Source organism: Trachypithecus francoisi, unplaced genomic scaffold (assembly GCF_009764315.1).
Source record: "Trachypithecus francoisi isolate TF-2019V2 unplaced genomic scaffold, Tfra_2.0 Lachesis_group0, whole genome shotgun sequence".
In the NCBI taxonomy this organism is placed as follows: domain Eukaryota; kingdom Metazoa; phylum Chordata; class Mammalia; order Primates; family Cercopithecidae; genus Trachypithecus; species Trachypithecus francoisi.
In genome coordinates this window covers 37353508-37597300 of record NW_022681453.1, presented here as the reverse complement: position 1 = coordinate 37597300, position 243793 = coordinate 37353508, and the positions used below count along the sequence as shown (strand labels likewise).

Sequence of the window (243793 nt, the reverse complement as noted above, 5' to 3'; positions counted from 1 at the left end):
AGAACTTTGGGAGGCTGAGGCAGATGGATTGCGTGAACTCAGAAATTCAAGACCAGCCTGAGCAACATGGCAAAACCCCGTCTCTACAAAAAACACAAAAATTAGCTGGGTGTAGTGGTGCCTACCTGTGGTCCCAGCTACTCAGGAGGCTTGAGCCTGGGAGGCAGAGGTTGCAGTGAGCAGCACTGCACTCCAGCCTGGGTGACAAAGCTAGACCGTGTCTTAAATATATATATAATAAAACTTGTGTATTACATATTCTTGTATCCTTTGTCACACAAATAATAGCATGCGAAACACACTCTTTTGTACTTTGCTATATTGTGTAAACTTGCACACATGCCATTTTACCCATGTAGTGTATCTGAGGATACATTTCTCAAAGTGGAATTGCTGGGTCAAAGGAAATGGACATTTGTAATTTGGACAAATGTGGCATATTGCCCCTTCAGGGTTTGAAAAAAAATCTTCTCATAGTTTCTTTTAGTATATTAGTGGTCTGGATTTTTTTTTTAACATTTCACTTTAGATCCATTTTCATTGATATTGGCTTAATGGATACTTAATAAGAAAAGCAAATAATTTAAAATATTAAACTCACTTTTAGTGGAAATGCAAGTGCTGGTTGTCCCCATCTGTTAGATCACAGGATCTAGATGCAAATAGGACATCTTGCAAAGGTTCGGCTTACACAGAGGATGAATGACATAGCAAGACCTTTGCTCCACCGTACACTACTTTACTTGCTTCCACAGTCAACTTGTAGTGAAGAGGCAGACCCTAAGAGTTTGATTTCTACCTTCAAGTGAATTCTTCACATCAAAAAGAACTCAGGTTACTGGTTGGATTTCCCTTCTGAAATATTGTAAGTTGCTTTAATATTTAAATAAAAACAAGTGGAATCCCCTGGAGTATTGGGGTATATAGGTATGAGCTGCATGAATTTGTGTATGGCAACATGATAGCATATAGGAAGATAATTAATTTTATTCCTGCAGAGATTCTGTGGTCTCTGCTAGTCTCTGGCAAACATAGCAGCTGTACTGAAATGTCAGATGGATTTGCACAGCTGACTCAAGTTACCGAAAAGAGAGCAGCATAGTAGTTCCATAAATTGACCCCATCCAGCCAAGCCCTGCTTAATATAGATCCGGCAAGAGCTTAGCTGTGATCACTCCTAGCTGCTCAGCAAACCACTGAGGTTCCTGGGGAAAAAAAATATCTCAAGGGTGTGTTAACTTGCGACACTTGTTAATGTGGGGACCTTCTTGAGGCTTTTTTCTTTCTTTTTAAAAATCATCTTTGATTATTCTTTTCTAGTAAAATAATATTTAGAAAAAACAATGTCAGAGCATAGCAGAAATTCAGATCAAGAAGAACTTCTCGATGAGGAGATTAATGAAGATGAAATCTTGGCCAACTTGTCCGCTGAAGAACTGAAAGAACTGCAGTCGGAAATGGAAGTCATGGCCCCTGACCCCAGCCTTCCCGTGGGAATGATTCAGAAAGATCAAACTGACAAGCCACCGACAGGAAACTTCAATCATAAATCTCTTGTTGATTATATGTATTGGGAAAAGGCATCCAGGCGCATGTTGGAAGACGAACGAGTTCCTGTCACCTTTGTGAAATCTGAGGTAACCAGAGATTTGTGTACAACAGAGAAATGGCTGCCTGGGATGGGCTGTTAAGTGTCCCTTTTGTAACTGTGATTTCTCAAGACTCCAGGGTTTGGTTCTGCTTTGTTTTTGCCATATCTAGATTAAACCATAATATTTAATCCTACTCCAGACTGGAACTTTCTGAAATACTTACATTTATATTTACAAGGGGAAAATTGGGTGATTTCTTGCAAATGTCTCTTTTTAAAAATTGCTGTCGGGTTTGCTGTGTCAGAAAGCCTGTGTTCTATTGCCACGATACTTAGTGACTTAACTCATAATTCAGGCAGTTGTCCTTAACTCTCTCTTTCTTTTTTATTGCAGGCCCCTTTGAGAAACTAATGACAGCTCTGTAGCCTCTCTCTCTGGCACATCCAAACATATGCAGTGTTTTGTACATAGTGTCAAACATTTCAGTCCTCCTGAAGTCTGGCCACACACCCTGCAATTAAACCAAGTCGAATAACCAGAAAATGTCTTATATTATTATTATGTATTGGCTGTCAGTGACGACATTTAGAAATAGATGGCTATTAAGTGGTTTTTGAAGCTAGTTCTTCACTTTCTAAAATCTGAAACCTAGAATTGTTGACTCTGCAAACTTACTGTGCATGAGTATAATTTTTTTTTAATGTTCCACTTGAAAATGACTTAACAAAAAGAGTACAGAGATGCCTCCTAGGTAAAGTCTCTTTAGGTTATGCCTGTTGACAAAAACGCATCTTGTTAAATTACTACGCTGGCTGTAATTAAGGAAAGTTGTCGATTGGTTTTACAGTCAGGAGAGTTTAAACATGTACTAAGATTAAGAAAAGAAACAGCTGGATTGATCAGGTTAGAGTTCATGATACAATTTGCAGATTTTTTACAATTGGAGGTCAATGGATTAAAAGCCAATTCTATGTGAATGCCGGTTTCGGGGGTAAAAATGAGTACTTGCAACATTTTTTTCTTCCTCTGGTATAACTTAAACAGCTTGATGGTTGGCTCCCCCTTCTGGTAAAGATGAGAAATGCAGTGGTGAAGACTTCAGGTGGTTAAGGTGACTTCTTAACTAGCTCTTCCGACCTAGTTATGAGCATGAAATTTTTGCTCAGATGAACCTGTGTCTCAACTTGCTATACTGGCTTTCAAAATGATACCTATGAGGCACACATATTGCATAGAAAAGCATTATAATTGATGTGCAAGAATCTAATACACATTATTGATAAAAGGCCCATTTTATTTCCCAGACTAAGGAATTATTTCTCACTGTCTGCATAATCCTGTTTCATCTTACAGCTGGCTCTGGTTCCTAGACACTTTCTTTCAAAAGAAACCAGGATAGTAAACTTGTCCCAGACAGAGTAGCCATGGCAGTTTTCAAAGAACTGAAAAAATACAATCAAAATTGAGGTTTTAAATATACATATATATATATTCAAAATCAAAATTGAGGTTTTAAATATATATATATTCCAAAATATCAAACTGATCTAATTTTCCATACATTATGTTATGTTCTCAGAGGAAGTTCATGTACATTCTACACTAGATTAGTAGACATTGTAGGAATGTTAATTTTAGGGCAATAATTTCATTATTCCAATATATTATAAATGTATTAGAATAATAAGGAAATTATTGCCCTAACTCAGGACTGTTGAGTACTAGATGCCTATTTGGCATATACAAAATCAAGCCTTCAATGTATCGATGAACAATTCTATCAGGTTTTCAGAACAATTTTTAACTGCTTCTGAAATTAAACACCATTAAAAAACAGAATATTAAAACAAAATAAGGTTTCATTTTAATATTGTAATTTATAGGATGGGGTAACCACCCATTTTTAGCAATCAGCTATTTAAATAAGCATTATTTAAAATAGCAACCAGCTCTTTTAAACAAGTATTTTTCTTATCTCCACTAGCTGATGCTCTACTTCATATTTCTTCTCTGCTATGTATTCTAACCCTCATAAACCTCTCTTGTAGGAAAAGACTCAAGAAGCGCATGAAGAAATAGACAAACGTAATAAAAATATGGCCCAGTATTTAAAAGAAAAGCTCAATAATGAAATAGTTGCAAATAAAAGAGAATCAAAGGGCAGCACTAATGTCCAAGAAACTGATGAAGAAGAAGAAGAAGATGGTGATGAAGGAGAGGATGATGGTGAAGAGAGTGAAAAAACGAGCAGAGAAGAGGAAGGCAAAGCAAAGGAACAAATTAGAAATTGTGAGAACAACTGCCAGCAGGTAACTGACAAAGCATTCAAAGAACAGAGAGACAGACCAGAGGCCCAAGAACAAAGTGAGAAAAAAATATCAAAATTAGATCCTAAGAAGTTAGCTCTAGATACCAGCTTTTTGAAGGTAAGTGCCAGGCCTTCAGGAAACCAGACAGACCTGGACGGGAGCTTGAGGAGAGTTAGAAAAAATGATCCTGACATGAAGGAACTCAACCTGAACAACATTGAAAACATCCCCAAAGAAATGTTACTGGACTTTGTCAATGCAATGAAGAAAAACAAGCACATCAGAACATTCAGTTTAGCCAATGTGGGTGCAGATGAGAATGTAGCATTTGCCTTGGCTAACATGTTGCGTGAAAATAGAAGCATCACCACTCTCAACATCGAGTCCAATTTCATCACAGGTAAAGGGATTGTGGCCATCATGAGGTGTCTCCAGTTTAATGAGACGCTAACTGAGCTTCGGTTTCACAATCAGAGGCACATGTTGGGTCACCATGCTGAAATGGAAATAGCCAGGCTTTTGAAGGCAAACAGCACTCTCCTGAAGATGGGCTACCATTTTGAGCTTCCGGGTCCCAGAATGGTGGTCACTAATCTGCTCACCAGGAATCAGGATAAACAAAGGCAGAAACGACAGGAAGAGCAAAAACAGCAGCAACTCAAGGAACAGAAGAAGCTGATAGCCATGTTAGAGAATGGGTTGGGGCTGCCCCCTGGGATGTGGGAGATGTTGGGAGGACCCATGCCAGATTCCAGAATGCAGGAGTTCTTCCAGCCGCCGCCACCTCGGCCTCCCAACCCCCAAAATGTGCCCTTCAGTCAACACAGTGAAATGATGAAAAAGCCATCACAGGCCCCGAAGTACAGGACAGACCCTGACTCCTTCCGGGTGGTGAAGCTGAAGAGAATCCAGCGCAAATCTCGGATGCCGGAAGCCAAAGAACCACCCGAGAAAACCAACCTCAAAGATGTCATCAAAACGCTCAAGCCAGTGCCGAGAAACAGGCCACCCCCACTGGTGGAAATCACTCCCAGAGATCAGCTGCTAAACGACATTCGTCACAGCAATGTCGCCTATCTTAAACCTGTAAGTAGACGGAGGGAGAAATGGTGACTGAGCACCCTCCATAGAAAATGCATCCCAACTTTATTCCCTATTTGTTTTAACATAAGGGGATACTCACTAATTGAGACCAACTGGGGGAAGCCAATGAGTATTACCAATAGAACTAAATTACTGTTGTCCTTAAGGATGTATACCTGTAGCACCCCATATCTAGATACCCCTATATGACTTCTGTAACAATAATATTAGCAGCTAATATTTAGGGAGCATTTACTACAGGCTGGAGTCGTTATATGAATTAACTCATGTAATCATCTTACCAACCCTATAAGGTCTAGGTACTGTTATTCTCCCCATTTAATAAAAAGGATACTGAGGCTTAGAGAATTTAATAACATGTGGAGGTGGAGGAGATACAGCTAGGAAGTGGTAGAACTGACATTGAACCCCGTTTCTGAGTCCAGAATCAAGCTTTAATTCACCTCATTCTTCTGACCTCTTCGAGTGCATATTCAAAAGAACACCATTCCAGCCACAATGGAGCTGACACTCAGAGATCCCCAGGAACCTATAGTGAGGAATAAATAAGAATGAGGCCAGGCTGGGTGCATTGGCTCACGCCTGTAATTCCAGCACTTTGGGAGGCCTAAGCAGGTGGATCACGAGGTCAAGAGATTGAGATCATCCTGGCCAACGTGGTGAAGTCCCATCTCTACTAAAAATACAAAAATTATCTGGGCTTGGTGGTGGGCACCTGTAGTCCCAGCTACTCGGGAGGCTGAGGCAGGAGAATTGCTTGAACCTGGGAGGTGGAGGTTGCAGTGAACTGAAATTGTGCCACTGCACTCCAGCCTGGTGACAGAGCAAGACTCCGTCTCAAAAAAGAAAAAAAAAAGGCCAAATTGGGCCAATTGTAGATAATTGAATGCTTCTAAAATGCATAGAAACAGTTCTTTTTAGTAGATGAAGAGAGACTGTCTGAAATTACATTTGTACTGCTTGCTTTTTAGGCAGATAAATGATGAACTTCAGGTTGGTGTCACCATGAATTCATGGAGTTTTAAAATCGCTGTTTCAGTTTAATATTTACCATGATTCACAATTACTTCTGAATGGAAAGGTTATTTTCCTTGCAACTTAAGTTGCAGAAATAAAAATGTTTTGGTCATTATTATATTGGCATTTATTGAGGTTGAAAGATGTGTTCAGTGATTGATAATTAACTATATTATTTTAAAATCTTGTGTAATATAGCCATGAGATTATGTTGACAGAATAGTCAGTATATTATTTTATTACACAGATTCATGTTTTTTAAAGACATGTTGAATTTTTATGCATGCTTGCTCTTTTTCTGCTTTAAAGAGCTTGATATTCTGAAATAATTGCTAGTCTTTCACATATATACATATGTATGGTCCTTATTCCCATCTCCTAGAATGGAGAATTATCAATAGCCCATTATTCTGAATCAAAGCTGACTTTCATCTATGGTTTAGAGAGGCTCTGATTCTTCCTGGAGCAGTGGCCAGGTTGAGAATGCTGGAGGTCACATGAGGTCGGACAATGGTTCTTTGCCTGCCCTTGGGCACAACATCAAGACTTTCTGCACCTGCTCTTCTCTAGACAGCCAGAACTCCCCTGGGAGTGAATTGGGGTGTTGTTTGACAGAAACTAGTTCTACCACTTTTCCAGTAACTAGTCATTGGCAAAGAATATTCAAGCCACCTTGGTGGCTGTACATTCAGAAAAGAACAGTCTGAAAAGAATGATGAGACGTCTTTTAAAAAAATCTGTGTTAAAGGTGGCATGTAAATTCAGAGTAGAAGAGGGAATGGAGTTCAAAAGAGCATCTGAACCAACTCCTTGACTTCTGAGTGCTCTGCTGAGCAAATCCATTTTCCCTGGGTCAATTCCATTCTATCCATTCACTTATTTGTTAATCTAACAAATATATATGTCAGGCAGGTGAGAAGGACCGGGGATATAGTGATAAGTCAGGTTCAGTCTCGACCTCACACACAGCTTACAGTGTAGGTTTAATTTTTCAGCTCCTCTGCCTTTTACTGAACTGAGAACACTACAGTTTTGGGTCTAGGATCTAGAACAAAAGACATTAAAATAAATTCATGATGATAATTGCAAGAATAAAACACCCCGCCAAGCACTGCATTTTTCATATTTTCATTCAAAACTGCTACCAATTTTAAGTGTATTTGGTGGTGGTGGTTTAAAAAATTTAATCTAAGAAAAACATGCTGCAAAGTGAACTCTGACATGTTTTTTGAATGACAAACTTGCATATCTCCCTAGGCTTTGAAATGGCTTCATTTATTCTGAAGGACGGGCAATTTCTCTTGCCTTCAGTTGCCTGGCTTGGCCTGTGACAGGCATCTGTTTGCATGTGTCTCAGTTACAAAATGTCACACAACTTCATCTATTTGGTGCTGGAAAATGTGCAGCAAGAAAAATATGAAAGTGCCTCGTTGCACTAATGAAAATTTGCTTCACTAATACCAATTTGCTTCCCCGTATTCTGTTTCTGTGCCTTTCTGCATGTACTATAAATTTCTGCATGTAGTATAAATTTCTGCTTTAAAGCCAAAACATAGTATAATCTTTTAAAAGATATTTTGTTTTCTTTTTATTTTGAGGTCATTTTAGACTTACAGAAGGTCAAAAGTAGTACAAAGAATTCCTGCATACCATCTCACTTTACCACATTTGCTTACTTATCTTTCTTTAAAAGCTATTTTAAGAGGCAATACATCTGTGTGTGTCAGGGCACATGACATCAACAGGGCACATGACTCAGTGGAGGTAATAATAGCATGGATAGCTATGATGTGTTCACACTTGGGTCTCCAGCCAGCTATTGTAAAACACCATCAAATTTAAGATGCATTCTGATTTCAGAGCTGTTGAAATGTCCCAAAATATACATCTTAGACTCAAAATACAGTAAACACTATAAATGGTAATGTCACAAAATCCCAGCAGAAAGGGATGGTTTTAGCCAATCAAATGAGACAAGACAATGTTCACTTGATAGAGGTGAAATGAAGGGTTTTGGGGGTTTGGGACAGATGCCCTCCAAATCCCTGGGTTTTCAAGACTGAGGTTAAAATTAAAACACAGTTTTGAAATCTTGTGGAGTTGTGTGTGTGTGTGTGTGTGTGTGTGTGTGTGTGATGTTCCTAAAGAGAACATTGTTCAGAAACAAACTTTTTTCTTAGAAAAGTTTTGTGTGTGTGTGTGTTTTTGTTTTTGAGACAGAGTCTCCCTCTATCACCCAGGCTGGAGTGCAGTAGCTCAATTACAGCTCACTGTAGCCTCAACTGCCAGGGCTCAAGTGATCATCCCACCTCAGACTCCTGAGTAGCTGGGACCACAAATGCATGCCACCATACCCGGCTAATTTTTTTTTTTTTTTTTAATTAGTAGAGATGAGATCTCACTATGTTGCCCAGGCTGGTCTCAAACTCTTAAGCTCAAGTGATCCTTCCACTTCGGCCTCCCCAAGTGCTGGGATTACAGGCATCAGCCACCATGCCTGACAGAAAAAAAATTTTAAATTGTAGTTACTGGCTGGGAACGGTGGTTCATACCTGTAATCTCAACACTTTGGGAGGCTAAGGCAGGAGGATTGCTTGAGCCCAGGAATTCAAGACCAACATGAGCAACAAAACAAAGTGAGATCCTGTTTCTACAAAAAATTTTTAAAAGTTAGCCTGGTGTAATGGCATGCACCTGTGGTACCAGCTACACAGGAGGCTGAGGCAGGAGAATCACTTGAGCCCAGGAGGTCAAGGCTGCAGTGAGCCATGTTTGTGCCACTGCACTACAGTCTGGGCAACAGAGTGAGACCCTGGGTCAAAAATAAAAGTAGTTATTTTCCTTATAGATTTGGAAATATTATTTTTGTACTTGATAGAGCACATGTATTTTAAAATTGTTTTTTATGCTGGATGTGGTGGCTCATGCCTGTAATCCGAGTACTTTAGGAGGTCGATCACTTGAGGCCAGGAGTTTGAGACCAAACTGGCCAATGTGGTGAAACCCTGTCTCTGCTAAAAATACAAAAATATTTGAGTGTGGTGGTGCTCGCCTGTAATTCCAGCTACTCAGGAATCTGAGGTGTAAGAATCACTAGAACCCAGGGGGTGGAGGTTGCAGTGAGACAAGATGGTGCCACTGCACTCCAGCCTAGGCAACAGAGCGAGATTCTATCTCAAAAAAATAAAATAAAAAAGTCTTCAAAAAAAAAATTAATGCTTCTTCTCTCCCTACCCTACGCCTCTGGCCTGGGATACCTAAAATGAAGTTGCTGGCAAAAAATAAAGGACAATCCATATACTTGCTTTGCTCAAATGCTTCCTCCTCTAAGAAATTACCCATTCAATTCGGTTTAAAAGAAATTTACTCCATGGGCCAGGTATGGAAAACTGGTAAAGCATGAGGTCAGATCTGCAGGCCCACTTTATTTGACTTGGGTATCATTGTGTAAGTTTTTGAATGCCACATGCAAAAAAATCCAGATATCTAGCATGACTTGGAACATCAGATCTGGCCACACCGCACTGGCATGGAAAAAATCAGCTGTTTCTGTGCATTGGTTTCACCCTTGAGAATGCTCATGGACCCTTTAGTTTTTCTCTTTTGCCCTTTCTGCTTTGCACCTGGCATGATTCCCTCATTTACATGATTTATTTGGCTTCTGTAGAATTTTTTTAGTTTGCTCTTGTTGTTTTTAGCTATGTTTTTAAAAATCTTTGTCTTATCTAACAAACTGAATTTATTAGATAATGACTAAATCATTTCCCTCTGAGTTAATGAAGCTGAGTCAGTATGATAGCACAAAGACATTAGGCTGGCTCCCTGACAAATGTACGATATTCTTTCATCTTCAAAAATGTTGTGGTCTGCTCACTCCTATCATCTCAAATGAGTGTTTGTACTTTTCACTGAGATAAAATCCCATTTGCAGCAACTGTCTAATTCACTGAGACCAGCTGCATTTTGTATCATATCCAAGCTTCTGTGCCAATCACGCAAGATTACTATTTTAACATTCACTCAATTTCACTTCAGGCTTACTCACATATATCTGGACTGCTCCCATCCAGTTGGCTAAAGCTATTGCTAAACTTTCCTCCAGAAAGTCTTCAGTATAATAATGTCATGAGCAGCCTTAGTTAATCAACAGACTCCATGACACATTAGGAGTTATGATTACAGATTTGAAGTTTATAAACCCTTGAGCATTCATCTTCATCGCTGGCCATTTCTTCTTTGCCACATTTATAAAATCTTCTTTCTCTTTAACCAGGTTCTCTATATTCTCTATATTCTTTCTCTTTAACCAGGTTCTCTATATTTTGTAATTTTCTCCTCTTTCCCATCATGTAATGGGAAATTTTCTTCTCTTTCTCTTGTCACATAATCTAGAACAATCCCCAAGTCTCCCTTTCCCTTTAGATCACTCAGGGTTTTCTTAGCACATTCAATCTGTCTCCAGACTAAACTGCTCATTTATAGGCCTTGTGGTGGTTTCTAGTTCCCAGTTGTCTATCTTATCTGCATTCTGTCACGCATTCAGGTCTAAAACTCCAGGGTTATCTTCAACTCCCTTTTTCCCTTCGACCCCTTCTCCCCCATTTTTGGGGCCTCCAATAAAGAAACCAGGTTGATCTATAAGAGCCAAGGCCAAACATAGATCATAGCTTTGGAAATGTTACAATTCTTATAAAGGGAGCCTCCATAGGAAAAAAGTAATGTAACATTTCAAGCTCATCAAGAGCATGTATAATCCAGGAATGACGTAAACCAGAATTGCTTGCCTTTAAAGCGTAGTGGGTAAAAAGGTCTTTTATATACTTTTCTAAAGTCCGTATAGTGATTCTCAAATGTTATTGTGGATCAAAATCACCCAAAGGGCCAAATACAGATTACTGAGTCCACTGAGAGAGTCTCTGATTTAGTAGGTCTTGGATGGGGCCTAAGAATTTGCATTTCTGACAAATTCTCTGGTAATGCTGCTGCTGCTGCTGCTGCTTATTCCGGGACCACATTTGACAACCATGACTCTGATATCTATGGTAAACCATGTCTGCTGCTATCTTCCCTGAAGGGCCTTGCTTTCCTGCCTCTATACCACCCTTTGCCTCTAATTACCTTTTCTTCTGTCTCTATCTGTTAGAATCTATCCAATTTCCAAGGCTTGACTCAAATGCTGCTTTTTACAACAAAACATCAGGAGTATTCTGCCTGTGTATTTCCATTACCCTTTGTCCACACCTCTTTTATGGCACCTCCTACATTGTGCTTCAGGTTGACAGCCCTTCTGGCCACAGTGTACTCTCCTACAGTATTCTGACTTCTTCAAAGCAGGTCTTGCTCATCTCTATCCTGGACACCCACTGAGGTGTTGGTCCAGAGCAGGAACTTAATACAGGCAGACCAAATTAAATAGCCTGTGCTGAAACCAACCTTCCCACCCACCCTGCCTCCCAGCCTCTGAGTGTATGCATATGTGCGCCCTGTGTAATGCTACACACACACAAGCACACTAGACATACTTTCTTTAAAAACTAACAAGCGAAGGGGGAAAAGGCTCTCTAACAATAACACAAGTTGATCCTCTTCTGTTTGTAAGTTTTACATTTTTATAACGTATCTAGCTATTTTTATGATTTCTATCTTTTGTATTCTGCTTAGAAATGGCTTCTTCGAAAATCATTAAAATGTGTGCCTGCCTTTTCATGCAACTTTTATAGTTTACGGTTTTTAAAAAATATTTCATATTATGGATCAATTAAAGGGTTAATTTTTAAAGTCAGTAGAAAGCAAAAAGGCTGTTTTATTATTTCTTTTCCAAATAGTTAACCAGTGATCATTTACTGACTCATTCCTCTTTTCCCCAGTGATCTGAACTACCAGCTTGGTCATATTTTAAATAAGTAAATATGTGTCTGGGTTTCCTATGCTGGGTCAGTGCTACATTTTCTTTTTCAAATATTGTTCTGGGCTGGGCATGGTAGTTCACGCCTGTAATACCAGTACTTTGGGAGGAAAAGGCAAGAGGATCACTTGAGGCCAGGAGGGTCTGACTGCATTGAGTTATTGCACCATTGCTCTCCAGCCTGGACAATAGTGAGATCTCCATCTCCCTAAATAATTTAAATTTTTTTAAATATAAATTTATTTTGGAACTCTTCCATGCATATATAAACAAATACAGGGAATAACTTTCATAAAATCCTTCTTTTTCCATTCCATATTACAAAGAACACACTGTTTTAACTATTTATTGCAGCTTTACAGTTATTTTAAATGCCTGACTCATGGTTTCTCTTAACTACTGGTGTTCTCCGTGGGAGAGCCCTGCTGGGTGCAGTCACACCCCTCTCTTCTCAAAGCTTGGCACAAGGGAGGTACAGGGTCAGAAGCCATGGATGTCTTCTTGGCTTGAAGGCTGGTAGGCAGCCGCACATCAAAGGTCCTCTCTGGTGGGCACGATGCTGAGAAAACATTCCTAGCCAAAGATTGTGGGCCAAGAACTGGCTGCAAGAGGAGCCATAGCAGATGACCAAAATGGTTCATCACACTGGCAGGTGGACATTAGCAATACAGGGAGAAACATTCCTAGTCATTGTTAAACAAATGCCCAGGGGACACTGGGCATCTTCAGTGTTCTCTGGAAGATACGTATATGATGGATGAGTTACTTTCTTAAGATACAATGACAATTGAAACCGTTTAAAAACTTGCCTTGTCCTTAAGGTTTTCCTATGAGGCAGAAGTATGAAGTGGGTTTGAAGTGTTGGACTTCTGTTGTTGTTTCATAATTTTTTTTTTTTTGCCCTGGGGGATGCTTTACATATATATATGTACAATTTATTTTTTTTTTGAGATGGTGTCTCTGTCGCCCAGGCTGGAGTGCAGTGGCGGGATCCCAGCTCAAGGCAACCTCTGCCTCCCAGGTTCAAGCAATTCTCCTGCCTCAGCCTCCTGAGTAGCTGGAATTACAGGCATGTGCCACCATGCCCAGCTAAATTTTATATTTGTAGTAAAGACAGGGTTTCACCATGTTGGCCAGGCTTGTCTTGAACTCCTGACCTCAGGCGAACTGCCCACCTCGGCCTCCAAAGTGCTGGAATTACAGGCATCAGTCACCGCACCCAGCCTTTTAATAAAACTCTTTTAAGAAAATCAGGTGGCTGGGTACTGTGGCTCACACCTGTAATCCCAGCACTTTGGGAGGCCAAGGTAGGCGGATCACCTGAGGTCAGGAGTTCACGACAAGCTTGGCTAACATGGTAAAACCCCGTCTCTACTAAAAATACAAAAATTAGCTGGGTATGGTGGCATGCACCTGTAGTCCCAGCTACTTGGGAGGCTGAGGCAGGAGAATCACTTGAACCTAGGAGGCAGAGGTTGCCTTATGGGTCTCACTTTGTTGTTCAAGCTGGTCTTGAACTTCTGGTCTCAAGTGATTCTCCCATCTCAATCTCCTGAGTAGCCAGGATTACAGGTGCATGCCACCTTGCCAGGCTTATATTTCATGTTTAAATATTTCTGACCATCAGATTAGGAGTGTGCTTCAAAGAGGAAAGACTTGTTTTAAAAATAACATATATTTTATATTCTTATAGTGATATTTTTACAGACAGTATATAACAATAAGCACTGAAATCAGGCAGACCTGGCTCTAATCTTGCTCTGCCACTTCCTAGCTGTGTGATCTTAGGCAAGTTACTGTCTTCTCTGAGCCATTTCCCTCCTTACAAGGCTTTTGTAGGATGTAATGAGATAGTGTTTTAAAACTTAGTGTTGTTGAAACCCCGTCTCTACTAAAAGTACAAAAATTAGCTGGGTGTGGTGGCGCTCACCTGTAGTCCCAGCTACTCAGGAGGCTGAAGCAGGAGAATTGCTTGAACCCAGGAGGCGGAGGTTGCAGTGAGCCGAGATCGTGCCACTGCACTCCAGCCTGGTGACAGACCAAGACTCTGTCTTAAAGAGAGAGAGAAAAAAAAGTGTTAGGCTGGGCACTCATGCCTGTAATCTCAGTACTTTGGGAGTCTGAGGCAGGTGAATCGCTTGAGGCCAGGAGTTTGAGACCATCCTGGCCAACATGGGGAAACCCTGTCTCTACTAAAAATACAAAAATTAGCTGGGCATGGTGGTACATGCCTGTAATCCCAGCTACTTGGGAGGCTGAGGCAGGAGAATCGCTTGAACCTGGGAGGTGGAGGTTGCAGTGAGCCAAGATGTGCCACTGCACTGCAGCCTGGGAGATAGACTGAGACTCCATCTCAAAAAAAAAAAAAAAAAAAGGCATTAACATGGATTACTCACTTGTATAATAGCCTTGTGAATTAGATACTGTTATTATCATTTTACAGCTGAGAAAACTCATGCCCAACACCACATAACTAGTACTTGCTAGTGCCAGTCTTTGAACTCAGGCCAACTTGGGCACCTGTCTTCTTATTTCCATGATGTACTTTGCTGTGTGCTCAAAGCCCTTGGAACAGTCCTTGGCATTAGTAAATGTCCAATAAATGGTGGCTGTGGTTATGACTGTTGTTTTATCTTGACTTTGTGGGTGCTTTGGCTGGAATTTCAAATCTATTCTGTATCTTTTAAGGCATGTAAATTTTGTAATTTTTGCTGTAAAGCTCTTAAATTTCCAGGATTAATTTCCCACATTTCTTCAAATGCTTAAATCGCAGGTGCAACTGCCAAAAGAACTGGCGTAAGAGGTAACAGAGTCATCTAGAAGAACAAGAAATGGGAATAGTGGCTCTTGGATTACCGCATGGAGACTATGTCAGCAGCAATACTTTAGGATCCACGTGCCAGAACTGGGAACAATGCTACCATCTGATAAGGGTATTCGTAAAAGGCAGAATGTTTGGGCCATGAAGTAGGGGCTGAAGAAGAAGGTGGAAGGAGATAAAATATAATATTCAGAGGCAACATTTTCTACTTGCAATCAATTTGAGTGACTTAGGTGAAATTTAGAGTCATGTTTCCAGAAGCAGAAGTTTAAAAAAAATTAAAACATTTGCTTTATTATTGTTTTCTTCTGGTAAATAATAAATATAACAGAAGTGTTAACTATTGTATTCCCATTCTTTTCTCCTTCCATCTCTTCTGCTGTAATTCATCACATAGTATCTTAAAGGGAACAAATTATTTCATTCTGTGGAAAAGGATGAATTGAGCTCCTGGCCCTTCTGATGCTTTGAAATGAAAGGATTGTTCCTTAGTGCTTCTCTGGAGAATCAGTGGAGATTTTCAGTTTTCCACCCTGCCTGGCTTTCTCGCTTGGCAACTCCCTTGGTATTTTTGGAGTATTCTTTCTATAGGGGTACCTGTGAGGGGCAGAACACATAAGCCACAAAACCTAGTGAAAACTAGGTGTCACTAGGAAAAGCAACAGGAAAAGTAAACCCTGCATATATGAAAACTTCTTGGCAGCAAGTTTTCATATATAGAGAGACAACGGGAGACAGCATGCTGTTTTTATAGAAAAAACGTTTCACATAATAGAGTTATTGACAAGCTTTTGGTTTTGGGAAAATACACACACACACATATATGTTTACTCTGTAAGTCTGATTTTAATGCTCTCAAACATATTTTAAAGGAAACTTGCTTACAGGATTAAACTTCAACTACTTATTGTATTCTTTAAGGCACTCCATTGCCTGGCCCCAGTTTACTAACCCTGTCTCATCTCCCACAAATCCTTTATACTCCTCTTGATGAAACATCCTTGCGCACACCCTTGTGCCTTTGCTCGCATTAACCCTTCCAAGAGACTTCCCTCCTGTTCCCCATTAATGAACGTCCTACCCAGTCTTCAACTCCCAGGTCAGGCCCTGTGTCCTCCATAAAAAACTTTCCAGACAACTCCAATCTGTCCTCCTTCCAAATTCCTAGAGGCCTTAATTATTCATTCTAGTCACTAGGTGCATAGAATTCGAGATTTTTGTAATGATAGAAGTAGTGTGAACTCTAGAAATTAGAAAATTAAGCTTTGGGCCAGGCGCGGTGGCTCACACCTGTAATCCCAGCACTATGGGAGACCTCCGAGGAGGGCGGATCACCAGAGGTCAGGAGTTTGAGACCAGAGTGGTCAACGTGGTGAAACCCCGTCTCTACTGAAAATACAAAAATTAACTGGGCATGATGGCAGGCACCTGTAATCCCAGCTACTCGGGAGGCTGAGGCAAGAGAATTGCTTGAACTGGGGAGGCAGAGGTTGCATTGAGCCGAGATCGCATCACTGTACTCCAGCCTGGGCAATAGAGTGATACTCCATCTCAAAAAAAAAAAAATAATAATAAAAAGCTTTGGTGCCTTTTCTCTCTCCTTTACCTGAGTGAATAATTGGCACCTGCTTTCTTTCTCCTTTTATGGTATCATAAGTGGCATGTATCAAACAAAACAGGGTAGGGGAGAACAGGTCTAATAGGGACAAACTTAAAAACAACACATTATTTGGAAAGACAAGCCATGGGAAAGAAATATGCTGTTTCTACTTTTTTTAAAGATAATTTAGTATGTACAAAAGTATCCAAATTTAAGTATAGTTTTCAATGGCTGATAGTTTTGTTTTCTCATCCTTTAATTAGGAAACATCCTTGCATACAAAGCCGGATAGCTAAGAAAGCGCTGTAACAAAACTTTTTTTTTTTTTTTGAGATGGAGTCTCACTCTGTCGCCCAGGCTGGAGTGCAGTGGTCGGATCTCAGCTCACTGCAAGCTCTGCCTCCCGGGTTTACGCCATTCTCCTGCCTCAGCCTCCCGAATAGCTGGGACTACAGGCGCCGCCACCTCTCCCGGCTAGTTTTTTGTATTTTTTTTAGTAGAGACGGGGTTTCACCGTGTTAGCCAGGATGGTCTCCATCTCCTGACCTCGTGATCCGCCCGTCTCGGCCTCCCAAAGTGCTGGGATTACAGGCTTCAGCCACCACGCCCGGCAAACAAAACTTTTAAGTGTCTAGCACATACTACATTTAAGAGGCTAAACTCTGATAGGGCAAAGCACTTTAAACACAATTAAAAGCTTAATGTAAATTAGTAGTTGAAATTCTAGGCTGGCGTGGTGGGTCATGCCTGTAATCCCAGCACTTTAGGAGGCCGAGGTGGGTGAATCACATGAGGTCAGGAGTTCAAGACCAGCCTGACCAACATGGTGAAACCCCGTTTCTACTAAAAAAAAAAAAAAAAAAAAAAAAAAATTAGCCAGTCATGGTAGCTCATGCCTGTAATCCCAGCTACTTAGGAGGCTGAGGCAGGAGAATTGCCTAAACATGGGAGGCGGAGGTTGCAGTGAGCTGAGACTGTGCCATTGCACTCCAGCCTGGGCAACAAGAGTGAAACCTCATCTCAAAAAAGAAAACCAAAAAAACAAAAAAAATTCTAGAACACCCCTCTGCATTTGTTTTATAGCCACCGTATAAATAAAGTCAGGAATTTCAAAATGTGCTGTAAGAGGGTTTTTATCTTAGATATATAAGAAGAAAAGATGATCCAAGTTCATAGCTTATGGCCTCAATACACAGGTTTTGCCAAAAGAGGTGAAGCAGTTCACATTATGCTTTTTCTACCACCCAAGCCTAAAGATCTTAGTTGCAGATTTTAACTTGTTTTTCAAATGTAATCATAGTTTACAACATTTATATGTTATATTTTTCTATTATTACCTTTCTAGAATTGACCACTGGCCATGAGTAATTACAAGTATCTTTTTTTGTTGTTGTTTCTCCAAATTTATTGTATTTTGTCAGCAGAATTCACCTTGTAGAAAATGGAAGGGGCTAACATGTATATAATACTCATGTCAGGCTTAAAAATAGGATCCCACTAGAATTGTTTTATTCTGGCTGCAAGTTAATAAGGTATTCAAGCTTTACTAAACAGTATTTGAAACAGGTAAAGTTTGCTATATAGAACATCTTCACTGTTCATAGGGTGGTCGCCAGGTTTCTCAGGTATTTAAGACAGATGTGCATTAAATAAAGTCTCACCAAAAAAACCTTTAATCAATTTTATTCTTCATATTTGGGTAAGGGTACAGATTCTAGACCGTATCTGTAAAGTCATGGTGATATCACTGTGCTAAAGATCATGGCTATAGGTTGGCTGAGAATTTAAAATGCAAGAAAAATCAGAAGCAGCACATCATTGCTTCGTACTCCAGGACATACAGAGAGTTTCTTCAGTAAGTACCACTCTAGTTGTCTTCACAATTTAATGCAACGGAAACCTAAATGTTTCTACTTCATCTATGAAATCATTCAATTGGCAGGCAAAACATTTTTATCACCTATTTATAAAAACATGAGAAAAGGAGGAAAAGTAATAGAATGTATAAACTCATGCTATCGTAATTCTAATGTCTAGCTATAAAGGCATATGGTTGTAACAATTGCTATCTAAAATTTTTATTAGCTGTAGTAGCTGCATTCCATTTTCATTATCATTTTTTAAAGTCTTTTTGCTTGGTCATCTAAAGACGTTTTTCAAATTTCAAAAGATCAGTTATTATTGTCCTCGTTGTGTCTCTAAGGAATTAATAAAATGCACGTTCATTTCCTTCTTTCTAAATGTTCCAGTTAAAAACTAAACAATACAAAAATGGGAAACATTTTCTTGGACCATTTTTTTTTCACTGTAACAACAAAAGATGTGCAAGGTAAATAGAACTCAAGTTTTGTTTTATTTTTTGTCTGTTTGTTTTTTAACAAGTCTGTCCAGAATAATACAGGTTACATAGCTGTAACCATCTTAAGGAAAATGACATTAAGTTTGCAACAGATACCAGCTGGTGAAAACACATTACTAGCATTTCAAAAATTTACAAACATGTAACAAAATATCCTAAACAGCTATCTTTATATTTGTAAACGAAGTATAAACAGCTGGCTTAACCAGTTTCCACTGCACATCAAACAGGTGGCAAAGTGATAGAGATCATCTTTGATTTTTAAAGGAGAATAATAAAAACTAATTTATATCCCACACATTACAATTCTAGGGGATTAGGAGCAGGCTAACACATGATGTCATCTACTTTAACAGCCTTTTCATTTACTTGTATGGTCTTGATACTTTACAATTTTTTTATTCCTGTAACAGTATTGTTGCTGTAAAAGCCATAATTTTTTTGATTTCCTTAAAGAAATCGTGTGATCCATTTCCCATTAGATTTCATAAACACACGTGAAACTTCAGATACAATAGGAAGGTGGTGGTTTTCTTTCAGTTTCTGAGGCCTTCTCTCTGAAACATCAGAGCTGATAATAGTTCGGCCTATACATGCATGCTGCCATAGATAATTGGGTGGTACGTGCACCTCCTATTTCAAAAACACAAGCAGAAAGTAGGTCTGGACAAGGGCAAACTGCAACTCAATTTCTGCTGTAACCCTATCTCAGGTGAGTTATGTTTATTCCTTCACTTTGCTGATATAGTCAGTGAGTCTGTTGATGCCTTCTTCCTGCTGTTCTAGGGCATCCAGGACAATGCCCATCGGTGTCCTCTTCAAACCTATTCCTTCCATTTTATTCTCCAGTTTGTTCTTGAGGTTCCGGAGTCTCAACGATGCATGGATAAACATCACTGCAGAGAAGTGACACCTGGTTAACACCAAAGCAATAATTCTCTTTTGCCACATCAATATTACACTCCCTCTCTTCACACTAATAGTAAACTGCCTTAGTTAGCTACAGTCCAGTCTACTTCTCTAATTGATCCAAGCCTTCAAATGGCTCTTTGGACTTTATGTAAAGCTCTTCATCAAATCATACATGGTTTTTTTTTTTTTTTTTTTTTTCTGCATTAAAGGAAAATGCTGTATTCAACAGGAAGGACCATTATCTGGAAGCCATACCCTTTCCTTCATGCACTGACATCATCACCTTGCAGATGCTACTTAAATGTCCTGAAATTCAGAGTGAATCAATGGGATTCTATCCTACCTAAAAATCAACTTACCTGAGGCTTTCCAGAAAACAACTCTTGCTCAATTCAGGGATTATCTGTATCTTGTTCCCTGCAGGAGCATGTGAGTAAAGTCCACTTGTAAAGTGCCTCCCAGAGGCTTTACCCAAAGTGTTGGGTATAGAATTCTAGATGTAAAAATCTAAGAGCTTTACAGAGTTTGTATAGCCCATTGTTCCCCAGATTTGCTTACTTTACCACAGATTCCCTGTCCCCTTTCCTGGACCTCCTCTACCTGAGCCTCAAAGAGACAGGCCTGGAAATCTGTATTTTAAACAGGTAACCCTCTCTCCATATGATCTATACCAGTGGTTTTACAACTTCCATGTACATTCAAATCACCTGGAGAGCCTGTTAAATAGGCAAATTCCGGGTCTCCACCACCCCAAATTCAGACTATTACAACTGAGGGAAGGCTCCAGAATTCATTATTTTAATAATGACTCCGGATGATTCTGATGTAGGTGGATCTTGGACCCTCATTTTCAAAAATACTGATGTGGATTCATCTGGAGGATCTAGAAATAGTTGAGGAGCTTTCTAAAAACATAACATCGTTGGGTACCACTGTTGACCCACAAAATAAAGATGCGGCTGGGAAATTTATATTTTTAAAAAGTATCCTGGATAAGCCTCACAATTATCAGTTTGGGAATCACTTATTAGATAAGTGATTAGATTATTAGATTAGATAATCTCCTTACTTTAGAGATGAGTGAGCTACAGCCCATATAGGATGACTGGTCCAAATCACATGCTGGTTTCCAGCAGGTCTAAGAATAGAAATCAGGACTCTTAACTGTCTACCTCTGATACATTTCATTACACTGGCCTGTCTCAGATTCTGATGTGGAAAGGTATTAAAATTAGCAAGCTGTTTGATTAAATAGTATCATTGAAATACTAAGCCTATAGCACCTACAGAAAACCTGAAGAAAATTCCAAAAATGTTTGAATTTGTTGGCTCAAATATTTTATCCAATAGGGTATGGGATGTATCCATAAATATTCTGGACTTAATCTAACAAAGTCCTAAACAAGCAAATAATTTCATTTAGTGGAATAAATGCACATGTCAAATGTTATTGAAAGTTAAAGGGATGTGCTTGTCACTTAATACACTAGAATTTTAATCAGATTTCTGCTGATTAGGCTGGGATTTTATTTCTTTTCTATTTCAGCCTTCAAGTGTTTGGACTCTTAGTAAATAATTCATGTAAAACTTAGAGAATATCTAGATCTCCTCACCAGAATCTGAGTATTTAGTACCTATATTCTGAGCCAATTATTCCTATAGACTTACCAAACTTTTAACACTAGCTATGATCTCCTGAGCGAGTGGAGAATAAATAGTTTACTTCCAAATAATAAATACATTCATTTCTGTATCAGGACAATAGGAATGGCACTTAAAAATTGACAACAGACTCTCGTATTAGACAAATCTGGGGTCTAGTGCAGGTTATGCCACATTCCTGCTGTATGACCTGGGATTTGTCTTTGTTCTGTTTACTGTTTGTCACCATAAGAATGTATGACAAATAGCTGGGCAAAGTGGGTCACGCCTGTAATCCTGGCACTTGGGGAGTCCGAGGCAGCTAGATCACTCGAGCTTGGGAGTTCAAGATCAGCCTGGGCAACATAGTGAAACCCTCGTCTCTACCAAAAACACAAAAAATTAGCTGGGTGTGCACATGTGGTCCCAGCTATTCAGGAGGCAGAGGTTGCAGTAAGCCGAGATAACACCACAGCATGGGTGACAGAGTAGACCCCATCACAACAACAATAAAAGAATGACCTCATAGTTCTTGACCTCAGTTCTGTGTTATCTGGGTCTAGTTGGATAACAAGTAGAAAGCTGTTTTAGAAAATTCTGACACTTTTGCTGACATGCCAACGCACATAAGAAACAGGTTATGGAATTCCTGTTGGATAATTGCTCCTACATTTTTTTTATGATGGAAGAAAAAACTCAAGTTCACTTACACAGCAAAGGAAAAGTAATGCCAAACACAAAGACCATGACTCCTCCAAACATGGATATAAGGAAATAACTCGCCAACATGACCACCATAACGAACGTCGTGGGGTAGCGCTTCTTCAGCCGGCGAAGGGCGTCCTTATTGTGGGCTGCCCACACAAACCCTGTGAACACCAGCACCACCACGATTCCTCCCAGGATCATGTTGAAGGGACTCAGAAACCTGAAATATGAGGAAGAAAAAATGAGGGGTGACTAGTTCAGCAATAGAAGTAGCAAAAGGAGAAAGAGGAGTAAAAACAATTATTGAGAACTTACTAATACTTTAATACTTTATCCGAATTGTCTCATTTGATTTCTCATAATCTTATAAAGGAGATACTATTAGTTCATTTCTCAAATGAAGAAACTAAGGCACAGAGGTTAGAAAATGGTGGGGAAGTCCAGGAATGGTAGTTCACACCTGTAATCCCAGTACTTTGGGAGGCCGAGGTGGGAGGATCACTTGATGCCAGGAGTTCAAGACCAACCCAAGCAATATGGCAAAACCCCATCTCTACAAAAGTATGAAAATTAGCCAGGTGTGGTGGCACACACCTGTGCTCCCAGCTACTCAGGAGGCTGAGGTGGGAGGATCGCTTGAACCTCGGAAGCTGAGGCTGCAGTGAGCCAAGATTCCACCACTGCACTCCAGACTGGGTGACAGAGTGAGACCTTGTCTCAAAAAAAAAAAAAAAAAAAAAAAATAGATGGAACTGAGATCACAGCCAGGCAGTTCCCATCAAAGTAGTCCCTATCTCATTAGAGGTCCACAATTTTGAAGACTAAAACTTCTTTTGAAGGTACTATGTTTAGCCTTCATACATCCTGGGCTCTAGTACACAGTAGGTTGTGTTTTCTTAGCTCTAAGGGTTTATTTATATCCTCATAGAAGCTCATGATGGATGAATGTAGAATGCAGGCCACATAATGGCCTCCATGGGCTAGATCCGGTCTACAGTCACATTTTTGTTTGGCCTGCATAGTGTTTGAAAAGACTTTTACTTGAAACCCATGTGTTAAAAAAAAAAAAAAAAATCCATAAAACTTGGGATTTCTTGTTCTCCTGGAACAAGAAAATCTAACAGTGCTAGGCCCACTTTCCCACATGTCAACAGCTGGCTTGAATGCCTGCTCATTCAGGCAGAATAAACGCTCCCCACTGAGCCCCAGTCCACACTGCTCTCTACTGCATCATGTACACAGAGGCCCAAAGTGAGGTGCTATTAATCATTCTTTTTCTTTTTATTTTTTGTAATTTGAGACAGAGTCTTGTTCTGTTGCCCAGGCTGGAGTGCAGTGGCATGATCTTGGCTCACTGCAACCTCCGCCTCCCGAGTTCAAGCCATTCTTGTGCCTCAGCCTCCCGAGTAACTGGGATTACAGGCACATGCCACCATGCCCAGCTAATTTTTTGTATTTTCAGTACAGGTAGGTTTTTGCCATGTTGGCAGGCCAGTCTCGAACTCCTAGCATCAAGTGATCCGTCCACCTCGGCCTCCCAGAGTGCTAGGATTACAGGCATGAGTCACACCATGCCAGGTCTAATCCTTGTTTTTCTAATAGCTGGCCTGAATCGCTGTCTTACATAATCTGCCTGCCCCATGGAGGCATTTATGATTCCTCACATAGAGAGTTCATTATAAGTGTTTTTAAATGCCCAAAGTATCATTAGATGAGTTATCAATACAGATTTTCAAGCACACAGTTCCAGATTCATTCTTATATAAGTCAAATGTTTAGTATGTGATAGCAATTACACTACTATTGATAATGGAGGAAACACATTATGTAGAAGAAATTTGTGCCGGGCATGGTGGCACACACCTGTAATCCTAGCACTTTGGGAGACCTAGGCAGGTGGATCACCTGAGGTCAAGAGTTCAAGGCCAGCCTGGTCAACAAGGTGAAACCTCGTCTCTACTAAAAATATAAAAATTAGCTGGGCGCGGTGGTACATGCCTGTAATCCCAGCTACTTGGGAGGCTGAGGCAGGAGAATCGCTTGAACTCAGAAGGCGGAGGTTGCAGTGAGCTGAGATCGCACCATTGCACTCCAGCCTGGGCAACAAGAGGGAAACTCTCTCAAAATAATAAGAAGAAATATAGATGAAGTTTTGGGCATTATAGTTGCCCACCCCAAGCCACTGTGTATACAAAACCCTTAACAAGACATCTGTGGTGGGCTGGTACAATGAGTTATTTAACTTTTTACCCTAGAGACTAATGAGGATTTTACTTGGGAAGGACACAGAGGGTAGTGTGTTTTCCTCATGCCCTAAATAGTAACATTGCTGATTTGAAAAGAGGGATGGGGGAAGACAGGATAAGGGAAGGTGATGCCAAGAGCTTACTTTCTCTGAAATGGAAGAGATGAAGAACTCATGCTCATACTGGGATTCATATTCAGGATAAACAATTCTTTTTCAAAAATTCCTTTAAATTTTAGCTCTCTGTTTCTGCCTACTGAAACATAAAAAGAATTTTGAACATTTTTAAATTAAGAGTGAAAGCTTTTCACACCTGAATGGGTGAAATTAAGGGATAAAATCAATGTCAAACTGCTCCGAAAAAGCTAAAAATTTCTATTAAGATGCACAAAGTTAAACAATGGCAAGAGTAGTTGCACTTTTTTTTTTTTTTTTTTTTTTGAGATGGAGTTTCACTCGTCACCCAGGCTGGAGTACAATGGCACGATCTCGGCTCACTGCAACCTCCGCCTCCCAGGTTCAAGCAATTCTCCTGCCTCAGCCTCCCTAGTAGCTGGGATTACAGGCACCCACCAACACGCCCAGCTAATTTTTGTATTTTTAGTAATGATAGGGTTTCACCATGTTGGCCAGGCTGGTCTCGAACTCCTGACCTCATGTGATCCAACCCCCTTAGCCTCCCAAAGTGCTAAGATTACAGGCATGAGCCACCGTGCCCAGCCAGTTGTACATAATTCAAAACTAAACTCTACAATAATAAGTTGCTTATTTCATTCAAAATCCTTGCAAATACACCCTTCAAGCCAATAAATCCCCTCCTCAGAATATAGTCTAAAGAATTAAACAAAAATGCAAAGATTGAGTTGTAACAGTATTGATATTAGTGGTATTTATGATCAAAAACTTTCAGAAACAACCTATATGGCCAACAATTTACTGTGGTATTGTATACACAGCTATTTTTAAAACACTGATGTGCATTTAATAAGATGGGAAGACATTATGTGTTGAGTAGGTAAAAGCAACTGTAATACATAATGCATTCTCTGTTAGGTGGATTTATCATACAAGTTAGATAGTTCAGAAGTAGAAATTTCTAGGCTGAGCGCAGTGGCTCAAGCCTGTAATCCCAGCACTTTGGGGGGCCGAGGTGGGTGGATCTTTTGAGGTCAGGAGTTCGAGACCAGCCTGGCCAACATGGTGAAACCCCACCTCTACTAAAAAATACAAAAATTAGCTGGGCCTGGGCTGGGCGCAGTGGCTCATGCCTGTAATCCCAGCACTTTGGGAGGCTGAGGCGGGCACATCACCTGAGGTCAGGGGTTCAAGACCAGCCTGACCAACATGGTGAAACCCCCGTCTCTACTAAAAATACAAAAAATTAGTTGGGCTTGGTGGTGGGAGCTTGTAATCTCAGCTACTCGGAGGCTGAGGCAGGAGAACTGCTTGAATCCAGGAGGCAGAGGTTGTAGTGAGCCGAGATGGTGCCATTGCACTCCAGCCTGGGCAACAAGAGCAAAACTCCATCTCAAAAAAAAAAAAAAAAAAAAAATTAGCCAGGCATGGTGGTGGGCACCTGTAGTCCCAGTTACTTGGGAGGCTGAGACAGCAGAATCACTTGAACCCGGGAGGCAGAGGGTGCAGGGCGCCAAGATTGCACCACTGCACTCCAGCCTGGGTGACAGAGTGAGACTCTGTCTCCAAAAAAAAAAAAGAAGAAGTAGAAATTTCTATAATTAGTATATTATTTCATAATCGGAAATAAAATGTATAAAAAAAGGAAATACAAAAATATAAAAGCAGCTGCTCTCCAACCCACAACCCCCGCTTGGCACAGGCCAACCACAAAAGTCCATCGCTACTTGGTCCCATCTTGCCAACAAAATTAATGGAATTTCAATTCATGAACCACAGCAAAGCTGTTCCTTCTCCAATCCAAACCCTGGTTTTCTGCTCATCCTCCAGATCCTCTTGTGCCAGTCTGTAGCACCCCAGTGCCCCAAGCTTCCCCAATACCCAGCACATGTGCCATTCTGTCTGTCCGATTCCCCCCTCCTCTTGGTTCTGTGTTATCTGGGTCTATCTACTTGGCCTCTCTGCACTTTTCTTTCTTCCTATTTGATTTTATCTGGATTATTCCCTGTCTTCTGAGATAACTCCAGAATTGGTCTGGGAAAGACAAAAATTTCCTTTTACGACTGAGGAAGGAAAGAATCTAATGAGTCAAAACCACAATCCCTTTCAGCAGGTTGTAGAGAGTGGAGAGTGAATAAAGAGGCCTTGAAACTCTTATAGATTAATATAACTAATTCCCCAACCACAAAATATTCTAGGCCAGTGTGGTAGCTCATGTCTGTAATCCCAGAACTCTGGGAAGCCGAGGTGGCAGATGGATTGCTTGAGCCCAGGAGTTTGAGACCATCTTAGGCAACAGGGCAAAACCCCATCTCTCCAAAATAAATAAATAAATAAATAATAACACCCCACAAAAATTAGCCAGGTATGGTGGCACACACCTACAGTCCCCACTACTTGGTAAGCTGAGGTAGGAGGATCACCTGAGCTCAGGAGGTCAAGGCTGCAGTGAGCTGTGATTGTGCCACTACACTGTAGCCTGGGTAACAGAGTGAGACCCTGTCTCAATTAAAAAATACAAAGATACTTAGAGAAATTGAGAAATTGTACCAAAGACTACATTATAGTAGGATAAGCGGAGTTTATTTCCATTTGCTTATTTTTATTTTCATATTTTTTTCAACGGCCATGTATTCCTTGATGAATAAAAAAAAAAACCCTGATATTTAAAAACGAACAAATGAAATTGGGGAAAGGCTCCTGAATGTAAAAAACCCTTTTACAAATCCTTGACATTGACCTATAACCTACCCAAATGTTTTTTCTGAGCCATAAAGAAAAGCAAAGATCGGCCAGGCGTGGTGGCTCACGCCTGTAATCCCAGCACTTTGGGAGGCCAAGGTGGGTGGATCACGAGGTCAGGAGATTGAGACCATCCTGGCTAACACGGTGAAATCCCATCTCTACTAAAAATACAAAAAATTAGCCGGGCGTGGTGGTGGGCGCCTGTAGTCCCAGCTACTCAGGAGGCTGAGGCAGGAGAATGGCATGAACACAGGAGGTGGAGCTTGCAGTGAGCTGAGATTGCGCCCCTGCATTCCAGCCTGGGTGACAGAGTGAAACTCCATCTCCAACAAAAAAAAAAGAAAAGGAAAAGAAAAGAAAAGATCACTGGGTACAGTGGCTCACACCTGTAATCCCAGCACTTTGGGAGGCTGAGGCAGGCTGATCACGAGGTCAGCAGATCGAGACCATCCTGGTCAACATGGTGAAACCCCGTCTCTACTACAAATACAAAAATTAGCAGGGCGTGGTGGCAAGTGCCTGTAATCCCAGCTACTCAGGAGGCTGATGCAGGAGAATTGCTTGAATCCGGGAGGCGGAGGCTGCAGTGAGCCGAGATTGTGCCACTGCACTCCAGCCTGGGTGACAGAGCAAGATTCCATCTCAGAAAAAAAAAAAAGAAAAGACAAGTAAAGATCAAATCAACACAAATAACTCAAATGGAGGATTGAAATTTTGAAATTTAAGGAAATTCAGGCCGGGCGTGGTGGCTCAAGCCTGTAATCCCAGCACTTTGGGAGGCCAAGACGGGCGGATCACGAGGTCAGGAGATCGAGACCATCCTGGCTAACACAATGAAACCCCGTCTCTACTAAAAATACAAAAAACTAGCCGGGTGAGGTGGCGGGCGCCTGTAGTCCCAGCTACTCTGGAGGCTGAGGCAGGAGAATGGCGTAAAACCCGGGAGGCGGAGCTTGCAGTGAGCTGAGATCTGGCCACTGTACTCCAGCCTGGGTGACAGAGCGAGACTCTGTCTCAAAAAAAAAAAAAAAAAAAAAAGAAATTTAAGGAAATTCCTTTGCACACCCCGCAAGTAGGAGAGGGTTGGCTGGCAGCAAAGCATCAGAGGGCTCCTACTCAGTTCATTCTGGAATACTTATTAAAATAATAATTCATGAAGTGAAGCATATAATAAAATTCATGTCAAACTTTTAAAATTTTCCTCTAGACAAGTAAAATACATATTTAGGTTGAATGCCTAAAGTCCAGGACAAAGAACAATGAAAAATCCAGGCCTACCTCAAGCAATTCCAAATTTGCTTTCACCTGTTCCAGTTTTTCATGTTCAAGGGAAAAGAACATGGTTTGAAGTTCTATAGAACTGGTTTTAGTTCATAATCTGCCCAACAACAGTCTATAATTAGAAAGTAACCAAGTTTCCAAGATGGAAAAAACGAACAAAGTTACTCTGAGCAGAAATGATTTTCTTCTATATCTGATAAAATGTATACCACTCCAATGCCCTGGCACTTACCTCCACCTGGAGCAAAATAAGACAGACAGACACACATACATGTACACGTACACACACACACACACACACACACACACACACCCTCTAGAGATTAACAGAAATTCTCAGAAATTTGGGAACCAGTTCTTGCCTGAGGTACTTTTTAGTCAACAGTTGGGCTGTTTATCACACCAATCACGACAAACCCCAAAAACGTTTAGGACAAAGCTTTCCACAAATACGCCACCCATCTTTCATGTAGACAACTGCCTCTGGGGTCTGCTGGGTGGAGTTTCACTTACTGGTAGTCCTTCAGTAAGAAAGAGGGCCAGGCACGGTGGCTCACACTTGTAATCCCAGAACTTTGGGAGGCCGAGGTGGATGGATCAGCTGAGGCCAGGAGTTTGAGACCAGCCTGGCCAACATGGCAAAACCCCATCTCTACTAAAAATATAAAAATTAGCTGGGTGTGGTGATGCATGCCTGTAATCCCAGCTATTCGGGAGGCTGAGACACGAGAATCACTTGAAACTGGGAGGTGGGGGTTGCAGTGAGCTGAGATTGTGCCACTGCACTCCAGTGTGGGTGACAGAGCCAGACTCTGTCTCAAAAAAAAAAAAAAAAAGAAAAACAAAGGACGGTGAGAGGGAAGGGAGGACCTAGTTTTGCAACTCAAAAACCATTATGTTTTTCTATTGTGAAATTAAAAATATATTAATACATATGTTTATATATTTTAACTATACATATTCAAAATATGAACATGTATTACCCCATTCCAATAAATCTTTCCCTATAATAGTTACACATTCTAGGGCAGTCATTTATGGTTGTAAAAAGGTTTAGAATCCCATCACAGAAATTTTGTAGCAGTCTTCAAAGATGAATCAGTCTAGTCCAATTATACAGATAACTAAACTGAGGCCCACAGAAGTGAAGAAACATATCCAAAGGGATCCAGGCGAGAAACAAGAAAACAAGAGTGCCAGTTGTGGCAGCAACTCACAGTAGAACCCATTCTGTACTGTTAACCGGCTTTAGGGATTTCCCCCACACTCTAAGCAACCTACTGTAACCAAGGATCATCCTGGAAAATCCCTCTACACTCTCATTTCTCTCTGAAAACAAGGTGGCTATGGATACAGGTCCTCAACTTGCCAACGTGATTCAGTAGCTATATCTATAGTTTAACCACAAGTTACTGAAAGGGGAAAAAAAAATCCCACAAAATTTTAGAGCTAGGAAGGATCTTGCTAACCTACCTTATTTTACACATAAGCAAGCTAAGGAATATACAAATTAATAAATTTGTCCAAGGCCACCGATTGCAAAGTTGGCAATAAAAGTTTGCCATAACAGAAATCCTCGGATCAACTCAAGGCCACATTTGATGACTCCTGTCAGGTTGCAAGGCCAAAAAGAACCACCAAAGAGGCAGCAAAATATTTCCTGAGGAGTGCTGGCAGCTTTGCACTGAGTTCCGATTTTCTAACCGAAAAAGCTATTTTTGAAGTGTGGTTCCTGAGGAAGGCTGACTCACTGAAAAAGTGGGGAACAATTTACTCACGGTGGACTTCTCTAAATTGGCGATGTTTCTCTGTGGTCCTTCATCAGCCAGAGGGATCACTGCAAATACGAACCCACTCAACCATTTTCCTGCTTCTCATTGTTCTTAAACTAAAAACAGAATTCTTTAAACATTCTACAAGGCCTTGCAGGGTCTGGCCCCTGCTGCCTCTGCAGCCAGGGCCACTGTATATAGTTGTGGAGTTGGTGCCTGGCTGAGGGGTAAGTGGAGCCTGGAATCCAGGTCACACACTCCATGAGCCAAGGCCAAAATTTGGCTTAGGTTGTATCTGCTAGGAGAGGAAGAAGTGCCTTAGTAATTAGCATGAGGGAACTCTCAGGGCTAGCAGTTGGCCTACCTGCCAGCTTTGTCACACCATCTCCTGATTGCACCCCCATCCATTCAGGGTTTCTATATACCCCAGAACTCACCTTGCCTTTTGGCCATCTCAGGGTGAGGTCAATCAGGCAGAGAGGATAGTTTGTGCACAGGCCTCACTCCACCCTCCTTCAAGTCTCAGCTCAGCCAGCCTTTACTTGGTCTCTCTGACCAGAGCACAGTTCCATATGCCTTTTCTTTTCTTTTTTCAAGAAAGGTTCTTCCTCTGTCACTCAAGCTGGAGTGTGATGGCACGGTCATAGCTCACTGCAGCCTCTGTCTCCTGCACTCAAGTGTCGTTCCTCAGCCTTCCGAGTAGCTGAAACTACAGGTGAGTGCCAGCATGCCTGGCTAATTTTAAATTTTTTTTTTTTTTTTTAAGATGGAATCTCGCTCTGTCGCCAGGCTGGAGTGCAGTGGCACGATCTCGGCTCACTGCAACCTCTGACTCTTTGGTTCAAACAATTCTCCTGCCTCAGCCTCCCGAGTAGCTAGGATTACAAGCATGTGCCATCACACCCAGGTAATTTTTGTATTTTTAGTAGAGATGAGGTTTCACCATGTTGGCCAGGCTGGTCTCGAACTCCTGACCTCAAGTGATCCCCTGCCTCAGCCTCCCAAAGTGAAGAGCTATTTTTGACTGTAGGCATAAATGTGGGCTTTAGACATAAATCAGTCTTGAGTAAATGAGAACAGTGTTTCCTGGGCCTAAGGATCACGGAATAAAAAGAGATTGTACAGTAGGTTAAAACTGAGCCTGTCTCTTTTGTTACAGAAAGGTCATAGTGAGATTTTCCTAACCAACTGAATTAGGAAGGCCTAGAGGATTTATTGCATTCTTGCCATTTCCTAAATATTTACTGTATCCTGTGTAATCTGGCACAAACTAAACACTGGCATCCAAACCAACCATTGTCTTTTTAGCAGTTGGCATGTTAAAAGTGTTCATACTAAGACATGCCTTAGGAACCTCCAGATTTTATTTTGTTTTTAATAAACAACAGGTTGGACTTGGATTAGAAACCATAAATCTGATGCTTCCCACAGTGATGGAGCGTCAAATAATAGTTGTGTACAAAGCTCTGATTAGACTTCATTAAACCCTTTTTAACTTTTCATTATGGAAAACTTCTAACATATACATAGGTAGAGAGAATAATGTATAATGAATCCTCATGTATGCTCAACATACATGCTTTCAACAATTAGCAACCCATAGTTACTCTTATCAATACTTTTCGGGGAACAAAAGTGGAAAGATATTTGTTTACAAACTGTTCTTCTTGAATGATTTTAGTAAATTAAAAAAAAAAAAAAAAAGGTTAGGCTGGGTGCAGTGGCTCACACCTGTAATCCCAGCACTTTGGGAGGCTGAGGTAGGGGGATAACTTGAGATTAGGAGTTCGACACCAGCCTGGCCCACATGGTGAAACCCTGTCTCTACTAAAAAAATATACAAAAATTAGCCAGGTGTAGTTGTGCATGCCTGTAATCCCAGCTACTTGGAGGCTGAGGCAGGAGAATCTCTTGAACCTGGGAGGCAGAGGTTGGAGTGAGCCAAGATCCTGCCATGGCATCCAGCTTGGGTGATACAGCGAGACTCTGTCTTAACAAAACAAAACAAAAGCTACTGAGAACTGTCACATGGCAAATTCTTACAGAGCTGTAGAGAGAAGACAGAGGCTGGACAAATGCTAATGAGCTTGGTAACACAGACTTCCTTCCCACAAGTTTCCTGTCTATTTACCCCTCACTAACCCCCAATGTCTGCATTCTTTTTGTTCCTCTGAGACAAGGAGAAGCTGCACCAATGAGATATGAAGCAGATTAGAAGAAGCAGGGCTTTCTGCCTTCCAGGTGTCTCCTTTAGCAAATTGCATAATGAGAAGGAAGGCCAGGAAATCCTATCATACATCAATGATGAATGCTTGCAAACCTAGCCGTTAGCCTGAAGGTTTTGCCTAAAATTACAGGACTTGAAGGCATTCTTAGAAACAGTAAGCCACGCTCAATTCAAGAGACAGAGGACGGTATTAAGGGTTAAGTTTTCTGAAGCTGAGTGATAAGGATAGAATTCATTTGTCCAAAAATAAAAAAAAAAAAAAATAAAACATTTCCAATATTGATGCTTAATTAGGTATAAGTGGGTAGGTCAAGAATGGGTCTTGATCTTTTTGAACTGGATTTCCTGTACAGAGCTCTCTGTCCCTAAGCTGATTGACAGCTTCTCCTTTCTAAGACAGGGGGCCAGGAATCCAAAATACACTCATATATTTGCACACTTACCTAGAATCATTGTAAATCCTTACCTAGGGAAAGGAAACAGAAACTACCAACCAAAGGCTGAAAGTAGCAGGCAACATTGAAAAAAAAAAAAAAGCTGGACGGGGAGGAGAGGAGAGGAGAAGTTAAGATAAATACAGTTACATAAATAGTGTCACAGGTGTGCCAGGCATACCTCTCGCCTGTCATCCCAGCACTTTGGGAGGCCAAGGCAGGAGGATTGCTTGAGCCCAGGAGTTCAAAACCAGCCTGGGCAACATGGCAAAAACCCTTCTGTACAAAAAAAAATACAAAAATTAGCCGGGCTGGTGGCGCATGCCTATAGTCCCAGCTACTCAGGATGCTGAGGCGGGAGGATCACCTGAGCCCAGGGAGGTAGAGGCTGTAGTGAGCCATGAATGCACCACTATACTCCGGCCTGGGCAACAGAGTGAAACCCTGTCTCAAAAAAAAAAAAAAAAAAAAAAAAACACACACACACACACACACACACACACACACTGTCAGAGGTTATTTAATGAAAAGCAATGCTTATTAAAGATTTATATTTATTTATTTATTATTTTTTACATGGGGTCTCACTCTATTGCCCAGGCTGTAGCGCAGTGGCGTGCGTTCTTGGCTCATTGCAACTTCCACCTCCCAGGCTCAAAGATCCTCCCACCTTAGCCTCCTGAGTAGCTGGGACCACAGATGCATACCACCAAGCCAGGCTAATTTTTTGTGTTTTTGGTAGAGATGGGGTTTCGCCATTTTGCCCAGGCTGGTCTTAAACTTCTGAGCTTAGGCAATCCACCCTCCTCGGCCTCCCAAAGGGCTGGGATCACAGGCGTGAGCCACCACGCCCGGCCTAGATAAAGATTTTTAGATTAAAATGTTACTGTGTGTTGACAGACCTCTTAAAAGTTCTGTATTCAGAAGAAACACATAAGCCATCAGAGGAAGACAGATGCCAGCCTCAAGAGCAAATAAATGTGCATGGAAGGGCAGAAGAATTCTGGGAGGATTTGGGAAGGCTGGTGGAGTTGTACTACTGACTGTATCCTCAGGGCCTAGACAGTGTCTGCCACATGGTAGGTGCTCAGTATTTGTTCAATGGAATAGAAGGATCTGAGCTGTGGGTTAGGATAAGTAAAATTTAATAAACCTTTCTCCTGTCTATGTACTCAATGCCTCCCCTATTCCCAAAACCTGAGAGATTTGGAATTTGGAATAATAATGAACAGGGGAGATCAGGTAAGTCAGGTTGAGAAGGATGTGTTTATGTAGGTGTGTATTTCTGTAGACTTGCTATACTTGTATACAAATTAATTATCATGTGTTCAGTGTGGTCTTGCTGCCTTTCCGTGAAGGCAGGAAACACAGCTCTCCTGTTCTTCACTATCTCCTAACAGTGTCTGAGAAGTTGGTAAGTGCTTCATACTCTTTGTTAATTGAATGAATGAAGCAACACAAATAAGAGTAATGTTGTAGAACTGGTGTTGAAGCTGACTAATCTCAAAAACATTTCCACTTGCTTTAGTATAAACAGACTGCAACTCATTCTATCTATAATCATTTTAATACATTCTGATCCAGAGCATCCCAGGGTTGCCTTACCCTTTTTTTCCTCCACCAACTGGAAACTTGGTTCTTCATCTTTGCAGCATTTAAAGGTACAAACAATATGAACATTTCATAAAACCAGATGCTGGGAGCCACAGGCCTAGAACATATTACAGAGCCACTGAGCCATATTCATTTTGAAAAGATTACACTAATGCTCTTTTCAAACTTAGAATTACCAGCCTTCCAGAAACTCCTTATAATCTTGAGTAACTGAAAGCATAAAGTGGCAGCTGTCAATTCTACCCTCCTGCAAAATCTCCATAGGCCAAATGATCGGGCCACATGGTGAGGAGCTACTTAACTGAGAAAACATGGGTTCATTCCTTCAGCAGCTACATGGTTCTTTCTAAATGGGGAGGCACAAATGTATATACATGAGAATAAATGCACCTCTCTTGCTGGAGAAGCAGCAGAGGCATTTTTATATGTTGCAAATTCTGTGTGTGGTTGGTGATTCTGAGGCCACACCAGAAAATATGAGTTCTAATGGCAGAAAAGAATGTTTTTTTTTTTCCAGACAGGGTTTCACTATGTTGTCCAGGCTAGTCTTAAACTCCTGGCCTTAAGCAATCCTCCCATCTCTGCCTCCCGAAGTGTTGGGATTACAGGTGTGAGCCACTACACCCATCCAGGAAAGAACTTTTTAGAATGAGACAGCAATAGTATTGCAAATGTTATAAGAGTCAGGGATGCAGTTGAATTTGGTTAACCAAGAGCTTTAGAAAATTTGCAATATGGCTTAAAATGGAAAAAATATTTCACTTCCTATTATTAGCAGCTTTGGTTCCAATTAGCCTGTGACCTCAAGCTTTTATATTTCAGAAAGTGACAGGGTTCAAGAGGATCAGTGGTTCTCCTAGGGGTGTATATCACAATAACGTAGGTAGTTAGAGAAAAAGAAAAAAACAACAGATGCCTGGACCCTGCCAAGAATTATTCATTTTGAATCACGGAAGGTGACACCTGGGCATATAGGTATATTTATTTAAATTTTCTTTTGAGCCAGACCAATCCAGTGCCTCTCAGATTTTAATGTACCTATGAATCATCTGAGACTTTTGTTAAAATGTAGATTCTAACCTAGTAGGTCTGAAATGGGGCCTGAGATGCTTCACTTCTGACAAGCTCTCAGGTGAAAGATGCTGCTGTTCCATGGCTCACACTCAGTGAATAGAATTCTCCAGCTCAAATCATTTGGCATTCCATTAAGCACATAGAAGTTCTCATCCACAACTAGAATGTATCACATGCTTACTATTTAAATTGCAAGTGCAATTAGGTGTTGCCTTTGTTTTTTACTTTGAAGATCATGGTGGAGACTTCTGTTGTTTTGTGTGATGTGAAAAGAATATCTTTATCCCAAAACGTCTCACATCAAGGATGCAGAAGGTAAGCTATGGCAACTTCAATCTTAGACACTTTTCCTTCTTAATGTAAAGGATCCAAAGGCATTTCCAGCAAAATGCAAGTTTCCTAACCTGTTATTCATGCTATTCCTTTTAAATAATTCAATCTCTTCTGATCAGAAGTTCAAACACAGATTTATCTCTATCCTAATCTCTCTTAATCTCCATGTTGGTATGGGCAGTTTTTTCCAGTGTTTCTGGATCTAGACAGTATTTGCTATGTTCTTCCCTCACCCTTCCTGAAATCTTAAAGATTTCTCTATCCTCATCTAAGCCAGTTTTCAACATTGGAGAGCTGAGGCTACAGCCCTCCTACAATGCCCTTGAGGCTCTCCTCACCAGCAGGGGATGGAACCACTGCTGAACACTCTTTTATCCAGGTCACATTTTCACATACGCTCTACCAAGATACTCTGAGAAACTACAGAGAAGTCTGTGGAGGATCCAGATGAACAGCTTCCAGCACTGCTTGGACCTACCCAACTACTAGCATCACCGAAAGAGGATAGTTCTCTTTAGAATGAGAAGTGTTCTGGAATCAAGGAAGCTCCCTAACCCTGAAGATGTTTGGTTTCTTCCTCGTGACTCATAGGAAGACAGAATAGTAGTTAAGAGCACAAGCCTAAGTTTGTGACTTTGAGTAAATCATTTAACCTCTCTGAGCCTCAGGTTTAATAATTTAAAAAAATAACAGTTTTTAAAAAATTGGGTTCTATGTCATAATGCAGGTAAAATACTTTGCAAAGTATGTGACACACAGAGCAGTCAATAAATCTTTATTTATATTATTAAATTATAAAGAAAGAAAAGATAACAATTGGTGGAAAAAACTACTGACTGGGTTTATAGTTGCCTAGAAAACAGTTGAAGGTTATATACCAAACTTTTACTGAAGTATGAAGAAAATTTCACATTTTATCCACATAATTTTCAAATCAACCTTTACTACTAGCCTGTATCTTTTGTAAGTTTTTAAAAATAAGCATAAGTTTTAAAAACTTCATGGATACTTTTCACTTTTTCACTTCAAAATTTTCATTGACAACTGACAACTCTTATTTGAAAGGAAAATGAGGAGGACCAACACCCCTAAACCACCTGAGTTAGTGGCCTAAGGCACAATACTGACGGGAGCTATATTTAGTCAAAGGGTTGGCCCCTGGCCCTCACAGTGAAAAATGGATTCCATCAAAGGCAGCGAGGCTGCCTGAGCTTGTGCCTTGTCTGGGCAGCATACATGTTTTAAAAAAATAAACTTTTTTTTGTTTTTATTATTATTGATCTGTGTCAAACTTTGCCCCACATCTAAGTTACCTCAAGAAAATACCTCCATAACTAGATCACCAGATAAGATGCCCTCCTGCTTCATTGCAAAGAGAAAGGAAACAAACAAACAAACAAAAAAAACTGATGCAAACCTATTTACTACTTATTGTGTTTTAAAGACATTTTTGGCCAGGCACGGTAGCCCCTGCCTACAATCTCAGTGCTTTGAGAGCCAAGGTGAAAGGATGGCTTGAGCCCAGAAGTCAAGACCAGCCTGGGCAACACAGTGAGACCACATCTCTAAAAAAAAAAAAAAAATTAGCCAGGCATTGTGGCACGCACCTGTGGTCCCAGCCACTTGGCAGACTGAGGTAGGTGGATTGCTTGAGCCTAGGAGGTTGAGGATGTAGTGAGCTGTGATCACAGTACTGCACTCCAGCCTGGGCAACAGAACAAAACCTTGTCTCAAAAGTAAATAAATAATAAAAATTTTTAAAAAGAAATTTTTGGCCAGGCACAGAGGCTCACACCTGTAATCCCAGCATTTTGGGAGGCTGAGGCGGGCAGATCACTTGAGGTCAGGAGTTCAAGATCAGCCAGGCCAACATGGTGAAACCCCGTCTCTACTAAAAATACAAAAATTAGCCAGGCACGGTGGTGCATGCCTGTAATCCCAGCTACTCAGGAGGCTAAGGCACGAGAATTGGTTGAATCCGGGAGGCAAAGGTTGCAGTGAGATGAGATCACGCCACTGCACTCCAGCCTGGGTGACAGAACGAGATTCAGTCTCAATAAAAACAAAAAAAAAAGAAAGAAATTTTTTAGTGTTCCAGGAAAGCAGCCTGAAGCACAGAGCTGAGGGAAGGTTCAGAAGGCAGCTGCCTCAGGCCTTGGGCCTGCCCCACCCCGTCCTGACTAATTTGTACCTTGGCTGCCACACTAGTTCCGAGTCCACTCAGAGCCTGTGCCCCCTACACACCAAGCCATTCCCAGAGTGCAATTCCTTAAGAATTCCTTAAGCAATGCAGAAGAAGGATCTGTACTATCGTCTATAGAGTCCCACATGTGGGCTTCCACCTCTGCATGGGGGTGACTGCTGTGAACCATACTCAGAAACTGTGAAGTCTCCCCCTCTCCTCTGTGCTGTGTGTTTGCTCCTTTAGCTTCTCAACAACTGCCAGGAGCCCCTGGGCCAGAATTCAAGTCTGATTCATCTTGATGTGCTTGGAGCTTGGCATGGGGCCAGGCACAGAGAGGTGGCTCAATGTATAAGCCAACTAACTATGAGCCAACTGAAAAGCCACCCTGTTCACCCTTTCCCACTGTTCAAATGTGAATTTCTCCCTTTTCTCCCAAGCCAGCTTGCTCCTTCTTCCCTCTACCTCTGCCCTGAAATAGAAATGTCAGACATTTAAGGGCAAGTGAGTCCTTTATAAAGTCTGAGGGTGACTTTTTCTTTAAAGATGCGTAGGAGATAATCAGCAAGATTGAGAATATCACCACCCATCCTGCATAAGCGAGAGAAGCATTTCTTAAAGGGTGAACTACAAGGAAAGGTGGTTTCTAGGAAAGCAGGTGTACACGCAATCTTAATACAGGATACTTTGTAAGTATCAGGTATTGAAAAGGCCTTCTGATACATTGAAACCCCAGTCTAGGAAGCGAAGACAGAGAAAGTGACCACGCCCGGGCACTGCTGGAAGAAAATGCCAGAAGGCCATCTTCTCAGAGTCATGGCAGCCTTCACCCCACAATGGGAGATGCGCCACCAGGAGACACCCACCCTTGATCCCAAGCTCAGCTTTACTGTACAGTGTGACTGGCATTAGGCAGAGAAACCAACAAAGTGCGTCGCCACTTGGTTGCCCTTTTTACACTACCCCGGGTCCACACCCTGCCGTCCTGGCCAGCCCCAGGGTAGGGTTACACCACTTTCCTTTTTCTTCTTATTTTTAAAAGACGAGGGCGCTACAAATATCTTTTCAGCAAGAGCCTGATCCTGGCACGGGGGCGGGGGGTGGGGGGCGGTGCGGTGGGGGACCTCTCATTTTTCTTCCCCGCGGTTGGCAAATTTTCCCCGTCCTCTTTCCCCAAGGGGCCCCCTCAAGTCTTAGCCTTTGGTGCAGAAAAGGGGACCCCAGGTTACTGCGGCCTCGCCCTGCGAACAAGTTTCCACTGGCTTGGCCGCTTGCAGAATTGCCAGGGCAGGCGCTGAGTGTGGTCAGAGAGCCTCTCTACATCCCGGAATCTTGCACCCCAAGGCCCCTCCGTGCTCTCCCCAGATCGGTGTCCCGGGTAGGGGGACTCCACTTACCCCACAACGGAAATCATCATGGCAGCCACCACCAGGTAGTTGGTCTGGTAATAGAGCAGGTTGCTCACCACGCGGTTGTTCCATTTGGAAATGTCCCTGAAGTCTGGCCGGGCAAAGCGATCGGAACCCGGGAAGAAATCGTCCCAGGCGCGGAGTGGGGCGATATTAACGTCCATGTTCTCAGCTTCGCGTTCTTCGCCTCAGGAATCTGGCGGCGGCGGCGGCGGCAACCGATCAGCTGAGCTGAGTTGAAGAGTTGACAGCGGCTCTGTCTCGATCGGCTTTGCGGTTGGCAGACAGCAGAGCAAAGGAAATTGGGAGTGGGCGGGCGTGTTTGCTTCTCTTTACTTCTTGATTGGCTCTTGGTTGGGTATAGGAAAACAGGGACCTCAAGACAGAACAAGGGACCAAATGCAGAATAGAGATGAAACGACAGAAATCAATCAGCGGAAATCCTCTGTCTGAAGCGAGGTGGCAATGCCTTCTCTAGCAGTCCGAATACCAGCTGCCTCCTTTGAAATACCGTTTTTGAAGGTTTACCTGGGAGTGTGTTCTCTGACTTACAGAGAAAAATTTTGGCAGCTGTGCAGATGCCAATCTAAGTGAAATGAAATGGAAGGTAACTATAGTGTTACTGAAGAATGAGCTGCTTTTGAAAACTAAGTCTTACTAACCTCTACACATCTGAATGCAATTCCCATGTTTTCTCTGTTTCACCATGAGTCACTATGTGTGAAATCAGATTGGCAAAACGGGAAAGAAGGTCATGTAGAACAGAAGGGCTGGTTTTTTTCACTTCTCTTCTGTGTTCTCCATCTCTGTTCTCTTGAGGCTAAATTGTTGGACTGCTGTGCCATTCTGATAAAGTGATAAAGTAGGCACTCTGGCCACTTCAGTCCTCAGCTGGGCACGTTGCTTACATTTTAAAGCAAGTTGTCTGCAGTGAACTAGCTGTTATGCATCTAGCATTTTCTGGGCAGAAATATGCATTCCACTTCAGAAGTTTTCTTAGTTTTATTGCAATATTTGGTGACAACTTTCATTGAGGGACCACAGTATATTCATAGATAAGGTGATGTTTAGTATCCCAGCCGAAAGAACTGGCAAAAGATGTATTCGTTGTAAATTCTCTTCTAAGCTTCCAAAGGGTCATCTTTTTTCAGTTAAGGGGCTGATTGGTATAATGCATGAGAAAAAGTAGTTTAATTGTATAATGTAATAGGTAGAATTCCAAGGTGAAGATTTCTAAGATAACAGAGTCTCTAAGCCCCTAAGTGGCTTAGACAAGGTGAATTCACTCTACTCAGATCACCAATTTTTGAAAACTTGTAAAGTAATGAAATAAACTAATGCAAAGTCTAGAAAACATAATTTAATTTTCCTTATTGATTTAGAAGACAGTTAAGGAGCTTACAGTGACTCTAAGAAATTACTACTACTACTGGTGTTTAGGAAAGTTTGGTGATTGCATGGAATTAATGCTGACTAAGATATATCTTATATGCTGCTTTTTGAATAAAGTTTAAAATGTGAAATATTCCTGAGTGCTCATGTGTTCTTGATTCTGGAAAAATGGGATGGTGTGAAGTCAGAGAAAGCAAAATTAGAGTCCCAGCTCCTTCCTCTCTGGCAAGTGACTTTGGAGAAATTACTTAATCTCTCCCAGCCTCAGTGGCTTCATGTGTAAAGTGGGATAATGGAACATTTGCCACATAGGTGAGGATAAATGAAGGAATGTATAGGAAATGCTTAGTGTATAATAAAGGTTCACAGTTATAAGTTACTATTATTGTTATTAGTAATAGGATAGCCCACGATTCATGTCTGCTGTTAATAGTGCTTTAATCTGACTTGTTTTCTATGCTTTCATTATAAACATCTACTGACTTTTCTCTACCTTGCTCCAATTTTATTGTTGTGGTTGTATCTGGGTAGGGGGAGAAGGCTGAGAATATTCAGTACAATGCCAACAAATATTTCGAGTTCTTTTGAGGCCCTGTGAAAGCACTGTGGGGTATTTTTTCTTTTTTTAAAGAGGAGAAAGATGTAATCCTGCTCTGCCTTCAAAACTCCTGCAATCCAGTGGAAACACTAGTTAAATATGAGACGGTGAGAGGAGTGCTAAATAGAGATGCACGGAGCCTCAGTTATCAGTTACAGGAAGTCAGAGGGTGTGGAGGAATTCCCCAGGGCTTCAGAATGTCAAGCAGCAGCACTGTGTACAAGCTGAGTAAATCATCTTGGTCAAGATGAAAGTGGGAACGCCAGTGAGGCCCCACACCTGTTGGTGAGATCGATGAGTATTAGAAGCTACGACCAAGAACTTTATCTTCCAACTGCTCAGAACTGCATGACCAAAAGCTGTCAAGAGTATATTAGCAACAATATGATTACTCCTTGATCACAGACAATTGATACCCAAGAAATAGTTATTTCTCTAAAGAGGTTTAAACATAAATAAAGAAATTCTAAAAAGACAGAGATGTTTATAGCATGATTCCTTTCTGCCTCCCTCCCAAAATGTTAACCCTGTGTCTCTCTTTGGGGTATGAGAGATTTTTTTTCTCTAAACATTTCTACCTTTGTTAAATTATTTTAAATAAAAATGAACACATAATGAGTCATTACTTTTTTCCAGTAACTGTTTGAAATGCTATTAGTAGCAGCTCTTTGTTAGTGTTCATTCCGGGGAGGGAGGGGTCAGATTAACTGTAGAGGTCTTCCTGGAGCTTTAATTTATTATTATCTTTAGAGACAGGGTCTTGCTATGTTGCCCAGGCTGGTTTTAAACTCCTGGGCTCAAGCAGTCCTCCCACCTCAGCCTCCCAAGTAGACAGGATTACAGGCATGGGAAGCCGAGTCCCGCTTCGTGGGGCTTTTATAATGGGATGGTGTGTCTAGATAGGACCATTCAGACTGTCTGTTTAAAAACCATAGCAGATAGTCTAATTGTTTATGATCTGTTCCATTTGAAGTAAAATAAATCTGTTGAAGGTTTTGCTTGCATGTCTCTGTTGCTTTCATTCCTGGCAAGGGCAGATGGCTATTTCTAATCCGTCAATCAGTCTAAGCCAGTGAGAGCACCTGGTGTTATTTATCAAAATACCACTATGGTGAGTCAGGGTGTTAGTCTCAAAGCAAGCAGATGCAGGGCCAATGCCTTTGCAGACTTCTTCATCTGCTAGCTGTATTCTATCCCTAGGCCTCAGTTTCCTCCCCTGTGAAATGGGTGAGACTGGACTAGGTGGCCTTAAGGTGCCTGCTGTTTTTCGCCATCTGAGACGGTTGTAATGCTCACTACCACTAATCAAAGGGTATCCAGTATTGTTGGGGGTTCAGACTACAAGAGCCCATTTTCATAAGCACTGAGGTTAAATCCTCAGTGAAACCATCTGTGGAGTTGTCTGGCCAAGAAAAAAATGGTTTCATAGTTGATGCTGAGACATGTGATGCAGAAGGAGGCTGGTATCTCTTGATATGGACTGTGAACTCTACTCCCACACTCACTGCCTGGCACTGACTTTCAGCTCAATGAATGCTATTGAACTGAATCTAATTGGGGGACCATAAAGGACAAGCTTTCCTTAAGGTTCACGGAAAACTAGGACAAGAGGAGATTAAATATCACAGTGTAGTAACAGCAGCTACATTTACTGAGTACCCATCAGGCTTTATGTACTCCATTTCAGTGGCTCTCAAACTTTACCAGGGAGAATCACCCCAGGCTTTGCAGAAGGCCAGGGACAGGGGTGGGGGTGGGGGTGGAGGGGTGAGTGGGGGGATAGGGGGGTGGGGCTGAAAATTTGTGTTAAAAAAAATTCCCAAGTGACGTTGATCAGAAACTGTATTTTGAGAGCCACTCTGGATTTGACTTAATTATCAGTCTCACAAGGTGAACAGTGTTATGCCTACTTTATAAATGAAGAAATAGAAGTGTCTAAGGGTCTCATAGCTCACAACTGCGAAGAATTTAAAATCAGTTACTTTTGATTCCAAATCTCATTCTTGTCCTACTCCATAAAAGGAGATGTGTGTGTATATATATACATTTTTGAACATGATCATTTCCCTCTACCCAGCCATCCAGATTCACAGTGTATATCTGTATTTCTGACTCTAGGAGAAAATAATTGAAACTTTTATTTTTTGATTTTTGTTATTGTTTTTCTTTACTTTTTTTCTTTGTATCTAAATATACACATTTATCTCAGGAAAAAAGTTTTTAAAAGTCATTTCGTTTCCGCTGAACTTATCAAACAGAATGTGACATGAAAATATTAATGCTGATTTGTACAAAGAAAATAATCTTCCACCCTACCACTGTAAACTGATTTAGATAAATTTATTATTCAAGTGAGTACTTACAAAGGCAAAGACTTTGGAACCTGAAAAGCAGAAAGTGAAAATTTCCTTAATCTTTGCCCCTAGAGGAAAGCTCTGGCATATTGGGATGGTTCTTCAGGAGTTTTTCATAGAATATACCAATATTTTATATAATTACGTATTAACATATAATTTGTATAAACGCATAATGTGTTGTCTACATTTTCACGCTGCAGAGCAACATTATGCACGGCATAAGACTTATCTAATTAAGCGTAAGTAATTAAGATTATAATTACAGGGCAAGGCTTTAAAGCCCACGGGAGCCCGACAACAGTCAGCCTCGCCCCTCGCTGCCGGCTCAGTTCCTGGTCTCGCCCCTCCCCGCTTCGCCAGTCCCGCCCTTCCCTGCTTCGCCGGCCCCGCCCCTCCCCACTTTGCCGGTCCCACTCCTCCCCGCCCCGCCGCGCAGGGGCACCTGGGAAGAGGCGGAGAACAATATGGCGGATGGCGAGGAGCCGTAAGTACCGGGGCTCTGCAGACGCGCAGGGCTGGGCTGGGTTGTGAGAGAGCGCGGCGGTGGGCGGTTGCCGCCGCCACCCGGGATCCCCTCACCCCCCCGTCCCGTCCCCTCGCCCCCCTACCCTCGCGGCGCCCAGTGTGTAGCGCGATGCTGACCCTTCTTTTATTCTCTCTTTTAGGGAGAAGAAAAGAAGGAGAATAGAGGAGCTGCTGGCTGAGAAGTTAGTGCTGCCGGGAGGCCGGGGCCCTCTCCGGGGACCCCCGCCTCCCCCCACCCCAGGCCTAGGGGACCAGCCGCAGCGGGCCCGGGGGGCTGGGAGGGGGACACCCGGAGCGCAGGCCGCGCGGCCTCATCCCCTGATCCCCGTCCCGCAACCCCGGGGGCCTGGCGGGCCGCTCCCGGTCTCTGCCCGGTGCGGGCATCGGGGCCAGGCTGCACTGCCCCAGCTCCTGCAGGGGCCCTCCGGGGTGCCTGACGTAAAGATTTTGAGGAAGGACCCTTGTGCACTCCTCTTCCTCCATCCCAAATTGTCAGAGCCGTGACCCTGTGAAAAGGCAATCTACCTTAAACACTCAGGAAAAGGACACGAGACCGTTTTGTGCCCTTTTGCAAACACTGAGATAGTAATACTAATTGCAAACTTTTAATGATAACTCTACATGGCAGATATTGTACTAAGCATTCCAGTCATTTTGGCAAAATAATTGACTCTTAAAAGAGGTTGTTGACTTCAAACAGCCTATTTTTCCCTTTTACTACACACCCTATTTCTTATCAGATGCTTAGTTCTATGTTGGTGAGACAGATTTAATCGAAGTGTTTTCTAACCTGGCCAGCGCTACAAAATTTACTCCCCTCCCTGCCTGGGCGGGGAAAAAATACTCTTGTATTGGTTATGGTGAGTTTGTAATTTCCGTGCCAGTACCCAGTGGCAGTGCTTTGGTCTTTATGTATGTCCCTCAGACAGTTGAATTTCAGCTGCAAGAGGACTGGGATGACAAACTTAATTTCACATTCTTTCCTTCCTTTTATTTCCCTCCCACTTTTACATGAAATCACAATTAAACATTACTTACCATATCCCATGTACTGTACTGAGTCCGCTATGTGATTCTCTCTCCTCATGGCCGAAAGAAGTAGCTATGAACGGCCTACAGATGAGGTTTATGGCTATGAGTAATCTGCTCAAGGTCACAGTGCTGTTGATTGTGGAACCCAACACAGCTCTAACATCAAACCTATGGTTTTTATTGCTAGGCAATACTTCTTGGTCCCTTTTGTAAAAATTGGGTATTACTAATATATTTGACGGTAGAAACTGTGGGGTTATAGAAAATTAGAAAATTAAAAATAACCACAGCCAAACGTGAATCTTACACGAAGTATAAAATAGATGCATTTTGTAGAGGAGTCCCACCTTATTCTGTTGTATGTTCTAAAAGGTTTCTAGATGCCTATCTGTGGCGTAATTGTAACCTAAAACTTTGTGTTTAGTGGCAAGAAAAGCCGCCTCACAGTATTAAGAGATTCTTTAATAAATTAGGACCTCTGCCAGGTGCGGTGGCCTCACGCCTGTAATCCCAGCACTTTGGGAGGCCGAGGTGGACGGATTGCTTGAGCTCAGGAGTTCCAGACCAGCTTGGGCAACATGGCGAAACCTGTCTGTACTAAAAATACAAAAATTAGCTGGGTATGGTGGCACGTACCTATAGGCCCAGCTACTTGGGAGGCTGAGACAAGAGAATCGCTTGAGCCCAGGCGGGCAAGGCTGCAGTGAGCTGCAATCACGCCACTGCACTCCAGCCTGGGCAACACAGTGAGACTCTGTCTCAAAAAAAAAAAAAAAGAAAAAAAGAAAAAAAAAAAACCTCTATTTCTGAGAAAAGTGTGCGAAAATTCCTCGCATCAAAATGATTTTTATATTACACCTTTGAAAAGGACACATAAATATTAAATTTGCATCAGACACATAAGCATCAAAATTCTGAAAGTGTGACTTTTTTTCTCTGTTGTAGCTCATATTTCCTAATGGCAAGTGTGTTGAAGCAACAGATTGAGGAAGTTTGCAGTGATTTTTTTTGTAAATACCAAATGTAGAGAAGTCAATTTCTCACATAGACCAATATCCTAAGTTGGACCTTGGATTTCTGTAGGAAACCAAAAACATGTAGACTGATTTATTTCATCCATTGGGTGAAATAAAAATAGAAACATGCAGTTCTTAACTTTAAATGAATTGTATAATAGGGAAGAAAAAATTTCAAAGCATAAACATAATCACGTTGAATATTTCCCTTTTTATTTGAGCAGGTCTGGTGTGGTTACCTTTTCATTTGGGGATACCATAATAATTGTAGGTGTGCTTTTTTTCGTACTGATCTTTGCAGCTGAATTTACTGTGTTCTGTGCAGAATGGCTGTTGATGGTGGGTGTGGGGACACTGGAGACTGGGAAGGTCGCTGGAACCATGTAAAGAAGTTCCTCGAGCGATCTGGACCCTTCACACACCCTGATTTCGAACCGAGCACTGAAGTGAGAAACGTTTATTTTTAAATAACTGCTCTAATAGTTTTATGTTTCAAAACTAATAGAATGCTTCCTTTTTAATTTGCTCTTACAATGAAAATACTAATAAAATTGTTTTGTGAAACTAAATTTTTCTTAAAATATGAAATTGAATATTCACAACTGATTTTGTTTGAATGACTGAGTCTTCACATTTCTCATGTAATATAAGTTGAAAGTTTTTGTGAGAAAAATAACTTTATGACCTCATGTAAAAATTTAAAATTTTAGTTTAAAATGCTTTCTGAAATGTACTCCCCTTTGGTAGTGCTGCTGTGAGAAATTAATTTTGATAGGAATATAGATGTGCTTATTTAAATTTTGGAATTTAGTTGGAATGAACATCTTAGCTTTGAGTATAATTAATTGCATGTTAAGAATTATGTGAGTATGGCCGGGCGCGGTGGCTCAAGCCTGTAATCCCAGCACTTTGGGAGGCCGAGACGGGTGGATCACGAGGTCAGGAGATCGAGACCATCCTGGCTAACACGGTGAAACCCCGTCTCTACTAAAAAAATACAAAAAATTAGCCGGGCGATGTGGCGGGCGCCTGTAGTCCCAGCTACTCGGGAGGCTGAGGCGAGAGAATGGCATAAACCCGGGAGGCGGAGCTTGCAGTGAGCTGAGATCCGGCCACTGCACTCCAGCCTGGGCGACAGAGCGAGACTCCGTCTAAAAAAAAAAAAAAAAAAAGAATTATGTGAGTACTAAATAATAGAGGCATAGAATTTTGGACTGATGGTGTCTTAAGGCAAGTGTTCAGTTATATGTGACTTATTTTTTTATTACAGGGTAGGGAAAAGTACTCTATAGCACATCTTTATGTCCTTTTGTATTTATAAAAAGATAATATTTTGAAATAGAAATATTGTGTTACTCCTATAAAATAACATGCAAACTCTTGATTTGGCCCAGTGTCTCATCTGAATAACTTTCTCCTTTAATGCTGGGCAGAACTGAAAGCATTACAAATTAAAAAAAAAGAAAAAAGGATTTGAAAGTATTAATTCTGTCTTTCTTTGGATAATACACCATATTTTCTTGTGCTTCTAAATTTTTTTTTTTTTTTGCCTGATAATTTAAGATTATTACTTCTGTTAAATGACTGTATTTCTGCTGATGAGGAATTGTCTATCTCATGTTTTGTGAGTTTTGCTCACTTTATTCAAAAGGAGATGTTGGCCAGGTAAGGTGTCTCATGCCTGTAATCCCAGCACTTTGGGAGGCCAAGGGGGGAAGATCACTTGAGCCCAAGAGTTCCAGACCACCCTGGACAACATAGAGAGAACCCATCTCTAAAAAAAAAAAAAAAAAATTAGCTGGCCATGATGATACATGTCTTTGGTTTCAGCTACTCAGGAGGCTGAGGTGGGAGGATTGCTTGACTGCATCTGGAGGTGGAGGCTGCATGGAGCTCTGATCATGCCACAGCACTCCAGCCTGGGTGACACAGTGAGACCCTGTCTCATAAAGAAAAAAAAACCAGCCGTTACTCTCCCCGTGTCCCCCCACCTGATGGAGTTTTGCTTTTGTTACCCAGGCTGGAATGCAATGGCACGATCTCGGCTCATGGTAACTTCTGCCTCCCAGGATCAAGTGATTCTCCTGCCTCAGCCTCCCGAGTAGCTGGGATTACAGGTGCCCACCATCACACCTAGCTAATTTTCTATATTTTTAGTAGAGACGGGGTTTCACCATGTTGGCCAGGCTGGTCTTTCCTGACCTCAGGTGATCCGCCCACCTTGACCTCCCGAAGGGCTGGGATTACAGGTATGAGCCACAGTGCCCAGCCCTGTTACTCTTTTTACCTTATTGTTTTAGTCCTTTAAAAACCTGGGGCAGTGCTTGATCCTCTGTTTTTTAAATTTTTAAACTTTTATATTTTTGGGAAGTCAGTTAAATAACTGAATTTGATGTTCTGTATCCCTTTTCAAAATTTAAAAAACAAACTAGAGATAGTTTTCCTTGTGAAAAATAGCCTTTTAATTTCATACAATAAAAGGCAGTTTAAAAACATTAACGGCTGGACACAGTGGCTCTTGCCTGTAATCCCAGCACTTTGGGAGGCCGAGGTGGGTGGATCACTTGAGGTCAGGAGTTCGAGACCAGCCTGGGCAACATGGTGAAACCCCGTCTCTACTAAAAATATAGAAAATTAGCCAGGCATGGTAGTGCATGCCTGTAATCCCAGCTACTCGAGAAGCTGAGACAGGAGAATCACCTGAATCTGGGAGGTGGAGGTTGCAGTGAGCCGAGATCATATCACTGCACTCCAGCCTGTGAGCTCCGTCTCAAAAAAAAAAAAAAAAATTAACGTTGAAACTTCTGAAATCATTAGAGTTTTAGAATTCCTGGTTTGATAGAATTCATAAATTTCAAATAATTGATCAAATACAAAGTCTGCTCTTTTTCCTAATTGCATTTTTTCATGGAAACATCAGAAACCATTTTAAAGTTTGTTGCTTTATTTATAGTCCTTGTGGTTATCACCCAGCTTTTAATATGCCTTTCCATTCTTTACAGTCTCTCCAGTTCTTGTTAGATACATGTAAAGTTCTAGTCATTGGAGCTGGCGGCTTAGGATGTGAGCTCCTGAAAAATCTGGTAATATATATATATATATATATATATATAAATACATATTTTTTTCTTCTTTGTGATAAGTAAACCTTACTTATCTGTCATACTAGGAAATTTCTTGTGATTATTAACCTTTACTCTTGAGCCTTTGTTAGATAAGTTTAGCATGTCAAATTCCAAACAGTAATTAAAATGGTAGAACTTTGGAACTTTTTAAATTCTAAAGCTCTCGCCTATAAAGTTAATGATAAAATTTCATACTTCCATTTTTTTCTCGGATCTTTAACAAACAAATTTTGGTTCTTCCTGTGGCAAAACGCTCCTAACTTCAGTGAAGTAAATAACAAAACTGGTAATTCATATTTTAATGTATAGTTTCAAATAATTTATTATTTCTTTTGCTTCCCCAAATAACCCAGCTAGGTGGGTAAGGCATTGCCCAATTTTATATAGAGGGAGACATTGAGGTTTAGAAATGCTGACTTACTTTCTGAAGGTTTTCTGGATTATAGCTATGTGCCTGCAATTGAATCCAGGTCATCAGTTCTTAGTTAACTGTTCTTTTCCAGTGAACCATTAGTTCATTATATGACCTAATAAGACAATTGTGGACACCTAAGATTTGGGAAAGCTAAACCTTTACTGAACTTATTTCCATATATTTGGAAATAAATTAAGTATACAGTTTGATTTAATTAATTGGTTTCCTTGACTTTTTCTAATCACAAAATAACTTTTCATAAATCTTCATGAGTTTATTTAACACAAATGAGTAGAGGCAGAATTGGTTTAGAGTTGTATGCTAGGCTTCTCATTGCTGTGTTGAAAAGTGGAAATGCTGGAATAGACTCTTTAGAACATAAAGCAGGTCACAGCCAGATGGAGGACCCTAATAATTGGCCAAGGGAGTTAAAGTTTAAATATAAACATAGCCACATTAGTTTTATTAAGAAACACTAATGTCACTTGAGTGAAGTTGTAAAAATTTAAATATACTTCACTGTATTTAATGCCTTGCTGGGTTCTTTGGGGATTATATGTCATCATGGTCTCTGTCTTCAATGAATCTGAAGTTACTGGGGAGATAAATCTCACATGAAATGAATAGCAGTCTGTATGATATACTCTGTGGTGGGATGCCAAAATGACAGTACCATATCAAACATAAATACTCTAGCAGTGTGACAATCAAAGACTTAGAGAAGGAAAGGGTTTATGGAGGATGGGCATTGGTTTTTGTTAGGTATTGTAAATGTACAAGTTTCCTAAAGCTTATTAAATTTTGAAGCCATTATTTGCAAATGTGATATTTACTAATTTTAAGTGTAAAATAATTGAAGATTAGATCTGAAGATTAGTCACCAAGCAACTTTAAGGAGTGGCCCTGTTCTTTATTACATTATAGTAATCTTTTACACAAAAGAAGAAAACTAAGGGTTTTCAATTTTACTCCTTGTTTTGCTTATTTAATTCATTGTAAGCCCCCTAAAGGCTCATTCTAACGAAAAAGAACATGATATTAGGCCAGGCACGGTGGCACACACCTGTAATTCCAGCACTTTGGGAGGCCGAGGCAGGTGTATCACAAGGTCAGGAGATTGAGACCATCCTGGCTAACACGGTGAAACCCTGTCTCTACTAAAAACTACAAAAAAAAAAAAAAAAATTAGCTGAGCGTGGTGGCAGGCGCCTGTAGTCCCAGCTCCTCAGGAGGCTGAAGCGAGAGAATGGCGTGAACCCGGGAGGCAGAGCTTGTAGTGAGCCCAGATCACACCACTGCACTGCAGCCTGGGCGACAGAGCAAGACTGTGTCTCAAATAATAATAATAATAATAATAATAATATAATAATAATAATAATGGTTGAGCACATATTTATTGAGCCTCCTCCCCCATATGCCAAGCACCATTTTAGATGCTGAAGATACAGCATTGAACAAATAGAGATGTTTGCATTGGTGGGGCTCACATTTTAGTTGAATGAAAAAGTAGGTATATAGTATGTCAAATGGTGTGAAGGGAAAAGGTTTACAAAAAGGTGCTGTTTGAGTACAAAGGTGAGCAAATGAGTCATACAGATATCTGTAGGAAGAATATTCTAGTTAGAGAGAATAGCAGGTACAAAGCTATGAAGTGGAGCACTCCTGTTTGTTCAAGGACTGCAAGATGGCTATCATAGCTAGAGCAGAAGTGGGTTGGGGGAGCATTTTTGGAGACCATATCAGAGAGATAATGGGAAATAGAGGAGCTTGGAGTGGATATCGCAAAAGACTTTGGAGGTTTTTGTAAGTGCTCTGGCTTTTACTCTGAGTCATGAAGTCATTGGAGAGATTTATGCAATGAGAGACTTGACTGACTTTTCACCTAGATCACTGAGGCTGATGCACTGAGAATAGACTAAGGGAAGAGCAGGGAGGGGGAAGAAACAGACTAACTAGAAGATTATTACAGTCCTCTAGACAAGAGACAATGTGACTTAGAACAGGATGGTAGCATTGGAGGTGGTGACAGGTGGTCAGATTATGAATATATTTTGAAGATGGAATCAACAGGATTAACTGATGGATTGGTGGTGTGCTGTGAGAGAAAGAGAGGAATCAAGGATGATACAACAAAGTTTTTGCTCTGGGGGCGGGCACCTGGAAAGATGGAGTTACTGCAATGAGGAAGATTTGGAAAAGAACAGATTTGGTTGTTGTGGTGAGCAAGAGTGATCAAGTTTGGTTTTGGAAACTGTTAAGTCTGAGATGTCTGCTAGATGGTCTGTATCTTATAAGATCATCTGAGATCACCAGAACAAAGCACAAGTCTGCTCCAAATTCTAGCCAGTAAAGTAGGAGGAAAACTGAATGAACTGGAAAGCAATTTTTAAAAAGTGTTCAAATTCTCATGAGTGTGGTGACCAAATGAAGAACAAGTTTTAGGGTGGAGGAAGTGACCCACCCCACCTAATACCTCAGAAAGGTAACGTCAGATAGACAGAATTGGTCATTGGAGTTAGCAACACGGAGGTTATTGGTGACCTTGATAAGTACAGTTTCTGTTTAGTGGTTGGGGCTAAAGTTGAGAACAGTCAGGACTTTGAAAGCACAAATATGGATAAGTCTTAAAGATCTCTTGGTATATAAAGGGGTACAGAAAAATGGGAAAATTATTGTCAAGTTGTTTGATCATCTAAGTAAACTGACCAAGACCAGAAAATTAATTAGTTATTGAGACTTATTTTTTTCAGTTTTTTTGCATCTGCTGGTAAATTTGAATGTGGTTGTAGTGTTAGAATGCATGGCATTATTATTGAAACCTAACAGGTTTTTTGTTTTTTGCCTTTCCCTGCTTTTTAAATTGCTTGCTCTTGACTCAGTGTCTTTTAAGATATTCCTTTTACATATACTATGTGTGTGTTTTTATATGTCTTATAATAGTTACCATTTCTGAATTGTGGCATGCTTAATGTTAAGTTAACTAAGATAAAGCTTGTAGGAATTGCTTTTAACAATTATTTTGAAAAAATAATAGCAAGCATAGTAAAATTAAAGTATCCATCAATAGCAGTGAAGCAACAAATTTTACAGATGTGTTTATGGAATTATATATACATATAAAATAGTTTTAATCTGTATAAATTTTGAGTTGTTCTCTTTTGGTTATAGATTATTTGAAACTGAGTGATTGTACACTTCTGACCTGTTCAAGAACTCTGAATTTTATATACCTGGCAAAGACTCTTTTTCAGCCATTGAATACAATTACACAGAATGTATTACTGGGAATTTGTAGACTTAAGACTACATTGAAAACAAATATTAACATTTTTAAATGTGAGGCAACTTCTGCTTAATTGGATTGTTTTTATTCCCACAGGCCTTGTCTGGTTTTAGACAGATTCATGTTATAGATATGGACACTATAGATGTTTCCAATCTAAATAGGCAGTTTTTATTTAGGTAAGTTTTAATATCTTAGTGGTTTTCTTTTTTTAAGCTCTGATAATCATTTGAACTTGTACATTGCAGTTTAATAATTTTTAAAAATGACTGAGAGGATAATACTAATTTTATTTTTAAAAAAACAAAACTACCACTCCCATTTTAGGTAAAGTTTTGTAAGAAAATTTCGGGCATCTTGGTGATAGTAGTTATGCAAACAAATACATGTTTTTGTTTTTTCAAAGAAGTCTCCTTCTAAAGGTTTATATGATTTTTGGGAATATCCTCAGGTTAACTGTGCTCTGAAGAAAGGAAAGAACGGTAGCTCTTCCTCTAGTTGATGTCAGAAGAGAATACTGACTGGAGTATTAGGCCCTAGTGAGAGATTGGCGGGGATTTGTGAGCCAAGGTTTGAATGGTGACTAGAGCAATAAAGTTGGGAAAGAGTTTGAGCTTTTCCTATAAGGGGAAAGAAAATGGAAAGTTGAGGAGAGAAAAACCAGAACCAGTTGGAGTGAAACAAAGAGGGATGGTTACCTTAGGCGTATATGGAATATAGAGAACATCAAGGAGTGGTTTGTTAAAGATGAGTTTAAGAACATAAGTAGAGGCCAGGCATGGTCGCTTTTGCCTGTAATCCCAACACTGGGATGCTGAGGTAAGAGGATTGCTTGAGCCCAAGAGGCAACAAAGGGAGACTTCATCTCTACAAAAAAATAAAAAAATTAGCCAGGTGTGGTGTTGTGCACCTGTGGTCCCAGCTGCATGGGAAGCTGAGGTGGGAGGATCGTTTGACCCCAGGATCTTGAGGCTGCAGTGACCTGTGTTCATGCCACTGTAATCCAGTCTGGGCAACAAAGCAAGACCCCATCTCAATAAACAAACAAACAAACAAATAAATAAAACCCGAAAAACAAAAACTGAAGTAGGCCATGTATCCAGACATGAAGAAATGTTCATTCATGAATTTAGTATGTAATATTGAGGGGGTTTGAGTAGCTTAGGTAAAAGCGTGTATCTGTTAGTCAAAGGATACAGATACATAGAGATAAGGACTTTTATTTTCTCTCTCTAGTTAGTAAGGTAAGTTTGCATCTGTTACTGATAGTGCTCAAATTGTTCTGGGTATATAGGATAAAGTTGAGCTAGCAAAAAAGGTAACATTAAATTTTTGGATAGGCATAAAACCTCTACATTATCTTTGTGGAAGATCTTAATGAGACTGAAGTATGGATTAAAATAAGTCAAGTTAATGAAGTGTAATTGCAGTGTGACCTTTATGTTTAACTCTTAAGCTTTATTTTTTGTTTGTTTCTTAACCCTTGAAATTTTCCTTCTCTATAGCAAAGTTTGTGGGCTCTGTCCAGCTTGTCAAATTTTGAGTTGTGAATGCTCTGAAAAAGATACCACTGAATTGATTGGTTACTGATACAGGCCATACCCTTTAATTTGTGGCTAAAATGGTTGAAGATGGTAATAATGATATGTAGCAAGTACTTCTAAACTATCTATATTATTCCATTTAATCTCAACAACCTCAGGGTAGATTCTTGTGTTCAACATTGAATAATTTGGGCAGAGTGTCCTGCAAGGATGATGTGTGTGAAAGGCCATTTTATTGAGCTGGAGCAATCTGATCGCTTCATCCTGGGATGCTAAATTAACAAACAGTTCCCAGAAACCATCTAGGAGTTCTTTTGTTTGGGATCTGCTATAAAAGCACATAGAATATATTACTTAAAATAATCTTAGAAGTCTGCTTTATCCCTTTTACATACCTAAGGAGCTTTCTGTGTGCAGAGCCATTGAATGCAATACTGAAATTAAGTTCTTTGATTTATGACAGGGCCTTTTCTATGTAAGTTAGTACAAAGTGAGGATAAAACATTTACCAAAAGTTTTGAATCAAAAAAGAACAGTGCTTTAATGGAGAGAAGAAAAATTGGCCTGGCACGGTGGCTTATGCCTGTAAGCACAGCACATTGGGAGACTGAGGTGGGTAGATCACTTGAGGTCAGAAGTTGGAGACCAGCCTGGCCAACATGGTGAAATCCCATGTCTGCTAAAAATACAAAAATTAGCCAGGCGTAGTGGCTCATGCCCTTAGTCCCAGCTATACTCTGAAGGCTGAGACAGGAGATTTGCTTGAACCTGGGAGGCAGAGGTTGCAGTGAGCTGAGATTGCACCACTGCACTCCAGGCTGGGCAACAGAGCGAGACGATGTCTCAAAAAAAAAGAAAAATTGACATGCAAAAGTATTTTTCTTTGAAATTCCAGATTTTTTTTCTAATAAGCACACGATTTATTATTTTCATTTATTTTAAAAGTATTTACTCTGTGCTAGATATGAAGGAATATGAAGAGAGTACATGGTCACTTTCATCCAAATAATAGTCTAGTGGGTATGATAGACGTGTATATAACAAACAAATATGTTATGAAAAAAGTAATAATGTTCTTATTATATACGTGGAGTGATTTCTCTGAGGAGAATATGGAAATATTAGGAAAGAAAATACCATTTGTATAGAACTTAGAGGAGGAAGTTCATATCCTTTCCTATCCATATGTGTGGTTATTGTTTAAGAGTGACCTTTTGAGGCTTTATATTTTCAACTTCTTTGATATAATAGTAACATTTGCAATTTTATCTGACACTTTTGGAATTATTCTTTGTTTAAAAACATGGTGCTGGGTGTGGTTTCTCATGCCTGTAATCCCAGCACTTTGGGAGGCTGAGGCGGGCGGATCACCTGAGGTCAGGAGTTCGAGACCAGCCTGACCAACATGGCTAAACGCTGTCTCTACTAAAAATACAAAAACTAGCTGGGCGTGGTGGCAGGCGCCTGTAATCTCAGCTACCTGGAGTTTGAGGCATGAGAATTGCTTGAACCTGGGAGGTGGAGGTTGCGGTGAACCGAGATCATGCCACTGCACTCCAGCCTGGGCAACAGAGTGAGACTCCATCTCAAAAAGAAAAAAAACATGGTTACAACTTTTTTTTTTTTCCATTTTATATAGGGTTCAGTGAGATGTTTTTTTCATGTAGCTTCTTAGGGGACACAAAATTTGCTGCTTAATCAGCACACACAGGAAGAAGGGGATAAATGAAGGTTCTTGCATCCCAAGGATGAATCTTATTGTGTATATTTCAGCCAAGACCTACGGAGTAACACCATAAGGTTCTGAGCTCTAAGAGTGGGATAATTTTTTACAGTGGAAAGTGGCCAGGAATCATAGCATTATTATGCTTTATCTGGGAGGAAGAACACTGTTCAGATTTTCACTTAATTAAAGCAATACTTAATTAGACTTGTCATGTTAATTTGGACCGTCAGCAAGGGTTGACATTTAACGTTAAATGACCGTTTACCAAAAGTTATTACTGAAATCAAAATATTTAGGCAAAAATATTCCTTCTAAATTTCCTATAAGTAAACTTACTGTGAATTTATTTTTATGTTTGAAAATAAGTTATGTAGATCATATAGATTTATAATATGAATTATAATTTAAATATTTTTCCTGTAGGCCTAAAGATATTGGAAGACCTAAGGCTGAAGTTGCTGCAGAATTTCTAAATGACAGAGTTCCTAATTGCAATGTAGTTCCGTATCCTTTTGACAAAAAGAAAATTACTTAATTTTTAAAAGCTTTTTCCTTAATTATAAGAGATATTTAACAGAGAATACAGATAAGCAAGAGGGAAAAAAAATCAGCAGTAGTAACTTTATTACTGAGATAACTGCTGGTAACATTTTGCTCTCTATTCTTCCAGTCTTTTCTTTATGGTTATATAAATATTTTTTTGGCCCTGATTTTTAACTTAAGTTTATAAAGCCTGTTTCATCTACTTTATTTTGCATTATTGCCCTTAATTTCAGTATCAATTACATATCTCCTTTACTAGAGTGTAAATTCCTAGACTGGATCCAATTAATCTTTGTTTCCTTATAGTAGCAGACAGAGTAGACAGTCAATATAGTATTAGCCAAATGGAAGCTACTTCAGAGTAAATTTATTTTTACAATAAATATGTCTTTAAAAAGGAGTATTTACACTGTAGTTTGAATTTAGATCTGGAGAACTTTTGGCATTTTATAGAAAGTCAGAAGATGTGATTTCTATGTAGAAAGTACCACAGAATACAAAATCAACATACCAGTGAACTTGTGAAAACTAACGTTAAATACAATGCCATTTACAAGTGCTTACAAAGAAAAATAAATGCTTAGATGTAAACTAACAAGCTAAGTACGATTTATATAGTGAAAAACTACAAACTGCTGATGAAAGAAATCAAAGAAAATCTAAATAAATGGAGAGATAGTCCATCTTCAAAGATTGGAAGATTAAATATAGTAAAGATGTCATTTCTCTGTAAGTTTGTATACGTATATACCATAGTTTCTATTAAAATCCCAGCAAAATTGTCGATACAGATGATCTTCTTCTAAAATTTACATAGAAAAACAAAGGAATACCTACTACAATTCCGAAAAAGAAAGTGGGAGGAATCACTATCCAAATTGTAGACTTATTATATAACTATAATAATCCAGACTCAGTGGCATTATCAGAGGGATATATAGATGACTAGAACAGAATAGGGAAGCGAGAAATAGTCCCATATAAGTATGGCCAATTTGTTTTTGATAAAGATGCAAAACAGTTCAATAGAAGAAGCATAGTCTTTAACAAATCGTACTGGAGCAATTTCATATCCATAGGCAAAAGATGAATTTTGACCTAAACATCTTATGCAAAATTAACTCAAAATGGATTATAGGTATAAATATAAAATGTAAAATGGGCCAGGCGTGGTGGTTCATCCTGTAATCCCACACTTTGGGAGGCCAAGGTGGGTGGATCACTTGAGGTCAGGAGTTCGAGATCAACCTGGGCAACATGGTGAAACCCCATCTCTACTAAAAATACAAAAATTAGCCGGGCACAGTGGTGTGTGCCTGTAATCCCAGCTACTCAGGAGGCTGAGGTGGAAGAATCGCTTGACCCTGGGAGGCTGAGGTTGCAGTGAGCTGAAATCGCACCACTGCACCCCAGCCTGGGTGACAGAGTGAGACTCCATTTCAAAACAAAAAACAAAAAAAACCCCATAAAATGATAGAACTTTAGGGTTTGGTGGAGAGTGCTTAGGCCACATCAAAAGCAAGACCTGTAAAAGGTGGGGCATGGTGGTGCAGATCACTGAGGAAGCAGTGAGCTTTTGTCACACCACTACAGAGTCCTGGCTGTTTGGGAGGCTAAGGTGGGAGGATTGCTTGAGACTAGGAGTTTGAGGCTATAGTAGGCTGTGGTCATACTGGGAATAGCCACTGCATTCCAGCATGGGCATGATGTAGTGAGACATCATCTCTAAAAAATTAAAATAATTTTGTGTAAAAGCATGACCCATACAAGGAAAAAATTGCTACAATGAACTTCATCAGAATTAAAAACTTGCTCTGTGAAAGACCGTCTTAAAGGGATGAAGAAAAGCCACAGACTGGAGAAAATACTTGTAAAGCATCTGACAGGGGACTCATATCTAGAATGCATAATGAACTCTAGAAACTCAACAGTAAAAAAAAATTCAATTAGAAAATAGACAAAAGATAGGAAGAGATATTTTACTAAAAAGGATGACAAAAAGCACATGAAAAGATGTTTCACGTCAAACTAAGACCACCATGAGCGATACTGTTATACAGCTATTAGACTAAAAAAAAAAAGCCAGTGTCAAAAGGTCGTATACTACATGATTCTATTTATATAATATTCTTGAAATTACAGAATTATAGAGATGGCTGGGTGTGGTGGTTCAGGCCTGTAATTCCAGCACTTTGGGAGGCTGAGGCGGGAAGATCACTTGAGCCTGGTTTGAGACCAGCCTAGGCAACAAATGAGACCCTATTTCTGTAAAAACTAGAAAAATTAGCTGGGCATGGTGGCACATGCCTGTAGTGCCCGCTACTTAGGGGGCTGAGGTAGGAGGATCAGTTAAGCCCAGGATGTGGAGGCTGCAGTGAGCTTTGATTATGCTACTGCATTGTAGCCTGGGTGACAGAGTGAGACCTTGTCTCAGAAAAAAAAAAAAATATAGAGAGACGGAGCACAGATTAGTGGTTACCAGGGACTAGGCATGGAGGCGAGGAATGGTCTGACTGACTGTAAAGACATAGCAAGAGAGAGATCTTTGTTGTGGTAGAATAGTTATGTGTGTTGCCTGGGGTGGTGGTTACACAAATCTATGTGTTTTTAAATGACAGAATTATAAACACACATTGTACCAATGTTCTGTTCATGGTTTTGGTACTGTACTATAGTAAGATGTAACTGGGAAAGGTGCATGGTACCTACCCATACTGTCTATGCAACTTACTGTGAATCTATATTATTTCAAAATAAAGAGCTTAAAAATGCAAATACAGGCTCCTGTAGGGAAAAAGGAAGAATTGACTTGGTGGGGGTGGGTTGGTTAGTTGGGGGCACTCAGTGTGTCTATCCCCATTATGTGGGTCTGGGAAACTTTGGGTATTTTCTAGAAATCCAGATTAGATTTCTTAGTCAGACTCTTGGTTCCCTGATTGCCATTCCTCCATTGTTTGCATTGTTTGTTTTTTGATCTCTTTGTAGCTGTAGCTTCGGTCTCCTGCTTGCCTAGTATTCAAACGGAATAGAGGTCTGAGTGGCTGAGGGCTAGAATTGAAATTATTGTTCATAGCTTTATTTGTAGGCAAGAATTAAAAATCTAGAGGAAGCATGGATTGTCCCTTTTTTCTCTGTATTGCTTTTAAAAAATTTATAGTGGACTATCTTAACTTTAGAGAAGTAGCATAATTTATAAATTATTAAACAATTGCTCCATTCATTAGAAAAATTAAAACAAGTTTTTGCGCACATGTGCTGTTAAAACGTTAAGTGCTATATTGACCCACCCACAGTCAATTTTGAATGGGGTTTCCTTTTTAGCCTCCAGGGATGGGAAGACTGGCAAGGGTTTGGTAGGGTAACTTGAAAACTGAGTTAAATGAGAAAGGTAGAAAAAATTCATACTTTGTCTCCTCCCCATAAAAAATAAGAACAGTAAAATCTTTACCAACTGAAAAAGCTTTGAAATTTTGTGTATGTTAAAAAAATGAGCTTTGCAGTAACTCTTAAAATCACCTAGCAAATAGGAACTATAATGTGCATCTTTCCTTCACTGAAACATTGATTGCATCTCGTCTTGATGCTGATGATTGAAGATACACATTCTGCTTTCCTTGGACTTATGGTTTTATATAAAAACCAAAGCAAGGTAGAAAGTATACCTCCTACCAAGGGCATAAATATAATGATATGGGGGTTCAGGAATGAGAAAAAGTAAGTAGTTAGGGGAGGAATGGCAGAAAAGTTTTGTCAGAAAGGAGAGTTGTGTTCATTTAGTCAGATTCCTTGAATTCCACTGATGTGAACATTGATTACTTATTTCTTGTTTTAAATATACGCAGTTTGTTCCTTATGGCATTGTCAAATTCATTTTAGAAATTAAAACTTAGCTGCTTAAGTTCCTTTACTTATATTCAGACATTTCAACAAGATTCAAGATTTTAACGACACTTTCTATCGACGTAAGTTTTTTACTTGAAATTAAATGCTCATTAGATTCTTAGAATTTTTTAGTTGGTAGCTGTTCGAATATTGCTAGCTATTTGAAGGCTTTTTCTTCACTTGCTTTCCTCTCTCGCAGTTGGCTTTTCAGTAATGTTGCTGATAGACTGAAAAGAGAGTGCTAGTTTTAGCTGACATGACTAGCTACAATTTTCTTTGCTAACCTGAATGAGAGTTCACTCAAGGGATAGGAACTCTGAGAGCGTATGTGGGATTACAATAAAAAGTGCTTATGGTTTTTTGTTTGTTTCTTAGAAAGTGCAAGTTATTTTTTGCAAGTGATTTTTTTTTATTAGTAAGCTTTATTTTTTAGGACAGTTTTATGTTCACAACAAAATTGAACAGAAAATTTTTGAAAACTTGGGTTCTCATAGAGCTTCCTTTTCCCACAAACACACGACCTTCCTAATCAACATCCTGCGCTAGAGTGGTACATTTGTTGCAGCTGATGAATCTACATTGAAAGATCATCATGCAACTGCATATTTAAAAACTAAAGTTGCTTTTTTTTTTTTTTGTAGAATTTCATATTATTGTATGTGGACTGGACTCTATCATTGCCAGAAGATGGATAAATGGCATGCTGGTAAAGACTGGTTTTGTTATAGTTCTCTGAAGTTCTTGCTGCTGTGCTTTACATCCCCAAAATTAGAATTGATATCATATTTTTGAAAAATCACGAGTTTAATTTTGAATTAAGTATATTTACTTCATTGTTTATTACCAGTCATTGGTTTTCAGGTGAAGACACAAATTGTTAATATTATAATCCCTTGATTTGATACATTGGTATTCAATAGCACAACCGACTCATAGGATTACTTGAAAGCATATTTCTTCTTTTGAATTCTTATCCCCTTTTCCTTTAAAGCCCTTCAAATTGTTTTCCTAGATATCTCTTCTAAATTATGAAGATGGTGTCTTAGATCCAAGCTCCATTGTCCCTTTGATAGATGGGGGGACAGAAGGTTTTAAAGGAAATGCCCGGGTGATTCTGCCTGGAATGACTGCTTGTATCGAATGCACGCTGGAACTTTATCCACCACAGGTAATCAAAAAAGCACCTGTATTTCTTTTATAGTATCTTGGCGTGGAATTAGGGATTAATGATTAAGTCTAGTTAATATTTAGGATTTTTAATTAGAGGTAGCTGTATTTTAAAAATTACACTAAGAAGAAAGATAAAATATGAAATTCTGCTCTATTTGAGGAAAGATACGAACCGAGTACTTTGTTTTGATACTATTCTGTTTTCATACTTTATTTGTATTTTTTATTTGGGTAGTAGATATCAAGTAGAATTACAAAGCTGTATATTGATGTCGAGCTGTAATCTATGTGGTTTTCACCTGTATTTATTTCAGGGAAATAAAGATACCAGGGATGAGAATGATCTTTCCAAGGATGGGGCTTTTTGATTTACATACCCATTTTAAAGAACAGTTGAAATTTTGAATAATAAATGTAAACAATTTTGAGTATTCACTTAGGATTCACTTAACTCTGAATTTGCTTTTGTTTTGGTTTGTTTTATACTTAAATGTTAGGTAAACATAACAAGGTCTTCATATTTGAGAATCTGTTCAGTATTTTTCTTCTCATAGTCTAACAAAGCTTAAATTTTATATACCTTGTAAATGTAAGACAAACCTGTCTTTATAGGCACGTCAACCTAAGTGAAGTGACTCAGATAATCTATATTAGTTTGAGAGGCATTTTTAATGGTATACAATATTTTGAGTTGAAACAAATTATATGAAACTGTTAAGAACTAGATCATAACTGGAAGTTGCATTTTAAAATAATTCATCATTTAAAATTCACTAAAAAGGACAAACTGTGGTTTTAGGTTAATTTTCCCATGTGCACCATTGCATCTATGCCCAGGCTACCAGAACACTGTATTGAGTATGTAAGGATGTTGCAGTGGCCTAAGGAGCAGCCTTTTGGAGGTAATAAACCTAATTTAATAATCTAGGATTACATAAAATATGTATTTTTTCTATATTATTCCTTTGGATAATTTCATTAAAAACATATTGTTTTGTGATTACATATTCCTGTCTTTTCTCTCTCTCTCTTCCTTTTTTTTTTAAACAGAAGGGGTTCCATTAGATGGAGATGATCCTGAACATATACAATGGATTTTCCAAAAATCCCTAGAGAGAGCATCACAATATAATATTAGGGGTGTTACGTATAGACTCACTCAAGGTAAGTCAGCGAATTGTCATGAATTATGATGTTGGGATGACTTAGGGCTGGGATGCTTTCAGGAGAATAATTGGTAAGTGAGTTTAGACAGTACCGTCCACTTGAAGTTCAGTAAAGGTACCGTGTAATTCATAGTACTTATTAGCTAGGGGGAATTTAATAAAATTACTGAATCTTACTTACATAGGCTGTAAGTCATCCAAGTCAAACTGTCCACTTTATCTTCCACTGAATTCATCACCTCCTAGAGACAGTCTATTTCACATTTGGACAGGACTATTAGACAAGTTTCTATATATTGAACAGAAATTGTCTTCAGGCCAGCTGCAGTGGCTCATACCTGTAATCCCAGCACTTTGGGAGGCTGAGGTGGGTGGATCACCTGAGGTCAGGAGTTCGAGACCAGTCTGACCAACATGGCAAAACCCTGTCTCTACTAAAAACACAAAATTAGCTGGGTGTGGTGGTGCATGCCTGTAATCCCAGCTACTCAGAAAGCTGAGGCAGGAGAATCACTTGAACCCAGGAAGCCGAGGTTTCAATGAGCCTGAGATTGCGCCATTGCATTGCAGCCCGGGCAACAAGAACAAAACCTTGTCTCAAAAAAACAAGCAAACAAAAAAATGGAAATCGTCTTCGGTTTGATTTGAGTGTTGTCTCAGTACCATATACAATCTAATTCCCTTTTAAGTAATAACTTTTAACATATTGAGGACAGTGATCACATCCTTTGCACATTTTTGTCAGTGCCATAAACCTCCCTAGTTACTTCCTTTAACCCTGTATTAGTTCATAAAGGAATAATTGAGACTGGGTAATTTATTAAGGAAAGAGATTTATTTGGCTTATGGTTCTGCAGGCTGTGTGAGCATGGCACCAACATCTACTTGGCTTCTGGTAAGACCTCAGGAAGCTTTTACTCATGGTGAAAGCTAAGGGAGATGGCAAGGCATGTCATATGACAGTAGAGGGAGCAAGAGAGAGAGGAGGGAATACCAGGCTTCTTTTAACAACCAGCTCTTGCGTGAACTTAATATTGCAGGGAGCGCATCAAGCCATGCATGTGGCATCTGCCCTAATGGTCCAAACACCTCCCACTAGGCCCCACCTCCAACACTGGGGATCACATTTCAGTATGAGATTTGGAGGGGACAAATACCCAAGCTATATCCTACCCTTTGATAAGTTGTACAGCTTCAGATTCTCATGTTGTTTTTCTCTAATCATATTCCAGCTATCCATATTGGTTAACTGGAATATAGTTAGAGAAAACAACTTTTCCTAATTGTTCAGGCCAGCATGCAGCATTATGCGACTGGTCTTATTTTAGATAATAGACTTCTGATAACTGATGCAGTCTTAAAGGAGAGCAGGTATTTATGTTATTGTTTGTTCGTTGTTTACATTGATGCTATACTTTCGATTCTTTGATGTTACTAGCCACTGAAAGCTGGATGTTTTGTCCACATATGCAATTGCTAAGCCACATCTGCCTGTTATAAACTTGGCAGTTTGGAGAGTGTCTTTTTTTTTTTTCTTAATATCCAAGTATAGGTCCTTGCAAATATATTCTTAAAATTCAACCTGCTTTTCTCTCTTTATATGTATTCTGCTAACTTACCTGGTGTTTCTAGCTTCCTGTTTTGATAATTATATCTTTCATTTCTTTTTCAAATAATTGATTAAAAATTGTAATAAGACTGAACTGTCTGAGAACAGACATCTGAATCATACTTCTGGCCAGGCCCTTTTAGGTTTATCTCATTCTGTTCATCAGACCTTCTTGAGTACTTTGTATTTCTTTATCTTGTTCACAAGGATGTCATGAAAAACCTTTCCAGATCCTCTGCTGAAGCCTTGGTATACTATCTTTTGCATTTTCCTGAGTTGCTAAGCTAGTCATAGTAGCCAAATGAGGCTACTCCAACATGATTTGTCTAGTAACCAGTCATGCTCAATTGTAGTGATCAATGTTTCCAATCTAGTTACAGTTTCCTTTTTTAGAATTTTGCCCAAGATCATTACCAAGTTCACCAGAACGAGCTTTGTCTTCTTTTTGAAAATCTGCCATTTCTCTCCTGTGATTGTTTCCTTATATTTACTGATCTCGTAACATCATTTTAAAATTCCATTTTATACTTACTCCTTGTTGCCCTCTGCATTCTCACTACGCTGACCTGCTTTGTGTTTCTTGAACACACCAAGTTCATTTGTACCTTAGAGCTTTAATACTCCCCAGTTCCTTTCCTTGGATCCCCTCAGGCTGACTCCTCATCTCTTAGGTGTCTGCTTAACTAGTTTTCCTAATCATTCAACCTGAAATGACTTCTGAGCCATTCACCATTCTATTTTTTTGGTAATTGCTCAGAACTAATTAATGGTAGCCTCATTCTCCTATGCAAAGAATATTTCATACTTACACTATCTTACATCCTTGCCCCAGGACCAGGACCATTGCCATTGTTGACAAACAGCTTTTTCCTCAGGTCATTGCATGGCTGTATCTTTCTCATGGCTTAGGTTTCAGCTCAAATTGTCACCTCTCCCAGGAGGCCTTCCTGACTATTCTGTCTAATGGGCTGCATCCTTCATTCTCACTCTAACACATACCTCATTTTCTTCATAGAACCCTTCAATATCTGAGATGTTCCAAGTATTTACTTTTGTGTTATCTCCCCACCAAAATGAAATCACTATACTAGCAGATACTTTTTTTCACTGCTACTATGCACAACACCTAGAACGGTGTCTGCAGCATGTGTTACACATATTTGCTACTTGTTAGAATTCACAAATGAATTACAGTGTGTTCTAATCAGGAACTGTAAACTCCCCATTTTAATATGTAGTCTCATTCATCCTTCTTTACCTTTTACCAGGGCTTGGTGTGCACTTTCTAGCCTGATGAATGAGGGCCTCAACAAGGAGTACAGAAAGAGAACTGGAAGTGAAGTTGCACAAGCCCGTGGTTCTATCTATTCTGTGATTTTCCCCCTTGTTCTCAGTGTAACAGAAAGTTACCTTTCTGCCCACTCTAGCTTTTTTTGGTCAAAGGGCAGGGGTATGGGTGGCAGGGGTTGGAGAAAGAGGGGAGTCCTTACCATTTTGGCAATGTTCTTACTGGGCAGCATCTCTTATACTCTTCACTGTTTGTGACTACCACTTCCTCCTTTCAGTACATCCTGCTACATGTGGTTCACTGGAGAGCTTTCCAGTTTAACCATCATGCAGTTTATCTCTTTTTAAATTTCCTCTTCTCCAAAACTATAGAGAATCATATGGTCACAGTTAACTTTTTAAAAAAGTTTTCCAGCCTTCATAACTGTATTTCTTTCATGTCTTCTTAACTACTTGCCGTTTTTCCTTAAGTTTTTGAAACCTGCCTATACTTGGAGTCTTGGGAACACATCTTGTAGTGCTTCCTCACACTCTGAGATAATATGGCTACTTTTTCCTGAAGTTTTTGTCTTCTAAAATGAACAATTCAAATATAGTTTTAAAATGGAGTATTTATTTTGTACTTCTTTTTTTTTTTTTTTTTTTGGTTGAGACAGAGTCTCGCTCTGTCGCCCAGGCTGGAGTGCAGTGGCTGGATCTCAGCTCACTGCAAGCTCGGCCTCCCGGGTTTACGCCATTCTCCTGCCTCAGCCTCCCAAGTAGCTGGGACTACAGGCGCCCGCCACCTCGCCCGGCTAGTTTTTTGTATTTTTTTAGTAGAGACGGGGTTTCACTGTGTTAGCCAGGATGGTCTCGATCTCCTGACCTCGTGATCCGCCCGTCTCGGCCTCCCAAAGTGCTGGGATTACAGACTTGAGCCACTGCGTCCGGCCTATTTTGTACTTTTAAAAAATGGTTTAAGGTGGAGCTTTGTTTATTCCTAATGCGTGAATAATACTGATGTGAAAAATGTGGGATTGAAGTAGAGAACTATATTTAATATTTTGTGTAGCCTCGGTTGTAAAAGATAATAAAGGGCAGCGTTTCTTTTTTTGTGAATGTTTGTGAATCAAATGACTGAAACTGTTATAGGAATAATTAGATAACACTTATTCTTCATGGTGTATCAGTTAATATCTGTGTTGATATACCATCCCCACCTCTTGCTAAGTATATAGCTGTGGATAAATTATTAAATTTCTCTCAGTCTCACTTTTCTTATGTTTAAAATCAGAGTAATTAACATGAGGATGTTATTAAAATTAAATAATATCTTATTTAGTCTTTACATTGTGCCTGGAACATAGTAAATACTCTAAATTGTTAACTATTATGATGTTATTGTTTCACCTTTCTGTAGTACTTACTTGAGAGAGTTTTCTTTGCTACAGTAGCTTAAGATTCTGAATTTACTACAAAATGATGGGGATGTGAAAGATTGTTTCATGGTTGAATTTATTTTCTGGCTTGAAAGTCTGAAAAATCAAGTTTTAGAAAATGGTGTTTAATAATCATGCCTTCTAATTTAAGAGAACTCTTTCATTTTAAAGAGATGACCATATTTTAATTGATATATTTTTTCAGGGGTAGTAAAAAGAATCATTCCTGCAGTAGCTTCCACAAATGCCGTCATTGCAGGTGAGGAAAAAAAGGCCATCACTTAGTTTATTTTGCTTCCTTTAGTTTTTGACGTTGCTGCAGCTTTTTTGTGTTGTAGGAATTTGATATCTTCTTGGATGGGTTGTGTGACTAAGCTGTCGAAAAAGAACTAGCTATTAGACTTTGCATATTTTTTGTCTTACATTATATCTTAAGTTCTCTGCAGTCAAGAGACATTTTAGTTCCATGTATTTGAAGCAGGCTGTTTATTAATCTGATAATCAAGAAAAACATGTAATGTTACTCTATTACTTGAATCACACAAAGCAAATATAAAATTTGTTACTTTCTCAGTTTTAAAAAATTGGAATATATCTTTTTTAATGAAGAGCCAATGTAAATTTATCTGTTCTGATTTATAACTGACTTTTAACATGCCTAATTTCCATTGAGTTAAAGAACCTGTATTTTCTCCCCCCTTCAGCTGTGTGTGCCACTGAGGTTTTTAAAATAGCCACAAGGTAATGGGTTTCATTTTTAATATGTATGTAAATCTATGTTTTGACTTGGTTCAATTATATAAAGATGAACATTTTTTCATTACAGTGCATACATTCCCTTGAATAATTACTTAGTGTTCAATGATGTAGATGGGCTGTATACATACACATTTGAAGCAGAAAGAAAGGTTAGTAGTATTAAGAACACATTTTTGATCATGCATATTTTGATTTTTTTAGAAATTTGAACAAAGTCACCCATACATTTTCTAATTTCCAGAACTCTACTTATTATGTATCTTTTGCTTTATAGCCTGAAATAACTCTATAACAAAGTAATTTAAAAGAAATGGTCTATTATGAAAAGCCAGGCTTTAAAGCATAAAAATTTTTTCATAGGAAATATGCATGATTATAAAACAACCTGATTTTTATTTTATTGTTCATAAAGAGACTAGTATTGGTACATGTGCTGCTATAATTTGTTGTGTATTATGTGTGTAGGAAAACTGCCCAGCTTGTAGCCAGCTTCCTCAAAATATTCAGTTTTCTCCATCAGCTAAACTACAGGAGGTTTTGGATTATCTAACCAATAGTGCTTCTCTGTGAGTATTGTAGATTTTTGTTATGTCGTAACATCATCTTTGTGATTTTTGAAACCTTAGAAACATTATCTTTTGATAAAAATGATGTTTGATACTTCTCTCTCATCATAATCTTCAGGCAAATGAAATCTCCAGCCATCACAGCCACTCTAGAGGGAAAAAATAGAACACTTTATTTACAGGTTATCAATGTGTATTTTTAATTTTTTTCAGAAAATTATATCAAGTTTTATTTTACTTCAATGTGTCTTACGTTAAAATAATTTTGTTTTCTAGTCGGTAACCTCTATTGAAGAACGAACAAGGCCAAATCTCTCCAAAACATTGAAAGGTATTTTTAAATAGGGTATTTACTAATTGTTTTTTTTTTCCTTTTCTCTCTTTTTGGTGAAAGTAATCAGTGCTTGTTCTAGATTTCCTCTTAATGCCTTGTATATGGTCAGGTAATAATTATAACTTTAGACATTAATAGAATTAATTGCTCTTTTAGTAGAATATTTTAAAATCTCTAAGATATGAAATATTACTTTGATTAAAGAGGATTGGATTTTCATGTTTTTAGACCATAATACTCTATAGTTTGTGTATGTGTGTATTATCCTTTCTGTTGAGATTTTTTTGCTTGTATTAATTATATTTTTTCTGTTTTAGAATTGGGGCTCGTTGATGGACAAGAACTGGCGGTTGCTGATGTCACCACCCCACAGACTGTACTATTCAAACTTCATTTTACTTCTTAAGGAAAATCTCCACATAATAGAAAACTTATGGAAATAATATACTTTGTGGATGCTAAGAAGTTTAATTGATGTTATTTTTAGCAATAGTGTTGCTGCGATTTGTCTTTTTTTATATAATGAACCACTCTTTTTTAACTTTGTAACTTGCCCTTGAAGACAGAATTTTGTTGTTGGTGTTTGTAAGCATTTTCATTAATAATATGAGAAATGATACCTGGAGAGAGAGATTATGAGCAAATGTATTGCTTCTTTTAGAGGAGGAGGCATACACCCTCTTTTGTGTGAATTTTGTTATTATGGTCAAAGAATGCATTCCTAGTTTTCATTTGAGCACCCAAATACACAAAAGATGTCCCTTTAAAGAAAATAAAGAATTAAGTTTTAAATAACATTAAATTTTACAATCCGACATCTGGAGTATATTGAACATAGGCTATTTCTTGATTTAATACTCATTTAATTGTGGCCATCCAAATGACTATTATTGCAGAATTTATCTTGTCCATAATAATTTGTAAATGGTGTTATAGCTGAATACCTGTGCATGAAAATGGGTAATATTTTCATCTGTTTACTTGTAGTGCCATAGAGGCCAATATGCACAATATTAACTAATGCCAAGACATGGCTGTTTAAAAAATTTAATGTTCAAACAGTTATCACTGATGCTTTTGCACTATTTATTAATAAAATCATATATTGTGTACTTCTTTCACTGAAGTTTTTAAAAGTACATTGAGGGTAATCATTAGTTCCATGGTAATATAGGAATAATTTTTAAATGTGTAGCAGAATTACTTCAAATTTTTATTTCTCTTAATACTTTTGCTACAACGATTTCTATAGTAAAAATTTACTGGTTTAATTTAACTTGCTGTATCAATAATATACTTTTTTTTTGTTTTGGAGACAGTTTCACTCTTGTTGCCCAGGCTGGAGTGCAATGGTGTGACCTCAGCTCACTGCAACCTCTGCCTCCCTGGTTCAGGCGATTCTTCTGCCTCAGCCTCCTGAGTAACTGGGATGACAGGCGCCTGCCACCATGCACAGCTAATTTTTTGTATTTTTAGTAGGGACGGGGTTTCATCATATTGGCCAGGCTGGTCTCGAACTCCTGACCTCAGGTGATCCACCCGCCTCAGCTTCCCAAAGTGCTGGTCAGTGCATGAGCCACCATGCCTGACCATGTTTTTGTTTCTTTTAAGTGAATAAAACTTGAAACAAAATTAAGCACAAATACTAAAAAAGTAGGTGCTAGTATTTTAATATGATAACAAGTATGTGTTCTCATTCCTTGTTTTTGACTTAGAAGGCAGTTTTCTGTTCAGATATTCTTTGGTTACTTATGTGTCACTCAAGTTTTCATTAATCTTTCTAGCTACAAATTGACAAATAAGTTTTATTATAAAACCACACGGAATAAATTTATATGCTCTACCTGAAAAGTTACAGATGTAGCCTACAATTTTGAAAGTGAAGGAACTAAAATTTAACACCATATAGGTGCTATAATAATTCTCAAAGTAGCATTGTAAGAAGGTGACTATCTCCATCTGAGAGCTGAATAAATAGTTTTAGATGGTTTAGGTAGGTTATTTAGCCAAAGCTGTACAATTAGAAGTCTTGGAACTGTAATTGTATAGCTAATTTCAACCCGAGTCTGCCCCAAATCTCCTCTGCAAACTAGCTCTTTGAAAGTACTTGAGTTACTTAGTACTACTTGTGTAAATGACTAAATTGTTAGTTTTAACATGCAAATTTTTATTGTAGTTAGACAAAATTATTGGAAGATGATTATAACTTCTTAAGGGGTTCAATCTGATTTTTTAAAAGAAAAATAATTCTTTTTTGCAGAGTTCCTTGCAGTGAGGTAAAATATTCAAATATGGGAGGCAGGCATATGAGGTAAATAACCACAGCAGGGAGGGTGTAATAAGATGAGTGATAGGGGTCTGTGGCAAACTGGAGTGAGTGAAAATTATTGGTGACCACTCTAGCTGACTATTCCCATGCTTGGTATTCATATTTTTCAAAAGCAGCTGGAAATCTAGATTTTTGAATGAAGTCTGGCTTTTAAATGTTGATAGGATTTTGTCTTTAACTTGGGCTCAAACCAAATATAGCTGCAGACTGGATTAGGAAGGCCACCAGTTTAAGGTATTTTTCCATGTCCAAATGTTTGAAGAGAATGCACACAGAAAAGGTTATATTTTAAATAATAAGCACAGTGCACATTGTAAGGATAACAGCTTTAGTGCTTCCTAGGTGTCTTAGTTCATTTGGACTGTTGTAACAAATTCCCATAAACTGGGTGGCTTATAAGCAGCAAAAATTTATTTCTTAAGAGTTCTAGAGGCTGAGAAGTCCAAGATAAGGAGCCGGCAGAGTTGGTGTCTGGTGAGGGCTGCTCTTCTGGCTTAGAGTTGGTGCCTTCTTGCTGAGAGCTCCCTTGGGCCTCTCTTATAAGGGCACTAATCCCATTCATGAGGGCTCCATCCTTATCATCTACTCGTCTCCTAAAGGCTCCCCTTAATACTGTCCCATTGGAGATTAGGTTTCAACATAGGAATTTGCGATAGACCACAGTACTAGGGGTATTTTGACTGCAGCAATTTTGCTGCTGTTTTGAGAGGTGGTGCTTTATGCATCACGTGTTCCACGGGTTGGACACAGTGTTCATACGTGATCCTGCCTTTTAGGCAAGCCCAAGCAAGTGTTTCTCCTTACAATACCAACTTAATACAGAGCTTATTAAATATTTGAGACAAAGGGCCAAGAGAAATGTGAGGCCCAAATTTCCCTTTGTAATTACTGCTGGCAAGGTGCAAGCTTTTAGCACGTGAACTGTTTTCCTGGAAAGCACACACATGAAAACTGGAGTATTCCTTACGGGGAAATCGACCTCTATTGGTAGCCATAGCTTCCCCTTCGCTAAGAACTGCTGTAAGCACGGAATCGCTATGAATAGAAACCCTTCCGCGTTCCTCGGTAACTAAGGGCAACCCTGCGCTCCCGGATGTACGTCAACGTTCTTCTGTTCTTCCGCCTATCGACCGGACTCTAGGCTCCCAGGTTTGCTGTGTACGTGGAAGAAGCAGGCGCATGCGCACACGGGCCCCTTCGTCTCAGCTGTGCGGAACAGCGGAGGTTAACATCCCGGGCTCGCGGGAGGCTGTCGGGGTCATGGCCACACGCTGACACAACTAGCCGAGTGGAAAAGGGAGCCAAGCCGTTCCTCTGCACCCTTCCGCAGGCCTGAGACCTTCCCGCTTGGTGCTGCCGCCGCCACTGCCGGCTGAGGAGGGGCGATGAGTTGGTTCAACGCCTCCCAGCTCTCCAGCTTCGCTAAGCAGGCCCTGTCCCAGGCCCAGAAGTCCATCGACAGGGTTCTGGACATCCAGGAAGAGGAGCCGAGCATCTGGGCCGAGACCATTCCGTATGGAGAGCCGGGTAAGAGAGAGAGGAGCGGGGTTCCCGGCTCTCGGAGGCTGCTGTTCTCCTGATGCAGACAGGCTAAGTGGTGTAGAGAGGGGTCCTTCCTTGCTGAGAGAGTTCTCTGAAAGTAATTTCTCCCCGGCCCATTCCCTAATGCTGCTTCAGCCTCCAAGTCGGTCTTTGCCGTTTTCCTGAGGGAAAACCCAGCCCCAGGTTCCCCCTTGTCTTTGGTCGTGGGCGCGAGGCTTGTGGACTTCGATGACAGGGGACTTGGTTGGTTGGTCTTGCCCTCAAGCCCTCCCTCGACGCAACTTCCAAGCACAACCTTCCCGAACCTGAATCTCGAATTGCCTCTCGTCTCCGGCACTGTTGGGATCCAAGGTCTCAAGTACGTAAATCATCAGGGAAGGGAAGAACCATCGCTAACATTCAGTGAACATTTCGCGCTTGGTAGCGCGTAATGTGGTTTTATGTTGTTGAGACGGAGTCTCACTCTGTCGCCCAGGCTGGAGTGCAGTGGCGCGATCTCGGTTCACTGCAACCTCCGCCTCCCAGGTTCCAGCGATTCGCCTGCCTCAGCCTCCCTAGTAGCTGGGATTTCAGGCGCCCACCACCATGCCCGGCTAATTTTTGTATTTTTAGTAGGGACGGGGTTTCACTATGTTGGCCAGGCTAGTCGAACTCCTGACTTAAGGCGATCCACCCGCCTCGGCCTCCCAAAGGGCTGGTATTACAGGCGTAAACCTGTAATGTGCTTTTTTATGGCCTTCTCATCTTCAGAACAACTCCCAGAGTGAGCTTGATTTATATCCGTGTTTTACATAAGAGGAAAATGAGGCCCAGAATGGCCAAGTAACTTGCTCTAGGTCACACGGCGGATGAGGATAAGAATGTGCTGGAGGTATTGCCCAAGGAATGTGTGATCCAAGATTTTTGGATTGTATCACATTTTATTTCTGAATAGCCAAATCTCTCTTTGCAGTTTCATTGAGCTTAATCTTTCAGGGATCTTCATTCAGTTGCTTTTGACTCTTAAGTCTAAGGAACAGTTAGCATTTGATGTGTGGGGTAAAGATTTACAGGTGTGGGGGATGTGAACCTTTGTGTGAGGCGCAGTGGCTCAAGCCTGTAATCCCAGCACTTTGGGAGGCCGAGACGGGCGGATCACGAGGTCAGGAGATCGAGACCATCCTGGCTAACACGGTGAAACCCCGTCTCTACTAAAAAATACAAAAACTAGCCGGGCAAGGTGGCGGGCGCCTGTAGTCCCAGCTACTCGGGAGGCTGAGGCAGGAGAATGGCATAAACCCGGGAGGCGGAGCTTGCAGTGAGCTGAGATCTGGCCACTGCACTCCAGTCCGGGCGAAAGAGCGAGACTCCGCCTCAAAAAAAAAAAAAAAAAAGAAAAAGGATAAGAGATGTGCTTGACTACTCCTTTCTGGTTTCTGTTCTTAATTTTACATCAGTGAAAAGTCAGGACCTAAATTTGAGGTACCTCATTTTAAGGTATTTTGGTCCATGTGTGTATGTCATGATCCTCTTTACTTTTTACAGGATGCCATATAACCTTGCTGGAGTAACTGTTTTTTTTTCATATGTGCCCCAGTTAATTAGAATTACTAAACTTTAGATAAGAAAGAATGTAGGTTTTATATGTAAGGATATTTGTTTTCTGAAAATGACCATAGTCTTCAGAATGGTATAATTTCGATGGATGCCAGATAACCCTGGGATTATATAAAGTATTCTCCAAGAGGCAACATTAATTCCTGTCATCCTTTGAATGTGTTTAAATTAATCAGACATAATCTTGGTTGTTCATTTGCATCTTTAATTTTGATTTTCTCTGGTTTGGATGTATTATGCAAATGGATGTGTAGAACTATGCCTCCAAACTGAAGTTTTCTACTTACTTTTCATCCTAACTGAAGTCATATATATATTTACATATATATATTTGGTTTTTTTCTTGAGACAGAGTCTGGCTCTGTCTTCCAGGCTGGAGTGCAGTGCTGTCATCTCTGTTCACTGCAGACTCTGTCTCCTGGGCTCAAGTGATTCTCCTGCCTCAGCCTCCTGAGTAGCTGGGATTACAGGTTTGCGCCACCACACCTGGCTAATTTTTGTAATTTTAGTAGAGACAGGGTTTTACCATGTTGACCAGGTTGGTCTTCAACTCCTGACCTCAGGTGGCCTGCCCGCCTTGGCCTCCCAAAGTGCTGAGATTACAAGCATGAGCCACTGTGCCTGGCCTGAATTCACATTAAAGGATAGATTCTACTATAAGACTTGATAGTTTTTAGAAGCTTTTAGTTACTTTTGCTCTCTCCACCAACCTCTAATTGTGAATATTTTGTTCAGCCACATTTTAATTTGGAAAACAGTTTTAAAGAAATGCTTTAAATATTTTAACGAATATACCATTTTTAAGATCCTGATTATGCCATTTTTAAAAATCAGGATTTTAGTAGTAGCTATTTGTATGACTGATATGATAATTACCTTTTTCCCCAAGAAAATAGTCATTTTCTTTGCAGTATTTTTTTGAAAACCCTAGTGTCAACTACCTAGATCTATGTCAAAGAGCAATAGTTCTTAAAAACACATTTCTGAAATTCATAATGACCTTGTAATTTCTGACATAATTTAGAATTTGAGAACAAAACCTCCTCTTAGAGTGGGCTTGGAGAGTGGAATTTAGAGAATCAGCCTGTGATTAAGTGGATGAAAATTAATTTATTCTCTAAAACTTACCATTCCCATCAGTTTACTTTGATCTTCACAAAAGAACATTTCTCACCGTGGCTTTTGTTGTTTTGTTTGTTTTCCAGACAGGTTCTCGATCTGTCACCCAGGCTGGAGTGCAGTGGTTCGATCATGGCTCACTGCAGCGTCTTCCTCCTGGGCTCAGATGATCCTCCCATTTCAGCCTCCTGAGTAGCTGGGACCACATATGTGGGCCACTAGGCCCACCTAATTTTTAAATTTTTTTTTGTAGGGACAGGGGTCTCACTCCATCACCTAGGCTTGTCTTGAACTCCTGGGCTCAAATGATTCTTCTAGTGTTGGGATTATAGGTATGAACCTCCATACCCATTGAGTTCAGTTTTTGAGTGTTGCCTTTTGTCTACCTCTTAACTATATTACTGATATTACAAGTAAAAATTAATATGAAACTGAATAGGTAGGGTAATTTTTCTGTGACTGCACATGGCCCTACATATTCAGTCAGTTTCATATTAGTTTATTTCATATTGATAAGTAAAGCCTGTTATTATGAAATCAATCATAGGTATCTTGGACTTTCTGTGGATTATAAAACATATACTGTTACTTCCTTAATTTGTTGTAGGGAGGAATAACATACTTGCATCTGGTAGTCCAGGCCAGACCCAGTCTTTTGTCTGTGCTCCTCCTTGCTCTCAGGTGGACCAACACCAGTTTTCTTCTTTAAGTCCCAGTATTAACTTGGAAACTACTTAATGATCTAGTAAGCAAGGAGTTTAGCAGGTGCAAATTATAGGTATTTCATAGGGTATTTTTTTCTAAATTTATATTTATGCTGATTTATAATGATGAGTGAAATATTAATGTAACATCTATGTGTTATTTTTTTTTAATATTTACTTTTTGTCAAAGGAATAAGTTCGCCTGTCAGTGGAGGATGGGATACTTCAACCTGGGGGTTGAAATCAAACACTGAACCTCAGAGTCCACCAATAGCCTCTCCTAAAGCAATCACAAAGCCAGTTCGGAGGACTGTGGTCGACGAATCTGAAAACTTCTTCAGTGCCTTTCTCTCACCAACTGATGTCCAGACCATTCAGAAGAGTCCAGTGGTATCAAAACCTCCAGCAAAATCACAACGACCAGAAGAAGAAGTGAAAAGCAGCTTACATGAATCCTTGCACATTGGGCAGTCAAGAACTCCTGAAACAACTGAGTCACAAGTAAAAGACTCTTTGTGTGTTTCAGGGGAAACTCTGGCAGCAGGTACTTCATCACCTAAAACTGAAGGCAAGCATGAAGAAACTGTTAATAAAGAATTGGACATGAAGGTGCCAACTGTAAGTTTGAAAGTATCTGAAAGTGTAATTGATGCGAAAACAACTACGGAAAGTATATCTAATATGTCTACACAGTCTCTCACAGCAGAAACAAAGGACATGGCTTTGGAACCTAAGGAACAAAAACATGAAGACAGGCAGAGCAATACACCTTCTCCTCCTGTTAGTACCTTTTCATCAGGTACTTCTACCACCAGTGATATTGAAGTTTTAGATCATGAAAGTGTAATAAGTGAGAGCTCAGCGAGCTCGAGACAAGAGACTACAGATTCAAAATCAAGTCTTCACTTGATGCAGACATCTTTTCAGCTTCTCTCTGCATCTGCTTGTCCTGAATATAATCGTTTAGATGATTTCCAAAAACTCACTGAGAGTTGCTGTTCATCTGACGCTTTTGAAAGAATAGATTCATTTAGTGTACAGTCATTAGATAGCCGGAGTGTAAGTGAAATCAATTCAGATGATGAATTGTCAGGCAAGGGATATGCTTTAGTGCCTATTACAGTTAATTCTTCAACTCCAAAGTCTAAAACAGTTGAATCTGCTGAAGGAAAATCTGAAGAAGTAAATGAAACATTAGTTATACCCACTGAGGAAGCAGAAATGGAAGAAAGTGGACGAAGTGCAACTCCTGTTAACTGTGAACAGCCTGATATCTTGGTTTCTTCTACACCAATAAATGAAGGACACACTGTGTTAGACAGGGTGGCTGAGCAGTGTGAACCTGCTGAAAGTCAGCCAGAAGCACTTTCTGAGAAGGAAGATGTTTGCAAGGTAACTCCAGTAGGTGGAAGGGATTTTTAGATATGCTTTTCAGAGATTAAATCATTTGTTTTAAAATATATTTTCATTGATGCATGATAATTCGTACATATTTTAAAACACAGGCTTTTGCCATTTCAGTGTAGCATTAAGGACCTTGAAGTTCAACAATTCTTAATATAATTTGAAATTTCTCCAAGGCAATTATGGTAGAATAAGTTGATACTTCAATCTAGTTAAGCATGAAAATTTTCATCTTACATCTTTATTGTTGAGTCCTTATCACTTTAAAATTCTGTTATGCTCATTAGTATGTCAGTTTGCAAAGGAATATTTTCTTACATTAACATGTATCTTCACCTCCTTTGCAGATGGATGTGCCAAAAAAAACCTAAATGTTATGGTTTTTCTTGTATCAGAATTTGTTTTTGCATGTTTACATTATTTGTAGCAAATATTAAATGATAATTTAAGGTTTTTATTATTGGTGCTTTTCTGTTGTTAGTATTTTCATTCATATATAAGGAGTGTATATCCTTATATTGCTTCAGTTTGTTTTCTGTTTATGTTATTTTTGAGATCTATTGATAGCTATATTTCACGTGAACAAGAAAGAGAAATGTCTAAGGAACAAAAGCATTGCTTAGGAGTGACAAATTGCTCTACCTAATACATGTGAAAAGAAAGTGATATAAATTCTTTAACTAACATTAAGTCCTAGTTTTGGTTTTTACTGTGATTTTTAGATATAGAAATTGAGTTGGATCTAGCATCTTTAATAGACTTCTGAGATGTAGGATGTCTTGAAGAAATGTCCTGTAAGTGCCATGTATTGAATTACTCAATTTTTTTTTAAAGTGCCAGATTCTGTTATTCAGGTTAAATATTCACAAACAAAAATGCTGTGCAATAATATTTCAATTACTAATAGCTATATACTGTAAGATATATAATAGGAGTTTGAATTCTTAGAAACCAGCACTAATTACTATCAGATATTTTTGAATTTCAGTATATTTAAGAAGGTAAGTGATTTCTAAGTTCATCTAAACTAAACTCAGGTAAGACTTTGTTTTTTTAAGTCCAAAAAGGAACCATTCCTACTCTTTTTATACTTAAGTTTATCACTGTTTGAGCAGGACCTAAGGAATGAGACATTCTAAGCATTACTTTTTGTTTAGCTTTATACTGATACATTATGGAGATTTAAAAATTCTTATGGGTTTTCTAAAATTACTTTTAGTATGGATGGATGGATGGATGAATGAGACAGGGTCTCTCTCTATTGCCCAGGCTGGTGTGTAGTGCTGCGACCACGGCTCCCAGGGTTTCTCTCTGTTGCTCAGGCTGGTGTGCAGTGGTGCGATCACAGCTCATGGAAGCCTCAACCTCCTGGGCTCAAGCAGTCCTCCCACCTGATCCAATCTAGTAGCTGGGACCACAGGCTCGCACCACGCCGGGCTATTTTTTTGATTTTCAGTAGAGATGAGGGCTCACTGTGCTGCCAGGCTGGTCTTGAACTCCTGGGCTCAAGCAGTCCTCCCATCTTGGCCTCCCAAAGTGCTGGGATTATAAGCATGAACTTGTGTCCAGCCCTACTTTTATTTTATTTTATTTATTTATTTTTTGAGACGGAGTCTTGCGCTGTCACCCAGGCTAGAGTGCAGCGGCGCAATCTTGGCTCACTGCAACCTCTGCCTCCCAGGTTCAAGTGATTCTCATGCCTCAGCCTCCTGAGTAGCTGGGACTACAGACACGTGCTACCATGCCTGGCTAATTTTTGTATTTTTTGTAGAGATGGGCTTTCACCATATTGGTGAGGCTGGTCTCGAACTCCTGACCTCAAGTGATCTGCCCTCCTCAGCCTACCAAAGTGCTGGGATTACGGCATGAGCCACCGTGCCCGGCCTCTACTTTTATTATTTATTTATTTATTTTTATTTTTTGAGATGGAGTTTTGCTGTTGTCACCCAGGCTGGAGTGCAATGGCATGATCTTGGCTCAATGCAACTGCCGCCTCCTGGGTTCAAGCGATTCTGCAACCTCAGCCTCCTAAGTAGTTGGGATTACAGTTGCCCACCACCATGCCCAGCTAATTTTTGTATTTTTAGTATAGACTGGGTTTCGCCATGTTGTCCAGGCTGCGCTCAAACTCCTGACCTCAGGTGATCCACCCACCTTGGCCTCCCAAAGTGCTGGGATTACAGGTGTGAGCCACTGCGCCCGACCTACTTTTATTTTTTAAATGCAATATATCATATTTTAAAAAGGATACGTGTTTCAGGTAAAGAACAATACAGAAAACAGACACTCGTGTATCCACAACCTAGCTAAGATATAGAGGCTTTAAATTCCCTCTTTGACCTCTTTTGATTGCATCCATCTCCCTTCTTTTGATGTATACGCGGATTATTCCGGATTTTTGCTATTACCAGGAAGCTACAGTAAGTATTCTTATACGTGTCACCTACTGCATTTATGCAAGAATTTTCTCCTCTAAGTTATACCTAAAAGTGAAATTTTCTATATCAAAGAGTGTGTAGATCCCCAACTAGATATTGCCTAATCATTTTCCCAAGTCGTTTCTCAACTTACGCTCCCACTAGCTATTTGATTGTACTTACTTTTACTCTCCTATCAGCTGCCTAAGAGTTCTTCTTGTTCTGGATCCTCTTGTGTTCCTCATATTGTTCTTAATTGTTTTTATGAGATAGAGCTGTTTTCTTTGTTACAGTGATATAACTGCATGTAAAAATGGTCTTTTTTAAAGCTAAGTGTTCTGATTTTTATGTATTCGCCTTATCCAGACAGTTGAATTTCTGAATGAAAAGCTGGAAAAAAGGGAGGCTCAGTTATTATCTCTTAGTAAGGAAAAAGCACTTCTAGAAGAAGCTTATGATAACCTGAAAGAGTAAGTATTCTGCAAATGTGAATAATGTTACACATTTTCTGGAAGCCTGTATACTTTGTACATATTTAAGAATGTTTTTGAAATTAAAATGTTTTGTAATTTTATCATTATTGAAAGTTGTATGGCTTTCAATTATAACCCTAAAGATTACTTTTCTCTTTTAATTGTCTTTACCATATTACCTTTGCCATTGAAGAGAGTCGTTTTGCAAAAACTGTAAAACTCTCTCCCTTCATTTTTAGTCTTTTAGTATTAAGAGATTTAAAACATGTATTTAAAGAAAACTGTATTATACAATAACACAGTTTTGCTATAAGGAGCTCATTGGGAAAATGTGACTCAAGAAGATTCAGAATTGAATCATTGTATTTACTTTGCTCTTATTTTTGCATGTCAGATATTGGTGACATTTCACTTTCTAACAGGTTTTCTTTGAGGTGTTTCAAAATAAATTTAACAAGGGAAATTTCCTTATTTTTTTTCTTAGAAGTTAATAGGCCTTCAACTGTTCTATTTTAATAAGGTATATGTCAGAGAAAAGTTATCTTCCTTTTGAGAATTGAACTCATGTATACCTTTGGGATATATAAACACCATCCTCATTCTCAAATATTATTTTAAATTTAGTGAAATGTTCAGAGTGAAAGAAGAAAGCAGTAGCATTTCTTCCTTGAAAGATGAGTTTACTCAAAGAATTGCAGAAGCAGAAAAGAAAGTTCAACTAGCCTGCAAAGAGAGAGATGCTGCTAAAAAGGTAATTGAAATTTAAAGTAATATTAATTAAACTCTATAGAGACATAGATTTTTGAGGAATGCATTCATCATATTTTGATATTGGAAAAAAGAGAAGTAAGGTGAAAAGGATATCATCTATTAACATTTAAATTGTAGATTTTTGGCCAGGTGTGGTGGCTCATGCCTATAATCTCAGCACATTGGGAGGATGAAGTGGGTTGATCACTTGAGCCCAGGAGTTAGAGAGCAGCCTGGGTAACATGGTGAGACCCTGCCTCTCCTAAAAAATACAGAAAGTTAGCTGGTCATGCTGGTGTGCGCCTGTGGTCACAGCTACTCAGGAGGCCGAGGAGGGTGGATCGCTTGAGCCCAGGAGTTCAAGACCAGACTAGGCAACATGGTGAGACCACATCTCTACAAAAATTACAAAGATTACCTGGCCATGATGGCAGGCGCCTGTGGTCACAACCACTCAGGAGGCTGAGGTGGGAGGATCACCTGAGCCTGGGAGGTTGGGCTGCCGTGAGTCGTGATTGTACCACTGCACTCCAGCCTGGGTGACAGAGTAAGATCCTGTCTCAAAAAAAAGGAATTTATTCTCATTTATATTTTCATATTAAAACTTGCTTGTATATCTGAATTTAGGTTTTGTATATCATTTTCAAAGCTGTTTTCTTAGTCTTAGTAAACCAAGGTAGTAGATTAACTGAACAAAACTTACAGATTTTTATTGAGAATGTGATTATGGATAGCTTCTTTGGATGAGGGAAAAATGAGAACTGTACTTAGAGTGAAAGTAATTCTTTATGGTATTCACAGATTTCTTTTTTATTAGGAAATCAAAAACATAAAAGAAGAGCTTGCCACTAGATTAAATAGTAGTGAAACTGCAGACCTTTTGAAAGAGAAAGATGAGCAGATCCAAGGGTTAATGGAAGAAGGTGCGTAAAGTATTTGGTTGACTATGTAAGAAGTACTTGCCACATAACTAGCTGATGCTTCCTAATTAAAAATACTGAAAGCAAGGAGGGTTTGGACGTAAACCGTAGAAATAGTAGGTGACAGTTTACAGAAGAATGAGGAGTAAGATATATTGAGACAGAGATATGTGTTTCTAGCTTTTGTTTTTAGGGAGTAAAAAAAATAAATCCCTATAAAATTGACAGAAATTTGTGTGCTGCCCTAAGAAAACTTTAAACAGGTCTTAAGAGCCTATCATTTAAACCAAGACATTCAAAGTGTATGTATAATTCTGGGATTTATGTAATATCTGAATACCTAGCTTGGTTACTATATGATACTGTATTGTTCTGGCATTCGATAGTGAATTTTTCATTTTACTGTTTTAATTTTTAAATTATTCAGCACCTTTGTCTCTGAAAAGATTTAAAATTAACAGGGTTGGCTGGGTGTGGCGGCTCATGACTGTAATCTCAGCACTTTGGGAGGCCGAGGTGGATGGATCATTTGAGGTCAGGAGTTCGAGACCAGCCTGGCCAACATGGTGAAACCCTGTCTCTACTGAAAATGCAAAAATTAGCCGAGTGGTGGTGGTGCATGCCTCTAATCCCAGCTACTTGGGAGGCTGAGACAGGAGGATTGTTTGAGCCTGGGAGGTGGAGGCTGCAGTGAGCCGAGATCATGCCACTGCACTCCACCCTGGGCGACAAAGTGAGGCCTTGTCTCAAAAAAGTGAAATAAAATAAAATTAGCAGCATTATAGAAATTAAAGATCTATTCATGAAATAAATCATTACAAATGGACAGTGAATTAAGTTCTTCATGTAATATCCTGGAAGACAGGAGGTTTTGGAAAAGGTGGTCAAGTGAATCTCTCTTTTTACTTCTCTTGTTGTTAATTAAAGTTTTTGTAGTTATAAGAGTAATACTTGCTACTTGTAGAAAGTTTTGAAGTTATAGGAAAATATATGAATAAAGAGGAAAAGTAGATTATAATTCAGTATTATAAGGAACTATTAATTTTTTCTAGTTTTAATGCATTTTTCCATGCATTTTTAAACATAGTTAAGATCATATATTTAATTTGCAGTCTTCCTTCTCTTATATCTCTCTATGCCATTAAATGCTTTTTATCATTATTAATGGCTACATTAAAGTCCATTATATGGGTATACCATAATATGTTTTACTGTTTCTAATGCTGTATATTTATTTCTGTAATGTTAATATTACAGTTAGTGGTAGGATGAATGTTTTTGTGCTTAAATCATTGAACCTAAGTGAATTTCCAGAGAAAGTGTAGAGTTTGAGAACAGTTGGAAGCAGTCATTTCAAAGTTAGCTTTACTCAACTTTTTAATTTATTCAACTAATATTTATTGAAGAGTTAGTATGTCAAATATTATGTTTGATACAATAATAAATATGACACACTCTGTCCTTTAGGAGCTTAGTTTAGTGAGAGGGAAATATAGGAACACAGATAATTATAAAACACAGTTCTAAGCTCTAAAATAGAAAAATGAAGGAAGAATTGTTATAATTATTTTCTCAAGATGTCTTGAAGTTATTGACTGCCTTGCCTTATAATATTGGAGACCTAGGGCAAGGCTGACTGCATGGTTTTCTTATTTTTAAAAAGTTATTTAAAATATTAATATCAAATGTTACTATTTTGTAATTTAGTAATTTCGTCAGAGAATGAACTGATGTTTTGCTTAATGAATCTTTTTACAGAGAAAATAGAGCAATTTCACATGGGAGTGTTTTATATTCACAGAGTATTTACATTTTACACAAAGGTATTACATACTGTTTCCGCATGCCCCAGAAATTTTTTTTTTTTGAAACAGAGTCTCACTCTATTGCCCAGGCTGAAGTGCAGTGGCATGATCCCAACTCACTGCAACCTCCACCTCCCAGGTTCAAGTGATTCTCCTGCCTCAGTCTCCCAAGTAGCTGAGACTACGGGTGCCCACCACCATGCCCGGCTCATTTTTGTATTTTTAGTAGAGACAGGTTTTCACCATGTTGGCCAGGCTGGTCTTGAACTCCTGACCTCAGGTGATGTGCCTGCCTTGGCCTCCCAAAGTGCTGGGATTACAGGTGAGAGCCACCGCACCTGGCCAATATTTTGAAAACTTAAAGCTAAAGAGCTGTAAAACTCAAAGCTGAAAGCACACTACAATGAATACCTGATTACGTCATCACTTAGATTCATCAAGTGTTAACATCTTGCCGCACCTCTTCCATATCTTTCTGCACATACATACACTACGCTTTTGTCAACTCATTTGAAAGGAGGTTAGAAATACCATAACATTCTGCTCCTAAATTCTTCAGTCTGCATCTCCCAAGGGCAAGTACATTTTCCTTGACAGGTACATCATAGTCAAACCTAAGAAATCAGCATTAGTTCAGAATTATAATCCAGTATATATTTTAATATTTATCCTAGTTTTCTCTAAAAGCGTCTGTTATAGTTGATCATTTGCTCTGTCCCAGGATCCAAAGTTTGCCCATTGCATTTGGTTGTTATGTCCTTTTAGTCTTCCATCAATTTAGGACAGTTCTCTCTTCTTTATGTCATTGAGGACTCTGTGGAGTCCAGGGCAGTTGTCCCACAGGATGTCCCATGTTTGGGAATTTGTTACTTTATTCATGATTAGATTTAGATCATATTTCTAGGAGGAAATATCTAGGTGATATTGAACACCTACCTCACATCAGTAGGCACATATTGTCAAACTGTACTACAATTGGTGATGCCAAAACTGAATGCTTAGTTAAGGAGTTGACGGCCAGATTTTTCTCTTTAAAATTAGTAGGTGATGTATGAGAGTGATTCTTTAAGACCGTGTCAATATCCAGTTTCCCAACAACCTTTTACCCAGTAATTTTAACATTCATTGATGATTCTTGTCCAAATTAGTTGTAACATTGTGGGTCACAAAATTGTGATTTAAAAAAATTCTATTATTTTGTGTTATTGATTAGATAAAACATTCTATTGAGATTTTTAGGGAATAGTTGTCATTTGATTTTATGCGTTTTTACCATCACCAGGAGAAAAACTTTCAAAACAGCAATTGCATAATTCTAACATCATCAAGAAATTAAGAGCTAAAGACAAGGAGAATGAAAATATGGTTGCAAAACTGAACAAAAAAGTTAAAGAGCTAGAAGAGGAGTTGCAGCATTTGAAACAGGTGAATAGCAATCATAATTCTCTACATATATATTGTTATTACTTCCTGTATGAGCAGTTGGCCATGGTTATGGAGCATTTGAAAAGATTTAATGGGGTGTAGTAAGAAGAATTTTTCAAACAATAGATAAATGATAAGATTTTTCAGCCGAGTGGGGCGGCTCATACCTGTAATCCCAACACTTTCAGAGGCTGTGACAGGCAGATCACTTGAGGCCAGGAGTTCAAGACCAGCCTGGCCAACAAGGTGAAACCCTGTCTCTGCTAAAAATATTGCACCAACCTAATACAAACATTAGCCAGGCGTGGTGGTGCACACCTGTAGCCCCAGCTACTTGGGAGGCTGAGGCATGAAAATTGCCTGAAGCCAGGAGGCAGAGGTTGCAGTGAGCCAGAACATTCCACCCTGGGCAATAGAGCGAGACTCTGTCTCAAAAAATATATATATTTTTCTCCATTATTATAGATTGCTGGAATACAATTATTTACCATGGTATTATTTCTTGAAAAATACTTTTGTCTGTTTTTATAACATATAGGTCCTTGATGGCAAAGAAGAGGTGGAGAAACAACATAGAGAAAATATTAAAAAACTGAATTCCGTGGTAGAACGCCAGGAGAAAGATCTTGGCCGTCTTCAGGTAGACATGGATGAACTTGAAGAAAAGAACCGAAGTATTCAGGCTGCCCTGGATAGTGCATACAAGTAAGAAAATGAACAAATATGCAACCCATTTAGAATGAATTATCAGAGTAGGATGTTGAAGAATACTTTTTCTATTATCTGATCACTGGCAACATTTATAAACTCAATCTAATTTTTTAAGAGAACTTACTGATCTTCACAAAGCCAATGCTGCAAAGGATAGTGAGGCACAGGAAGCTGCTCTGAGCCGTGAAATGAAAGCTAAAGAAGAACTTTCTGCAGCATTAGAGAAGGCCCAAGAAGAAGCCCGTCAGCAGCAAGAAACATTAGCCATTCAAGTAAGCAATGGATGATGAATTAGAGTAGTTTTAAAAATATTTGTTTATGCTTCTACCAATTAAACAATTTATTAGCTGATTTGAATCAAACTTTATGTAGTGATACATGTGTTAGATTTCAGAGTACTGGATTCTGCTAAATTTAACCAGTTGTATTTTTTAAAACAAAGTAATGCTTACATGATACCAGTATTGTTTAATTTTTTTGTGAGTTTTAGACCCATTTGAGAGTATTATAAAACTAGGGACTCTCTTACAAGAGAAGAGCAAAAATGCACATACATATTGCATATAATTTTGAGAGAGTCCATTTAACTCCTGAGCTCATTCATAACATCTGTGGGAGTCCAAGGACCTCAGATGAAGTAGAAAAAACAAAATTTGTGAGGCTTTGTCTTATAAAATCATCAGTTGATGGGCATATGGGTTATTTATACTTTGTGGTTATTATCAATAATGCTGCTATAAATATCCAGGCACAAATTTTTGTGTGAACATATATTTTAAATTCTCCTGGATATATATCCTTAGGTCATATGGTAACTCTATATATTTAACTCTTTGAGGAACTGGCAAACTTTTCCATAGTGGCTGCATTACTTTACATTCCCACCAGCAATAGGTGAGGGTTTCAGTTTCTCCACATCCTTGCCAACTTGTATTGTTGTCTGTTTTTAAAATTATAGGCATTTTAGTGTGTGTGAAGTGGTAACTGAGTATGGTGTTGATTTGCATTTTTTTTTAATTTTTTTTTTTTTTGAGACGGAGTCTCACTCTTGTCAGACTTTAGCGCAGTGGCACGATCTCAGCTCACTGCAACCTCTGCCGCCCGGATTCAAGCGATTCTCCTGCCCCAGCCTCCTGAGTAGCTGGGACTACAGGCGGGTGCCACCATGCCTGGCTAATTTTTTTTTTTTTTGAGACGGAGTTTCACTCTTGTTGCCCAGGCTGGAGTGCAATGGCACAATCTCGACTCACTGCAACCTCCACCTCCCAGGTGCAAGCGATTCTCCTGCCTCTATCTCCCCAGTAGCTGGGATTACAGGTGCCCGCCACCGCGCCCGGCTAATTTTTTGTATTGTTTTTTTTTAGTAGAGATGGGGTTTCACCATGTTGGCCAGGCTGGTGTCAAACTCCTGACCTCAGGTGATCCGCTCGCCTCCGCCTGCCAAAGTGCTGGGATTACAGGCGTGAGCCACTGCGCTCGTCTACCTGACTAATTTTTTTTGTATTTTTAGTAGAGACGAGGTTTCACCATGTTAGCCAGGATGGTGTCAATCTCCTGACCTCGTAATTCGTCCGCCTTGGCCTCCCAAAGTGCTGGGATTATAGGCGTGAGCCACCGCACCCTGCCACCTGGCTAAGTTTTTTTTGTATTTTTAGTAGAGACGGGGTTTCATCGTGTTAGCCAGGATGGTCTCAATCTCTTGACCTCGTCATCCGCTTGCCTTGGCCTCCCAAAGTGCCGGGATTACAGGCCTGAGCCACTAAGCCCGGCCGATTTGCGTTCTCTTAATGACTAATGATGTTGGATGTCTTTTCATTTGCCTATTGGCCATTTATATATCTTCTTGGGAGAAATTTATTAAAATATTCAAATCCTTTACACATTTTTAAATTGGGCTGTTTATCTTTTTATTGTTATTATGAGTTCTTTATATAATCTGCATACTAGGCCTTTCTCAGATATAGGATTTGTCAATATTTTCTGCCTCTCTGTGAGTTGTCTTTCTTTTTCTTGGTAGTGTCCTTTGATGCCAAAAGTTTTTAATTTTAATAAAGTCTAGCTTGTCTAGGTTTTCTTTTGTTATTTGTACTTTAGGCATCATATGTAAGAAACCATTGCTTAATCCAAATTTATGCAGATTTTCATCAGTTTCCTTCGAAGAGTTTTGTAGTCTTAGCTCTCACATTTAGATCTTTTGCATGTGGATATCCAGTTGTTGCAGGACCAATTGTTGAGAAAACTATTTTTATTGACTCCTATGCCCTTTTGATTTAATTTTAAATTTTGTATATGTAAAACATTTACATGATTCCAAAGTAAGAGCCGGGCGCGGTGGCTGAAGCCTGTAATCCCAGCACTTTGGGAGGCCGAGTCGGGCGGATCACGAGGTCAGGAGATCGAGACCATCCTGGCTAACACGGTGAAACCGCGTCTCTACTAAAAAAAACTACAAAAAACTAGCCGGGCGAGGTGGCAGCGCCTGTAGTCCCAGCTACCAGGGAGGCTGAGGCAGGAGAATGGCGTGAACCCGGGAGGCGGAGCTTGCAGTGAGCTGAGATCGGGCTACAGCACTCCAGCCTGGGTGACAGAGCGAGACTCCGTCTCAAAAAAAAAAAAAAAAAAAAAAAAAAAAGAGCAAAATCTATTCAGACATTTACTTCCAATTTAGCTGCTCCCCATTTCCTCTCTTTGCCTGTAGGTAATGGTTTTATTAGAGTTTGGCTTATCTTTTCAGTGTTTCTATTGGCAAAATGCAAGAAAATATATGTATCTATATATTTACATGTTCTATATACATACACATTCACTTATATACCTATTTCTATCTCCTACATCCTTTTTACATAAATGACAGTTTATTATTCACACTGTTTTATAACTTGTTTTATTTTCTTAGTAAAATATCCTGATCACTTTAGTAAAACATAGAGGTTTTTAAAAAATCCCTTTTTACAGTTTTATAATATTTCATTAGGTGAAGGATTTTCAGCTCTTTCTTATTGATGGATTATACACCTATTACTGTCTCCTACATCCTTTTTACATAAATGATAGTTTATTCTTTATACTGTTTTATAACTTGTTTTATTTACTTAATAAAATATCCTGGTGATCACTCTAGTAAACATAGAGGTTTTTAAAAAATATCTTTTTACAGTTTTATAATACTTTATTAGGTGAAGTATTTTCAGCTATTATTGATGGATATTTGGGTTATTTTCAGTATTTTGCTATTATAAGTCATGCTATGGTCCATATATTCTTTGTGTTTCTGCTGCTCTATTACTGAGATAGATAAAATATCAGCAATTTAAATTTGAAATACATTAGAATAATAGTACAGAAAAATTGGGGGAATGGGAGATAGAGCATATATGAGTTACCATCCATGAATCCATCACTTTTTTTTTTTTTTTTTTTTTTTTGAGACGGAGTCTCGCTCTGTCACCCAGGCTGGAGTGCAGTGGCCAGATCTCAGCTCACTGCAAGCTCCGCCTCCCGGGTTCATGCCATTCTCCTGCCTCAGCCTCCCGAGTAGCTGGGACTACAGGCGCCGCCACCTCGCCCGGCTAGTTTTTTGTATTTTTAGTAGAGATGGGGTTTCACCGTGTTAGCCAGGATGGTCTCGATCTCCTGACCTCGTGATCCGCCCATCTCGGCCTCCCAAAGTGCTGGGATTACAGGCTTGAGCCACCGCGCCCGGCCCATGAATCCATCACTTTTTACAAGTACTGTCAGTTTTATGTATTAGTGTTTTATTCTATTTCCATATATGTATTTTTCATAATTGATGTCTTACATATTATTTTATAGTTTTTCCATTTAATGATAAATTAGACTTTTTTTATGTTTTATACATTTATTGTAATTTTTAATGGTTATATTCATGTTGTATCAACATTTGCAAATATAGATTACTAGTGATGGAGATTTAGAATATTTCCAGCTTTGTTTTTGCTAGCCTATTTAATACTATAGGGAATATCCCTGTGTATTTACATATCTGCTTTCTTAGAGTAAATTCCCAAGACTAGGATGGCCAGGTAAAAGGGTATGAGAAGTTTGATGATTCTTTAAACATGTTATAATGTTTCCAAAAAGGCTGTGGTGGTTTATAATGTATGCTCCTGCATATGAGTGGAGCACCTAGCTTTTATAACCCATATAGCACCTATCACTTTTTGTCTGATGTGGCAAATATTTATGGATGCATTGTCTTTTCTCCAGTATTGTATGGTAATGGCTGTGCCTTATACATATTTGTTTGTGTTTCTTTGCCTTAACAGAGTGCTTTTCTAAGTAAGCACTGAATATACATACAGTTTTGGAATTGCTTGATGAATGACAGGTGTGATAATCATATTAAAAGTTCACTGGAGAGTATGAAATATACATGAACAATGTCGACACAACACAAAATGTGTAGTTAGCGGGAAGTTATAGATAATACTGTACCATGGTTTGTGAATGTATTGTTTCTCCTCCTACAGGTGGGGGACCTTAGGCTTGCATTGCAGCGCACAGAACAAGCAGCTGCCAGAAAGGAGGATTATTTACGCCATGAGATCGGTGAACTTCAGCAGGTACTGTCACAGTTTTCCAAAACACAAATCCAAGAAGTATGTGTTTTTCTAGAAATAAAATAATTACTCAGCGGGATAATGTTCATGGAATTGAGAGGATTACTATCACACTTAGCATTTGCTGTATTTTTGTGGCTTGTGTGAATAAATCAGAATGGGCACCTTAAAAATATATACAAGGAAATTCCTTATTTTGTTTTATAGAGCATAATGTTATGATAGAGGCTGAGGCGAGCGGATCACGTGAGGTCAGGAGTTCAAGACCAGCCTGGCCAACATGGTGAACCCTCATCTCTACTAAAAATACAAAAATTAGCAGGGCATGGTGGTGCATTCCTGTAATCCCAGCTACTCTGGAGGCTGAGACAGGAGAATCACTTGAACCCAGGAGGCAGAGGGTGCAGCGAGCCATGATCATGCCACTGCACTCCAGCTTGGGCAACAGAGCAAGACTCTGTCTCAAAATAAATAAATAAAATAAATAAATAAATAAATAAGTGCTTCTTTAAAAAACATTTCTTAGTCTTCAATTACCTAAAGGTTAAAAAAGAGTTCATCGAAACCTCTCAGTAGTTGCCTCCTCATCCAAATATTTCTAACTATTTTTAAAAACAGAAATCAACCTAAATTGTATTTCCTCTCCTTTTTCCTGTGCATGTTATAAATGACTGAAAATTAACAGAAGCATAGAAACCGGGAACTATTACCTGTCCCACAGTAATCAAAGACTGGCATCACTAATAAGCTATTACAAATGGAAAAGCAATACTGAATATATATAACAGGCATGAGCCACCGTGCCTGGCCAAAGAAGCACTTACTAAGATACTGTATTATACAGTCTAACTCTATTGGAAGGATCGAACAGTTAGAAAAGTAATTAAGGGCTGGGCATGGTGGCTCATGCCTGTGATCCCAATGCTTTGGGAGACTGAAGCAGTCAGATTGTCTGGGCTCAGGAGTTCGAGGCCAGCCTGAGCAACATGATGAAACCTTGTCTCTACAAAAAAATACAAAAATTAGCTGGGTGTGGTGGCGTGTACCTGTAGTCCAAGCTACTTGGGAGGCTGAGGTGGGAGGATCGCTTGAGCCTAGGAGGTTGAGGCTACAGTGAACCAAGATTGTGCCACTGCATTCCAGCCTGGGTGACAGAGCAAGACCCCGTCTCTAAAATTAATAATAATAATAATTATTATTATTAAAAAGCAAATAATTTTCTCTTGGAAAAATAATTTTCCAGGAACCTCTCATAAAGTTTAGGTTTGCTAGTGTTTTTAATGTTTTTATTGCTGTCATTGGTAATGACTTGAGAATTTCGTGATTCAGAGACTCCAGGAGGCAGAGAATCGAAACCAGGAACTGAGTCAAAGTGTTTCATCAACCACAAGACCATTGCTTCGACAAATAGAAAATTTGCAAGCAACCCTGGGATCCCAGACATCGTCGTGGGAGAAATTAGAGAAGAATCTTTCTGATAGGCTTGGTAACTGCTTTAGTTTTTATGCTCGATGCAGAAGCCCTTCCATCTTGTTTATAGAATTAGAATAATGGTATGAAATTGAAATTCATTTGATCTGATAGTTACATTTTGTGTCTAATATGTAGATTTTTATGTTTTCTCTTTTTCTACATGTATTTTTAATACCTTTATTATGTCTGTTTCAAACCATTTTTTCCCATTACACAATGTTATCACATACTGGCTAAAGTACTTCCATGTCAGTCTTTCATTCATTTCTTTTTTTTTTTTGAGATGGAGTCTCGCTGTGTCGCCCAGACTGGAGTGCAGTGGCACGATCTCGGCTCACTGCAAGCTCTGCCTCCCGGGTTCACACAATTCTCCTGCCTCAGCCTCCCAAATAGGTGGGACTACAGGCATCTGCCACCACACCTGGCTAATTTTTTGTATTTTTAGTAGACTGCTGCACTCGATTTTTTTCTTGTCCATTGCTAAATCTGACCCCTTTGAAGCTTGTCTGCCATAGTATAGGAGGTAGAGATCAGATCTGATTCTCATCACTGGTAGAATTCCAAGAGCGAAAATAGGTCTACAGAGAGTCAAGATCGACCCTAGAAGAGAGATACTAGGGAGTCTTAAGATTCCATATTCTGGCAGGGTGCGGTGGCTCATACCTGTAATCCCAGTGCTTTGGGAAGCCGAGGTGGGCGGATCACTTGAGGCCGGGAGTTCAAGACCAGTCTGGCCAACATGATGAGACCCCGTCTCTACCAAAAATACAAAAATTAGCCAGATGTCATGGCGCACGCCTGTAATCTCAGCTATTTGGGAGGCTGAGGCAAAGAATCACTTGAACCTGGGAAGCAGAGGCTGCAGTGAGTTGAGATCACACCACTGCACTCCAGCCTGGGTGACAAAGTGAAACTCCATCTCAAAAAAAAAAAAGATTCCATATTCTGCTTCTTTACAGTCATGCCCCAGGTTGCCCTTCTGTGTTGTTAATAAAAAGAAAAGTATTGTTCTAAAATGTTTCCCTTCTAGCACAGACGGGTAGTGTATGTATATTATAGGTATCCCAGAAGCTAGGATATTCATGAAAAATTCATGTATGCCTTCTATGCCTGACACTAACTGTAATTTGAGAAATCACAGGGTAGTGATAACATCAGACCTGAATATGAGTCAGGAGACGTGGACTCAGCGTGTTTTGTTTTGAATCATCCAGCAAAACAGTGTGGAACAAGTCACTTATATTGTTCCAACTTTCTCTGTGCTATTCCTTGTGAATCAGGAGGGGTGAACTAGGTTAGTGACTTTCAAATGGTATTCAGTGGACTCTTAGCTACCTTTGGGGCTGCTGTCATGGTGAGAGGGAAGCCTGATAAATAAGAGGCTGGGCTTCTCTGGCTGCTTTAATGAAAATAGGGCCTCCTTTGTCTATCTTTTTTTATTGGAGTTCCATGAAAGATTTGGTCTAGAAAAAGATTCATCTACTTAAAAAAAAATGTACTGAACTAGATAAACCTTCATATATATTTAAATTTATAGGTATAAATGTTAGGTCTGTCATTTATCTCTGACAGCTTTTGAGCAATGTGATATGAAATATGAGACATCTGAAAATGATACGTTTTGAAATAAATATTTAGCAATAAATGAGTGCTAGAAACTGGTACTTTTGTGGTTTTTAGACTGAAGTCTACATACCCTCAGCAATGTGTGGTATTGTGCTAGCATATAGGCAAAGCCACAGGACAAACATAACCAAGGAATGCTATTAAAAAGACCATAGATATGCTGTGGAGCAGAGTGTCAAATGTAAAATAGAGGTATTACTAGTTCTACTTTGGTGAAGAAAAAATATGATAATTCTTACCTAAGTTAAATCTCAGAATCTTACCAATTGCTCTTTTTTTAATTGAAATTTTTTATTGATATAATATAGATTCATGTGCAGTTATAAGAAATGATATAGAAAGGTCCTTTGCACACATTGCCTAATATCTCCAAGTATTAACATTTTATAAAATTAATGTATAATATCATAACCATGGTATTGACATTGATACAATCTACTGATTTTATTGAGATTTCCAAAGTTTTATTGGTACTCATTTGTGTGTATGTATGTGTGTGTGTGTGTATTAGGTTCTGTACAACTTTACCACATATCCATTACCATAGTCAAGATATTGAACAGTTCCAGCACTATTGAGTCCTTCCTGTTAGCTTTGTTTTCTTTTTTTCTAGGCTGAAGATAATCGCTCTTAATGTTACCCTTTTGGAAACAGACCTACCACTCTCTCAACCCTTCCTCCCTTGTCCCAAATCTCTGGCAATCACTCATCGGTCCTCCGTTTCTAAAATTCTGTCATTTCAAAAATGTTACATAAATAAAATTATACAGTGTATGACATTTTGGGATTGGCTTTTTTCACTCAGTGTAATTCCCAGGAAGAGGTTAACACAGTTGTTTTTGTATCAGTAGTTTAGTCTTTTTATTGCTGAATGTTATTCCATAGTATGTACCACGTTTGTTTAACTATTCACTGCACAAAGGACGTCCAGGCTGATTCCAGGCTCTGGCTATTACAGATAAAGCTACTGTGAATATTCACATACAGGTTTTAGTGTGAACCTAAGTTTTCATTTCTCTGGATAAATGCCCAAGTGTGCAATTGCCAGGTCATGTTTAGTGTTTTTAAGAAAATGCCAAACTGTTTCAAAGTGACTGTATAAGAGTAGTCTAGTTTCTTCACATCCTTGCCAACATTTTATGTTGTCCCTGTTTTTTCTTTTAGTTACTCAGACAGCATGTAGTCATATCTCATTATGATTTTAATTTGTATTTCCCTAATGGCTAATGTTATTGAACATCATTTTGTGTCCTTATTTTCCATTTGTACATGTTCTGTGGTGAAATTTCTATGTCTTTTACCCATTTTCTAACTGGATTGTTATCTATTCCTGATACTAGTCCTAGATATATGGTTTGCATTTATTTGCTGTCACTCTGTAGCTTGCCTTTTCATCCTCTTTACATAGATTTAAAAGTTGAAAATTTTGAAGAAGTCTGTCAGTTTTTCTTTCTATGGCTCTTGCTTTTTGTATCAAATCTGCCTTGCTGTAGATCCTGAAGACTTTCTCCTCTGTTTTTTCCTTAAAGTTTTATAATTTTATGTTTTATATTTAAGTCTATGATCCATTTTGAGTTAATTTTCATGAATGATGTGATGTGTAGGCTTTTTGTTTTTTCGCATATAGATGTCCAGTTGCTCCAGGATCATTGTTGATCTACTACTCTTTTAATGCATGACTCCATTTTGAAATTAAAATACTTTTGGAAAAGAATGATAAAGCAAATATAAGTTAAGATTGGTTCATTTGTCTCAGTAGACAGTCCTGCCTTAGGCAATAAATAGTTATCAGTTTTAAGTGTGGCTACTTGCATCATTAAATGTTTGAAATCAGAATTGACTTGGTATTTTGGTCTCTGGGCTATATGTGTATGTGATTTTTCTTTCTGTCCTATAATCAGGTGAATCCCAGACCTTGCTGGCAGCAGCAGTTGAAAGAGAACGTGCAGCTACAGAAGAACTCCTTGCTAACAAAATTCAGATGTCTTCCATGGAGTCACAGAATTCTCTCTTAAGACAGGAAAATAGTAGATTTCAAGCCCAGCTAGAATCAGAGAAAAATAGGCTATGTAAGCTGGAGGATGAGAACAATAGGTGAGCATGGTTTCTGAGTGATATTTGTATTAGTTCCATGACATCCTAAAGCACTTTTTTAAAGTATGTTGTTGGGCCGGGTGCAGTGGCTCACGCCTGTAATCCCAGCACTTTGGGAGGCCAAGGCGGGCGGATCACTTGAGGTCAGGAGGTGGAGACCAACCTGGCCAACATGGTGAAACCTAAAAATAAAATTTGCTGGTTGTGGTGGCGTGTGCCGGTAATCCCAGCAACTTGGAGGCTGAGGCATGAAATCGCTTACACCCGGGAGGCGGAAGTTGCAGTGAGCCGAGATCCCGCCACTGCACTCCAGCCTGGGTGACAGAATGAGACTCGGTCTCAAAAAATAAATAAACAAATAAAATTAAATAAATAAACAAAGTATGTTGTTGGCTTTTAGCTTCAGAGTACCAAGAACTAAAAGTAATCACTTTTAGCATTTAAAGTTAGGGTTATTAGTAACAGGATATTATGGCCAGGTGCTGTGGCTCACGCCTGTAATCCAGCATTTTGGGAGGCTGAGGCAGGTGGATCACCTGAGGTCGGGAGTTCAATACCAGCCTGGCCAACATAGTGAAATCCTGTCTCTACTAAAAATACAAAAATTAGCCAGGCGTGATGGCAGATGGCTGTAATCCCAGCTACTTGGGAAGCTGAGACAGGAGAATCGCTTGAACCTGGGAGGTGGAGGTTGCAGTAAGCAGAGATTGCACCATTGCACCCCAGCCCGGGTGGCAGAGTGAGACTCCGTCTCCAAAAAAAAAAGTAACAGGATATTATATATTATAACAAGAAGTTAGTACTGGGATTCATTGAATGTCCTATAGGTTGCTGAGATTGTGTGACATGTTTTGTATTTATTTTTCCAGGGAAAGGATTTGTACCTTTAATCAGATTTTTTAAAGGGACCTGTAACACCACAAAATAGTTTTGAGACTACTCTTCGGAGTTACTTTTATATTACAAGGGTTTTAGTAGCATAATTTAAGTCTTTTCTAAATAAATTTCTGGGTTCTTAGAAACCATGGGCTATAAAATCCATCTATCTGAGATTATATTAAGGCAATGGTTAGTATTTTTTACCCTCTGTGTTCTTCCTTGGAAATTTTACTTTTTAAAAAAGTAATCAAGTAAAAATAATTTCTAAAGTAAAATGTCTGAACTTTTATAAACATTTTCATAGAACTCCCTAATAGGCTTTGTGGAATCTGAGCATATTATAGGATGATGATACTCAAAATTATTTTTATAAAGTCTCTTTTTAAATGAAATCTTAACCCAGAGCACCAATAAATAAAATGCACAAAAGTGGAGCTTTTTCAATTGTGGTTTGGTTCCTGAGTGAAACTCAGATAGGATCTGGAATACACTGTTGGAACATCACTGATGTCAAGCTGGAAATAAAAATGATTTCTCAATATGTAGCTGGAGTTAATAAAGTACTGAGTTTTTAATAGTCTATACTGTCGTCTTTTTCATTTTCTGTTCTTTTTAAAAAAAAATTTTTCTCTTGTTTAATAGGTACCAGGTTGAATTAGAAAACCTAAAAGATGAATATGTAAGAACACTTGAAGAGACAAGGAAAGAAAAGGTATTTCTCTTCATGATCACTAACCTCTTAGGGCTTACATTAGAGAATGGTTGGGGATGGCAGCAAACTAATGAGATAATAAGATGAAATGGGTGATGCCACTGCTTTTGGAACTTAGTCTTTAGTAGTAAAACAAATATGAGTTTACACTTTATGTTTCTAACTTTGAGATTGACTTATCATGGCATGAATTACTGTCACAGAAATTGTCTAACTTTATCTCTCTCCATTAGACACTGTTGAATAGTCAGTTAGAAATGGAAAGAATGAAAGTTGAACAAGAAAGGAAGAAAGCCATTTTTACTCAAGAAGCAATAAAAGAAAAGGTATTGAATTTTGTTTTTGTTTGTTGTGTAACCATTTAGTAGATGCTGTGATTAATCATTGCTTTTTAATTTTAGCTATGCTTATAACAAGCTTGTCCAGCCTGTGGCCCTGGTTGGCATGTGGCCCAGGATGATTTTGAATGAAGCCCAATACAAATTCATAAATTTTCTTAAATCATCATGAGATTTTTTTTTCTTTTTTTTTTTTTTTTTTTTTTTTAGTTCATCAGCTATTGTTAGTGTATTTTATGTGTGGCCCAAGACAATTCTTGTTCTTCAAATGAGGCCCAGGGAACCAAAAGATTGGACGTCCCTGCTTTATAAGTATCTTTTTTTAATGTCTAAAATCAACATAGTGATGAATTCTAGTATTATAATCAGTGTCCTGCTCAGAGTGGACCCAAAGTAATTTTGAGTTTATCCAAAGAGATCTATGATTTCTAGGACTTGAAATATAAAACCTCTTGCCCTTTTTTTTTAAATGAATTTAATCGTCTGTCACTGAAACCAGTGCACCTCATTTGGTCTATAGGCACTTAAGGAGTAAATCTGGCTGTTTTCTTTCTGGTTAATGAGGGTAATTTTTCTGAAATGAGTTTTCTGAGGCTGGGCATGGTGACTCACATCTGTAATCCCAGCACTTTGAGAGGCTGAGGTGGGTGGATCACTTGAGGCCAAAAGTTCGAGACCAGCCTGGCCAACATGGTGAAACCCCCGTCTCTACTAAAAATACGAAAATTAGCTGGGCATGGTGGCATGTGCCTGTAATCCCAGCTACTCAGGAGGCAGAGGTGGGAGAATTGCTTGAACCCGGGAGGCGGAGGCTGCAGTGAGCCGAGATCGCATCACTGCACTCCAGCCTGGGCAACAGAGCGAGACTCTTTCTCAAAAAAAAAAAAAAATATATATATATATATAAAATAAAATGTGTTTTCCATATTGAAAGAATTACCGTGTACCTGGAGTTAGCATAATATATTTAAACTACTGATAGGTAAATTTAAATTACCTATGGAATTTATTTGGAGTTTTAAAAATACATTAAAAATAAAATGGATAAGCCAGAAATTTTATAGTTTGTAACACTCATTAGAAATTTTATGTTAAAAAAATAGGTTTAATTGATAGTATATTGTAGAATATGAAACTTAACAGAAACATTCTCATTCCATTATAAAACCCAACAAATTACATTGTTGTAATAAATGGGTCCTGTGATGATCTAACCAAGTCTATCTACAGTTTTAATTAGCAAATATTGTACTTTTTTTTTTTGAGACTGAGTTTTACTCTTGTTGCCCAGACTGGAGTGCAATGGTGCTATCTCGGCTCACCACAACCTCCACCTCCTGGGTTATTCTCCTGCTTCAGCCTCCCAAGTAGCTGGGATTACAGGCATGCATCACCACGCCCAGCTAATTTTGTATTTTTAGTAGAGACGGGGTTTTTCCATGTTGATCAGGTTGGTCTTGAACTCCCAACCTCAGGTGATCCACCCTCCTTGGCCTCCCAAAGTGCTGGGATAAGAGGCATGGGCCACCACGCCTGGCCAAATACTGTCCTTCTGATAAGACTTCAGAAGCCATTTTATGGGGAAATTAGAATGAATCTTAAAAAAATTTTTTTTTCCTTCTTTTGATCGTATTGAATTCCTTTGTAGTGTGGCTTTTTTAAAAGACTGAATCTTTGTTCTCGTTAACCCTGGGAAATGTGCTTGCTTTCTCTGCTTATCTCTTTGCTCTTTAATCTGAACAGAATTTTTTTTACTCCCTAAGGAACGCAAGCCATTTTCTGTTTCTAGCACTCCCACCATGTCACGCTCAAGTTCAATAAGTGGTGTTGATATGGCAGGACTACAGACATCTTTTCTGTCTCAGGTGATGTTTTATTTTTTATATGTGCTTAGTTCTTAGAATAATAATAAAGGAAATATGCAAATAGCAATATTGTCTGTCATCATGACTTTGCCATTCTGTAGGCAATTCATCTGAATACTTGTGGAGGAGTGCTAATTGTAGTGAGAGGAAATACATGAATGATTTTCTGCCTTTGAGAAGACATTTAAAGCAAAAATTGACAGAACCATTTTTGTTAGAACCTGGTAATGGAAGACAAGCTATAATAACTGAGTAACTGTGTAAACTTTCTTAATTAACATAGGATGAATCTCATGATCACTCATTTGGACCAATGTCTGTATCAGCAAATGGAAGCAATCTTTATGATGCTGTAAGGATGGGAGCAGGATCAAGCGTTATTGAAAACCTACAGTCTCAGCTAAAGCTAAGGGAAGGGGAAATTACTCATTTACAGGTATTGGAAAAATTAAATTTGCTATAGAAGTAAATGAAGTTTTGAGGCCCAATAAATAGCACCCTTCATTGCCATCTGAATTCTGAGCAAATTGAGAAACAAGATGACATAGTGGCATGTGAAGCCCAAAATGTATCACATATATCAGTGATAAAGGCTAAAAAGAGCAATTAGCTAAGGATAACAGCCAGCTGAACCTGCTGATTGCCAGAAATAGGCAGTTTTGACTGATCTGTCACAGGAAATACTGGGCTGGAGCAGGCCTCTCATGTGTTACAACCTGCCTACATAAGACATAAGCATCTAGGAGCAGAGAATGCCTCCTCCTTTCAAGCAGCTGTTTCCCAACAGAATAAAGGGAAGTTGCTGAGCTGTGAATGCCTGTTCTATTCAGATTTACCTCTTAGATAAGTTGTTCCAACTACCCCGGGAAGGAAGGGATAAAGGGATGAGATGTTCGAACTGTAACACACTGTACATGGGAGGAAACAACAGGAGTTGTTGAGGGAGCATCCTTCCATCTTAACCTTTTTGGCTTTTAAAAAACTTTATGCAGTCAGAAATGTTAAAATGTTTTACAGGTTGAGCATCCCAGGTCAGAAATCTGAAATGCCCCCAAATTCAAAACTTTGAGTGCTGACATGCTGCTCAAAGGAAGTGCTCAATTGAGCATTTTGGATTTCCAGATGTGGGATGCTCAACCAATAAGTACATAATGCAATTATTCCATAATCTGAAAAAAAAAAAAGAAATTTGAAACATTCCTGGTCTCAAGCATTTTGAATCGGGATACCCCTTTTCAGTGTTAAACACAATACACTCAGAAGTAGGTAAAAATTCAACTCCTATTATATACTTTCAGTTATATGAAAGTATTACTCTATTAAAGAACTTGAATTGACAAAAAGTAGATCAGACTAATCTTAATCCCAGATGTTTGTATAGCCAGTACACTATATAGGGACCTAATAAATTTCTTTGATAATGATGAAAGCCTCTGTCGATACAACCTACACAGGTGGGGCTACATTAAAGTGTGTTTTTATTTCTCTGGGTTCTTGTAGTAATTTAGAATAACTGAAATATATGTCATTTCCTTAGATTAGAAAAATATATGGTTGAATATTTTCAAACAAAAAATTGGATTTTCTTCTTTATCTCTGTTGCATAGTAAACCTTATAAATGGTATATCTCTCTGGAAAGTTGGGACCCTTTTTCTGCCACTGTTCCCTTAAGAAAGAGCTAGCTAAAGGTTATGTGTTGACATATCTATTTCCAAAAAAAAAAAAACCCATTAAATATTTTTATATTAGTGGGAGTATTATAAAAGATATGTTTTGATTTAAACTATTTTGTGGTAATGCTTCTCAGCTAGAAATTGGCAATCTAGAAAAAACTCGATCAATAATGGCTGAAGAACTAGTTAAATTAACAAATCAAAATGATGAACTTGAAGAGAAGGTGAAGGAGATACCCAAACTTAGAACTCAGCTAAGAGTAAGTATTCTTCCCCTAAGGATGAGTCTAAGATACTTTAGTTCATTTACATTAAATCTCATGTTTTTAGTTTATAGTATGTGTTAGTGATTTCTTTGAAAATTAAAGAGTATTAATATTTGAGCAAAGAACTTTAAAAATGAATCTTTTATCTTGCTTGTGTCTTTACATATTCAAAGTAATTTTCACAATCACGTTTAGTCCCAGTATAGGAAAAGAACTAGATTTGGGTATGCTTCATTTATAACATTAAACTTTGTATGATCTTAGTAATATTCTGTTGATTGATGTTATATGTATCATCACAATTGTTTTATCTGGATGTTAGAAGACACTGTTAAGCCATAAGTGAGAATATGTTTTCTTTTGATCTTTCCTGTGGGCTAAATGCCAGGTAATACTTACACCACCACGGAACAAAGAGACTAAATTTTATATCAGGTGTGCTTACATTAATGGGAGAGAACTCATATATGGGGAGAATTGTAGATTTAGTGGAGAGAGAGGGTAAAATTGATAGCCTTCTAGCTTGTTTTTTTTTCTTTAATTCCTTTTTTTGCTATTTAGTTCAACATTGAAGTGTGAGTTTAATTTTTAAAAGAGATGAGTATATACTTTTATTTAAATTGTAGTGTTTTCATTGTTGACTCCTATGGCAATATAAACATTAAAGATGTTTTGTGTAGTTATTTTAAAAATTGTAAACAAATACATTTTGCAGGATTTGGATCAAAGATACAACACTATTCTGCAGATGTATGGAGAAAAAGCAGAAGAGGCGGAAGAACTTCGATTAGATCTTGAAGATGTAAAAAATATGTATAAAACTCAAATAGATGAACTTTTAAGACAAAGGCTCAGTTAACTTGTGAAAATTGAATTCCCGTCAAACTGAATGTAAACATTTAATATCTAAACATTTAATGTGGACTTCCAATAAATTCTTTTATAGAATTAGAAAATGGGATTTACTGTAGAGCATAAAAATTTTTTTTAAATTGTTTTACACTATATAGTAATATTTACAGTTAAATTATTTTGTGCAATATTTGAACTTTATTTTTGAAACTATTCTTTAAAGATTTATTTTTTAAAGCATTCATTTGTTTTTCCCTTGAATAGCACAGAGATTTATTACTTTATCCTCATATCAATATGGCTAGGGAAGAAGAGTGGTGTTCATACATGTATTATAGGTATACAACTAGTTGTATCTATAATTTGTAAGTGTTTATATATATATATTAAGAACATTTAAAGAGTAATGTTAACATACTGAAACTTTGAAATCTTTCACATTGAAATTTTCAGCATATCTTAATTACTACTCATGAAAATGTACATTGTGTTAAAGTAAATTATTAAATCTGTGGTCATTAAATTTTAAACTAATTTTTTTTTCCTTTAAAAGTAAGAGTAACACTGACACTGTCTGAAATTTAAAGAGTAAATGATTTAAACTTAAAAAAAAAATTTTGGTCTGAAATTTTATTTCACCTAGCTTTCACAATTAAGTCTGTATAAAATGTGGTACCTTTTGGTGCCTATCCAGAGAAACCTGTACATATTCAATGTTATCTAGATGTGATTGGATAATGGAGAAAATTTATAATGATTTTGCAGTGGCATCAATAACATTTAAATGATTTTGAAGAAGTATTATTTTACTACCCTATAAAATGAATCGAAAATAATAAAGTTCTTAACATAATTTACTCTTTAAAAATTACCTGTTCATATTTTGTAAACCCATATTTTTAGCACATTAAAAATGAATGTTTGATATTACAGAATATTCATAACAAAAGGGAAAAATTATAGGAATTAACTTGAATTTGACATTTTATAATTCTGTGTGAATTATCGTTTTATTTTTTCTTGAAATTTCAAACACAAGGAAGGCATGGAATAGCTTTTAAAAATAGCTATGCTTTCTTCCAAGTGTTATTTTATTCAAAAAGGTAACCAGGCTGTGTTTTAAAAACTGTGAAATATTTTGATGCATTTTATTACTGAAAGTTATTTAACTGCCTTTACTTGCACATAAAAACTCTCATTTACGGCTGGGTGCCGTGGCTCATGCCTGTAATCCCAGCACTTTGGGAGGCCAAGGTGGGCGGATCACCTGATGTCAGGAGTTCAAGACCAGCATGGCCAACAGTTTGGTGAAACCCCATCTCTACTAAAAATACAAAAATTATCCTGGCGTGGTGATGTGCGCCTGTGATCCTAGCTACTCGGGAGGCTGAGGCAGGAGAATTGCTTGAACCTGGGAGGTGGAGGTTGCAATGAGCCAAAATTGCGCCACTGCACTCCAGCCTGGGCGACAGAGCAAGACTCCATCTCAAAAAAAAAAAAAAAGAAAACTCTCATTTTTTAGTTAAAATTAAAACACTGGTACTTCAGAGTATGAATACAAGTAAGACATCTTGAAGAATTTGGAGTTTTTCAGGGCAATTCAAATGACCTCACTTTTGTTCATTTTGTATTCCAGACAGTGTTTCTGTCATTGGATCTCTGATTTGTAGCATTAATAAATATTCTTTCAGTGTGAGCCAGATTCATAAAATTAATTTTCTTCATTTTAGTGGTAAAAAGCAGTCTAATAGCTTTTTGTCAGCTTGATTTTTTTTTTTTTTGTAATATTCAAGGGCAGAATGACAGGACAGATAAGCAATAAGAAATGTATAGAATTAGAAAATACAGTAGTTCCCTCTTACCCATGGGACATACATTCCAAGACCCCCAGTGAATGTCTGAAACCATGGATAGTATAGAACCCTCTATACACTGTTTTTTGCTAAACATATACACCTATGATAAAGTTCTATTTATAAATTAGGGACAGCAAGAGATAAACAATAACAAAATAGAACAGTTATAAAAATTCACTATAATAAAAGTTATGTAAATGTGATTTCTCTGTCTCTTTCTCTCAAAATATCTTATTGTACGGTACTGACCTGTAATCAGACTGTGGTTGACCATGAGTAACTGAAACCACAGAAAGCAAAGTCGTGGATAAGGGGAGACTACGCTATACGAAACTTAAGTTACAAAATTCTGTGAAGCATTTGAAACTAGACGTTTTGGAATTATGAAGTAGTCCCTTTAAAATATCCACTAGTAGGAAAAACTTCATTTGCAGAGAAAAGAGTGCAATAAAACTCTTTCCTAAACCTTTCAATTTTATAATATTAAACATTTTTTTAATCCTTATTAACATTAATAAGATCAATTCACTGAAAATTTTCAAGTGTTTTCCATTTTATTTTAAAATGACAAACAGCTGTTTAAGTTTCTGGCTACATATTACCATATAATTACTCTTTATCTACAAATAAATAGCTGATACTCATGCTGATCATATTTTGATTGTTATACACTCGGATCTCGCAATACTTCTGTAAGTTAAAGTGAACTTAAATAGTTTCTTGAAAAACTCCAGTAGGTGGCAGAATACCTGTTGAATATTCATTGCTATACTTTGCTGTTTGTCATTAAAACATCTCTACCCATATTGTTGCAAAATAATATTTATATTTTAATGGATAGGAAAATGATTTGCAATTAGATGTTTCCATTCTTGAAAGAAAAAAGCTGCAAATAACATTCTCAATAATATAAAAAATGAGTAAACAAAGGGAAGGTTGTGTGGTGATTTATAGACAATTAAGCACAGACTGTAGATGTCCTTCCAATTCTTGGGAGGCTAAATTGAGTCTACCATTTCTTAACATTTCTTTTACCTCTTTTATGGGAATTGCCAGTTGTACAGTGTTTAGCATGTGGAATGTACCAAATATATCTATGTTGTGACTTAAGATATTCTAAATGTGGATAACTTCTGACCTAGGAAACATGAAGTTTGCAGTGAAGTAAGTGAAAAGAATGTTCAGGAAATTTTTTTTTTGCCGTCTCTTCATTTGGCATTTATTGAGAGTTTTATTTGAATGCTTATTAAAAGTATATGATTTATAGTATTTAGAAAATAGAAGAAAAAAGAAAAGTGTAGATGTTTTATCTTAATACTGTATGTTTAGTACATATACATTTATGTTCTAGTGTATCATAATTTTTCATTTTCATTAAAGTGAATCAAAATTTCCCTATTCTAGGTCCATTTTAAACTATGAAAACTTTTATCACATATTTTGTAAAGGGCTAAAAGTATGATTTAAACTACAGATTGACATAATATTTTAATTCTAAATGAAAGATAATGTAAATAAGCATGGATCTGATTGAATAAAGATTTTAAAATAGTAATAGTGTATTTCATTTTTAACAAAATGTATAGTGGTCAATAGTAATGAGGAGGAATCAATATTGTTTTATGAAAATATAACTTGTTTACATTTGAGATTAATATTTTAAGAAAATGAAGATAAGCCCCAATATTCTATAAGTTATATTATTAGTATTAAGTGTAGTTTTTTTTTTGTTTTTTTTTTGACAGAGTCTCACTCTGTTGCCTGGGCTGGAGTGCAATGGCAACCTCCGCCTCCCAGGTTCAAGTGATCCTCCTGCCTTAGCCTCCCAGGTAGCTGGGTTTACAGGTGCACACCAGCACATCCGGCTAATTTTTGTAATTTTAGTAGAGATGTGTTTCACCATGTTGGCCAGGCTGGTTTCGAACTCCTGACCTCAAGTGACCTGCCCACCTTGGCCTCCCAAAGTGCTGGGATTACAGGCATGAGCCACCGCACCCGGCCCGAAGTGTAGTTTTTCTGATGAAGATATGTTTTCAGAAAACAGTTCTAAGAATTTACTTATAACTAAGTGGTAACTACTGTAAGGTTAATTTGTGTCTGTTTTTAATCTTAAACAGTATCAAGACATTCTTCTAAAAGTCTTCTTATGTTTCTGTATTCAAGTAATAACAACAGTTAAAATAAGTTATCCTCTATTTCTGAGTTCATATTGCTTGGATTAAGCTCTGTAACCTTTAAAGTACTTTTAATCTGTTGCCTTTATACATATGCATTTTACCTTTTAGCAAATTAAGACCTTTTTGTAAGATAGACTGGAAATTCAATGTGTTTCTTTTTAGTACTTAAATACCTTTTCTCAAAACAAAACAAAAAACTCAAAATGCTTCAGTAATTCACAAATATGGTAAAGACAATTTACTCATAGAACTGTTTGGAATTCCCGCACTGCCCTACTCTCAAGTAGGCTAAATTTAATATTTAGAATCGCAAATAATATTAAACAAGAAGGTAATGGTAGGTTTTTCCATTTGTTTAATATTAAACATTCTTATTGCTTCTACAGGTGTAGGCACAGCATAGTAGATAGAGGTATTCCTTCCATTTTTATAAAATGCCATGCCGATTTGTCTCTTTTAAAATTACAGTCTTAATTTTTTAAAATATATGTTGTTCAAAAATCTGTGGTCAGGTTGGTAATAGGAAATACAGTCTTTTCTTCTTTTTTCTTCTTTTGGGAAACATAGTCTTATTTTGTTCCAAGCACTGTGTAAGGAATTCACTAATGTAGGATTATAATCCCATAATCATTGTTCTGAAATCCACAAAGCTCTAAAAACCACATATATTTTAATCCATTTGCTGTTAAATCTACTTTGGTGGTAAAGCATGCACTGCAATGACATAGGACTATGTATAGTCTTTAACTCATTTGGTGTGAATACTCATACATTTTGCTGCAGAAATATTGTGTGAGATTATGGGGTACTCACCCAGGACTCAATGGGGGTATTAAGTTAAACGATGGGCATATCTTTTCTATTTTTTAAAGTTCAGGAACACACAGGGACCCAAGGATTTTGGAAAAGGAAGTGTGTACCCAGACTTTATCATCAAGTCAACCTTTTAAAGTGGATGCCATTATCACCCCCATTTTTAAAAATAAAGATTAATTGCTCAAGGTCATATGGCAAGTAAGTGGCAAAGCTGGGATTCTAATTTGTGCAGTTTGGCTCCACAGTCCATGTTTTGAATTATTAACTATATGGTGCTACTTTTCCTACTGCTTTTCTGTAAAATCATAAGCATATAGATCAGTTACAGCAAAAATTTATTCATTAAAAATGTCAACACCTTTTAATTATGGTCTAACAGTTGGATATATCAGAGAACCAGTATACTATATTCTGCTGATATTGTTATCAATTTACTCATTGTAATTTGTTGGATTTGTCTCAATTTTTTTAAGCAATGCATTCTTCCATCTCTCTCTTTTTCTTCTTGCAATTTCGATAAAGTTTCTTATTTGTAGAAAAATCTAGGTCATTTGTCCTATAGTTTCCCTCCATCTGGATGTTGATTTCTTACCTTTTGTTTGTTAGCCTCCTGTGTTTAAATCTAAAGGCAATTATTTTTCAACAAAAATACTTCATTAGGTGGAAGTATATTCTTCCAGCAGGAGACAGATAATGTCCCATGGTTTTTCAGTTGTGATAAAGAAATCATTGATGATCACTTCTTAAATCTATTAGTTTACAGAACTTGTGGAGTGGTATTGTCATTTCTTTTTCATTTAGTAGTTGGAATGTTTCCATAAAAAAATTTACTTCAGTTATTTTGTTACTTGCATCATAATTCATATAGGAAAGACAGTATAAATATTCCTGATTCTTTCCCTTTGTTTACCAGTTTTCAGAGTAAGAGTTGGTTTCCTTCTATCATTAAAAATGAACGGTGATACCTTTTTGGCTTGCATGTTTGGTTGACTGGTTGTGTCTGATGTAATTATTTAAATTTATCTGTCCTTCATCCAATTAATTACCTTTATTTATGCTTTAAATTATCCTATCTTTGACCAGTAGGAAGGTTTTCAAGGTGGCTCCTGAGTCCTTTTGATATGACCCTAATAGCCTTTTGATTGCTTTGCTGCTTCCTGATGTAAGATATTGCAGGCTTATCTTGTACATTTCCTGCTCCAGACCCAAGATCATCCATTGTTCTACAGAGTCAGTGTTTCTTTTAATGGGAAATGGTTTGTAGAGATCACAGTGTGAGCACAAGGGGGTGCTTCTTTCTAGTGGGTAGCTTGTCTCTAGGCCTTTCCAATGGAGCATGTAGGAGAGATGTGTTTTTAAAGATTAACCATACTGTTAATCATACTGAGGCCTCTAAATGAAATTCAGAACTACAGGATGTTTATATAGCCTGATTAAGCTTTCATATCTCTATCTCATGTCAAAAATTTCAGCTTCAAAGGTACCATCATAATTACTTCAACTTGGTGTATCCCACAATACCAATATTGCCACCAACAATTTGGTTACAGAATGCAGTCTACAAGAGTTTTTTTGTACTTACTTTAGTCCTGAGATAACATCCCACTAAGTATATACAAATTAAGTTTTAAAGTCACTTGGGATAGCTCCTCTGGGTGATATGCCACAATTGGAAAACATTTAGGTTCATTTAGTTTCATTTTACTTTCAAGGATTGCTTTTTAAAAATAGAATTTTGCTTTATAATGTAACATATTTACATGGCTCCAAAGTCATGTCTTCAGGCCAGGCGTGGTGTCTCGTGCCTGTAATCCAAGCAGTTTGGGAGGCCGAGGTGGGCAGATCACTTGAGGTCAGGAGTTCGAGACCAGCCTGGCCAATACGGTGAAACTCCATCTCTACTAAAAATACAAGTATTCCTCAGGCATGGTGGCACATACCTGTAATCACAGTTATTCAGGAGTCTGAGGCAGGAGAATTGCTTGAACCCTGGAGACGGAGGTTGCAGTGAGCCAAGATTGCACCATTGTACTCCAGCCTGGGCAAAAGAATGAGACTCTGTCTCTCTCTCTCTCTCTCTCTCTCACACACACACACACACACACACACACACACACAAACAAACAAACAAAAACCAAAAAACAAAGTCATGTCTTCTTTGTTCCTTATACCCCTCCTCCTCCCTCCTTGCCCATATAGTCATTTTAAATATTAATCTACTTGTAAAATAATAATTAGTAAATATATATGTGTATACACATGTATACATACATTTTCCTCTTATAAAAATGGTATTTACATATTACATATTCTTTTCCCAGTCAATAATATCCTGTAGTGTATAGAGATATTTCTCAATTCCTTTTTATGCATGCATAGTTTTACACTATGGATAAACCATAGTTTATTCAACCAACCTTCTATCGGTAGACATTTAAATTTTATGTCAACTCAAAGAAAATTTAAATTCTAACATTGATATTTTGGAGAGAAATTCTATTTGAGAATGGCTGTTGCAGAAAGAGAGACTCAATTTCATGTTCAAGTTTGTCTTATCTGGTTTCCTGTAAGTCTGAATGACCATTCAATATGTAGCTGTTTAAAATAGCACCATGTAGCTAGGCGTGGTGACTCACACTTGTAATCCCAGCACTTTAGGAGACTGAGACTGGAAGATCACTTGAGGCCAGGAGTTGGAAATAAGTGCTGGGAACATAGCAAGAACCTGTTTCTACAAATAATAATAATAAAATAGTACCATGCACACATCATACTAATTTGAACCTTTTTGTATGTGATAAAAACAGGATGGTAGCAAGTAAGCTGAGGCAGCTTTTTTTTTTTTTTTAGACAGGGTCTCACTGTGGCCCAGGCTAGAGTGCAGTGTCTCAATCATGGCTCACTGCAGCCTCAACCTCACTGGGCTCAAACGATCCTCCTGGGTAGCTGGTACTACTGGCATGAGCCACAGTGCCTGGCTTGAGGAAGCATTTTAAAAAATTACTGTCCTTATTAGTGTGGGATGGGTGAAGTATGCAAAGTATAAAATAATAGAGCAGTAATTCTGTTATAGGAAAGGGGTCCCGATCCAGACCCCAAGAGAGGGTTCTTGGATATCAAGCAAGAAAGAATTCAGGGCAAAGTGAAAGCAAGTTTATTAAGAAAGTAAAGGAATAAAAGAATGGCTACTCCATAGACAAAGCAGCCCTGAGGGCTGCTGGTTGCCCATTTTTATGGTTATTTCTTGATGATATGCTAAATGGGTGGATTGTTGATGCCTTCTCTTTTAAGACCATATAGGGTAACGTACTGACATTGCCATGGCATTCGTAAACTGTCATGGCGCTGATGGGAGTGTAGTAGTGAGGACTACCAGAAGTCTCTTTCATGGCCATCTTGGTTTCGGTGGGATTTAGCCGGCTTCTTTACTGCAATCTGTTTTATCAACAAGGTTTTTATGACCTGTATCTTGTGCTGACCTCCTATCTCATCCTATGACTTAGAATTCCTTAACGGTCTGGGAATGCAGCCCAGTAGGTTTCAGCCTCATTTTACTCAGCTCCTATTTAAGATGGAGTTGCTCTGGTTCACATACCTCTGACAGTTCCCTTAGGGGCAAAATCTTTTTAATAAAAAGAATAAATAAATACTGTAAAGTGCTTTAGAACAATGTTTGGCACATGTTAACCACCACATATGTTTTTGCTGTTGTTATCTGAAAAAAATTCCAGATAAGATTCCTAATTTAGCAAGTCACTAATGGAACTTGTAACAATTCTTAAACAACATTACTTTAAAAAATTACGTAAAAAGCATGTAAACCTTTGGAAACAAACTTGTTTCCTTATGATATTACTTAACTTCTGGTGACTTGATGCATTTGAGCATGTTTATTTTGAAGGCATCACCTTCATATAATCAGTTCAACGTTAGTCACTAATGATCAACTCTACTGTGCTGTAGATGGAATACTAGGCTTGGGGGAGCTTAGAGGAAACGACAATGGGGAATGGGAGTTCAAATAATTATAAATAACCAGTAATAAAGTAAATTAACAAAACCATAAAAATTAAACTCCACAGAGTAGTACTTGAACTTGATGCGTTTACAGATAGGTAAAACTACACTGTTTTTAAAATGTGTGTTGGCTCCAAAGTATCCTCACCATCACAAAGTGTATTCGGTGAACAATGTTCAGTCCTCAAATTTGGAAGTTAGGGGGGCAACTTCTGCCTGAAATAAGACAAAAGTAAAAATCCGCCACAGTGCAAGCAGAAGGGTCAGGTTTTCTATCCACCAGGCCCTAATATCCTCTGAGCGCTTTAACGCTCTCGCTCAAGGAGGCGCCGGCTGCTGCGATGGACATGGGCGTCCGGCTCCGGCACGTGCCGCGGGTCTTTCCGGCCCTGGTGAGGGAGCTGGCGGACTCGCGCGAACCTTCGCGGCAGAGCGCCACGAAAGGCAGATGGTTCCCTCACTCTGAGCACCTCCCTGCCGCGCTCTCCGGGTCGAGGCCGCTAGCCGGATTGAAGCCGCTCCGCGCGTCGGGCCCCGCGCCCTGGCCCTCCCGGGTGTCGTCCGGTCCTGTGTCTGCGGGGCCCGAGCCCGCCCACGGCGCCGGCTGGCCAAGGTGTCCCAGCTGCTCCTTGGCGCCCCCTGGCCCAGCTCCGGCGCCCAAGGTTTCCGGTGAGCGGCAGTAGCCGGTTATGACGACTCCCTCCTCTGCAACAGCCGCAGTCTCCTCCGCCTCCTCCTCGGTAGTCACGGCTGCCGCGGCTCCAGGTGGGACTCGCCCGCAGTCTGCGGAGCCTTTTCCCGCTCTCCTTCCCACCGCGGCCGCGCTCTGCGCCGCTCTTGCCCCGGGTGGTTCCAGCTCCCGGCGCGGCTTCCCGGAGGGCTATAGCCTGCGCACTCACTCAGCCAGCGCCTTCCCATTCCCTGCGGGCCGGGAGGCGGGCGTCGGAAGCCGATCCTGGCCCTCCCCGGCCCGGGGCGCACGGCCCCTTCCCTGCGTCCGGAGCGCAGGCGGGCCCCGGGCCCTAGCCTCGTTGACCAGGTTTCCAGCCGGGGCGGAGCCGGTCCCCGGGACCCCTCCCAGGCGCGCTGGGGACCCGGGACGCCGCGGTGCAGGGTGGCCGGCGACCCCGGGAGATCTCCGCCCCCAAAGCAGCCCCTGGCAGCACCCACGGTCCAGAACCCCAGCGCGTCGTCTCAGCCGCGGCGGGGCGCTCGCCGCTGACCCCTCAGCCCTGGGCCGGGACTGACGTTCAAGCGGACAGCTGGGCTCTTGGGCAGCCGAGCACTTCCTGAGCCCTGCCTGGCACCCGCCGAGAGACTTTTTGGCTCAAGTAGGGGCCAGCCATTGAGTCATTCGGAGTCTCACGTGTTGAACTTTCCATTTGCCCACTGCCTTCTTTAAACTTTTCCAAGCTTTGTCGCTCTGCAACATTGCCCCATTTCGCCCGCTGTGTCAGCCCCAGGTTTTGCCTCCTATCCATCATCTTTCAGATGTTTCCCTTTTTTCCTCCCTCATTAGGCCTGTGGAAATCGAATCAAGGGTTTCTGGAGTGGAGTGTGAGTCCAGCTGCTTTGAGCTGAAGGAAAAGTAGCCTGGCCACCAAAGCGTCCCTGTGCTGGAGGAGTGCAGCTACCCATCCCCGCGGGCCTTGCAGGAGGACCGACACCAGGAAGGCTTTGTGCCAGGCCCGGCAGCCACCCCCACCCGCCTTATGCAAGTGGGTACATGCCGTCGCCAGAAGCCAGCTTTCTGATCTGCGTCTTTAGATTTTTTCCATCGCCTGAGCGTTACTTCTCAACTGATCGGTGAGTTTAGTGATGGCCAGAGCTCACTGGAGGACAATGGACTTGGATAACAAGGGTCAGGGCTTGGTCATAACAATGACTTTATTACCGGGAAGGACAATTCAAAAAATAGGAAGGCCTGGGAACCCTCAGGCTCGCCACTCTAGGTGGGTAGCGCTGTGATTCAGCCAACAGGGATTACTGCTGTGAGAATGGGAAAGTTGTTTGCTCCTGAGAATGTTTGATCCACTAAGTATCCTGTTGGCCAGTTCCAGTGGATGCCTGTAGAAAGTGGGCCACCTCCTCCTGTTCCCCATTGGAATCTGGTCAGAGTTGCTTTGTTGGGGGTGGTGCCTGTGAACTCGGTTAGCAGTGTGGTATTCATTAAGGAAAAGAAAGCGCACCACACCGGCCAGGCCTTCTGGCTTAGGGTTATCCCGTTACATTATTTTCTTTCTTAATATTTCCTTTAATTCACAACATCACCTGAATGATCAAGTTTACTTTAGCATCCTTTTAAGGTAATATGTTTCATTTCTGACAGGTTTTAGAGACCTGAAACATCACAGAAGCTTCTGAGTGGTTCTGAGGATTCAAGAGGTAAATATTTTTATTTTAAGTAGTCATTGTTACTATGAATATGTGTTTTTAAATTTTTATAACACTACTGTCAACTCATGCTTGGGTAAAAGCCCCAAGTGAAAATATTATTATAATTCAGATCAGATTTACAGCAGATAACACCATACTCTTGAGGGCTGCCAAAGTGAAAATCCACAGTACTTAACTACTCTAGGGGGAAAAATAGGGGAAAAAGAGTTTCTTCTGGGTGTCCCTACTGTTCACTTAGAATTCCATGGCCTTGGAACTTGAGGTTTGATGGAACATAGCAGTCAATTTCCATTTTTCTTTCTTCTTTTTTTTTTTTTTTTGAGAAGATGGAACATAGCAGTCAATTTCCATTTTTCTTTCTTCTTTTTTTTTTTTTTTTTTGAGACAGGGTCTCCCTCGCGTTGCTCAGGCTGGAGTGCAGTGGCGAGATCACTACTCACTGCAGCCTTGACTTCCCAGGCTAAAGTGATCCTCTCACTTCAGCTGGGACTACAGCTGATTTTTTGTATTCTTAGCAGAGACCGGGTTTCACCATGTTGCCCAGGCTGATCTCAAACTCAGGGAGTCAAGCAGCTTATCTGCCAGTCTCGGCCTCTCAAAGTGTTGCTATTTCAGGGATGAGCCACCGCATTGGGCCTGCAGTCTGTTTCTAAAGGCTCCATCTTCACAGCCCATAATCAATGAAGACTAATTTCAAAACATGGGTTTTCCGGTATGACCCAGGAAACAGCAGTCCTAGCTGATGAACATCCAATGTATATTAAGATTCTGTCATCCAGTGGAAAGACCACTTAAACAAAACAAAACAAAAAATAGAACAAAGATCCCACTAAAGTGACCTGAGAATGGCAGGATCATTGTCTGGGATATAGAGGAGAAACCTGGTCTAAGAGATTTAACACTTACTGGGTAAGTTAGAAGTGCAGTGAGGTTTGTGACCATTGTCAGTGTTCACAGTGTAGAGGCGTGAAGGGAGAGTTTAAGGGCACAGTCTTTGACACAGACTGCTTAATATCACTCCTGGAGTTTCTAAGTCTTAGCTATTATCATAGCTGATTATTATACCTACTAGCATGTAAGCTTCATAAGGGCAAGGAGTTTAGTTCATGACTGCACCTTCGTTGCTGTATCCTGGGTTCAGAAGAGCTCCTGGAACGTTGTGCTCACACCTTGATTGTGATTATAATTTTTTATTCAGCAGACACACGCTTGCTTGGAGCCATCCCACTCCCTTTGCTCTCTCACCGATGCTTTTCCCCCTACTCATCACTCAGCTCTCAGCTCCAATGTTATTTGAGCCCCTTTTCTGCCCCACATGGCTTTAAACATTTATTTAATAAAGACTTCCATAGCATTTAGTGTGTGCCAGATAGTTTTCTAAACACTTTACTAATAATTAACTCATTTAACTCATGACAGCTCTACGACGAAGGTTTATTATTATTTCCATTTTACAGATGGGGAATGCTTAGGTGCAGAAAGGTTAAGTAACTTGTTCAAGTCTTAACAGCTGGGAAGCTGCAGATTTGTGATTCAAATGCAGGTGGTTAAGCTTTAAAGGTTCAGGTTCTTAACCACCATGCTATGTTGTCTATCACATTGCTTTATTTTATTTCGGGTATCACTAAACTGGATCCTATCAAGCCCTTCCATAATTTTTGTAAGTTAAAAAGTTTTATTGGAACACAGCCTCATCCATTCTTTTATAATAGACCATGGCTACTTTCTGGACAGAGGCATTGTGTAGTTGCCACAGAGATCTTATGTCTGGCAAAGCCAAAACTATTTACTGCTTCTCCTTTACAGGAAAAGTTTGCTGGCCCCTAGTTGGTTTAAGTCACGGACCCAGTCATCAGCTGAAGTTGTTTATTTATTTGATTGCTTGTTTATGACAGTCGTACTAGGCTTAAAGGCACCATGAGAGCCAGGCTCTTTCTTGTTTTGTTCACCTCTGTATACCCATTTGCTAATGTGGTGCCTGGCACCAAGCAAGTGCTAAAAGAAAATTTAATAAAGGAACATTACTCAGTGGGATAGCAAAGTGCTTTGTAATTATACTTAGCTCTTGACACTTTTGTTGTTGTTGTTGTTGTTTTGGCTTTTAAAGGAAATTTGTTAACAAAGATGTCTTCAATTTGATCTCTAGGTTTACAGGTTGCTATGTTAATGTTGTTTGTCTTTGGAGTCTTACTTCATGAAGTCCCACTGAGTGATCAGAATGAAGGTCCTCCTAACACTCCCAGCATTCCAGGCGAACCTCTGTATAACTATGCCAGCATCCGCTTGCCAGAGGAGCACATTCCCTTCTTTTTGCACAACAATAGGCATATAGCCACTGTCTGTAAGAAAGACTCTCTTTGTCCGTATAAGGTAGGTATTATTTCTTCTTTCCTTATTTTTATGAGGATGCAATTTTGGCTGGCTTACTGGTTCTGCTTTATAACCTGAAGCTGAAGGTAGAATTCTAATTTTTGGTTGTCACTGTATAAGTTAATCATTGTTTCAGTTTCATATAATACTTCTAAGTGACTAAACTGCTTAAAATTATGTCCCATTTGTAAGAGAGAAATTTAAAATCTAAATCACTTCTAAAACAAGTAGCCAATACTATTTGTAAACTCTGTAAAGAAGCAATTAGATTTTATGCAGGAAAGAACATCTTGTTTAAAGTAACTAAAGAATTTCACACCTCTTCTTTCTTAAATGGCACATAAGAGGATCGCTTAGCACTTACTTTCAGTAATGATACCTCAGTCTCTGACTCCACATAATTAAGCCTGTTACTGTGGCTTTCTTTCTGTTTTAGAGGAGTTGGAAAGGTCTCAAATAGGAGCCCATTAAGACATCTCACAGGGCCTCAGAGATCAAAGCTGAGCATTGTGAGACACTTCCTTTCCCATGGTGCTGGCACAGGAAGCATATGGAAAAGCAGACTTGGGAATCAGACCAGCATCGCTTCTGGGGCCGTGCAGAAGAGCATTCTGAGCTCCTTGTCCAGCAGCAGCTGGGTGGTTCCCAAGGGTGGCAGAGTTGTCCATGTGTTGTGGGGTCTCTGCTGATCTTGATTGCTGAGTGAAGTTGCTGATTCGTTCACTTTAGCTGTGATTCCTTTGGTAGCACAAATTCCAGTTTATATATCTTTTAGGGACTGATTTTAGAATCTGCTTGCTCAGTGAGAAAGGCAGTTTCTTAAGCTACTTCAAGAGATTCAAATTCAAGTGGTCTTTGAGCGTCTAGGTAAAGCCCAGACTTTTGGTTAGGGGACAGATATGGTGGGGGTGATGAGGAAGGAGGATTGTTAAGAACCTTGAGACTGCTCTTTTTAGAATTAACTGTAAGTTTTAAATTTATTATGATAAGATGACATATTATAAAATGTAAATATGAATGCTCTATAATGATTTGTTTTCTTAATGGAAAAATCTAAGAGTCTTCTCTAAATGTCAGAAGAAGGGAAATCAATGTAAGTTTTATGTTCTAGAAACACCTAGAAAAGCTAAAGTACTGCTGGGGTTATGAGAAATCCTGTAAACCAGAGTTCAGGTTTGGTTACCCAGTTTGCAGCTATGTCGACATGGGATGGTAAGTTTCCATATGGAATACCCTCTTCAAGTCTTCTTCTTTCTATACAGTGTATGTTGATGCCCTAATTTCTAGCTAGATTCTTTTGGTTTTAGATAGTAATTCATTTAGATATTAATTTGCTTACACAGTCATGAATTCAACTTGACTATTTCACTCTGGGATAGGAATATCTGTCATTTCCTCTGCCAGAGGGAGAAACAGCTGGGACCATAGATGATGTTTTCCCCCATTGTATACTAAGATAAATGGATGGTTTCCTCTTGATTCTTCCTGGGAGAATTAAGTGTAATTAGTACTTCTAATACATGCAGTGTTAATGTGGTAAAGAAAACATAGTAATTAAGAATGCATCATTGTCTTCAATTTCAGGGGATAACTTCATACATGCCTGTTACATATTTTTATGATAAGGGAATAATTCTGTGAATAACTTAGTTTGGTAATTTCATGTAGTGAGGCATAGTTTTGGAAAAACTATGATAGTATACTGTAACAAAATTAAAGTAATAAGGAACCTCTAGCATTTTAACCTTTAGAATAAAAATTCAAGGTCCAAAAAAAGTAAGAAAAAAACCACAGAATATTTTTATTTGCAAATAGGACGGACACTCTTGAGTCAGCTGAGGACATATTCTGGAAACAGGCTGACTTTGGATATGCCAGAGAGAGGCTGGAGGAGATGCATGTGCTCTGTCAGCCTAAGGAAATGGTGGGTATTTCGCTCCTTACTAAATAAGCTTGTTTATTTAATTTTAATTTTATTTATTTTTGAGACGGAGTCTCTCTCTGTTGCCCAGGCTATAGTGCAGTGGCACAATCCCGGCTCACTGCAACCTCTGCCTCCCGAGTTCAAGGGATTCTCCTGCTTCAGCCTCCCGTGTAGCTGGGATTACAGGCGTGTGCCACCGCTCCCAGCTGATTTTTGTATTTTTGGTAAAGACAGGGTTTTGCCATGTTGCCAGGCTGATCTCGAACTCCTGACCTCAAGGGATCCGCCCACCTCAGCCTCCCAAAGTGCTGGGATTACAGGCATGAGCCACTGTGTTCAACCAAGCTGTTTTATTTTTATTACTTATTGATTATTGATTTTTAATATTTATCATTTAGATTGTAATGTAAAAATAAGATAGACGGCACTATGAAAGGAATTCCTCACTCTCACTTAGTTATTGGCTTAGAATTTTATGTAACTTTCCTAAATAGATTGTTCTCTTTCCTTTGGAAACCCCGTCCTCCTTATCCCATGTTTATCAGATAGTCATATTTTAAGACAGTCGAAATATTTTTAGGTTTAGAATCTTTCCCCCAAACATATGCTAAAGAAGAGAAGTTGATAAATTGCATCTTTACAAATTTATTCTCAGATACTTTGGGACAGATGATATGACACCACCATACTGCTCTGTGTTTGCCCAGAGCTTTACAGTTTGCAGAAAGCTTTTATGTATGTTATCTGGTTTGATGCTCATAAGCGTTATAGCAGATACTACTGATGCCACTTTATCAGTGTGGAAAACGGGGTCCTCAGAGGAGTTAAGCAACTTCTCCAAGATTGCACAGCTACCCTTTAGAATTAATTATACATCTAGGATTAAAATGCAGGTTTTTTCCAGTTTACTTTCAACCATACCATATTGTACCTCAGTGGATCAGATAAACACGTTGTCAAGAGGTGGTTTGGGGTAGTAAATATAAGAGCAGGCTCTCAACTACAACTCAGATCCTGAGTCTTGGACAAGGTACTTAGGCTTTCCTTGTTTCAATTTCCTCTGCCTTAAAGCCATGCCCATTATGTAGCATATGGTAAGGAAGAAATGAGGTTCTGCAGATAAAAATGCTCAGTGCAGCAGGGCCTGGTTCCCACAAAGGGCTCAGCATTATTTTTTGAAGGTTGATGAAGTTGTAAGCACTTACGATTAAGGTACACTATTCTTTAACTCAATGATCCTGAACCCTGAGTCTCTGACGTCTCAGGGGTCTCCAATCTCCAACCACAGTGGGGACCTAAAAAAAATTTTAAATTTACTCATATTCAAAAACTGATTATATGCTTTATAGAGCTATTGGGGGGTGTCACGTAATAGAGCTTTGAGCATTCTAGCAAGGAGAATGAGGCCTGAGGATATGAGGCATGCCATTAAACTGCGCGGCTGCAGGGTATCTTTAACAGAGTTCTGTTCTGTCTTGCACACTTGGCTCAAGTCTAGCTATTCACGTGGAAAAGGCAAGAGAAGAATGACAACCCCTATCTTGCACGCCTCTTTCAAGATGGCTTATACAATGTTCTTTTGGCTAAGATTTACCTTGATTTGCTTTGTGCTAGCAGAGTATGATTGTCTTAGTTGTTTGGGCTGTTATAACAAAATACCATAGACTGGGTGGCTTCTAAACAATATCATCACATTGGGGGTTAGAATTTCAACATATAAATTTGGCAGAGACACAAACATTCAGTCCATTGCAATCTTTTACCAACTACAGACTCCAAAACGCCATGCAGGTCAAGATTAAGCCTTTGTGTTCATTGGGAGTTATGGGAAAAACAATTAAAATGACATTTAAATCGATAAATAAAACCCAGAGCAGATAAAAGTGTTTGAAGCTCTCAGCACAACCCAGATTGGTTGAAATAGAATCAGACTCTAGTAGCTGACTCTTCAACTCCTTTCTTCAATTATTTAGAAAATATTGCCCTCATGTTGCTGTTGAGATAGAGGCTCCCACAAGCTTTACGGTTTGCAGAAGGTACCTCTTATTAAAACTGGCAAACTTCCCTCCCCGCTTTTAACGTCTCTTACGTGTGCATTTTTCCTTGTTTCTTTTGGCTTGCTTTTGGAAGCTGCTTTTTCACATAGCTGTGGGGGTAGTAGTACTGTTTCTGGGTGCTTTTTTTTCTTTTAAAGGGAACTGAACTGAGCCACCTATACAGATCTTGGCTTTAAAATTTGAGGTGACAGATTGTTTGGGAGTTCTCCATAGTAACTTAAAAGTGGGAAACTGGCAAAATATGCTTGGCCAGGGTCGGCTGGGAAGGAGAAAATATCCTTCAGCAGATGCAGTCTTTGGAGAGCTTTCCTTGTCACGTCGTGTGGTTTGAACGTGAGGGCGTCCATGCTGTCAACATGTCTAGCAAGTCTGGGTGAGTCTTTGCTGTGTTAATACTCAGGGTTATTTTTTTCTTTTGCACAACCTTCAGAGTGACTCAAGTCTGATGTGTTCCCGTTATCTTCAGTACTGCAGAGCAACCAATCTCTACCTTGATTTAAGAAACATCAAAAGAAATCATGACAGGTACTTAAGTGGTTAATGTTAACATCTAATATAAATTCTGAAATATTTTCAGATTCAGGGATTTTTTTTTTTTTTGAGACAGGGTCTTGCTCTGTTGCCCAGGCTGGAGTGCAGCGGTATAATCATGGCTCACTGCAGCTGTGACCTCCCAAACCCAAGTGATCCTCCCACTTGAGCCTCTCAAGTAGCTGGGACTACAGAAGTGCACCACCAAGCTTGGCTAGTTTTTTAATTTTTGAAGAGATGGGGTCTCCCAGCATCGCCCAGGCTGGTCTAAAACTCCTGAGCTCAGGTGATCCTCCCACCTCAGCCTCCCAAAGTGCTGGGATTATAGGTGTGAGCCACCAAGCTTGGCTGAAGGAATATTTCTTGAATTTGTTTTTGATGATATGGCAGAGGGGTTGGGGAATGGATGGGGGGTGGATGACTCAGACAGGCCACAAGTTGATTGCATCACAAAGTTGGGTTTTGGATACATTAGGTCCTGATATGATTCTGTTACTTTCGTATACACTTGAAATTTTCTATTATAAATAGTTGAATTCTTTTAAAAAATTGAGTTTGGAAATTGGTAATCCTCTTTAGTTACAACCCACGTGCTTGGGTCATGAAGAAGTTTTCTGAACTCAATTTAATGTTTTGTTACACACCAGATTTAAGGAGGACTTTTTCCAGAGTGGTGAAATTGGAGGGCACTGTCAACTTGACATCCGTACATTGATGTCTGAAGGTCAGCGCAAAAGCCCTCTGCAGTCATGGTAAGATATTTTTAACATGTCTGTTTCAGAAATATTTGCCTTTATTTTTGGCACTTGCAGATATTAATGGGGACTCTCAAATGGAAAATGTTACTTCATTTGTACATAATTTGGCATGAGCTTCTGGGAACTGGTAGAAACCGAGTGAATCCCTCAGTTGCATCTGAATTAAATATGTGTTTATAATAGTAGTATAGTACTTACTGTTTGCTAGTGAAAGAAAAAAATCAGCTCAAAAATCCATTTTTATTAACTCACGATTGCTGAGTTTTATTCACTTACAAAGTCACATAGATTACTTACATAATGTTAATTTTTAAGGTCAAGCGTCCATGCCAAGGCCAGGAATGGTGGCTCATGCCTATCATCGCAGCATTTTGGGAGGCCAAGGTAGAAGTATTCTTTGAGCCCAGGAGTTCAAGGCCAGCCTGGGCAACATGATGAGACCTCATCTCTAAAAAATAAAAATGTCTTTTGGGGAACACATTTAAAAAACAATACACATATATTAAAATATGTAATAAGCATACAGAAAAAGGTACAGCTTGGATTGTGAAAAAGTGAACCCACCTATGTAACTTTTACCCAGGTGTAAAAATAGAACATCGACCGCACCTCAGGCTCCCTCCCAGGCTCTACCCCCATCCCCCTTTCCAACGGTAAATGCTACTCCGACTGTTAACATCATTGGCCAGCTTTTTGAATTTAAAAAATTTTTATTTTAAAATAATTTTAGACTCATAGAAGTTTAAAAATAGTATGTATTAGTCCGTTCTCAAGCTACTATAAGGATATACCCAAGACTGAGTAATTTTTAAAGGAAAGAGGTTTAATGGACTGACAGTTCCACATGGCTGGGGAGGCCTCACAATCATGGTAGAAGGCAAAGGAGGAACAAAGGCATGTCTTAAATGGCAGCAGGCAAGAGAGTGTGTACAGAGGGAAATGCCCTTTATAAAACCATCAGATCTTGAGAATAGCACAGGAAAAACCCACCCCCATGGTTCAGTTATCTCCCACCAGGTCCCTCCCATGATGGGAGCTACAATTCAAGATGAGATTTGGGTGGAGACACAGCCAAACCATATCATAATACAAGGAGAACTTGTACATTGTCTAATTCCCTGAGCTTCCTCTAATGATAATATCTCATATAACCGTGGCACAATGATCACAACAATGAAATTGACATTGGTACAGTAGTATTAACTTGTGCAGGTTTCACCAGCAATTACCTGCACTCATTAAAATTTTATCATGTGTGTAGGTGTGGGTGTGTAGGTAGGGAGAGGTAGAGGAAGTGGGAGGGGGAGGCGGAGGTGGGGACCACCACAATCAGGATGCAGAATCCTTCCATCATCCAAAGAAACTCTCCTGCTACTCCTGTATAGTCACAGGTTACTTACATAATGTTAATTTTTAAGGTCAAACGTCCATGCCAAGGCCAGGAATGGCAGCTCATGCCTATAATTGCAGCACTTTGGGAAGTCAAGGCAGGAGTATTACTTGAGGCCAGGAGTTCAAGACCAGCCTGGGCAACATGATGAGACCTCATCTCTAAAAAATAAAAATGTCTTTTGGGGAACACATTTAAAAAACAATACACATATATTAAAATATGTAATAAGCATACAGAAAAAGGTACAGCTTGGATTGTGAAAAAGTGAACCCACCTATGTAACTTTTACCCAGGTGTAAAAATAGAACATCGACCGCACCTCAGGCTCCCTCCCAGGCTCTACCCCCATCCCCCTTTCCAACGGTAAATGCTACTCCGACTGTTAACATCATTGGCCAGCTTTTTGAATTTAAAAAATTTTTATTTTAAAATAATTTTAGACTCATAGAAGTTTAAAAATAGTATGTATTAGTCCGTTCTCAAGCTACTATAAGGATATACCCAAGACTGAGTAATTTTTAAAGGAAAGAGGTTAATGGACTGACAGTTCCACATGGCTGGGGAGGCCTCACAATCATGGTAGAAGGCAAAGGAGGAACAAAGGCATGTCTTAAATGGCAGCAGGCAAGAGAGTGTGTACAGAGGGAAATGCCCTTTATAAAACCATCAGATCTTGAGAATAGCACAGGAAAAACCCACCCCCATGGTTCAGTTATCTCCCACCAGGTCCCTCCCATGATGGGAGCTACAATTCAAGATGAGATTTGGGTGGAGACACAGCCAAACCATATCATAATACAAGGAGAACTTGTACATTGTCTAATTCCCTGAGCTTCCTCTAATGATAATATCTCATATAACCGTGGCACAATGATCACAACAATGAAATTGACATTGGTACAGTAGTATTAACTTGTGCAGGTTTCACCAGCAATTACCTGCACTCATTAAAATTTTATCATGTGTGTAGGTGTGGGTGTGTAGGTAGGGAGAGGTAGAGGAAGTGGGAGGGGGAGGCGGAGGTGGGGACCACCACAATCAGGATGCAGAATCCTTCCATCATCCAAAGAAACTCTCCTGCTACTCCTGTATAGTCACAGGTTACTTACATAATGTTAATTTTTAAGGTCAAACGTCCATGCCAAGGCCAGGAATGGCAGCTCATGCCTATAATTGCAGCACTTTGGGAAGTCAAGGCAGGAGTATTACTTGAGGCCAGGAGTTCAAGACCAGCCTGGGCAACATGATGAGACCTCATCTCTAAAAAATAAAAAATAAAAAATAATTAGCTGGGTGAGGTGGCATGCCGCTATAATCCTAGCTACTTGGGAGGCTGAGCTGGGAGGATTGCTTGAGCTCAGGAGGTTGAGGCTGCAGTGAGCTATGATTGTGCCACTGCACTCCAGCCTGGGTGATGGACCAAGACCCTGTCTCAAAAAAAAACAAAAAACAAAAAACAAAAAAAACATGCTGAGCTTTTTTTTTTCTTTTCCTTAAAGAGGCCTCACTGCCTGGCTGCAGATCATTCAGAATAATAATCTTCCACACATTTATCTGGCATTTTGCAGTCTGCAATGCAGTCTCTCAAGTCACTTAGCAGACTTTTACAAGAGGTAGTTTCTATAATCAAGTGGGCTTTTTGATTCCTGGTACTTTTTGATATTTGATTCCACATGGTAGTTGCACAGGGCATAATTGTATTAGTTACTTATTGCTGTGTGACAGGTTATTCCAAAGTGTACCCTAGGGTCTATTTGTATTTATTACCTATTGTGTATAACAAATCACTCTAAAATTTAGCAGCTTAAAATACAGATATTTATTATCTCACAATACTTCTGAGGGTCAGGGTTTGGGAGCAGCTTGGCTGAGTTGGCCAGGGCTGTAGCTATCTCTAGACTCAACCTGGGCCTGGGGAATCTGCTGCTAAACTCACTCAGGTTGTTGTAAGCCTTGTCTCCTCTTGGCCAGGGACTTCAGTGTTGATCCTATGGGCCTCTCCCTACTGCTGCTCACAGCATGGCTCCTGGTTTTCCCAGGAGCACATGGTCTGAGGGAGTACATGCTCTGAGATGGAAGCCACAGTACTTGTATAGCTTAATCCCAGAAGTGACCTACCATCAGGTCTGCTGTATTCTGCCTGTTGGGAGTGAATCACTAAGTCCAGCCCACTCTTAAAGGGAGGGAATTAACTTCTTCCTCTTGAAGGCAGAGGTATTAAAGAGTTTGTAGACCTATGTTTGAAACCACCGCACTATGTTGGCGTTGTGTTTTAAAAGGATCTATTTGATATTTGTTTTACATGAGGTATGATCTTAAGGAAGAAGTACAGATGATCCATGCTTGGGATTGTCGTCTTTTGTTTGGAAGAAAATTGTGCTGTGTGGCTTCCAAAAATGTTTTCCAAGAGATAAACTTCCTTTCTTCTGGGACACTTAGCTGTCTCTGCTGTCTTTCTGAGACACTGGGTGATTCTTGGAATGCTGTCTCTTAGAATCTAAGAAGTCTGTCAAGAGTTCCTCTGGCTCATTGTTCTTTTTGAGCCTCATTGGGAAATCTTTTGAGTCTTCTCCTTTTACTGGTAGGTTATTTAGACAACCCAATATATAAATATCTTTTTTGTGTGGTAAGTTCCCAATCTATCTATCTTGCACTAAGACTGAATTTTAAAATCATTTTTGTTCCTTGTCATTTTTTTTTTTTTTTGAGATGGGGTCTTGCTCTGTCCCCAGGCTGGAGTGCAGTGGCGCGATCTTGGCTCACTGCAAGCTCTGCTTCCCGGGTTCAAGCGATTCTCCTGCTTCATCCTCCTAAGTAGCTGGGACTACAGACGCTCACCACTATGCCCAACTAATTTTTGTATTTTTAGTAGAGATGGGTTTCACCATGTTGGCCAGGATGGTCTTGATCTCCTGACCTTGTGATCGGACTGCCTCTGCCTTCCAAAGTGCTGGGATTACAGGCGTGAGCCACCACACCTGGCGTGTTCTTTGTTTTAACATTAAAATTGATATCAATCCCAGCACTTTGGGAGGCCGAGACGGGCGGATCACGAGGTCAGGAGATCGAGACCATCCTGGCTAACACAGTGAAACCCCGTCTCTACTAAAAAATACAAAAAAATTAGCCGGGCGAGGTGGCGGGCGCCTGTAGTCCCAGCTACTCGGGAGGCTGAGGCAGGAGAATGGCGTGAACCCGGGAGGCGGAGCTTGCAGTGAGCTGAGATCTGGCCACAGCACTCCAGCCTGGGTGGCAGAGCGTGACTCCGTCTCAAAAAAAAAAAAAAAAAAAAAAAAAAATTGATATCAACCTATATAAATGTCAGTAAGTTTTAGAAGTTACAGGTGTCCATAGGAGTGTCTCTACCAACTAGAGGTAAAATATGCCTAATGAACAGATCGTAAGTTACAATGTTGTAATAGGAAGTTTGGGAGAATCAGTTTAAAGTCATATACCAATTCATAATTTCAGGTTTGCTGAGCTACAAAGCTATACTCAGCTCAACTTCACACCTATAGAAGATGCTAAGTGTGACATTGTCATTGAAAAACCAACATATTTCATGAAATTAGATGCAGGTGAGAAGTTAATTTGTCTGTTATTTGCGTATTTGTTAATGAGATATTATTCCTTTTTTTGGATGCAGTAGTTCTCTACAAATTTTTTGGAAGCAGTATGACGAACAGTAGATTTGTTTTTTTGCTTCCTTCTCTTAAGAAGTAGTTGAACTAGTTTGAACTTCCCATTATTTTATACCTTTGGCATTTTAGAAGAAACCTTCACATTTATATCAAAGGACTTAACCAAAATCAAAGGATGAGAGATGAAGGCATATTTATGCTTTTGTAACTAAATTTACCCCATCTCGTTTCTCTAATCACTTGGTTTAGATTGTCTTTCATTAAAAGATGTTGAAAATCAAAAGCCGGACTGGGTATGGTGGCTCACGCCTGTAATCCCAGCACTTTGGGAGGCACAGGCAGGCAGATCATGAGGTCAGGATATCGAGACCATCCTGGCCAACATGGTGAAACCCCATGTCTACTAAAAAAATACAAAAAATTAGCTGGGTGTGGTGGTGGGCGCCTGTAGTTCCAGCTACTCAGGAGGTTGAAGCAGGGGAAACACTTGAACCCAGGAGCTGGAGGTTGCAGTGAACCAAGATCGCGCCACTGCACTCCAGCCTGGCGACAGAGCAAGACTCTGTCTTAAAAATAAAAAATAAATTTAAAAAAATATTAAAAGCCGTGTGTATAGTATGGGTGGGAAAGAAGTGTCCATGACCTGCGCTAGCAAACCTTCTATATCATTTCCATTACTAAAGTGAACTTAAAATTCTTCTGGAAGTTACCAGTGTAATTTATTCTTGAAATAAAATTAAAATTATTTTATCATTTAGACTTATAGCCTCTTTCTCAGCTTGCAAGTAGAGCTTTAACTTTGCAAACTAGTTACACTGGAGAGGAGAAACACAGATTGTACTATATTGTCTCTCTCATTATGAGAGACAGGGATTACTGTGCTAGATCATATCAAAATTCATGAGAGGTTGGGTTTACAGTGAAATATAGAGAGCCTCTGTCACACATATTTCAGAATTACTATAATTTATTGATCATAGTTTTTTTTTTTTTTTTTTTTTTTTTGAGACGGAGTCTCGCTCTGTCGCCCGAGCTGGAGTGCAGTGGCCGGATCTCAGCTCACTGCAAGCTCCGCCTCCCGGGTTTACGCCATTCTCCTGCCTCAGCCTCCGGAGTAGCTGGGACTACAGGCGCCCGCCACCTCGCCCGGCTAGATTTTTGCATTTTTTAGTAGAGATGGGGTTTCACCGTGTTAGCCAGGATGGTCTCGATCTCCTGACCTCGTGATCCGCCCGTCTTGGCCTCCCAAAGTGCTGGGATTACAGGCTTGAGCCACCGCCCCGGCCCTGATCATAGTTTTAATGTGCTCTGCCTTCTGAAGTCATAATTCTAATATTACGAAGTATTAAATTCAGAAATCAGACAAGTTTAGGTTTTTGAACTAAGAGCAAGTAAAAATGCTATGTTCCAGGTTTTGACTCGTTTTTAAAATATGAAGATTAAAAAGGGGCAAAGAAAACACTGATCTGCCTGTAAAAGTGGCAAATATGTGTGAGCTATTAAATTTATGCAGATACTTATACAATAAAGTATATAAAGTGAGAATAATGGGCCAGAGTAGACATGTCCCATTTCTTTCCTATATTCATAACTCTACTTTTTTTCTTCTAAATTATGCTGTCTTCCAATTTTACTTTTCTTTCTTTAGAGACAGGGTCTTGCTCTATTGCCCAGGCTGGAGTACAGTGCCATGATCACAGCTCACTGCAGCCTCAACCTCCTGGGCTCAAGGGATCCTCCCACGTTGGCCTCCCAAGTATTTGGGACCACAGGCATGCACCACCATGCCTGGCTAATTTTTAAAATATTTTTTGTAGAGACGGGGTCTCACTAGGTTGCTCAGGCTGGTCTTGAACTCCTGGGCTTAAGTGATCCTCCTGCCTTGACCTCCCAAAGTTCTGGGATTACAGGTGTGAGTAACTGTGCCTGGTTCAGTTTCCCTTTTCATGTTAACTTGTACCTTAGGAAAATGAGAATTCTACAGATCAAGACTCATTAGGGGTCACATTTCTCAAGGATGGAGCTTATGTTTTCTTCTCTGTTTATAAATTCTTACAGCCCCAAGTACTGATTTGTGCCTGCTGCATTCCTCAGTAACTGTTAGGAACTCACTAAATGTTATGTGAAAGAGCTCGTGTGTGCTCTATGGCTAACCTGGGAAAAGAGGATGGATTCCAATAGAACATTTTTTTTCTTGTTAATTTGAAAATATATTCTTTGCCAGGTTTTTTCTGGATGAAAAAATTAGCCCTTCCAAACAATAATCTAAGATAACCATGCTGAAAAAAACAGAATATTTTTATACTGTTACTTCTGGCACACAATGTTATTTATTCACTGTGGGAATGAAGTCAGAATATTTTATGATTTCTGCTTTTGAGAGTCCCTGTTTTTCTTTTACTTAACATTTTCCCACCTTTAAAATGCATGCTCTAAGTGTCAGTTCTTGGAATTTCATCCCATTTAGATTTGTACATTTCCAGGATGAATATTGGGTCCTGCATACCTAAGTAGAGAGGGTGTACGTTCTATTTCTTTTTAATGAGTGGCATGTGAACTTACAAATAGTGGCACCCACAGCCCTCTCCACTCTATCTGACCTAGTGGGATCCAACTAGTCTTCATTCAGGTCTTCCTATGTGCCTGGCACTGGGATGGGCACTTTAAGATGTATTATCTTTGGGTTTCTCATAATAAAGCTGGACTTAGGTAACTATTTCCCATTTCTATAGAGAAGCTAAAACTTAGGGACTTGATGAACTCATCTAAGAGTGTTGCACATGCATGGCTGTGCTGGAATTCAGCTTCTTACTCCAGAATTCCTTCTCTTTCAATCAGAACACATGACATTCACCTCTTTTATATGATAATTGGTTAATGTTTTTCCAGGAATGATATATATATAATAATTAAATAGGGAAAAAAGAGACAGGAATGAAAATTACCAAAATGTTAGTTGCCATCATTGCCAGTACTTCCATGATGAACAGATGTTGCTTAATTGCTTTTTTTTCTTTTTCTTTTTTTTTTGTTTTGAGATGGAGTCTCACTTTGTCACTCAGGCTGGAGTACAGTGATATGATCTTGGTTCACTGCAACCTCTGCCTCCCAGGTTCAAGCAAATTCTCCTGCCTCAGCCTCCCGAGTGGCTGGGATTACAGGCAGGTGCCACCACACCACCTAATTTTTGTATTTTTAGTAGAGACGAGAGTTCACCATGTTGGCAAGGCTGTTCTTGAACTCCTGACCTCAAGTGATTGGCCTGCTTCAGCCTCTCAAAGTGCTGTGATTACAAGTGTGAGCCACTGCGCCTGGCCCCTTAATTGACTTTAAAAAATAAACGATCAAGCTAGGCATGGTGGCACATGCCACCATACCAAGACCCTACCCCTGATAAAAATAAATAAATAAAGTCAGAAGAAATAATGAGTTGTCTTCCTGGGCCTGTAGTTCAACTCGGTTTTGAGTTAAATAGACCTACCTTGTTTTTTTCTGGGAACTTAATCATCATTTGTTACTTGGGATATATGGGGAAATGCATTCCTGATTTTAAATAACCAATTTTAGAGTGACTTTTGAAACCCAATCAGGCCATAAATTGAGAACTACCTATGTATCTAGATCATTTCATGTTTGGAAAAACAAAACAGTTATTTTTTCCCCATTTCAACTAAAATTCTCTTAAACTGTAAATAGATGGGATAGAATTAAACTTGCTTGATCATGTACTCTTTGGTGTTAATTAATGTAGTTTCATTTTCCAACACTAGGTGTTAACATGTATCACCACTTCTGTGATTTCATCAATCTTTATATTACCCAGCACGTTAATAACTCATTCAGTACTGACGTGTACATCGTGATGTGGGACACCGTAAGTAAGAATGTGCTCTCCGCTTCAGTACTGTCTTTCCCTTGTATCAGTGTGTGACTCTGATATTGTGAAACAGAATTTTCAAAGACACATACTTTTCAATATCCACACCCGCACATATGCGGTTGGGTGCGAACGTATCTGTACATATATGTGTTGACATTTGCATATACATATAGGCAGATAGGTATGTATGTGTGTACCTTCGTTCTTTGAATTTTAGAATGAGGCAGTGGGGAAGGTTTCTTTCCCTTTCTGGATGGGTGGAGCGCCAAAGGCCAGAGATTTAGTGACTTTGGCTCAGTGTTCCTCTGGGACACACATATGAAAGACTGCCATTCAGCTGGGCACGGTGTCTCACACCTGTAATCACAGCACTTTGGGAGGCCAAGGCGGGTGGATCACTTGAGGCCAGGAGTTCGAGACTAGCCTGGCCAACATGGTGAAATCTTGTTTCTACTAAAAATACAAAAATTAGCCAGATGTGGTGGCACACACATGTAGTCCCAGCTACTCAAGAGGCTGTGGTCGGAGAACCACTTGAACCTGGGAGGTGGAGGTTGCATTGAGCCAAGATCATGCCACTGCACTGCAACCTGGATGACAGAGCAAGACTCTGTCTCAAAAAAAAAGGCTGTTGGCCGGGCGCGGTGGCTCAAGCCTGTAATCCCAGCACTTTGGGAGGCCGAGACGGGTGGATCACGAGGTCAGGAGATCGAGACCATCCTGGCTAACACGGTGAAACCCCGTCTCTACTAAAAAATACAAAAAACTAGCCGGGCGACGTGGCGGGCGCCTGTAGTCCCAGCTACTTGGGAGGCTGAGGCAGGAGAATGGCATAAACCCAGGAGGCGGGGCTTGCAGTGAGCTGAGATCCAGCCATTGCACTCCAGCCTGGGCGGCAGAGCGAGACTCCGTCTCAAAAAAAAAAAAAAAAAAAAAAAAAAAAAAGGCTGTCATTCACTCAACCTCTATAACCTATGTTGAAAGTGCTTGCCTCTGTTTACTGTTTGGCCTTTTGCATTTACTGTCTGCCTTTGCTTAATAGCAGCTTCCCCGTTACTATGTCCTTTGTGCTGAATTATGCTGTGAGTTTCAGCTCACTGTATAGGGCAGTTCTTAGGCATGCACATAAATACATGCATTGAGTGACACCTGCTATTTATTTGTTTTTAGTGCAGTCTTTTTTTTCTTCTCTCTCTTTGCCTGCCTTTTCCCTGCTTCTTCCCATATCTGGCCCCTCCACCTGCTAAGGAAACCCCAAGATGTGCCCCAGAATCTTCAGCTCTGAAATGAGATAGTGAGTTAATGACACTTACCTAGGTGTCATTTTGAGAAGGAACCATATGGTGCATGAACAGTCACAATGCCTGGTACACAGTACTTGTGCTCTGAATGTTAACTGTGACAATTACAATAAGGAGAATAAATGGTTTGTAGTGTACACGAGAGAGGTTGCCTAAACTGGGAAGTTGGAACACCCACCAAGGGGTCATATAAGGTTCCACTCAACATTCTGACTCACGACATTCATATGCTCGGCTCTTGGTGTGAGTCTATTCAGGATGACATTGCAGGGGAACCACAGCTTGCTGGCAGGGCATCCTTAGGTGTTTCTTGCAGAGGGAGTGCTAGCAGTTCACACAGCACAGCTCAGGTGCAAGGAGACAAGATTTGCCTGGGGCAGGTACAGGCGATGCCTTGGCTTAAGAGCCTCATATCCTGTTGAGGCCAACATCTCCTGACACAACTGCATTGGCAAAGTCTCCAGGATCCCTGAAAGAGACATGCCTGGTTCCAGGAGTCAGTGTACTCAGGAAATCTGGAACATGGCTTTCCCAGTCCAGATGCAATTTACCCATCAAGCATCTATCTGTTTAGATCAGAAGCAATGCTGCCTAGGCACATGGTTGACACAAGGCATTGCCATTTCCAGAGAGCCGAGTTAGCTAGTTAACAGGAGGTCAACTTCTCATGCAGAAGGAGAGATAGTTTTGCTGACCCTTTTTTCACTGATAAGAGGCTTGCAGTAGAGCTGCGTAAAAAGGTTTTCAGGATCACTGCTCCCTAGACTTTGAGTTAGATTTGAAGTCTGATGAGACTATAATTCTTGGCGTGTTAATGCTTTCTTTTATTTTCTATCTATATGCATTTACGTTTCCCTTTTGTATTTCAGTTTTGCTGCCACCACAGTTTCATTTCTTGGAAATGTTTTGTGAGCAAAGGGAACAACAGTCCCTTTCTTTTCTTCTTTTTGTATCAGTGAAGTCAGGTCACACTCAGCAGCTGTTACAAGCCCTAAATTATTAACTCATGGTTGTTTTGCCCTTTTTAAGCAAAATTATTTTTAAATTTTGTAATTAACATAAATTATGTTACTTCATTTCCTGCTCATGACCCCCTGCGGACTTGAGTTTTCATTAGCTTATTTTACAGACAAGAGGCTGAGGCCTGTGAGTGTTGTAAGATAATGCCGTCAGCGAGGGCAGAAGCAAGGTTTCCATCCAGGCAGCCTGACTCCAGACCTGTGCTTGGACACCACAGTGCTGTGTCGTCTTCTTAAAGTTCTCTGAAGAGGACTGTACCTAAGTTGCCAAACTAAGTTGACAGAAATTTATCAGATGCCTTCCAGAAGCTTCCTTGTACCTGTTGCATGCTTTTCCACATCTTCCTCAAATGGACTGTTATAGTGAGCCAGCTTCTACAACCCTCCCCTTCTCTGTGGCTGCTGGAGTAGGATGCACGGACACCATGAAGACCCCAGGTTATTCAGTCAGCTGAGCATGAGACATGAGGGCAGTTGGACCTCCGCTGTGGCACAGATAGGCAGGATGGGGGTAGCCCAGCAGGGTGGCTGCTCGGTGTTACCCCCCACTCCTTTACCACTCCCTTTGCATCCATTTTAAACCTGCATTCTTGGTCAAAGAAGTCTTTGCCATTTACTATGCCAGGTTCTCAGGACAGGCAGCTCTGCCAGATTGCTCCAGAAATCAGGCCCACAGAAGATGGTAGGTTGGATGGGGATGGCACTAAGTAAGGGTTTGTGTGGCTGCTATTTCTCTTTTGTTGGTAAGGCCTTAAATTAAGCAGCGCTGTGACCTGCAGGCTGACCATGACATGAATCCCTCACAGTGGATGGTGTTGCCAGAGTCCTGATGGTCTTGGACGAGCAGTTTGCCCAGGGAAGAGCAGGGAGGTAGCTGTTACTGCAGTTCACATCTTGGTGATATTTTCCAAACTGTCCCCACAAGGAAGCCTATGGGGCCTTCCCTCTCCTCCTTGTAAAGCTCTGCAGTTTACTCCCTTCAGCATGTGGCATCCTCAGTGGGATGGGCAAGGCCACCAACCTGCAAACATGCATAAAGGGACCCATCTTCACTTGCCTCTCTGGGCACAGCAGGGTTGCTCTTATCAAACAGAATGAATAAAAGGAGAAATTACTGTAGGCTTTCCACATTTGCTTGTGCTGAGAAGTAGTATAGCTTTATGAGTACTTTTTTTTGTTTATTTTTGAGACAGAGTCTTGCCTTGTCACCCAGGCTCAAGTGCAGTGTCGCAATCTTGGCTCACTGCAACCTTCGCCTCCCAGGTTCAAGTGATTCTCCTGCCTCAGCCTCTCTAGTAGCTGGGATTACAGTGTGGGCCACCACGCCTGGCTAATTTTTGTATTTTTAGTAGAGATAGGGTTTCACTATGTTGACCAGGCTGGTTTTGAACTCCTGACCGTAGGTGATCCGCCTGCCTCGGCTTCCCAAAGGGCTGGGATTACACATGTGAGCCACCATGTCCAGCCGTGATTACTTTTTTAATTATGAAAGTAATAACCTGTTTATAATGAGTTCAAACAACACAGAAGTATGCAAAGTTTTTTAAGAAGTCTCCTTATTCCTCTCCAATTCCCTGTTCCCCCAAGGGTAACTGCAGTTGTGTGTGAATCCCTTGCAGGACTCTCTTTATTTTAATAAGTGCAAATATGTCACCCAGGCTAAAGTCCAGGAATATGATCCTAGCTCACTGCAGCCTTGCTCTCCTGGGCTCAGGTGATCTTCCTGCCTCAGACTCCCAAGTAGCTAGGACTATACGTGCATGCCACCATCCCTGGCTATTCTTTTCCATAAATATGTTATATATGTGTTATGACAATATATATATTGTCATAACATATGTACGTGGGTGTGTGTATATATAATATATATTACTGTCTTCTGATTTGACATCTGGCTAATTTTTGAATTTATTTTCTGTAGAGACAAGATCTCGTTATGGTACCCAGATTGGTCCTTGATATAGTTTGGCTGTGTCCCCACGAAATCTCAGCTTGAATTGTATCTCCCAGAATTCCCACATGTTGTGGGAGGGACCCGGGGGAGGTAATTGAATCATGAGGGCTGGTCTTTCCTGTGCTATTCCTGTGATAGTGAATAAGTCTCATGAGATCTGATGGGTTTATCAGGGTTTTCTGCTTTTGCTTCTTCCTCATTTTCTCTTGCCGCCACCATGTAAGAAGTACCTTTTACTTCCCACCATGATTCTGAGGCCTCCCCAGCCATGTGGAACTGTAGGTCCAATTAAACCTCTTTTTCTTCTCAGTCTTGGGTATATCTTTATCAGCAGACTGAAAACAGACAAATGCAGTAAACTGGTACCAGTAGAGTGGGGTATTGCTGAAAAGATACCCGAAAATGTGGAGGTGACTTTGGAACTGGGTAATAGACAGCAACCGGAACAGTTTGAAGGGCCCAGAAGACGGGAAAATGTGGGAAAGTTTGCAACATCCTAGAGACTTGTTGAATAGCTTTGTCCAAAATGCTGATAGTGAATTGGACAATAAAATCCAGGCTGAGTTGGTCTCAGATGGAGATGAGGAACCTGTTGGGAACTGGAGCAAAGGTGACTTTTGTTATGTTTTAGCAAAGAGAGTGGCGGCATTTTGCCCCTGCCCTAGAGATTTGTGGAACTTTGAACTTGAGAGAGATGATTTAGGGTATTTGGCAGAAGAAATTTCTAAGCAGACAAGCATTCAAAAGGTGACTTGGGTGCTGTTAAAGACACTCAGTTTTAAAAGGGAAACGGAGCATAAAAATTCAGAAAATTTGCAGCCTGACTGTGCAATAGGAAATAAAAACCTGTTTTCTGGGGAGAATTTCAAGTCGGCTGCAGAAATTTGCATAAATAGCAAGGAGCCTAATGTTAATTCCCAAGACCATGGGGAAAATGTCTTCAAGCCACGTCAGAAACCTTCATGGCAGCTGCTCCCATCACAGGCCTGGAGGCCTAGGAGGAAAAAGTGGTTTCGTGGGCTGGGCCCAGGGTCCCTATGCTGTGTGCAGCCTAGAGACTTGGTGCCCTGTGTCCTAGCCGCTCCAGCCGTGACTGAAAGGGGCCAATGTACAGGTTGGGCTGTGGCTTCAGAGGGTGGAAGCCCCAAGCCTTGGCAGCTTTCATGTGGTGTTGAGCCTGTGGTGCACAGAAGTCAAGAATTGAGGTTTGGGAACCTCCACCTAGATTTCAGAAGATGTATGGAAACATCTAGATGCCCAGGCAGAAGTTTGCTGCAGGGGTGGGGCCCTCATGGAGAACCTCTGCTAAGGCAGTGTGGAAGGGAAATGTGAGGTTGGAGCCTCCACACAGAGTCCTTAGTAGGGTGCTGCCTAGTGGAGCTGTGAGAAGAGGACCACCATTCTCCAGACCCCAGAATGGTAGATCCACTGACAGCTTGAACTGTGCACCTAGAAAAGCTGCAGATACTCAACGCCAGCCCGTGAAAGCAGCTGGAATGGAGGCTGTACCCTGCAAAACCACGGGGGCAGAGCTGCCCAAGACTGTGGGAACCCACCTCATGCTTCAGCGTAACCTGGATGTGAGAGCTGGAGTCAAAGGAGATCATTTTGGAGTTTTAAAGTTTGACTGCCGTGCTGGATTTCGGACTTGCATGGGCCCTGTAACCCCTTTGTTTTGGCCAATTTCTCCCATTTGGAACGGCTATATTTACCCAATACCTGTACCCCCATCATATCTAGGAAGTAACTAACCTTCTTTTGGTTTTACAGACTCATAAGTAGAAGGCACTTGCCTTGTCTCAGATGAGACTTTGGACTCTGGACTTTTGGGTTAATGCTGAAATGAGTTAAGACTTTGGGGGACTGTTGGGAAGGCATGGTTTGTTTTGAAATGTAAGGACATGAGATTTAGAGGGGCCTGGGGCAGAATGATATGATTTGGCTATGTCTCCACCAAATCTCAACTTGAATTGTATCCCCCAGAATTCCCACATGTTATGGGAGGGACCGGGGGGGAGGTAATTGAATCATGAGGGCTAGTCTTTCCCATGCTATTCTCGTGATAGTGAATAAGTCTCATGAGATCTGATGGGTTTATCAGGGTTTTCCGCTTTTGCTTCTTCCTCATTTTCTCTTGCCGCTGCCATGTAAGAAGTGTCTTTCACCTCCTGCCATGGTTCTGAGGCCTCCCCAGCCATGTGGAACTGTAAGTCCAATTAAACATTTTTTCCTCCCCAGTCTCAGGTATGTCTTTATCAGCAGCGTGAAAACTGACTAATATAGTCTTGAACTCCTGGCCTCAAGTGATCCTCCCACCTCAGCCTCCCAAAGCACTGGGATTACAGCCATGAGTCACCATGCCTGGCCAATGTGTTTATATTCTTATGGAAAATATACTCTCTGTCTCATATTGCCACCTTAGTATTATCTCTGGAATGTCTCTTTAAGTCAGTACCTTTAGGGCTATCCTTACTTTAGGTGCTATGTGGTATTCTGTTTAATGGATGTTTTGGAAGTTGGATGCATGCATCAGTGCATGTATTCATTTCCCACCCCACCCCCCCATCACATTTGGTTTTGTTTCTAGTTCTTTGGTATTTACTGAAATGTTACTGTAAACACATACATCCTTTCAATATACCTATATCTTCACATGCTCATCCTAGCATTTCTGTAGGACAGATTCCTGTAAGTGGAATTTCTAAGTCATAGATTATGTGCATGTTTAAATTTGAGACACACTAAAGGAAATTTTTTGTCATCTTGAAGACTATCCAAATATTCTTCAACATGAGTGTAGGAAGAAGCCCCTCCTTCCCTCATGGTAGATAATTTGGACTTGGGAAACATGGAAAAGAAGCTTCTGGAAGTGGTTCTTATTAAATAATGTATGATTTCCCTGAGGAAGGATCAATCAGGATTATAGTATTTTATTATTAAAATTTCCTTTCAAACATATCTTATTTTATCTGAAGTATTTTATCTCAGGAAACCATCCAGAATCACTTCTTTTAATTGCCCTTTATTTATTATTGAGCCAGAACAGGGACATTTCATTTTAGATGGTGTTGAGAAGGGCCTTTATTAGAATGGCATTGGAGGAACATGGAAAGAAGCCTTTTTTTTAAAATTTTCACATCTAACAGATCTCAATAACTTTGAAATAACTGCAGTATGTGCAACATAAAATTTTGAAAATCTGAGAAAATGCTATAAAGATAAAAAGACATGAACATAATGCATAACTATAGAGCTTGAATGTAATGCTACAATGCATATTTCTGATTTCTGTTGGCTGAATTTTTCAATCTAAGTGAAACCATTTAAAAATTAGTTGATCTTCTTCTTCTTAGCTAATGGAGCTCGTAATTAACTACTTTTCAAAAGAGAAATGAGGCTGGGTGTGGTTTCTTTAATTCCAGCACTTTAGGAGGCCGAGGTGGGCAGATCACTTGAGCTCAGGAGTTTGAGACCAGCCTGGCCAATATGGTGAAACCCTGTCTCTATCAAAAAATACAAAAATTAGCTGGGTGTGGTGGCGTGTGCCTGTAATCCCAGCTACTCGGGAGGCTGGGGCAGGAGAATTGCTTGAACTTGGGAGGCAGAGGTTGCAGTGGGCCCAGATCACAACATTGCACTCTAGCCTGGGCGATAGGGTGAGACTCCATCTCAAAACAAAAACAAAGCAAAACAAAAAACCAAAAAAACATGTAATTATACTAGAAAGAACTAATTCCCACTGAGAGGCAACTGTCAGATGGAACTGGCAGCAAAGGCTAGGTTGAATCCCAGCTCTATAACTCAGTTGCTTTGCAGTGTAGGCAAATGACTTAAAATTGTGTCTCAGTTTCCTCATCTGCAAAATAGGGAAAATTATATTATCTACTCATTAGGCTTGTGGGTGGCTTAATGTACATTAATAATGTGAAGTGCCCAAAACAGTGCCTGGAACACAGGAAGTGTGTAGGATGCTATTATTATATAAAGTTGTTATTGACACCATTAATATTAATCGGAAATTACCACTTTTTATTCACTAGTCAATGGGTGGGGGGACATTTAATAGAATTCCATATATTATCTATTTTTATTTTATTTTATTAGAGACAAGGTCTTGCTCTGTTGCTCAAGCTGGAGTATATGGCATGATCATAGCTCACTGCAGCCTTAAACTTCAAGGCTCAAGTGATCCTCCCACCTTTGCCTCCCAAAGTGCTGGAATCAGGCATGAGCCACTGTGACCAGCCTTTATTTTTAATGTTAAAACTTTCTTTTTTTCTTTTTTTGAGACTGAGTTTTGCTCTTGTTGCTCAGGCTGGAGTGCAATGGCATGATCTCAGCTCACTGCAACCCCTGCCTCCCGGGTTCAAGTGATTCTTCTGTCTCAGCCTCCCAAGTAGCTGGGATTACAGGCACATGCCACCACGCCCGGCTAATTTTTGTATTTTTAGTCGAGACAGGGTTTCATCATATTGGACAGGCTGGTCTTGAACTCCTGACCTCAGGTGATCTGCCCGCCTCGGTCTCCCAAAGTGCTGGGATTACAGCTGTGAGCTACTGCACCCAGCCAGTGTTAAAACTTTGAACCCATTTTCTTGCTCTGAAATTTTTTTCTAAAGTATTTTTCATTCATCCTGATGGTTTTTGCACACTGAGCATAACAGAGTGTGTACAAACGGTGGTATATGTGTGTGTTGTGTGCATCTATAATTTGGATAAGATGTTCACAGGAAAAAACCCTGAACTACAACTTCAAAGATGTGAGAATAAAAGAAGTTAAGGTAGAAAAATGAAACACTGTTAATGGCTAAGAGTATAATTGTGATAATTATTTCTGATGATATTTCATCAAATTAGGCATTTGCTCTGGCCCAAGATGAAGATCCATTTTGCTTATACGGATTTTGTGTAGGATTGTTAGTTTTTGACACAAGCAAATTCAGGTATTTTGTTGCATCTTTGAAAAGTCATGCTGTATCCTTTCATTGCCCTAAAACCTTGTTTTGTTTCTACTTTCAGAGTTCTTACGGATATGGTGACCTGTTCTCCGACACATGGAATGCATTTACTGATTATGACATTATACATTTGAAAACTTATGATTCCAAAAGGGTACTGGAAATTTTCCTGAAATGTCTGTGAATATCTCTTGAGTGCAGATGACTCACTCATAAAATAAACATTTATTATGAGTTCCTATTAGCCATTACCACTGATTTCTGAATTCTGAATTTCTTTTATTATAATTAGAATCATCAGTGTTGTTAATCATGCAGCCTTTGAAAACTTTTTTCTATAATCTTTCCAAAAATATGAATTCTGTTCTCTTTGAATGAAATAGTGTGCTATTCAAACAATCTTAATGCAAAATGGAGATTAATTAAAATCAATTTTTCAAAATTATACATGCTATTTTGGTGTGAAGGGTGCAAATTACATCCTCTTATCTTTTAATGTATCTTTGTTCTTAGGTATGTTTTAAAGAAGCTGTTTTTTCATTACTCCCCCGCATGAGATATGGGCTGTTCTATAATACTCCTCTGGTAAGCATGTTGTCTACCATTAGCATTCATATTTACAGACATTATAACATTTATACATAACTTGACAGTATCTTAAATTACAATACAGAAGTATTCATTGTAATATCAACCATTGTTTTTATTTTAGATATCTGGCTGTCAAAATACTGGACTATTCAGGGCATTTTCCCAGCATGTGCTACACAGACTAAACATCACACAAGAAGGACCCAAGGTAATGGATTCTGAGATGGGCTTGAGTTTTCTTCCCTAATAAAAGTTGATACCACCTTTTCAGAAACAGAAATAATCAGGAGACCATGTTTTCGTGTTAACATTTTCTGGGGAGGCCAAGGCAGGTGGATCACTTGAGTCCAGGATTTCAAGACCAGCCTGGCCAACATGGCGAAACCCTATCTCTGCAAAAAATACAAAAATTAGCTGGACGTGGTGGCACGTGCCTGTAGTCCCAGCTTCTCAGGAGGCTGGGGCATGAGAATTGCTTGAACCCGGGAGGCAGAGGCTGCAGGGAGCCAAAACTATGCCACTGCACTCCTGCCTGGGTGACAGAGCAAGACTCTGTCCCAAAACAAAACCCAAGAACATTTTCTGACTTGAAGTCATCTGAAACTAGGTGTCAAAAACCTGTAAAAGAGAAAATAAGGGATATTGCAAGAATGTGCTTCCTCCTGCCCTCCTTTCCCCCTTCATTGGCTATATCTCCCTCACCTCCGCAAATATTCATCTAACTTACACAACCCCTGCCAAAAAATTCACCCACCCAACCAAACAGATAATGTAATGAATTGGTTTTTGCCTTTGGTGGTTGAAGTGGATACATTTTTATTCCCTGAGAGTGGTGAAGGAATCAGGCTAAAAAAGAATAGTTCTATTAATGGATCCTGGTTGAGTTTCATCTCTTTGTGAAAATCACATTTTAGGTTCAGATGTTCATTCATCTACCCAGGCATATACAGTGTTATTTTACTATTTCATTATTTTATTTTGATTACAGGATGGAAAAATTCGAGTCACCATTCTTGCACGGAGCACAGAATACCGGAAAATCCTAAACCAAAATGAGGTTAGTTTTTGGTATACATTTTCAATGCCTTCATATTGAATTTATAAAGAAAATTGTGCTTTTTTTTCTTTTTGCATTACAATGAAAAGCTTTGGTTTTAAAACTATTAGTTTTGAGAAAAGTTTGATGGCCTATACCCAGTTTATTTATTGGATTTGAATTTCTAGTGAGATTCACCAAACCAACCATGGACAAACTAGCTTTGCCTTATAGTAAATGTTCATCTGCATCAACTCAGCCTGGAGAAAGCTGTCTGAATCTTGCCTTGACTGCAGTAGAGGGCATCCGGACAAAAAAGTAGCAAAAATGCAAGACTTTCTTTTGCATAGTTGATGCAAAAGATGGTTGAGGCCATTGATCCTGTGGTATCAGCAGCAGATTCAGTTGGAAGAATCTCTATTCTGTTACATGACCATGTCTTAGAAACTGCATTTTTGGCATCCTGACTCATTTCAGTAGCACTAACTCATAAATTATATTTAACCTCAATGAGATCATCATGCAAGTCCACTACCTACAACATCATGGCCTGAAGATAGCCTCTCAGTAGTAAGAATTTATTCTACAATAGTTAATTGAGCACCTGCTATGTGTCAGGCCATGTTCTGGAGATAGAGTAGAGCAAAGATGGGGAAGGTGCCTGACCTCATGGAGCTTACACTCTAGAGGTGAGAGACTGATAAGAAGTAAGTAAAAAAGTCAATAAGTACGGTGATGTCAGGCAGTGATAAGTGCTTCAAAGGATATGAACCAGGGTGATGTCATAGAGACTGGGAATGTGGATGGAGGGGGTTGGTACTCATATGAGGGCATCAAAGGGACACTGCTTAGACTGAGACCTAATTAGAGAAGGATCTAACAAGGGAAAGAGCCTCCCAGGCAGAGGCAAATGTATTCTAGTGGACTGAACTTTCAGTATTCTAGAAACAGAGAGAATACCAATATGACTGTAGCATCTTGAGAGAGGTGGGGCGATATCCAAGAAGTCAGGCATGGGGCAGGGAGGTCACAGATCATATCAGCCTCCTAGACCTTGGTGGAAGAGGGATTTTATTCCAGTGTAGGGGAAAGTCACTGTGAAGTTTTAAAGCAAGGCATTGTTGGTAGAATAATGTCTCTTCCTCCTCCTCCCAAAAGATGTCCATGTCCAAATCCCTGGAACTTACGAACAGGTTAGGTTACATGGCATAGGGAAAGTAAGGTTGCAGATGGAATTAAGGTGCCCAACCAACTGGTCTAAAAGTAAGGAGATTATCCTGGATTATCCATGTGAGCCCAGTATAATCACAAATGGGCCTTAAACTCCATCTGCCAGAGAACTTTTGCCTGTGCCTGGACAGCTCTTTTCTTCACTGGCTTCTTCTCACTGATCAGATCTCAGTTCATCATTTCCTTAAAAGTGGGAGAGGGAGGCAGGAAAGAGTCAGAGAAGGAGATATAAGGGAAGTGGGGCCAGAGAGATGCCATGTTGCTGGCTTCGCAGATGAAGGGGGCAGGCCTTGAGTCATGGAGTGTAGAGGGCTTCTAGAAGCTGGAAAAGGCAAGGCAGTGGGTTCTTCCCTGGAGCTTGCAGGAGGAACACAGCCCTGCTGACACCCTGATGTTAGCCCAGTGAGACCCATGTCAGGCTCCAATCCTGCAGAACTGTAAGGGGATAAATTGTGTTGTGTTAAGCTGCTAGATTTGTGGCAGTTTGTTACAGCAGCAAATAGAAAACAAATACAGAGGGAGAGACATGAATTGACATTTGTTTTTAAGTCATTCTGCCTGCAAGAGTGAGAGCAAGGATATTGATCAGAAGCTGTTATTGTGGCCCAGGGGAGAGCGTTTAGCCAAAGTGATGACAGTAGAGATGACATGGTAGATGGATTCAAGATATATTTTGGAGATAGGACCTATGATACTTACTTTTGGAATGTAGAAGTACATTCACACTAGAGAAGGCCAGGAAAGGTATCAAGGATCAAGTGTGACTGGAGGCTTTTAACTTGAGCAGGTAATTGGAAACAAACTGGACAATATTTAGTAAGAGGGAAGTTGGGGGAGGGGGTCATGTTTTGATGGGTAAAATATTTTACACAGACTAATTTGGCTGCCTAACAAGCTAATCAGAATTATGTAATTAACGTCTCTTCCTGAGACCCATATGGATTACAGAGGACATGAACATATGGCATAATGAGGTGTTAATTGTAAGCTCTGTGGATGGAAGAAATGAGCAGTGTGTGTGTGTTTGTATGTGTGTGTTTAAAGACCTAGAAATAACGTTATCAAATAGTGCAACGTTGGGTATACAAATGGGAAGCCTCAGTAGCCAACAGGTCAACAGTATATATTGGTATAGACCATACATATTGAGTGCAATTGGGGGTCAAGCATATTATTGTGTGTTCCTTTTGTACATTGTGCCCCCCAACCCTCCCAGCAAACCCATGAGGTAGGTATTGTATTATTATCCTCTATCCTAGACAAGGACACTGAGACTCAGAGGTTAAAAAACATGCCTAAGGTCACCCAGCTGGTGATTAAGAGTAATGGGGACATGAGGCAAGGTAGTCGGGGACTGAAACTGCTTTCCTAGCCAGAGTGTGCTACTACTGAAACAGCAAATAGATTTCAGAGGAGGCAGAATCTACATCTGGCCCCAGTCCATCAGGAAGGGGCAGGCTGAGGAATAGCATCAGGCTGCTGCAGAGAAGTCCAGTAGAAAGGTATAGTGCTATTCACAATAGCAGAGACTTGGAACCAACCCAAATGTCCATCAGTGACGACTGGATTAAGAAAATGTGGTGCATATACACCACGGAATACTATGCAGCCATAAAAAAGGATGAGTTCATGTCCTTTGTAGGGACATGGATGCAGCTAGAAACCATCATTCTCAGCAAACTGTCTCAAGAACAGAAAACCAAACACTGCATGTTCACACTCAGAGATGGGAATTGAGCAATGAGAACACTTGGACACAGGGTGGGGAACATCACACACCGGGGCCTATTGTGGGGAGGTGGAAGAGTGGAGGGATAGCATTAGGAGATATACCTAATGTAAATGACTAGTTAATGGGTGCAGCACATCAACATGGCACATGTATGCATATGTAAAAAACCTGCATGTTGTGCACATGTACCCTAGAACTTAAAAGTATAATAAAAAAAAAAAAGAAAAAAAAAAGAAAGGTGTAGTGCTGGTAGGTGCTTTAATGCAGGCGTGAGGTTTTCAGATTCAGTCATGCACATTGCCCAGATGATGGCGCCCAAAGGTGAAATTTGATCTTTCAGCCCCCAACTCCAAACCAAAGAGCACCCAACTGGCTGCTTCTATCCTGAGGATTGGATCTCACTAGAAAGGCAGCTCCTGGGCAGGGAAGAAAGCACCTTTGGCTATACTTTGATTAATAAATAGATAATACAACCCAAATGGCCTCATTAAATCATGGCTTGTGGAATCCTGCCCAACTGCAGGGTTTAAATAGCTATCGGAAGGGATAGGGCCACCTTTCTCGTGCAACTAGAAGTCATGAAAAAGGGCATGCTTGCCCTGAGACCCTCAGCACACGTGATTCCTTTTATGTGGGCAATCTCGGTAAAAGACCAAGGCTTATACCATCTGCCATCTCTCCTGTAAAACAGAATGCTACTCTTCTTACCCCTTCAACTCTTCATAAGAGTTCAGGGGCTGTCTGGAGAGAGAAATTTCCAGTTATGACTCTGTGTGTGTGTGTGTGTGTGTGTGTGTGTGTGTGTGTTTGACATGGGAGGGATTCAATCTTGGTCACTGCTTGTTGCTTTCTGGAAGCAGGACAATAGAGTACACTGGTTAAGAACACAGGTTCTAGGGTCAGAAGACCTAGATTTATTTTTGGCTGTGCATTTGGGAGCTGTGAGATCCTGAGAAAGTTATTTCACTTATCTGAGCCTATCTTGTGTAATTTGTCAAGTGGGCATAGTACTAATACTTACTTGGTATGATTTATTTTTTTTCAGACAGAGTTTTGCTCTTGTTGCCCAGGCTGGAGTGCAATGGCCCGATCTCGGCTCACTGCAACCTCCGTCTCTTGGGTTCAAGTGATTCTCCTCTCTTAGTCTCCTGAATAGCTGGGATTACAGGCATGCGCCACCACGCCCAGCTAATTTTGTATTTTTAGTAGAGATGGGGTTTCACCATGTTGGTCAGGTTGGCCTCGAACTCCTGACCTCAGGTGATCTGCCCACCTTGGCCTCCCAAAGTGCTGGGATTATAGGCGTGAGCCACTGCGCCTGGCCACTGGTATGATGCTTATGAGAATTAAGTGAAGTAAGCCTAACGACACACTTAGAAATGCCAGCACCGCTTACATGCCCCGTCAATGATATGTGCAACTGTTGATGTTGCTGTTGCAGTGTAGAGCATGCCACAAGGCAACATGATTCAGGTGCAGACATTTCTGAATGGTGGTGATCCCCTATGGCCTAATTGTGGGGGACAGAGAACCATGACTATATTTTTCATAACAGATTAACAATGCTTTGTTACTTTCTGTTTGCTAGAAGAATAATAGTTTTTTTATGTAGAAGTACTGAAAATGTTTTTCTGCCAAGACCTTAGTATTTTCAGAGGATGAGGTTCAAAGCACTAGTGGTTTGTCTGAAATGAGATAATGGATGGGACAAAAACTCTTAAGGTAAAGGCTGGAATAACAGTTAATGATTAGTGTATTTCTGTGCCTAGCATTTTGCTTCCATGAATTTTCTTTTCCTTTCAGCCTCACAACAACACAGTGCATTGGTATTGAAGGAGGTAGAGTCATGTGTTCACAGGTGGAGCCTGGATTTGAACTTAATGACGGTTCAAAACTGTCGACCCAAATGATATTTATTTTCTTTTTATTTGTTGTTGTTGTTACCAAATGATATTTAATATCTGAAATAGTATATGCAAGGAAAGAAATGTTAGGACTCATAAAGGAAAAACAGAAGAGAAAGAAGGAAAAGAAATGCTAAATGTTTCTCTTTTTTCCCAGCTTGTAAATGCACTGAAAACAGTACCTACATTTGAAGTCCAGATTGTTGATTACAAGTATAGGTAAGTAATAGCCAATCTCAGCAGACACTGTCAACTTTTGCTTGGATGAGATCAAGAGGGCTAGAAAGCATTTTTCCAGTGGGAGTCACTGGCATTTGTAGGCCCAGAAGGGACAAGTAGATCCTATAAATGAATGAAATGGGCAGGTGAGGGCCCTGGGAACAAGGGCAGTTACTCTTTTTCTTTCTGGGGCCTGATGTTGAGACTCCATCTCCTTATTCAAAATAAGTGATGAATTCAGATTTTCATTTAAAATTTCGGAAATTTTTTGTTTGTTTGTTTGTTTGTTTTTGAGACAGAGTCTTGCTCTGTCGCCCAGGCTGGAGTGCAGTGGTGCCATCTTGGCTCACTGTAACCTCCACTTCCTGGGTTCAAGTGTTTCTCCTGCCTCTGCCTCCCGAGTAGCTGGGACTACAGGCATGTGCCACCATGTCCGGCTAATTTTTGTATTTTCAGTATAGATGAGGTTTCACCATGTTAGCAGGCTGGTCTTGAAGTCCTGACCTCAAGTGATCTGCCCACCTCTGCCTCCCAAAGTGCTGCGATTACAGGCATGAGCCGCCACACTTGGCCTAAAATTTCATAATTTTAAAAACTTAGCAGATTGGATACAGTGGCTCATGCCTGTAATCCTAGCATTTTGGAGGCCGAGAAGGGTGGATTGCCTGAGCTCAGGAGTTGGAAACCACCTTGGGCAACATGATAAAACCCATCTCTACTAAAAAATACAAAAAATGAGCCGGGTGTGGCAGCATGTGCCTGTAGTCTCAGCTATTCAGGATGCTGAGGCAGGAGAATGCCTTGAACCTGGGAGGTGGACGTTGCAGTGAACTGACATTGCACCATTGCACTCCAGCCTGTGTGACAGTACGAGACTCCGTTTCCAAAAAATAAAAAAAAATTTTAAAAAAGGGCAACTAGTTCAAAATTTACAGATGTTATAAACCTAATTTGCCCTGCCTGCTGCCAGATTTCAACATCTGACTTAAAATTATTTATATGGGGATAATTTGAGGGTCAGAATAACATGAAATTTTAAAAAATGTTATCAAATATTTACATTTCTTTTAAAACTCTTAATACAACTAAAAGACTTAGAAAGACAGAATATGTCTATTATTCACAGTTTAGGTAATTCCTGTTGCTAGAATTACATCTTACTGGTAAAAGTAATACATGTTTCTGGTTGAAAAAGTCAGGCAGTATAGAAAAGATCAAAAGGAAAAGTGAAAACTTTTGTCTCCATGTCCACCTGCAATCACAGCTGTGTTTCCCAAATCTAACACTATGAAGACTTTCCAGTTAAAAGAAGTACACATGTCCCAGCATGTGGGTATCTAATATAGATACACTTAATTTCAGAGAATGTAAGCATGGGAGCTTTGCACTTCATTCATCCTACATTACTTTACTTCATTTGTGCAGTAAATCTCTACTGGGGACTCATGAGCTGGTCGCCAGTCTCAGCAGTAGGAATCCTATTATGGCGGATGGCATAGCCCTGGTCTTGAGGATCTCAGACACTGAATAGAGATAAATAGCAATCGTAAAAACAGCCATTATTTATCTCATCTCATGCTTTCAACAGTCTTCTGAGTTGGCCCATCCAATCCCATTTTACAGATTATACTCTGCTGTGCTGAAGAAATGTTGTGTCAGTGTTGCTTGAAGAAATGAGTGAGCCAAGATGGGGCCCCCACATCAGTCCCAAAACCATTCACTGAGATGAGGCTGGGAAGAAATGGAAGGAACTGGGGAGGGCACCTCTGAGGCTGTATCATTGACTGGCTTTTAAGGGTATGTTGTAGTTTCTCAGATAAGCAAGAATGACAGTGAATTCGTATCTTGCCAGTCTGCAGGAAATATTAGTAACATGTTAGCGTGGGGATTGGTGAGTGCTGACCACAGGCGTTTCCACAACTGGCGGCTCCAGGGATATGTTCATCTGGGTGAATGGCCGTCCTTCCCTTGGCACCAGTTCACATTCCTGGAGAAACTGAGGCACATGTTCTCGTTGCGATGCATATACACATGGAGCTGTCTTCCTTTTCCTGTGCGGAGTTTTGTTGTTAGCTGGTGTAAAAGGGAATTCACCTTCCCTTCTTAGATCCAAAATAATCTTGATCATTTCTTTTTCTTTACTTTGGGTAAAGTGGGGCTGGGAGATCTCATTTCTTTCTGTTTATTCAGAGTGTCAGCCTTATTCCAGCATTTCTCCCTAGCCTCACCTCGGTGAACTGTTTGGGGACTTATTTTTGGTTCAAGGGTTACACACTTATTAGTGTCTTGGATTTAGAGAACACTTGTACAGTCCTAAGATGCGTAAAATTGTGTATTTGTCTATTCCAAAGGCAGGATAATGCACTGGTGGTATCTGAGATCATTTTGGATGCACTCAGCTGGCATTAAAAAATTTAAATCACACAAGGAGAAATTTTTCTTTTTAAAAAGTCCTTATATTATCCTAAGGAAATAGTTTTTAATTTAGTGCTAGTGTGTCATAACATCTCTTTAACACTTGCCAATTTCCCTTTTTCATGAAGAAAGAGCAGGCCTCAGGCTCTGAGCTTTGTCTTGCAATAGTATCTATCTCAATTTGAACACTACTTAGTTTGATTATGTCAATTTTTACAATTTTGTTAATGTCATATGTCACTGATTTTCCATTTAAGACAGATATTAAAGTTTCCTTTAAAACTAAATATACTGAAACCTAAAAGGATAGGTGAGCTTACTTAGAAAATATGTTAAATTATTAAGAAATTTATTAATTACTAGAGAGCACTTGAAATTGGCAAAAATGCTTCTTAAAAATGGAATGTGGTTTAAAATGGGCAATACACTTTTATAAATATCCTTACTATGAATCATGAACTAACTCAACCTGATACTTCTCTCTTCTCCCCATCTCTTTCGTGTTACTCTGTATGTTCACAGAGAACTTGGGTTTTTAGATCAACTGAGGATCACACACAACACAGACATATTTATTGGAATGCATGGAGCTGGTCTGACCCACTTACTTTTCCTTCCAGACTGGGCTGCTGTGTTTGAACTGTAAGTGTTTGGAGGCAGTTTTACATTGAAGCAACTGATAATGCTTTTTATGCATGCTAAGGCTTTCATTCTGAGCATCAAAAGGCTTGATATTTAATCATTCAAAAACAGAAGTCACATCATATAGACATCTGGAAAGAAAAAAGGCCTGAAGCTAAAAATACAAAGTACGTAGCCTGCCATTGCGCTTAGTAAGCCAACTACCCTTTCATCTTCCCATCCCCAGCATGATACGGAAGATGTGAATCTGTGGTTTCCTTATTCTGAGTTTGTTCCTGCATACCTCCCAAACTCTGAGCTGCTTCTTGCAAACAGTGTAGTTATTGTGTTAAAAGAAAACATTTATGTCTCATGCACAACATAGCTCCAAAACACAAGCCAACCACTTCACTTAGTGCTTGCTGATCCCATACACAGGGAAACTGAGGCCCTTGGGTATTAATGATTTGCCCAGGGCATGCTTTTAACTCAGTGGTTGGTTTTATGGAGACATGGCCTTCCCTCTGATAAGAATTCTGCTATTGACACTGTGTTTCATGTTAGTTCTTGAGACACTAACAGCAGTTACTGTTACCTGTTTCCCCCCCATTATGCTAAATATCTGGATTCTATGGTTTCATTTGAAAAATGATTTGACTCTGTATTTAAATAGGAGGCTATTTAGGAAAAAAGTTGTCATGAACTTCCAGTGCCCTGCAAAACATTTCAAAAATATATATAATATATGTAGAGAAATAGCCAGATAATGGATTCTGTCTCTGTCATTTCTCCTGTCATTTCTCCTGTAGAGAGAGAAGGAAGGATGGAAGAAAGGAGAGAGAAGGGAGAGAAATGTAACTGAGAAAACTCAAGCCTTAGAGTCTAATAGACCTGGGTTCTACTTTTGCATCCTTCACTAGTTATATGACCTTGGAAGTGTTACCCATCCCCCTTGCCACTTAAATACATTTGAAGATAGGTATTATAAGGTGATGTCAAGTTCATGGGCAGCAAGCCCTACTGAACAAAGTCAGTTCTTTCCATTCCATGATCCTATTTTGTTTTTTAAAAGTTAAGTTCATTTAGTTCAGAGAATATTTTTACTTTCTCTTCCTCAGTCTTGTTTACTATCTTCGTCAGTCTTGTTTACAACCTTTTGCAAGGACATATTTGGGAGCTGCATTTTATTTTCATAGAGAGTTGTTGATTTGGCAAAAACCTTGGACAAAAGCTTCATGTTGTGACACCCTTGTGTCCTTAGGTACAACTGTGAAGATGAACGCTGTTACTTAGACTTGGCCAGGCTGAGAGGCATTCACTACATCACTTGGCAAAGGCAGAACAAAGTCTTTCCTCAGGATAAGGTAAAGTTCAATCACAAAACTTACCTTGCTTCATTTTTAATTGGTTTAAAGTATCCAATTATTGATATGAAAAACGGTTATTGAACTTGAGTGCTGCAAAGATAAACTGTTCTCTGGAATACTGAATTGTTTTATTTTATATTTGCAAATAGGAGAAAAGGAGGAATTAAGCAACCTATATCTTTAATGTTATAAAGGCAGCTTCGTGAAATTTGGGCTTAGAAAAATCTATTAGATTATATATAGAGAGGGGATCAAGAAGCAACAGCCCTGTGGGCAAATCCAGCCCATGACATGTTTTTGTAAAGAAAGCACAGTCATGCCTGTCTGTTTATGCGCTGTCTCTAGTTGTTTGTGCACTTCAGTGACAGAGTGGAGTAACTGTGACTGAGACCTTAGAGTCAGCAGAGCTGAAAATATTTATCTTCTGGCCCTTAACAGGAAAAGTTTGCTGGTCTCTGATGTAGAACATAAATTAGTTGCCTTAGCCAAAGTAACATAATTTTCTTGCTGTAGAGAAAACCATGCCCTTAGTGAGTTATGGATTCGTGTTTTGGTTTGTTTTCGCAGGGCCACCATCCAACCCTGGGGGAGCACCCGAAGTTCACCAACTACTCTTTCGATGTAGAAGAATTTATGTATCTTGTCCTTCAGGCTGCAGACCACGTATTGCAACACCCAAAGTGGCCATTTAAGAAGAAACGTGATGAGCTATAAATACGTTGAGTCTGTTTGCAAAAAGAGAGTGTTTAAACACTCCAACACCCAGACTTAGAATTAAATCAGTAAAGCAACCTGTTATTTCCTATCCCTGAATTACCTTTTCTATGCCAAAACATACCTTCAGGATATTGTTATGTGTTTTATAGACGTTAAGTGTTTCATGTGGTTTTTGTGTCATTGCTATTTATCAATAGCAATAATTTTGCACTGAAAACTTTTTATAGTTCAAAAATTGAGCATGGACTCCCTGGTACACTTTAACTTTCTTTCTTTCTTTCTTTTTTTTTTTTTTCTGAAACAGAAAAAAAAACCTAACAGATATATATAACCTAATAGATTTTTCTAAGCCCAAATTTCACGAAGCTGACTTTATAACATTAAAGATATAGGTTGCTTAACTCCAGGCTGGAGCGCAGTGGCATGATCTCAGTTTGTGCAACCTCCACCTCCCAGGTTCAAGCGATTCTTTTGCCTCAGCCACCTGAGTAGCTGGGATTACAGCCTGCACCACCACACCTGGCTAAATTTTTTTTTTTTTTTTTGAGACACAGTTTCACTCTGTCACCCAGGCTGGACTGCAGTGGCATGATCTCAGCTCATTGCAACCTCTGCCTTCTGGGTTCAAGTGATTCTTGTGCCTCAGCCTCCCAAGTAGGTGGGATTAGAGGTGTGTACCACCACGCCTGGTTAATTTTTGTATTTTTGATAGAGACAGGGTTTTACCATGTTGGCCAGGCTGGTCTTGAACTCTGGGTTCAAGAAATCCTCCCACCTTGGCCTCCCAAAGTGCTGGGATTACGGGTGTGAGCCACCACGCATGGCCCTGAACTTTCTCTTTTTATGGATACCAAAGTTTTCAACTTTTTCAGCTTTAGAATTTGTAAATATTTTTGTAGAATATCATATGACTGTAATTCCAGAGTGTTCCAACTTGTTTATGATATATTTGGGTAAATTTACAACTGTTCTTTTATTTGCCATAATCTGGTTACAACACTGTTTGTAGTAGGAAAGGAAAACATGCAGCACACACACACACACACACACACACACACACACACACGCAGAGTTGTGATTCTCAGTACCAAGCTATAGGACCATGTTATATAGATCAGAGTTTAGTCACCTCCAGGTTATATGCATCAAGAACCTGAGTAAATCATGCCACTATATTAATTTATATTTACATGTCTCGTATTCAAATCATGTTTTCCTAAAATGTAGCAACTATATGTGATAAAAGAAAATTAGAACATTCTGTAGGACTGTTTTGCATACCTTCTATCTGGTTTCCACTGATTCCTCCTTAGCCATGGAGTGCATTTGTGATTAATTTGTATATGAAATAGTGGTTTCCATTTTATGTATTTGTAACTGCATATACCAGTGTGTGTGCATCTACCTCTGTCAGCATCAAAGTATTCTAGTCTTTAATTTCAAAAACTTCAAATTAGCCTCATGAGAATTTTTCCCTATAAAAAAGTAAGACCAAGAAAAAACAAACTAAAGATGTGTGACATTCAATCAAAGTGAAAAGCCACAAGAAAGTGTCATTGATTAAAAAGAATATCTGGAATGTAGCCCTACTCTTTGAATGGGATTCATTTCTTACTGCTTATGAACTTTCAATTTAGTAGTCAGAAACCGTGGATTTATTTTACTGCACAATGTGAAGTTTACATTTTATTAACACTTGAGTAGTCTAATTTAGAGACTAGTTCTATTTTTTAAAATAGTGGGGTAGCAAATTACAGAATAGCTAAATAGTTTTTAAAAACATTTTACAGTTGTAAAAAATATGCATCAGAAAAATGACACACAAAACAAAATATCTGGACCTTTACAAAAGATGTTTGCTGACCCCCACTTTAAAGGATTTGAATAGTCTTCTAGAATTGAGGAATATTTATTAAAGTACCTGTAAAGAAAATAGTGAATCACTGTAGCAATAGCTTTGATTCAGATCTTAAAATCGTATAGAAAGAATTACAACATGTTACGGATTTTTAAATGACAGGTATTGCAAGGTTTTTTTTTGTGCAAAATACTGAGTAACTACTGGGAAAATATTTCAGACGAAAGGAATGACAAAAGCATGTTGTACTTCACGTCAGCAAGGCATTGACTTCTGAAAAAATGATCTGAAAAAAGGTTTCACCGTTTGTCTTCTTACCTCGTTTTAAGAAGCGTGTGGAAATGGGATGCTGTAGAGTAGTGAGAATTTCAGAAATTGAGAACAATTTCAAAATAAAACTGCTATATTTGAATATTTTGCATTTAAAGAGAATACATTTTATATAAACAGGAAAATACGTTTAACACTTTATGGAATTAACTTTCATGAGACTTTTTGTGGGAACAGAAGGTCTTCACATTGTAAAATGTAAAGATTGCTCTTTTTATTAAGTCTTTAACAGGGATGCATTTCATTGTATATTTTGGGTATGGCTTTGGAATAAATCGTTTTATATCTTATTTGAATATCAGAACCATTGTTAAGGTTTTCTGTGTCTGAATGTTTCTGTGCTTTGTTTTTGGCAATCTGGTAGCTCTTAGATTATAAAAATTAAGTACCTCTCTGGTGAAGAATTCGGTTTGATCAACAGTTATACCTTTTATTTAGCAGTTTATTACATGATGCCTCTATAAATGGTACATTGTATAATCATTACCAAAATGACATGAGAATTATGGTTCCTGTTTTTTATGTGAAGAATGCTTCCCTAAAGATCACAAGCCGCCTGATTCTATATCCACAGTCTTCCATTCGTTTAGGAAAGTCTTCCATTCCACTTTAGGGAAGTTATGGGACTTCCCTAAAGATCGTAAGCCTTCTGATTCCACGTTCACAGTCTTCCATTCATTTATTACTTGTTCATTCAATAAATATTGATTGGGCCGCAACTTTGTATCAGTTACTATTCTAAGTTCTGGAAATATAGCAAAGAAAAGACTAGATAAAAGTCATTGCCCTCATGGAGCTTACATTCTGGTGGAGACAGACATTAAACAACATAAATAAGAGGTACAGTGTGCCAGATTCTGATGCATGCTATGGAGAAACCAAAGAGGGATATGGAGTCTGGGGTTCAGTGGAGTCCTGCACACTTAAGTAGGGGGTCAGGGAAGTCTTCGTTGACTGAAGACTAGAAGGAGGTGAGGGATGGAGTTATGCAGATAACTGGAAAAGGAGCATTCCAGGAAGCTAGAAGAGCATGTGCAAAGGCCCCAAGGCAGGAGCATGCCTGGTATGGTTGAGGAACAGCAAGGAAGTCAGTGTCGCTGGTGTGATCAAGGGCAGAGAAGTAGGAGGCGAAGTCAAGAGATAATGCAACAAGGGTGTAGATGGCAAGGTTCTGATGAGATGGAAGCCATTGAAGGGATCTGAGTAAAGGGGTAAAAACCTGCCTTATCTCATAACAGCTGTTATGCTGAGAATAGGGTGTGGAGGGATGTCTTAGGAAAACAGACTCTGGGATGGAGATTTGAATGCAGATCGTTTTTTTGAGGGGGAAGGTTCTCACAACACAACACCTGTGAGGATGTAAAGGGTCCAGGCTTGGACAGAGGGAGAAATAGAGGGGCAATGCCAGGTGAGGCCTCAGCGGGGTGCTGTAGAGCTGGTGTGGTCCTTCAGTGAGGTCCCCAGATGAGGCAAGAAATGCACATAACAAGTTCAAATAGGGGCCATCCTAGGGAGGGGTGGGGCCTTAGCAAGGCCACTCTCTTCAGCTGGAGGGCAAGGCCTGTGAGGAGCTCAGCTGTGAACCGTCAGCGGCCACATTTCAAGCAATCTGGGGACTGAGTGCTTCAGTCTGGAGGGGAGCTCAGCGGCACATTCACTAGCAGGTGAGGTGGTGCCAAGGTGGGGCATTTAGCTTGTCCTGCTCTCCCTCCTGCTTCCTGTCAACTGGAAGTTGCATCTAAAGTCTCCTTAAGATTCAGATTTAATGTCTATTTTTAAAGAATACTTATAGTTGATACTGTGTACTTCACATGGTACAAGTCTAGGGGAGGGGTCAGCACACTGTACAGGGCTGATAGTGAATATTTTAGGCTTTGTGGGCCACATATGGTCTCTGTTGCGTGTTATTATTTGTTGCCCTCCTCCTGCAGTCTTTTAAAAATGTAAAAACCGTTCTTCTAAGATGTTTAAATAGAGGTTAAGGAACTTGGCCAAAGCCACACAGTCAGTAGCAGAAGGATTGGACATAGGGCTTTCTTGGTGAAGGAATTTCGAGTTAGATAGGGATGTTTACATGTAATGTAGGAAGGAAGGAGGTCGGGGAGGAAAGAAAGGGAGGAAGGAAGGAAGGGAGGAAGAGAAGAAGGAAGGGAAAAGATAAGGGAGAAATTAGTTGGGGGATATAGAACATGGAGAAAACAGTCCTGTAGTTGGGCCTTTTCTTGCCGTTACATAATGAATTTTTTGTTTTGGTTTTTAGTTTGTTTTCAGACAGGTCTCCCTCTGTCTACCCAGGCTGGAGTGCAGCAGCACAATCATAGGTCACTCTTGAGCTCAAGTGATCTTCCTGCCTCAGCTTCCTAAGTAGCTGGGACTACAGGCATGCACCACCAGGCCTGGATAATTTTTCATATTTTGTTGAGATGGGGTCTCATTATGTTGCCCAGGCTGATCTCAAACTCTGAGCTTAAGAGATCCTCTGGTCTAGATCCTAAATAGAACTAGAGTCCTCATCAAATTATCTACCAAGTCAAAAAGAATGCATTCCCCTAAGCAGCTTCTGTCACTAGAAATCATCTTCTGAGAACCAAGCACTCTTCCCACAAGATAATCAGGATGCTTGGATTACAGGTGTGAGCCACCACTCTTGGCCCAAAATAGTTATTTTTTGAAACCTAGTCAGTAGAGAGAAAATATGGAAAATACTTGCTTTTTCTAAACTAGGAGCATACACACAAATCAACTCAGGTATGATTGCCCTGGAGAAAGCAATTGTTTAAAATAACCTGCTCCCAAGCAAGGGCTGTTGCCAGAATATTTTAATACCTTTGTTCTCTTTCAGCTTACTGGGCCATGTTAAAAGATGTTATAACCATTCTTGTCAAAACAGAAGTGGGTTAAAACAGTTTGCTCACATATTGTTTCTAGCTGGCTGTGTGTCCTCGTCTTGGCTGGTAGTCCACAGGACCACAAGGTGGCAGTCAAGCCCTTCCAAATGGCCTCTTGGGTGGTCTGAAGCCCGATGTCTGAATTTCATTGTAGATTCCAGGCACCTGAGTCTTAGGAGTAAGGCCTTGCTTCTGAGTGTGATGGATTTTGTTATTCCTGATTTGAGGGAATGTAGGAAAATGATCACGGACGGTTTTCAAGTTTAAGTGTGGAATTGCTTAGCTGCCGCCAATAGCTGGATCCTGTATAATATCTCCTGATCATCTTGTGGGAAGAGTGCTTGGTTCTCAGAAGATGATTTCTAGTGACAGAAGCTGCTTAGGGGAATGCATTCTTTTTGACTTGGTAGATAATTTGATGAGGACTCTAGTTCTATTTAGGATCTATAGCTGGCACATGAACTCTTCAATTCTTCTTCAGACCAAATTTATGTTGGTCTTCTAGGTTATATTTTTTTACTTGTAGATTGGTAGTAATATACATTAGGCAGGGTTCCTATAAGGATAAAATAAGAGAATAATGTCACACTTACCTAGTACCTGGCACAAAAAATGTTTAGTAAATGCTATTATTGCGCTATTACATATAGAGTTATTATTTAAGGGTCTAATACCTGGGAAGCATTTAAATTCTGATCTCCAGACCTCTCCTCAGACCAGGTAAATCAGAATCCGTTGCGGCACAGTCTGGCTGACTATATTTTGTGAAATGTTCCCAGGTAGTTCTGATGTACAGGGGTTGGGAACTGCTGTTCTGGAGACACCGATGAGGCTGGTGGCAGTAGACAGTTCATGAGGTCTAAGCCAGAATTTGCCAAAGTATCTTCCACTGAGTGTCCATAAGATGTTCCATAAAAAATAGGTTACAGCCGGGCATGGTGGCTCATGTCTGTAATCCCAGCACTTTGGGAGGCTGAGGCGGGCTGATCACAAGGTCAAGAGCTCGAGACCATCCTGGCCAACATGGTGAAACCCCGTCTCTACTAAAAATACAAAAATTAGCTGGGCATGGTGGCATGCACCTGTAGTCCCAACCACTTGGGAGGCTGAGGCAGGAAAACTGCTTGAACTTAGGAGGCAAAGGTTTCAGTGAGCCAAGATCCCGCCACTGCATTGCATGCAAGTTTATTTGACCATGGAATCTTTTCTTCAAGAGGTATGAGGATTGGTGTTGCAAGAATCCCACTCCAGGCAGGCTACCCTAAGCATTTGCCATGGCTAAAGCCCCCTTCTGGGGAAAGGGGGGCCAGGCAGTGCCTTCACCATGCAGTTGTTCTGGTCAGTTGTATCTTATTTGTTGAGTTAAATCAACTGTGCTACCTGGTCCCTATTAACTGGACCAGGAATCAACAGCTGAGCCAAAGTCTATTCAATCAAGAGGCTGCGAGATAAATGGTAAATAAATGACCCATCCAGAGCCATTCTGCTGGGGACATTTGAAGGTGAGATGCAAAGAGAATGCCAAAGTTCCTGGGACAAAGACACCAGACCTGAGCTATTAGGGCTTCTCCTATATGGGGTACAATTATGAGTTACTTTCCAGTTATCCATGAAACCACTAGGACATTTAGGTTATGGATTGGATCAGCTCATCCTTACAATCTGGAAGAACTTCACTGCCAAAGCAACACCAACACTGCAGGTATTATTCTCCCCATACTACGCTGTGGAGATGCAAGCAAACTGAGGTTGAGGGACTTGAACCTTTGTTGTCTTACTCCAAGTTGAATGCCAGCCAGTTACATCACTGTGTTGTTTCCCCTAAAGCTGAGGTCATTCAATCAGCAGAACAAGAGTAGGTAAAAAGTAATTGTAGTTTTCAGAGAAATCTGGAAAGTAAATGGCAAGGACACAATTCAGCTGAAGTGTCTCCTGTCTTGGGTGGAAATCCAAGTTGAGCACAGTGTTAAGTAAAGGTGCCAGCAAATCAGGCCAGTTTGATATAAGGCCATTGGATGAGGAATCAGCAGGTAGGGGATGAAGTTAAAGGTGACTGTTGCAAGTCCCAGAAGAAAACCCAAAGTTAAAGTGGTATAGACATGTAAATAAAGCAGGTGACAGGTGAAAGGAGAGTAGTACTAGGGACACATTGAACAGATCTAAGGCAAGGCAGGAAAATGCCAGGATTAACATTTGAAAGCCAGCTAAAAGAAAGCAGGATGAGGAGGAAAATGGAAAAACTAAGGAAACAAGTCAACATCGTCTATAGCAACCTTTCACTTAAGGCGTGTGGAAAATGGGGAGAAAAGAAAGCAAGTACTTATTCACAGCAAGGGCAATTCTACATCGATGGAAAAATGTGAATCCTCTAGAAAAATATCTTTGTCTGCGTATCATTTTTCAAATATTCAAGTGATATTCAGCAATGTGCTGGGAGAGAGTTTACACATGAGGCTTTTAGAAGTGTTTATGGTTCACCTTGCAGAAATGAGACTGACAGGTTTTCCTCCTCCAGTTGCTACAACTGCTTTTCTGTAAAATTAAAAGATGTAATGATGGAGCATCTCATAGTATATCATCACCAGATTCTGAGATGGAATTTTGGTTTTCCCTGTCAGGTATCTCTATGCAAATAAATCACCTTCAGAAATCGCTTTATTAGTCTATGATATTTACTTTTTACTGGATTATATGTTACTGGAGAGTCTTGCTTTTGCAATTCAGATAGCAGTCTATTGGAAAGAAGAGTTTTATGGTAGAAGCTACATGGTGCAAGCAATAAATCTAGAGGACAAGGGGATAAAAGTCAAACCCAGAGAAAGGTGCCCATTCTTTGATGGTTTTGCTTTTAAAGTAGTGAAAAGGGCCCATAGCTGGGAAATATGCTCTCCTTCTCTTTGTCTTTCTTCTCCTTCTTCTTCCTTTCTTCCTCCTCCTTCTTTTTAATTCTAATAGCATTTAAAAGTCTGTGGTGTAAAAGTCTGCTTTCCTGTTGAAACTTAATAGCACCCATCAGCCAGGAATCCTGTAGAAATGACTTGACTAGTTGCTTCTTACGTAACAGCATCTTGTCCAAGTGAAGACCCATGTGGTAAGACATCATAGCAGATTTTGGACTTACTCCGTTAGGATCTGTGCCTGACCCTTGGAAGAGAACCCAAATTAGCCTGAAGATAACACCCGCTTCGCCCATTGAGACATCTTGACATCCACCGACAGTCTTCCGTAAGGTAGTGATGTTTGGCAAGTGCATGCAGATGACATCTTGACAGAAATTAGAGGGGTTTTGCAGACTCATGAGGAGCAGCAGTGTGGGAGACAGGTGAAAGTATAGGCTCTGGACTCAAATGGGCCCCGTGCTGCTACTCTTTACATGTGTACCTAAGGCAAACCACTTAAGCTCACTGAGCCTCAGTTTTCTCATCTGTAATTAGAGGGTATTAAGGGGCCCAACCTCATCAGGTGGTTGTGAGGAGCTATTTGGTCATTCCAGGTATGAGGCACTCTGCTGAGAACACAATGGTAAGGAATAGGGGAGACTGATATTAGTCAGATAATCACACAAGTGAGGGTATGTGAGGAAAAAGGGAGAGAAGTGCCCTGAAGGGAAGGAACATGTTGCTAAAAGGAAAACCTTAGCCACATTAAATTTAACAGAGTTTAATTGAGCAAAGGACGTTCAGAAATCAGGCAGTCTCCGGAGCCAGAGCAGGCTCAGAGAGACTCCAGTGCAGCCACATGGTGGAAGATTTATGGACAGAAAAAGGAAGATGATAGACAGAAAGCCGAAGTGAGGTAAAGAAACAGCCAGATTAGTTACAGCCTGGTGTTTTTCTTGTTTTAACATGGTTTGAACAGTTGGCCCCCTTCGATTGCCCCTGTGATTGGCACAAGAGTAGGCTACAATCTGTTTATACCTCCATCTAGGATACAGTTTCCCGTGTACGTAGAAACTTTTAGGCAGAACTTTAAATATGTGAGAAGGCAGCTTTAGGCTAAACTTTTTTTGAGACAGGGTCTCCCTGTGTCACCCAGACTGGAGTACAGTGGCACAATCACTGCTCAGTGAAGCCTCTACCTCCTGGACTCATATGATCTCCCATCTCAGTCACCCAAGTAGCTGGGACTACAGGCATGTGCCACCATGCCCAGCTAATTTATTTTCTGTTTTTAGTGGAGATGTGGTTTCACCATGTTGCCCAGGCTGGTCTTGAACTCCTGGACTCAACCCATCTGCTTGCCTCGGCCTCCCAAAGTGCTGGGATTACAAGTGTGAGCCATCATGCCCAGTCTAGGCTAAACTCAATAATGTTCCTGACCAAGAGAAACACTTTATACTGAGGCGTAGAGCAGTCAGGGGAGCTTCTTCCCAGGGAAATGTAAGAAAGCACACTTAATGCCTGGAACCTGGCAAGTCCTCAATAAACAGCAAGGTGGCAGGGAGAGGAGGAAGAGGAGGAAGAAGATGCAGACATATAGGAAGCCAAGGCCATGTGCCCATGTACCCCAGAGAAACCTTTGTGTAGGTGCCAAACTTTAATCTGAGATGCCATGATGCCAATGGCCACTGAGGTCTACAACCCCAGAATGCTTGGCCCTGTGATGAGTTGACAGTCTGAGATGTAGACCCTCAGTGAGAAGGGTGAGACCAGATGGCAAATGATGCCCCCTGGGAAAACTGGCAGATGCTCCAGGGCTGCAGGATTGGAACTTTTGCCTTGCGGTCATTTTATCAACATCATCTAAGAACTTCACTAACTAAAAAGGCCCTGTCTGCCAACCTTCCTCCCCAGGCCTTAGCATTCTCAGCTTTTCAGTGAGGAGTTTGGACATGTTATCTGAGCTCTAGCTATCTAGTCTAGACTTCTGCTCATCAAGTCTATGATGAAATGACAAATTAAATGTGGATATATACAAATATATGCACACAGGTAAACTCATGTTATATAAAATAGCCACTTGGTGGTTCTGATGGAAAAATGGTTGTTCTGTGCCTTATCCTAAAGTCTTTATACAAAATGCGTGTGTTCTTAATCCTGTGTTAGTGGGGGGATTATTCATCTGCTTGTATTGAGAGATGGGCTGAGACAGAAAGAAATACTCACATAATCCAGTGTTTTCATTTATAGTAGGAAAATGCCTACCATGAGAGGGGAAACGAAAGCTGTCCTTTTTTTTTTTTTTTGAAATAACAAAATTAAGAAAATTAATTGCTGCTTGGTAGAGGGGGAGGGGAACTCCTGAAGCAGGTGTTATTATTATAATGCTCATTACTCAGGTGAATGTGGTAGAGAAGACCTCTACCTAGAAACCAGAGAAGGTCCTACCTGGAAACCAGAGTCTTTATAATAATAATAATAATAATAATAATTATTATTATTATTATTATACTTTAAGTTCTAGGGTACATGTGCACAATGTGCAGGTTTGTTACATAGGTATACATGTGCCATGTTGGTTTGCTGCACCCATTAACTCATCATTTACATTAGGTATTTCTCCTAATGCTATCCCTCCCCCTGGTCCCCACCCCATGACAGGCCCCGGTGTGTGATGTTCCCCACCTTGTGTGCAAGTGTTCTCATTGTTCAATTCCCATCTGTGAGTGAGAACATGCGGTGTTTGGTTTCTGTTCTTGTGATACTTTGCTCAGAATGATGGTCTCCAGCTGCATCCATGTCCCTGCAAAGGACATGAACTCATTCTTTTTTTATGACTGCATAGTATTCCATAGTGTATATGTGCCACATTTTCTTATTCCAATCTACCATTGATGAACATCTGGGTTGGTTCCAAGTCTTTGCTATTGTGAATAGTACCACAATAAACATACGTGTGCATATGTGTCTTTATAGCAGCATGATTTATAATCCTTTGGGTACATACCCAGTAATGGGATGGCTGGCTCAAATGGTATTTCTAGTTCTAGATCCTTGAGGAATCACCACACAATGGTTGAACTAGTTTACAGTCCCACCAACAGTGTAAAAGTGTTCCTATTTCTCCACATCCTCTCCAGCACCTGTTGTTTCCTGACTTTTTAATGATCCCCATTCTAACTGGTATGAGATGGTATCTCATTGTGATTTTGATTTGCATTTCTCTGATGACCAATGATGATGAGCATTTTTTCATGTGTCTGTTGGCTGCATAAATGTCTTCTTTTGAGAAGTGTCTGTTCATATTCTTTGCCCACTTTTTGATGGGGTTGTTTGTTTTTTTCTTGTAAATTTGTTTAAGTTCTTTGTCGATTCTGGATATTAGCCCTTTGTCAGATGGGTAGATTGCAAACATGTTCTCCCATTCTGTAGGTTGCCTGTTCACTCTGATGGTAGTTTCTTTTGCTGTGCAGAAGCTCTTTAGTTTAATTAGATCCCATTTGTCTCTCTTGGCTTTTGTTGCCATTGCTTTTGGTGTTTCAGTCATGAAGTCCTTGCCCATGCCTATGTCCTGAATGGTATTACCTAGGAGAAACCAGAGTCTTAATGAAGGTCCAAGACTGCCTTTTAAATGCAGGAAAAAAAGTTTTTGACACAAATTGTGCCTAATGCATTAATGCCTAGCTCTGTGGATTGTGACTTCTGTCACAATCTGTAGCTCTAGCTCTTAATGTTACTAGCGGCTCCTGACAGGTTTGCTCAGTGGGTCTTACAGCCTTCAGGAAACATTCCCTTGGCTACAATGGTTCAGATTTGGCCGACCCTGGAGATACAGAGAAGGATGATCATGCTTTAGGAGCAGAGTATAACTTGGGTATGTGTATGTGACCTATTCTATGGGAAATGGCCCCATGGCTTTGATATGGGTACCTTCTTTTTGTCTTTCTTATCTCTGAGCCAGGGGAGCTAGGCTTCTGAGTTGAATGCAGTAGTAGCAAATAGCTTCCAAGCCAGAAAAAATTCAAACCCCAAGCCTTTCCCAAGTAAAAAGGCAGAATGCTTGGATGGTGTTTTGTTGCAATTATGTCAAAATGTGAATGTGGAATTGTATTTTTTGTTTTGTTTTGTTTTTCTTTTTTAAGATGGGGTCTCATTCTGTTGCCCAGGCTGGAGTGCAGTGGCATGATCTTGGCTCACTGCAACCTCTGCCTCCTGGGCTGAAGCCATTCTTCCACCTCACCAGCTGGGAATACAACAAGCACAGGCCACCACGTCCAGCTAATTTTTTGTATTTTTGTTAGAGACGGGATTTCACCATGGCCCAGGCCAGTCTTGAACTCCTGAGCTCAAGTGATCCACCTACTTTGGCCTCCCAAAGTGCTGGGATTATAGGCATGAGCCACCAGCACCCAGTTGGAATCATATATTTTTAATTATGAGGTGTTATCACATGCACCACAGTCATGTGTGACCTTAATGATACCTCTGACCTTGCCTCCATTCTTCCCTACATCCCTAAACCACCATCCTCCTCTTCAGCAGTCCCTGAGCCTACCCTCATCCTCCTAGCTTTACACACTATGGAAAGAACATTGATGTTATTCATCACCCCTGAAAAATGCTGCATGGAGCCCAAGAGTTACTTGCGATGGTGATGTCAATGGGGACAATTCATTATTCTATCAAGCACTTGGCATGTCAGTCAATGAAAAAATATGTGCTTTAGAACTGACAGCTCAAAATAGTCTTTTCAGCTATTGGCATGCCAAGATTTTGATGGTATAATGAATTATTCTTTAGACCTATCATTTCATCCTATCAATTTGGTCCTATAGTCTTTTTTGGGGGGAGGAAGAAGGAGGGGAACTAAATTATAGAACTTATCTCAACTAGCAAGCAAAATAACTTTGCAACCTGGGAAGGAAAGACTAGAGGTGTGAGAAGTAGAATTAGAAAGAATGTTCCTCAGGGAAGAAATTGAGGTAAATATATATTACAATTCACATAAGTATGGGAAAAGTCCCTGATTTTTACGTGACTCTTGGGCATAAAACATAGTTTATTCTCATTGACCACCTGTAGAATTTTCATCCTCATTTTCCATAACAATGCACTGGAAAAATCAGAGACAATTTATTATTCTGTTTACATTGTTAGGCAAGCTTGCTGAGCAATATAGTTCCTGATTATTTAGGACGTGCAGGTGTTTAGGGTAGTCTTGGATTGGACTTTGAGTTTGGTTGGAAGATCAATTTTTCCCAGTTAATCTCCATATGTAGATAACTTTTCCCACACTTGATGTATGGTTTTCTTACTCTCATGTGGCTAATTAATTCTGTTGATTCTCAAATCTGACCTCTTCAAAGATCTGCACCCATCTCTTCTCCCCTGAGTGTTTTGAGACCAGGGTGAGAAATTGGACAGCTTGCTGGCTTTATGGGGAGTGTTTAGCACGTTGGCATGCGTTTTGGGTGACTTCTGAACATGGCACAAAGCATGTTTAGGTTTCAGCTGGTTGCTTTCATCCTAAAATGTCAGCTTTATTTCTAGGAACAGCAGCTGCCCCCCTTTTTTTTTCCTGAATATCTCCGCTGAAATGCTTGATGTAAATGGTTATTTTCATTCCTGTTAAATAATGCCTTGTTGCTACAGCAATGGTCATTTTAAATACCATCACAAAATAACAGCGACACCAATTTGTTCTCAGGATTGGGTCCTAACTGTTCACCCATTGTTTGAAAATAGAGAACTGCCTCATTAATCCACTGCAGAATATTAAGCATTTCATTAAAATATTGCCCAGAAAGGAGAGTTACTTCAAATCCCCTTCATGTGTCCTTCATAGCCAGCAATATTATCTATTCTGCATTTTTAACTATCAACCTGAAGAAAAATCTGGGCATCCATGACCTTTTAATTTGTGCTTCAAAGAAAACATTTCTTAATGTTATGTGATAAATCAATCATTACTTGCTTAATAATCTTAATGCATGTCTTTGAAGTCAGCAACCCACAAGAGAGGCTGGGATTTTTAAAAATTGACAACTCTCTGGTCATTTGATGTAAACTGTGTTTCATTGATTTGCTGTGAAACCGTACTTGATATTAGCTGCAGGTAAAGGCATGAGATCATGAAGAACAATGAAAAATGAAGAAAGACACACATACACACATATACACATTTTCATATAATTTCTGTAATGCATAGGAAATATGACGTTTTACTACTTAAGTATTTGAAATGTGTCAGATAATACTAACTGCACTTTAAGTCCAACTTGTTTTTGTACTTACTATATGTATAAAATGGTTTGTATAATCTTGAAATGACAATTTGCAACTGTATTTTCTAGGATTCTATAGATGCATTATTTAAGATTAAATTTGTCCAACTTCTTTCAATCATATTTTGTCTATTTACCTTGATTTCTTTTATCTGAAGACTTTTTCAATTTAGACATTTTTCATCGTACGAAGAACATCCTAGTTGCTTATTATTAATGCTCTGTTTATTAGACCAAAAAAAGAAGCCCTGGATTTTTATTTTATTTTTTAGAAGGGCTTCAGATAACGCAGTTGCAGATCCACTGCTACTTTAATGACTAACTGCTGAATTATAGGTTTCCTGATTTGAAGTGTATTTAGAAAAAGCAACAAAATGCAATTAATCTGATAGTAATAGGAACGGAAGTTAATATTGGCCTGAAGCTAAATTGCTCATTGTAAACATCTAGCCTGAATAATTTACAATCACAAATGCTTACTTCTGGTTCCTAAAAATGTCCTCTCAGTTGCTGCCTGTACAACTCAGCTTGTCCCCATTCTTCAGAGAATTCTACCCAAATGTTACCAAGGTGTTGTCTTGGTCACTGTAATAGTGACAATGACTTTCTTTGCACTTTCCTGGATCCTTCTTCTCTGCAATGGAGAGCCCCGAATGGCATCTCAGGGAATGCCCTTGGTGAAGGGCATCTCAGCTCACAGGTTGCCTGCTATATGACCTTGGGCAAGACCTTGAACCCCCCACCCCCTGGGCCACAGTTTAGGAAGACCTACCTTAAAATAGTCATGGTTAAGGATCAGCAAATAAAACCTGGCCTGTTACAGGAACTCCAAAAAGCTCTGGCACTCCAAAAAAGGGAGAGAAAAATGTGCTGCGGTATTTCACCGGTTTGGTTGGAGCGGGGGCACATCTCACTTATAACTCCCAGGCTCAACTTGGGAAATTATCACCAATTGCAGGGTGACTCTTCACTCCTCTCTGCTTCTTTCCCCATTACCTTTTCCATCATTTCTACTCAATAATTAATACGGAGAGGCTTTTCTTTATTGAAACAATGCTCCCAAAAGGTTTTTTATATCTTCTCTAGGTTGTTTCGCTTGCCTTTTATCTGAACATTTGAAACACATTTAGACAGAATAGGTTTTATCTGTTATTTTTGTTCCTTTTTATTTCTTGTGTAGCTACTACTTGTAGTAGTATTCCTTTATAGAAATATATGAAGATACTGCTAGAAAAAAATCACCTAAAGGATACCGTATTTCTCAATCCAGACCTAAGCTGTGCGCACACTCTTCTCCACAACTCTCCCTTAAATACATACATTTTACACAAATTTTACACACATATATGTATGTAGAGATAATTTTTTTTCATGTGAGGCCATATATGTCTGGGTGTGTTTGTGTATATATATAATATATATATATTCATTAAATGCATATTTGTGGATAACCTGTTTACTAACAGGATCTAATGAATACCTCTCTACTACCATACAATTATTTGCATCAGCATTTTAGAGTTCTGTGGATAATTTCATTAAGCCAATACCATATTGTTGGACAGTTAGACTCTTTCTATTTACTATTTAAAAAACAACTGCCTTCAATATCCTTGCATAAAAACCTTTGTGCATCTGTCCAGTTACTTCCTTAGGATAAATTCCTAGATATAGCACTACTGGGTTCCAGGGCATGCACACTCTTAGAGATTTGATCACGTATTGATAAATTTAATTCCATCCAGAAATGTGGCACTTTTTTTTTTTTTTTTTTTGAGAGATGGAGTCTCACTCTGTCACCTACTTACTGCAACCTCTACCTCCTGGGTCCAAGTGATTCTCCTGCCTCAGCCTCCCAAGTAGCTGGGACAACAGGCATGCACCACCATGCCTGGCTAATTTTTGTATTTTTAGTAGAGACAGGGTTTCACCATGTTGGCCAGGCTTGTCTCAAACTCCTGACCTCAGGTGTTCTTCCCGCCTTGGTCTCCCAAAGTGTTGGGATTACAGGCATGAGCCACTACGCCCGGCCAATGTGGCACTTTTAATCTAGCCCTCAGCATATATGTGAGCATCCAATTACCCGCTTTATTCACGGGATATTCTAAGCTGATGGATGCAGAGTAGCAGAATAGCTTTTACACAAAACATTGTGTGAAATATGGAAAAGATTACACATATGGGATCGATCTTTGTTTCCTGTATTGAAACAATTCTAAGTACTCTGGTTAGCAAGGCAAGTTTCAACAATGATATACAAGACAAGGCTCATGACTGAATAAAAAGCATATCTAGCTCTAGAGGGCTGGACCACACACCAGGAATTATTGTTTTTGATTGAATAGATCCAATAAAAGAGCAGTGGCGTACATTATTTAGACAGCTCAGTGGCTGTCACTTCTCAAACTAGGTTAAGTAAAAAAGGTTACACAGGTTAATTAAAAGATAACAACATGCAGTTGGACACAGTGCTTGGGTAATTGTTTCTTCCACTTAGATAAGTATGCAATGCATATTACGGAGGTTTAGAAAAAAATAAACTTGTGTGACAAAAATGGGGCCTTTGTATTTAAAGCTTCTTATATTAGATATTTATAACCTAGACACATAATGAAACATTTTCAAAATTATCTACAAACATTGAATAGCAATACTGATCAGTGGACTTGGATAGTTTCTAATTGTATAAAAAAGATGACATTAAAAAACCTTTTAAGGGGCCAGGCACAGTGGATTGCACTTGTAATCCCAACACTTTGGGAAGCCAAAGTGGGCAGATTGCTTGAGCCCAGGAGTTCGAGACCAGCCTGGGCAACCTTGCAAAACCCCATCTCTACAAAAAATGCAAAAAAATTAGCCAGGCATGTTGGCATGTCTATAGTCCCAGCCACTCAGGAGGCTGAACAGTGGGGATCCACGGGCCCAAGAAGTCAAGGCTGCACTGAGCCATGATTGTGCCACTGCACTCCAGCCTGGGTGACAGAATGAGACCCTGTCTCAAAACAAAACAAAACAAAAAATCCCAAAGCCTTTTTATATGGTTAGCTTCCAAGATACACAAAAGTAAGGTGAATAGTACAATGGGCGCCCACATACCCATCACTCACTCACAAGTCATCGATATAATGGTCAATTATTTTATCTATACTCCACTCCTTCCTGCACTGGAATATTTTGAAGCAAATTCTCAATGTCATATCATTTTATTCATAAATATTTTAATGTATAAAAAGGTGATTTTGACAGATTGATCCCAGTTTAGTTTTCTGATCCAGCCTTATCAGAATATCTTTGTAAAACATGATTATAGAACCTCAGAAAAATCATTTGACTTCTTTAAGTCTCAGTTTCCTGTTCTGTAAATGAGATACTTAGACATCATAGTGGTGATACAAGGATTATAGGAGATAGTTCAAGATAACATAACATCAAAGTGATAAAAAAATTTAAATAATCTAAATAATCATCATTGCCATTATCATCATTGGAATTCAGATTTTATAGGTAAATGACACGGGAGTGTTGACAAGTGGAGTAATAAGATGTAGGGGCTTAACCATAAAAATGAACAATATAATGGCATTCGCAGAAATCTGGTTGGAGTTGGAGACCATTATTCTAAGTGAAGTAACTCAGAAATGGAAAACCAAACATTGTATGTTCTTGCTTATAAGGAGGAGCTAAGCTATGAGGATGCAAAGGCATAAGAATGATACAATGGACTTTGGGGACTCAGGGGGAAGGGCAGGAGGGGGTGAGGGATAAAAGACTATACTTTAGGTACAGTGTACACTGCTTGGATGATGGATGCACCAACATTTCAGAAATCACCACTAAAGAACTTTTCCATGCAACCAAACATCACTTGTTCTTCAAGGACTATTGAAATTAAAAAAAAAAAAAAAATGCAAAATATCAAAAATTTCAAGCCTGAAAAATAAAAGATGTGGGGGCTTAAGAAGCTGCTGGGAGAGATGAAGATGGAAAATGTGGCAGATGTATTCGAAAAAGGTGGGTGAAGTAAGATATACATGATGAAGGAGTGTCTGTGCAGACAGCCAACATTCAGACATGGGGGAGAGTAAGGACATGAGTGTCTGATGGTGGTGGTCACTTGTCAGTGCTCTGCTTCTAAACAATAGGATAAGAACTTGGGGAAGTGAAACATCAGTGGAAGATTGATGAGGAGGAGACAGAACTTGAGTTTCACAAATGTTAAGTTCCATTAAAGGTCAAATTCTATCATAGTAATAAATACTATTATAATGGAGAAGTTGAGCTATATATGGAAACAATTTTTAAGTCTTGCCTGATGGGTCCCTCATTTCCAGAAATGATTGATATCCCAAATTTATATGTGACCCATACATTTAAGTCATCCCTTGGAATTTAGTTTTGGGGGGATTTAATTGGTACTCTATTATGCTAATCTTATCAAATGAAACGATTAAATTATTTTGAACTCTTGGATCCTAAATGGCTATTTACACTGGCCACTGGCCACCTCCTCCTTCTTTTTTCTTTTTTTTTTTGCTGATATCAGTAACGTTTTAATTCTTCATCAAAAAAATCGCATACAGAATAATTTCACAATGCAGAATCTTTCCAGATGCTTGTATATTTTATGTTCACCAGCAAATTATTTTTATTTGAATATATCAGAAATGGCTCCAGACACTAACGTAGACAACCCTTGCCTTTTTTCAAAACGTATCTATCCTATGACCAGTTTCAAAAGGACCGAATAGCCACAGAGGATACTTTCATGAATGGCATAAAGGAGTTAATGGCTGCTAACAGGTTCACTGGGGCCATGCCTCTCAGATACCATTTGCAATTAACAAGGACTTCAGGTGCCTTAACTAGAAGGAATGGATAACATGGACATTTTATTGGCAATGCTAGGGAGAGAAATGTGTAGGGCAGGAGGGCATTTGGTGTCTTTAAGTCAAATCACCCAAGAACAACATTTATAAATCACATTAAGGAGTTTAGATTTTATCCTCAACAGTATACCTTCCAACAAAAATGGGAAGCAACATAATAATATTTGGATTTTAGAAAGGTCACTCTGGACTAGGGGAAATAGTAAGGAGAAGAGTGTAGAAGTCCATGAAACAGAAGAGTGACAACGAGGACGGAATAACGTGGTAGATAATAGCAGTTAGAATTGATAAGCTTTTGTTATAATTTGGCTGCAGAGGGTGAGGGAGAAGAAGGAGATAAGGATGCTACTCAGGGTACAGATTTGGAAAACATGGTGGATGGTTGCGTAGCTTGCTGAGATAGCAAAGGCAAAAGAGAGACAGATTTGGAAGGAAAGATGGCAAGTTCCGTTTGGGATGTGCTGAATTTGAGGTGCCTGTGAGCTATCCAGTTGAACATTTCTGGTGAACTCAGTCTTGGAGCTTTGGAGAATGGATGTCATGGGCATAGAAATGGCAGCTGAAGCCACAGGAATGGATAGGATCATAGAGAGCAGTAAATTAACATAGAATACAGGTGAACACACAGGTGCTGAGCACTGCTTACATCAGCCTCTCTGGTTTGGAGTTTCCCCTGGTATAAGTTTTTTTGAGAAGAATCACTCCCAAGGTCAGGGAAGAAATCAGCGTCATCAGGGAAGAATATCATTCGATATTTGAGTTGGAAGAGATTCTTAAGGTCAAGTGGCAGATTAAAGATAGCCATAAATTTCTGGACATTCTTTCCATCTACAGGTGGAGTGTATTTCTTGCCTTCCCACCTCTTAATTCTTGGAGGGCTTCACAGATGCTTGCACCAACTCAATATGGCAGAAGTGACCCTGGGCCAGTATTAGAAGACTGGCAGCTTCCCATTCCTGTTGTTTGGAGTATTTGCTGTTGGATCCCGAGCCACCACTGAGAAATCTGAACTACTACCCTGCTGGAGAGACTATGTGGCCCTTGGACCCATGTAGAGAGAGAGACCCAGCTGAGCCTAGCCTTCCAGCTATCTCTCCAGGGCACCAGAGGTGTGAGTAAACCTGTCTTGACCCTCCAAACCAGCTACCAGCTGAACACTACAGAGCAATTCCTGTGGTCCCAGTCAACAGTTGCCATATGGAGCACAAGAATTGCTCGTCGGAGCTCTGCCTGAATTCATGCCCCACTAAGTTGTGAAATACAACAAAATGTTTGTTGTTTTAAGTCACTGAGTGTTGGGTTGTTTACTCAGCAATAGCGAAGAGAAACAGTTGTTTGTACCATATTCCCTCGTAATCCAATTTTGTAAAACATTATAGCATCAGTAGAGTCCTCTGTTAAGCCAAAAGGACCTATATGATGTATTCAAACCTGTGTTTCCATCTGTAAATCAAGGATAATAATACCTGTCATCCCTGCTTCTCAGAATTATTTTAGGGCTCAAGTGAGATAATATATGTGAATGCACTTCATAAATTATAAAGCATTCTACAAATATATATGAATTTAAATAGAATTGTAAAGCACTCTACGTTTTTAAGTTTAATTTAAATATTTAAGTTTAATTTAAATAGAATAAATAGATTTCACTGTAAAACGAAAGTTTTAAACTGACGAAGTTTTAAAACAGTGTTAAATACACAATGTTAATTAGCGTACTTATAATTTTAAGTTACGTTAAGATTAATCAGAATTATTTCAACTCTCCATAAGTTGATTCAGAAGCTTTTCATTCGTTTTTTCTGCTTATTTAGTATTTTGATTCTTTGCAAAAGGATGGGAGTTCATTTTCACCTTGTGTTGGTCCACCAGGTGTGAGGTGGGGGTCAGCCACGGTAGTTCCTGAATCTATAAGATTGTTTTACTTTGGCGCTATTGACAATTTTGGGCCAGATAATTCCCTCTTGTGGAGGCTGTGCTGTGCATTGCAAGATATTAAGGAAATTGAACAGATTCATTTTGGTCAAGATCAAGGAGATTTGTATCCAAATACACAGCAGGTACGAACTTCCTTGGATGACTTGGTTCTAGCTACAGATGACTAGCTTTTAAACATTTGTCACATTACCTCATTAGTAAATTGAATTACAAAATTAGCATCAGTTGCTCAGCAATCTGGTGATCTGGTACCAGTTTTCTTCAGGGTAATTGAATTAATTTGTGTAGTTTAAATGCAATTTTTCCATCACGATGCCTTTGAAAAAGTGAGTGGATGGGGAGTTCAAATTGAATTGCGATCCTTCAGAGGAACATAGCGAGGGATGCTTTCTAGTGTTGATCTTTAGTTGTTTGACACATGCCTGTAATAGCCAATTCGAAATAACGGCAACATAAAGTCAGGTGTGAGGTGGGGGTCAGCCACGGTAGTTCCTGAATCTATAAGATTGTTCTACTTTGGCGCTATTGACAATTTTGGGCCAGATAATTCCCTCTTGTGGAGGCTGTGCTGTGCATTGCAAGATATTTAGCAGCATCTCTGACCTCTACCCACTAGATGTCAACAGTAACCCCTGACAATCAAAAACGTCTACAGACATTGACAAATGTCTCCTAGGGCCCCAAATTGCCCTCTATTGAGAACCATTGCTGTGGACAGTCCAGTGTGTTTCTCATTCTAAAGAGCAAACAAATTTTGCCCCAAACTCCTCCTCACTTCCCATCCCTACCTCCCTAATCCACAGCTTTACACATTATGTACATTTCTGTTTGATCAGCCCATCTCCGGTGGAATTTTTATGGGCAATGATCTCTTGTTTATCCCCTTGATATTTGACAATAGACTGCTCTTCCTTAGCCCCAACTTGGAAACTGACATCCACATTTGAAGGTGATTTTTTAAAGAAGCCATCCTTTAAAAGGTCATAAAACACTTGGCATTAGGTTCTTAGAGTGTGTGATGAATATTTTAATAGTTAAAAATGTAGCCAGGCAGCACAAAGAAATGATTTAACGTTGTAAATAAATCTCTTTGTGGGATTTAATGTGCAAAAATGGACAGCAATGGCTTTAAAAAATCATTCCCCAAATGATGAGATCTATACAATGGCACACTCTGTATGTTGGATCCATATCTGGGGAGTGTTCACTGTATCTTTCTTAGATATTGGAAGAAGACACTAAGATCAGTTTCTCTCTTAGGACCTCCATCTCTTTTTCTCAAAACTAGAAGCCCATAAGGTTGACTTTCTGGGAAATAATACTGATACCAGATCTCTGGAGAGTGTAGCATTCATCATGGTCCACTAGATGATAATAATAAATAACAACATGGAAGTAGTGTTTGTGTTGTATCAGGCACTTATCTAAGAGCCTTACATGTGTTATACTCAAACTTGCAGACTACGTCAGGAGTCGACCAACTTGATATGGCCCGATGGCCAAATGTGGCTACTCCTTGTTTTTATACAGCCTGTGAGCTAAGAATATCGTTTACATTTTTAAGTGGTTGAAAAAATGATTAAAACAAGGATATTTCTTGACAAGTGAATATGATATGAGATTCAAATATCAGAGTCTATTCAGCAAGTTTGATTGGGACATGTCCACACCCATTGGCTTACATATTGCCTGTGGCTGCTTCATGCTACGAGACGGAGCTGAGCAGTTGCTACTGAGCCCATGGCCTGCAAAGCCTAAAGTATTTTGTGTCTGGCCTTTTACAGAAAAAGTTCATTGACCCTTGAGCTAGGTATTATTACTGTCCACATTACAGAAGTGAAAAATAAAAGCACAGAAAAATAAAATAGTTTGTTCCAAGTCATGTATCGGATGTGTGGCAGGGTCAGGACTTAAACCCAAATAGCCTGGCATCAGAGATCCTTCAGTCCACTGTGGTATCACAATATGGTGACAATAAAACTTGCCAGTACAGAACTCTTGTTAAAAAACAAAAACAACTCCCTGTAATTCAGCTCCCTTTATTATACTTTCCAGCCAGTTCATCTTTATTTTTGTACTTACAGTCCCTGAGCAGCGATAGCTGAATGAAGCGCAGAGCCTTTTGCACTCCTCAGGCTGTATATATATTCCCTTCCAAATTTCTAAGGATGAGTGTTTATAATTTTCCTTCTATCTAGGGGGATCCTGCCATAAAAGGAAGCACCCTTGAGGTGCAGTGAACAGAGGGCTGGGAACTAAGGCAAATAGCTGGCTTCCTGTTACAAAGGAACCAGTGAGGAAGGAGGAAATGTCAAGGACAGGAGGACAATTTCTAGGTCTGCTGTAATGGACATTTTAATGTCTGTGTAGAACAGTTAGGAACTTAAAAAAAAAAAAAAATCTCATCCAACAACTTGGCCCAGAATTGGCCTTGCTTCATTCAATTTATCCATTTTAGAAGATGAGAGGCTGCGTTGTCTGCCAGGATTTAGCGTCCAGTCCCAGGGAATCATTGTGTTTCTAATCTGATGTTTGGACCATGACGCCAACCCCTCTGCCTGCTGGTCAAGATCAGTTCCTCTTTTTGTTATGTTGTTAAAAGGCCCTCGACACGGACTGGTTTCAAACAGCATTTGGCTCTGTAGGGGACCAACTCACAGTCCTTCAGTTTTATTTTACTTTTTTTCTGGCATTTAGAGAGGAGTTCGTTCCTACTAGCAAAGGACTGTAATAATACTCATTTTTAAAAACAGCTCCCCCAAAATTGAGTACGGAATGTTCTAGATCCTGACTAGGGTGGTGGTTGCATGAGTGTATACATTTATCTCAATTATAAGGGCATGAGAGGGGAAAAAAGCATGAAAACTAGATAGAAAAAAATAAGAAGAATGAGAATAGTTAATTAGAGCACCTGTCTGAGGCTGGGTAAATCTAGAATTACTCTCTAGTAATCACTTATAATTCTTAAGATTTCTTCAATCCCAGATCAAGGTATTCCCTTGTGGGAGGCTTACATTCATTCCCTCTAATTTGTGTTCTCCATTCCTTTGAAAGCAGTCATTCTAAGGCCACATAAGGATAACTGATATTTATCCCTATAAATAGTGTCAGAAAGGTAATCTTTCTCTGCATGTCTCTTTATTATGTCACACTGGACTTAGAATTAAATAAAGACAGAAAATCTATCTACTTGAGGTGGGGGGCAGTGAATGAATTTGGCGTTTATTTCCTCAAACTTGTAAGGAAAGTGAAAGTGTAAAGATAAGAAATATGACTTTAAAATAAAAAAGTCTTTAGTTGCAATCATTCATCATACCTCTGATACAGATTTCCAGTCTTAGATATAAATATTTCAGGATCAAGACGCTTTCATCTTTCTCTGCCTTGCAAGAAGGGAAGATTGGAAACAATCTTCCTTAAAGTAAGCAGCTTTAATCATTGTTTCTAAATCAACAGAACTGTATAGGGAAAAAAGGAAGATATAAGAATCCTATAATCCCTGGTTTAGCTGTAATGAAAATGTCCAGGCTGAGAAGGGAACAGATGGATTTTGATTAATTTCTACTAAGACCAGCAAGTATCAACCTCAATATTCTTTATAAACTTGTCAGGGTAAATGTTATGTAGTCATAAGAGAATGAAGAAAATGTTTTAAAATAAGATTTGTAACTGGGTTATGAATAGTTAAAGAGGATATACTTAAAAACATGATCCTTAGCGACATATCAAAAATGCAGATTCATTGAATCATGGCAATTTTTTTCAGAGACTCTTTCAGATTTGTTCCTTTAAAAAGAGGTTGACATTTTTAAGAAGAGGACTTGTACTCATTGCCCTGAGTATCCAGTGCAGTGGGCCAGAACATACCCACTGCATAGGCTTAACAGTAAGAAGAATGCAAACAAGACTCAAAGAGCTGAGAAGCTGCACCCTGGATTCGACATTTATGATTCCAGGATGATAATTGAAAACAAAGATGAACTTTACCAAGACATAATTTGGAATGAACTTAGACAATTCAGTTGCCACAGTTCATTAGTTTTATGGTTGATATTTAGGGTGCTGAGGGGCAAACTCTCAGCTTCCCTTGTCCTTTGCAGAACCTCCTCATTCCTCCAGTCAATCAGAGAACCAACTGAGAAGAAGCGCAGAAAAATCCAGGGGCTTAGAGATTTAAGTTCGGCATTAATTTGCAATTAGAAATGAAGTTTTTAAAAAGGCAAAGAAAGAATCTGAAGTAGCATCAGTCCCACATTTGGGTAGAGTATGAGGTGTTTACCTCCAACAGAAAATCAATAACTGCTGGTTTTAGATTTAAAAGTACTTCTGCTGTCTAGCTTTGTCTTCTTCCCAGTGTAATTTTACGTTTTCTATTACTTTCTGCCTGGTCTATGAGACGGCCACAGACTGAGGGCCGGGTGAACAAATAGAATCTTAAATATAACCTTCAGTATCATCGATACTTAACAAATTGCCAATTAAAGGCAGTATTCGTCATTCAAAAACTTCTCAGATCTCGTTTGAAAACAAAACAAATTCCAACTGGGAGCAAAAATGTGATTTTTTTTTTTTTTTTTTGTAAGGCTCTTTCTGAGCAGAGAACATATGGAAAATGTTCTCTCCTTCCCAGGTATAGAGTGATATATTTACATAGAGGAAATGGAGAATGATTAATGAACTATGTGATTGTTGTGCCTCCCGTCACTGGAATGTGGTGAGTAGTAAATTAATTAGGCATTAATTCAACAGTAGATACACCATTTTTTTCTGTTATCTTGTCATCATAGCTGTGACTTGGAAATAGGATCTACTTAGGGACAAGGATGCTGAGCTCACTGTAATGGAAACAGGCTGTTTGGGAAATTTGATCCAAGGATCATGATTTTAACTTGATAGTAGCCCACCTTCCAGGGAGCTCCTGTTCATTTTCTGTCAGTTAGGCCTCTGGGTAGAAGAGGATGCATCCATTAGAGTGGCCTCTATAGAAAATAACTGGGACCAACTTCTCCATTAGGCACAGTAGGCGCAGTGCTTAGGGTCCATGGAGTATTTTAATTTCTTTTGAAATTGGAAAAAAAAAATGATTATAATCCAGTCTGGATGACATGCCTTTATATCAACACAATCATAAAATATAATTTTCAATGGCTTTAAAAAGTTCTTTTTTAAATTTTTTATTTTCCATAGCTTTTTTATAGAGGAAGGAGGTCATGTAAGTAGGAGTGCCAAGGGCCCAAAACAACCATGATGTAGGCCTGGAAGCTGGGGCAAACTCCAAGATTTTAGTGGAAGAGAATGATGCAAAGGGGCTCTTTGCAAAGGTATGACTTGAGTGAAGAAAACCAGGAAGAGGTGGCAAAGCCCTCAGGGGTTAGAAATCATGGGAAGCTATTACCACCTGTGGGCCTGAAGCCACAAAAGAAGACACCTCATTGGTCAAACCCAGTTAGAAACCAGGGGTAAGGGAATCTAGAGGTTCAGTCCATCAGCTCTAGAGGACACAGAGCCAAGCAGAAGTACAGGCAAGAGCAGAAGATAGATTAGAGTTGGGAGATGGAGTTGTCAACAAAGAATAACCAATTCAAGGACCCATATTCCAATTACGTCCTGTCTCTTTTTTTTTTTCTTGAGACGGAGTTTTTGCTCTGTCACCCAGGCTGGAGTGCAATGGTGCGATCTCAGCTCACTACAACCTCTGCCTCCTGGGTTCGAGCGATTCTACTGCCTCAGCCTCCTGAGTAGCTTGAATTACAGGTGCCTGCCACCTGTAATTTTTTTTTTTTTTGTAGTTTTCATAGAGATGAGGTTTCACCATGTTGGCAGGCTGGTCTGGAACTCTTGACCTCAGGTGATATACCCGCCTCGGCCTCCCAAAGGATTACAGATGTGAGCCACTGTGCCTGGCCCTGTCTCTGGAATTTTTGAGGGGGTAAAATTGCCTTTGTGAAGGATTAATAGGATTCATGCATGAATTATAAAAGTAGAAACTGATTTTCACTTTCAAAAAGAAAAAGATTTGAGAGGATGGTACCCTTCCGGGAGCAAAGGGCCCAGGCTTTCTTGCTCAAATGCTTTCTTTTTAAAGAATTTGTCCTTTAGGGGTTGTGTTTCCTAGCCCTTTCCAATCAAGGCTCAACCTTCCTTTCTAGCCCAGTGAGGAGATGGTTGGAGAATTGGTCAAGAAAAGCCTTCTGAATGAGACTGCCTGACCCAGCTCCATTATTGAATAGCTGTATCACCTCAGTTTCTGTATCTGTAAAAATCGAATAATAACAGTACATGCTTCATAGGACGGTGGGAGGATTAAATGAAATAATAGTAGCAAATATTTATATAGTGCTTATTATGAGCTAAGCACTATTCTAAGCATGTTATGTATGTTAACTCATTTTAACCACACAGAAAAACAAAGATTAAAACCTGAAGAGAGACCAGTTTATGATGGTATTATTTGGGTAACAGGATGTGGCTGTGCTTGAAACTAACCTGTCCTGGATTTTCATATATGTGAATCAATAAATATTCTCTTATTTTTGGGAGAGTCTCTAAGCCAGTAACATTGAATTTCTGTTATTTGCAACCAAGACAATTCTAATAAATGAGATATCATATAGATATAGATATGTATATTGATATGGTTTGGCTCTATGTCCTCACCCGAATCTCATGTTCTGTTGTAATTCCCAACGTTGGGGGAGGGACCTGATGGAAGGTGTCTAAATCATGAGGGCAGATTTACCCCTTGCTGTTCTCATGATAGTGAGTGAGTTCTCACTAGATCTGGTTGTTTAAAAGTGTATAGCACCTCCCCTTTGCACACTCTCCCTTTCCTCCTCTGCCATGGTAAGAGGTACTGGCTTCCCCTTCATCTTCCACTATGATTTTAAGTTTCCTGAGGTCTTCCAGCCATGCTTCCTGTACAGCTTACAAAACTGTGAGTTAATTAAACCCCTTGTCTTTATGAATTAGCCAGTCTCAGGTAGTTCTTTATAGCAGTGTGAGAATGGACTAATATATATATGTATATTGTATATATTTATATGTACACAAATATATGTTCATTAGCTAAATAAATTAAGGAAGAAAAGTGATAGAATTCATAGGTAATGTTGTTAAACTTTTATAGACATTGCTATAGGAAGTCTCTCATTAGAAAAGCTAGTAAGGCCGGGCACAATGGCTCACACCTGTAATCCCAGCACTTTGGGAGGCTGAGGCGGGTGGATCATGAGGTCAAGAGATTGAGACCATCCTGGCCAACATGGTGAAAACCCATCTCTACTAAAAATGCAAAAATTAGCTGGGTGTGGTGGCATGCACCTATAGTCCCAACTACTCGGGAGGCTGAGGCAGGAGAATTGCTCTAGCCCAGGAGGTAGAGGTTGCAGTGAGCCAAGACTGTGCCAGTATACTTCAGCCTGGTGACAGAGCGAGACTCCATTTCTCTCTCTCTCTCTCTCTCTCTCTCTCTCTCTCTCTCACACACACACACACACACACACACACACACACATACAAACGAACAAAAAAACCCCAAAAACTGATAAAAGTGACTTCAAATTTGTTCAGTACCTCTGGTGCCAGGTGATTGTATGTATATTTTTCAACTACCCTATGAGGGAAGTTTAAATACTATTCCCACTTTATAGAGGAAGACAGGAAGCACCAGAGAGGTGGAATAACTTTCCCAAAGCCAATTAGCTGCTGAGTCAATTGAGCCAGGGTTCAAATCCCGATGCCTAACTCCAAAACCTGTGCTATTTTATCGTAGTAGTCTTCCTCGCTGTGACATACTTAGAATGTATGAGGGGATGGCTCATGGGTTTGAGCCAGTGTAGTTTTTACCATCTTCTTTCATTCCATCAGAGAAGGCTGGGATAACTACAAGAACTGCAAAGGAGGATGAGATCAGAACTGCTGCCGTGATGAATATAGCTCACAGTGAAAAATGAACTCTGCATCAACTTTGGAAAGGTGACCCTCTCTTCTCAAAGTAACCGAACTGATAGAGGCTTTTCTCTACCTGTTGGCCACATGGTGTGTAGGCATTAATAGTAACGTCCCCAACACTAACTTCTGCAGTGATAGAGCAATTGTCTTGCCATATTATGTGCTTTGGCAACAATAAGAGTCTGAAGTGGTACCCACTGGGCCAAACCCAGAAGTGAATTCCTTCCTAAACCCAGAAGGGAATTCCTTCCTAACGACTTTTTATTTGTTACCAGTCTTCCTACCCTTACTGAAGCAAAAGGGAGGCCCTGATCATGGGTAGAGGCCACAGAGAAGGGGGGACATTTCCCTGGACCTGAGCATGCAGCCTCTCAGTTCCCTGAAGAGGGGCTGGGGTCAGGGTGGTGGCTTGAAGGGTGGAGGAACATCCTCAGTCCTTTTCAAGCCTGTGATTCCCATCTCTTGGGGTTAATATCAAACACTTGCCTGTCAAGCTTTCTCTGACCTTCCTTCCTCAGGCCCAACTTCTTTCTCCTTCCTGTGTGCTTTCATAGAGCATTTATTAGATCACACAGTAATACTTTTTCCTTTAAAAATGTATTTCCCTTTCTTTATAATACAAAAGTCATTATATTGTAGACTACTGGAAAAAAGAAAATACTCATAATTTTATCACTTAAAAAACTCATTCTTACTATGTGTACTTCCTTTCTTTCAAAAAATATTCTACTTTTTTTTTTTTTTTTTTTCCCTTGAGACAGAATCTCATTCTGTTGCATAGGCTGGAGCTCACTGGCATGATCACAGCTCACTGCAGCCTTGACCTCCTGGACTTGAGTGATTCTCCCTCTATGCATAATTTTAAAATTTTTTCTAGAGACAGTATCTCATTATATTTCCCAGGCTGGTCTCAAACTCCTCCCACCTTGGCCTCCTAAAGTGCTGGGATTACAGGCATGAGCCACTGTGCCCAGTCGAAAATATTTTACTTTTTAGTTAAAAGCCTGTCACTCCAAAAGGGCCATGATCTCTTTATATTTTAGGCGGCTAGTGCATAGTAGGTGCCTGGACAATATTTGCTGAATCTGGCTGGCACAAGCCCAATGTTGATTTTAACTTGCTTTTTAAAAAATTTCCAATTAATCACATCAAAGTTGTCTGGAAACCTCATTAGCCAACTTGAACCAGTGAGGAAAAAAGCTTCTTCTAATGATGGAATCCTCTGTCCATCTCAGGCTCTTGGTTCTTTTATTCTAACTCTTTAATTCTGTCTCTGCCTTTTTTTTTAAACAGCTTTATTGAGATATAATTCACGTACCATAAAATTCACCCCCTTTAAAATGTACAGTTCAGTGGCTTCAATATATTGACAGAGTTGTGCAGCCATCATCCCTACTTAATTTTAGAAAATTGTCTTCACCCCAAAAAGAAACCCTATGTATATTAAGAAACCGTAATAAGCAGTCACTCTCCATTTCTCCTTTCCCCATCCCCTGGCTACTAGTGTCTTTCCTCTCTCTGTAGATTTGCTTATTCTGGACATTTCATAGAAATGAAATCACACAATATGTAGTCTTTTGTGATTGGTTTATTTCATTGAACAAAATGTTTTCAAGACTCATCAGTGTTGGAAAATGTATCTTTTTTTGAGATAGAGTCTCACTCTTTCACCCAGGCTGGGGTGCAGTGGAGCAGTCTTGGCTCACTGCAGCCTCGGTCTTCCGGGTTCAATCGATTCTCCTGCCTCAGCCTCCTGAGTAGCTGGGACTACAGGCACACACCACCACACCCAGCTAATTTTTGGTATTTTTTCTTTTTTTTTAGTAGAGCTGAGGTTTCACCTGTTGGCCAGCGTCGTCTAGAAATCCTGACTTCAAGTGATCCGCCCACCCCAACCTCCCAAAGTACTGGCATTACAGGCATGAGCAGTCATGCCTGGTCTATCTATCAGTTTTTTTAAAAAATAACTTTTTACTGTTGTTCTGCATGTTTTTTTTCTATCTACTTGTTCTTCACATTCTTTGAGAGCTCCCTAACTGCCTATGTGTTCAGATGGCCTCTGTTATCTGATATTTGCCTTCTTTGTCCAAGCAGTGTGATATCTCCCGTATCCCATTGCTCAAGACTCCAAGGATCAAATAACAACCCTATTGGAATTTGCCAGACTCTAAAAAACACTGTTTATTTCATCTTTATGTAATATGATTAGAAAGCAAGTCTATTTGAAAGTAACAATCTTACACACACACACACACACACACACACACACACACAAAGAGATATACATACAGAACCGTTCCAAAGACTACATAGGCAACTGGGAAAAGAAAAATAAGATTTCCAGAAGAATATGTCGAATAATTCATTTTTAAAAAGTATGTCCCTGGGGCCGGGCGCAGTGGCTCAAGCCTGTAATCCCAGCACTTTGGGAGGCTGAGACGGGCGGATCACGAGGTCAGGAGATGGATACCATCCTGGCTAATACGGTGAAACCCTGTCTCTACTTAAAAATACAAAAAACTAGCCGGGCGACGAGGCGGGCGCCTGTAGTCCCAGCTACTCGGGAGGCTGAGGCAGGAGAATGGTGTAAACCCGGGAGGCGGAGCTTGCAGTGAGCTGAGATCCGGCCACTGCACTCCAGCCTGGGTGGCAGAGCAAGACTCCGTCTCAAAAAAAAAAAAAAAAAAAGTATGTCCCTTCAAAAGAATTTTAACTAACTGAAAGAAGGATTGGCAACAACTAGGTTCTAGGAAATAGAAAAGTTATATGATGTTCTAAATTTTCCAAGTTTTATTATAACTGAGAGGAATTGGTTCAAGGTTTACGTGGAGCTTTAGAGTCTAAACCTCAAATCAGTGTCAATTACCTTAACATACACTGCCAAGAAGATCACTTACTATTAATGGGTGGTGAAATGGATCACTGGGAAGTTAAGATAATTCTTTGTCATGAGTTCTGTCTCTGAGTACAATTGAGTTGTTTTTCTAACTGTATTTCAGAAGTCTAGAATATTTCTGTATCTAATCAACTCATCACATTTTCCTCTGCGTGTTATTAAGGCATTCATTAACCTTCAATAGCACTGCAGAAGTTGGCTTTGGTTTAAAATTGTGCCCATGGTAGGAGTATTTCCATAAACCACTTAAAATATTAGTAAGCTGTATTCTTCTCTCCCCTCCCCAGAATTTATTTAATCTCATTAAACCTAAAAAAGAGTCGAAGCAGTCGGTAGCATTTTCTTTTCCTCTTTTTTATTCTGATGAATCAAAACATGATAAAAGAATGCAAGCATTAAGAGGTAATGAACATTGGATGCACTCTATTCTAACTGTTCAGACTTAAAGCAATATAAAATACTTAGATGTCATTATCTAAAATACTTATGATGGGATTGTTTTTCCTCGATAAGAAATTAATTGGTAATAAATCTGTGTTAGAGGGAAGCTGGAAGTAAAAACAGACTGTGCCAACTTAATTTGGCTTTAGGGATAAGAAAGAAGCAGATGTTGGAATTAGCACTTTAGATATTAACCCTCCAAATCAGCATTTGGAGACAAGATTGGTTGTGGAATTTTTCATGGGAACTGGTAGATTCACCCATCTGAGGTCCATAGCTTTGATTACATTTTGGGACCTCTGAAATTTATAGAAAATTATACTTAGAAATAGGACTCATATTTTAAAATTTTCTTAACACCACAGTGCTCACAAATTTGCATGTCATATGTGAGTACGGGGCATACTATACTAATCTTCTTTCTCTGGATTATGTCAATTTTGGTGGGATACATGCTGCCAAAGTAGCAAAAAGCCCAGGACTCAAGCAAGATGGGTTTTAGAATTCTTGTAAAATAATTGTGTTGCCATAGGCAAATCGTCTAACTTCTATGATATCAGTTTTCTCATCAGTAAAATGGGAACAATTGGTAGCTTCCCTGTGTGCTTGGTAAGGTGGAAAGTACTGTGGAAAGTTAAAAGCACTTGAGAAATAAAATGTGTATGTTAAGACAGAAAACTATAACTTATACCACTGAGATAGTAAATATTACAGATCCAAACCCCAACATATCAGCTAGCTTTTCTCTAAGAACATTCCTTAGAAATTTTTCCTAACAAAACAATCAAAGAAATATATGAAGATATTTATCAAAACATTACCAATGATGGTGCAGTATTGGGACTAATCTCTAAATGTCCAACAATAACAGATTGGCAAAATAGATTATGTTATGGCTATAGTAATGAAAACTATACCTCTATGAGGTTTCACAACATGTAATCTGCAAAAAATTGCAGACTGTGATACAGTATTTTATTATATAACCCCAACTTTTGGTTTTGTTGAAATAAAATATATAGGAAAAACTGAAAATAGATAAAACTAGTACTAATGATAAGCTCTGAGTGGATGAAGCATCGTTGACTTTTTATTTTGAGTGGGATTTTCTGTATTTTTGAATTTTTTTGTATAAAGCACATATAACTTTTTTTTATTAGAAACATACACATGTATGTGTGTGTAATATATATCTGTGCCTCATTGATTCCCAACTGGTGCTAATTTTGAGCCCCATCCCCACCTCCAGCGAATGTTTGGCAATGTTTGGAGCTATTTTTGGTTGTCACAACTGTGAAATGCTATTGGTATCTTGTGGGAAGAGACCAGGGATACTGCTAAACACCCTACAGTGCACAGGGAAGCCTCCCACAGTAAAGAATTATCTGGCCAAAAGGTCAATAGTGCTGAGGTTGAGAACCCTGAGCATTTCCTCCTAGGACAGATCTCAGTTGTTGGTCTCACGAACAAGGGCTGAAGGCTAAGGGAGATTTGTCCACAGTGGTCTCTCCAGGTAATGCTCACCCCCATCTGACTTTGTTCTCTTCAAACCGTCTTCTCTTGCACTCAGCCCATGGAGTGTGTACCTAGTCTAAAGCTAGAAGGGAGGCTATTTTCCCCAACCTATTGTTCAGGGTATGCTGTGGCTTTTTGATATTCAAAAGCCTGGCTTCTGGGGCTCAGAAACCCTTTCAAAACTATTATCTCTGGTGTGGGTTTCAGCAGCCTATTTTGAAACTCATAAGCCACGGCTTTGTCTCTTTGTTCTCAGAGTTTTGCTTTGGTATTTTTTTCCCTAGGGCTGTAAGCACACTGTCTTGTTGCTGCAATTTGTTGAGTGCAAGAAGGAAAGAAGGGTCATGGAGTAAAAGGAAGTACAAGGGAATATTTAAAAAATTATCTCAGTGCATTTATTTATTATTTAAAATGTATGTCAGTGTGTGCTAATAACCTTAAAAAATAAAGTGCTGACATAATGAATCACACTTTACAGTTTTGTTTTTGTTAAGAATCTTATGAAAGTGTTAGAATGTTTTGAATTCTCTAGAGGCAAAATTAACTCAATTTGGAACCTTGTTTATCAAGACTGGGTGGAAGTGTCACCTTGGGGTGTCGCCATATTCAACCTGATACCCACTTTTTTTTTTTTTTTAAAGAGATAAAGTCTTGTTCTGTCACCCAGGATAGACTACAGTTGCCCAATCTTAGCTCACAGCAGCCTCAAACTCCTGGGCTAAAGTTATCTTCCTGCTTTAGCCTCCTGAGTAGCTGGAACTACCGGTGCCTGCCATGACGCCTGGCTAATTTTTAAATTTCTTGTAAAGACAGGGTCTCATTATTTTTCCCAGGCTGGTCTTGAATTGCTGGCGTCAAGTGATCCTCTTGCCTTGGCCTACCAAAGTGTTGAGAATACAGGCATGAGCTATGGCGCCCAGCTGATACCCACTTTTTGATATTCTCCAGGTCCCATCTTGTTCTCTTCAGCCTGGTCTTTTAGACTTGTATTAATTTGCAAGGTTTGTTTAGAGATGCAAATCACTAAGGCAGATTGAATTTTTCAGACCAGGCACACTATGAGGGTAATGGAACGTGAGCATGGCAGGAAAATGATCAAATCCTAGAACACAAAGTACTTGAGGTTCCTTCCATCTCATGACACCTAGAAGCATGGTCACTGTGAACCTCTGTAAACTCTACCTCAATCTCGTTTCTGTTGATAGAATACTACAGTAGTCAGCGTTCTTCAGAGAAACAGAACCCATAGGATATATATACACACATAGAATTAAATATGAATATAAATTATATATAAAAATTATAAGTATAGATTATATAAATACATACAAATTATATAAAAATAAATTTAAATACAAATTATATATAAGTAAATATAAATATATATTATATATAAATAAATATAAATATACATTATTTATATATATAATAAACATGAGATTTGTTGGAAGGCAATTGGCTCATGCAATTACAGAAGCTGAGACTCCATGATCTGCCATCTGCAAGCTGGAGACTTAGGAAAGCCAGGGGTGTCGCTCAAAAGCCTGAGAGCTCCATAGCTGATGGTGTAGATTCCAATCCAAATCTAAAAACCTGAAAACCAGGAGTGCTGAAGGCAGGAGAATATCGATGTCCCAGCTCAAACAGTCAGCCAGAGAGTGAATTCAAACTTCTGCCTTTTTGTTCTATTCAGGGCCTCAGTGAATTGGGTAATGCCCTCTCGCATTGGGGACGGCCATCTGTTTTCTACTTAGTTTACCTATTCAGATATCAATCTCTTTCAGAAATACCTTCACAGACATACCCAGAAATCATGTTTAACCAGATATCTGGGCATGCTGTGGCCCAGTTAACTCAACACATACAATTAGTCATTACTAGTATATAATGTGTAGAACCTTGCACAAAATGAGTGCCCAATAGATGAGGCTATCACAGTATTTCCCTAACTGTGTACTTTCACTTGGCAGCCTCATTCCCTTCTGTGGCTTCAATGAGTACCTCTAAGCATCTAAGCAGATGATTTTGAAATCCATGTTTCTACCACTCAAAGTTCTGAGGCAACTTGTAGCAGGGGAAAAGCATTCTTGACTTAGAGACTTTCTAGCTTGAAAAAAGTCACATTAAGAAACATCAAATACATTCTCTGAGCCTCAGTTTATTCATTGGTAAAAATGGAGAAAATAAATACCTTCTAATGGAGTTACTACAGAGCGAAAATAAGACAATGTTGGTAAAATTACTAAATATGTTAGCCTTTTCTTACCTAGATATTCTACTCAGACACAAAATTTTCAAGCACTGAAGTTCCCAGTAAATTGAGTCAGTTACTTCCTGAATATCTTTTTTAGAGTTGCTGTGGTCACAGATCTCCAACTCTGTAGACTGGCTTCCTCATATCTTCAATTGCACATTGTCCATAATTGTCTATCATGTCTTCTACTTTATTATGACATTTAGTTCAACTGCCCCAACCAAATGGCTCAGTCTCTAGGTCCCCCATATTCAAATTCCAGGAAGCAAAGTCTCTTTGGCCCATGCCACTTTTCCAGTGAGGCCACACAAATCAGAGGCATTGGATAGATGAACTGTACTTGGCTTAGGGCCTCAAACCTAATTTATTTAGCTGTTGCCACGTGGGTTGGTTAATACGGAACATGGTTAATTGTTCAGTCAGGGCAGTGGGTAGGGCAGATTCCCACAATGGACATTAGTGAGCATTGTCCAACGTTCCTTCTTTTCTAGGAATTTATAACCATGTAATGATAGTGGGGCTGCCATTCACTGCCCCCTGCCCAACCTGGGCATGGACATGGACTTGTGAAACAAGCTGGGCTAGATTTTTAAAAAGTGGAAGTCAGAGGAGAATTCTTGTTGCCTTTAGGGTCACATGGCTGGAAGGGAATAGCTTGGGATTGTTGAATAACATTTCCCCTGCTTTCTGGATGTAGCTTCTTCTTTGTAAGAGAATGAGGCCAACTATAAAAAAAAGAAAAAAAAAAAAGCCAAGAGATGGGGAAAGATATACATACATATACGTTCCTTCCCTGAATACTAATATCCAATTACACTTCTGGAACTTCTCAGTTATGTGAGCAGATAGCTGTTCCTTTCTGCCTATGCCGGTTGTGTTGGGTTTCTGTCACCTGCAACCAAGGGTTTTGGCTAGGAGTCTTTCTCGGGAGATGCTTGGCAGGCAGGCAAATGTCTAGTACTGCATCCAGATTGAAATCCATGGGATTTGAGGTCTATGGATAGATTTAGCTTCCCTGGCGAGAAAGTCCCTAATCGAGAGTATTCCAAATGTCAGATGTCCAAGTGAAGCCTCTTAAGTCCTACTTTAACATTCATGACCTTTTACTAAATAATGTTGTTCCAAGGTAGAGGCAAAAAACTCAAGTCCAAAAATAAAAGTCAAATGGCATGTGGTTTTTGTTGCATGTGTTAGAATACGATAAATAGAAAAAAAAAAAGCTGGAATAAAACCCAATGCTTACTTTTCTGTTTTCTCCAAAACTTTGCGCTAGAATTCTAAGGGAGTAGATAGGATAGGTAATGACCAGCAGAATGGTTTCTCTTCCCACCTTTGTTTTGTCACAATATCAACTTGCAAGATACAAACTCAGCATGCTCAGAACCCAAGTTCCAAAGATATTTAACTGGTAGCCCACCTTTGCCACCATCCTCACTAGATTGAGTCGTTTCAGGGGAAGCTGAGTTGGTGAATGGGGAAGGAAGAAATTCTCAGTATACATCATCATTCAGTGTGAGGCAGAGTGGCTGCCCCTTAGGTTTGCAGAGCTAGAGAGAGAAGAGAACATTAAGGATGGAGTCAAGCTAGGCCCACGGTGGAATATGAGGGCACTACAAATCCTGTGTTTCTTTAGAATAGCATTCTCATTGGCCATTTCTGCCAATGGAGTCACACCTATTTTCATAAATCTCAGCCCCCTTCTGATTGTGTTGTGCCCCACCTTTCCAATTTTGCTATTTGCTTAAATCATTGTCCCAATATTTTTCTTTAATTGGAATCACCTTTGAATTTAGCCTCATTCGATGAAACCACAGGTTTGATATTCTCATTTAACTTTTTCCTAATGTACATTAAAACAATTAAAACTATTAAAAAATTCTTTGCATTTCAGGTAAAGTGATTTTGCAACCCATCTGTGGAATAAAAACCATATTTTGGAGAATACTGGGTTAATATATTGTTTCTTGTGTTACCACATAGACGTGCTACAAATGTGGGAGGGATAATGGTTAGAAATTTTATTTATATCTGGAAATCATTAGCAGATTTGATACGGTCACCTGTTAGGGTCTAGAAGGTGAAGGTACAGGGAACCAGTAAATTATGATGGAGCAGATAGGGGTTAGAGAAACAATAATTTATTCCTTTTTTTTTTTTTCTCTCTTCTTGAGGTGGAGTCTCGCTCTGTTGCCCAGGCTGGAATGCAGTGACTCAATCTTGACTCATTGCAATGTCTGCTTCCTGGATTCAAGTGATTCTCCTTCCTCATCCTCTCAAGTAACTGGGACTACAGGCACACACCACCATGCCTGGCTAATTTTTGTATTTTTAAAGTAGAGATGGCTTTCATCATGTTGGCCAGGCTGGTCTCAAACTCCTGACCTCAAGTGATCTGCCCACTGCAGCCTCCCATAGTGCTGGGATTACAGGCATGAGCCACCACACTCTGGCCTAGGGAAACAGTAATTTTTTGTTTATTATCTTTTTTTCCTTGCTAGACTGGCAGTCCTGTGAGAATGTAATCTGTATCTACCTTGTTCACTAATGTGGGCTCGTAGGTAGCAGAGTCTGGCACATAGTAGACACTCATCAAATATTTGTTGGAGGAAGAAAGTATGAACTGAATAAAGAGTCTCATCCAGGTTATTGTGGTATATATTTGTAAGTTCTTTGAGGTCTAGGATTATGGATTTTTCTTTTACAGCTGCGTCTCAAGTACCTCATACAATATCTAGAACACACAAAATTAAAAAAATTTTTTTGACCAAAATATGTTTAGTCTAAGTTTGGTAATTTGTGATACAAATTGAATCACATCTCCCATTTTCAGCTTTACAAATTTGAAAATTTAGACATTTACAAGAACTTCCATTAGTTTTTTAAAGTTATTTTAAATTATGGTGAAATGTACTTAGTAATAAAATGTACCAGCTTAATGATTTTTAAGTGTACAGTTCAGTGGTATTAAGTACATTCAAACTATTGGGCTACCATCACTCCATCCATCCCTGAACTCTTCATCTTGCAAAATGGAAACTACATATATTAAACACTAACTTTCCATTCTTCCCTTCCTCTAATCCAAACTCATCCAACCCGTGGCCTGCAGGCCGCATGTGGCCCAGGATGGCTTTGAATGTGGCCCAACAAAAATTTGTTAACTTTCTTAAAACATTATGAGATTTTTTTTGTGATTTTTTTTCAAAGCCCATCAGCTATCATTAGTGTTAGTGTATTTTATGGGTGGCCCAAGACAATTCTTCTTCTTCCAATGTGGCCCAGGGAAGCCAAAAGGTTGGACACCCCAGCTCTAGCCCCTGGCAACCACCATTATACTTTCTTTTTTCTTTTTTGAGACAAGGTCTCACTGTCACCTAGGCTGTAGTACAGTAGCATGATCATGACTCACTGCAGCCTCGACCTCCTGGGCTCAAACAATATTCCCACCTCAGGCTCCCAAGTAGCTGGAACTATAGATGAGCACCGTCATGCCTGGCTAAGTTTTTAAATTGTTTTTGTAGAGATGGGGTCCCACTGTGTTACCCAGGCTAGTTTAGAACTCCAGGGCTCAACCCATCCTCCTGCCTTGGCTTCCTGAAGTGCTGGGATTATAAGCATAAGTCACACGATTCCACTTTCTGTCTTTATAAATTTGACTGGTCTCAGTACCTCACATAAATGAAATCATACAGTATTTGTTTTTTTGTGAATGGCGTATCTCAGCATGATGTCTCCAAGGTTCATCCATTTAGCATCATGTGTCAGAATAGCCCTCCTTTTAAAGGCTGAATTATATTCCATTGCATGCATGTATATATCACATTTTATTTATCTGTTCATCTATTGATGGACACTTGGGTTGCTTCTATCCAGAAAGTAATGTTGCTATGAATGTGGGTGTTCAAATATCTCTTTAACAAACATAACGTTTAAATGAATTAGCAAAAGAATCAATGAAAATGAATTAATGAATGACATCACCAGCCTTCTGTATAGCTGAGTGCTATGTGATCATATTGGGAGACACCGGAGTGGAAGGGATGGACACAAGAGAGGGTATCAAAAGGAGCATTATTTCTTTGATGATTCTATCTGGGGTTGATCCTGATTGGAACCTAGCTTGTATTGCTCTGTGCAACAGCTCTTGTATGATTTCTAAAAGTGCCCTCACACTGTGGTTTCATAAATCCTTCTTATGCTAATTTGCCCTGAAGTGCTGATCTTTACCAGGGCATAAATTATTGAAGCAGTTGTGGTCAGCAAAGAGAAGGATAGTGAAACCCACCTGAGCCTTCCAAAGCAAATATCCAGACACCTTGTCTGAGTTCCAGAAGTCTAAAACAAGTCTGACCAAGCCATCCAAGGCAGGAAGTCATTTAACGGCTAAAATGGCTACCCACTTCCTGAGCAAGGTGGAGGAATCCAGGATGCAATGAGAGAAGCCTCACATCTTTTCACTGTTGCAAGTTTTCCGGCCTTTTTCCCTGACCAGGACTGTGGGGAAGCCACGAGAATAGAAAGTTATTCACAAAGACTGGCTGAAGCCATTTTTAGATGTTCACTTTCAGGCAGGAGGATCTATTAGTATCTGTGTAAAGAGGGCCAGAGCTGGCATTGCGAAATTGCGTATAGCATTTGGTCTGGTAAGGGATGTGATATTCTTTACTATTTGAATAAGGGGAGGAACCCCTTAGTGTTGCGGCACTGTCAGTGTATGAGATAGGATGTCTGTCAAAGTAGGCTGAGCTCTAAGAAGCTTGACTTACATTTCCTTAGAGGTGTTGAAGAACAGACAGGCTGATAACAAAACAAAAAAAATTATATATATATCAGTTGTTTCATTTATAAAGTCCCTGCAGTTCCTAGTTTGAAGCAAGGGAAAACAAAGCAAATATCTGGCTAGAAAAGTGTACTTGAAAGCTAGAAGGCTGGGGTAAATAAAAAAAGTTAGAAAACACTGCTTTGAAAATTTCAAAGGCAAATGTAAAGGAATAGACAGATGCTTTTAAAAAACATTTAAATGTATTTTATATATTTAGGAGGCACAAGGGCAGGTTTCTTATAGGGACATGTTGCATGGTGGTGAAGTCTGGGCTTGTCGTGTACCCATCACTTGAATAGTGAAGACTGTACCCAACAGGGAAGATTTTAGCCCTCACTCCACTCCCATCCTCCCACATTTTGTAGTCTTCAGTGCCTATGATTCTACATAGTATGTCCATGTGTACCCAGACAGATGCTTTTTGCTTTTTCTTTTCTTTCTTCACTTGTTTCACTGTTCAACCACTCAAGCACAGAGCTGACAATAAGCGAGACTGTTTCAAGCCATAAGTCGGCCATTTAAAGGTGGTTTCAACCATGGGCATATTAGTCTTTTTTGAGCACCAGTTTTCTCATCTGTAACGCGGAGATTATAATAAGAGAATTTACCTTATATTTACCTTTACTTATATTTACATGGATTATAAAGATGATAATCTGTGTGAAGTACTTAGCATAGTGAGCCACACACAAGCCTCCGATTAAGTTAGCTATCTTTCTTATTAGTCTCCTCAGAAAAATTACAAAGTGCAAAATTGTGTTGCAAAATTTTAAAGCTTTGCTGGAAACAAGAGGATTTTATAAACAGGCCCAGGAGAGTCAGAACGTTCCTTTCAGGCATAGCCAGTCATCAGTACATATTGATTAAGCACCAGGACATGCCAGTAGTGTTCTGGATGTTATACAAATGAGGAAAGCAAACACAATGTCCAAGTCACGTGGTGTCACTACCTACAAATACAGAGGCACGTCAAGGGGTATTTTGTGAATGTGTGGTGTGTGCAAAACACTGCTGGCGTGACCTTCACAGGTTCTTACATAAGAAAATAAAAAATTTGACTCCATTTTTAGGAAACAGATGTTGATTGATTTTATACAACCTCAAAGGATGCAAAATGGGTCGCAAAGAGAGAGAGAAAGAATGTTACCGAATGAATGACAGGGATATTTTCTTATAAGTGGAACTGCTATCTCTGCCTGGAACATTTTTTGCCCAGATATTTGCTTGGATGGCTTTTTGTCAGTTAGGTCTTGACTCAAATGTCACTACCTCATAGGGACCTTCCCTAGGCAGCCAATCTAAATTAAACCCATCCTCATATCCTTCTAATGCTCTAGCCTTCTTTTATTTTCTTTTAGCACTTATTCTGCTCTGAAATTACCTTATTCATATATTTGTTGAATTATTTACTGTCCAACCTCCCCCACAAGAATACACGCAAATCACATGTACCTTGTTTGTCACCATATCCTAGAGCCTGGCTCACAGTGGGCACTTGATAAATAGCTGAATGAGGAAACAATTGGATAATTGGGGCTCAGTGGCTATTTTTTTTTTTTTAATATAGCTTGCCTTTTTTAATGGTGATTTGGTTAGTAAATCTCAATTCATCAGATCATTCTGGCTTCTTGCTACTGCACAAGAGACATCAGGTCATTGGAAACTTAAAGATGAGTCCCTTAACTGTACTATCTTGCTTTTGAAACAAACACACTTTTATGCTTGTATGAATTTGTTAGGGCTGCCATACAAACACCACAAACTAGGTGGCTTAAACAACAGAAATTTCTTGTCTTACAGTTTTGGAGGCTAGAAGTCCAAGGTTAAGGTGTTGGCAGGGTTGGTTCCTTCTGAGGGCTGCAAAGAATTTGTTCCATGCCTCTCTTCTCCCTAGGTGGTTTGCTGGCAATCTTTGGCATTCCTTAGCTTGTGGAAGTATCACTGCATCTCTGCCCTGATTTTTACATGGCGTTCTTCCTGTGTGCATGTCTGTCTCCGAATTTCCCCTTTTTATAAGGACACAGTCATACTGGATTCTAAATACCGCATTTAATTTAATTCTATAAAGGCCATATCTCCAAATAATGTCACATTCTGTGGTACTGGGGGTTAAGACTTAAGCATATACATTTTAAGGAGACAAAGTTGAATCCCTAACAATACTGAACATCCAGGATGGAAGAACATGGTATTAGGTTGAGCCAAACACAGTTGCTTATGTTATTGTTTTTCCTCGCCGGGACAAGAAACCCCCAGTGCAGGAAAATTGCAGATATGAAAAACAGGGCCTAAGTAAACACACAGATCTTTGCCAGAACCATGTTTGTCACACAGTATGGAAGTAACAAATATTTGGTAAATGAATGAATGTGGACTTGTTGTTCTAAATGACTTGCTCCCTCACTTCTTCCAAGTCTTGGTTCAGATACTACCTTCTCAGTGGGAACTAGCCTGACTACTATTCTTAAAACCACCATCTCCCCAGTACTCACCTTCTTTTCTCTTACTTTCTTTCTCTCTATAACACTGACCACCTTCTACCAAACTCTGTAATTCACTTACTTGTCATGTTAATTGCCCATCTCTCCCTACTAGAAGGTAAGTTCCATGAACTCAGGAACTTTCACTGTTGTGTTTCCTTCTGTATGTGCCAGCACTTGTTACAATGCCTGACACAGAGTAGGCCCTCAGTTTTGCTGAGTGAATGAATGAATGAATGTTGTTGAGAAAGAGCTCTGGAGACTCCTGGCATGCTGTTTCAGGTGTTGCTTGGATCTCACCTTAACCGTCACAGAATTTCAATGCTAGTCTTTAAAGGAAATCTCAAAGATCAAGCCCCTGTCTCCAAACCTTGAATTCTCTTAAGCTGGTGACAACTTGATAACAGATTGCCTTTGAATGTAGAATCCTCATTTTAATAATAAGAGAGTAAGAGATTGAAACTGTTTAACAAATAAAATTTGCTGTGTGTACGGTGTGTGTGGTATGGGGAACAGAAGCAGAAAGCCTGCCATAGGTTAGTTTAAGGAGTAGACTAAGAGAAGGGCGAATATACTTTGGAGTGCAGCGGGGTCAGGATGGCACATAATTGTATGTCAATGCAGAGTAAAAGGACCAGAAGATGATAAGCCAAGCCAATGACAGTGAGCAGCATAGTGGTACGGAGCAACGCTTTCTAACTTTATGCATGTACCAGCCACTTGGGGATCTTGTTGAAATGAAGATTCTGGTTCTTGGGTGGGGCTTGAAAGTCTGCAGTTCTAACGTGTTCTCAAGGGACGGCTCTACGGAGCCATGCTTTGAATACTAAAGAGCATGGATTTACTAGTTACCTGTGTAATCTTCAGTAAACGATTTAACTTCTCTGTGCTTCCATTTTCTCATCTATAAAATTGAGATCAGATGAAGTAATCCCAGTAAAATGAATACCACTGAGTGTCACTGATTATCAGTTACTTCACTTGCAGAAGAGTGGAGGGCATGACTGGGGATGGGGCTGGAGGAAGGAGTCACAGAAGTCTTGGCTGTATTTTACATATTTAAAAATAAAAGTATTCAGGTATTGATACGTGGGCCGGGTTTTCTCCTCTCTTTTACAAGCACATTACACGCGAAGCCAGATTAGTTCATGAATGTGCTACGGCACAGGGTGGCTAAGAAATCCTCCTTGCAAACTGCTTTGGGTCCTGCGTGGGGGAATGGTTTCGATTGAGAGCCGAACCCTGGATTTAGGCATTTATGCGGAGCTCAACGCGACTCTCAGGTATTCAGGAAGACTACCTTTTGCTCAGCACCTGCGGAGTGGTGGCCACAGCGAGGCGCTCGGGAGAGGCTCCCGGAGGCCGGCAGGGGGGCGCGCCGGCGGAGCAGGGGTGCGGGGCGGGGAGAGGGCCGGCCCAAGTGGACCGCGGGGCCAGGCAGGGGCAGGAGCAGCCGGCCGGCCCGGCCAATCAGCGCGTTCCGCGGCGGCCCGGCCCCTCCTGACCAGCGCGCTAGCTGTGCTCTGCCCCGCACTGTTAGCTGCGAGCCGCCCTGGACCGGGCGCACCGACTGCGCGCGCGGCTGCGGGCGAACATCGGGAGTCCAGCCTCAGCCGCCTCTCCGCAGACGCTGCTTCTCCAGCAGCAGCTTCGGGCTTCTCTTGGTAGATACGTGGGAACTTTCCTTCTCCTGGCGAGGCTACAGAGGTAATGGGCCGCTCTCGGGGCGCCCGCAGGGAGGCGGCACGGTGAGCGTCCTCTGGCTCCGGTGCTGCGATCTTTGCCTAGTTCCTGACGCGCCGGTCCGACTTGGATGCCGGCTCTAGTCGAGTAAGAAGGGTTGGAAGGGATAAGGAGGGGCGAGAGGATGGGGTGGGGGTGGATTTGGACCCTGTATTTAGGTGCTGTCTCGTGGGCAGCCGCTGCCTCTCGGTCTGGTACCGATTAAACTCAGCTCGGTGCAGCTCCCCTCATCCCGGCTCTCTGGGGTGCTGGGGCGACTGCCTGTACTGAGGTCGGAGTGCAACCCGAAGTTGGAAGCGGCGCTCCGAAGTATGGATGTGTGGCTGGAGAGAGGCAGCGGCTGCTTCCAGTTTCGGGGTTCGTGACTGACAATCAGAATCCCCGGGGTGCTCTGCTGATGCGGAGGAGGCCACTCGATGAATTGATATAGGGGGTGGTGAACTCGCCGTGAGCTCTTTTCTGGACAAGCCGACCTTAGCTCTTCATCCCTTTAATCTGAGCTAGGATCCTTATAGGAGCAAGCAGGTGGGGGCAGGTCAGCGTACCCCTGCCCCCACCCTGAAGCGCTGGTTGCTGGGATCTTGCTGGAAGGGCGCCGCGAGCCCTCGGGACGCGTCTTCCAGCTGGGAGCGCAAAGCTTCCCGCCCAAGTGGAGAACTGGAGCGGGTCTGGAAGTTGCGTCTCTTTCCGCGGGAGGCATCTCTACATTTCTTTCTCTCGTTTTCCCTCTGCCCTGTTAATCCGCTCCTAGAAGAGAGGGCATCTTTGACTCTAAGCAAGGAGCTCAGGGGAGGATTGGAACTGGAAAGCTTGATCTCCTGCACCTGGGGAGGCTGCCGAAACCAGACACAGTGCTGCTGGTGCGTTTTCTTCTTGAATCAGCATCATTTAACTTTTGGAGGCTCCACGGAGCCTTAGTCAAGCTGTGAATCAGCTCCTAAGCAGTATGTACATGCACGGGTTCACGGACTCACGGAGACCTAGCCTGGTGCCCATCCCCCCTCACCGAGATTCAGGGACCCCCTTCGGTGAAACGTCTTTATCCCTGAGCTCTTTTCCCTTTTGACTTTTCAATGGTCTTCCCTCTGAGACAAGCAAGGTTGATGTGATGTGACAGGCGATCCCTGTATGTGGGGATGGGCGCATTCGAAGCCTTGGTCTGTTTCTGCCTTTAATATCCTTGGCATAAAGCTTGTCCACCACAACCCGGAGCTGCCACCTGCAGACTCGGTCACCCAAACTTGTGCACATTGATGGCCTAGGTTTCACACGCATCTTCGTTTGGCCTCCTCTAGAACACTCGCTGAGGAGGGGGCAGTTTGTCTGTGTCTGAACCCAGTTCGGGAAGGCCTTGGATTTTTTTAAAGGCTAAAATAATTTAGGAACAGCCATTTTGCAATATAATTAGTGTTTCCACTCAGTCACTGAGAACAAATGTATGACCTGAAGAATTCTTCAATAGCTCGCATGGGTTTTATAGTGAGAAGAATTTCTGCTAAGTTTATAGTCCTATCGGTGTGAAAGCCCAACACTTCCTTTAGATGGAAAATACAGGCCTTAATAAGGTAGTGTGAGAGCAGTTTTCAGAATCGTTATGACTAATGATGACTTATGTCCTCCCAAAATGATCGAGTGAGTTGGCATGGCTCATTTGTGCAAAAAGCTGTCTTCATATGTGTGGACATTTCTTGATCAATATTCTCATAGCAGAAAGCCATATTTCAAGGTTTCCTTCCTAAGTTCTTCTGTCTCATTGTTCTGCTTTGCATGACTTTGCTTTCATTCCTCAGTACCATCTTAACTGCCCTTTGACACTTTAAAATTTATTATAAGCCTTCAAGTCACAATTTGACTTGGCCAGTTTTCCCTGCTAAAAATAAGAAAGTTGCCCTGTCCAGAAAAGCAGTGGTTGCCAATTTATCTATCTTTGAATGACTTTAATTGTATTGCTTGTTCCCTTAGCACACACACAAAAAAACCCTACAAATATCTCTGCTTGATTATTGGATATTTTTCATTGAAGGCAACCATTTTTATATTTCTAGTACTAGGATGTTCTAGGTCACTTGAATTTCAGTATTCATTTTCTGATCTTTCTAGACATGTGTATTTTAATTACTAGTTCCACTTAGTAATTAAAAAAGAAAAAGAAGAAACTCCTTTGCTCCCCGCCACCACCTCCTTTTCAGTGGTACATAGCCTTTTCCTAAGAGCTGCTTTTTTCTGCACCACTCATTTACTGTTACACTTAATATAATACTTTGCTGTGTAAATGGTGTGTTGATGCATGTGATATTAAAACTGCATTCACTGGGGATTAACCCTTGGATATGACATCATCACCAGCCAATCCTTGATCTGATTTGAACATGCATTGACAAAAGTCACATTATCATATTGAGCAAGTGATTCTATATTGCCTGTGATGAATGAGGGAAGCAATGAAGTCTTCTTAGCGCTTTCTAAGTCTCAATTAGCTGCCCAGTTGGAGAGTTTTGGGTATTTCTATACTAAGAGGCTTAGCTTAATAATAAAATTCTCAGATTGCAGTTTTATAGGTCTCTTTAGAATTTGCATAAGGAGATTTTCCCCCTTACGCTTTTTTCCTCTTTGGGAGTTTTTCACCCTGTGTTCTGGCTCTGTTTCTTTACAAATATGTAAAGACATCATAGTAAATGGAATAATCTTTTGCTTTTGTTTTTTGTCCTAGAGATAGCCATGTAGGTGATGGGCTAATTTGTTTGAGTACGTGCGTTCACTTATTCAGGTGTTGGCTATAAATCAGTCAGGATTAGCAAGACGACTTAAAGTCCTGAAGCCAATCAATCACAAATGATTGGGAGGTCATACAGTGTATTTATCCTAATTTGTCAAGATTCAGGATTGAGGGTGGGGGATTGAGGCAATAGGAAACAAGATTCAGGATTCAGGCAATAGGAAACAACGGTATCCATAAAGGTATTGGTGAAGTGATCTTGGCCACATTAATCACTTCATAATTACTTGTTTTGAAAATGTTATTTCTAAAAGCCATGTCAGAACCTAGACAGCCCTGACTTAGAGACTTAATCTGTAGTATGACATTGCACTTTGTAATGCCCCACTCAATTTGTGATCTCCTGCAACCCACCTCTCAAAAGATAAAATTGACCTTGACTTCCCATCTATTTGATATCTGCTGAAAAATAAGACAAATTCTTCCTGTTTTATAGTCACTATTCAAGTTCAATTCATTTTCCTTCAGTCAGTCAAAAGGCTCTTAAAAAAAAAAAACATAAACTTAATTGTACAATCTGGTTTAAGGAAATGCTCAAAGAATTTTAAATCTAGAAAGTACCTCAGATTTCACCTTTCTAGAAGATCAGGGGTAAGAGGTATTGTTGTACCTTGGATCTAGCATGTTATTAAAAAAAAAAACCAACCAACCTGGGATTAGAATCCTGGAGTCCTAATTCCTAGCCCAGTGAGCTTTCCAGTGAAGCCTGGGAGAGAATGATTTCTGTGATGTGGTGGGACCCCTACCCTTGGCTGTCTCTGCAGAGGAGGGCCACACTGGCTTCTTGCACCATCAGTTTGCTAGACTACCATGCTAGTTGAGCCCACCTCAAGGATTGGACAGCTGTATACACTAGATAGCTTGGGTTACTTCCTAGTAGCTGCCACAGTATCCACAATTATAAAGAAAATGTTTAAAGGGGAGCTGGCAATAGAAGGGGATTGGGCAGGGTGACTCAATTTGAACCTAACTGAACACGTGGAAAGACATGGATGTTAAAATGATGGTCAGGCAGTTTAATGATTTATGGTTTACTTGTGAAAGAACTCAGAATATTAATCTATTAGGTGATAGGCTGCACTTTCATACTTAGTGCCTTTTAGTTGCTATAAGAGCCAATACTAGCCAATAATTTGGAATAACATTATTTTATGGCATGGTTGTGAATAATGATAATGGTACCCTACATTTGTTGAACACTTAATATGTGCCACCTGTAGAGTGTTGATGTTATGGAAACATTCTAGTTACTAGATGGCTTTCTCTATATGGATGAACTACTGAGTTTCAGAGTTATGAATCTAAGGCAACACTGAATCTTTTTTAGTCATTCTTTTTAATTCAAAAGCTGTCAGGATCTTAGAGTAACAAATCATTAACACAAGCATAAAGAATTTTAATTCAGAAGTATGGTAGCATCAAATATTAGGGAGTTCTTGTTAATAAATGACAAGACACTATTTAGAAAGATAATAAAGACATGGGTAATTTGTTTCCTTTTATGAGATTGTGGAATTGTTAGTCTAGAAGAGTAAAATATCCTTATTGGAAAAATAGGAAGATATCATTGTATTTCTTTTTTCTTTTTCTTTTTCTTTTTCTTTTCTTTCTTTCTTTCTTTCTTTCTTTTTTTTTTTTTTTTTGAGATGGGGTCTCACTCTGTTACCCAGGCTGGAGTGCAGTGGTGTGATCATAGCTCTCTGCAAACTTGACCTCCTGGGCTAAAGCAGTCCTTCTGCCTCAGCCTCCTGAGTAGCTAGAACTACAGGTGTGCACCACCATGCCCAGCTAATTTTTTATTTTGTATAGGGACAGAGTCTCAGCATGTTCCCCAGGCTGGTGTTGAACTCCTGGGCTTAAGCAACCCTCCTGTCTCAGCCTCTCAAAGTGTTGACATGACAGGCATGAGCTACTGTGCCTGGCTATCCTTGTATTTCTTATGAAGTAAAGAGAAAACACAAAGCTTTTTTTTTTAAAAAAAAATAAAACTATGGCAGTACACGCAAACTACTCTGTTGGGTTTGCTAGTGCTATAAGTTCATTTTAAACTAGAAAGCAATAGAACATTCTACAGTATTTCAGTTACCTTAACAAAAGGTGGAACTGTCAAAAGCTAGTTATTATTTTTTCTTTTTTGTTTTTAATGACCACCGTGTCTGCTTGGATTCTTTTAGTTTCACATCTGTGCCATGTGTTCTAAAGTTTTCTCTGAAAATTAATAGTTTTATTTCTTGATTTCTTCATTTCCATTTCATCTTTTTCTCCAGTAAGTGATGAAAATATTGATGAATCTGCGGTATACCGTAGTTACTAACCTGGGAATCATTGGGTCTAAAACCACAAACTTTAAATACAGCTTCTAAAAATTAACAAAGGTTTTCAGCAAGGAAGAAACTTACAGACCACGACGTGCGGGGGAAACTTAAAATTGCTCCAGTGGGGGGCAGTTTTGCTCCCCAGAGGAGGTTCGGCAATGTCTGGAGACATTTTTTTGATTGTTACAATTTGGGGCAGGATGGTGTGGGAGAGCAGTCTCTCGTGGGCAGAGGGCAGGAATACTGGCTAAACATCCTGTGGTGCACAGGGCAGCTCCCACAGCAAAGAATTATTATTTTTTATTTAGTTATTTGGGAATTATTATTTTTTATTTATGTTTTTGCTCTGTCACCCAGGCTGGAATGCAATGGCGGAATCTTGGCTTACTGCAACCTCCGCCTTCCAGATTTAAGCGATTCTCTCACCTCAGACTCCCTAGTAACTGGGATTACAGGCACCCGCCACCATGCCCAGCTAATTTTTGTATTTTTGTAGAGATGGGGTTTCACCATGTTGGCCAGGCTGGTCTCAAACTTCTGACCTCAGGTGATGCACCCACTTCAGCCTCCCAAGGTGCTTGGATTACAGGCGTGAGCCACCATGCCTGGCCGCAAAGAATTATTTGATTCAAAATGTCAGGAATGCTGTGGTTGAGAAACTCTGCTCTAATGAAACTTTTAAGGTCCAGAGTAGTGAAAAATATCTTATCCAATGTCTGCAGCTCTTTATTTCTGTCAGGGAACCCAAGTATTTTGATGCATAGGCCACAATTCTTTTCATCACCCTAGGCTTCTGTTTTGAAAATTTCTTTTCTTAATTTATAAAAGTAGTACATACCTGGGGTAGAAAAATTCAAATATTGCAGAAAAATATAAAAAGGAAAGTTAAAAAAAAAAAACCTACCCAATTTTGCCACCCAGAGGCAATTCCTTTTTAAACTTTGGTAAACCTATTTCCAAATCCCTCCTGCTGCTTTTATCCACATATATTTAGACCTGATTTATTTTGTTTTCTTTTTATTTATTTATTTTTGAGACAGAGTCTCTGTCGCCCAGGCTGGAGTGTAGTGGCGTGATCTCAGCTCACTGCAACCTTTTCCTTCTGGGTTCAAGCAATTCTGCCTCAGCCTCCTGAGTAACTGGGAGTACAAGCGTGCGCCACCATGCCTGGCTAATTTTTGTATTTTTAGTAGAGACAGGGTTTCACCATGTTGACTAGGCTGGTCTTGAACTCCTGACCTCAAGTAATCCGGCTGCCTCCACGTCCCGAAATACTAGGATTACAGGCATGAGCCACTGTGCCCAGCTTAGACCTGACAATTTTGAATACGGGGGTTCATACATCATATGATCTGTGTCCTGCTTTGTTTACTCAGCAAAGGCCCATTAGAGGGCTTCTGGTGAACCTCTGGCTAGGGAAGGAGGCCAACATTCCTTGCCTGTGGAGACCTACGTTGTGGTGATCATTTTACATGAGACCCAGATGTGCTCTGGAGTGATTCCAGTAAAGATGACAAATCAGTGAAGAGAGCTATATGTCATTCTTTTTCATGGCTATATGCTATTCTACCTAAAAATTTATCTTAATATTAGTCATCAAACATCCAAAAGTTAAAGGAGATTTTGATTTTCTTTGTAACGCATCCTGTTTACCAGACATCAAGTTTCATATGTCAGTAATGGAGTAAGTCCTACAATTCAACCTTTTAAAATGGTGTCTAGTTTAATATTTTTAAGTAGTTTGAAAGCCATAAATATTTTGTACAGTGCAATGTTTAATTAAGGCCATCAAAAGAAAAAGTTACTGGGGTGAATTCTTCTCTGTATGTATCGTTGGGGGCAACAAATTACTGGAATAGTAATCTTTGTTACTATTTAAATCATTTGGCAGCTCTTCCAGTAGGAGCCAGATTGTAATGTAAACATCTGTTACCTTTTCTCTGCCTTCAGAACTGATTATGCAACTCGGCTTCACATCAGAGATGCAGCTTTCTTCGTCTATATTTTTGGATTAATTCCTTCTCAGCACACACACACGCACGCACGCACACAGATAACCATGGACACAAATCAAAAGAGCCATAAAATTGGTTACTATGGACTCAGTCCTCCCAGGATAAAAAACTCACATCTTCTTTGCACGCTGTCCTGCTCTTTGCAGACTCTAGGTCTGCTCAGAAGCACGGAACTCCATTAAGCAAGCTGGAGGATGGCTGTGAGTTTGCCCCTTGGTACCAATCTCATTCTCCTTGTATGCGGAATTTCCCCAACCTCAAAGCTTAGGTGCTGATATGCAGCTGAGGAGATTTAGAAAACTCATTGGTTAACATTTAAACATCCCCATTAAGGTCAAGGAATACCTACTAGTGGGGGTGAGAGAGGCAGTGGGGAGTGGGTGAGGAGATGTTTAAATGGAATTGAACCTTACTTAGCAAGTGTCTCTTTCATGAGAGCTTTCTCCGGATGCTGGCCATTTTTACATTAGAGAATGTTTGTGAAATATTTGCCTTGTGGAACTTTAAAAAAATTATAATAGTAACAATAGTTATCATTTGTTGAGTAAGGATGTTGCGGGGTACTGTACTAAGCATTTTTGTTTTAGTTTGGGTAAAAAACATAACATTTATCATTTTAACCATTTTTAAGTGTACATTTCAGTGGCATTAAGTACATTCACACTGTTAAGCTACCATCGCCCATTCCATCCACAGAACCCTTTTCATGGTGCAAAACTGAACTCTGTACCCATAAAACACGAATTTCCCGTTCCCCCTTCTAGTTCCTGACGACCACCTTTCTACTTCCTGTCTCTCTGATTTTCACTCCTCTAGGACCTTATATAAATGGAGACATACATTATTCTTTTGTGTCTGTCTTATCTCACTTAGCATAACGTCTTCAAGTTTCATCCATGTTGTAGCACGTGTCAGAATTTCATTTGTAAGGCTGAATAATCCATTGCATATATAGCCCACACTTTATTTTTTATGTGACCTTCAATGGACATTTGTTTTTTTCCCACCTTTTGGCTATTGCACATCATGCTGCTATGAACATGGGCATACAAATATCTATTCAAGATGCTTTTAGTTCTGCCTTAGTTCTTTTGAGTCTGTACCCAGAAGTGGAGTTGCTGGATTGGATGATAATTCTGTGTTTAATTTTTTGAGATACCACCATACTAGTTTTCCATGGTGACTGTGCCATTTTATTATACTAAGAATATTTTTGTGCTATCTGATTTAATCCTCCTGAAGTCCTACAAGGTAGACACAATCATCATCTCCCTTCTTTGCATGAGAAAAATGAAGCACGCAGGGTGGAAGCCACACTGGTAGTTTGTGGCAGAGACGCAGTTTGAACCCAGGCAGTGTGGTCCAGGGACAAAACTCTTAGTAGATTATTCATTCTTTGAACTCAAGAAAGGTTGGCCAAACTCCTCATGCATATGGCCCAGGCATGGTTGGGGAGAAGAGGTAAATAACAAACGTGTTTACCCTAAGATGCTCTAACTGTCCTCATCCTGACACACAAAGGAATTTGATTGAGATTTGGAGTTCCTGTGGGTCAGATGCTCATTGTGAAATTGGTATTTTATCAAAATAAAAACAGGCAATAAATACACACTGTGGCTAGTTAGGCTGTTAATATTAGTGCTGCCTCGAATCCTTTGGCAATTAATAATTATGCAGCCCATGGTTTTTTAAATGCCATTACAATTTTTGCTTCTCACTGGGGTTGGGAGGGAGTGTGGGTTGAGACAATATGAGGAAATAATCAAGATTAAGATAAGCCTTAGGTAGGATCTGACCGATGATTGCATTTTTGCTTTACAGAGACAGTAGGCAGAGGACATGGGCATCCTTCCCACCCAAAACACAGCTTGATGGAGTTATTGCAAAGGAAGGCACGTTTAGTCACTTTATAGAATTAACAATTGATCAGTTTTGTGGTGCCTCAGTCCTTTCTAAGCACCCCATGTTTATTCATTATTGTGATTACACAGTGGAAGCGGCTCTGCTTGATGTGATGAGCAATAGCAAGATGTGAAGACATTTAAATACACTTGAAATTAAGTTTGCACAAATATGTGTCTGACAGGGTGTTCTAATTTGATTCTAAAGACCCAGAAATAAGCCTGTATGGGGAAGGGGAGTGAGAGGGCTGGGCCTCATGGAATCCTGAGTCAGATGTGTGTAGTTTATTTTCCAGGTTTCTTTGTTATTTTAAAGGAAAATGGCAGTGGTTAGAACCATGTTCCTCATAGGTGAGTCAGGGGAGCAGACAGTGCCAGTAAGCTCTGCCATTGATACTGGCCTAGCATGTTAGTTAACCCTTTTACAATGGAGCACCAAGCTCTGGTGTTCTCAATAGTAGGGGAAAAGTCACGAGCCGGCTTGTCCTGATGTACACATGTACAAAATATACTAATCATCCTATGAAGTATTAATCAGGAAAGGAAAACATTCCTCAAGACTGAAAGTTAAGGTCATCCTGAGAAAAAGGACTGGCAAGATTCCTAGAAAACTGTTTCTTCAAGACATTTTGATTCCAAATTTGCTCTTTTCACATTTACAAAAGACTCAGGATCCCAAGTGTAAACTCAGATTCTGGTTTGATGTGCAAATATTTCTGAACCACAGCATAAATAGACATGAACTTACAAGCAATTGACTATATCCATATGTACGTTTCATGATCCTCATTTACTTAGAAGGAAAGAAGAGAGATGAATATAGGGTTTATGCTGATTGCAATTTTTTTTTTGTCCTCTGCAAAATCTGAATTTTGTTGGATTTTAAAAATTGATTTTACATGATCAATCTTGTTTGGTATACCAGTCCCCAAATTCCAGTATTCCTGATATTCCTAATATTATCCTTTAGACCAGTGCTGGAGCACCTGGAAGGCTTGTTAAAACAGATTCCCTGGCCTCATCTCCAGAGTTTGTGATTCAGTAATTCTGGGATGGGGCCTGTGAATTTCTATTTCCAGCAGGCTCCCATGAGGTGCTTCCAAGCTTTGGATCACAGTTTGTATAACACTTTCTTAGACAATACATTTTTCAGAGTTTAAATATTTTAATACAGAAATTTTTATAAAAATAGGTTGTTTTGATTAGGTTAAGAGTTTCTCATTTTGTAATATGTTGGTAAGCTTATCTAAATAGTATGATTCAGAAGGTTGATTTAAATTACTGAACCAAAAGTACAAATTAAATGTTCATTGGATCAGTATTGTGTCTGAGAAACTGATTTTGATAATGTCTTGACATTTCTTTTAGAGCATAAGATGTGTTTTCTGTACTTGAGGCCTTTTAAAATAATAATTGCCTAGTTGTTTAAATGAATGTTGAGGCAGGTTTGCTGTACGTAGCATGTAACCAACCTATTGCCAACTTCCGTCATCCGACTGATGTCTACACTGGACTAAGAAAAAACATGGCTTCAATTTCCATATAGTTTTGATCTGATTTAAATTGTAATCCTATCGGCAGGTGACATACAGGAATTTCGTTTTTGTTCCTGTGTAGTTAAGACTCAGCAGATGTTAAAAGCTGATGTGGATTTAAGATTTCATCCGTTCTGGGAATAACTGAAGATTTAGTCAGGACCAGAAGATGGAGTTGTAGACAGAGTTATAGGACTTGAGGGGGTATGGGAAGTTTTTGGACAGATGCCTGGCTTATTGCTTTCTCTTGCCACTTGAAGGAATAAATTATCTTCTGTGTTTGCTTAAATGAAAAGCTTTCAGTGGATTTTACTTTGTCTTGCATTGTCTAAAAAAATTAAAAGTTTGCAAACTGAAGTCCCTTTGAATAAGAAAACACATGTAAAGAGCTTGCTTTTTTTTCTCCTTCACTCGTTTAAAAAAATTGGAAGTTTGTGAAATATTTTGGACATAATCTGAGTTATAGAAATGTGTGGGTGCTGGCAGGAAGGTTAGAATTGGCAACCAGCAAGTGGAGCGGATGGGCTGGGTCAGAGTCATTTAACCTCCTTCGTCTCCAGAGCTGTGTTTTAATTACATAGCTGGTTTGTGGAACTGTGATCCCCTCTTGCGGGCAGCAGGGTGTTGCTTGTGAGTAGGTTTGTACTAACATTTCCTTGGGACCCATCAGTCACTGTTGTCCCCTTGGCAGGTTTTCACGTTGGTCATCTCTGCCCAACTGTCAAGATGCTACAGTTCTCCTCCGTGGCTGCTGACCCTTTTGGCCTTTGTTTCCCCAGCACTCAACCCCAGACAGTTAGAAGATGAGGTTTCCAAGTTGAGTGGCAGACGAAGGCCCTGCTGGAGATGGCTTCTATGGAAGACTAAACAGCAGAAGCATCCAAACAACAAAATTGGCCTAATTTTTTTTTTAAAGAACAATATCTACTTTTAGAAAACCATGGTCTTTGATTTACTGTAGAACATGGCATGTGTGGATGGTACTGTCTGTTGGCTGGGAATGGCTGGTTAGTGTTATTACAGCTACTCAGGCTGCATTGTAGGGGATAGTGATGCCACTGGTCATAATACAGGGTCATAGGGACTTTGTAGAACCCCTGCAGGGAATACACAAGTTGTAAAAAAAAAAAAAAAAAAAAAAATTAGAGAAAAAGTAAAAATCACCTCTAACTCTCTCTACAACCCATTTCTGTCTCTCCCTTCTCAGATACTATGAAGTGTTTGGGTTATAGCCTTCTGCACATATTTAAAATATTTAATATACATTACATTTCAAAGAAATCCAAACCTGAGGAGGAAGAATGGACTGATGAAGACCTGGTAGATTCTCTCTTATCATCTGAAGTTGATTTGTATCAATGCCAACTAATCAACAGAAATAGGAAGCATATTTGGCATTTAACTTTATTTAAAAAGTATAATGTGAAAATATCAAAATATATTAAACTTTGCTATTTATATTAGTATGTATGGTTACTAAATATACAGTTTTGTGTGTGAATTTTTTCACTTAAGTAGTGTCATTTTATACATCTGATTCTATAGTTTGTATTTTTTTGCTTACTGGTATCTTGGAGATTATCCACGTTTATACATACATAGCTCTCACTCATTCCTTTAACTGCCATATAGTGTTCCACTATGAATGTACTGCATTTTATTTAGCTGTTTCCCTACAGACGGGCATTCAGATTTTTCCCATTTTTTTCTGCTATAGAGAATATGATGATATCATTCTTGAACAAAGTCATATATGGTGTTAACTGAGATGCAGTGTTTACTGTTCAAAGCCTTCTCATAATTACAGTCTCTTGGTACCCATGTGTTTGCATTTTTCTAGGGTAGAAGTGTAATTGCCTGGTCAGAGGGTGTGTTTTAGAGCATTAAAAACACCGGTGTACCAGTGGCTTGGGAATGCATCTGGAAAATGTGGGGACTGCAGAAAGTCTTTTATCATTATGTTCCCTTGAAATTAAGATATGTTAACTCCAGAACAGGTCAGGCCCTAGACATTATCAATAAAATCTGTTAGTAGAATCTTACAAATTCCTGTATGTTTCAGTAGAACTTCCCTGTGATGATGGAAATGTTCCAAACTTCTTGCTGTTCACTGTGAGAGCCACTAAGCTACATGTCACTTTTGAGTATTCGAAATGTGGTTAATGTGACTCAAGAAGCAAATTTTAAATTTTCTTTAATTGTAGTTAATTTAGCTTTAAACTTAAATAGCCATGTATGTGTAGTGGCTGCCTGATTGGACAGCGCTGGTGCAAGGTATGCATCATCATAAATGGTAAGGCCATTGTAATTTACTACAATTGCAAAAAGTTTTAGAGAGTGACTCGTGGAGAAATGGAAGTGTAGTCTATTTTGTTCATTCAGGGGCTCAAGACTCTTGACCTGAAAATAAGGTGATAAGTAAGTGAATGAAAACAAGACGATGTCATTAAGATTTATCAGGCATTTTCCTCGTTTAGAGACTCCTGTCTGCTCTGTCCTGACGGGGGCCGCCTGATGGAGTTGCACAGTCCTACTCGGGCAGTTCTTTGTAAAGTGAATTGATGGCTATGTAAATACAGCCATTAACCTTAAGCACCTCAGACAGCTCCTTGGGCGTTGCTGTTTTCTTGCCCTTGAAAATGCTGGTTGATGGATGCCAAGATGTTTTTTTAAAACTGTTTTTCCTAACTGGTTGAAGCAGTGGACCGGGGAAGTTGCAGGGAAGTTGACAAAATTGAAGGCCTACTGAGCGTGAATCCTATGGCAGGGGTTTGGAATTTCGTTTGTCAGAGGGATATTTTGAAGGTTTACTCTTGGTATACAGGAAACAGGATGCTGTATATGTCTGTGTACATGGTATTTTAAAAACACACAAAGTTAATTACAATTTGAAAGTGCTGGTTACAGAAAGTTTGTAGAAAACCTGGTTTTAAAGCAAATGGAAGAGGCTGGGCATGGTGGCTCACGCCTGTGATCCCAGCACTTTGGGAGGCCAAAGTGGGCAGATTTCTTGAGCCCAGGAGTTCAAGACCAATCTGGGCAACATGGTGAAACTCTGTCTGTACAAAAAAATACAAAAATTAAGCAGGCATGGTTAGATGCATGCATGTAGTGCCAGCTACTTAGGTGACTGAGATGGGAGGATTGCTTGAACCAAGGAGGTTAAGGCTGCAGTGACCTATGACTGCACCAGTGCATTCCCGCTTGGGTGACAGAACAAGACCATGTCTGGAGGAAAAACAAAAAATCAAATGAAGTTTTAGAATTTAGGAATTTTGTATATATTTTAAAATTGGACATAGCTTGCAATGAAAACAGCTTCTTTTTCGTTTCTTGAAAGACATTTTTAGAAGTAGATTGAGTGAGGATGACAGAGGCAGTAAATGGATAAGATTCCCATGTTGAAAATCTATCTGGTGGTAGGACAAGCAAAAGTTATATTAGAAGTAGGATCAGAAGATGACGGTTGCCAGTGCGCTGATTTTTTCTCCATTGTCACTTGCGACCTCTCCCCCTTCCTCTGAGGTAATCACACTGACCATCTCTCATTTCTTACCATGCAGCGAATGTGTTCCTTACTTGTTCAGTGGCACTGTACCTGATTTCCTTTCCCTGGAATGTGAAATGTGTGTTGTGTGTGTGTGTGTGTGTATGTGTGTGTGTTTGGCTTCCTCTCATCATTTAAGTCTCAAATGTTGTCTCATAAGAGAAAACCTTGAGTAATAAATCCCTAATCGACTCAAAGCTACAACGATCTGGCCTGCTATAAAGTACTGGTGGGAGTTTCCAATTGATGACTATGCGAAAATGCTTTGAAAACTACAGCTCATTGTATAAATGCACATTATCATTATTCCTGAAGATCTGCCAGAAGCCACGTTGCTGTCTACCAACTTGTCCTGATCTTCCATAAACTGGGTGTCACTGAAATCTCAGAAGTGTTGAATTCAGAGCTTAGGTTTCTACCTTCCCCCTCAGTCCTAGGTAAATACCATTGTTCCTGGTAACTTTCAGTCTGTTCCACACTGACACACAGGGGCAGAGGTCTCTTGATTCTGCTCTTGGGTTTGGATGAGGTAGGAACACCTGTGAGATTTTAAAAAGCCGTAAAAACTCAAACCATAGAACCACCACAGTCTCATAGTAAGTGCAGTTGAGGTGCTGTTTATATCTGAAACCTGTCATTACATTAACCTGATGAGGAAGTATGAAATACACCCCCATGTCCAATTTGAGAAGAAGTACATCAGTGTTTCCTCACTAGTAGTGAAAGTTGCCCTCCAAGACGTTGAAGTGGAATCTTCTGAAAGTTTCCCTTAGGTGATGAAAGGGCCTGTGCTGGAGACATTTCTACATTTCTTTCAATTATTTAATTGTTGGTGGTCCATCTATACAAAATGGATATATGCAATACAGGGTGGAAGAGATGCTAGCTGCGTACATCACCTCTATTCTTTCCCCTTCCTTAGTGATAGAACTCTGGTTTCTAGTAAGACACAGGCTGTACAGAATCAGGACTATGTTTTACAGACTCTCTTGCACCAGGATAGCCATAGGAGACGTATGTAGAAGTTTTGGATGGTTATTTCTGGTGAGTCTTCTAAAATCCAGGGGTAGAGCCCTTTCTGGATCTTCCTCCTTTCTAAGTCCTGGAATGTGATGTAATAGTTTGTTCTCCAACAGCTATTTTGGCCTGTGAAGTGACCTTGAGGATAAGAGGCAGAAGGGAAAAAGACGGAACAGAAAGAAGCTCCTTGAGGTCCTGGTGATTCTGTGGTGCTGAAGTACTTGCCTTGACCGTTCTACCACTGGGCTTAATTTTTGCAAAAAGAACAAAATTTTGTATCAAAGCTTTTATTTTCTAGGGCATTGTTACATGTGGGGTGAAATGATATAGGCAGAATGCAGTGATAAATGAAGTTGGGACCTTAGTTTTAATGAGGTAATAATCTGTAAATCCAGAGTGCTTCAAGTTGTGTGTAGACCTAACTTGAGTTCTGTAAAATCCGAGTAATGGAAAAGGAAACCACACAACAGATTTGGAATTGGAGGGATAGATACTGAGGGTCATTTTGGGGAAGGATCAAATGGGGGTACTCAGTGGTTTGGGGGCAAGAACAGGAAAACTGTCAAGGCTATTAAAAGCCATCAGAGATTCCTCCACATTGCCAATATTGAAGTGAGTTACAACTTATTCTCAAATAAGTTAAAGTCTTATCCATTTGATATGTTTTGACAGAAAATGTATATTTACTGCCTGAAATGACTTCAATTGCTGAACTCTGAACCACAGTATTTCATAAATGATTAACATTAGACAGAGTCAGTGGGAACCTCACAACTTTTCTTAAACAGCATTCCACAAGAAAGAATTTCTCACAATTGCAAGGTATTTATCCTATTTTCAAAAGTACACATTCACACTGGTAGGTTTTGAACTTGTCTATCAAAAATAGTTATTGCTTTTGCGGATAGAAAAATAGTCACTTAAAGTCTAAGGAGATGAGCAGATATATTCAGCATATCTTGGTCAATTCAATATTTATTGAATGGAGACAGAAATTTATAAATTTTTCTTCACTTCGTATGTATCTTAAGTGCCCGTTTTGCACAAAGTGATGGGCTGGGTATGGTTATTAATTCTAATATGGATTTCGTATCCAGTGAAGTTTAGTAAGGGAGATTTAGCTACAATGGAGACAGGAGGAAGGATATTCCCATGTGGAGGAAAAAAGCCTATTGAAAGTTCAGAGGTGGGAAAATTCATCTTCCATCACCATTTTGAGAGTTAAACTTTCTTATCACCTAATTAGCACCCCAATTATTTTCTATACGTACATTTTTAACAAGGGCCCTAAATGTTTCTACTTTAAAGATGTAGTAATGACTTGAAAGCATAGAAGATACTCTACAGTTGGTTGGTTTTAAAGCAAGAACTAATACGAGGGCACAGTAAAAATTCCAGAAAAAAGGACACTTTTTCAATGTGATACAAGAGACTAAGTCATAATGTTTGCTTGTGATAGTTTGTAATTTTATTGTCTTTTTTGGCAAAGATCTTGTAATAGTGTTCTAGTTGCCACTGGGCCAGAGCTTGTCCTAAGAACTCAGAGCTTGGACACTCACTGGGCTTCAGAATTTGGAGCCAAGGAGTTAATCATGGTGGGTATTTGAGAATAGCCTCTTAGTAAGAAAGAATTAGAACAGGGAGGTGACTTTATGGCACTGCATCAGTGACAATGATGAAACGTATCTACTTGAGCAGGAGGGGTTGACAAACTTTTTCTATAAATGGCTGTGTAGTGAATATTTATATTTTGTGGCCACATGAACTCTGTTATAGCTACTCAACTCTGCCGAAGTGGGGAAAAAGCCTGGGACGGTATGTAAATGAATGTTGCATGACCATGTTCTAATAACATTTTATGAGTACTGAAATTTGAATTTTATTTAACTTTCACGTATCAATAAATACTATTCCTTTTTTCCCAACCATTTGGGAAGGTCAAAACGATTCTCAGTTTACAGGGTGTACAAAACCATGCAGTGGGCTGGATTTGGCCCATGGACAAAGTTTGTTGATCCCTGCTGGAATAAAGGACTGTGTGCTCCCTTCTCCATAGTCTAGTGAAGTCCAGACTTCCTTCATTTGCACACCACTTCCATGGCTTTTTTACTGCATTATTTATTAAATATGCTTATTGAAATAGACATATTTGGTCTCATCTTAATAATGAATTTGATGTTCTGGCTTAATTGATGAAATGCATCACTAATGCATCTCAATTTAAATAAACTTTAAAACTCTTAGTTACTAACTTTACACGTAAGGTCACATCACATATACTGATTTAATACCTTTTGCTAATTGAAAAAAATTGAGGCGCAATTTACAATAAAGTGTCCAAATCTTAATTACTAGAGCTTAGTGAATGTTCACATAAGTATGCACCCATGAAACCACAACTTGGATAGGATGCAGAATTTCCAGCACCCAGATGGGTCCTTTGTAACCCTCCTAGTCATACACACCACTACCAGTAGAACTTAGTTTTTTCTCTTTGACACCTTCTTATAAATGGAAATATACAATTTATATCATTCCCTAAGATTTTGCCCAATGCTATGTCTGCTGTTACCTGTAATAGTAGTTCTTCTTCATTGTTGCGTAGTATTTCATTGTAAGAATAGGCTACTTTATTCTGGTGTTGAACATCTATTTTTTTCCCCTAGGTTTTGGCTGCTATGAGTGAAGCTGCTGTGAACATTCTTATACATGTTTTTGGCAGATGTAAGCACTCATTTTTGTTGCACATCCTTGTTTTTTTCAGACTGTTGGACTCAGGACTACTTCTTGCCAGAACTGATAATTAAAAGAAAACACAGCTACCACATATATAGCACTTATTTTATGCCAAGCACTATTTAAAATCCTTTAGCTATATTAACACACTCAATTGGGATGGGTAGGATTCTTGTCCTCATTTTATAGGTGAGGAAACTGAGGCATAGAATAAGGCATTTTACCAGGGTCATACCTCGTGAGTTCTAGAGCTGGAATTTCTTTCTCTCTCTGTCTCCAATTGAGACTGTCTTTCAGACGTTGATCAGATTAGTAACAAATAATTTCTCCAAATGGTTCTCATTCTGTAGGACTGTATGCTGGAGAGAGGGCAAGCAAGGAACAAACAGCACTGTAAATTGAATACCAGCAGCTCACGACTTGAACTCCAATTGGAACCCAGGTGGTCCGGCTTCAAAGGCTCTGCTTTTAACCATTCTGCTAAATAAAACACATTTTGTCTTTGGCAGCCTTTCCCTGCCCCTTCCATCACATCTTTCCCCTTCTTCTTAGGCACTTTGCTGCCCTAGCTGGCGGTGCCACCTCCTCCATGCCCTCCTTTCTGTTCCCTGATGACCAGCTTTATTTTGCAACTCCGCCCAGCCACCGGGTATACAAGGAGATGGAACTGGGTGGCCTTTAGAAAACTGGCTCTGCAGTCAGTCTCCTGGATTTAAATCTTGGCTTGAGTCCTAACTATCTGTGCAACCCTGGGCAAATAATGTTAGCTCTTTCAGGTATCCTCTGTAAAAGGAAGAAAATAACAAGTGAGGATTAGATGGAAGACACATGTACAGCACACAGCGCAGTGTTTTGACACAGGAAGTTTTCATTAGGTAGAAGCGGCCATTGCATTCATTATTTATTTTGGTGGTTATTCATATAAGTAGTTAGGGCAGTTTAAATGAATTAGCAGCTTAAAGTCTTTGCATGTTATTCCTCTAGGACAGACATTTCCTAAATAACCCCAAAGAATTGATCTCTAATAGTGTAACCCAGTTGGGGAAATATTTTGGGGCAGGATTCCTCCCCCTTATCACCTTTGGTAACCCCTATTCCAGCAGCCACCCTCTATTCAGGAACCTGGGTAAACACTTGAACCTTAGAGTAAAATCTATATCTTACTTTTTATTAACATCCACCTAGAGGAAACTACTAGAAAACTCAGGTTTTTTTCTTTCGACTTTGTTGCTCTCCAGTGGTTTCCTGGAGTCCCAGACAGGGTATTCTTGGGGCTTTGCAATTTTCAAGGTATCACAGAAGTAAAACTGAGTTTGATCTCTTGAGGCTTTAAAAGAACAGCCACGAATCTGGGAGCACTTGAACAGGAGCCAGCAGCACCTTGGTCCTCCCGGTTCTCAGCTAAGCCCGTTATTAATTCTCTTTGAATGCAGCGGCACACACAGATGAGTAAGACTTGATTAACGGCATGCCGCTCGCTTGCTCATCTGGTCCCCAACACTTCGAAAACACGGCAGGATTGGGGAGGGAGCCAAGTGGCGGGGGGCGGGGGTGCTCATTTTGCATCAAAAAATAAAAACTCAATATAGTGTTGCTCATCCCATTTCAAATTAATGCTCCTGTTTTGCATTTAATTAGCGGCCAGTAGTGAAGTCAGGCATCTAACATTTTGGTTCTGTCCTTGAGCTGCAGCAGTCTTTTAATCATGGCTATTTCCCCTTCCCCCCAATCTTTCTTTTGATGTACTATTCTGCAAGCAAATACAAAGACCCAGATTAGATGAGACTGGTAAAACTGGAAGGGGGATTTCGGTTTTCAGGTCTTCCCTGTGGTTTCATGATTAAAGGGGCCCTGGCAGGTGTAGGAAAACAAAACTGGCTCATACTCCCCTCTAGGAGTGGGTTCCTCTTTCATGTCCTGGAAAGTGGGATATAGACAATGGGGAAAATAACAGAAGGACTCTCCCAATGAGTGGGGGGTGATGTCAGGTGAAAAACAGAACGAAAGTATGGGAAATATTCTGTGAGCTCAGACCCAAAGAATGAAGGAGAAGGATCAGTGATTTACTGGAATGCAGAGGATGAAGCATTGATCCGAGGGGCTTATGAGGGGAGTGATGCTTCGGAGGTGAGGTGTGGAGAATTGAAATGATTTCCCAGTGCTTGGGCTGATGATCTGGGCACTGGAGCTCTCTGTGTGGGTCGGAAACATATTACCACTAATAAGAGCTTTGAGCCCAGGCAGCCCCACTGGCTGACACACACCCAAACATACGCACACCCTCCCTAGGAAGGTTTGTGGTGTTTTATTTTTGTTTCACCTTTTCTGACATACCGACTCAAATTAAGCAGTCTTCCCTCCTTATCCCCTCCCTGCTAACTCAAGGTTACAGGTGAACTTGTATTTTTGTGTCTCTCTTCTTGATTCGTTCTCTGATTTAGGTATAAGCCATGCAGTGGCTGGTGGTGTCCAGCCCATAGAAGACTCAAATATTTGTTGAACAAATGATTAGTTTGGGGGATTTGTGTGGCTTTGAGCAAATCATTTAACCTCTCTCACAGCTTCTGTTTCTCTGTCTGAGTTGATCATACCCATCACCTGGGGTGTGTGAGGCATAAATGAGCTAGCATGGGATCTTGTTGAGCAGAGTGCTTAACACATAAGTCTTCGTTAGTGTCCCTTCCGTCAAAATACACAGGGAATGTAAAGCTCTTGGAAAAGAACATTTGATTCTAATTGGACAGCACCTTTCTGTGGCTGATGTTTTGTCTTTGTCTTATGAGAAGATGATAGAAACATAGGGGAAAGCTGTTAAGTCTCCAAATGCAGCCTTTTATAGGAAAAAAATGGATTATGGAGGATTAATCTTTACAGGTCATTTTATCGATTGGCTTGGCATAATTGCTCTCCTCCCAAACATCAGCAGTGTCTTTGCTTTCAGCAGCGAGCTGTTTGAATGTGAGCAGTACCCTTAACGTGTTTTGGGGCTACAGTTATTGAAATATAAATTCAGCAGAAAAGAAAAATCCAAAGTTTGACCCTTTTTTGGAGAATGCAAAATTAAAATGAACTAATATTTCAGGCAAAATCTATCATATCTTTTTTACATGCTTAGTAGTTGAACAGGAGGTAGGAGTTGATAATTATCAAGCACTTAATTAAGTACCAAGCATTGTGTTAATCTTTTATTGATGTTTTATTAGAACAAACCTATGAGGTTGGTACAATGGAATCTGATTGCACATGAGATTTGGTCCTGAACTATGCAAAAGAAAAATTGTATATAGTCAGAATAACTCCCTGCAAAATCCCATAAAATATTTTTGTGTACAACCCTGTAGAAGAGTTCTTAGTCCTAAAGTTTGAGAATTGCTGAGCTAGTCCACAGGAAGGAACAAAGGGAATGTCTACATGCAGAAGTCTGGGCATTCAAATTTGTTGAATAAATGAATGTTGAATGAATTCTGCTTCTAACTATCACAGTTCTATAGAGTGGATGATGGCTTGAGAATTCTTAAGTATATCTCTGGCTTAAAGGGTTGGCTTGCCTCTCTTTTAGTCTTAAGCCTCTTTAACCTAAATCTATCTTACTATATTTGTTGTTGTGAGGTTTCAATGCTATTGTGGAGACAGACCTGACTGCTTACATCCTAAAGTGAGTTTGCATATTAAGAGTGCCTATCATGATTCCACTGTACTATTAGTGGCCTCATTTTTATAGATGAGAAGCTGGAGTGTGTTAAGTGACTTGCTAAGATTACTATCACAGACAGATACCAGGGTGGGCCCCTATGAACCCCACATCTTAGTGTTTTCACATTTGTATAATTGCCTCTCCTTGAGATGGGTGGAACCTGACTTGCTTCTAACCAATAGAATACAGCAAAGATGATAGCATGTCACTTCTATGATTATGTTATATAAAACTCTGCCTTGCTAGCTGACTTGCTCTAGAGACTCTGTGATGGCTTGAAGAAGGGAATGTGTGTTTTGGGGATGTCCATGTGGTAAAGGACTGCAAGTGACCTTTAGGAACAGTTTAACCTCTGGCTTAGAGCCAGCAAAAATCCCTGAAGCTCTCAGTCCTACAGCCACAAGGATGAAGGGCTGAATACTGCTGACAACCATGGGAGTATGGAAGTCTTCCTCCCCCAAGCCTCCAGGTGAGAACTCAGGCCTTCCTGGTGCCTTGAGCGCAGCTTCTTGAGACCCTGAACGAAGCATCTAGATAAGCCATGCCCAGACTTCCGACTCAAAGAAACTGTGAGATAACAAATGTGTATTACTTGAAGTCACTAAGTGCATGTAGTCTATTATGCATTAGATAAGAAACACAGTCATGTGAATTCCATGTCAGGATTTGAACCCAGTCCCATCTGATAGTAGAGGCAAAAGGCTTTTAGCAGATCTGGAGAGCACTTAAAGGCCATTTAGTCCAGCTACCTTTTGGTGGAGCCTGGATCTTCCACAGTATCCCTAGCAAGTTGTTAGCCAGCTCGTTGGGGCTCCTCCAGATTGGGGAGAGGGGCAATTCATAGTCTTTTGAGTTATTTATGTTCCATTTGGACAGTTTCCTATTTCATGGGTGGATTAAACCATTCACTCATTCAGTAGACATATTTACTGAGGGGCCTTCTCGGTGCCAGGCACTGTGCTAGGTGCTAGGTGGTGAGTATGGTGACGACAGGTCCTGCTCTCGTAGAATTGACATTGTTGTCACTGTTAACCAGTTACTTCTTCAGCGCCATGGATATTATCTTGCTGTAATTTCTCTAAGTCCTAATTCTGCCCGATGGGTTGCGAACAATATTTCTAATTCCTTTTCCACAAGACAGAACTTCAGATACTAAATTCTGTTGTCATTTTGTCCCCAAATCCCTTTTTTTTTTGTTTGGGTTTGCTATCCTTTGAGTTACTTCTACCATTTGGCATATGGCGTTGTCTAGAGCTATGCAGCCCGACTTGGTAGCCCCAAGTTACAAGCAGATACATAAATTTAAATGAATTAGAATTAAACAAAACTAAAAATTCAGTTCCCCAGCTACACTAGTTACATATCAAGAGCTCAGTAGGTACATGTGGGTAGTGACTACTGCATTGGAGATAGAGTCGCTATCATTGTGGTGGGAAGCACTGTCAGATGGGGCTGGTCTGGCTCTTTGACCATCTGGGCCATGGATGCTGAATGAAGCCTGGATTGTTGCCATGCTTATTAAATGGAACTAAAAATAGGATATTGTTGATTCTGGCCAACTACTTCAGAGTGTAACTGAACTATCCCTTCTCTAGTTTTGAGTAGTATACTTTTGTTAATGAAACATAAGATGAATGTTTTTAACAGCCATATTGTATGACTTACTCATCTCGAATTTACCATCGAGACCTTTATGTGCAGTCCTTTTCCATGTAGAGAGCAGTGTTTCTTCTCTCCACTGTTTGTCCACTTAGAGTTTTAAACTCATGCTTAATGTTTTGCATTTACTGCTGGAGAATTCCGTCTTACTTTCAGGGAATCAGTCACCTTGATGGATTTTTTTCTTTTTCAGTTTTGCTTCTCATTTTTTAGAGTAGTTGTTTCCCTTCTTAGCTTCAGGTCATTCCCAAATTTAGTGGAATGATGGCAAAATCGCCGTCCAAGTTATTGATAGGAAAGTGAATAGGACAGGCTCTAAATAGAGCCTTGTGGCTTCTCACTAGAGATAGGGCTGATTTAACAAAGCCCTAGAGCTACTGTTAAGAGAAGGACTCTGGAGCCAGACCCCCACAGGTTTACATCCCAGCTTCCCTCCTTCTCAGCTTTGCAACCTTTCCCAAATTATTAACCTCTCTTTCTCTTAGGGAGTCCCTAAAAGGGACATTTAAAATTTATATAGATATAGTTAATCAGTACTTTTACAGAGTTATTTAGTCTACCTATTTTCATTACGTCCAGTCTACATTTTAAAATATTTTTGCATTGGAGTTAGTTATATGGAAAAGTTAGTCAAAATGCCTTGCTGAATTCCAGATTTTATAACCATAGTAATCTCTTGATCACCAGCTTCAGTGAGTATGAAAAAAATGGAATGAGCTTTGCCTGATATGAATTATTTTTAGCGAATCCATGCTGATTCCAAGTAATCATTGCTGCATTGAGTGTTCGCCTTGTCCCCCTTGTTAATAATGCATTACAGAAGTCTGTCTGGGATTGGCATGATGCTTACTGACATATGATTGGCACAACTTGTATTTTTATTCCTTTTTATTTGCTGGTACATCTCCTATTCTCCTGGATTCTTCAGTGTTTACCACCGATGTTGTGGCTACTTCAGACTTCATGCCACGAGTAGCGTGGGCTTTAATTCATCAGGGCCAGGAGCATCAGACTTATTTAGAGAGGGCAGGCACTCTGACAATCGTGGCACCTTATTTTGGATCTCAATTCCCTGAAACAGTGTCCCCTCTCCCCTCTATGGAAAGCATCTCCTCTATCTTGAGGGAACACAGATGCAGACTGGAGGCTGAGTAATTGCACTTGCTGTCACTGTTAGTATCACACCACCCTCTCCAGGCGGCAGACCTATGTCGTCTTGTTTTTCTCCTTGCCCTGAGCGTAACAGAAATAGCCCTTTTGTAGCTCTTTGCATTTTCTGCCGGGCTCAGCTCATTCTAGCCTTTTGCCTTCCTGACACTTGTATCAGCAGCTGAAGAGTTTTCATATGAGGATCGAGGCATTCTCCAAAACAGATGACTTTAAAGAGCTGGCTAGAAAGAAAGCTATTCTACTGAGAATGACAGTTGGTGCATATCTTTGCCTCCACCTTCTCTTTGGACATTGAGCATTAATTTCTTTGGCTACTTTGGATATTAGCGGAGCATCAATTTCTCTAAATCTTCTCTCCCTTGCTTTTTTGCTTCCCTCCCTCTTGGTCAAAATCACTTTATTGAAACCTTTTCATGCTGGGTGTGATGTACTGTGGAAACTGGTTTTTAGACAGCAATGAGTTCTTTCTCTCCTCCGACACCTGGCTTTTTTTTTTTTGAGACAGGGTTTCACTCTTGTCACCCAGGTTGGAGTGCAGTGGCGCAATCTCAGCTCACTGCAGCCTCCACCTCCCAGCTCAAGTGATCCTCCCACCTCAGCCTCCCAAGTAACTGAGACCACAGGTATGTGCCACCATGCCCAGCTAATATTTTGTATTTCTGAAAGAGATGGAGTTTCTCCATGTTGCCCAGGCTGTTCTCAAACTCCTGTGCTCAGGTGATCCACCTGCCCCGGCCTGCCAAAGTGCTGAGATTACAGGAGTAAGCCGCCATGCCAGGTGCAGATGACAGTGAGTTTTGTAAATTATAAAGGGTGCTGTCTATATACAGGCAGGTTTTAAAGGCAGCACCTTTAAAGCACCAGCGTCATGGAAAGTCCACTCTCTAGTTGACACTGATTTAACAAAGCCCTAGAGCTGTTGTTAAGAGAAGGACTCTGGAGCCAGACCCTCACAGGTTTAAATCCCAGCTTCCCGACTTATCAGCTTTGCAACCTTTCCCAAATTATTAACCTCTCTGTCTCTTAGGGAGTCCCTGTCTCAGAAGGCTGTTGCAAGATTCAAATGAACTAATGTAAACAAGTTTTCAGCATAGTATTTGGTACATCGTTAGTGCTAAATAAAAGCTGTCTCATAGCAGCTCTTATTATTTGCATACTGAGTCCCTCAAGGTTAAAAGACCCCAAATAATTGAAATTAAGGAGCAGTCAGCTGGCAAGATCTTCAATTCTAATGCCCAGGGAGGGACATGTGAAATCAATACCTGATTTTCTGTTACGCCAATCAATGTATCATCGTCCAGGATGTGAACAAGGGACAGAGAGGCAGTGCCAGCTTTGCCATTTTGAGGAAGGACACTTGTTCCTTTGAAGAATATCTACTCCACATCCTACTTGCACATCTGACCTGCTGTGTACATACAACATTATTTTACTTCATGTCTATGCATTCTCACTTGCTCCTCCTCCTCCTCAGATGTGAATTTACTTTATTGTTTACTTTTGCTTTTTCCTTCCCAAATACCCTGGGACTCAGGCAGTTTGGGATTTTCACTTCGGTTTAGGCCCAGTTAACACAGTGACACTTCAAGTTCAGTGATCCGTGGATGGCAATTTAGCAAGAAACAAAGAAAGCAACAAAAGCTTTGGCTTGCTTGGAAGCCTGCTCCAGGAGAGGACCTAGTTTCTTGTACAGATCTCATCACCATCTGAAAACAAATTTCCATGGTAGGTTTATCCCCTGACCAATGAGAACTCCTGGTTATAACAGATGTTCCCTTCTCCCCACCTTGTGGGAGATTGCACTGACTAGTGATCTGTACACCTCAGGGCCTTTGAACATGCGGTTCCCCCTGCTTAAATGCTTTTCTTCCACATGTCTCTGGTCTGTCTCCTCCTCGTCATTCAGGCTCCAGCTGAAAATGACAATCCCTGACTCCCCTTGCTAAATTATCTTCTGTCTGCTTCCCTTTCCTCATCACTCTTTCTTTGATCTACTTTTAAAATCAATATCTGACATATTACTTTTTTATGAATATAAGGAGTATGAAAGCAGAGACTGGCCGGGTGCAGTGGCTCACACCTGTAATCCAAATACTTTGGGAGGCCGAGGGGGGCGGATCATGAGGTCAGGAGATAGAGACCATCCTGGCCAGCATGGTGAAATCCCGTCTCTACTAAAATACAAAAAAGTAACCAGGCATACTGGCACATGCCTGTAGTCCCAGCTACTCGGGAGGCTGAGGTAGGAGAATTGCTTTATCCCAGGAGGCGGGAGGTGGAGGTTGCAGTGAGCCGAGGTTGCACCACTGCACTCCAGCCTGGGTGACAGAGCAAGACTCTGTCTCAATAAATAAATAAATAAAGCAGAGACCTTGCCTGGCTTGGTCATTGTGGTGTCCCAGTGTCTGCAGGCAGGGTGTAGCACATAGTTGGGGCTCAAAAATATTTGGAGAGGGGATGGATTTTAAAATGTAATGCAGGGGGAGCTGCTATAGAGGAAAAAAGCTTACGTTCCGCATTTGGTTATGGTTAGCAGCCACCTGTGTTATCGTGTGTCACATCTCTTCAGCCCCCACTGATTTTGGCCACAGCTGCAAGGCCAGTTCCTATCCCTAGCATTCGCCAATTCTCTTGCCAGCTTCCTCACTGGGCATTCCTCAGTGCACTGGTGGACCAGCAAAAGTAGCCCATGAGATAACTGCCATTAACCTGGAAGTTAATGCCTCTGAGTCAGCAGAAGTGAGGAGTTGATAAATAAATGGCCTCACCTCCTGTCTTCCGGTGGATGATTCCAGAAGCATCTCTATGCTTCTTGGGAGCCCCTGGTGGCATCCAGCTTCCGTTGCTCACATCAGCAACCTTGATCATGCATTCTTGCATTAAGTCCTTGTCCGAGGCTCTGCTTTGGGGAAAACCTACCCTAAGACCCCATTTATATTGGTAATTTTACTTCATTGTTGCCTGTCCTTTGTCATAGCCTGCATAGACACTTGTAATATAAATTGGGAAACTTTTATGAACCTCTTTACTATTATTTGCATGCTTACATATTTTATCTTTCACAGTGACAAAGATCTCTTTGTCTTTGGACTTCTGACACCCGTCATCCTAAACATCTTAGAAACGTCATCTCCTTTTTCTCACAGCTGTTTACTGAGCAACTCTCTGGCCTGTGGCTCTCCCGGTTTCCTTCTTAAAGATGCAATCATGGAATCAAGCTTGCTGTTGCCTTCCCAGGGCATGCGTATTTATAGCACAGGCTTTTAGATTGTGGGCTCACTTTCAGAGGTGCTTGCTTTGAAATAGGCTTTCTGAAGGACCTCTGTGGGGATAATGAGGCCATTTCTACACTAGCAAGTTGGAATACATTATAGGATAGTGGTTGCAAGAGGCACTTGAAACAGTGGAGCCTTCTATACATGGCAAATTGTTTTTTTTTTTTTTTTTTTTTAACCTTCTAAAAACCATTCTGCAACAGTTTTCTGGTGCTTTTGTGACTGGTGTATGCCTTATACACAAGTCATTGCATCATCTGTCAGTTTGCTTTCCAACTTCTGGAAGAATTGATGGGTTATAGGTTAGGCTCACATGGGATGGGAAGGAGGAAAGAGGGAGGAGGCAGCTGTGATGTTGCACATCAAAGGTATGGTTTTGTCACCTCCAAGGATAGAGATTTCTGAACCTTTTCTGTGCCATCGGTCCCTTTGGAAGTTTGGTGAAGCCAGTGGATCCTGTCTCATAATAATGTTTTTAAAACACATAAAACAGGGTGACGAAATCATATGTACACCAAACTTCTGTGACACACAATCTACCTATCTAACAAACCTGTGCATACACCTCTGAACCTAAAATGAAAGTTTAAAAACCCCACATTAAACAAAATTCATTGGATTTCAAAGGAAACCATTATATGGAAATGTAGTGATCAAAACATTAAAACATTGTATGATATAGAATATGTGTGCTTCTGTATTCATTTAACAACATGATCTTCAAGCAAGCCCATTAACTGCGTATGATTATGAAGTTGTTGATGAACACACATTTTGAGGTCTTGCTGATAAACTTTAATGAGATTTGAAAATACCTATGATTTCTATTTGTGGCCAAGTCATAGGAACTGCTAAATACCCATGTGGCTTGTTGCTGACATAATTGAAGGAACAGATGAATTTCACATAGAGGCTCATAAATATTAAGATGTCATTTTTTTTTTCTCATTCCAGTTTATGGACCCCTGATTCTGTGCAAGGATCCCAGGTTCAGAATCCCATTCTCGAGGTTGGCAGTTGCTTTATAATTTGTGCTGAAGCTCCTGTTTTCTAGGTAGGTGGGTGACCCTTTGATCCAGCATCTGACTACTAAGAGATGCTAGGAAGACATTGGTTGAGTAAAAGCATTGGCTAGTACTGTGCCTGCCATTGTTACAGGACAGATAAATGTTAACAAGAAGAGGGAGGGTGCTGGGACGCTCTCCAGAGTCTTGTCCCTGATTTTTTTTTTTTTTCAGTTCCTTTCATCTATTATAGAAATGGCCATTGATTGGGAGAACCAATGATGTCTGAAATTACTTATTAGATTGAAAATACTTTGGAAAGTGATTTTACTAACTTGGTTTGTCAGGTTTTCTCAAGCAGGATCTGTTTGCTGATTGCTACTTTGCATAATGTTGTAGGGTGAACAGGTCTGCTTCTTGTTTGAATGTCAAGTGTTTTCATGTCTGGTAAGGTTCTGGTTGTTTCTCATACCCGTATACAAAAATACATACCATATAAGGGAAACACGTTAAAAGAGAAAGACCAAAAGACAAGGTTGTAACTAGAGTATGCATACAAAATGGGAATGAGGCTGGACACAGTGGCTCACATCTGTAATCCTAGCACTTTGGGAGCCTGTGGTATGTGGATTGCTTGAGCCCAGGAATTTGAGAGTAGCCTGGGAAACATGGTGAAACCGTGTCTTACAAAAAATACAAAAATTTTCAGGCATAGTAGCATGTGCCTGTAGTCCCAGCTATTCTGGAAGTTGAGATGGAGGATCACTTGGTCCTGGAAGTTCAAGGCTGCAGTGAACCATGATCATGCCACTACACTCCAGCCTGGACAACAGAATAAGATCCTGTCTCAAAAAAAAAAAAAAAAAAAGTGAATAAGTATTAACTGAAAGAAAATGGTGGTATGGGTAAAAGAGAGGGAGGAGTGAATGCATTGATTGTGGAATACCCGCTTTGACATCTTAGAAGGTCAGAGTTGCCAGATGGTTAAGAGGGCAGACTTTGGAACCTGGGTTCAGATTCAAGCTTTGCCACGTGGTAGCTGACCTTGGACAGATCACATCACCTCTCTGCCTCCAAATATCCTTCTTTGTAAAGTGGGGATACTGATAGCAACTGCCTCAAAGTACATTAAAGGGGATTAAATAAGTTAATGCATTGAAAGTTCTTATAGCAGAGTTCTTATATAGGCTCTAGAAATGATGTTAGCTGCTGCTATTATTAATGATAACAACTATTGTTAGTATAAGTGCAATTTACAGAGCCCTTCACTGTACCATGCCTCATTTGAACATTGGAGTGACCCAGGTAGTTATTTCCAAATCCATTTTCAGATAAAGAGCTTGAGGTTCAGAGAGGTCTAATGATTTGCCCACTGAAAGGATGGAAAGAGTGAGGACAAGAATCCAAGCCTTGGGGTGGCAAGATCTGCCCTCATTCCAGTGTGTTCCACTGTGTTTGGTATCAGCCAAATTCAGCTTTTGCGGTTTGTTTCAGATTTTACAACTAGAGAGGGCTTATTCTTCAAGGATCTAGTGCTATTCAATGTAACTTTCTGCAATAGTAGAAATAGATGTTCTAGAACTGTACTGCCCAATATGACAATATTACCCTATGGAGCTATGGAGCACTTGATATAAGGTTCCTGGAACTGATGAACTTGATTTTAAATTTGACTTAGTTAAATTTAAATGTAAATAGTCACGTGTGGTTAGTAGCTACTAATTGGGTAGCATAGACAGAGTTTCCCTTGTCTCAGAAGGCTTGGGTATAAAGCCCCGCTCTACAACTAATTAGTTCTGTAACTTTGGGAAGGTAATTTCTGGGGGCTCATTTCTTCCTATCTATGAAATGGGCTAATTCTATTTAGATCAACACAGAACTCCAGCGAGGCCAAGCAAAGATGAGAATTTTTTTTTTTTTTTTTTTTTTTGAGTGAAATAGCTATAGGAGTTCTTGAGGAATTCAAGGGAAGGCACAAAGGCAGGCCAAGGAAAGTCTTGGAACTAAAAATAGAATGACCTTCAGGGACCTGGATCATCCTCTTCTAGTCTCATTTCTGCTTTGTGTGCATCTGTGTCACTCCTGTCTCTGTGAAGTCTGGCTTTCTTTGTACCCCCTGCATGGATGAGGGAAAGCTGGCTACCCCATACCTCCTAAATTTATATATTCCTCCCTTGACAGCTAATTCTAGAATGATTAGCTGTTTCTCAATCTCAATTCTAAGTTGCAGGAAGAGGAAACTTCCCTTGGCTTGGCTTGAATTAGCCTTGGGTGGCTGAACTACATAACAAACCATGCTGCCCTGCCTTTCTTAGAAGGTTTGATGGGGGCTGGGGATGTTCCTTAGTGAAAGCAGTAGTTGTGAATTAGGTCAATGTCTAGGAAAGTATCTTTGGTTAAAAATTTCACTGCAAGGTGGAAACTGTGATTGAAAAACCAAATTTATTAGGTAAAGGAAATGAGATAGCCTGATTATGTTTTCAAATTCATTCATTGATTCAACAAGTATTTATTGAGTGCTTTGTACTTGCTCTGTTAAAGGGCTACAGATGAGAAGCAATGCTAAGAGAAGAGGCCTGATCTTTGACCTCATAGAGCTCCAGTCTGATAGGGAGTTCTCATGTGAGTATAACAATGCAGTTCTAGAGAGTACCAAGAAGAAAAGATTAAAATTTGGGATTTTAGCTAATGAGTAGAGTGCTTCTCTGAGGTGGTAATATTTGCCCTGAGATATGAAGGATGAGTAGGAGTTAACTTAGTGGAGGAGAGAACAATGTGTTTGGCTCTGAACAGAAGGACTGCCATGTGCAAAGACCCTGTGGCAGGAAGGCTGGGAAAAGCTGGATAATATTGGAATTATATTGCTTCTGTTCCTTCTGGCCCCAGTTACCAAAGGTACTTTGGAATTAATGGTTTCCAGGCACCTCTATTATTATTATTATTATTATTATTAAGAGAGAGTCTCGCTCTGTCACCCAGGCTGAAGTGCAGTGGCGCAATCTTGGCTTACTGCAAACTCTGCCTTCCAGGTTCAAGTGATTCTCATGTCTCAGCCTCCCCAGAACCTTGGATTACAGGTGTATACCACTATACCCAGCTAATTTTGTGTGTGTGTGTGTGTGTGTTTTGTAGAGACGGGGTTTTGCCATGTTGCCCAGGTTGGTCTTGAACTCCTGAGCTCAGGCAATCCACCCACTTTAGCCTCTAAAAGTGCTGGGATTACAGGTGTGAGCTACCATGCCTGGCCTATTATTTTAATTAAAGCTTAAATGTCTTTTAGGTGGTGAAAATAAATTTGCATTCCAGATATTAATTTTTATGTTACACTGCATATTATGGTGGTCTTAGTTTTTATATGCATTTCTTCTTTTGGGGATGAATAGTACATTTAATACCTTGAAGGCATAAACTAGGAAGAGAGGTCATTCTCCCTAATCTCTTGTGTTTTTCTGCTTTAGAAGTCTCCTAAAGTGTGTGGTGCATCTCCTGTGTGTTGGAGTTATGAGATCGCGACCCAATATTTCCTTATAGAGGCATACTTGCTGCCAGGATGTTTCCCTGATGCCCGAACAAAGCCTTGATGAGTGAATTTGTGTTTGAAACTGTGGACTCGACACAGACATTTCTTAGGCCTCAGGTTCTAGTTGTAATGCATTATAAATGTGAGCTGCTGCTTTTTTAGATCCTGAATAAGAGGAATGGGTTCCTAGGCCTTTATCTGAGTCAATGATGTCAAACCATGGAAGGAGTTTAAGAAGCCTTCTGTGAATGCCAAAAACTTTTTTTTGAAATGAAGAAAAAAAAAATCCAGGGTATATTTTTGTCTGTGGAAAACCACTTTTGGTTATACCAGTGTGCCTGAATTTTATGCTTAATTTTCATATTATATTTTATTTAGCTGGCTATATCTAAAATAATATTTCTACATGTAATATTAAAAATTATTAATGAGGTAGTTCTTTTTTCTACTAAGGCTTTAAGATTTGGTGTGTATTTTACACTTAGCCTCTCAGTTTGGATGCTACATTTTCATTGGAAATATTTTAAAGGTATTTCATTTATTTCATAAAGTTTACACATGGAAAAGTAGATATGTGGCTGAAATTTATGTGATGTTTTTCTTACACAACTACGGCTAGTGTTGGGAAGACTCCGTCTTTAACTACTGCATCCTCAACCCGAGAAATATTCTGAGTTGGGCTTTCTGTAGTGTCAAACTTCAGTCTTCAGAAGGTCTTGGCTGACCACTTACTACCTACTTCAATTCCCCCTCTTGTTTTCTCAAGCTTTTTTCTGGTCGACACCACCTTTTCTTCCCAGGTAGTGGAATCTCCCAGCCTAGTTTGGAATCCTGAGTTTACCACCTATATTGTATACTTGGGAAAGTAAGTGGACTTACTTATTTTCTCCCCTGTTAAACAGAGATGTAAACAAAACAAAACAGACTTCCTTAGAGGGTTATTCTAAGGATTCAACAAGATGGAATATAAAGTGCTTGATTGGTCCAGTATTTGACCCAGAGTACACATCTGCTAAATTATTTTTTATTTTTTTGAGATGGAGTCTCATTCTGTCACCCAGGTTTGAGTGCAGTGGCACGATCTCGGCTTGCTGCAACCTCCGCCTCCCAGGTTCAAGCCATTCTCCTGCCTCGGCTTCCCTAGTAGCTGGGACTATAGGCGCATGCCACTATGCCTGGCTAATTTTGTATTTTTAGTAGAGATGGGTTTTCACTATGTTGGCCAGGCTGGTCTCCTAACCTCAGGTGATCCGCCCACCTTGGCCTCCCAAAGTGCTGGGATTATAGGCACGAGCCACAGGGCCTGGCCCACATACACTAAATCATTATCATAGCAGATTCTTTGATTCTCTTCCCTTGACTTAAACACGAGGGCAAAACAATCAGATATGCCTTTCAATATTTTCTAGGGTCTGTGAACTTTTCCGGATTCTTGGATCACACATAACATGTAGATTTTAATTTCAGATGAAGCGACTGGTTCTGAATCACTGCTGATCAAGACTGACCTTTGCTCAAGCTGTAAAATGTGTCTCCTTGGGGTCCCTTCCCATCTCACCCGCCTTTCACCTTGTCCTTCTCCAGCTCTCCTGACTGCACTCACTTCCCTGTGCCACATGTCCTGGACCTTTTTCCTCCCATTCCTATTTACCTTAAACCAAACCTGACCAGTCCTTTGTCCCATTCCCTCACAACCTTGCTATCTACCAGGAAACCGGTCAATGAATCCTGGTGTGATCTGTTGCCTGGGACTTCCTTTGATGTACAGTCTGGGTAACAGTTTTCATTTGGAAAGAACACTTTCACCTGAGGTAACCATGTCACGGGGGAAATTTTGAGTTTTGTTCTGGCAAGTAGGATGGGTAGAGAAAAGGAGAGTCAATGAAGACACTCTTAGGACAATCTGAACTTTCGACCTGTTATAGTGTATGGTGTCTTGTTGATATATTCATTTGTGTATGTCTTCATCAAAACAGATTTGAGAGCGCCTTTAAGAATAACATTGAAATGAGAGATAAAGGGAAAAATACTTTTTTTTTTTTTTTTTTTGTGAGACGGAGTTTTGCTCTTGTTGCCCAGAATGGAGTGCAATGGCATGATCTCAGCTCACTGCAACCTCTGCCTCCTGGGTTCAAGCAATTCTTCTGCCTCAGCCTCCCAGGTAGCTGGGATTACAGGCATGCACCACCATGCCTGGCCAATTTTTGTATTTTTAGTAGAGACTGGGTTTCACCGTGTTGGTCAGGCTGGTCTCGAACTCCTGACCTCAGGTGATCTGCCCTCCTCGGCTTCCCAAAGTGCTGGGATTACAGGCATGAGCCACCGAGCCTGGCCAAAAATAAGGATGTGCAAAATTAAGCATAAGATTAGCATATAAAAGGCATGGCAAAAGGTCCTGTTCACTTACTGAAGATGAACTATAAATTTGGCTCTCAGCTTCCTAGTAGCCAAAGTGAAGAGTAAAAAACAGTAGATTAGGCCAGGCGTGGTGGCTCACGCCTGTAATCCCAGCACTTTGAGAGGCCAAGGCGGGAGGATCACTTGAGGTCATGAGTTCGAGACCAGCTTGGCTAACATGACAAAACCCCATCTCTACTAAAATACAAAAATTAGCCAGGCATGGTGGTGTGTGCCTGTAGTCCCAGCTACCCGGGAGGCTGAGGCAGGAGAATCACTTAAAACTGGGAGGTGGAGGTTGCAGTGAGCTGAGATCATGCCACTACACTCCAGCCTGGGTGACAGACTGAGACTTTGTCTTAATCAAAACAAATCAAAACAAAAACAACAGATTGTATGAAATACAGTGTCCATAAGATAAAAACTAGTATTATTGAAACTTGGACCTTATAGGTAGTTTGGTAGTTTGCTCCCATATGGTAGTTTGCTCCCACATGGAGTGTCTGAGATACCCCGCGAGAATGTGAGAGGACCCCTTTTAGAGGCCTGGGCTTCATTGGTACCCTACTCTCCAGAGAGCTGGCCAAATTCATTCCCTTGTACTTCTCGTCAAAACCTTAGTCTGCGAACAAGCAGTCAATAAGGTGTTTTGCCACTTTTTCTTCTCTTCAGGCCATCTGTGTCAGTATTTGTTGTATTTACCCATGAGACAGACACCAGCTCTAGAGAGAGAGGTAAAAAACCAATGGCATATTGCAAGACTGATAATAATGTTTTGCTCACTGACTCACTTAAGCACTCATTCATTCACAGATTTATTGAGAACCTGTTGTGTGCTTGGTGCTACGTTTGGCCTTGGATGATCAGTTTTTCTTGGGCTCTGTTGTCACCACCCTGCTCCAAGCCATCACCATCTCTTGCTTGGATGGCTGCAGTAGACTCCTTGTTTCTGATCCTGCCCCCACATCAGGACATTCTCTACCCAGCAGCTGGACGGCTCTTGTGAAAACCTAAACCATCTCCTGTTTCTCTCCTGCTTAAAACTCTCATACCACATTTGGAATAAAATTCTAATGGTACACTATAGCCTACAAGCTTCTGCCTGGTCTGTCCCCAGATACCTCTCTGTCACCTGCTACCTAACATTACCTCCTATCTCTCTTTGCCTTGCTTACTCCCCTCTGGCCGCCCTAGCTACCTCTCCGCTCCTGAACACACCAAGCTTATTTTAGCTTCAGGCCTTTTGTGCTGTCTCTTTACCTGGAATATGCTTCCCTTGGAAGGTCACATTATGTAATTCACCATGATGTCACAGTCACCTTCTCAGTGAGGCCAGGCCATCCCTGAACACCCAGTCCAAGTAGCTAACCTCTTTTCCTCCGAGTTCAGCTAGTCTCTATCACATTGTTCACTTTTGTTTTCTCTGTAATGCTTCTCTCAGTCCACAGTTACCTTATTTATGCTTGTTTACCTGTTTGTCCGCCGACGCTATAATGCAAGCTCCAGGACACTGGGGACCTTGTCTACCCTCAGTGTCTGGTACCCAGCACAGGCTCTGGCACAGAGAGTTGATAAAAAAAAAATTCTCGTTGAATGAATCATGCAGAGGTGACCCACTGAATGCAGAAATAGAGCATGGAGGCTGTGCTGGCTCTTCTAACTTCCCTGTGGATAGCTAATTCCCCTCCCCACTGTAGCTCCTCTCCTCTTTTCTCTACATGAGTAGAGCCTTTAGTGGCTCTTCCCCTCCTCCCACCTAATCAACTCGAAACAAAACAAAACAACCCACACACATATATAGACCTTTTCCGTCAGAAAGAACAACAAACAAAACCAAAAACAGCTGGGCACGGTGGCTCACACTTGTAATCCCGTGAGCACTTTGGGAGGCCGAGGTGGGTGGATCACTTGAGGTCAGGGGTTTGCAACCAGCCTGGCCAACATGGTGAAGCCTCGTCTCTACTAAAAGTACAAAAATTAAGTCTGGGTGTGGTGGCTCACGCCTGTAATCCCAGCACTTTTGGAGGCCGAGGCAGGCAGATCACCTGAGGTCAGGAGTTTGAGACCAGCCTGGCCAACATGGTGAAACCCTTCCTCTACTAAAAATACAAAAATTAGCCAGGCGTGGTGAGGGGTGCCTGTAATCCCAGCTACTTGGAGGCTGAGGCAGGAGAATTACTTGACCTGGGAGGCGGAGGTTGCAGTGAGCCGAGATTGTGCCACTGCACTCTAGCCTGGGCGATAGCGAGACTCCATCTCAAAAACAAAAACAAAACAAAAGCCCCACAAAAATTAGCCCAGCATGGTGGTGCGCGCCTGTAATCCCAGCTACTTGGTGGATGAGGCAGGAGAATGCTTGAACCTGGGAGGTGGATGTTGCAGTGAGCAGAGACCATGCCATTGCACTCCAGCCTGGGCAAACAAGAGCGAAACTCTGTCTCAAAAAAAAAACAAACAAAAAAAACAAAAAAACCCAAAAACACCCTCAAACTTATTTATGCTTGTTTACCTGTTTGTCCGCCGACGCTATAATGCAAGCTCCAGGACACTGGGGACCTTGTCTACCCTCAGTGTCTGGTACCCAGCACAGGCTCTGGCACAGAGAGTTGATAAAAAAAAAATTCTCGTTGAATGAATCATGCAGAGGTGACCCACTGAATGCAGAAATAGAGCATGGAGGCTGTGCTGGCTCTTCTAACTTCCCTGTGGATAGCTAATTCCCCTCCCCACTGTAGCTCCTCTCCTCTTTTCTCTACATGAGTAGAGCCTTTAGTGGCTCTTCCCCTCCTCCCACCTAATCAACTCGAAACAAAACAAAACAAACCCACACACATATATAGACCTTTTCCGTCAGAAAGAACAACAAACAAAACCAAAAACAGCTGGGCACGGTGGCTCACACTTGTAATCCCGTGAGCACTTTGGGAGGCCGAGGTGGGTGGATCACTTGAGGTCAGGGGTTTGCAACCAGCCTGGCCAACATGGTGAAGCCTCGTCTCTACTAAAAGTACAAAAATTAAGTCTGGGTGTGGTGGCTCACGCCTGTAATCCCAGCACTTTTGGAGGCCGAGGCAGGCAGATCACCTGAGGTCAGGAGTTTGAGACCAGCCTGGCCAACATGGTGAAACCCTTCCTCTACTAAAAATACAAAAATTAGCCAGGCGTGGTGAGGGGTGCCTGTAATCCCAGCTACTTGGGAGGCTGAGGCAGGAGAATTACTTGAACCTGGGAGGCGGAGGTTGCAGTGAGCCGAGATTGTGCCACTGCACTCTAGCCTGGGCGATAGCGAGACTCCATCTCAAAAACAAAAACAAAACAAAAGCCCCACAAAAATTAGCCCAGCATGGTGGTGCGCGCCTGTAATCCCAGCTACTTGGGTGGATGAGGCAGGAGAATTGCTTGAACCTGGGAGGTGGATGTTGCAGTGAGCAGAGACCATGCCATTGCACTCCAGCCTGGGCAAACAAGAGCGAAACTCTGTCTCAAAAAAAAACAAACAAAAAAAACAAAAAAACCCAAAAACACCCTCAAACTTCTCTTTACTCTTTTCCATCTTTTCTTTTACTGTTCTCTGCCTTTGCCTCTTCCAGGAAGGTTTCCTGGATTACAGCAGTCCCCAGTGATCTTACCCTTTTCCACAAGATTAAAGTCTTTGTTTTCATTATGCTAAAACACACTGCAAAATATTGAATGGCCTAGTCTGTTGGCTGCTCCTTGTGTGTTTTGTCTTTTCCAGTTAGATTTGTCTTGAATTGACAAGAATCAGTCTTCTTAATTTCCCCCAGCATGTCCCAGTATAATGCCAGTGCTGCGTCTGCTTTCAGTACACACAGGCTGGGTGTTTGAACATCTTTAAATAGCTTAGGACCTTTGATAGTTCATAGCATAGACTTGTGTTATAGAAGTAACAGGGCCACGCGTGGTGGCTCAGGCCAGTACTTTGGGAGGCCGAGGCGGGAGGATCGCTTGAGCCCAGGAGTTTGAGACCAGCCTGGGCAACATGGCAAAACCCCATCTCTACTAAAAATACAAAAAATGAACCAGGCATGGGGATGTGCGCCTATCATCCCAGCTACCTGGGAAGCTGAGGTGGGAGGATCACATGAGTCCCAGAGATGAAGGATGCAGTGACCCCTGATTGTACCACTGTACTCCAGCCTGGGTGACAGAGTGAGACTCTGTCTCAAAAAAAAAGTAACGGGAAGAACCAACAAATACTGAATCCCATTAAGCCTGCGTTTATTATGTGCAGTATTCCATAGAAATAATTACCATTTCATTTAGAAGCTGTTAGTATATTTTGATTTAACTTTTTCTTTTGGTAATACTATTTAGTGTGATAGTGTTATTTAAATTATATCTTATGTTTAAGGATAGTTTGCATTTTATTTATAAATATGGCTTTATTAAAAATTTAAAGGTGTAATTATAATAAAAACATTCATATTGTAAACCAGTTAACATGTTACCATGGTCAAAATATTTCCTTGTTTTGCCCACAGGAGGGCACCATTGTCAAACAAAAGGATTTTAAGGTTGACCTGTAATACAGGTTTAGATTAAGCTTTTAAGAAGCCTTTATCCCACTAACAGATTAGAATGGCCAATATTGTCTGCGATGGGCTTTGTCTTGCCATGTAATCCACTCATGGCTGAATTTACTCTTTATATAGATCTGTGAGCTGTTTGTTAACAGTAGTTAAATCACACTGTACTTTTCCTAAAATGGTCTGCGAGTTATTGTTACAGCTGGAAGGCACCTTGGAGGTCATCCAGTTAAACTCTATTTGTTTACAGATGAGGAATTTGGGAAGCATAGAGGTTAAATGTCCATTCATTTGGGAGTGAAACGGGGGGCTTACATTTATTCATTTATTAACAAAACATATTTAATTTCCACGGTATGCAAGGTATTATACTAGCAGTTGGGGTAGAAGAGAAATAAGACATTATCCTCCCCTCAAGAACTTTATGTTCTGGTTATAAGTAAATAGACTCCCACCTGCCCATAGTAATGATGATAGTATTAGAAGACTCATTAGTTAATGTTTACAAATATTTTTTATGTAGAAGTTAGATCCTATCATGTAAAAACTTTTCAGATAAAATTCAACTACTTGGCAACTTGTAGATAGTCTCCAGAATTTGTGCTGGCTATTGATTATGTTAAATAAAATCCTTAGACACTCTATTTTGAATATTTGAAAAATGAGAAATGAGAGGAAAATTTCCAATTAAAAACTGGTTTAATTAAAAGAAATAAACCCTCTGCAGTAAGGATAATTGGGCCTTGAGAGATTTATGGCTAAACTGTCATTACCGTTTACATTTGTTCAGCCCCAGACCTGGGCAATTTCATTTGGACAACAAGCTATGGAGCCATGCTGGTACTGCTAATTTTGGTGAGCGCATTTTATTTTATGTAACTTGCCAGCTAAGTTTTCAGTTTTATGTATACCAGATCTCAATTATCCAGTATTACTTAGCAGTGATTGCTTTTGTACTTTTTACTTCACGATCACTTGAAGACTAGAGTTTTTCTCATTAACGAAATGCGTGGTTTGACCATATATCCATTAGGAAGGAATGTATCAGTGCACTCACCTGAAGATGCTGTGATTTTAAGGAATTTCTCAGTTCTTAAAATGACAGAGTGTAAACCTTAGATAAACATAACATGTCTATTTATTTAAATCATCTGTGACTAGAAGAGCCCTTTGTAAAAATGGGAGAAGAATCTTATTTCTTTGTACGTATTTATGGGCACATGTTCAGTTTTGTTACATGTGTAGACTGTGTAGTGGTCAAGGCAGGTCTTTTAGAGTATCCATCACCTGATTAATGTACATTGTACCCATTAACTGATTTCTCATTATCCACCCCCCTCCAAGCTTCTCACTCTTCTAAAACAACTCTCTACCACCTAATTTAGATGAGATGGTATTGGTAACACTTGAAATTAAAATGCCATTTATAAAATTATTTAGTATTTAATAGACAGTTATTGTCTTTAACGGCTCATTTACAACATGCTTTAGCATGTTGTAAAATGGTTCAGTAGTAAATTCTTCACTGATGTTTTTAAGCAAGCAATAAAAAGCAATTTATGTCAGGTGTATACCACATATTGGTGGAAAAACATGTCTGCTTTAACATGTGACAATGAATATTCTCTAAATTACAAAAGTAATTTCGCATATATGATAATTATAAATGATAGCTCAGCGGAAGTTCTGCCATGTATCAGTGATTGAAATATATTCACATAAACTATTAAGTACACTTACTTTCATCAGCACACTCTTTAATATAAGAAGATCATTAATACCTGCCTTATTTCAGGATATATTTGTCAAGAGAGAAGTTACATTTCATTGTGCATGTTTTGGTGGAAAAGCTGTTTGCAGATTTCTAAAGACAATTCAATGTGATTGTGTTATTTAAGCAACTGGAAATGGAAACATCTTTCCTCATTTCTGTCTGGAGAAATGATGAATGGTTTTATGTAGGCAAGTTCTGCTTTGACATTTTTATTGATTATGAGAATGGAAAGACATCACTTGGTGGGATAGTCTCCCCCCATCCCTACCCTTCCACTCATAAAACCCTCTGGTTACTCCCCAAACCCAGATTGCTGATTTCTGAAACATTTCCCACTTCCATCATCTTCTGTCTGGGTGGAAATTAGTGTGGAAAAATGATTTACCACAATGTCTAAACTCTTTAGTCACCTCTTACATCATTAGCTGAAAAAATTATTCCTACTAGTGCCCTAGTACCCAAGGGGCTGAGTACAGAAGGCACCAGGTTATCCTGGTAGATCTCAGCCCGGGAGGTCAGAGATGAACTGATGGTGAGTCTGGAAATAGCTAATTATCCAAACCTCCTCACTCTGGAGGTGATGCAAGATGCGCTTGGAGACTTCCCTGGTGAGTGGGCAGGTGGGAAAGGGCAGTGTGGTTTAGTAGCACTTGGGCTGTTTTTGTTATTAAGCAGATTCTGTTTTGCTGTGTATTGTTGCAAAAATGCTTTTGAATTTGAACATGTTAGGAGATGAGTTTGAGTGGATGCACAGACAAAAATCTGTTTGTAATGTTTTGGTGCTGAATTCCTTCATAGGAATCAACTGAAGTAATTTAGCCTTCGTGTATGATGTTCTGGCTCTGGTATATCTTCACTGAAACGTTTTAGAGAATTCTATTCAGAAGTGCAGCTGTTTTCCATCTGCTTAAAAAAATGGTGGCGAAGGCACTCAAGCTGTATGTAATTCTTGCATACTTGGTCTTAATTTGGGAAATGACATTAGTTAACCTTTAATAAATCAGTAGCAAATCAGAAGCCTGTGCCACTGTTTTTCACTAGCTTTTCAGAGATGAGGCAATATTTATTTCGGCATTAATGTAAACCATCATAGGCACAATCCCAGCATCTGCTAACAAATTCAGTCCAATTGTCTACACAAATTCAGCCACAGACAGAATTTTTAATGTCAGATTGATGACCAATGTCTTCAAGTCCTGAAGAAAGACAGATTTATTTCCCTCCTGTTTACTAAAGCATGAAAAGGAACTGATATTTTTTAGAAATGCTTTTACTAGAACTGAAACTGTAGGTACCTTGGTACCAGACAGCATAAATTAGAATCTTGGCTCAGCCACTTACTAGCTAAGTGAGCTTGGACAAGCCACTTCTACCTATGCCATATCGTGATGTAAATAAATCCTTCTTTGAAAGTGAGTTTGTATTTTAAAATGACTAACAAGTGCATGGTTCCTGGCAGGCGCTATGTAAGTGTTCTTAAAGTAAAAACAAATAAACCTTCTCTGGAGGCTTGGGTGAATGCTCAGAGAGTTGAATCAACCAGAACATTCAAACTTTCACTCTCCTCATTGTTTAGAATTGGCAATACGCTCTCAATCATTTTAGTATATTTTGTAAACTGAAGCCTTTTAAGTATGTGTGTAATGTCTTAATTTGGTATCATTTCCAATTTAATGAAAAGTTCATAGAATAGTACAAAGAATTCCCATATACCTTGTACCCCGATTCACCCAGCTGCTTACCTTTTGCTTATGTGTTTTTGCATCCATTCATTCCCTCTCTCTTCTTCATTCCCTCTATCTTGCTCTTCTGTCTCTCTTTCCTCTTGCCATCTTCCCTCCCATGTTTTCTTAAAGTCATTGGAAAATAAATGGGAAGCATTTTCCTCTTTATTCTTAAATATTTCAAGGTGTATTTAATAACAAGGGCATTTTCTTTCTTAACTACAGTATGAGGATTAAAATCAGGAAATTTAATGTTGATAGAACACAGTAATGCAATCTACAGGCTATATTCAGATACTGTTGATTTTCTCAATAATGTCCTTTATGGCTACGTATATGTGTCCTTGTTTTTGTGTGGGCGTACAGTTCATTCTGAGAGTGGCTCTTTCTTCCTGGTCCAAGATCCAATGTAAGATTACAGTTGCATTTGGTTGCCATGTTTCTTGCCTTTATTTGAGACAATTTTCATGTTTATTAAAAATTTTTTTTTTGTGTCTTTCATGACCTTGATACTATTTAAGAAAGCAGAGAAATTATGTTGCAGGATGTTTCTCAAATTTGAGTTCATCTGATTTTTCTCATGGTTAGATCCAGGTTTAAGGTCAGTGTGTCTTTCAGTTATAAGAGGAACTGATATTTCATCATCGCAGAGTTTTAGAGTGAAAAGATGGGGGAAATGTGATGCCCTGCAGATTCTCAAGTGGAATGAGGTGGGCATAGTAGACAGAAGAGGTATTCTGCAGGTGCTCATCTACAAGTGAAGTGCTCGTCTACGAGTGAATCTACAGTCTTCAGACTGTATTCTGAAAGAATAGTTTTCTGAGGGAATTCACCCCACCGATAATGGAGGCAAGTAGATCAAGAGAAGAGGAAGGCACAGCCTCTCTATTTTCCTTGATAAGAAATCAAGTGTAGGTAGAATTCTTTCTTGTGTAACATGGAAATAAATTAAACATCTGAAGAATAGTCTCTCCTGCCTCGGAACCTCAAAGTTTCTTGGTGCCAGGAGACATAAATAGGCTCTCTGCTCTTTTGTAGTAAATCAGTGACTGTCTCCACATAATACCCACACATCAGGCAGAAGATGAAAAATGCAGCCCAGCATCCACCATCTTTTTAGTTCATTCTGAGCATGACCAGACATGTTCTAAAAAAATATTCTTAGTCTAGATATGGGCAATGTCTTTCATCATTGAGAACACTGAGACTCTTTAAAGACAAATGACTTTTGAAGCAGAGTGACAGAAAGGACTGTGTTATAGTTGGGAACAACAGAGGAATAAAATGATTGCAAGTAAATGCTTTCTTTTGGTGCCATGCACAAAGTTATTGATCTTGAATGTACTGAAGGTTAGAAGTGACACAGATTGGTTTAAATGTCCCCTCCAAAACTCATGTTGAAATTTAATTGTCATTGAGATGGTATTAAGAGGTAGGATCATTAAGAGGTGGATTAGGTCATGAGGCCTCCACCCTCATGAATAGATTAATGACATTATTTCGGGGGCTGTGTTCCTTATTGTGAGAGTGGATTGTTATACAAGCGAGTTCAGCCCTTTCTTGCTCTCTTGAGCACTCTTCCCCTTCCATCTTCTGCCATGGGATAATGTAGCAAGAAGGCCCTCACCAGATGCTGGCACCTTGATATTAGACTTCCCAGTTCTGGAACTATGAGAAATAGATTTTGTAAAAGGTATTCTGTTTCAGTTTCAGGTATTCTGTTATAGCAGCAGAAAACAGACTAAGGCAAAAAATTGGTACAGAGAGTGGGGTTATTGCTATAACAAATACTTGAAAATGTGGAAGCAGCTTTGGAGTTGGGTAGGGGGTAGAGGCTGGAACAGTTTTGAAGTAAATGCTGAAAAACTGTCTTGCTGTGAATGGAATGTTAAGGGTGGCTCTGGTGAGGGCTCAGAAGAGAATAGCTGTAGGAAAAGTCTGAGACTTCTTAGAGATCACTTAAGAGGTTGTGATCAGAATGTTAGAAATATGGATGGTAAGGGCCATTCTGATGAAGTCTCAAGCAGAAATGAGAAACATGGTATTAGAAACCAGAATAAAGGCATTCCTTGTTTTAATATGGTAAGAATTTGGCTGAATTGTGTCCATACACTAGGGTTTTAGAAGATTCCATTAGAAGATGGAATTTAAGAGCAATGATCTAGATATGTGGCAGGAGAGTGTTCAAGGTGCTGCACGGCTTCTTTTGGGTGCTTACAGTAAAATGAGTGAATAGAGACATTATTTAAAGACAGAATTTACAATTAAAGGGGAAGCAGAACAGAAAGATTTGGAAGACTCTCTGCCTGTCCACGTGAAGAATAAAACAGCATATTTGGGAGAGAATACTAAGGGTGTGGTCAGGCAACCATTTGCTAAAGAGATTGATACAGCTAGAATGGAGCCAGGTGCTGTTAAAGACAATGAGAGAATTACCCTGATGGTATTTCAGAGATCTTTCAGGCAAGCTAGCACCTGGAGGGCAAGATTTCAAGAGGGGTACCTGTGGGACCTCAGCATTCAATACCCTGTGCAGCCTTGGAATTCTCCCCAAATTCCAATGCAGCACCCCTCAAGCAGACCCAGGTATAGCTAGTGCCAGAGCTTCAGAGCTCACAAGTGTTATGCCTTGATGGCATCCACATGGTGCTGACCCTGTGGAAGTACAGAGTGCGTGAGCCTTGGGGCCACAGTCACCTCCACATAGATTCCAAAGGATGTATCAGACAGTCTGGGGTCCTGGCAGAAACTTGTTACAACTTGTTACAAGGGAGGACCCACCACAGAGAGCATGTACTAGGGGGCAGTCCTTAGGTGGAACCATGGGAGTGAGGCTACCTCAGAGACTCCCAAAATGTAGAGCTGCCAGTGTACAGCTCCAGCCTGGGAGAGCTGCAGGCACAAGACCCCAACCCAAGAGAGCTGCTGAGTGGATGGGGTCCAGCAAAGCCACAGGGGCAGGGCTGCTCGTGGTGTTGGTAACCTAATTCCTACTGTAGCATGTCCAGGATGCAGGACATACAGAGCCAAAGGACATTATTCTCCAGCTTTAAGATTTAATGTTGTTTTACCTGTTGGGTTTTGGACATACTGGGAATGAGTTACTTCTTTCCTTTTCCTATTTCTCCCTTTTGGAATGGGAATGTCTATTTTATGCCTATTCCATCATTGTGTTTTGGAAGTAGATAACTTGTTTTGATTTTATAGGCTCACAGCTGGAGGGCATTTGAGGTGGGATGAATCTTGAGTTTCATATCTGATTTAGATGAAACTCTGGACATTGGGCTTTTGAATTGATGCTTTTGGGCTATTGAGATGGAATGAATACACTTTATATGTGAGAAGAACATGAGTTTTGGGAGGCCAGAGGTGGAATGTTATGACTTGAATGTCTCCTCCAAAACTCATGTTGAAATTTAATTGCCATTGTGCCTTGGACTTCCCAGCCTCTAGAACTGTGAGAAATAAATTTCTTTGTAAATTACTCAATTTCTGTTCTGTTATAGCAGCAGAAAACAGACTAAGACATGACAAGAAAGAGTTAATTCTTTCAAGTAAGTGCCTCAGGTACACTCTGGGAAAATATGACTGAATGAGTTACTGTTCAGCCTAAAATTAAACTCCTGGCTTCTTGTCTGGCATAAGAACTATTAGATTGCATTACTTTCCACTGATGGATCTATCTTTATAATGAATTGAAAAAAGAATACCCAGTGGTTCCTTTTGTGTGAAGAAAATAAGATAAATATTAGCCAGGAAAGGTCATTTTGGTTTCCAATATGTGGGGAGTTCATTATGATGGGTTCTGATAAATTATATTGTGTAGTTCTTTCTGATAGCAGAAGGTCACATCATGCCCTTGGGTGGACATAAGGACAAACATACTTAATAAAGTTGGAGAATCTGGGAGATGAACATTTTCACGTTTTTTTTTTTTCTGAGCAACTCATATTTATACAGTTATTTAAAGCCATTTCCCTCTTGTTGAACTAATTACTCAAGGCCCGTACTCTCCTATATGCAGCCCCAAAGTGGTGAGTCTTTAAATTTATTACCGAAAGTGTTCTCTAATCAAACTTGTGGAATTGTCTTTGGGTTATCCAAGAGAAAAATCTCAGTTGTGCTTGGTGGTGGATTCTTAATTGGTTCTACAGGATTCTAAAGTAATAAGACTGCATTTCAAAAATCATTTTTATGTTATATTTGCAATTTGAATATTTATTAATGCATATCATTATTTTTCTCTGATCTCCACTACTGGGAGGGATGTATTTAACTTAGCATCATTACAAATGGTATCGTTTCATGTTCTATTTTTTTCTTAAGATGTCTTTGCTTTAGGATCATCTGACTCCTTTTACAAATGTGTTCACTAAGTAGAAAAATCCTTTTAGGTTTGTGCGTTGAGGGAATGTCAAT

The 243793-nt window shown here is 39.9% G+C and overlaps 5 protein-coding genes across 10 annotated transcripts; 4 read left to right on the top strand and 1 right to left on the bottom strand.

Moving 5' to 3' along the window:
* Positions 1-1141: 1141 nt before the first annotated feature.
* LMOD3 (leiomodin 3) lies at positions 1142-15088 on the top strand. Of its 2 annotated transcripts, XM_033210402.1 has the most exons (4): positions 1142-1229; positions 1321-1637; positions 3641-4987; positions 14701-15088. In XM_033210402.1, exons 2-4 carry the CDS (start codon positions 1344-1346, stop codon positions 14725-14727), a joined length of 1668 nt encoding a protein of 555 aa, XP_033066293.1. In that variant the 5' UTR covers positions 1142-1229; positions 1321-1343; the 3' UTR covers positions 14728-15088. The 2 variants fall into 2 exon arrangements, with proteins under 2 accessions (XP_033066293.1, XP_033066292.1); XM_033210401.1 differs by having other exon boundaries at positions 1142-1637.
* A 2927-nt stretch (positions 15089-18015) lies between these two features.
* ARL6IP5 (ADP ribosylation factor like GTPase 6 interacting protein 5) lies at positions 18016-40092 on the bottom strand. Its single transcript, XM_033210399.1, has 3 exons — positions 39408-40092; positions 21971-22188; positions 18016-19603 (listed from the first exon to the last, which is right to left on the bottom strand). Exons 1-3 carry the CDS (start codon positions 39581-39583, stop codon positions 19431-19433), a joined length of 567 nt encoding a protein of 188 aa, XP_033066290.1. The 5' UTR covers positions 39584-40092; the 3' UTR covers positions 18016-19430.
* A 4068-nt stretch (positions 40093-44160) lies between these two features.
* On the top strand, positions 44161-70278 carry UBA3 (ubiquitin like modifier activating enzyme 3). Of its 4 annotated transcripts, XM_033210395.1 has the most exons (18): positions 44161-44250; positions 44432-44473; positions 46665-46785; positions 49342-49422; positions 53259-53341; positions 56856-56936; positions 60894-60937; positions 61499-61563; positions 61870-62025; positions 62827-62929; positions 63078-63191; positions 67713-67766; positions 68212-68248; positions 68334-68415; positions 68732-68832; positions 68951-69014; positions 69109-69163; positions 69484-70278. In XM_033210395.1, exons 1-18 carry the CDS (start codon positions 44231-44233, stop codon positions 69570-69572), a joined length of 1392 nt encoding a protein of 463 aa, XP_033066286.1. In that variant the 5' UTR covers positions 44161-44230; the 3' UTR covers positions 69573-70278. The 4 variants fall into 4 exon arrangements, with proteins under 4 accessions (XP_033066286.1, XP_033066288.1, XP_033066287.1 ...); XM_033210397.1 differs by lacking the exon at positions 49342-49422; XM_033210396.1 differs by lacking the exon at positions 44432-44473 and having other exon boundaries at positions 44162-44250; positions 69484-69963.
* Positions 70279-72577: 2299 nt separating this feature from the next.
* Positions 72578-106131, top strand: TMF1 (TATA element modulatory factor 1). The gene is made up of 17 exons (XM_033210394.1): positions 72578-73022; positions 76647-77848; positions 80644-80747; positions 81375-81501; positions 82318-82423; positions 85508-85650; positions 86189-86355; positions 86477-86633; positions 90852-90944; positions 92271-92427; positions 95942-96134; positions 97656-97725; positions 97959-98051; positions 99827-99928; positions 100212-100364; positions 101737-101862; positions 102584-106131. The coding sequence occupies exons 1-17, from the start codon at positions 72881-72883 to the stop codon at positions 102725-102727; spliced, it is 3279 nt and encodes a 1092-aa protein (XP_033066285.1). The 5' UTR covers positions 72578-72880; the 3' UTR covers positions 102728-106131.
* Positions 106132-112243: 6112 nt separating this feature from the next.
* EOGT (EGF domain specific O-linked N-acetylglucosamine transferase) lies at positions 112244-152124 on the top strand. 2 transcript variants are annotated; one of them, XM_033210392.1, is made up of 18 exons: positions 112244-112351; positions 113106-113392; positions 113916-113971; positions 116130-116353; positions 117465-117565; positions 118169-118277; positions 120765-120859; positions 121513-121617; positions 126488-126594; positions 130428-130531; positions 139831-139923; positions 140283-140354; positions 140482-140568; positions 141349-141417; positions 146420-146481; positions 149419-149538; positions 150779-150881; positions 151452-152124. In XM_033210392.1, the coding sequence occupies exons 4-18, from the start codon at positions 116144-116146 to the stop codon at positions 151596-151598; spliced, it is 1584 nt and encodes a 527-aa protein (XP_033066283.1). In that variant the 5' UTR covers positions 112244-112351; positions 113106-113392; positions 113916-113971; positions 116130-116143; the 3' UTR covers positions 151599-152124. The 2 variants fall into 2 exon arrangements, with proteins under 2 accessions (XP_033066283.1, XP_033066284.1); XM_033210393.1 differs by lacking the exon at positions 121513-121617.
* The last annotated feature ends 91669 nt before the right edge of the window (positions 152125-243793 follow it).

Coding starts and splice junctions, on each gene's coding strand:
- TMF1 (XM_033210394.1), top strand. CDS start 72,881: ATGAGTTGGTTCAACGCCTCCCAGCTCTCCAGCTTCGCTAAGCAGGCC. Junction 86,634..90,851: donor AAGAAACATTAGCCATTCAA/GTAAGCAATGGA, acceptor CTCCTCCTACAG/GTGGGGGACCTTAGGCTTGC. Junction 100,365..101,736: donor GGGAAATTACTCATTTACAG/GTATTGGAAAAA, acceptor AATGCTTCTCAG/CTAGAAATTGGCAATCTAGA.
- LMOD3 (XM_033210402.1), top strand. CDS start 1,344: ATGTCAGAGCATAGCAGAAATTCAGATCAAGAAGAACTTCTCGATGAG. Junction 1,638..3,640: donor TCACCTTTGTGAAATCTGAG/GTAACCAGAGAT, acceptor CCTCTCTTGTAG/GAAAAGACTCAAGAAGCGCA. Junction 4,988..14,700: donor ATGTCGCCTATCTTAAACCT/GTAAGTAGACGG, acceptor CTTAAATCGCAG/GTGCAACTGCCAAAAGAACT.
- EOGT (XM_033210392.1), top strand. CDS start 116,144: ATGTTAATGTTGTTTGTCTTTGGAGTCTTACTTCATGAAGTCCCACTG. Junction 118,278..120,764: donor TCTGTCAGCCTAAGGAAATG/GTGGGTATTTCG, acceptor CACAACCTTCAG/AGTGACTCAAGTCTGATGTG. Junction 130,532..139,830: donor ACATCGTGATGTGGGACACC/GTAAGTAAGAAT, acceptor TTCTACTTTCAG/AGTTCTTACGGATATGGTGA.
- UBA3 (XM_033210395.1), top strand. CDS start 44,231: ATGGCGGATGGCGAGGAGCC. Junction 46,786..49,341: donor ATTTCGAACCGAGCACTGAA/GTGAGAAACGTT, acceptor CATTCTTTACAG/TCTCTCCAGTTCTTGTTAGA. Junction 68,249..68,333: donor GTTTTTAAAATAGCCACAAG/GTAATGGGTTTC, acceptor TTTTCATTACAG/TGCATACATTCCCTTGAATA.
- ARL6IP5 (XM_033210399.1), bottom strand. CDS start 39,583: ATGGACGTTAATATCGCCCCACTCCGCGCCTGGGACGATTTCTTCCCG. Junction 22,189..39,407: donor ATGATGATTTCCGTTGTGGG/GTAAGTGGAGTC, acceptor CTCATATTTCAG/GTTTCTGAGTCCCTTCAACA. Junction 19,604..21,970: donor CATTACTTTTCCTTTGCTGT/GTAAGTGAACTT, acceptor ACTTCTCTGCAG/TGATGTTTATCCATGCATCG.